This window comes from Crinia signifera, chromosome 3, assembly GCF_055691185.1.
Source record: "Crinia signifera chromosome 3, ASM5569118v1, whole genome shotgun sequence".
Lineage (NCBI taxonomy): Eukaryota > Metazoa > Chordata > Amphibia > Anura > Myobatrachidae > Crinia > Crinia signifera.
Genome location: NC_139219.1, coordinates 271692198 through 271980555, shown reverse-complemented (window position 1 = coordinate 271980555; position 288358 = coordinate 271692198). Strand labels below are relative to the sequence as shown.

The window sequence follows — 288358 nt, the reverse complement described above, 5'->3', positions numbered from 1 at the left end:
CCTGCTCGCTGGCAGATGGCTCCTTGGCGTTTGGCTGAAGTGTGGGTGTCACCACGCTGCAGGCACTGCCATGTGCTGATGAAGCCCGCTGTCAAAAGCTGCCCCACGTCGCTGCTGGGGCCGGAAGAGGCCAATAGTCTGAGTGTGGGGGCGGTGCTGACTGATAGAAACTGAAAGCTGAGAGAGCCAAAGTGTTAACAACAGCAGGAAACGTAGCGCTCACCTCTCAGCCTCTTCAAGCTCAAGGCAGCCCCAGCGGCATCAGGTCAGGCGTCTCAGCAGCAAGCACACCAACGTGATTCCCACATAGGAGAGATACACCATCTACCCTTTTCCCTTCAAATGGAGAACACAGCTTAAAACAGCAGTCCTTCACGGATACAAGTCTCCCAAGGGACACTCAGCGGTAAATATACCAACCTCCTATTGTGGTTTTTGAATCCAGTGGACAGCCATTTATATACCCCCAGTTCAAAGAACTGCATCAATTCCCTCTGGGACTTTTTCCATCCAGACGGCAATAATAGGAACGGATCCCATTATATAGTGGCACATACAGTGGGCCCTTGAGAGAGTTTTATATTTCCCAATTTTTTTATTATTCATATGTTTATGTATATGTCAAATTTTTTATTCTATGCATATTAAATGTTTTTTACATTGATTTCAACTCATTGGTAAAGCGCTACTTCCTTTCTTTTTTATAAGCACAGCACAGTGCCTGCAGCATGTGTGTATGTAGCGTGGCTGCAGGCGGATGGTGGCTCCCAAATCTTATCAGCCTGGGGGGCGGGTGGCTGGTGCACACATTTGTCCAGTGCCTAGCGCAGTGTAAAAGGATGAGTCTTAAAGATATCCTTCATTTTTTACTATGACAAATGTAGCAGCGCCCTCCAGTGGCTGACTCCCATATACCTCCGGCTTCCTCCTTGCTCCTGAGGAAGCCCGGAGGTATATTGTCCGGCGAAACGCATTGAGCCTTATCTATTCAGCTGACTACATCTATATCCATCCGAGTGACCAGTCCCCACTCCCATTGGCGTCCTAAATTATCTGGATCACCAAGCAATTGGGATACCTGCATGATCCCTAACATTCCAGCACAGAGGAAACGTCTAAACGGGAGGCTTGAGCTCTTGAAATTATAGAGCAATCCAGGACTACTACGTCACCACATGAACTCTGGATACAAAAGACATACCAGAAGATCAGTTTAAACGGTAATATAATCTTCTACATGTCAGCAATCTCTTCTATAGTGACTTAAACATCACGTCAACTATCCCTGTGATATTGATTCATATATATTTTAGGTACTCTTTACTTAGAAGGGCGCCCACGATTTTGATCGTGGGCATCGTTAGTAAAAAATCTCGGGCATCTCGGGCATTGAATGCACTAAAAAATCGGGTGCGATCAACCGACGAGATGCCCGAGATTTCCCATAGGGAACAATGTTAAATGTCTCAATTGACCCAATTTTCCTGTTCAATGCCTCAATTGACCCGATTTTTCCATAGGAAACAATGTTAAATGGGCCACAGAGGCCAAATAGGCACCCTGAAGTGTATAATGGCCACCCGAATTGTTAACGCCACCCCACGATCAACGTCAACCCGATGCGTGGCGAGCGGCGGCGGTACGCGTCCTACGACCTTTTCATACCCCCACTATCCACGTCGACGTGGAGATGAGAATAGAAAGTGTGGCGAGCGCAGCGAGCCACCGAGCCCGAAGCGTGGCGAGCGCAGCGAGCCCCGCGAGGGTACGCGGACAGCTGTGAAGCCCGCGAGGGGACGCGGATACCTGTGAAGGTATCCGCGTCCCCTCGCGGGGCTCGCTGCGCTCGCCACGCTTCGGGCTCGGTGGCTCGCTGCGCACGCCACACTTTCTATTCTCAACTCCACGCCAACGTGGATAGTGGGGGTATGAAAAGGTCGTAGGACGCGTACCGCCGCCGCTCGCCACGCTTCGGGTTGACGTTGATCGTGGGGTGGCGTTAACAATTCGGGTGGCCATTATTCACTTCAGGGTGCCTATTTGGCCTCTGTGGCCCATTTAACATTGTTTCCTATGGAAAAATCGGGTCAATTGAGGCATTGAACAGGAAAATCGGGTCAATTGAGACATTTAACATTGTTCCCTATGGGAAATCTCGGGCATCTCGTCTGTCGCATCGCACCTGATTTTTTAGTGCATTCAATGCCCGAGATGGCCGAGATGGGCGCCCTTCTAAGTAAAGAGCACCATATTTTATTATATGTTTTTAACTATTATGCACTTTATTATAATGAATAAATATTAATATATTAGAACCGTCTTATGTATAATATTGGTACAGCCAGCGCTGGCACATGTTTTTTATTTATTTATTTACAGTTTCTTATATACCGCAGCAGATTCCGTTGCGCTTTACAATAGTAGACAGAGATAAAACAAACTGGGTAACAACAGACAGATTTGGAGGTAAGAGGGCCCTGCTGCAAGCTTACAATCTATAGGGAAATAGGAGGGAAACACAAGGACAGGCACCAGTAATAGCATAACAGTCCCACCAAGTTACAAGTCCAGAAGGGAAGCTATATAATACATAAGTGCCTCAGAGGGTTATGTGTGTGGTACTTAAATATGAAAGGCTTGCCTGAAGAGGTGAGTTTTCAGGGAACACTTGAAAGTTTGGAGGCTAGTGGAGAGTCTCACTAGATCTGAAGATATCTCTATCTACAACATACTCTTGGAGGTGGTCATTGAGTGATAGTCTATTGTGTACCCATCATAATATAAACATCTTGCACACCTAAAGTTGCCTCTCTCATATCCATTTAATGTGTGTACACACGGCAGATACTTCCGTGAGATGAGAGTCCCGACGCGATCAGATCACATCGGGACTCGCATCTCACGGCATGCCAGAGGGGCACAATTTAAACTATATAGTGCAGATCTGCACTATATAGTGTAGCCTGCCCTCTCTATCTGGCTGCCGATATACGCTTACACGGGAGCGTGCATCGCAGCGCATCGGGCTCGCAAGCCCATAAAAAGCATGCGATTTGGCTTCCGATGTTCCCTATATCGGGAACATCGGAAGCCAAATCTTACCGTGTGTACACACTATAAGCCTAGAGGAGACAGACTATAGCTTTTTTTTGTTTTATGTCTTCTATGAAAATAGGCGGTGTAGTGTACAGGAGGTGGGCACATTTAAAATGTAAAACAAATTGCTCATTATTTGTTTATTAAAAAACATAAAGTATTTATTTTGCATGCAAAACCAAAAAGTTTGTCTAGGTGTAAATGTGCTCTAATTAGCAAACGAGGCCATGTGTTTACAAAGCAATTTATCACACAGTGGATGAATATTAAAATGCCATAATGTGACTTATTGTAACCATGGTCCTTGTTGATTTATGTCTGCATTTTTTTCAATATATTTTAAGTGCTCTGCCTAATCAGGTTGTACGTTTATGTAAATAAGCTCTTCATTATTCCTGTATGCTAATTTAAGGAGTGCAAATAAATTAATTGAAATGCTATTAATTTCCCTTGCTAATAGCACATATAAATGAATTACAGACAAGTGCAAAGCAATTTCTGCACTTAATTATATTTTTCAACTGGAAAATAATAAAACTGGAATTTGCTGGCAAACAAGCCCCTTGGCAATAATGCAGGTTAGGATATGAGTTTCCTTGATTAGTAATGTCCGCTTTATGTATACTGAGCAAAAATAAAATTTACATTTTCATAAATGACACTTTTATCTTGAGCCATTACATTTAATGACCCTTTTTATGTCTTATAAAATGATTATAAATGATCCTACTCACTATAAGTGACGGAAATTGGAGGATGCTTATGGTATTTCTCATGTGCCCGACTACTGAATAGTAGCATTCTTCTGACTAAAGATTATTTGTGCCAATATGCCACCTATTGATGTATTCTATCTGAGACTCAATATTAGAACACACAAAATGTGATTGTAGAACTCTAATTGACCAATTTAGTTGGATCAATATAGGGCTAATACAGTGGGGTAAATTTACTAAAATGGGAGTTCTATTCAAGATGGGATGTTCCCCATAGCAAACAGTCAGATTGGATTTATCTTCTAGAACAGGGGTGGCCAAACCGGTCCTTGAGATCTACCAATGGTCCACGTTTTCCAAATCACCTAGCTGCTGCACATCTGTAGTCATTACTGTTACATGACCCAGACCACCTAGCTGCTGCACATCTGTAGTGATTACAGTTACATGACCCAGACCACCTAGCTGCTGCACATCTGTAGTCATTACTGTTACATGACCCAGACCACCTAGCTGCTGCACATCTGTAGTGATTACTGTTACATGACCCAGACCACCTAGCTGCTGCACATCTGTAGTGATTACTAACTGTCACATGACCCAGACCATCTAGCTCAGGGCTGGGCAATTGCGGCCCTCCAGATGTTGATGAACTACACATACCAGCATGCCTTGCATCAGTTTCAGCATGGCCACATAGCAAAACTAATGCAAAGCATCCCGGGATGTGTAGTTCATCAACATCTGGAGGGCTGCAATTGCCCAGCCCTGACCTAGCTGGTGCACAGCTGTAGTCATTACTAACTGTCATATTGTCAAACCTGTTGCATTCATTCCTACTATAGATCCACAGGTTGCCTGAAAAACTTAAACTCCCATCTCAGTAAATTTACCCCAGGGAGTGTAATTTAAATGTTCTAGTGTATTCTGTATTCTGTGTAAAGGTTTTTTACATGCAAATGGTGTCATTCATAATAATTATGTCCTGGCTAACTGATTATTGTACTTACACTCTGATATTCTGTTATGTTTCTATGTTTGTTTAGCGTATGTGCTCTGTACAATGCGGACACCTTATAAATAAAAGTTAATAATAATAGTCATTTGTCAGTTTGTCAGTTATATAATTGAATAAAGAATCAGAAATATATAGATAAGAGCTTTTATTTCTCTAAATACTTAGTTTATCAGCCTTTATTAATAATTTAGTGCAATAGGATACACATTAACAAATTGATTAACTATTAATGTCCCACTTGGGCATTGGTGTGTTCAGATGTACCTGAGTGAATGAAAGTGGCTTTGAAAGTTCATTTTCTCAGCATTTTTTCTGTGAACATCCAGTTCTCTTCCCGCTGACGCACACAATGATTGATCTGCAGAAAAAAATACATGCGAATGCTTGGATGAACTCATTAAAAACCTTGTAAAAGGTAAAAGCGACTTCATGACATCCTGATAGCTTAAGTAAACTCTGTCAAAAGGCTAAACAATGAATTAGGGAATTCCTTTACCGTTAGGAGCAAACCCAACTTCAGCACATTTGCAGTATAGTGTAACAGGGGTAGGGCCATGATGAGACAATGCGCAGGGAAAGCATTAGGATTCATCTGATTGGCTTGCTCTTCCATTAAGCCACACCCATTTCCCCTGATTGGCCTGCCATGTGCTATTTCCTTCTGAAGTGATGTCCATCGATAGGTGCAAAATAATAGTTGCCCACCAATGGCCATCCTTAGTCTGCAGGTTAATTGTGCACAGAAATTTAGATTTGCAAACTCGAATCTAAATTTCAGTGTAAAAATATAGTAGTGTGGCTACATGCGAAAGCAGACAGTATTTACCCTGCATGCAAAATTAAAATACATTTATCATTTTGCACCCTTTGCAGGCTTTCAGGCTGATTCGCAACTCACAATTAGCCTGTAAGTGACTGATATCTCCAGTAGCGGATTACTGTGCATCACTTGCTAATTTCTGTAATTTGTTCAGCAACACAATTCTTCAATTATGACTATCCCACAGAAGCACAACGCTGATATTATAGGTAGACACAGACATGATGGCAATTTCTCAGCTTCTCTCTAAGCTGCTTATTTCCCTGGTGGCTTTCTCTTTTCTTTGTGTTCGGTACACATTTTCATTTCGATGAGTGCTTATTTCTTCGTCCTGAGGCCAACTGGTGTAAGCCTACTCGTAGTGCTGCAAACCTACCACAGATTAGCTAATCACACACCTTCATAGCAATGGTTGTCAGGCCATTCCCATCAGACCTAACCTTTTCTGAACCCTGGTTCAGCAGCACTAATGGATAAATCACAAGTCCACCCTATCTGAACCAATCACCTGTTCTTTTTGAGAAGATCCACTGAGGACATATTCAAGAACTGCTTGTTTAGGTAGTGTATGTTGGATTTTTTGGTACTTGTTTCCTAGAACGGCCACACCGATTTTGATCGGGTCGGTCGCATCGCGTCGATCGCATCGTGAGCGACCAAATCGCATGCGATGCGACCGACGCGATGGCCCCGATTTTTACATTGTTTGAAATGTGAATAGGGTCCCTGGGACCCTATTTTACATTAGATTCAATGTAAAATTCTCCCCAGACCCCAATTTTAACCCCCTCAATGGCACCCTATGATTGACGCCAACCCGAAGCGCGGCGAGACGCGTCCACCGACCTTTTCATACCCCTACTATCCACGCCGGCGTGGAGTTGAGAACATAAAGTGTGGCGAGCGCAGCGAGCCACCGAGCCCAAAGCGTGGCGAGCGTAGCGAGCCCCGCGAGGGGACGCGTATAACTTCACAGGTATACGCGTCCCCTCGCGGGGCTCGCCACGCTTCGGGCTCGCTCGCCACACTTTATATTCTCAACTCCACGCCGACGTGGATAGTAGGGGTATGAAAAGGTCGGAGGCCGCGTACCGCCGCCCCTCGCGGGCTGATTTTGCCTTTGCCGTTAAAATGGACCTGATTTCAAAGGAAATCGGGTCCATCGAAGGTAATCGTGTACCTTAAGTTAAGGTACGAGATTACCCCCGATGGTGGCCGTGCTAGGAAACAAGTACCGATTTTTTTTATATTGACTATTTTAATTCATTCAAATCAGCTCTGCCTTTTTCCTCAATAATTTGTACTTTATTATTCCTTGCCAGCTTTTCATTTCTACTCATCAATATCTTTTGTGATGGCTCCATTTCCAATAGCAGGCTCAGCCCCTACTGGTTTCCCATTCCAGAGCTTGGCCCCCGCAGCTAACACCATTGTTAGCCTATAGTAGCCTATGGAATCCGAAGAAACACAATGGTTCAAGCTTGCACATGCACCAATGTCCTGTTGGCAGAAAGGTTCGTCTTTTTGGGCAGACCACTTAATCTGGCCATCAAGCCTTCAGAAGTATCAGATTGCCAGTCCAGCCCTGCCGTTAGTTATTTACAAGAGATTTTGTTTCAGGAAGGGGCACAGGACAATGTTGTTTGACAAGGAAAATGTAATAACCCAAAGGCAAAAATCAAGATTCCAGCGAGTATACATGGGGGTGTTTCAGGTTGGTTTGCAAAACCAAACTCCTTCTTTAATGGAAAAAAACCATGTGCACTGCAGGTGGGGCTGATGTAACATGTACAGAGAGAGAGAGAGAGAGAGAGAGAGAGAGAGTTGCATTTGGGGGGGTTATTTTGTTTCGGTGCAGAGAAAATACTGGCTGCTTTATTTTTACACTGCAATATAGATATCAGTTTAAACACACCCCACACAAATCTATCTCTCTCTACACGTTACATCTGCCCCACCTGCAGTGCATATGGTTTTGTCCATTAAAGAAGGAGTTCCCCTTCCAAAGAATACACACATATGGTAATGTTGCTTTCCACATACAAAATCAAAACACTCACTTTTAGTCCTGGTGTTTCAAAAGATGCATACACTCTATACGATAATTGTTAATGATATGCACATTAACAATGCATGCTCCCATGGATTGTCTAGTGTCCGTGTGTCAACGAAACTGCCATCTGTTGGCAGCAAGTGAAACTACGGGTGACATTCTATGGGATGAGATCTGCTTTTTTTGGCGTTAATTAGACCACAAAATGGCGATATCGCATTTTTCCCTGAAATCGCCAATTTAATGGTATGCGCCAAGGGGCTGAAATCGCATAATATGTGCGTTAAGGTATGCGGACCAAAAGTGCGAGATTATTTCGCATTTATATCGCATCCAGATGTTTTGGTATTGGAAAGTATACAAATCGCTTATTTAATGCAATGCGTTTTCGCAAATCGCACTTTTTAGGTGTCTAATTATCGCACTTATTTCAGACCAGGTTCTGTTTGGCGAATTTGCACAGAACTCATTTTGGTCAAGTGCACACATGGTTAATTTCACCACAGGTGCCCTCATTTTCACTCACAAACACCCCTACATAAACCCCAACAGCATTTAGGACACCTGTGAGGGTTTGAAACATGGAGATTTTGCAGAATGGTTTGGAGTTGATGATTTGTGATGTGGCCCATTTGGAGGAGCTGCGCAGGAGGGAGGAAGCTGCGCGCCAGATCCAGGTAGCCCTCCTCCTCCATGGCAGTGTCTTCCTCCTCCTCACCACCATCTGCCTCCACCTCTGACATGTGGCCCTCCTGCAGCTGGTGTGGGGTATTGTCAAGGTCTTGGCTGTAGGATGGGGATGCCAGCGGATCCTCCACCTCCTCCTGCTGGGGCTGGACGCCCAGGGCCTGGTGTGGGGCTGCCCTTGCTGTGGCCATGCTGCCTGCCACACTGCTGCCTCTCACACTTGTCTGGCTGCTGCCACTGGTCCCTCTGCCACTGGTCCCTCTGCCACTGGTCCCTCTGCCACTGCTCCCTCTGCCACTGCTCCCTCTGCCACTCCTCACTCTGCCACTGCTCCCTCTGCCACTCCTCACTCTGCCACCAACACCTGTTCCTGAACGCACACTGCCACTGCTCCTCTCCATGCTCCTTACTTCCTATCAAAGAGTGAAATGGCGCCAATGCCCCTTTATATAGGGGGTGTGATGCATAATGGAGGGGACACAGGTGGGCCAATAGGTTGGGGGGTTCTTACTCATGCGGAGACAGTTTTGTATATCGCACTCCGGTTGGTCCAAAAATCGCACATGACCGGCGGAAGAATTCGCACTATTTTGTTACTTAAAAGCGCACCACTTCGCCGCAAATCGCACCTATTCGCACTTTACAGCCTCCAAAACGCATCACATTAAATATGCGAATTATGACTGAAAAGTGCGATTTGTAAAAGTGCGATTTGCGGCGATGTGGTGCGCTAAAAAAACATGCGCATTTATGTGCAAGCATAGAATGTCACCCTACATCTCTTTCCCTCTTTCACAGAGGCATGTATGTACATATAGATGCCTTACTAGCTTTAGAAGGATTTGCTTCGGGCGGGTTTATTAGAATGTGTGTGTTTATATACAATATATATATATATATATATATATATATATATATATATATCCACGCAACTGATGTTAAATAGCCTGTGTGCCTTTGCAAATAGGTATAAACAGCAGGTATGGGGACTCAGCCTGGAGCTGAGACGATCCAAAGCACGGCACTACAGAATGGATGCAACGCAATTTTAATGAGCTACGTTTCAGGGCCTATCGGTCCCCGTCTTCAGGCTAACAGCATACAACAAAGAAGTGCATTGTACATTACCTTATATCGCTAGTGGATTATGAAAGAGACCGCCTCCGCTCCGTGCCGTGCTTTGACACACTGCACGGCACGGAGCGGAAGCGGGAGGCAGTCTCTTTCTTAATCCACTACCAATATAAGGTAATGTACAATCCACTTCTTTGTTGTATGCTGTTAGCCTGAAGACGGGGACTTTGGATCGTCTCAGCTCCAGGCTGAGTCCCCATACCTGCCGCTTATATATATATACACAGTAGCGCACGCAGGGGGGGTTTCTGAGTACCCAGAAACCCCCCCCCAGGAGTCTAAGGGACCTAGCCTGAAAGCTGAGGGTCCCCTCTTTCCATGGGTACAAGAATTTTAAAAATCGGCCCTTGGGAACTGGAGATATCTGACGTCAAAGCAGTGGTCCCCATCCAAGCCTGTTAATTGCTCTTCCCAGTCAGATATTTCTAGTTCTACCTGACATAGAGTTTTTCTGAGGGTATATTCCAAAAGCTGGGACTCTCCCCCTTTGATGGATACTAGTAGCTTGTCTCTACTGTGCCCAAAACCAGAGATATCAGCCTTCCAGCAGCTGGTTACTGCTCCAGCTCCACACACCTGGTATGTAGTTTTATATCCTCGTTGACAGATTGCTCTGCCTCCTGAACTCTGATCCCCTAGTCCCAAATACCATTTGGTAGGTGGGATTCTCTAGTTTTTAATTCCATTAAAATCTTAGAAATCTATATCTGGAAACTGGAGATATCTGCAGTCAAGCAAGCTGTCCACCCACCAGGAAATTATGAATAAGCCTACTCCACTATACATCCCTCCTCTGCATATTAAACATCCACTACCACCCTGGAAGTTATGTATCAGGGCCCCTTTATTCAGCCCAATGCCCCCTTCTTCCACCTCATCTCCCACCATATGTGCAGTAAAGGGGTAATTAGTGGAAATTACTGATCCAGGCCCTACATGCTGAGCGGTTGATATAATACCACTTACCACCCGGGGGCATCAAAGCTTCCCCCACCCCTACCGCTGGAGGATCGGTAGTTGCCCCAATGCATTGCTATGCCCAGGGGTCTACACTGCTGTTGACGCCCCTATATGTATGTATGTATGTATGTATACATGTGTGTGTGTGCATATATATATATATATATATATTTGTTATTATTATTATTATTATTTATATACATTTGGTCTATCTATAATACTTATCGGCATATACTGGGTCAGCTAAGTGTTCATCTCCGTGCTCTGCTCCGCCCCTCTGGAAACCCCCTTCTGAAAATCCTGCGTTTGCCACTGATACAGTATATATAATATCAATTTACTACATAAAACAAAAATTCTTGTGTATGTAGTTTATGATGTCATTATATAATTTTGCCACTAGATGGGGCTTAAAACATTGTTTATATTTAAAATCAGTTTTTTTAACAGCAGGTTACAAACAGCAGGTAAACATGAACTGTGCAGTGTCCTGAGCACTACTTTCTTTCTGGCACTAGTGTATATTGTTTTGATAGTTATAAGCCTCTATGAATGAATACATTTGTTAATCGAAAATAGAATGTAATATACACTGTTTAAAAAAATAAAGGGAACACTTAACACAATGTAAAGATGCCCATGCACGTTACAATTATTGTATACAATATCTCATCTCATCGCATCTCGATGAGATGAGACTTGTATATATCACACCAGATCCTTGGGAATGTCATGCCATCTCAGTTATAAGATTTAATCTTTCAGAGATTCCTCTCTCCTACGAATATTTAAACCTTTCTGTTGGTTGGATTGACACCAGTGTGCAGGTCCTCATAGAAGGACCGCATTCTCCTTGTGCAGTCTGCTAAAGAAACGCTACATCTGTTAGTCCAACATGGATGTGCTGCCTGCATTGCTCTGCTGTTCCTTGCATATGAAACTCAACAGTCTATTTTTGTTCTTCAAAATAAAGGCTATTCCATGCAAGATATTGCCAAGAAATTGAACATTTCCTACAATGGTGTGTACTACTCCAGACAGCCTCTAACAGAGAAGAAAGAGAAGTGGAAGGCCCTGTGCATAACTGAGCAATAAGACAAGGTCGTTAGAGTCTCTGGTTCCGCAAAACCCCCGTGTCAATGTCTACAGTGGAGTAGCAAAGAAAAAAGCCATATCTGACACTGGCCAACAAAAGCAAAGTATTAATATGGGCAAAAGAACACAGATATTGGACAGCAGAAGATTGAAAAAAGTGTTATGGAATATGGACAGATGAATCGTAGTTTGTGGTGTTTGGATCACACAGAAGTACAATTGTGAGACGCAGAACATGTGAAAAGATGCTGGAAGATTGCCTTGCTCCATCTGTCAAGCAGGTGGGTGGTAATGTGATGGTCTGGGCTGCTTTGGTGCTGGTAAAGTGGCAGATTTGTACAAGATAAAAGGGATTTTAAATATTGAAGGCTATGACTCCATTTTGCAATGCCATGCCATACCCTGTAGACAGCGCTTGATTGGAGCAAGTTTCCTCCTCCAACAGAACAATGACCCAAAGTACATCTCCAAATTATGCAAAATCTATTTAGGAAAGAAGCAGCCAGCTGGTATTCTGTCTGTAATGGAGTGGCCAGCGCAGCCACCAGATCTCAACCCCATTGAGCTGTTGTGGAAGCAACTTGACCTTATGGTACACAAGAAGTACCTAACAAGCCAATCCAACTTGTGGGAGGAGCTTCAGGAAGCATGAGGTGACATTTCTTCAGATTACTTCAACAAATGAACAGCTGGAATGCAAAAGGTCTGTAATGCTGTAATTGCTGCAAAACGAGCATTCTTTGATGAAGGACAAAATTATTATTTCAAATAAAAATCATTATTTATGACTTTGCCAATGTCTTGACTGACTTGACTATGGGCAGTATTCAATGAAAATATTCTCCGTGCACGGCGAGCATTTTTTTTTGCTCGCCGTGCACTCTCCGTGTTCCGGAGGGCTCGCTGCCACTCCTGCTCCCCCTATTCAACGTGTTAAAGACTCGCCGCCACTCGCGGCGAGTCTTAACCCCTGCAGCGGACGAGCGTCCGCGGCAGGGAGCTGTCAGGGAGCCGGGGGACGTAGCAGCCAAGAGAGATTAAAGTCTCTCTTGGCTGCTGCAGGGGATATGGGGAGGGGAGCAGGGCTCCCCTGGACCCAGGCAGCACAGGCTGCCCCCCCTATAGCCAGCGGGGGACCCAGTATTCACTGTACCCGAACGTGCTTCGGGTGCAGTGAATATATGAATATCTAATGAGCGGCTCGAGCGCTCCGGCCCCCTGCTGGCTGCACTGTGTAAAAAAAAAAAAAAAAAAAAAAATGTAAAAAAATATTTTTTTTAAAATTAAATATATATTCATGTGCTATAAGCACATGAATAAAAATAACATGGCCCTTCACAGAAAAAAAAACATGATTTTTGGACACCAAAATTAAAAAAAACACCCTTTTAGTTTAAAAGTTCACATTCCTGCTCTCCATCAAAAGATGGAGAATTTCTACACGGAGAGAGGCGGCGAGAATAACTTAGAAAGACGGAGAATATTTCACATTGAATAGGGTGGCTCGCCTTTGGAGAAAAAAAACCTCTCTCCACGGCGTGAAAAGCACAAACTCTCCAGAAATCACAGCGAATTTTTCTCATTGAATACTGCCCTAAATGTTCTATTCATTTTGATATGTATGTATTTATATATATATATATATATATATGTATGTATATATAGGTGTGTGCAGCCTTGTCTCATGGTTTCATTATATATATATATATATATATATATATATATATATATATATATATATATATATATATATATAATGAAACCATGAGACAAGGCTGCACACACAGACTTAATGTTTAAGGGGGAGTGCTGAAGATCATAAAATATTGTAATACAAAGATATGCATTAGAGAGCCAGCATCATCAAGGTGAAAAAAGTCTTATTTAGTCAAGGCATATAAAGTGCAAAATCGGATAAAACACCAATAAAAGGCAGAGGAGACATCTACTTATCACGTGCCATGACTGTTTGGTGAAGGGAGTACGTGCTTTAATACCTATGAAGTCTGCTTCCACGCAATGATAAGTAGATGTCTCCTCTGCCTTTTATTGGTGTTTTAACCGATTTTGCACTTTATATGCCTTGACTAAATAAGACTTTTTTCACCTTGATGACGCTGGCTCTCTAATGGGGTTGGGATCGTTTGGTCGAATGCATTATGGTCGAATGTCATTACATCGAATCCATTAGGTCGAATTGCTAAAAGGTCGACATGATTCTAGGTTGACATGGGAAAAGGTCGAAATGATTCTAGGTTGAAAGGTCATTAGTTCGACAGGTCATTAGGTCGACAAGGTCATTAGTTCGACATTGTCTAGGTCGACATTCACAAAGTCGACATGGGGTTTTTCACTGTTTTTTTACCTGAATGTCAACACAGTCGACATGGACACGGTTTAAAGTGCACTGCATCCCCTCGCATCGCTCGCTGCGCTCGCTATGCGTCGGGCACGGTGCCTCGCTACGCTCGGCACACTATTTTATTCTCCCACCACGCCCTAGTGGATGGTAGGGCATGAAATACCGCCTGTCAGCACATGTCGGTTTAAAAAACAGTGAAAAACCCCATGTCGACTTTGTGAATGTCGACCTAGACAATGTCGAACTAATGACCTTGTCGACCTAATGACCTGTCGAACTAATGACCTTTCGACCTAGAATCATTTCGACCTTTTCCCATGTCGACCTAGAATCATGTCGACCTTTTAGCAATTCGACCTAATGGATTCGATGTAATGACATTCGACCATAATGCATTCGACCAAATGACCGCATCCCCTCTAATGCATATCTTTATATATATATATATATAAAATATACACTTAACATCGGCACTAACCTTTCCTAGTTTTGGGGTGCCCTATGGCTTGTGACCACATTGTTTAAACAGACATTGTAGGGACTCTGCACACACTAAATTAACTGATAATAAATAGTGGAGATTTGGTTCATGAATTGATCAATGCATTTAAGTCTCATGCACCCTGTTTTTAACTAAGATTCCATAGCTTATGTTAACCATTTCCCTAGATGATTAGTGACAGGTGTGTTGGTAGCTGCTCACCTATAAAAGCAAAGTTTGCTGTGAGCTTCAGACCAGATAGCATGCCTGGAATCAAACATTGATGTGATAGCTTTTTTTTCCTGCAGAAAATTGGGGTCCCGTGAAGGGGGATGTAGGCTTAAATGCATTGATCAATTCATGAACCAAATCCCCACTATTTATTATCAGTTAATTTAGTGTGTGCAGAGCCCCTACAATGTCTATATATATATATATATATATATATATATATATATATATATATATATATATTGGACCCCAATATTCCACTACGCGCTTAAGAAAGATCCAATTTCAGTGAAGCAATTTCAGTGAAGAGTTCGTCCGATATTTGTTTATTTGATTCTTCACAGATAAAATGGTAACATGGAAACGTTTCGTCTTTAGAAAGACTTCATCTGGGGAATAACGTTACAATCTTTCAGCTGATCTAGAATTTCATATTGTCCTTAAGAAGGTCATAAAAATCTTTTTCTTTTTTTACCTAATTTAAAAAATATCCTAATGGAGTTTCTATTGATACCAGAATTCTGTAAGATAATGAATAAACCTGGGGTAGCCAACCCTAGTCCTCGAGAGCTACCAACAGTGCATGTTTTGCAGGTCTCCTCACAGAATCACAAGTGAGCTAATTAGCTCCATCTGTGTATCTTTTAAAATGTGGCAGTGATTAATGAGTGCAGCTGTGCAGCAGCTAGGTTGTCTGGAAAATGTGAACTGTTGGTAGCTCTCGAGGGCTAGGGTTGGCTACCACTGGAATAAACCGTAGACTTTTTTAGTATGCCTATCAGGCCAATCCCTGTAGGACTAATACAATTACCAGTGAATAAGTTATCTGTTCATCTGTGAGTAATAGCAGCAATTTGAGCCTCTTCAGAGGACCTTTTTCTCCTACAAGGATGGCCAGCAGAATATATATATTTATATTTATTTTCTGCACAATTACAGTAAGGTGCCTTACAGCCTGACACCGATGCTCAATATTATATACAGATATGACATCAGCTGTAAATGATATTGTCCCGTTATCGCAGCGTTCTTCGGTTGCACACAAATGAGGCTTCTTACCTCTCCACAGATAGTGTTTGGATTCTATTCTTGTATCACAGCAGAAGACGACACTTTAACAAAGGAAGGAAGGAGATCTATATTCCGATAAGGCTGCAAATGAAAATAGATTTGGTTTAGCTGCTGTCAGAATACTGCAAACACACACTGATAATATAATGTTTTATTCCTTTCTCGTATTTCATGTACAAGCTAAGTTTCAGAAAGACTTCTAGGTCAGAAATTGCTGAGCCAAATTAGCGCTTGCTTTCTTCCTGGTATGTTCTTCAGAACAATAAGATCTTCTGAAGAGACTGTTGTGAAGCAATTATGGTTTAACTTCAAGGCTTTGCTGCTTAGTGATACCAAGGTTTAAAATAAAACAATAGTTTGAATGTATGCATTTTATTTAATCTGAATGTACCACTCATACATCTCATCATATAAATCATCTCTTCTTCTTGTACCCAGATGCTTGAATAGACCTACAGTATATAATAAAATGATTCTTATTATTCTCAAATTGTCAGTTTATATGCTCACATCTTTCCCAGAACACCAATATATGCACTGAAGGGTCTGCACTTAGCATATGAAAGAAGGAAAATTTGAAGCGCTGACTGCAAGAGCAGCACCTTTGCTTTCTGATAGTTCGATGAACTTTGGGGGTGATTCAACACCACTCATTATCCAGCAGATGTTTGTTGCTTAACGAGTGTCTTAATAGCTCCCACTGCCTCGCCTCATATTTAGAATAAAAGATATAACTTGCCGCGGCAATTGCCACCTGTGGGGATCCCATCACCACGCATCTATTTTGCTCCCGTGGCGTATTGAATGGTGATGGCTAAGTGTAGCTTTTCTGTGCTGCGGGTGCAACATACGCGCACCAAACAAGCAAAAGCGGCTGTGGTGCAGCATCGATGAGGGCAGCTATCTGTAGGTCCAATCCCCGAGATACAGATGGAGCCACCGTCAGCGGGAATGGCTCACTGGCTTGTGGTTCCCTGTTAGGAAGGGTGGCGGGGAGCGAGGACTGGGTGCTTTTCTGCCCGTCTCTGCATCAGGGAAACAGTCAGGGAGTGCCAGTAGTGGATTACCCACGGGGCGACAGGGGCAGTCGTCCCGTGGCCCCCACACATCCAGGGTCCCCACACCGGCTACCCCAATGCTGCAGTGGCGGCAGGTGGGTGGGTGGCAGGCAGCGGGGTAGGGCAGTGTGGGACGGGCAGGGGGTCCCTGCGGCAGATGTGTAGTCAGCGGTGGGGTCCCTGTGGCAGATGGGAACTAGTAGCGCAACTAGTTCCCATCTGCCGCAGGGACCCCGCCGCAGACTGCCCATCCACCGCAGGGACCCCACTGCTGTCTTCACATCCGCCGCAGGGACCCCCTGCTCGCCCCACACTGCCCGGATCCCCGTGCTGCCCAGATCCCCGCGCTGCCCAGGTACCAGGGAATCGGCCTCCGTCCAGGGGGGGGGGGGGGGCTTTCTCAGTCCGGGAGGGGGGGCCTGGACCTTTTGTAGTGGCCCCCACAGACCTTAATCCAGCCCTGGGGAGTGCCAATAACCGGGGGGAGAGCAGGGGAGACAGGAAGCCGGCTGCAGGGCTTCCAACAGAATGGGCTGAGTGATCCTCTTGTGCACGTGTGCCCCATTCCATACCTCCCAACTTCCGTCCGGAGGAAATAGGGACACTCGCGCGGCTTTGCCGCGCGAGCGTCCGAAAAGGGGGCGGAGTGTATGCAAATTAGGGCACGGCTTATGCTAATTAGCCGCGACCTCATTTTCATACGAGAATAGACGCGCGTCTATTCTACTAGATTGGGGGGTCTCCCAACTGCCACCCCCCGCAGCGGGACAATGCCTGCCGCGGGTGGGACGTCGGGACAGGACCCGAAAATCGGGACTGTCCCGACGGAATCGTGACAGTTGGGAGGTATGCCATTCTGTGCGGTGGGGCAGCGAATGGCGGTGAAAACAGTCGACGTGGTCCCTTTGCTTGCTGCACTATTATATTCTGCACACTTGGATCGTGAAGTAAGAACAAGGTGGTTTCAAAAAATAACAATCCTGAAAAACATATGTTCGGCCCTTTTCAGTGTTAACAATTGACATGTTGACATGATACTTGTGTCAATCTTTTGTCAATGTTGGCCTAGACCATTTGAATCTTTTTCATATGTCTACCTATTGCCTGTCGACCAAAAGTGTAGGTTGTTGGGTCAACAATACTTTGGTCGACAATCAAAAGGTCAACATGGGTTTTTCAGGGGTTCTTTGAGCCGACATGTGCCGACCATCTACTAGGGCGTGGAAGGAGAATATAATAGTGTGCTGAGTGTAGCGAGCCACCAAGCCTGAAGCATGGCGAGCGCAGCGTGCCACGCATGGGGACGAGGTGCACTTTTTCAGTATCGATGTCAACTACGTCGACATTCAGGACAACAATTTTCGAAAACTCATGTCAACCTTTTGCCTGTCGACCTCCCCAATGTTGACCTAATGCTTGTGTTGACCTTTTGACCCTGTTGATGTGTCGAACTTAGGCCTATTAACCTTCAGTGGTCAACCCAATGTATGTCAACCTTCTCTGTGTCAACCTTATACCACCGACCCATCGTGGTCGACCTAGACACTGTCGACTTATAGGTCAAATACCGGTCGCAATAAGGAGCTGCACATGTGCATAATATACCAAGCGCATGCGCATTCCCCAAACCAGCAGAACGGGGCCGAATTCATCCCTGTCCGAACAAATCAGAATAACCCCCACAATGTAGAGTGTCCCCAGGCAGATTATGATACAACAGTGCTGCGGAACAAACAAGAGCAGATATTTATGAAGTGTCCATTGTAATTGCAGATCAGTGGTGCAGGCTGGGCAGATTCAATCAGCTGCCATTCATACAAGTCTCTTTGGGCCTTATTCTGATCGGTGCGGATATTCCCGCATGCGGACGGACCGCCGATGTTGATCGTCTGCGCATGTGCAGAGGTCACTCTGCGCATGTGCAGGCGATTTCGCCGCACGGATTCTTTATACGCCGCACAGGGGGCGTAGAGGGGCGTGAGGGGCTACTTAGCCTCATTACCCTATGCATACGCCCCGCGTTTCATGGGCGTTCCCATGCAAACGCGGGGCGTATGCATGGTAATGAGGCCGTGACGCGTGGGTACGGGGCGGGCATCTGACATCGCCGGATGTCAGCTGCCCGCCCCCATACATGATTTCACACGGACAAGTGTCCGTGTGGTCTTGTGTTGCGGGACCTGGTGGAGCGTGCGGCCCTGCATTCGATGTTCGGCGACCATCGAATGCAGGGGCTGCTCCCAAGACGGAGGAGGCGTATCCCCGTCCAATTTCATGCGGATCGCCACATATCCGCGTACGGACGGCAGGTGTCGATCCGTATGGAAGGCGGGGATTCGCCTGCACGGTTGCGGCCGCATATTCTGATCGGGCCGCACCGATCAGAATAAGGCCCTTTGTTGGGTAAGAGGGCCCAGAGCTATTCAATTAGAGACTCAAGATGAGCCCAAGGCTTCAGTACAGCTACACGCATATCCACAGTATGAATATGCAAAGTTTACATACAAAGGTGTTTTCATCCAACTGTACTCAAGCCCCAAATATTCTAATTTAGGTCGACATGTATTGCGTCAGCCTAATTTGACACAAGCATTAGGTTAAAAATCAAAAGGTCGACATGAGTTTTTCATGGTTTTTTTTGTTGCAAATGTCAACAGTCAACATGGGCACTCTCAAAGTGTCCCTCATGTCAACCATTTGACTGTCGACATTGCCATTGCCGACCTAATGCTTGTGTCGATCTTCCAACCCTGTCAAACTTAGCCCCGTCCACCTTTTTCAGGTGGCAACCTAAGACCTGGCGACCTTCGGTGTACAACCCAATGCATGTCGCCCATAATAGGGTGTATGTCAACCTTCTCTGTGTCAACCTTATACCACCGACCCATCGTGGTCGACCTAGACACTGTCGACTTATAGGTCAAATACCGGTCGCAATAAGGAGCTGCACATGTGCATAATATACCAAGCGCATGCGCATTCCCCAAACCAGCAGAACGGGGCCGAATTCATCCCTGTCCGAACAAATCAGAATAACCCCCACAATGTAGAGTGTCCCCAGGCAGATTATGATACAACAGTGCTGCGGAACAAACAAGAGCAGATATTTATGAAGTGTCCATTGTAATTGCAGATCAGTGGTGCAGGCTGGGCAGATTCAATCAGCTGCCATTCATACAAGTCTCTTTGGGCCTTATTCTGATCGGTGCGGATATTCCCGCATGCGGACGGACCGCCGATGTTGATCGTCTGCGCATGTGCAGAGGTCACTCTGCGCATGTGCAGGCGATTTCGCCGCACGGATTCTTTATACGCCGCACAGGGGGCGTAGAGGGGCGTGAGGGGCTACTTAGCCTCATTACCCTATGCATACGCCCCGCGTTTCATGGGCGTTCCCATGCAAACGCGGGGCGTATGCATGGTAATGAGGCCGTGACGCGTGGGTACGGGGCGGGCATCTGACATCGCCGGATGTCAGCTGCCCGCCCCCATACATGATTTCACACGGACAAGTGTCCGTGTGGTCTTGTGTTGCGGGACCTGGTGGAGCGTGCGGCCCTGCATTCGATGTTCGGCGACCATCGAATGCAGGGGCTGCTCCCAAGACGGAGGAGGCGTATCCCCGTCCAATTTCATGCGGATCGCCACATATCCGCGTACGGACGGCAGGTGTCGATCCGTATGGAAGGCGGGGATTCGCCTGCACGGTTGCGGCCGCATATTCTGATCGGGCCGCACCGATCAGAATAAGGCCCTTTGTTGGGTAAGAGGGCCCAGAGCTATTCAATTAGAGACTCAAGATGAGCCCAAGGCTTCAGTACAGCTACACGCATATCCACAGTATGAATATGCAAAGTTTACATACAAAGGTGTTTTCATCCAACTGTACTCAAGCCCCAAATATTCTAATTTAGGTCGACATGTATTGCGTCAGCCTAATTTGACACAAGCATTAGGTTAAAAATCAAAAGGTCGACATGAGTTTTTCATGGTTTTTTTGTTGCAAATGTCAACAGTCAACATGGGCACTCTCAAAGTGTCCCTCATGTCAACCATTTGACTGTCGACATTGCCATTGCCGACCTAATGCTTGTGTCGATCTTCCAACCCTGTCAAACTTAGCCCCGTCCACCTTTTTCAGGTGGCAACCTAAGACCTGGCGACCTTCGGTGTACAACCCAATGCATGTCGCCCATAATAGGGTGGGACTAATGACAGTATCCAGAAGGATGTTTCGTATTTTATTCCCAGATCCCTCAGTATGAGCAGAGATGTGGTAAATGAGCAATAATAGAAGCTACTGCATGCACTGTATATTTAATTATTTATACTTTTTCTAGCAAACTGTAAGGTGCCGCTGTTTATACCATGATATTAGCATATCGTTTTTTATAACCGTATTATTGCTTCTCTTTCTATAGTCGTCTGAATTATTAAACATTAAGACGCATAGGTAAAATGTAATTAAATATCCTCACAGCATTGTGCTATTATTCTTTGTTTCGCCGTGGTTAGAGGGGATGACAGGTGGTAGAACCAGTTGCAGTGGACTCAGCGTAAGCAGCAAATTGACGTAAATGGGGTAAGGACAATAACCCTGTATCAGCACAACTACAGAATCATGTTGACAGGTGTGCTAAATGCCCCTTTCATTTCCTAGCACCCACCTGTTCTTCTGCTAGCAGCCAATTACAACAGAATGAATGACACATTACACAGCTGAACACATTACAATATCAACTGCATGCAGAATTCCATTCAATACAGTAGGGCTAAAGCGGGCACTTTATTTACTCTTTACAACTGTCATTGTCTAATTAAATAATTAGTGCACTGCGTTGGGTGCTCTTTCCTCTCTATTCCTTTGTAAAACGGATTATTTATTTACGTGGATGTATTTTTTCCAATTTCTTTCTATCATATACAGTACCATGTACCTCATATAGGTACAGATGCCCTAAGCTTCACAAAGTGATAAAGTGGAGAGTGATAAACAAACAACCAATCAGCTCCTGCCTGACATTTTTCAAACATAGTCTGTGACATGGCAGTTGATTGGCTCGCTGTTTATCACTCACCATTTTATCACTTTTTGAAGCGTAGGGCATCTGAACCTAATGGTGCGTACACACGGGGGGAGATATATTGCTAGCAATATATTGCTTGCAATACATTGCTGAGCAATATATTGCTCAGTGTCTCCTTTTCATCAGCGACCAGAGATGGTCGCTGATGAATGGGAGCCTCTGCTGGGGGAGAACACTTTTATTTTTATTGGCAAGCTGCTCAATCAGAGGTAATGTCATTCAGGTGCCAACAGGGAGGGGTAAATCTGGTTAGGAAAAAAAAAACAGTTTGTATCCCTATTGCACACTGAATGAAAAAATATACATATAATAATCAGATAATACAGAGATCTTGGTTGCATGGGGGAGCAAGCTCCTGCGACCAGCGATTACAATGGGGCAGAAAACAGGAGCACGCACCCGGCGATTTATCGCTGGGGCACACTTCCATCACTGGCAATATGGTCGCCTGCGACCATATTCCCAGCGATTATAGCCCCTATCGCCCCCGTGTGTACACAGCATTAGTGTCCTATCAATGAAACGATAAAATTACACTGTGAAACGTGACTCCGAGTCTCTGCTCAGGTGTCCACACATGGAAGTAGATGGTTAATGTATACATCCAGCATGTCCAAACTATGGCCCTACAGCTGTTGCCACAGTTTTGCTCTTAGGGAATGCTAAAGCTATGGCAAGGCATGCTGGGATGTGTTATTTTACAACAGCTGAAGATCCACAGTTTGGACATGCCTGGTGTACATTAAAGCCCAAAAACAAACTACTTCCATGGCGGACACCTGAGTAGTATCAGGACGCTGAGGTTTTCAGCCAGCCCTAGACTCTGAGTGATTGCAAAATAATTTGTCATTATCTGGGGGGGGGGAATTTTTTTTTTTTCTAATTGATTTTCCTTTATCCATTGTTTGAGGTTCCCCAAATGTTTCACTTGGGTCATTTAGCAGGAAATCTATAGACCACTTTTATCTTTTATACCCAATTCCAGGGGTTCCCAAACTTTTTTGAATCACGGCACCCTAGAGCATCAAAATATTTTCAAGGCACCCCTAGGCCAAATGCTTCTTATCGAGAAATTCAGAAAAAAAATATTAAATTAAGTGCATTGTGTTTATACAGTATGTCACAGTTATCTGGTGAGCGACAGGATTTGCTTCTGTTTGTCCACATATATTATGATTGGCAGCCACAAGCACTGGTTTTGCCTGTTACATTGACTATAAATAATAAGAATTGATCCTGGTCCACCAACCCAAGGCACGCAAGTGTCCTAAGGCACCCCAGGGTGCCTAAGGCACAGCACTGCCCTATTCTCACTGCTAGGCAAATCGACCCGTGTTGAAATTCCCAGGTCTCCGACCCTGCTTTTTACCGGGGTTTGAGACAAGGGTATGCTGACGCAGGTTGAACCGTTCACACTGTAAAAAAAAACAGTGTTAAAAGGCAAATTACTGGGTAGAACTGCTTCACCCGGGAATTTGCCTTAACAGTGAGAATGGGGTCCAGCACTGCAGTACCCGACATATAAATGTTCATCACACTGGCAGTATGAACACGGTGTTAGACGTGGGATTTACTGCAGGGTTTTAGCTTCCTGGTTAAGTGCCTGAAGCTATTCAATTATTTACCACAGTAAGGCTGCAGTTTACACACCAGTCTGACATTGCCTCTGTGGAGTGTTGGGACCAAGGGCGAGATGTTCTAAAGGGAAAATGCGGTAAAACCCTGTTTTACCGCATTTTCCTATGTATCAATACCCGTCCGCCCCGTTTTCGCAAGGCAGGGTATCGCCGCCCTCTGGGGCTTCTTTCGCCGTCTGCGCCCCCCCCCCCCGGTCCTCCTTTGATCTCCTCCTCCCCCTGGTGTCACAGCCGGGAGGACATCCGGCTTCAGGGGGAGGAGGAAACGCAGGGGGACGCTGGCAGCCGCCGGGAGGTGACGGAGACCCCCGCAGCCCACATTACAGGTATCGCGGGGGTCTCCGTCACCGCAACCCGATGCTGGCCGCTGCCATGCGAAGGGCGGCGATGTATATTAATACATCCCGCCCCAAAAGCCTGACTGGTGTTGGTCTAATACGTTGGGTGAATTCAGAATGTGTGACGTGAGTGTTGCTCCTTGTTCCTTACTGTGGATCTCCTGTCAGCTGTCCTCTCTGCATTGTCTCATCTGTCAACCGTCTCTTCTTACAGCAGCCACAAAGCAACTCTTTTTAATTAACTATTATTATCAGCTTTGTGCACTAGGGTACAGTCATGTTGGAACAGGAAAGGGCGTTCCCTAAACTGTTGCCACAAAGTTGTAAGTACCACATTGTTCAAAATATCTTGGTATGCTGAAGCATTAAGATTTGTCTTCACTGGAGATAAGAGGCCTAGGCCAAACCCTGAAAAACAGCCCCATACCATTATCCCCCTCATTAACCTTGTCAGGCAGGTAACGTTCTCCCAGCATCCATCAAACCCATTTGACTGGAAAAGGGTGAATCGTGCAGTGGCGTAACTATAAAGTTTGCTCCCCCCTGCCAAAAAAGTTCCTCTGGATCTGCTTCCAGCGTTGGAGCAGGGAAGGTGGGGCTTGTAGACCTTGCAGATACTGTAGGCACATGGAGGGGTGGGCAGGTGGGGCTTGTAGACCTTGCAGATACTGTAGGCACATGGAGGGGCAGAGATGGCTGCTCTGTGTGTACAGCAGCCTGCAGCACTGCCGCGTGGTGAGAGGAGGCGGAGGCGCACCACGCGGCAGTGGCAGTGCTGCAGCCACCTCTCCTCATTTGCTGAGCCTGCGAGTGGCAGCAGCAGCAGTGTCACCTTGTCAGTGTGCCGGGCGGCACCCGCCCGGCGCCCACACAGACCCTGCTGCCACATGCTCCCCCAAGAGGCAGCGGTGGCTGCCTTGCGCTATTTATAATTACGCCACTTGAAGTGTGATTTTTCACCCTACAGAACATGTTTCCACTTCTTCACAGTCCTGTGACAGTGTGCTTTAGTACCAGTTGTACTTGTACCCCACTGATGGCATTCACTAGCTAGATTGGCTAAACAAGACCTTATACTGTGCACGACACACATTGTTTATCTATGTCATACTTTGTTATCTATCTATACATACATTGTTTATCTATGTCATACTATTTACTGCACTGTTTAAGATCCAGGAATGGGTCCTACTTTGCATTTGTGTACAGTGCAGCACTGAATCACAGTATAAGGCCCAGGGGGGGCAGTGTGTGATGTGAGAGTGCTGTGTGAGGGCAGTGTGAGCTGTAAGTGTGGTGCTGTGTGAAGGGGGGGCAGTGTGCAATGTGAAGTGGTTGTGTGAGGGCATTGTGATCTGTAAGGGGGTGCTAGGTGAGGGCTCTGTGAGGGCAGAGTGATCTGTAAGGAGGGTGCTGTGTGAGGGGGGCAGTGTGTGATGTGAGAGGGCTGTGTGCAGGAGCAGTGTGATCTGTGAGGTTGACAGTTAATGGGCGGTATTCAATGAGGCAGAATCGCCAAGTTTTATGGCGATTCTGTGTTTTTTTCATGTGTGCCGGCGATTTTTTGAGCTGAAAAAGCGAATCACCCTATTCAACGTCTTCTAATCGCCGATGACGACCGGTGAATGAAGCACCAATCGCCAAATGTTATTCTCTACAAATCGCCGTTTTTTGTGTATAGGGATTTTCATGGGGATTCGCCGGTAGTCGACGGGAATCGCCAAAAGTGTATTCAATGAGAAGTTGGCGATTCTTATTTCTTGTTTCATATCGCCGTTCCTCACCGAGTGTCCCTCGTCATCTTTTTGTGGTGAACTTTTATCGGAACCTGTGAAATAATTGGTTTTAAGTGTTCAATTTAACTCTGCAAGTGTAATGTATTATTATTTGCTGCCCTTGTGTGATGTGATGGTCGTAGAAGTGCTATACAAATATATATTTAATTTTTTCTGGTATTTTTTTTTCCTCCCACAACGCACTGTTCTTACCCATGGTGCACCTCACTTACCCATGATTCTCCTCCCCACCTCACTCCTTCGTTTGGCCTTTGAGGAGATTACACAGCTTTTGCAGTCTGCTGTATTGGAATCGTTTTTTCAGGGTAATTTGCGTTTGGCCTTTGAGGAGATTACACAGCTTTTGCAGTCTGCTGTATTGGAATCGTTTTTTCAGGGTAATTTGCATTTTTCTTGCATTTCACTGCAATTTCTTACAGTACTGAAGCTGTTTAGGGAAACGCCGGATTGGCTGAGAATCGCCGTTGGGGGCGGCGATTCTCAGCCACGTTGAATAGGGTGACACAGCTAGTCCCGGCGACTCCCTACGCTTGGCGAATCGACGTAAAAAAACGGTGAATGGCTGGCGAATGTAAAATCTGAATCACTGTGACCAACGATTCAGGTCATTGAATACCGCCCAATGTGTGTGAAGCTATGGGGGCAGTGAGTGTGTGAGGTTATGGGGGCAGTCAATGGGCGGTATTCAATGAGGCAGAATCGCCAAGTTTTATGGCGATTCTGTGTTTTTTTCATGTGTGCCGGCGATTTTTTGAGCTGAAAAAGCGAATCACCCTATTCAACGTCTTCTAATCGCCGATGACGACCGGTGAATGAAGCACCAATCGCCAAATGTTATTCTCTACAAATCGCCGTTTTTTGTGTATAGGGATTTTCATGGGGATTCGCCGGTAGTCGACGGGAATCGCCAAAAGTGTATTCAATGAGAAGTTGGCGATTCTTATTTCTTGTTTCATATCGCCGTTCCTCACCGAGTGTCCCTCGTCATCTTTTTGTGGTGAACTTTTATCGGAACCTGTGAAATAATTGGTTTTAAGTGTTCAATTTAACTCTGCAAGTGTAATGTATTATTATTTGCTGCCCTTGTGTGATGTGATGGTCGTAGAAGTGCTATACAAATATATATTTAATTTTTTCTGGTATTTTTTTTTCCTCCCACAACGCACTGTTCTTACCCATGGTGCACCTCACTTACCCATGATTCTCCTCCCCACCTCACTCCTTCGTTTGGCCTTTGAGGAGATTACACAGCTTTTGCAGTCTGCTGTATTAGAATCGTTTTTTCAGGGTAATTTGCATTTTTCTTGCATTTCACTGCAATTTCTTACAGTACTGAAGCTGTTTAGGGAAACGCCGGATTGGCTGAGAATCGCCGTTGGGGGCGGCGATTCTCAGCCACGTTGAATAAGGTGACACAGCTAGTCCCGGCGACTCCCTACGCTTGGCGAATCGACGTAAAAAAACGGTGAATGGCTGGCGAATGTAAAATCTGAATCACTGTGACCAACGATTCAGGTCATTGAATACCGCCCAGTGTGTGTGTACAGTATGTGTGTGTGTTTGAAAGTGTGTGCGTGTGAGGCTATGGGGGCAGCAAGTGTATTTGTGAATCTATGGGCACAGCTTTTGGACCAAACCCCTCCACACACACAGTTGTATAGTATTATTCATTTTAAAATGTTCAAAAGCACATAGATGGAAACCCTCTTTAGAATACGTCCCTGTGTCACGGGCCAGCTTTGCACAGCTTGAGCAATCTTTTGCCCTTTTTTTCTTTGTGAACACATAAAGCAAACATTTGCTCTTCCAGATGTATCAATGCTCGATGCCTAAACTAGGAATCGCCTGTATGTGCAAACATTGCCACCAGTTCCATATTACAGGATGTGCGGGTTCAACAGACACTGTGGTAGGTATAGTCTCATAATGAGTGACATTAGAGAACTGGCGCTGAATGTAAGCCACTGTCACAGATGTGTATTATAATGGTTGTCCCTGCGCCTGCAGACCACATTGTGTGAGCAGTGATATGAACAGTGTCCTTCAATGAGTTTTCCTCTAATTTGCCATTGCAGCTGGAACACGGAATCCGAGAGACTTTCCATTCAATATTGTGTTTGTGTGAGTGGTGTGGATTGCTGAACAGTAGCTGACCTGCGTTAAACCTCTGTGTGATGACAGATTCCCATTATACTGACAACAACCACTAAACAGAAATGGTTTGTTCTCATGTTTCTTCCCATTGTGAGACGTTTCTCTTATATTCCCTCTCTGATGAGAATCTCATGCAAGTGAAAGCTCAAACAGTCTCTTTTTTTTATTCCGAATACAAAGGCAAACAATGATTATACTAATTTTAAAGAAGAAGTGCTACTTTATTTCAAATGCTTTGACCTCAGCAACTTGGGGTCATGCAAGTGTCTCTGAATGATGCCCAATGGTTTTGGCTGCAGAAACTGTTATATTTGCGGTATAGCGCATATTTTTGGGATGCCTGCGCTAATAATGTTAATCTTTATTTTTATGTAGCACATGAAACAGAATGTTATGAGCACTTTACAAAGACACAATGTCCTGACCCAGCAAAGCTTTGTAGAAGACATAAATGTTTAAAGATAAGGGATGTTTGGCACTGTCGTACATTCAGGTTTCATGTACTGTATGTGATCAAGGAAATGTAGCCAGCTACAAAGAGCAGGCAATGGGATTCATGCCGTGCTTGCCCACCCTGCTCAGAAGCCGTAAGAGTAGACACAGATGGCTATTTTGGGGGGAAGCAAGGGCTGGACTGTGATGTCACCAGGCCCGTCCCAAGTTCATACTTATGCTGGCCACACATCAGACCAACTTTCCTCCAACCATCCAACTAGTTGCTTGGATGGAATAAAAATCTGGTACTGGATGGGAGCAAAGGACAATCAGAAATGTGCTCACAAACCCAGGAAAATGGACAAAAACATTCAGTCAAATTGTTTAAATCAAACAGGTTAAACTACAGTACCGCGTCCGAGCGACAGCTTTTGTCCTTTTCCAGGTTTTCGGAGCAAATTTCTGAAGTAAATATTACATTTGCTCCTAAAACTGGGGCTACCTGCAAAGTTTGGGATGCAGAAAGCAGAGAATAAGAGCTGAGATGCCAAATGAAGCAAGGGTGGCCCTAGGGCTGGCTTTTGGCCATGGCTGTTTAAAGGTAATTTACATTGTTATGGCATAACACAGATACATGAAGATATTTATTAATGCAGGGCCACATTAACAATGGAGTGGATGTAGCTGCAGCTCCAGGCCTCCACATACAAATAGGCCCATCAACATGACCCCATAATGATCACCAGACAGACACCAGCTGGCCACATGGTTGGCCATATATCATAAGTATTAAAATTGCATTCCTGTATTATATATTTATGCAATTTTTGTACTTTTATATACTTAGGGAGATATTGGGGCATGTGTTGTATGGGTTTGACATGCCTACATGGCATCACCTCCTTCTCTTCTCATAATAGGCCAGTGGTTCCTAACCTGTGTACCGTGGCACCCTGGGGCGCCTTGGAGGGATTTGCAAGGGTACCCTGGATTGGTGGTTCATGACCAATTAAACATTTTTAGGGGCAATGTAATAGGCAAAATGTGGACAAACAGAAGTGAATCCTGTCCATTACTACATAACTGACTCTAATGATAAGATAAACATGATATTCAAATGGTGCCCAGACATGGAGAGATGTGTGCTAGGTGCAATTTGAGCTGTTTGAACTACACTACAATGTAGTACAATAGCATGCGATGTAATACACTAATACCTGCATGCACATACTATGTTGCCTTGTGATATTGACTACACGGGATCGAGCATCTAGTGCGGTTTGAGCTAGATGTGACGCGATTTGAACTAAAAAGATCAAATCACAGGTGATAATTCCACTGTGTGTGGGCACCATTAACTTGATATATTTTTCTAACTTTCTCAATGAAAAACCACACCCCTGTGGCTTCCTGACGTACTGAGTCCAGGTCCCGCTCTGTGTTGATCTTGTGGAGTTAGACGCTGCCGCTGATATCCCGCCGGTTCCCTGAAGTTGGATGGACAACGTTTCAAAGCCAGAGCTTTTTCATCAGGTCAGATTATCTTGCCATAAAGGTGTGTGCAATGTGCTAAAATAGCAAACAGATAAAAAAAGTATCTTACCTGCCCAGCAGACTTTATAAGTGTGTGGGCACCATTAACTTGATATATTTTTCTAACTTTCTCAATGAAAAACCACACCCCTGTGGCTTCCTGACGTACTGAGTCCAGGTCCCGCTCTGTGTTGATCTTGTGGAGTTAGACGCTGCCGCTGATATCCCGCCGGTTCCCTGAAGTTGGATGGACAACGTTTCAAAGCCAGAGCTTTTTCATCAGGTCAGATTATCTTGCCATAAAGGTGTGTGCAATGTGCTAAAATAGCAAACAGATAAAAAAAGTATCTTACCTGCCCAGCAGACTTTATAAGTGCATAGCGTGCAGACCCGCTCTGTAAGGTGGACACCCCGAACTTCCGGCCGCGGCCATCTTGTCGACACAGCCACATTGGGAGTGGTGAATACACGTCACCGTGTACACCCTCCAGAGCTGGATCGTGAAAAAAACAAAGAGAAACAGTGATTTCACTGTATCACTTTGGTTTTTTCACGTCGAACCGGGCGGTCGGTTCCCATGGCTATCTGTATAAACAAACAAACAGTCCGCACATACAAAATGTGTTAAAAACGATCATATACAAAAACACAGTTAACCATAAATGCATATAGCAGAGAGAAACAGTCTATTCTGAAACCATTAACAGAATAAGTACATATAGATCAAATTCTACAGGACCTAACGATGACCATTCGGCTCAAGACAATAATGTCATAATAAATAGCAATTCATAGTCCTAGCAGTAATAACTATAGGAGCATGAAAAAAATATACATGGTGTAACACAGGTGTAAGTGCACACAAGAAGGATCAAAGGACAAGGTACCATGATTAAATGTGTGCACAGTGTTGGTGAGGTGATATAAGTAAGTTATATGTCTGTATTGCTTGTGAGCCTGACAAAAAGCTAAGTAAAGCTTGAAACGTTGCTACGTGTACTCAAGACTTGTTAGTCTGTTCTTTCTGCTACTATAAGACCTGAGAGTGCCTGAATTCTGCCGCTGTATATTTTCCTGTTTCCCAGGTGTTTGGTGCACCTAGGCATTTGTGGACTTTTCTCTCCCTGTGAGTGCCTTTCTCTCCAATGAGCACACACACCTCTTGATCAGGGTAATACTTTCTTATATGACCATTTTTTGTGAATGATAAGCCACAATGTGGAGATCTGGGACCCAGAAAGCATTAGGGAGACCATAATAGGTCTGTGCAGGATTGGAGTTCAATTATTGCTTTTTCTTACTTTCACCTTTTGAAAAGGATTTTTAAGGTATATACCACGTTTTAAAGAATGGAGTCATCCCAGTAGGAGAAAACCCGGTCTAATATTACCATTGAAGTTTCCGTACACCAGGTTGTGGTTTCTTAGCCTATATAGGCAATAATAATCTAAAGATCATAAAACCCCTGATGAAGTCTCTAACCGAGAGGAAACGCGTTAAGTACTGATCACGGCTCTGAAAATAAAATAAATATATTCTTCAACAAAGAAGCAATAAGTGTATTATTTTTCATGGTATATTTGAAATGGTTTATGACATTACGTGTTTTAGGGCGCTGAAGGCACTATTATATATATATATATATATATATATATATATATATATGCACAAAAATCTTTTTTGGCAGCTGCAGTAATGGACCAGGTAAGTAGGGGGCAGTTGACCAATAAGATACTAGCTATCATTTCCCTTTTGCATTCAAGAAAATGATAAACAAAATCTTGGATGGAGCAACACCATGGTACTTATGTATTATCTGGACTCCCATGTTAAATGCACCCCATTTTTTCATACCCCTACTATCCAAATACGCATGGAGTTGATTTTATATAGTGTGGCGAGCGCAGCGAGCCACCGTGCCCGAAGCGTGGCGAGCGCAGCGAGCCCCGCGAGGGGACACGGTCTCATAAGAAAAACGGGAGCCCAGATATTACATAAGTACCACACCATCACCTGTCTTCGAAGCTTTATTAATTTACCCCTCCGCCTAAATACAGCCAGACTAGTCTTCCTTATGAAAGTCGGTTTTGTTTCCCACATGATCCATTAGCAGTTTAGGGATGAAGGAAGTTACAAAGCATGAAGACAGTACAACAGATCAGCAAACTTTACTTTCAGTAAGAATGAAATTATATGAAAGCTAAATGTAGGAGAAAATACTTAGGACAGGCATGTCCAAAGTCCAGCCCGGGGGTCAATTGCGGCCCGTTCCGTCATTTCAAGTGGCCCGCAGCCTCCAGCCAGAAGTGGGCGGAGCATCAGATGCAGGAAGGGGGACATACAGTGAATGGGGGCATGCTGGGGGACATACAATGAATGGTGGCCCGCTGGGGGACATAAAGTGAATTGGGTCAGAGTGGGGGACCATTCTGATGTGATTAATAATTCAAAGAATGTCAGGCTGAATGGTCGGCCCCCACAAATTTTCACCTGACCAAATCTGGCCCTCGTCACAAAAAGTTTGGACACCCCTGACTTAGGACAATATCTGACAGGGACAAGAGTTTCTGGGGGATTTACTAAGATGTGAAATACACTTCACAGGTCATGTTGCTATGGGCAACCAATCACATCCCGTCTACTATCTTCTAGAGGTTGGTAAATAAATAAGAAGTAGCTTCTGATTGGTTGCCCATAGCAACATAACCTGTGAAGTGTATTTCACATCTTAGTAAAGTTCACCCTCTATTTCATGTTATTGATCAAGATATCTTCAATAGAATTTCACATTATGTTGCTCCTCCAAAAACACAACATGTATTTTCATGTTATTCCAGCACACTTTTTTTTAAATGGGGAAAACCTTAACCAATATAGGGGCAGATGTATTAAGCCTTAACAAAAGAAAAATGCAAGGATGATAAAGAGAAATAAACATCCAGCCAATCACCTGCTAACTGTCATATTACAGGCTGTGTTTGAAAAAAGTCAGTAAGGAGATGATTGGCTGGTCGTTTATCTCTCCTTATCACCCTTGCATTTATCTCTTGTTAAGGCTTAATACATCTGGCCCAGTGTCTTTCAACCTTCCGCAGATGGATATTATGTTGTCACTAAAGGCATTACTGACTCAAGCAGTTCTTTGGTTCCTACTCAATCTTCCAAAACCAAGCACAGGACAATAGAATAAAAAAAGGTTTCTTCAAATTCTTCTGAAACACCAGAAGGTTCCAATAACCGATGGACGGTCATGGTCTAGGGGGGAAATCCAGTTCTTTGTAATCATCATATTCATTGATCACAGGGTCAGCAAATATATAACGAGGTAACCTTCAATGAATTGCAGATTGAAATCTGATTGAAAGATTTGAGTATGTAATTAATTCTTGTATACAAACGAAAATGAAGAACATGATAATATAGAAATGGGTTTTGAGAAAGTTTATTTCATAGTATGAGACCAGAAAAAATCCAATCAAAGCTTCTGTTTCTCAAATGCTTGATTTTTGGAACGATGGACTGAGTATGGGAGTTGATTGATCTACAATTAAGGCACATGTATTAGCATTGAGTATATTCTTTTTTATTGTGTTTTATTGGTGGATCAATGTAAACAATCAAGACTTGTAAAGAAGTGAATAAATTCAAGAGCCAATATATATATGATTAATTGTATACTAAGGTGAGTTAGTTCATTATGGAGAGTGTTGAGTCCCTGTATTTGTATGTATTAGAGCATGTGGTCACAGGCCACTTTCACCCCAACCTGGGAATGGCGAGTGCTGTTTGCACCCCATTCGCAGGGATGGCGAGTGTTGTGGTACTCTGTATGTGTGTATATATATATATATATATATATATATATATATATATATATATATATATATATGTGTGTGTGTGTGTGTGTGTGTGCGATTCATATTTAAAACACAATGAAGAGGAAAGAAAAAGCTGACCGCAAGAGGAGAGAAAAATAGTATGAAAGGTAAGGGAAGAAAGAGAAAGGGTCAATCATCGTCAAAAATCCCAGAATAAAACTGGGGGAAAAGAAGGTAAAAGTATAGTTCAGTTAGCGGTTTCCATGTTTTAGTAAATGATTTAGAAGAAGTTGTAAGGATACTTTTCATTTATTCAACAATGAGTATATTCTTTACCTTTTAAGTGCCAAGTGAATCTGTTAAAATAAATGAGAATATTTCCAAGAAGACATTTTAATTTATCACAATATATAGGAAATATAATATTTTTTTAAACAACATTTTTTTATTTGTATTTATATGACAAATGTGAGCAACGCTGGCATATTTAGCAGATATTTTGAGATGTTGGCAGTCAAAGGGTTAAGGAGCAGATTGTCTTAATTGGCAGAATAATATTTCCCCATACATTAGATCATTTGTAGCTCCTTCTGATAACATTTTGTAACTAATGTTTTATAGTTTCTCCACTTAAACCAAATTACTTCTACAAGAAAAGTTGCAAACACTACGATGCATTAAAATGTTTTTAATGTAATTTTCTGACAAAGGTTTTATCATAATTTCATATCAATCAAGAGATTGTTTTACCATCCACTTATCAACAACTGCTGGAAGTTAAGTAAATGTTATATTCTCTGGATCTTGTGAGAGCAATCACAATTCACTAAGTGCCTTAGGAGTATGGAATTGTTTGTGCTTTCGATGGAATATAAGAAAGGTCATGTAACATCCAAACAGGCACTGACAGGTTGTATAAGAGAAGTAAATGAATCATACAAGCATAAATTTTTTTTACAAGCGTTAACAGAGGTGCTTAGAACGCGCTCTACTAGAGTGTTAGCGACTTCTTAGGTTAACGAAGGCTTAAGCCCCGTACACACGGGGGGGATATATCGCCGAGCATGTTCCTGCGACAAACGATCACTACGGAGGAGAAAAACGGGAGCGCGCACCCGTTATATCGCCGGTGCACACTCCCATCGCGGGCAATATGGTCACTCAACGACCATATTGCCAGCGATATTAGACAAAATCCCCCCCCCCCCCCCCCCCCGTGTGTACACAGCCTTAGGCTACTGCAACAGAATTCTGCAGGGCAGCAGGATGAACATATATCCAAACTTTTCAAAACAATATCAGTAGGGTACTCTGTCCTCTAATGACTCTCTGGAAGACATATTCTGCATTCAGCTACTTAAGCACCTAACTGGCACAGGTACAGGTGAATCAACCAGAGCCTGATGGGCTATCTTTGACAAGGTCATGCCCGCTCTTCTGTGTCCTCCAGCACTTTAAAGGGAAAACCAAATCTGCAGGTGTGCAGTATAGATTTCCTCTTGCGTCATCCGAACTCCATTAGTGATGTTACGGCCTCTGACTGTTGCCATCACTTTCCAATCTACCCCTTAAAATGCCATACAATCAGTATTGTAGTGAACATGCGCTGCTTAAAAAAGTGCATTACTAGGCTTATCTCTGCAATTTGGAGGTATATGGACACATGGAAAAAGGGTGCCAGTCACTCCCAAGATTTTTTTTTTTTTATTAAAAAACTTTTATAGTTTCCTAAAACCACAGTTTATATATGCTTTATATGGCTGTTATAAAAGAAAACGTCAGAATATACTCATTGATCATTATTTTTATTCTTCATATTTCAAGTTTCCCACCCCTTGTTTTTGTAGATTTATGATTTTGGAGACAGCTTGGGAAGCCGCCATGGTAGAGGAGGAGCTACTATATAAAATAGAGGATATGTTGAATTCTACCTGTCTGAACCTGTCTAGCATGATGCTTAACCCATTGTCAGGGTTGTCATACAGTAGTTAGAAGAAACTGTAGGGAAGTATAATCCATAGTTATTCCACTTTGCCTCTTTTTCTATGTAAGTAGAAGACACAGTGGAACACTTTTGGGTACTTATGTATTATCTGGACTCCCATGTTAAATGCACCCCATTTTTTCATACCTCTACTATCCAACTACACATGGAGTTGATTTTATATAGTGTGGCGAGCGCAGCGAGCCACCGTGCCCGAAGCGTGGTGAGCGCAGCGAGCCCCGCGAGGGGACGCGGTCTCATAAGAAAAACGGGAGTCCAGATATTACATAAGTACCCACTTTTGTATGGCTTCCTGTATACAGTATATACTATTGTGGATATCTAAATGTAATTGTTTAGAAACACCGTTTAATTTAATTTAACCAGTAGTAGGCAATTCGTAGTAATACAGTACAGACTAAATTAAGTGAGAAACTTGTGATAAGGTCATTTTAATTGTTTTTACCCATGCTATGTTTAGTTTTTTCTACCCAAGCTATGTTTAGTTTTTTCTACCCAGGCTACATTTAGTTGTTTCTACCCATACTACAGTATGTTTAGTTGTATCTACCCAGGCTACATTTTGTTGTTTATATCCATAGTACATATACAGTTGTGCTCATAAGTTTACATACCCTAGCAGAATTTGTGATTTTCTGGCCATTTGTCAGAGAATATGAATGATAACTCACAAACTTTTCTTTCACTCATGGTCAGTGGTTGGGTGAAGACATTTATTGTAAAACAACTGTGTTTACTCTTTTTAAATCATAAACGACCCAAATGACCCTGATCAAAAGTTTACATACCCCAGTTCTTAATACCGTGTATAGCCCCCTTTAACATCAATGACAGCTTGAAGTCTTTTGTGGTAGTTGTGGATCAGGCTCTTTATTTTCTCAGATGGTAAAGCTGCCCATTCTTCTTAGCAAAAAACCTCCAGTTCCTGTAAATTCTTGGGCTGTCTTGGATGCACGTTTGAGATCTCCTCATCGTGGCTCAATCGGTACTTGTTTAGTTTCATGGCGGCAGCTCTACGCTACGCTGACAACATAGCTTAGGCTATGTGAAACTACACTGGGACCAGGGTGGTGGGTGGCAGAGGGAGCAGGGTGGGGTTTATACTTACCGACGGTCACGGGCGACATGCGGCAGCTTTCAGTCCCCCTCCTGCGGCAGTCACTCCCCGGCACCAGCAATGTACGTAATTCAGCGCATTGTCGCTGGGGGAGCATCACATGGTTTCCCTGCTCTCCCAGCGGCACTACGCTAATTGCCTACATTGTACGCTGGCAGTGCCGGAGGAGGAGGACTGAACAATGGCGTCGGGGAGTGACTGCCAGAGGAGGGGGACCCATCGGTGGATCGCGGGGACCCATCAGACGCGGTGGCCGGGCCGGAGAGTAAGTATAACGCACAACACACACACATACACATTTCCCCCACTATCCACGTCATATCCCCACTATCCACGTCATACCCCCAGTATCCACGTCGGGGTGGAGTTCATTTTATAAAGTGAGGCGAACGCGAGCGAGCCACTGAGCCCAAAGCGTGGCGAGCGGACGAGTATTCGCGTCCCCTTGCAGGGCTCGCTGCACTCGACACGCTTCGGGCTTGGTGGCTCGCTGCGCTCACCACACTTTATAAAGTCAACTCCACGCCGACGTGGATACTGGGGGTATGACGTGGATAGTGGGGATATTAACCATTGTTTAGTTTCAGGGCTACAGAAGCAGTTACGTATTTACGTAGGCAGCATAGTGCTGTATTGGTATTCTCAATACAGCACTACGTAAACAACGTAACTGCCGCCGTGAAACTAAACAAGTACCACTCAATGATATTGAGGTCAGGAAACTGAGATGGCCACTCCAAAACTCCACTCCACTTTATTCTGCTGAGATGAGAGATGAGAGATGAGATTCACTTTATTATCATTACCCCATGATAGGGCAACAAAATTAAGTTTTAACATCTTCCGTATCAGTGTATGGCGGCGACAAACTTAATCACAGTACATAAAAACAATAATACAATCAACACACTCACTACATAGAATTTAAAGCTATAACTGCTGTAGGAAAAAAACTATTCCTCAGTCTGCTTGTCCTATTTTTAAAACACCTGAAACGCCTACCAGAAGGCAAAAGTGTGAATAGACCCTGCGCTGGGTGAGTCAGATCCTTTATAATATTATTTGCACGGCGCTTACAGCGTTTCCGCTGAATAGCTTCCACCGCTGGGAGCGAGGTCCCTACAATCCACTGGGCCGTTTTAACAACTCTCTGAAGCATCTTTCGGTCTGCGACTGTGCAATTTCCATACCATACTGTAACACAGTTGGTTAGAATACTCTCTATGGCACATCGATAAAAGTTCACCAGAATACTTGATGACAACTGATGTCTTTTTAACACCCTTAAGAAGAAAAGGCGTTTGTGGGCCTTCTTCACTAAACTCTTTGTATTCGTTGACCAAGAGAGGTCCTCCGAAATTAGTGTGCCTAGAAATTTAAAACACGAAACCCTTTCAACCTCCATCCCATCTATCTGAATAGGGACAACCTGTTTCCTTTTCTCCCTTCTAAAATCAACAATAATCTCTTTTGTTTTGCTGATATTAAGTAACAAGTTGTTACCACAGCACCAAGCAGCAAGAGATTGTATTGCGGGGTACACACCAGGACGACCCGCTCACGATGCACATCGTGAGCGGGTCGTCAGTGTCTCGTCCGACCCGCTCACGATGACGCGGGAGGGCACGACCCGCTCACGATGTGCACCGTGAGCGGGTCCGATCCGATGGCGACCCGCACCCGGTTCTATGGTCGTCATTGAGATCCTACCTGCAGCAGGTAGGATCTCAATAACGACCGACCGACCCGCGGGACCGCGCATCGGATCGGAATCGCTCCACACCAGGTCAGAAAAGGGCCCAATCAGCACACAATCTACATCCGATTGATCGGAATTGGATCTAGATTGTGCTGATCGGGCCCTAGTCGTCCTGGTGTGTACCTAGCATATCTCTTCTCTGTAAGCTGTTTCATCATTCTCGCTGATGAGACCTACCAGTGTCGTATCATCAGCGAACTTAATGATAGTGTTTGTTGGATGAACCGGCTTACAATCAGAGGTAAAAACAGAATATAAAAATGGACTTAACACACAGCCCTGCGGTACCCCTGTATTTAGTGTAATAGTGGCCGAACTATTGGTTCCTGATCTGACCACTTGCGGTCTGTCAGACAGAAAATCCATAATCCAGTTACACATAAAACCATTAATTCCTAGTTCAGATAGTTTGATAACCAACTTCGCCGGAATCACCGTATTGAACGCGGAACTAAAGTCCACAAACAATAGTCTAGCATATGTGTTGTATTTATCCAAATGAGACAGCACTGAATGCAATAACAAGGAGATAGCATCCTCCGTGCTCCTGTTCTTACGATATGCAAACTGGTAAGGATCCAACAGAGGAGAAAGACTATCCTTCAAGTGTACCAGCACCAGCCGCTCAAAGCATTTCATGATAATCGGCGTAAGTGCTACAGGACGATAGTCGTTTAAACCTTTTGGGCTAGCAATCTTGGGTAACGGAATAATGGCCGTGCTCTTAAAACATGCCGGAACCGTTGCCCTGGATAAAGACAGGTTAAATAAATCTCTAAAAACCCCTGCCAATTGCACCGCACATGCCCCAAGAACACGCCCCGGAATACCATCCGGTCCAGCCGACTTGCCAGCATCAATCCGACCCAGTGCAGCACAGACCTCTTCTGATGACAATACAAGAGGCTGACCAATTGCTGTAGCCAATGCTAGGTCGACTTGGCCTTGTGTTTTGGATCATTGTCATGTTGGAACGTCAAAGTACACCCTATGTGCAGCTTCCGGGCTGATGAGGGCAAATTTTCCTACTGTATTTTCTGCTGCATTCATCTTGCCATCGATTTTGACCAAGTTTCCAGTGCCTTTGTAGCTCACACATCCCCAAACATCAGCGATCCACCTCTGTGTTTTACAGTAGGAATGGAGTACCTTTCATCATAGGCCTTGTTGACTCTCTCCAAATGTAACGTTTATGGTTGTGGACAAATTACTTTGTTCCAGAAGTTTTGAGGCTTGTCTCTGTGCTGTTTGGAGTATTGTAAGCGGGATGTTTTGTGGCATTTGCGTAGTAATGGCTTTCTTCTGGCGACTCGACCATGCAGCCCATTTTTCTTCAAATGCCTCCTTATTGTGCATCTTGAAACAACCACAGCACTTTTTTTCAGAGAGTCCTGTATTTCAGACGAAAGTAATTTGTGAATATTTCTTTGCATCCCGAACAATTTCCTGGCAGTTTTGGCTGAATTTTTTTTGTTCTAACTGACCGTGATTTGGTTTCCACAGAATCCCTCATTTTCCACTTCTTAATTAGAGTTTGAACACTGCTGATTGGCATTCTCAATTGCTTGGATATCTTTTTATATGCCTTTTCTGTTTTATACAGTTCAATTACCTTTTCCCACAGATCCCTTGACAATTCTTTTGCTTTCCCCATAACTCAGAATCCAGACACGTCAGTGCAGCACTGGATGACAGATGCAAGGGTCTTTCAGGAGACCAGAAACTCACTGACCTTTTATACGCACACACACACTGATTACAAGCACACAGGTGAGGATGGTTACCTTTAACTTTGCTTGCCTGGCATCATCATCTGAAGCAAGTCATCTAAAGCAAGCAATGAGTTAGAACTGGAATGAAGTTTTAAAACCATCTCTCATTTCCTCTGTACAGGTACATGAATGCCATTTTCCAAAACCTGGTGCTTTTCATTTAAAAGAACAGTCTGCAATGGAAATGTGTTTTGTTACTGGGAGCCTACAACATCCCCCACCTTTAATCAGATAAGCTGAGCAATGTGTGCAAACACCAACCCCTCCCCCTGTACCAGCTGACCTAACTTTCCTTTAAAATTGGAAATTTGGAGAAGCCTGGACAAGGCTTGCCTGGCATCATCATCTGAAGCAAGTCATCTAAAGCAAGCAATGAGTTAGAACTGGAATGAAGTTTTAAAACCATCTCTCATCTCCTCTGTACAGGTACATGAATGCCATTTTCCAAAACCTGGTGCTTTTCATTTAAAAGAACAGTCTGCAATGGAAATGTGCTTTGTTACTGGGAGCCTACAACATCCCCCACCTTTAATCAGATAAGCTGAGCAATGTGTGCAAACACCAACCCCTCCCCCTGTACCAGCTGACCTAACTTTCCTTTAAAATGGGAAATTTGGAGAAGCCTGGCCAAGGCTTGCCTGGCATCCTCATCTGAAGCAAGTCATCTAAAGCAAGCAATGAGTTAGAACTGGAATTTGGACTTGATTTGGACATAGACTGAAATACTGCCACATTTTATTTTGCTTTTCCCAAATTACTATCTGTCTCAGCCTCTGAGGAAAGCTATGTATTACTCTTTGTTTTACTGTTTCTTTACCATGATCTTCATCATATACCTCTACCCCCACTGTATGCAAAGCCTGTATGCTGTACCTTCGCTGGTCGCACACCCTGCCAACAACAAGCTGGCAGGGTGTGTCAGCTTTGGAAGAAAAGTGGTTCATAAATACAAATATTATTACTGCTGCCTTTGAGCAGCATGATCAAGATGGCGCCGCTGATGGCTGCCTGGAGCTGTGCAGCTCAGCCAAATAAGTTCCCTGTGTGATAACTGTACTGTCTCTGCTTGTATTGTTACCTACCTGGCTGTTTCGGCGACCAGTGGCGCCGCTGATGGCTGCCTAGGCACTGTTCAGCTTGGTGGGTATGTGTTCCCTGTGTGATAACTGTACTATCTCTGCTTAATGTTACCTACCTGGCTGTAGCAGTGACCAGTGGCGCCGCTGATGGCTGCCTAGGCGCTGTGCAACTCGGTGGGCATGTGTCCCCACATGTAATGTCTTAATGTAATGTATGTAATGCCTTCTCCCCCCCCCCCTTCATCCCTGCTTGATGCTGCACTGTAAATCCACAAAAAATTCCTAGTGTGTGCAAGCATACATGGCCAATAAAGTTGATTCTGATTCTGAAAGCTGTTTGTGTCAACTTGTGTGCATGTTATCAGGCCAAAATCTCCAGGGTATGTCAACTTTTGATCAGGGTCATTTGTGTAGTTTCTGTTTTCATTATGATTTAAAAAGAGTAAACACAGTTGTTTGACAATAAATGGCTTCACCCAACCACTAACCATGAGTGAAAGAAAAGTCTGTGAGTTATCATTCATATTCTCTGACAAATGGCCAGAAAATCACAAATTCTGCTATGGTATGTAAACTTATGTGCACAACTGTAGTTGTTTCTACCCATAATACATTTAGTTGTTTCTATCCAGAATACATTTAGTTGTTTCTACAAATGCTACGTCTAGTTGTTTCTACTCATACTATGTTTAGTTGTATCTATCCGGGCTAGTTTTATTTGTTTCTACCCAGGCTATGTTTAGGTGTTTCTATCCAGGCTATGTCTAGTTGTTTCTGCCTATTCTATGTTTAGTTGCTTCTACCTACGTTTCATCTAGTTGTTTCTACCCATACTATATTTAGTTGTATCTACCCAGGCTATGTTTAGTTGTTTCTACCCAGGCTACATTTAGATGTTTTTACTCATGCTACATCTAGTTGTTTCTACCCAGGCTATGTATAATTGTTTATACCCAAGTTATGTTTAGTTGTTTCTACCAAGGATAAGTTTAGTTGTTTCTACCCAGCAGGGGCAGATCCAGAAAAAAATGACAGGGGGGCACCATAAAAGAGGAGGATGTTTCTATTAGAAAAGTCAGTGTGTACCTGCAACAAGGAGCGGTAGGTGGTAAGGTCTGGTATAAGACACAGTGAGAGTGTGGGAACAGGTGTGGAAGTTGATGGCGAGTGTCACTGGTGTGATCTTGTGGGCAGTGGTGCAATTAGAGAAAATATCTCTAGGGATACTTTAAGTGTGCACCAAAGGTGCACATGTAGAATAAAGTTGCGGCCATCCGAAATGGGGCTGCCCATTTCTTGTCTCTCTGGGAGCATTCCTCTCCATTCTGTTTCAAATACACCTTACCTACATGGTTGTTTCACTGTAATCGAGACTAACCAATGTCACCATCAAACAAAGGTTCAACCAGACTCATGCCCTTTGTCACTTCTGGTACCCTGTATCCACTCCAGCCTTCTGCCACTTGCACTCCATAAACCCCCTGTCCCTCAGTCTTCCTCCCTCACTCAGTCTCTCAGCCTCCCCTTCACTCTATATATCTCAGCCTGTCTCTCAGCCTCCCTCCCCTGTGTTTCTCAGCATCTCTGTGTCTTTTAGCCTCCCTCTGTGTCACCTCAGCCTCCCCGGTGATTTCCAGCCTCCTTGTGTCTTCCAGCCTGCCTCTGTCAGTCTGCCTCCTTCCCTTGTCTTTTCCTGCCTCCCTCCCCTGTGTTTTCCAGCCTCCTTGTGTCTTCCAGCCTACCTCTGTGTCAGCCAGCCTCCCTACTTTTTGTCTTCCAGCCACCCTCCCATGTGTTTTCCGGTCTTTTTGTGTCTTCCAGCCTCCCTCCTGTGTCAGCCAGCCTCCCCACCTTGTGTCAGCCAGCCTCCTCACCCTGTGTTAGCCATTCTCCTTCCCTTATGTCAGCCATCCTCCTTCCCTTATTCAGCCAGCCTCCTTCCCTTATGTCAGCCAGCCTCCTTCCCTTATGTAAGCCAGCCTCCTTCCCTTATGTCAGCAAGTCTCCCTCCCTTATTTATGTCAGCCAGCCTCCGCATGCCTTTTAACCTCCTTCCCTGTCAGCCAGTCCTCCTGCTCCATGTCAGCCATCCTCCTTCAATTATGTTAGCCAGCCTCCCTCCCTTATGTCAGCCAGCCTCTGTCACCTGTTTCAGCCAGACTCCCTCCCTTATGTCACACAGCATCCCTCCATGTCAGCTAGCGTCTGTCTCCTGTTTCAGCCAGACTCCCTCCCTTATGTCAGCCAGCCTTCACCCCCCCTGTGCCAGTCAGCCTCTGTCCCCCATTTCAGCCAGACTCCATCCCTTGTTAGCCAGCCACCATCCCCTGTGTCATTCAGCCTCTGTCCCCTGTGTCAGCCATCTTCCATCCCTTTACCCAGCCTCTGTCCCATGTGTCAACCAGCCTCCCTCCTCTGTGTCATTCAGCCCCCTCCATTATGTCAACCAGCCTCTGTCCCGCCAACCTCCCCACCTTCTGTCAGCCAGTCTCCCTACCTCCTGTCAGCCAGTCTCAGTCCCCCATTTTAGCCCCCGTCTCCTGTGTCAGGCACCACCCATCCCTGTGCCAGCCAGCCTTCCTCCCATGTGTCAGCCAGCCTCCCTCCCTTATGTTAGCCACCCCCAGTCCCTTGTGTCAGCCAGCCTCCCTCCCGTCAGCTAGCCTCTGTCTAACGATTCAGCCAGCCTCACTACCCTGTGTAAGCCAGTCTCCATATCCCACTAGTCTGCTTTTCCAGGCCTCTCAGTAGCTGTGGCTTTTGAACGCTGACAGCTGGCCCCTGCTGCACATTGTTGTTCTACCCAGGCTAAGTTTATTTGCTTCTACCCATGCTATGTGAATTGTTTCTACCCATGCTGCATTTAGTTGTTTCTACCCATGCTATGTCTAGTTATTTCTAACTATACTATGTTTAGTTGTTTCTGCCCATACTACATTTAATTGTATCTACCCAGGTTACGTCTAGTTGTTTCTACCCATGTTACGTTTAATTGTATCTACCCAGGCTTCTTTTAGTTGTTTCTACCTGGCTACGTTTAGTTGTTTCTACCCAGGCTAGGTTTAGTTGTTTCTATCCAAGCTACATCTAGTTGTTTCTACCCTTGTTATGTTTAGTTGTTTCTACCCAGGCTATGTTTAGCTGTTTCTACCCAGGCTTCTTTTATTGTTTCTAACCAGGCTACGTTTAGTTGTTTCTGCCCAGGCTATGTTCAGTTGTTTCTATCCAAGCTACATCTAGTTGTTTCTACCCTTGTTATGTTTAGATGTTTCTACCCATAGTACATTTAGTTATTTTACATATGCTACCTCTAGTTGTTTCTACCCATGCTAACCCTGGTTGTATCTACCCATGCTACATTTAGTTGCTTCTACCCATGCTATGTTTGGTTGTTCATATTGATGCTACCTCTAGTTGTATCTACCCATGCTATGTTTAGTTGTTTCTAACTATGTAATGTTTAGTTGTTTCTACCCATGTTACATTGAGTTGTATATATCCATGCTACCTCTAGTTTTATCTACCCATGCTTTTATTTTTTGTTTCTACTCATGTTATGATTGTGTCTACCCATGCAATGTTTAGTTGTTTCTACCAATGTTACGTTTAATGGTTTCTACCCATACTATGTTAAACTTTAGTTGTTTCTACCCATGCTGCCTCTAGTTTTTTCTACCCATGCTGCCTCTAGTTGTTTCTACCCATGCTGCCTCTAGTTGTTTCTACCCATGCTATCTCTAGTTGTTTCTAACCATGCTGCCTCTAGTTGTTTCTACCCATGCTGCCTCTAGTTGTTTCTACCCATGCTGCCTCTAGTTGTTTCTACCCATGCTGCCTCTAGTTGTTTCTACCCATGCTATCTCTAGTTGTTTCTACCCATGCTGCCTCTAGTTGTTTCTACCCATGCTGCCTCTAGTTGTTTCTACCCATGCTGCCTCTAGTTGTTTCTACCCATGCTATCTCTAGTTGTTTGTACCCATGCTGCCTCTAGTTGTTTCTACCTATGCTGCCTCTAGTTGTTTCTACCCATGCTGCCTCTAGTTGTTTCTACCCATGCTGCCTCTAGTTGTTTCTACCCATGTTATGTTTTGTTATGAGTTTTGTGAGAATCACATATGAATAAATTAGTCAATTTTAAAACTTTCAAGCGATCAGCTTTTTATATTCCAATCTGTAAAGAAAATAAGGCAGACAAGGATTTCATTTGTAAGAAGTACACTTTATTAGAAAGCGTCATATCATTCATTCTGTTTCACATGAACCCCCATCCATGGGTAAAGTATTTGTCCCTTAGAGCTGAATGAGAGCTTTTGTCAGCTCTGTGGATGCCACGTTTGGTTGGATTGGCAGTAAGGCACTGCAGGCAACAGGTTACCGTCAGGTGCTCTCCATATTTATCACAACAGGTGTAGGCATTAAGCCCACTGGTAATTATGTTCCAAGACATCAGGGGTGCAAGGGAGTCAGTACAACTATGGCAAATGATGACATATTTAATGCAGCACACTCAAATGATTTACTCAACTAGAATGACACATGCGGTCCTGTATAATGTTACCTAGTGTAGGTGTGCTCTCTTTGAGTCATGTGTTTATATTATTAGCCTTTCACCTCATTAACTTACTTAATATGGGAACTGGCTTTTTATCCTCTTCTGTGACCAACTAAAACAATCAAAATATGTTCCTTTCCCTCAGGAGCATTAGCGGGGTTTAAAAATAGCATACATGTAGAATACATAGAAATATTGTGTGTATGTGCATTTTTGGCTTATGAAAACATATGTATAGATGACTGCAAAATAAAAGGTGCTTTAACATATATCAATCAATCCAAATCTAGAAGTCACCTTCCTAGTACAGATTACTAAAGAAAACATCTGGTTGCTTGGCTACAAAACATTACTTTTTTGAAGCTTTTTGTGCACAGTTCCATGCCACATGTTTTCATAAATCCACCATGAACTCGTTCAGTGCTTTTAAACACTCTCCTTAGGAGAAACTAACCGGCGTCAATTTTACAAGTTATTGGACACATAAACATACATCACAGATATGTCGCTGGCTATGACAAATCAATGCTCTGTGACAGGCTTGGGCTATATGTAGCTTCCATTGCTGACCCACCAATGCCTGGAAGATCATGTTGAGAGTTGTATTTCATTCCTATCCCAGTTTCTGAACAAAAGTACATAGGCTGATGTGCTTGCAATGGGGAACTGAAATATATCATTATAGTCCTTAATTTGATCAAATTCATTAATCAAAGCTGTAGAAAGCAACTGCAAAACAGACATGCCTTTTCAAAGGGTTAAACAACCTTGACGTGTGTTATACAAGGGTCAAGTTACAAACATAAGCAGCATATATACCACCTAATGTGCCCAAAAGGTCCTGAACATGAAATGGCTCCTTAGACCATATTTGTAGAACTTGACTCTCTCCGCAACTCCTGTCAATCAAGTAATCAGTATGATAGGAGCTTCAAGTGGAGAACAGTTTGGCTACCCCAACCTCAGGCAACAAAGTGGTCTAGAACAAAATGACATACAGCGGAACATGATCAGTCTTTCTACAGCAGAAAGACTGTCTTAAATAGAATCCTAATAACTCTAAAAAGATAAATAAACAATGTATCAAATATATACATTAAAAAGAGAACAACCATTTTAAATTGTGTATATAAAGGTTTTGTTTCCAAATAAAAAGTGACAAGCATCTCATTTAACGAGAAAGGAAAAAGTTATCCTTAAGTCTCCTTAGTTCTTTGAAAATATAATCATCTCACAGATTTCTGCTTTGGTTTTTGTTCCAAATAAACTGGAATCAAGAGAATGTGAGATAAAAGAGGACGTTTACGATCCAATAAACCAGTCACATTCCAGTGAATGCATTCTCTTTTTGATTCGGGTTGACTAATGCAGACAGCGTCTCTGCACGGACACATAGCTGTGTACTGTTCACATGATCCTCCTACAGGAAAAATCCTAGATCACATATTACATACTTGTTCTGTTCTATATACTGTATAGTATGTGTTTTATAAATATAAAAAAAAATAAAAACAGAAAAAAACAGTTTGTTCTCCAACTCTGCAGATTGGAAGACTCTTATCCTCATACTGATAATTGGGATTTCTATGTAATGTATATTACATGTGAGATGTGAAGAGGCTCAAGTATGGCCATCCAACCCCCCTTTAGCCGCCCTGAACCTTTTCAGGTGGCAGGATTGCATGCGATACATCGCATGCGGTCCTTTCACATGCAAAAGGATTGCATGCGATGTACCCCCCTCCCGTTCCCCGGGAGGGGGGTCCAAGCCAGTGGTCAGACCGGAATCAGGTCTGACCTCTGGATCCCATTTGATTCACAAGGGACCGCAAATTGGATGGGATGTCAAACACATGGGATTTTGGCCCCATTTCTCGGGATCAAGTCAAACCGGGTCAAAACTGCCCAATTCTGTAAATATAGGTGATCATGCTGCAAATATCATTTAAACGTAGGTAGATGTTTAAGATGTTTACGACAAATGTATCTTTTTCTAGAATAATAACTTGTCCAATTAAAGAACAAATATGTTACATTTAATATGAAATACAGGGGCTGTTGCACGACTGGAGTATTTACTAAGTCTTGCTCTAAAACTGCGCAGCCCACATCCACAGCATTGTCACTCTGAGCTGACTGTTGGCTTCCAGTCATACCCATACTGTAGTTTACTTGGGTGTGGTATAGAAGATATACAGTAATATCAACCACATATGGGCAACATGCATTAGGTCAGCAGGACCAAAAGTCAACAGGGTCCAAAGGTCCACATGGAAGAAGTACACAGTAGAATAGATGGAATGAATTTAAAATAAAATAAAAAAAATGTGTGCGTCATTTTCGATGTCAGTTGTGACCCCAGCTATTGTAACTGTCACCCCCTCTGGATTGATTCTCTTGCCACACTTCAGTTGAAAAAGACATGAAAACCATTCAAAATGTGTTGACTATAAAGTATGTGTGTCAACCATTGTCATATCAAACTTTTGAACCCTGAGCCTGAGCTCTGGTCAATTATCATTAACTGTATCTGCCTATCTACTTGAGCTTGGACAACTCGACCTAGCTGCCCGCCATAGGTTGAGCGCCAACACCTATACACATTTGTAAACTTTTGAACCCGTTGACTTTTTTGTTCCGGTTGACCTTAAGCACTGCCTACCTTCTACCTGTTTACCTACTGTCCGTCTATTTAGACACTGTCTACCTATACATTTGAACCCACGATTCTTGGCTACTCCCTTACAAATGCTGACACCTCAATAGTGAGACCATAGGAGATAGGCTGGATGTGGGCAGCTTCTTTTTGGCGAGGATATGTATTTTAAATAATTCCCACAATGTAACCTGTGCTCTTTTACTTTGATTTTTGTGATAGCTCTTTATTATCGCAAATACCTTCCCCACCCCATAGAACAACTTTGACAAAGGGCCTGATTCAGAGATGTAAGTTCATTTAATTTTAACGCACATCTCCGGTGGTTTGAGATCTGCGCATGCTCAGTTGTCACGCTGCACATGTGCAGATGTCGTTCTGCATCATCGCTCGCAGTGCCCTGGATGCTGCCACCTGATTGACAGCTTGGGCTCAGGATGTGAGCAGCGACGGAGAGTATTTGACAACATGGAGGTATGCCAAGTCCATTTTGTCGGCATTAAATAACCAGAGGGTTACTCGGATATTTGATTCTCATGCAGTTGATCCAATGCTGAACCTCGGGGGCAACAGCGGATTACAGAAGCCGATAGTAAGCGTCTTTTAATTGAAGATGGCTGCTTGTGCGTCACTTTATAGAAATACACAGCCACTGTGTAGCTGACGTCTATCTCTGAATCAGCCCCCATGTCCAGGCTATTCCCATAAATAACAAGGCATTCCTTTGAGTGTGGAATCGCTCAGTTAACATGACGAGGTGGTATCCTGAATAGGGAAATGAAAAGCCGAAGTACTGTAAATGACAGCAGATACATAAAGGACATCAGAGACACATGTTGACTTCATGATAACATGTTGCTGTCAGCCTGGAAATGATATCCAAGCTGTGATTAGTCAACGTGAACATCTATCCTTACGTGCTAAATGTTTCTGCAGAAGGAACACTGTGTATGCCATCACAGAGCTCATAAGGTGTCATAAAAGTGGGCAGTGTCTGGTACAGACAGGGAGACGGGCCAGGTGAGTGCGATTAAAAATACACCACAAATGCTCCCGACAGGTAACACACAGAATTCATTTTCTATCTGTAAATAGATTCAGTAGCTGTGTTCTGTTTCATTTCGGAGGACATTGCTGAAATACCCTTACCCAGAATACAGCTGAATCACCTGTGTTCAAGTAGGGGTATTAACATGGGATTTAGCATGAAATCCTGGCAGTCGGGATCCCGGCGTTCAAAATTCCGACGCCAGAATCCCGACCGCCGAAATCCCGACAAGGCGAGCTCAGGGAGGACAGAAACCTCCCGTTGAGCAGAAGCTCGGCACGCTAATTTATTCTCCCTCCAGGGGTGTCGTGGACACCCACGGAGGGAGAAAGTGTCAGGATTCTGAACGCCGGGATTTTAACTGCATCCCTTACCATGTCCTGCACATCACAGGCAAACTGAATTGAGGTCCACACATTCAGATGTCTATTAGCAGCACAACAAAGTGTTGCCTTATTTGCAATATGTTAATTATTATCCCTTTACTTAGCAAGTTCTTGCTTTGTGTTAATGATATGGTTATATGTGCCTTTCAGAGGTGGAACATGGCTTTAATTTATCTGATATAATTTTATATAAGCTATATAGGAAAGTAAACCACTGGACAGAAATTGGGAGACCTCTTGACCAAACAAACAAACAGTATGGAATGGAACCCCAGATAAAATTTCCAGTAGCTCCATTGGTGCCGTTGAATACCAAAAAACTAATATAAAAATAAAACACAATATATATATATATATACTGTATATATATATATATATATATATATATATGAAATTAAATAAAGGGTAGATATCCATCATATAGGAATTTTGTTTCCATGTAAACAATATCAGCTGTGTAGCACAATTCTCCATATTTTCTCCTTTTGTTGTCCGGCTGAGGCTTGGAGGAGGTGTGATGATGTCACTGGTATTGTAAATAGTTCTTTAACGCCTGAGGCAAAGCTAACGATTCAATTTGGTTCAAACGTTCTCTGCCAATAGCAAACCGGACAGATCTCCGACACAAGTCCATCAAAGGCAGTGGCTCCGCTGAAATAAAACACAAGACACAGAGATTAGTCATAAGGGCATGTTTATAATATAGTTACCAGCCCGTCAAAATGATGGAACAACATAACAGTGATGTTAGCGATGGCGGCTGTGCACACCTAAAATTCTGAACACTCGACTTGCTCCGTCAGGCACAATCTAGTGGCCACCAGTGGGCAAAGCACTTTCATTCTCTTCAAAGAGGTGAGGAGCAGTACTAGCCTTTCATTATAAATACAAGCTTTAACAAAAACTTATATAACATAAAAACCTTCAGTTTTATCAATAATAACAACAATAACAATACTACTACAATAAATGTCATGGTCACAGCGTCCTAACACTTGTTGTAGGGTCCTAACATAACAGTCAGGTCCATGTATTTTTTATCCCATCCACAAGTGTACCAGGTGAGGCAGCCATGGTGGGCACACTACAAAGGTTTCACTGTGAGAGATAAGTCTCTGTCGGAGTAAAATAGAAATACAGAAATACAATTTTAACATGGAATGTAGATGAGAATATGACCAGCTGGTTGCCATCATGCTGTCATGGTGATGGACCTCTTTTTATGTGGAGGCCTGGAGCTGTAGTCCCATCTGACCCACTGTTATTCTAGCACAAAAGAAGAATAGTGTTTGTTCTCCCCATTAATGTGCCCAAACTCAGCAGTTTTCTAGCTGGAAAACTGCAGCGTTCAATCTCTGCTGCCTGGCACCAACCCATACCTCCCAACTTTGGAGATATGCAAAGCGGGACTCTGGGCTGCACACTCCCGGTAAGGGGCATAGCCTATTCAAAAGGGGGTGTGGATTCACTGTGATGATGCTCCTGGTAGGTCACACCCCATTTCACTAACTTGAGGGTATGCCCAGAACTCTGAGCTGCTGGCCATACCCCCTGTCCCCCTGCCTGCTGTGAAGAGGCGCTGTGCGCATGCACACAGCATCTATTTCCTGCTTCTTTGCTAAGCAGAGCAGCAAGTAGCAGGGGGGGGAATCCCAACTGCCTCACCACCACGGGACACTGCCGGCCCCGGGCGGGAAGCGGAACCGACCCAAAAAAAGTGTGATGGTCCCACGAAAATCGGGACAGTTGAGAGGTATACCAACCTAATGCAGGCATTATCACAGTAAAATACAGAATTTGTGCTGCTCCCCTGCCTACCAGTGTATGTATTTCACCTCTCTACTTCTTCTGTATATTTCAGCCTGTTTTAACAGGCAGTGAGCCAGAATGGGCTACATGCTAAGGTCAAGTCCTCACATCTGATACCAGTCTGAAAGGCTGTATAAAGCGAGTGCAGCAGAGTGCTGTTAGGACTTGGAATTGGCTCCATTAGACGTTTGTGTGCTGGGCTGAATATGCCACAGACACTGCATTGCAGTGTGGAATTTCTGCTTTCCACAGGAAACCATAGGTTTCCTTATAGTCTGTGAAAATACTAGTCATGCAGATTTGTACAGTAACATACTGTGTGAACTTCAAACATTTTCCAGGGCCTGGGTTTCCTAGCTCGACTGTGAGAACAACTCTACGGAACATCATGGGGGTGAGGGAAGTACAGCATGTCACCTCTAAGCGGCAACACAAGCTTAGCACATTCTGGGATCAAATGAATGTTATAGGGAACTTTGAAACAAGTTCAATAAAAATTTCCAATGGGCATAGTAATCTCCGTAGAAATAAGGAAATCCATTGAAATCAATGAGCAAGGAAGGCAAACACAAGATGTAGGAGAAGGGAGATTACACTCACAGTAGTAGGAGTTACATATTATATGAACGTAAAATGTTATTCCCTAGTAGAGATGTGCAGGTTCTGATTTACTCTGATTTCAAAGCAGGATCTTATTGGCTATCCCAAATCACATGACAGTTGTTGACAGTTGATAGCCAATAAGATCCTGCTTTGAAATCAGAGTAAATCAGAGCCTGCATATCTCTATTCCCTAGTCACACTTTTTTATAACATCCACTCAGTAACATCCTGAGGTTATACTCAATATGTTGCACTACTGTATATAAGAAAGTGTAAATACATAAATAAATAAATAAATAATACCCCTTTCACACTGCACTTGTTAAACGGTATATTGCCTTTTTTTTCCATTTCAAAACGTTTAAGGCTGCAGTGGGAAAGCGCTAGAGTTCATTTGCCGGTTAAAGATAACCGGTAGTTCGAAACGTTTTAGGGCCGTTTTTTATGCAGTGAGAATGGCTCTGAAACGGTATTTAGTAAAAACTACAGATTACAGACCTGTGATAGGCTGGCTGCCTTGAAACGTGTTCAGGGGATTAAACGGGTTGAATGATGTGAATGGTACTTAAACGGTAATCTACTGCAATGTGAAGGCTCAGACCCGTTTAAATACCGTTTTTAAAAACGTTTTGGCAGTGTGAAAGCAGTATAATTGGTGGGTCTCCAAATGGTAGGAATCTTTTTTGTGTAAAGCGCAATGGAAACTGTAAATAAATACAAAAATATATTTTTTTAAACAAATCTAATTCAACAGCTAATGATGTGTGCACTTAAAAAAAAAAAAAAAGTAAATAAAGTTAGTGCACATACAGATTTAAAGCCCACAGATTGCAATAAATGCAGATTTATGTTCGAGTTTGAGAGGGGCTCAATCAGAAGTCCACAGTAAGTGCCCTTAACACAGTTGCTGCAAATTAGTTAACCTATAGCTCCAGGTACTTATCCCAGAACATCTGAATTAGCACGTGTTAGCTGCAATCTTACCGCGCATGGAAAAGGGGGTATATAATGGAATATCCATTGGTGTAAAAGCCTTTTTCTTCATATGCAAATTAACAAGACAAATTGAATATGTACCTTAAACTGAAAAAGCTGCATTATTTGTGGGCGATCCGAGCAGGTGCGCATAGTGCATTTTGGTAACCATCAAATGATAACTCCAGTTACAATACAGGGATATAAAATATTATCCCTACACTGCTTTCAAACTAATGGTGTGTACACACGGGTACAATCGGCATGAGATTTTGACTATATAGTGAAAATCTCATCGGGATTGCATGGGTTTTTTACCCTTAAGATCCTGATGTGCTCCCGATGCGCATTCACGTATCGCAAGCAGAAAGTCTTGGCTGCCTTGACTATATATAGCACAGATCTGCACTATATAGTCAAAGTTGTATGCAGATCGCTTGCATGCCATGCGATCCCGATGCGATCAGATCACATCGGGATCGCAACGCACGGTACTTGCACCATTTGTGTCCACAGCATAACTGCAGCCTTGACCCTCCCAATGTAATATTATTAAAAATAGGTTATTTGTGTTCTGCACCAATGCTTAAGTATCGGAATTATTTAGGTAATGCCAATAATTCCCTCTTTTTCACAATCTACATCATCCTATAAATGTCTCCATAACAAATGCATTTCTACACTTTATATACATATCTCAATCTATGAGTAAAAATACTATTGTAATAATTGATCCTTTCCCCAAGTCCATTGGACTTTGATCACTGTGGCTGGTGGAAGGTCCTTAGATCTTCCTCGATATATTTTGTCTTCCTCAGTGAAGGATTTCTTTCATCTTCTAAGCATTTATTAATCTGTAAACTGAGTCATTACCATCTGTTCCAGAAATGATCTTTCTAAACTCAGTTAATACTAACACCTTGCATCTTCAAAGCTGCCCAGTTTAAGGCAGTGACGACCCAGTTTAATGAGTGAACAACCAACGCCAGAAAGGCCTGAATTCAAAGAAAAGATAACACAGCAATGCTGTTGGGGAAATGAGGAATATTGTGTATATGCACAGCGCATATTAATAAGCGTAGTACACATTGCACATTTTTTATTCTGTTACTGAAAAAAAAAGTACGATATGTTTTGTATTACAGTGTAAGGCACAGCGGGGATGGCAAATGACCAGTGCAAGAGGCGTGTCTGGAGCGCTTGTGTGTGTGGGGGGGGGGGGTGGGGAGGGGGGTAGCTGGTAGCATGTTCCTGGTAGCTAACATAACCTTCAGATGATCTCAGCCATTGTGACCTGTATGTAGGCTATATTCCGCAATGGGATCACTGGAATCCATGCGTGGTCAGCAGACTTAAGGTACACAGCGGCGTTGCCAGCTCCTGAAGATGTAAAGTGATGGAATTAGCGAGCACATCACTTCTAACACATTGCAGGAAAGAGCTTTGATTGGCGCCAATGTCCCTGCCTGTGGGTTTTTTATAACATTCCGGCAAAATATGTCTTTTTTTTTTTGCCACAATAAAAAATTATAATTATTTAGTCTAAAACAAACAAATAATAAATAATAATAATAAATATGCACGTAAGGCAGTGGTTCCAAAACAGTCATGGGGGTAAATTTACTAAGATGGGAGTTCTATTGCAGATGTGATGTTGCCCGTAACAACCAATCAGATTCTAGTTCTTATTTCTTCAAGAAGATTATAGACTCTGAATGGTTTCTACGGGTAATATCCCATCTTTAATAATACACCCATCTTAGTAAATGTATCCCATTTTGCCCATAAGAATCAGAATTGCTTTTACATCACCCCTAGGCATAGTTTATTATTGAGAAAATCAGGAAAAAATTCAAATGATGTAATAAACTAAGTTGGTCCTCCTGGACCACCAAGCCAGGTCTCCCCTGCACGTGCCCCCAGGCACTTCCAGTCACGATTCTCAGTTTGGGAACCACTGCCCCAAAGCCATAACCGTTAGCTACAATTATATATCATATTTACATTGTATTTTACCAGTAAGGAATAAAACTTTCTCTGGCATAACTTGTTCATATATATATATAACAGTTACAACCACACACACACACCTCATATCCTTTATTGTTTCTTTTCTTTTATTTTTTTTTTACTTGCTCTTATGAAAATGATAAATTATTCTTTAACAGAGACTTGTAGGTGACAGAATTTCAACAGATTACATTACAGTTGAAGGCGTAGCGTGTATTCTCAGCCTATACAAAGAAAATTAAAATAACATTGTCCCCACTGCAGTGTTCATTTATCTTCACAGTTCCCCCTGGATTGCTCGGATTTTCTAAAGACTAAACAATCTCTAGGTCATGACAGGAGTGGAAACTGCAGTGACGCCAGCAGCTAGCATTCTAGCCGCGCTAATAGTGTTAGTTACTGGTGGTGTGCAAGGTAGATCATTCTATTAAGTCATATGTTTTGCTTCTCAGTGTGGTACTGTAGGTTTCCCGCCTTCAGCTAGTAATTTCCTTGTGTGAAATGCTATAAATATAGTGAGAAAATGTGACCTGACAGATAATTATTTAACCATACTCAGTACCTTGTGTTATTTATTATATTATACTGCATGTACGGTATTAGCAATACAAATGTAAGAGCAGTGAATAGACACAAATTAAACCTTGGCTTCTGTAAGCCACCCTGCTTTTTTGCTTAAGGTACAAGGACATGAAGCTTCACATTATAATGGGCAGCAGGGCCGCCGACAGGGGGGTGCCAGGGATACAGCTGTCCTAGGCCCCGGCCTTTGGAGGGGCCCGGGCAGCTGCCCACAGTGGCACAAATCCCCCCACCCGGCGGCCAGACGCACACAATACACAGTGCAGCCAGCAGAGGGCCAAGCCTAGGATAGAGGGGCTCGGCGCTCTGCAGGCTGCACTGTGCAGTGAGTGCTCCGAGTCCTGAAGGGAGAAGATGCTGCGCCGCCGCCGCTGGTAAGTAATGGTAATTTGGGGGGGGGGGGGGGGGGGGCGGTAGGCGGGGTGCCAGCAAGCGCGAATTGGGGGGTATCGCTGGGGACCCGGGCTGAAGGTCAGTTACGGGCCCCAACATTACTAGTTGGGCAGATGTACTAGTTGGGCAGATGTACTTCCCTGATGGGCAGATGTACTAAGCCTAGGAGAGTGATAAAGTAGAAAGAGATACACAACCAACCAATCAGCTTCTAACTGCCATGTTACAGGCTGTTTTTGAAAAATGACATGAGCTGACCCGTTGGTAGTTTATTTCTGTCCACGTTATCACTGTTCAGACATCTGTCCCTTAAATACATTCATTCGATAAACTTTATTTTTTTTTAACACTGTAAACTTTACCTTGCTGGCTTGTCCTAAGACACCCAACTTAAGAGGGCAGAAACAAGAATGTCATCTAGACCAGTGGTTCTCAACCTCGGTCCTCAAGGACCCCCAACAGTTCACGTTTTCCAGGCACACAGGTGTACTCATTATTTACGGACACATTTTAAAAGATCCACAGTTGGAGCTAATTATTTCACTTGCAATTCTGTGTGTAGGCCTGGAAAACGTGCACTGTTGGGGGAACTTGAGGACCGAGGCTGATAACCATTGATCTAGACAACAAATGTGGGCAACAGAGGTAAGGGAGGTATTACAAATGGAGAGGGAAGATCATAATTTCAGTTTGATAGAGGATGAGTTTTGAGAAGTGGTTTTCACATCTATGAGGAGTTGCTGACAGGTTTAAGGTGGTGCGGGAGAGAACAGGAGGGGAGATGTCCCCAGAAGAAAGGTACATTTGATTGACATCAACCTATAAATTATATTTCAATCTGAAAGAGCTGATGACCTCACAGAGTCAAGACGTATGTTCCTCAATTACCGGTTCGAACGGCATAAACTACTAAAAACAATATAAATGTGACAGTAGCACATTTCACACTTATTGTAGTGTCCAATCCAAAATACATTGAGGGCAGTCAGTACATATAGTATATATGGTACTTGAGCCAAGAAGTGTGGCTAACAATTACTGAAATGAATCACAGCGCTGACATTTCTACCAGCTGTAGATGCCCAGTGTATATATATATATATATATATATATATATATATATATATAGAAAATGGAGAAGGCCTGGCACTCCCGCAGCTGGGTCCGAATACCCCGGTGCCTTCCAGGACAGGTAGGTAGAGGAATGGAAGAGGCGGCACTCAAATGGGATTTTTCAAAAGTGTATTGTGGCAAAAGATAGGTCCTATCTTTTGCCACAATACACTTTTGAAAAATCCCATTTGAGTGCCGCCTCTTCCATTCCTCTATATATATATATATATATATATATCCAAGATGCTTAATAAAAAGCAGGGGCACTCACCATCCTTCAGTCAGTATTTTTTAATGGAAAAGGTCAATCATAATAGTCGACGTTTCAACCCTCTAGGGGCCTTTGTCAAGACATACAAATAATCCATATGCACAGCAGGCAAAAAGAGAGATACTGACACATGCTGCGTGCAGCCATTAAATACCCTATTGATTGCTCACATGCTTTCCACCTGTGTGGCTCAAGCCACCATTGGTGTAACCATTGGAACGCACTTAAACTGTAACAAATGCGCCACCAGTCTCAATAACAAACATATACACATATTGTACTAGATGTATCTACAATGACCGCATAAATCAGGCACAGAAAATATACACAAATAGCGAAAAATACCTTAATGGACTTAGGCTAAGTAGCCAGGTCCGGACCGGAAGCGCGTGTGTTGACACGCATCAACTTCCGGGTATGCGTTCCAGCGTCGCATCAGCTGGAACGCACTAAGTTCTGTGGAGGGGAATACGCGCTAGTCTCAGCTGTCCTCACAGCTAGAGATGCGCGCGCAGCCTGTCAGCTATAAACATGTAGTGACAGACGGCTGTATTTAACCCCTCACATAGCGCGCCGTCACTGGATAGCTAGGAGTAGTGTGCACAGTAAATATAAGTGGCATGTATATGGGCAATCATAGGGCATCCATGACCACACTTTACAATAAAATACACAAAAAAGACAAGGACAAACTCAAAAAGGAAACCTAAATAAATATGAAACGGAAACTTATAAATCTACAATTTGTATGTAATACATACATATTCATACTAGACCAGTGGCTGTCTGGTGAAGGAAAAAGAGCACGTCATATGACTCTAGCGGTCAATCATTGGAGAAATATGTTCAAATAATTATACTCATTGAGTCCCTTTGGATCAATCGTATTCAAGCGATTGATCCATCTTGATTCTAGTTTTTTAAGCTGCAATTCACGATTGCCTCCTCTGGGATTTTTTTGCACGTGATCAATCAGCATGCATCTGAGGCTAGACACTTGGTGTCGATTCTGTACGAAATGTCTCGCGACGGGCTTATCAGAGCTACCTGTGGCCAGTGCAGCCTTAATTGAAGTTCTATGGTTAGCCATGCGCTCGCGAAAACATCTCGTGGTCAGTCCAGTATAGTATAGTCCACATGGACATATTAAAATATATATGACATGATCCATAGTACATAACAGTTTCTTGTTGATACGGATTTTTTGTCCACTATGGGGGTGGGCAAAAGTGGCACCGGTCATCATGGATCTGCACGTTATGCACGTGGGGCATCTGAAGCAACCCTTTCTTCCAGATGTTAACCATGTGGAGGCAGTGGTCGATGGGTTCATGGTAGGTCTCATCAGCATCTGTCGGATGTTGGGACCGCGTCTATAGGCCTGCATCGGTGGCACCTTTGGATCCAGAGCCAAGGTTGGATCAGAGCCCACTATTGGCCATAGCTTCTTGTAAGCCGATCGTGATGCTCCAGACATGTGGTCAAATGTGCTGACATGGACCATTCTCTTCTCATTTTTCACTGACTGAGGCTGTGACTGGTGCTCAAATTTTTTCATAGCTTTTTTGAGACACCGGTCAACATTCATGGGTGAGTGTCCCCTCTCTAGGAAACGGGAGCGCATTTCCTCCAATTGTACATCAGCATTTTCCCTAGAGGAATTTATCCTTAGAACCCGCAGAAACTGTGATATCGGTAGGCTCTCTTTTAGTGATGCCGGATGTTGGCTGCTTGCGTATAAAAGGGTATTCCTGTCTGTCTCTTTCTTAAACAGGGTGGATCCCAATTTGCGCCCATCCTTGTATAGCTTCACATCTAGGAACTCAATTGAGTCATTTTTGATGTTATATGTGAATTTCACAGGCTCATCTAGACCATTTAGATAATTGATCATCTCCGTGAACTCATGATCAGTGCCGGACCACAAAATGAATATGTCGTCAATATAACGATAGAAACGTAGTAGCATCGGGCCAAATTTGGGATAAATATAGGCTTGTTCGAACGCCGCCATGTACAGGTTGGCGTACGACGGCGCTATATTTGAACCCATGGCCGTCCCATTTCTCTGTTCAAAAAACTCTGTCCCATACATAAAAAAGTTTTTTGTAAGTATCAACTGAACTAGACCTAGAAGAAACTCAGTGGGGGGGTGGACTTGTCCTGCTTGGACCAAATTGGTTCGCAGTGTCTCTATTCCCTGCTGATGTGGGATTATGGTGTACAGGGACTGTACATCCATTGTACATAACCACACATCAGCAGGTAGGTCATCAGCATCCATGACCTTATCCAAAAAGTCACCTGTGTCCCTAAGGTAACTGGGGACCATCTTTACAAGTGGCTGCAAAAATTGATCGACATATACCGCAAGCGGCTGGAGGAGTGACCCCATTGCGGAGATAATGGGTCGCCCTGGTGGATCCTCCAGCCGCTTGTGGATCTTTGGTAACATATAAATGATTGGGCATATGGGATGGTCAACTGATAGATACGACATTGTCTTCCTATCAATCCAACCCGCATTTAGTCCCATGGTCAAGAGATCATCTACAAGTTTTTTTGTCGTTTTTGTTGGGTTTTGTTTAAGATGTATATAGGTCTGTTCATCATTTAGTTGCCTCCAAACCTCTGAATCATATTGAGCCCAATCTTGAAGAACAATTGCCCCGCCCTTATCGGCGGGGCGGATGACGATGTTTGTATTGTTTTTCAGAGATTGGAGGGCCAGTCTTTCAGGGGCTGACATATTGAAATATTTAGGTTTAGGGACACACTTTGGATTCATTTCCATTTGAGCCATTCTAGAAAAGGTGCTTATGCTAGCATTCCTAGACACTGGGTCATATGTGCTAGGTTTGCTAAGCTGTTTAGTTATGGCAGATGTCTCACTGGTACCCTTAAATTGTTCCCTAAGCCTCAACTTTCGACAGAACTTGTAGTGGTCCACCGACCACTGGAATTGATCATGCGGAGTTGTGGGTATAAACGAAAGACCGAGCGAGAGAACCTTCCGCTCACTCTCACTCAGTATATGCGTGGACAGATTAAAGATCATGTCTGGTTTTTCTTTTCCCTGGGGTATCTTACCCTTCCTCCCACCCCTCCTTTGGTGGTTCCTGCTACGTTTTCTTGGTGGTAAGGCGGGTAACTCGGTTGGCCCCGACCTAAAAAAGGCTGTCGCCTTCTAGTAGAGCTATCCGATGTGTCTCCCTCCGAGGAGGTGGTGCGATCTGTAAATGGTTGTCTAGGTCGGCGTGGCCTAGGTGGGCGTCGACCCCGGTTCTCAGTGGAGTCACCTGTGAGCCACCGATAGACCTGGTGATTTTTATAATCACTATTCACGGTGTCAAGTTTTTTACGTTTGAACTGAACCAGGTCTTGGTGATAAGACTCAATCTGGTTTTTCAATTTCTCTAGCCACGCCTCACTTTTATCGGCAGTGAGCTTTTTTAGATAAGTAGTCTTAAAGCTCTCTAGTTCGGCTCTAACCTTCCTCAGATCGTTGCCAACTTCTTCGATTACAAGTAATATCAGGTCTGCGGAGCACTTATTTAGTACTCCGCACCACCTGGAGCAAAAAGTGGGGTTGTTGCGACCTAAGGTCGGAACGTTGTGAACCCTGAAACCTCTAGGGATTTTTTTGTTTCGATGGTATTCGCTGAGAAACTGCCCATGTAGCAATAGGTCAGTCTCTCGCTTGCGCAAACGTAGCAATTTATGGTATAAATCACTAGAGGTTTCAGCCGGCAGGTCATGAAATTCTATCTGTTCGAAATAAATCTTATCCGCATCGTCATCTGTGAGTGAGATGAATGTGTTTTGTGCTGATGCCAATAGTACCTCATCGACAATATTGGCTCCAAACTGTGTCATAGTAGGTCAACAGATGGGGAAAACAGATATCACTACAGCAAAATACTCCAGGGTTTATGGGACTCCACAAATAATTGCATGGACTACCACCACGTAAGTTTCTAGAAAAAACAGGTGAAAAAATCACACTATAGCAAATAACACTAAATAGTAGTGTAGTCCGGCACTGAACGTGTATAAATACACACTAACTACAGCCACTGGTCATAGAAACAAATCAAAAACACACTAAGGACACTGATATAAAATACTGTACTGTCCTATCAAGTCCATGTATCAGTATGGTCAGCCTGTTGTAGCAATAACTTTTAAATCCAAAACAGTCTTTAGCAGCATATAATCAATGGGTGCAGAGCAGATGGATTCAATACATCACTGGATCCACAATTCATAAACAGAGGGTCCTGCACTCACATCCAGGAGTGTTTAAATGCTTGGGGTGCACCACAAAGGCAATTCAATCCAAACGGCCAATTAATATCCAAGATGCTTAATAAAAAGCAGGGGCACTCACCATCCTTCAGTCAGTATTTTTTAATGGAAAAGGTCAATCATAATAGTCGACGTTTCAACCCTCTAGGGGCCTTTGTCAAGACATACAAATAATCCATATGCACAGCAGGCAAAAAGAGAGATACTGACACATGCTGCGTGCAGCCATTAAATACCCTATTGATTGCTCACATGCTTTCCACCTGTGTGGCTCAAGCCACCATTGGTGTAACCATTGGAACGCACTTAAACTGTAACAAATGCGCCACCAGTCTCAATAACAAACATATACACATATTGTACTAGATGTATCTACAATGACCGCATAAATCAGGCACAGAAAATATACACAAATAGCGAAAAATACCTTAATGGACTTAGGCTAAGTAGCCAGGTCCGGACCGGAAGCGCGTGTGTTGACACGCATCAACTTCCGGGTATGCGTTCCAGCGTCGCATCAGCTGGAACGCACTAAGTTCTGTGGAGGGGAATACGCGCTAGTCTCAGCTGTCCTCACAGCTAGAGATGCGCGCGCAGCCTGTCAGCTATAAACATGTAGTGACAGACGGCTGTATTTAACCCCTCACATAGCGCGCCGTCACTGGATAGCTAGGAGTAGTGTGCACAGTAAATATAAGTGGCATGTATATGGGCAATCATAGGGCATCCATGACCACACTTTACAATAAAATACACAAAAAAGACAAGGACAAAAGTTTGTCCTTGTCTTTTTTGTGTATTTTATTGTAAAGTGTGGTCATGGATGCCCTATGATTGCCCATATACATGCCACTTATATTTACTGTGCACACTACTCCTAGCTATCCAGTGACGGCGCGCTATGTGAGGGGTTAAATACAGCCGTCTGTCACTACATGTTTATAGCTGACAGGCTGCGCGCGCATCTCTAGCTGTGAGGACAGCTGAGACTAGCGCGTATTCCCCTCCACAGAACTTAGTGCGTTCCAGCTGATGCGACGCTGGAACGCATACCCGGAAGTTGATGCGTGTCAACACACGCGCTTCCGGTCCGGACCTGGCTACTTAGCCTAAGTCCATTAAGGTATTTTTCGCTATTTGTGTATATTTTCTGTGCCTGATTTATGCGGTCATTGTAGATACATCTAGTACAATATGTGTATATGTTTGTTATTGAGACTGGTGGCGCATTTGTTACAGTTTAAGTGCGTTCCAATGGTTACACCAATGGTGGCTTGAGCCACACAGGTGGAAAGCATGTGAGCAATCAATAGGGTATTTAATGGCTGCACGCAGCATGTGTCAGTATCTCTCTTTTTGCCTGCTGTGCATATGGATTATTTGTATGTCTTGACAAAGGCCCCTAGAGGGTTGAAACGTCGACTATTATGATTGACCTTTTCCATTAAAAAATACTGACTGAAGGATGGTGAGTGCCCCTGCTTTTTATTAAGCATCTTGGATATTAATTGGCCGTTTGGATTGAATTGCCTTTGTGGTGCACCCCAAGCATTTAAACACTCCTGGATGTGAGTGCAGGACCCTCTGTTTATGAATTGTGGATCCAGTGATGTATTGAATCCATCTGCTCTGCACCCATTGATTATATGCTGCTAAAGACTGTTTTGGATTTAAAAGTTATTGCTACAACAGGCTGACCATACTGATACATGGACTTGATAGGACAGTACAGTATTTTATATCAGTGTCCTTAGTGTGTTTTTGATTTGTTTCTATGACCAGTGGCTGTAGTTAGTGTGTATTTATACACGTTCAGTGCCGGACTACACTACTATTTAGTGTTATTTGCTATAGTGTGATTTTTTCACCTGTTTTTTCTAGAAACTTACGTGGTGGTAGTCCATGCAATTATTTGTGGAGTCCCATAAACCCTGGAGTATTTTGCTGTAGTGATATCTGTTTTCCCCATCTGTTGACCTACTATGACACAGTTTGGAGCCAATATTGTCGATGAGGTACTATTGGCATCAGCACAAAACACATTCATCTCACTCACAGATGACGATGCGGATAAGATTTATTTCGAACAGATAGAATTTCATGACCTGCCGGCTGAAACCTCTAGTGATTTATACCATAAATTGCTACGTTTGCGCAAGCGAGAGACTGACCTATTGCTACATGGGCAGTTTCTCAGCGAATACCATCGAAACAAAAAAATCCCTAGAGGTTTCAGGGTTCACAACGTTCCGACCTTAGGTCGCAACAACCCCACTTTTTGCTCCAGGTGGTGCGGAGTACTAAATAAGTGCTCCGCAGACCTGATATTACTTGTAATCGAAGAAGTTGGCAACGATCTGAGGAAGGTTAGAGCCGAACTAGAGAGCTTTAAGACTACTTATCTAAAAAAGCTCACTGCCGATAAAAGTGAGGCGTGGCTAGAGAAATTGAAAAACCAGATTGAGTCTTATCACCAAGACCTGGTTCAGTTCAAACGTAAAAAACTTGACACCGTGAATAGTGATTATAAAAATCACCAGGTCTATCGGTGGCTCACAGGTGACTCCACTGAGAACCGGGGTCGACGCCCACCTAGGCCACGCCGACCTAGACAACCATTTACAGATCGCACCACCTCCTCGGAGGGAGACACATCGGATAGCTCTACTAGAAGGCGACAGCCTTTTTTAGGTCGGGGCCAACCGAGTTACCCGCCTTACCACCAAGAAAACGTAGCAGGAACCACCAAAGGAGGGGTGGGAGGAAGGGTAAGATACCCCAGGGAAAAGAAAAACCAGACATGATCTTTAATCTGTCCACGCATATACTGAGTGAGAGTGAGCGGAAGGTTCTCTCGCTCGGTCTTTCGTTTATACCCACAACTCCGCATGATCAATTCCAGTGGTCGGTGGACCACTACAAGTTCTGTCGAAAGTTGAGGCTTAGGGAACAATTTAAGGGTACCAGTGAGACATCTGCCATAACTAAACAGCTTAGCAAACCTAGCACATATGACCCAGTGTCTAGGAATGCTAGCATAAGCACCTTTTCTAGAATGGCTCAAATGGAAATGAATCCAAAGTGTGTCCCTAAACCTAAATATTTCAATATGTCAGCCCCTGAAAGACTGGCCCTCCAATCTCTGAAAAACAATACAAACATCGTCATCCGCCCCGCCGATAAGGGCGGGGCAATTGTTCTTCAAGATTGGGCTCAATATGATTCAGAGGTTTGGAGGCAACTAAATGATGAACAGACCTATATACATCTTAAACAAAACCCAACAAAAACGACAAAAAAACTTGTAGATGATCTCTTGACCATGGGACTAAATGCGGGTTGGATTGATAGGAAGACAATGTCGTATCTATCAGTTGACCATCCCATATGCCCAATCATTTATATGTTACCAAAGATCCACAAGCGGCTGGAGGATCCACCAGGGCGACCCATTATCTCCGCAATGGGGTCACTCCTCCAGCCGCTTGCGGTATATGTCGATCAATTTTTGCAGCCACTTGTAAAGATGGTCCCCAGTTACCTTAGGGACACAGGTGACTTTTTGGATAAGGTCATGGATGCTGATGACCTACCTGCTGATGTGTGGTTATGTACAATGGATGTACAGTCCCTGTACACCATAATCCCACATCAGCAGGGAATAGAGACACTGCGAACCAATTTGGTCCAAGCAGGACAAGTCCACCCCCCCACTGAGTTTCTTCTAGGTCTAGTTCAGTTGATACTTACAAAAAACTTTTTTATGTATGGGACAGAGTTTTTTGAACAGAGAAATGGGACGGCCATGGGTTCAAATATAGCGCCGTCGTACGCCAACCTGTACATGGCGGCGTTCGAACAAGCCTATATTTATCCCAAATTTGGCCCGATGCTACTACGTTTCTATCGTTATATTGACGACATATTCATTTTGTGGTCCGGCACTGATCATGAGTTCACGGAGATGATCAATTATCTAAATGGTCTAGATGAGCCTGTGAAATTCACATATAACATCAAAAATGACTCAATTGAGTTCCTAGATGTGAAGCTATACAAGGATGGGCGCAAATTGGGATCCACCCTGTTTAAGAAAGAGACAGACAGGAATACCCTTTTATACGCAAGCAGCCAACATCCGGCATCACTAAAAGAGAGCCTACCGATATCACAGTTTCTGCGGGTTCTAAGGATAAATTCCTCTAGGGAAAATGCTGATGTACAATTGGAGGAAATGCGCTCCCGTTTCCTAGAGAGGGGACACTCACCCATGAATGTTGACCGGTGTCTCAAAAAAGCTATGAAAAAATTTGAGCACCAGTCACAGCCTCAGTCAGTGAAAAATGAGAAGAGAATGGTCCATGTCAGCACATTTGACCACATGTCTGGAGCATCACGATCGGCTTACAAGAAGCTATGGCCAATAGTGGGCTCTGATCCAACCTTGGCTCTGGATCCAAAGGTGCCACCGATGCAGGCCTATAGACGCGGTCCCAACATCCGACAGATGCTGATGAGACCTACCATGAACCCATCGACCACTGCCTCCACATGGTTAACATCTGGAAGAAAGGGTTGCTTCAGATGCCCCACGTGCATAACGTGCAGATCCATGATGACCGGTGCCACTTTTGCCCACCCCCATAGTGGACAAAAAATCCGTATCAACAAGAAACTGTTATGTACTATGGATCATGTCATATATATTTTAATATGTCCATGTGGACTATACTATACTGGACTGACCACGAGATGTTTTCGCGAGCGCATGGCTAACCATAGAACTTCAATTAAGGCTGCACTGGCCACAGGTAGCTCTGATAAGCCCGTCGCGAGACATTTCGTACAGAATCGACACCAAGTGTCTAGCCTCAGATGCATGCTGATTGATCACGTGCAAAAAAATCCCAGAGGAGGCAATCGTGAATTGCAGCTTAAAAAACTAGAATCAAGATGGATCAATCGCTTGAATACGATTGATCCAAAGGGACTCAATGAGTATAATTATTTGAACATATTTCTCCAATGATTGACCGCTAGAGTCATATGACGTGCTCTTTTTCCTTCACCAGACAGCCACTGGTCTAGTATGAATATGTATGTATTACATACAAATTGTAGATTTATAAGTTTCCGTTTCATATTTATTTAGGTTTCCTTTTTGAGTTTGTCCTTGTCTTTTTTGTGTATTTTATTGTAAAGTGTGGTCATGGATGCCCTATGATTGCCCATATACATGCCACTTATATTTACTGTGCACACTACTCCTAGCTATCCAGTGACGGCGCGCTATGTGAGGGGTTAAATACAGCCGTCTGTCACTACATGTTTATAGCTGACAGGCTGCGCGCGCATCTCTAGCTGTGAGGACAGCTGAGACTAGCGCGTATTCCCCTCCACAGAACTTAGTGCGTTCCAGCTGATGCGACGCTGGAACGCATACCCGGAAGTTGATGCGTGTCAACACACGCGCTTCCGGTCCGGACCTGGCTACTTAGCCTAAGTCCATTAAGGTATTTTTCGCTATTTGTGTATATTTTCTGTGCCTGATTTATGCGGTCATTGTAGATACATCTAGTACAATATGTGTATATGTTTGTTATTGAGACTGGTGGCGCATTTGTTACAGTTTAAGTGCGTTCCAATGGTTACACCAATGGTGGCTTGAGCCACACAGGTGGAAAGCATGTGAGCAATCAATAGGGTATTTAATGGCTGCACGCAGCATGTGTCAGTATCTCTCTTTTTGCCTGCTGTGCATATGGATTATTTGTATGTCTTGACAAAGGCCCCTAGAGGGTTGAAACGTCGACTATTATGATTGACCTTTTCCATTAAAAAATACTGACTGAAGGATGGTGAGTGCCCCTGCTTTTTATTAAGCATCTTGGATATTAATTGGCCGTTTGGATTGAATTGCCTTTGTGGTGCACCCCAAGCATTTAAACACTCCTGGATGTGAGTGCAGGACCCTCTGTTTATATATATATATATATATATATATATATATATAGAATCCCCAATACTTCTCTCGCGCTTATATGCACAATACAAATTGGAACAACTTTAAATGACTTTAAGTTCCAATTACGGCTGCTTAACCACCAGGTTTCCTGAGGGCTAGGAAACAATACCCACAATATACTTCCCAAATGGTGGTATAGCGCCTAAATCAAATGTCCATGTGTCACATCAGTGTTCATAAAACCATAATCGTTGGATTTCCAAGAGGTTCTTTATTCAACTCTTATAAAGTTCAAACAATGTCCCAACGCGTTTCGTCTAACATAGACTTCATCAGGGGAAATAGTTCAAATTCTACAAATACAGACAATACTTCAATTTACATATAGTGAAAACATGGAATATCTTCATACATAGTTAATAATATCATTAGCCTGATACAAATTATGGAGATAATAAATTGAATGAAATATCAGAGGGACATTGTTTGAACTTTATAAGAGTTGAATAAAGAACCTCTTGGAAATCCAACGATTATGGTTTTATGAACACTGATGTGACACATGGACATTTGATTTAGGCGCTATACCACCATTTGGGAAGTATATATATATATATATATATATATATATATATATACACACACCGTATTTGCCAGCGTATAAGACGACTGGGCGTATAAGACGACCCCCCAACATTTCCACTCAAAATATAGAGTTTGTTATATAAGTGCACCCGGCGTATAAGACGACCCTCCCACTTGAAGGCATGTTTTTCAGGCGAAAAAAGTAGTCTTATACGCCAGCAAATACAGTATATATATATATATACATACACACACACACACACACATATATATATATATCTCGATGAGCATGGAAGCTGTCAAACTCACTCAATTATTTGTATTTCTATGTTTTTTGCTAAAACATTTCATAGTCTCGCATAGAATAGTAGCAAATAAATTCATTATATAGACAGAGACCGCTGAATTGGGAACCTTTCCGAATAGAATAGAGCAGTAAGCAACAGCATATCAGGTACCTAGCCAAATTATTTGCATTTGCCAAAAAGTACAAAAACAATTCAGTCAAACTAAAGCTATAGAGAAATAGGGTAGGTAAGGAAGGGGTAGAGGCCAAGAAACCGCCGCATCTATAGTTAGGGAGGCAGGAAACAGGCTTTGTACTTTTTTAGATTATTAATATGGCACTTTAGGCAGCATAGGAAGCATGTTCTATTGCAGAATACACTATACTGTCTAGAATTATGGACACATAGATATTCAATTAGCCGTTGGGTTTACAGCAGGGTTTGCCGGCTAAAATCCCTGCAATGTGGGTTTTCGCACCTAAAAATTGGGATTCTGGTGGGGAAACCCACTGATTCTGTGTAGACTGTGGAATCGATGTGTTTTTTTTCCCCATGTGCAAACCCAATGTTGACATGTTTATGTGGAATTTACCATGCAGCTCATGAAGCTGTGAGGTTATTAGATATTTTATGAAGCTATAAAAGGTCAGATTAACTAAAGAATATATCTAATTGCATTATGATAACCTCTGATATGTCTTTTTGTAGAGACTTCTGTGAATTCTAGTGTGGTCAAGAACAAGCTCAGGTGGTCATCACTACATAAAGATTCATACCGTGGCACCACCTGGAGGAAATGTTGGTGATATGGGCCTAATGTGCAGCTAATGTGTAATAATGTAGTATGTATATTTATAATACCTGTTGCAACTAAGCATCACCTGGCTGCAGCACCAAAGGCGTTAAGTCCAAATGCCAGGCACTAGGTCTACAGGCTAATGGGTAATGTACAGGGCTGCAGCTCCACCCAAAGTTAGATTATAGCACTGTTCATCATTTTTAAATATGTATTTTCATGGTATTTTAAATTTATAAACAATTGTCAATTTGATTATTAAATTGTTTGAGATATTCTGCCAAAGGAATTATATGCTAATGAATCTAGAATTAGCAAAGTGTTAATCAACCAAACACATTTCTTTAGTTTGACTGCACACTAGGCGGCATCCTGTGTGTACAATTAGCATGGAAATATCCATTGATTAAGTTATTCTAATGAAATTGCTGTGTACATTCAAACAGATAATTGGTATTCCTTTTGTGTGACAGTTGAGGATGAACTCAACTGTCAGGTTACTGTCACATGAACGATTTCATTTTGGAAGGCATCATTTCCTGACGCTAATTTTCAATGCTAGATTTGTGAATTAGTCTTCATTAGCTTAAAGAGGCAAGGAGCTGGTTAACCACCATACCAACATATATTTTGCCCTCTGTTATACAAGCAGAGCTTTGCAAGATCCAATGGATTTATCATCTTGATCATTGTGGTGTGTGTATCCTCTAGACAAGCTAGAGGAGTGTGTTATTTTGAACTACTGTAAATGGTTTCAGGTGGATATATATAGGAGCCTGTTGTCAGTTTAGGAGCCTGTTGGGTTTTTAATGAGCGCACAATGAAGTTGAAGGAATTAGTAACGGGTGGTTACTGATGTTGAGAGCTAATCCCTTTATCCCAGGAGAGGTGCAGTAAGTCCACTTAGGTTGCTAACAGTCTTTTTGCTATCTCTACCAGTCTGCGGAGTTCAGCCATCTGGTTACAACTATTGTCAGCTTTGTAGGGGGTGTGGTGCACATGGAAAGGAAAAACAACGCCCCCTAGGGAGTGATGGTGGCGCTTTAACACGGTCTGCCTCCCTAGCAGCTTGGGATAGTCAATCCATGGAGAACTCAAGAAAATAAAAAGGATAACAGTGCTTATATTAAGAAATAATAATATATAATGATGGTGAAATCTATAACCAATTGGACCGATTTTACACTTAAAAAGACATTTTATCAAGCATAAATATGACCAATACTAATCAGATAATAGTAAAAATAAAGAATAAAAAATACAAAATAAATATAAATGAATAATAGTGGACTAAGCTGCATTTAAAATGTCCTGCACAATTCCTGATATAAGAATGAATACTGTCCACTCGCAGTAGGCCCTTTGTATTATTCCAAATGGAAAGATGTAATTTTATTAATGTCCATGGTGCACATGGACCCTGGGGTCAATGTGGTCTGTATACACCCTTCATCAGGCCCCCACCATGCAATCTAAGTACAGACCACATGGACCCTGGGGTCCATGTGGTCTATACACAATGGTACCTTGTGGTCTGTACACACCCTTCATCAGGCCCCCACCATGCCACCCTGGGGTCAATGTGGTCTGCACACAATGGTACCTTCAATCTTATTCAATATAATTAACCAATATTATTCAATATTAGGAGAAATAGCACAGTAGAGGTGACCGAAAAGACTCTTTCACTATGTGTACAAAAGGAAGGGTGGGTGGAATTGCATGGATGGTGGAACGTATTTTTATGCAAATTGTATTTTATATACAGACTGTGGGTACAGTGATGGGCACCTGCTTAATGCTTTGCTAGGAGGCTACAATATCAACCAGAAATCTCACATATCAGCTTTTATATTTTCTAAAAACAGCCATTGATTTTATCCGCCCAATTGTTCCTGCTCTCCCATATATCGACTCAGTTTTTTCTGTTCTACTTTCTTTGTGCAAATCTGGATACACTTGTACTGCAAGCTGTATGCTAAAATGATGATGAATAGAGATTGAATAATGTTGGCTGGTATACCAGGGGTTCTATTTTGGCCATTAAGATGTAACCAGAGCAACATGTCAAAATCCCAGTCCAAGAAACATAAACGATGAGTCCAAGGAGAAATGTTATTCAACTGAAAAATAAGTTCAGCCCGTACATCAGATCTTTCAACACCTCGTTTTAAGCAATAAAGTGAATGTAATTGTTCAACTGAGCAGAACAAATAACATTTCAATCCATGTCTACAAGGAGATCTCAACATACAAAATGCAGTCATGTGCCATCCCAAAGGTATAATTTGTCATATGGGCCGGCCATACGCCTAGACAGGACCAGAAGAGCATAAAATACGAAGACATAAGAGCAGTAGACATATGCCCAGTGGTTTTCAGGAACACATACTGTCTAGACATTTTAGGGCTGTTTATGGCAATAATCTAGACAGGCTTTTAACTCACTCGCGACTCATTCACGACTCACTCAACAAAAATAAATAAACAAACAAACAGACAGAAAAGACTGTGGCAAAAACTCCTCTACATAGCTATTGCTGCACCATGCTCTCTTCTCTACATAAAGTGTACTTTTCCAGGCTGGAGCAGCAGAAAGGCTCATACTTTTTTTTTTAGAAATACTACTCAATCCCCCCCCACCCCGGAAAACATGCTTTTCACAGCCCAAAAATGTAGTATGGCTAATTGGAATCCCCAATTTGTCTTATTTCTTTGCAACTCTGCAGCAGCCCATACTGTCTTCATATGGTATTTTATATATATATACAGGTTGAGTATCCCTTATCCGGATATCCCAGAACCTAAATATTTTGTGATCGACACCCCCCCCCACGCACCTTTTTCATACTCACCTCATCCCCTGGTGGTCCACGGCGGTCATCGTATTTGTCTTCATCGGCATCCACGCTCCCAAGGATGCATTGCGCCATGACATCACCCGCATGCACACGTGCAATGCCTTGAGATTGGTGGTGCTGCGAAAGACGAATCCAATGGTCGCTGACGATGCCAGGGTACACCATGGATGTTGGGGGACCACCAGGAGACCATCTGATTATGTAAGGAAAATATATATATTTTCCAAAATCCGGAATAATCCCGTCATGGTCCTGAGCATTTCGGATAAGGGATACTCAACTTGTATTGTAAAGTCTGAAAACCACTGGCATAAAATTATAGGTGTTACCTAAAAAGCAAACAACGCATTACAGTTATCACCTGCTGAGTGACCTTCAATAACCTTCTAACACCAGTGAAATAAACAAAAACCAACAACCTTTAATTACATACAAACGGTTTCATTTCACTAATTCAGTTGCATTTTTAAACACAAATCAAATGCTTAATAATCACAGACCAGAAAAGCGATTTTGATCGAGGTATCTTAAGTACAATATTAGATACCCGAATTTTATGTGTCTTTTCTGATTTGTTTTTTTATTCACAATTCAGTTTTCTATCAACAGGATCTCCACGCCTGTAACACCTTCTAGGTGAGCCTACATTTTTCTGTCATGGTCTGATGGGTTTGAAACTTCTTAACAAGCTGCACTGACTTTGACTTGTCCTCACATTTCTGTGTAGTCTACAATAACATCCATTTTCACTGTCTGTTCATTTGAAGGATAAATCATTATGAATCCCATGCTAGTAGTTTCTAAGCTTTTATCAAAATTGCAGTATCAGGATTGCTCCTGCAAAAAGGTATATTCAATATAGTGTGTGGAAATGTTCAATGTCGAGCTTTGATGAAGCTACAGTGTAATTGGTTTTTACTCAGTATATATTATATGCTGCGTAATAAAGTACTGGGTGAAGCAGTTCATGTCTCTATACTGTATTCTGTGAATAGACTTACATAATGTTGCTTCATGAACACCAGCATTTCTTTCAAAATAAGGCAGTTATTACAGATCTGGTCTTCGTCTCTTCTCTAAATTAAGGATGAATTAAATATAACTTCATTCCTCCAGCTACTGTATACGAACTGCAATATTTAAGAGGTTCTTCATTTATTTTCACCTTATCTATTATTGTGGGTACATTGTCAGAATATTATGGATTTACTAAATAATACATTTCACAAGAGATTTTTTATTCATTTAAATACAAAACTACTCTATAATGAGCTATTTAAAAATTAAACATTATTTTCATTTGCTTACAATAAGTATTTACATGGAAACATTTTGTAATCACCAAAAGGACAAATGAAAACAAATGTTGGAAACGACCAATCATATATGAAGTAAGAACGTTTTATTCATACAGGAGGATTATGCAAAACACAAGATCGTTACTGAAAAAATGGATCATTGGTTATTGTGCAAACAATATATGCTGTGACACCTAGCAACCAATCAATGTAATTAATCTCTTGACAGGAAATGCAGCTGAGCAGCCTATCACATAGTGAAGGTGGCACCAGATGCGGATTTTCCATAAGGCAACCTTGGTGCCCCAAAAAAGATTTCCTAGCCACACAAAACATTCCCAGAGGAGCATTGCGTGACTACAGCATGTGATTATGACATCACATGGTCCTGCCCACACTCCCAAAGTCCCTTTGATGTTCTAAAATAGGATAAAAATGTTTGGTCACACAAAATGGTTTCATCCACTGTACGTGGGCGGTCAGTTTACTTTAGATGTGACACAAGTATTAGGCCTACTTCCAAAAGACCTAGAACCTGAATCAGATTTGTATACAATACCGATGTTCACGCAGCTGAGCATTTATCGGTAAACTGTGCACTCGCCATGGTACTCTATCAATGGCGGCTGCAATCAGCAATCAAAAATATTGTTCTATGGATTGTTGGAGGGCCCCAAATCAGTATCTTGCCTAGAGCCCATCAGGTTTAAATCTGCCTCTGGGTGGAACCACTTAGCACATATGAACATTCTAATGCATGGGTTTTCAAACTGTGGCCCTCCATATGTTGTGGAACTACATGTCCCAGCATGCCCTGACAGTTTTGTCATGCTCTTATAGGAAAAAATGTGGCAATGCATGCTGGGACATGTAGTTTCACAACATCTGGAGGGCCACAGTTTGAAGACCCATGCTAATGTATGTAATATATATGCTGGCTGGTTCCCCCTGGGATTGGCAGTGCGGTGTGCTTCAGGAGCCATGCTGCACCCAGGACTCAGCATAAAGTATTGCACTTCTTCCATGCCCAGACCCAGACTCCTGTGAAACAAGCCAATGGAATCTGGGGGTGGGCTTAGAAGGAATGTGATGCCTTATGCTGTGTCCCAGGTGCTACAAGGCGCCTGATGCACACAGGGTAATTCATCCCAGAGGAATCAGGCAGCATATATATATATATATATATATATATATATATATATATTATAAATCATAACATGTATGTTTATATGTGCTAAGTGGTTTTCCCTTGTATTATATGGGTGCCGCACTTATGTAGCTATTAGTGAAGTGAACTGAAGGTGCAACATGGGGTAAGCCCCTGCAGCCTGATTGTAGAATCCTTGAGCCTTTATAATTATTCCACCCTCCTTAAATAGAATATGGAGCCTGGTGATGACTGTTAAACGGTCATGTATGATGTGTAACTGACCATACAGAATGCAAGCGGCCCCATGCTATGTTGAGATTTAGTAAAATTACCAACATAACATTTCCAGAAGGTGCCCTACATGGTGCGATTTGCGGGTGCGATGCGACGCGCGCTCCCACGCACATCCCATTGCACATACTTTTTGAACTAGGTCCCGATCGCATCACATGCAAATCGCCATGCGATCGCATTCAAAACGCATGCAATGATCGCACCGTGTATGGGCACCTTTATATGATGATAATAGAACTCTAGATTAGCTAAACAAACCAGCAAACAATCCAAACGTCAATTTGCATTCAAATTTACTTCTTATCTTCTGAGTATTTTGAAATAACAGAAGCGTTACCCACAAAGATTGTCAGCTTTTGTCAGATTTTTTGCCAAATAAGACCGTCCCTATGCCTAGTATTCCAAAATTAGAAACCATGTTACTGTATATAATGTAAACTCTTCCAAAATGTTCAAAAGTAGAATAGAAAGGATGGCAATTCCAATTCCAGCAGTGTCATTGGTGACATCTAATGATGCTTAACTGTCAGTCTGCCAAGTGGCATAGTCTAACCAAGTAATGATACCTGAAAATGCTTTGATTGGAGGGGCTTAGCACAGTTTTAAAATTTAAATAGGGGATACACACCAAATGCCATTTCAAACTGACTTATGCTGCTTTCAGACCGCATAACTGGCTTTGACCCTGTATTTGGAAACGTTTCCAAAAACGGGTCTGCCAGATAAAACCCCTTTCACACCGCAGCACTTAAACGGTATATTACCGTTTAAGTGCCGATTTTTTGACACTGGCAGACCCGTTTTTGGAAACTTTCCAAATACAGGGTCAAAGCCAGTGCAGCCTTCAGCCCTCCCCTCCGTGCAGCTCCCCCCCCTCGCGTGTCGACCGAGAGCATGTCGACGCCCCCCGCGCATGTCGACGCCCCCGCGCGTGTCGACGCCCCCCGCGCGTGTCGACGCCCCCCCCCACCCCACCCCGCGTGTCGGCGCCCCCCCCCCCCGTGTCGACTTACCCCGTGCCGGTACCTCCGTTGTGGACTGCAGCTCAGTATGCTCGGAAAGCACTTATGAAAAAAGTGTCTTCCAGAAAATGGCTGCCCCATAGGAAACCCTGTTTAAAAAAACTGTCTTCCGTATGGGGGGCAGCCATTTTCTGAAAGACACTTTTTTCATAAGTGCTTTCCGAGCATACTGAGCTGCAGTGCCGGGAACCACAACGGAGATACCGGCACGGGGTAAGTCGACAGGGGGGGGGGGGGGGCGCCGACACGCGCGGGGGGGTCGACACGCGGGGGGGCCGTCGACACGCGCGGGGGGCGTCGACACGCGCGCGGGGGGTGTCGACACGCGCGGGGAGGGCTCCAGTGCTGTGAATACTTAATGAGCGCTCATTAAGTATTCACTGTGCTGAATTTAGGACCCAGCTCATTGGCTGGGTCCTAAATACCGTTTCTGAGCCGATTTTTGCGCTAAAATACCGGTTCAGAAACGGGTAGGACCCTGCATTTTAACCGGTTAGAAAAAACGGCATTTTCTAACCGGTTAAGTGGGACTGGACCTTTCAGACCGCACACATTACCGTTTTAAAACGGTAAAAAAACGGCAATTTACCGTTTTAAAAGTGCGGTCTGAAAGGGGCATTACTGGTAGTGGGTGTGGCTCCCCTATTTGAATTTTGAACTGTGCTGAAGTAAGATCAGGGTTGCCGACTTTTGGAGTTTCCTCTCCGGGAGAAGCCCAGAGAGGAGACTTTCAGCAGTAGTTCGGGGGTCGGGGCTTAAGCGCGGTGCCATTAAGTCAATGGCGCGATTGTGACATTTTAGCCCCGCCCCCTCCTCTGAGATCCGCGGATTGCGGCATTTAAATGCCGAGGTCGGGGGAAGACGGCCGTGATTGTGGTGCGCAGTGGGGGTTCCCCTGAATCCAGGAGGGTTGCCGACCTTTCTGGGGGGGCCGGGAGGGGGACGCGATTTTCGGGAGACTCCCGGCCATTCTGGGAGGGTAGGCAACCTTGAGTAAGATTTGCTATATATTTAGTTTCATTCCTACTGACCCACATACTCCAAATGACTTTGAAATATCACCTTTTAAAATTCATAAATTTATGTTTTAGCTGAATTGCAATATCATGTCACTCCTTGTAGGAGACATCTGCTTCCCCTTCATGACACAAGTTAACCAATCACAAAAATCTCAAACACCAGTCCCTTAAATTATGATATAGTTCAGTTTTTTATTATTTTTGTTAGCTAGCTTGTGGCGCTATTCATCAATTTCTGTAATGAAAGGTCAGCTTTTCCATGGTTCAACTCTCCAGCAGACTAAACAATTTATGGGTCGCTGAGTACAAGGGGAAACCTTTTTTAAAAGAATGCCATTTTCCTTCTGTAAAATACGGCAATGTTTGACCTTCCTTTCCTGCGGCTGACCCTAAGGAAGCTGTCTCTGTATGTTCCAGTAGCTGCAATGCAGCAGAAAGCAGAGCTAGTCTACAAAGAAAGTTCCTCCACGTTCAGGAAATGTTAGCTATTCATATCTCTCCTGGTAACTAAATCCCATCATCTATAGTTCATATTTTCTGTACTTATATTAAACATTTATTCAAATGGTTCTCCGCTTGCAGCTCATGTGTTCCAGTTACATTTTTGTCATTTTTATATATATAACTGTTACTTTTCACATTATTTTAGTTTCACCTGAATATATAATAATATAATATAAAGGTTGGTTGGAACCGGCACTCAATCCCTTCTTACTTGTAGTTGCTCTGGTGCCTTCCTCAATTACTCCAATCCAGGAGGAGGGTAGATAGTGATGTGAAAAGGCGGCACTCTTAGGTCTTTGAAGAAATAATTCAGGCGAGAAACACCATAACTTATATCAATGTTTCAGTTTTATTATAAACTTTCGTAAGGGTATCCTGTTTACAATAAAACTGAAACGTTGATATAAGTTATGGTGTTTCTCGCCTGAAATATTTCTTCAAAGACCTTAGAGTCCTGCCTCTTCACATCACTGTAATATAATATATGTAAGTGCTTTAAGGAACAGTTTTCGTGAAAAATTGATTTGAACCCTTTAATTTGCATTTTTTTTTATTAAGCAGATGGCATTTGCCATACTTAGAATGGGACATGCAATCTGGGCAAATTTACTAAAAAAATAAATAAATAATAATTTGCATTGGTTCCTGTGCTAATAATGTCATCTTCAGCTGGCAAATCAAGGACTCAGAAATGAATCAGGACTACTGCGTACTAGAGCGTTCTCTGCCCCTAAGCAGAGAAAGCCGTGTGGGAACTGGGCCAGGGTGATCAGCTGTGTCCAATGGACACACAGGCTGATCTCTGCTTGGTGACGGATGCCATTTTCTGGGGCTTCCTGCTGCGCAGTGACCCTAGTGCAGCAAAGGAGTAGGTCACTTTACAGCATCGGGGGTCACAGGAGAAGGAAACCCCAAAGACCAGCAGAGCTGCAGGAGCCAATCCCTGGGGGTTGGTGAGAAGAAAAACAGTGGAGGGCAGTGCTCCGGAGACTCATAGCAGGGACAGAGCTTTCTCGCAAGCGATAATTGATACATACATATATCACATTATGGTCGAAAAAATTCACCTTAGAGTTGCTAATAGTGGTGATGGTTCAGATATGGTAGAGTTGCTATTGCTGCTACTTACATGGAAACACCAGTGATAGAACTAATATAATCAGGCAGCAGGGGCGTCACGATTGCTACTTACATTAGTGATCCAAGCTGTGTACTTGGAAGCAGCATCGATCAACTGCGACACCACCATCCAGCTGAGTTACCTGAGGGGTTTCGGAAGCTGGACACCGCAGAGGGACTAGGTAAAAACCAGAACCGGACTACCGCAGAACACCGGATGGGACAGGCTCCATTCCTCAAACTCTGCCATTAAGGAGCTTGTAGTGTCCCGTCAAGGGGGTGCCTGTAACAGCTGTCTCAGGGGAGATAGAGAAGAAGAGATTACAGCCTCCCCGTATGTTCCAGACCGCTCTGGTTTTTACCACATCCCTGAACCATACAGGGAGGCTGTAATCTCTCACACTTTGTCTCCCTGGTTACAGGTGTCACAGGCACCTCACCATAGGGACACCCCCCTGGACAGGCAGCTCCCGCATGGGACACTACACGCTCTGGAATGGCAGAGTTTGATGAATGGAGCCTCTCTGGTTCATCGTTCCATGGTCTGGTCCGGTTCTGGTTTTTATTTTACTCAGCACAGATCCAACAGGCCAGAAATTCTCCATCAGCTGACAGAGATCCTGGATCCTGGCCTCATCACTCCCTTACATTGGCGGCAATGTAATCCATCAGGCCCTGAATCAGGCCCAGTATGTAGAAGTGTTCAACATTCACAAAGTGAACAAATGATTACTTACTCTTTATTCTCTTTATGAATGTTAAGCTAGGTTGGCCAAGCCCATTTAGGGGTAAATTTACTAAGATGCGAGTTCTATTGAAAATGGGATGTTGCCCAGAGTAACCAACTACTTTTTATTTATGTAGAACCTTCTAGAAGATAATAGAATGTGACTGGTTGCTATGGGAAATGTCCCATCTTTAATACAACTCACATCTTAGTAAATGTACCCCTAAATGTTGCTTACACAACATTACCGCATGTATAGAATCTATGGAGGTTCCTCGTGCCACTGAGAGTTACAAAAATCACAACCGCAACTACAATGTATGGCCCTAGTTGGACAATCCTATTTGTTTTGTTATAAATAGAGGGTTATAGAATGCGATATAAAGTCTAAATATAGTATATTCTCTACACCGTGAAACTACCCAAAATGGCAACATCAGAGCCCGAGACTAATTACAAAACTTTTATTGTGCCTGGAACTTCTAAGCATGTAAAATCTCTTTAATGGGTACAGTTTACGCTCCCGCATCAAAGAAAATAAAGATGTAATTGCTTATTGATTTGTACAAGTTCAGGAAAACAACATCTATTTATAAAAGACCTTTACTGCGAGGAAGATATTGGTTTTCTCTGCACATTTGTCTGCGATCAGAGTTCCGAGATACAATTAGGGTGGAATGGGGTAAGATGATATGATGGTGATGGTGAGCCTGTAACGAAGGGTTTTTAACATATTCGCTCTGTTGCAACGTTTTGGCAAGGCGAACATATCCATTTGCACGGTGTGAACATGATTTTGCAAGGTGGGATTTCACTAAAGAAGGGTGGTGTCTACCTTATTGCTGCCCGATGCACATTTGCGGGCGTGCGATCAGGTCTGAATGACCCCCCAATGTATGTGTCTAACTGCTTATGCTGCTTTCACACCGCAAAACCTGCTTAGACCCAGTATTTAAAATGTTTTTGTTTTTTTTAAACGGGTCAAAGCAAGTTTATGTCCCTTTCAGACCGCACTAATTACCCCTTCACATTGCATGGCAATGAGCGGACCCACTCTGTGCAATGAAAATTTAATGAGTGGGTCCCCGGCCCCGCATATGGAATTAGCGGGACCCGCTCCGTGCAGTGAATATTTAATGAGCAGGTCTCCACCCCCTGCATATGGAAAGAGCGAGACCCGCTCCATGCAGCGGGACCCAACAAAGTAAATATTTAATGAGCGGGTCTCCGCCCCCTGCATGTGGAATGAGCGAGTTCCGCTCATTCCATGTGTAGGGGGCGGAGACCCGCTCATTAAATATTTACTTTGTTGGGTCCCGCTCATTAGATATGCACAGAGTGGGACCAGCTTGTGCTCACTGAAAACGGGTCTGAAACGGGTAGGACCCTGCTTTTTTTTACCGTTTCCGAATACCATTTTTTTGGAAACGGTAAATTCACTCTGGACCTTTCAGACCGCACATATTACCGTTTTGAGACGGTAAAAAAACAGCAAAATACCATGTAATATGTGTGGCCTGAAAGGGGCACGAGTCACTCCTGTGTCCAGCATTTGTTGTGTTGTTGTTGGGTTGTGAGTAGCTCAATTGAAATGTAATTTCTTGGGGATTTAACATTGGTCAACAGGTGTCACTATTTGACAGCTATCTCATTAACTGCTAGATGTGCATCACTCCACTGCTTCCAATCATAATGCATAAAAACATTCAAAAACAATCACTTAAATTCAAGAATACAGAATATGCCATTCGGCTCCTATTAGAATTTGCGGTTGTTATATAATATATCTGATCAGATTTACCATGAGTATATTAATAGATAAAGTAATGTGCAATATAACCCAGCTCTTCCTTTGCATCGCTGTGCAGGCCTGGATAATTATCTTCTTTCCAAATTGAATATGAACTTGAAGGCGTGCGTGTCTGGTCAGTTCTCCTGCTGCTATGTCACAGGTGTCTGGTGCTAGAATGCATTAAGTATTAGCTTTCTGAAACAACAGACCTCTCAATTCATGATTCTGGAATGGGTAAATTATTTATTAGACGTACCCACGACAACCTCAGCGGCTTCAGAAAGGTCAGCGGTTTTCATACACTCAAAGGAAACATATATTATTAACTGTTCCTTTTGGGTTCTTTGCAATGACAGCAATAATGTCCCTGTTTGCATTTGCTCCCCAAATCTAGTTACTTATGTGCAAAAGAATTGTGACAGTGATGAAAGAATATCTTTAATGGGGACGGACTTAGCTGCAACTAGCATCTCTCCACCTGATCTTGGAAATGCAGGTGACATTGGAGGTTATTGTTGGATTCGCTCGGATGCAAATTCGCATCCTTGCGAGTCAACCAGATCCCGCCTTGCGAATCGTGGTGCACGTTCCTGCTTTGAAATGCCCATGGATCAGCCCCAACAACGAAGAAGCCCAGCAGCTACTGTAGAAGGCAGCTGGGGACAGTAAGCAGTATTCTACTATCATCTAATGAACACATCATGAGCAATATCCCCAGCGTTTACCTTGCCAAATCTATTCTTGCAGAAATGGACGATCAGGGCGTTGGACTATTGTGTAATAACTACAGTATGTGGCTTTAGGGATTCGTGATGAACATTCCTTCACCCCTGTGTGGTCACTGGCTCTTGCAGATGAATAAATCCAGCCAATCATTTACAGAGTATGAACTACACGACCTCGCTTCAGCCAAGCAATTATTTACGGTCCTATTAAGAAACTGCCACAGATCCAGCTCTGCAGACAAGGGCTGCCATTCATGAAGCTCCGCTATGAAGTGGCAGAAGTGAAATATATTTTCTTTGTAGCACAAAAGCAATAAAATAAACTGTAGAAAAAAAATAACGTGAAATAGATGAATGGATAATGTCACTTATGTGCTGTGCACAGTAATCATCTCTAGCCATCTAGGAGAATGTTATTGGCCAATGTGGGTATTTATGCTGGGATCTATGTCGGCATGGACAATAAGTCGACATGGTAATGACTGACACATGAAAACACTTTGACATGATTTTCATACTTTGCCATGCTTGTGGACATACAATTGGGAGCGAGCGCAGTGGTAGCACAGCAATGAACTGGACATGCAGCGAAGTGAGCCTGCCAAGGGTACACAGTTCTCTAATTGGGGTTCCGCATGCTCAGGTGTCAACATTGACACAAAAAAACCCCATGAAAAACTCATGTCAACATTTTAATGTGTCAACCTTTTCCACGTCAATATTTTTGCCTGTGTCAACCTTTTTTTCCCCATGTAAATCTTATTCATATCAACCTTTTGGGGTCAACCTAGAGACTGACGCCCTAATTACCCGGCATAACCGAGGAAAGGCAACTTCTGGTACATTACACTCATTGCCTTTTTAATCCTAATCCACTGCGGGTGGTGGTCACAGTTAATCAGCTGCGCTAAATGTTGCCTATAGTATCTTCTATGATTGATCAGAATAGCGTGGAAAATGTAATAATAGGGTAAAACAATGAACTAGTATACAATCTTTTACATATTTTGGTGTGATCAAACTTTAGCATTTTCACAATAGCGAAACCTTATTGTATGTCCCAAATATGTTCCAGGCACATGCGCAATTGTTCATTAACAGTTTCTGTAAGGCTATTAGATACAGGGGATGAAGAAAGAGAAGGAGAGTCAACACCCACATTCACACACATTACTCTATGCCAGGCATGTCCAAACTATGGCCCTCCAGCTGTTGTGAAACTACAAGTCCCATCATGCCTTGGCACAGTTTTGCTTCTAGGAAATGCTAAAACTATGGCAAGGCATGCAGGGATGTATAGTTTCACAACAGCTGGAGGGCCATAGTTTGGACATGCCTGCTCTATGCAGTGGCGTAAGTTCATATGAGGCACCAAAGGCACCCCCGCTCATCGGCAAAAGTCTCCATTGCCTCCGGGAGTTACGCCACTGCCTCTATGACATTTGCCTAATGCTTATAAATTGTAAGGCTCAATTATGAACCACTTAAGTGTGATCCAGGGTTGCCTAACCTGGAATGGCCGGGAGGCTACCAAAATTGGGCCCCCCCGGAAGGGTGTGCAAGCCACCCACATTTATCTGGCTCCCCCTGCAGCCCCTTCCTCCACTGATGAAATACTGGTATTTTTGGCCCCTCCTCTTCATGTAAAGGGCCAAAATGGTGTAAATCACTGCATTTTAGCCCCTCCCCCGATGAGCCAGGCATCTCCCAGACCGGAGACATGTAAAGAAGGCAACCCGTGGAAACCCATAGCACAAACTCATCCCACAAGATGGCGTGGGTTGGACCTGTGGGGGTTATTCAGGAGAGATCGGTTATCAAAAGACTGCGCATGCGTACAGATCATAGCATGCATGTGCAAGGCCAAACACCATGAAAAATCAGCGATGACTTTTTTCACAATCCCCTTGCAACTTGACTGACAGGAAGCTGCCGTTTGTGGGTGGTAACCAGACATTTTCTGGGAGTGTCCACTTCCATACTTTGCCATATACCATACTGATCAATGCCCATCAATGCACTTTAGTCCTATTGCTCTAATTTTATCAGAGCAGTACTTTAGGTAGCATCCTAGTCTCCTGGTAACTTCCCACTTTCTATTATGTGCATTTTCAGTAAGCTATCACACAAGGCTAAGCAGATTAACTTCACCAGAATGTTTCAAATGATTGTTTAGCGGAAAACGTTACTAAATACTTAGGTTAAGTTCAAAACTAAAGTAACAAATAGATGAAAAGGAGACATTTAAATATGAAAAAACAAACAACTTGCTCTTACATTTAATTTATATGTTATAGTCCCGCATATACATTAATACTTCTTTTACACCAAAATGCCGGGTTGCACCTTGGCATTTGTCCCTTTTTACACCAAAGGGTAATGTTCACAGGCATCCCCCTGGAGCCGGCGCTTGGAGGTGACTTCATCTGCAAGCACAGGAAAATCCACCGGCCGGGACCCCTGGAACATCATTGACGCTCTGGGGGCAAGTCCAGCACCCAGGAAAGTTGCAGGGCTACCCCGAGCCTCCGTTCACCCCCAGCCGTCGTCAATGCGTTGAATGGATGCCGCACACAGGCATTCATTCACCTTCTCCCCGGGCTCCACTGCTGTCTGCATAGTACAGCAGACAGCAGCGGAGGCTGTATGCACACCCCCTGCCCAACCTCTGGCCTGACCGCTGGAGAGGGAACTGGTACACTTTGGTATAGAGTAGTCCATAGGCTACTGTGGGATAATGCCATCTTCATCAGCTGGGGACAAATGCTGGAATGCATGGAAAATGCAACAATTTAGCAGATCCCATAAGCAGGGACCGTGGCAGATATCTCTTTATAAGTGCAGTCTTCTTACATCCTGGGAATATTTAGATTTGTGGCTACCTCCCCCCAAAAAGCAGGTGTTTTGGGGTATTATTCTGCAAATATTCTCTAATAAATATGACTCTATGGTGAAGATTTGCTAAAGCTTCTAATACAGACAAGTAGTAGTGATGTCTGTTGCATCCAATGAGATTCTGTGTATCATTTTACAATGCAATAGAGAAATGATAGCTTGAATCTATGTTGTTGTCTGTTTTAGAAGCTTTAGTAAATCTATCTATGTCTCTAATTAAGCCAGTGATAATCCTGCATATTGGTCATCAATCTCTACATATGGGGGTATTAAATCCGGGATTACGACTGTTGGAACGTTCCAACAGTTGGTATCCTGGGGCGTTTTCTTTTCACTCAATTGTAACTCGACAGCTGGAATTCAATGCTCAGTGTCGGAAAGTCAGAGGATTGGTGAAAACGCAGCTGATTTGTCGATAAAAGGCAAGGATTCGACAATCCACGGCAGTTTCTGACAATACAGACTCGCCTCCACAGGGGGGTCTGTAGTAGGATAGTCCCAGCTGGGATGGTGAGTCCCGGCCGGGATTGAAGACCTTAACTGCCTATATTTCTCCTGTCAGAAATATCGTCAGGAATTGAATACCCCCCTAAATGTATTTGCAGTCCGATGCAGTATAAAACAACAATAAGTGACACTGAGGATTCCTTATGTTAAACAGAATATTACCTTTGTGCTGTTAGCTATAGAGCATATGCATGTTGGTATACAAGTGAGGGATTAAGCATTTTACATGGGCATTATGTTATACTGCATCTTATTATGTGATTCCTGTGTTGTATGTAGAAGTTCTTTCTCAGCTTGATATCATTACCGATTCACTAAACTGAGGGATAGGAAGTTCTTCAACACAAGGACTTTAATGGCTGCACATTATACCCTGTAGAGCCAAGATATATCCATATGCAAACATGAAGGAGATGTGAGCTGGCAAATGATGCTTAAACGTCTTGTGCACAAACTCATTGTAATACTTATCGGCATAATAAGAAAACACAGGCTACAGTAAGTTATCATTGGCACAGAGATTGAAAAACATTTCCACTACTGTTAGTTAATTCATTTGTGTATAATGCAATTCATGTCTTCACCAGGAGAGCTAAACCCCACAGCGGCCTGATTCAGCTCTCGTTGGATCTCTGGTGCATATGCCAATCAATGACTGCGAGCCTAATGCCATTTGGGGGCAGGTAGGGGGCCCTGATTCAGGTCTCATTGGATCTGCAGTGCATGTGCCGTACTGGTCTGTGACATTGATTGCAGTATGGCATCAGACTGCCAGTGACGGTGAGCCTAATGCCATTTGGGGGCAGGTAGGGGGCCCATTTCCCAAAACAGAGAAATGTTGCTGCCGTGATCTCACAGAAGCTTTCCTGGTCTCATTGTAGCATTTGCAGCAGCCGGCTGGCGTGACCCCATGTAGCTATAGTGTCGCAGATGATCTGATGTTGCTTCCTAGGACATAGCAAGGACCAGTAATGCAGCATGAGACAAGACGCCCCCTGCTGCGTTACCACATTGGTGATATCTGCCCACATCTGAATAAGGCACTCATAGACGAATACACCCAACTAAGCTCCCATACATTTTAGAACTGAAGCCCCCATCCACTAGCAAGAGGTATCTCATGAGATACCCGGCCGACTCACCTTACAGCTTCTGGGCGTCTGGCCCTCATATGATACATCATTTGCAGTCCTTTAGCATATGATGTATTGTATGCATTCCCAATCATGGCTGTAAAATCCGATACATTTTCATGGCAGCCATGACGATCTATGACCTCTGATCTGAGGAGCATGGGAACGCTCCTTGGATCAGAGTCAGATAAAAATGGCGACTTTTCAACGGATCCCTCATTCGGGGAAGCTCAGGAACAGGTGAAAAATAGCCATATTGCACTAGTGGATGGGGGCTATAAGATTTGAAGGGTGACAAAAGTATAATTCCTCCTTTCTCAGTGTTGCTAGTAGATCACTCACATATAAGAAGCTAGACCATTCTCTGTGCACATTCATTAATCCTTGCATGCTTTACTGCTAGAAACCTCAGAACGTTATACGTCTGTAGAGAAAATCATCTTATTTTAAATAAGCGACTACTTGAGCTCGCTGGGGGGTTCTCTGGCTTCTTTCTATTTAAATAGAGAAAGCTGTTGTGTTTGCTAAACTGATATTCATGACAATGCAGCCTATCAATCCGCTAGGAACCAGTTCCATTGTAGAGGCAACCTATAAATGTAATAGAGTGCAGCAACATCAATACAGCATGTTGTGTCTTCATAATGTCACTGGCTCCCAGTGAATGGATAACACAGCATTTTCTGAATGTGGGTTGCCTGCCACAATTTCATGTAGGTAAAGAGATGCACTTTGCATGAAAGAAAGTCCATTTACAAAGCATACTTTATCTATTTTACTTTGCGGCGCAGAGAGCACATTTGACAAACAGTGCTACTCATATGCTGCCTGCAGGTGGCACCAAAGAGGCTAGACGTGTTTTATTCTGTAATATAAAAATGTCGTTTCTAAGCCTAATATAAACATTAAATATTGAACCAGGAGGAGGTCTCGCAGCTCCGATATAATGCTTTTGAGAATCCGCTTTGTGTTCTAGCAAGATTAATTTGGCACACTTATCTCTCTCGACTTGATCCGCACTGAATGTTTTGACAGGCTGCCCCTGGGCTTATGACCAGCTTGTTTTAAAAGTGATGATGTCGAGTGATCTCTCATTTTCACATGTAGCCATTACTGGCCTCTGACTTTTCATGTAAAGCACAGGCTGATGCGCTAAGACAGGACGGAGGGCTGTGATGGAGGCTTGCTACTTACAGCTGCCATTTATCACCGTTCTGATTGGAATACGACCACGTAGCGGGCGTGTAAAGGCCGATAATGAGGGCAGAAAGTGAGCATCTTCCAGAATTATTTCAATGTGAAAAATAGGTCAAATTACCTGTCCCATAGCCGAATTGTGAAGCTGCTTCTAGAGCTTGCATAGCTGTGCACACCAGTGTGGGGAGGCGGCGGGAAACCGTCGGGAAGCTCCGTCAGAAGGGGATGCGCGAGCATCTCGTGTGCCCGCGACCCCTTCTGGCGGCTGGAAGGGGCTGGAGATTGACGATCTGACCGCCACCCCCCCACTAGACGAGCCACGCTCCATCTGTAGGTAATATTTTGCACAGGGATCCGGATGATAGGTTCATAGCCATCAGATAAAATGTCGATACATACAAAAAGTCAACGTTGCAACGGTCAATACATGAAAAGGTCGCTGTGAGTTTTTCATGATTTAAAATGAAAAAAGGTCTATATGCTCATGTGTTGACATTGACATTAAAAAAAGTGTGAAAAACTCATGTTGACCTTTCCATGTGTTGAACTTTTCTGCGTCGATATTTTGCTTGTGTTAACATTTTCCCAGTGTCAACCTGATACGTATCGACCTATTATCTGTCAACCTAGACACTGTGGAACCGATGACCCATACCCATTGTACTATTCTACTTCTTACAGCTTTCAGGGGTGAAAGTAACAGAGTGAGAACAGTTCTAGCATTTCCTTATAGCAAAACTGTGGCAAGGCATGCTGGGACTTGTAGTTTCACAACAGCTGGAGAGAAACAGGATGGCCATGCCTGTATTAGAGCTTTCTGAACTATGTATGTTACCACATGATCACTGCATACCTCCCAACTTTCTGTGCACTGGACCCGGGACGTAGCTGCTGCGCGCATTCGGCGTGCCAAAATTTTCGGGGGTGTGGCCTAATTTAGGGGCGTGGCCTATACACGCAGCTCCCCCGTGAGGACACTGCCGCCCGCGAGTGGGACAGCGGAACAGGCCCTAATAATCGGGACTGTCCCGCTAAAATCGAGACTGTTGGGAGGTATACACTGGCCAGTTGTGATCTCACTGAGGAGTAGATGAGGAGAAGTGAGCCAGAGGAAAATTGGCCCATGGCAACCAATTAGCACTGAAGTAACATCTATAATTTACATAGTATAAAATTATACAGAGCAGCTGATTGGTTGCCATGGGCCACTTCTCCTCTGGCTTACTTCTCCTCCCGTATCACTGCTTCATACATCTACCCCTCAGTTTGGGCTGCATGAACTCCATCCTCCCTGCCCCAGTTGAAAAAAATAAAACAAGCAAACTTAAAATAGTAAAATTGCCAGTGTGTTCCTGGTACACAGCTTAGAGGGTATATAGACCCTAACTCTCCATCATATCCAATACCTATACAATACATAAAGTACATCCCCCAACCCTAAAGCCCACCAAACAGACACATGCATTCACCTCATTGCATATATCATTAACAGTACCTGATATGATGCATTTGCCCTGATGTAGCCTGAAATGTTATTGCCCAATAATCTCATGGGCCCTCCTCAAACATATTCACCTGTGTCCCCCTGATGAGGATTCACCCCATCAGGCAGGCTGTGCACTAAGGAGCCGCACTGTGTGGTACCAGGTGACTGTTGCCGTGATGCTGACTACAGCACATGTACAGTATGTGCTGCTGCAGCATAAATACAGGGCCTACTGCTGTGTAAAGCAATGGTACACAGTGTGTCTATTTAATTTAAAACACTTTATGGTCTATTCACTTAGATAATCACTAATATGTCTCTTGGCGCCAGAACTTGTCTTGTGCTGCGACACTATTTAGGAAACATGGGCCAAAACATTGCCATTATTACAAAGGTTTGCAATTGTACGCTGGAGTCACGCCGGCAGGCCTTTCTTCTTCTGCCAGCACTGTTCAGCTAATGTAATCACAGTTTGGGCACAGGAAGCTGCAATCATTCGTCAGAAATGTTATTACACAACCAATGCATTTTAAGGCTGCTGCAACTTTACTGTATATATATTTTATAGCTGCTGTACAATGCCAAGGGTAGCTCTATACCATAATACCATTAGTCTACCAATCATTGTGTTACCTGTTTGAGGTGTGTGCTACCATGTTTGTGTACTTGCCTACACTCCTGTGATGTCCAGGAGATGCCAAATGTTTGGTCTTCTGGGAGGGTGGCATACTCTGCAGGAGTTCATGGGGGCAAAATGATGCAAGTGGCAGAGAATTGCATTATTATGCTCCAGTCATGTTGTGTGATGCTGCAAAATGTGGTATTGAACAGTGGGTCTGATTCAGCATTAATTGCAGCTATATAAAGATCGTAATTTTGGTAGACCTGCGCATGTACGCACGTGCCAGTGCGCAAGGCCTTCAATTGCAGTTGCATTGTGAAAATGCGATGGGGTGCTGATAGTGTTGTGGGGGGCATTTTTGGGGTGCGGTCAGGACAACGCAGGCGTGTCTGGACCACTAGCTGACTGCCCCATCAGGATGCAACCCCTAATGTATGAGTGCTCCAATGTATAGCAAAGTAGTTGAACAATAGCAGGGAGGGATCCCCTGCATGGTCCCCCACTACTGCCCCCAACTGGCAGTTGTAATCTTGCAAATTTTCTCAAAATGTAAAATGATGCTGAATTATGACCAGTGGACGAAGGTGTCACCCCTCCCCCTGCTGCACCTTGGATCTAACCCTTCAATGTCTCCCAGGAGGCAGCCTGAAAATCTGGTAATCAGTTACCCATGCTGCAAAAAAATGGGGCATAAAAATGATATTTACATGCACAAATTGGTTCGTTGGTTCATTTCTCTTCAGTGCATAGAATGTTCCCATGATTTCATGATCCAATGAATAAATCATACATAATTATATACTGCATGTATGAGAGAGCCCTATACTACATGCATTATAACTATATTCATGATAAATACTGAGATAACATGGATGCAGTGAGATGATGGTAGATCCCCAATATCTTCTCGCATTTCATGTAAGTGATGACATAAAAGAACATGTGACATGTTTGCATACTACAGCCGCGCAAAGTGTCCTCTCGTGAGGCTGGCAGCTATTTTACAAAGATTACTGGAACCAAGCTGTCTCCAGACAGGATATATATATACATATACGCCACCGTCCTTTCTGAGAGCTGATTCATCCTGTCGCCTCCCAGTTCTGGCAGATTAGACCCGAAGAATCAAACAGTGTCTAATTTTTCTTCTCATAAAATATGGATTTTTCTCCTTCCCTGATCTCGTTTCCCTCTCAGACAGAATGTTCCGTCCTTTCTTTACATTTGTATATACCGTGTTCAGCATCCCTGGAAGATGGGACCAGTTCTGAGTGTTTGTAAAAACCCAGAATGTAATTATCACTGGAATTACAAATACATATCACAAAAACTCAGGGGCCCATTTATCATTCAATATACACAAAAATTAAGTATCCCCTGAATGTAATTAGAAGGGACCGCAGTAGGTGCGACCGCTCCAGTCCCTCATGTAGCCGCGTCCCACATACAGTAGGTTTCTTTCTGCAAGCATTCCGGATATTGGCCCCTGCAGCTATCACCACTGGAGATTGTCAATAGCCCATTGTAGCCTATGGGCTACTCTCCACACTGCCAGCCGGGCAGAGCGGTCAGCATTGCCCGCACATGTGCAGATCCCCACAGCATCCGACAGAGGGCCTTATTTTGGTTCACTCTTTCTGACAAAATCCTTCTTAGATGGACAAAACCATGTGCACTGCAGGGGGGCAGATGTAAAATGTGGAGTGAGTTATTTTGTTTCTGTGCAGGGTAAATACTGACTGTTTTATATTTAAACTGCAATATAAATCTCACTGAAGTAAAACCCCACCCAAATCTAATTCTCTCTGCACAAGTAACATCTGCCCCACCTGCAGTGCACATGGTTTTGTCCATCTAAGAAGGATTTTGTCAGAAAGAGTGAACCAAAATAAGGCCCAGAGCCTGGCCTCCTTACAGAGCCCTTCTCTGTGCATCTGCTGAGTAATACGTACTGCCAATGGGATTGCATGTTGCCATTTAATCCTGGGTGGTGAGTTCCCACCCAGATTGCATTGAATTTGCAATCCATAATAAATAGGTCCCTCCATGTCAAAGCAATCACATTGAGATTGCAAGCCTCCTGCAAGTCTCCTACTGTGATATACTGTATGGGCTAATTCACGACTGACCACACAGGACACAATCTTCTACAATCACATTGTAGATTTACAAATGCCTCTGTCTGATTGACAGGCACTGGTATTCCAGGGGAGGGATGAGTGCCCATTTTAAAAGAGGTGATGTTACCCATAGCAACCAATCAGATTATGTCTATAATTATCTAGGTGCAATAAAGAAATGATGAGAATAATAATTTATTTATATAGCGCTCTTTTTTCTTTTTCCAATAGGACTCTAGGCGCTCCAGATAGAATGAATGTAATACAGTGCAGATAGACAGAATCAGATTGGTTGCTAAGGGCAACATCACCTGTTTCATTTTTAGAACCTTTAGTAAATATACCCCTTACAGTATATAGTCTCTATCACATGGACAAACATACTAGAGAGAAGGAAAGAGAACACCTGGGGGAAACCGGCGCAGGCATGGGGATAACATGCAAACTCCATACAGATGTGCTATGACTCAGTGCTGGAAAGGAGCAATGCTAACCACTATGTCATCCGTGCTTATGACTTCAAAATTGTCCTTCTTGGAGCTGATACATTTCTCCAAGTGCCTTTTTGGTTCCTAAATTACCTCTATCGGGCCCATTCATCGTATAATATTTGCGTCTAATTCCCCTGAAAACAACAATTTTTGGGGGTTAGCCGCAAATATTAAATACTAGGTGATTCATCGCGCCCTACGGGCGCTCTTCACACCGTCGTAAGGGGCTGCGCCCCCTTCATTTGTGAACGTTTGTATATGAGAAATATGGTTAGAATTGTATGAAAGATGCCCTGTATTGCAACTTAGGTGTCCGCGAATCGCGGGAGGGGGGGTCTCGGAGGGTGCTGCGAATTGCAGGAGGGGGGGTCGCGGGGGGTGACGCGAATTGCAGGAGGGGGGGTTGTGGGGGGGTGGATGCTGCGAATCGCGGGAGGGGAGGGATTGCAGAGAATCGCGGGAGGGGGGTCGCGGGGTGGGTTGCCGCAAATCGCGGGAGGGGGGTTACGGGGGCGGGGGTTGCGGCGAATCATGGTAGGGGGGGTCGCGGGGGGTGTGCCGTGAATCACGGGAGGGGGGGTCACGGGGTGGGGTGCCGAGAATCGCGGGGGGTGTGTGTGTGTGCCGTGAATCGCGGGAGTGGGGGTTGCGGGGGGGTGGGGGGTGTGACGCGAATCGCCACAAGAAAAAATCAACACAGAAAGGTCAACACATGTAAATGTTGACATAAGTGTGGCACTTCATTGGTGTCCATGTCGACACATGAGAATGAATATGAAAACATTCAAAAAATGAAAAAAAAAAAACTTCAAAAACTCATGTCAACCTTTTTCATTGTCGACCATAGCCATGTCAGTGTTTTCCATGTGCAATTTAATTCTGGAGCTGCCGCGAATCGCGGGGGGGTGCCGCGAATTGCGGGAGGGGGGGGTCGCGGGGGTGGGTGCCGCGAATCGCGGGAGGGGGGGTTACGGGGCGGGGGTTGCGGCGAATCATGGGAGGGGGGGTTCGCGGGGGTGTGCCGTGAATCACGGGAGGGGGGGTCACGGGGTGGGGTGCCGAGAATCGCGGGGGAGGTGTGTGTGTGTGTGCCGTGAATCGCGGGAGTGGGGGTTGTGGGGGGGGGGGGGGGGTGACGCAAATCGCCACAAGAAAAAAATCAACACAGAAAGGTCAACACATGTAAATGTTGACATAAGTGTGGCACTTCATTGGTGTCCATGTCGACACATGAGAATGAATATGAAAATATTCAAAAAATGACAAAAAAACTTCAAAAACTCATGTCAACCTTTTTCATTGTCGACCATAGCCATGTCAGTGTTTTCCATGTGCAATTTAATTCCGGAGCTGCCGCGAATCACGGGGGGGTGCCGCGAATTGCGGGAGGGGGGTCGCGGGGGTGGGTGCCGCGAATCGCGGGAGGGCGGGGTTCACAGGGGTTCCGGTGGGGGGTTGCCGCGAATTGCGGGAGGTGGGGGGTCACGGGGGGTGCCGCGAATCGCGGGAGGGGGGGGTGAGGGGGGGGTGTGACGCGAATCGCCACAAGAAAAAATCAACACAGAAAGGTCAACACATGTAAATGTTGACATAAGTGTGCCACTTCATTGGTGTCCATGTCGACACATGACAATGAATATGAAAAAATTAAAAAAATTAAAAATAAATCTTCAAAAACTCATGTCAACCTTTTTCATTGTCAACCATAGCCATGTCAGTGTTTTGCATGTGCCATTTAATCCTGGGGCTGCTGCGAATTGCGGGGGGGGTGCCGAGAATCGCGGGAGGGGGGTCGCAGGGGGGGTGCCGCCAATCGTGCAAGGGGGGGTCGCGGGGGGGTTCTTTTTGCCGCGAATCGCGGGAGGGAGGTCGCGGGGGGGGGGGTGTTTTTTCCGCGAATCGGGGGGGGTCATGGGGGAGGGTTTGCCGCGATTCGCGGGAGGGGGGGGTCGCGGGGTGGTGGTTATGCCGCGAATTGCGGGAGGGGTCGTGGGGGGGTTCTTTTTGCAGCGAATCGCGGGAGGGGGGGGTCGCGGGGGTGTTTTTGCTGCGAATCGCGGTAGGGGGTCGCGGGGGAGCGGGTGTTTTTGCCGCGAATCGCGGGGGGGGGGGGCGCGCGCGGGGGGGGGGGGGTTGCCGCAAATCGTGGGAGGGGGGCGCTCACCTGGTGGCTGTGGAGCAGCAGTGCTGGGCAACATGGGAAGGCAGTGGGTGTCTGGCACTGTCTGTGGGCTCACTGGGCTGGTTCTCTGTCACATACCTCCCAACATGACCCTCTCCAGGAGGGATACAATGCTCTGTTTCTAGACTTCCCCTTAATGTATGATTGCCATCACCTGTTTTAAACAGGTTAATTTCTCAGAAAGGTGTTCAGCACAGATGAAGGCAATCACACATTAAGAGGAAAGTCCAGGAACAGAGCGTTATAGACACAGACACCCACTTTGAGTGACAGATGTAGCCAAATATATAGGAGATCCCCCAAAATGTATCAGGAGGGACCATAGCAGGAATCTAAAATCCTACTGCCATTCCTCCTGCACCGCCGCATCCCCCATAGGTTTCTCTGGGGGATGCGATGCTGCCCGATGTATCCATATCGGACAGCATTGCATCCGGCACCCGGGGAAGCAGGGACATACATCTTCACGTTAGGGTCGCATATTACAATGCGATCCTGGGTGGTAAGATTCGCAATGTAATTTGGGCCCCCAATATGTATTAGTGCTGATGGTAGAATGGCCTCAAATATATTGGTGTAATTTTGTGCATGAAATATGTAAGAACCATTTATTTTTGTTATTGCCTTATGTGTTTCACTCCCGCTTCACATACAGGTATAATGAGTTCTAGCCAGTGCTGTTCAGCTAATGTAATTACAGTCTGGGCGCAGGAAGCTGCAGCCATTTATCAGAAATGTTACACTGCCAAGTCATGTTTAGGAATCTGCGTTTGTGAAGAAGCCAGGCATAGTGTCCGTTATAACATAACCTCCTACAGCAATGTCAACACCACCTTTTGCAAGAGACAAAGCTGGCATTCTGCACTCACATCACATTGTATAATAACTCAATGTGTACAGTGATTTTAACTAGTAACATGAGTAGATGTGATTGGGAACCTGGGGGGTGAGTGATTCTCCTAGTGCTTTTACTAAGTGAATTTTTATCGCTTTGGTGGACTTTTAAGTGAGCTGGGATTGCAGCCAAATGGTCTATTACACAGTAAGTGGTTTCATGTCATTTTAGGTACTTACTGGGTCATCCTTGTATGAGCAGATGTGTAATTTTGATGTAATTTTTCTGCAATGTTTGTGTAATGATGAAGATCAATATTTTGTTCAGAATATGTTAAAGAAAGTCTAGGTTTAAGGTTAGGCCAAAAAGTTAAATATTGACTGCTATATTTTTACACTGCAATATAGATCTCACTTTGAATTAAACCCCCACCCAAATCTAACTCTCTCTGCACAAGTTACCTCTGCCCCACCTGCAGTGCACATGGTTTTGTCCATTTGAGAAGGAATTTGCCTTTGCGAGTGAGCCAGAATAATGGCCTTTATTCGTTTCGCTATTAGCTGAAATGCTCTGCGTTCCATGGTCCATGGAGCATTAGAGGATACACTGTTTAGCTGAGGGACCCAAATGTCACACAACCACAAGTAAAACACATCACCACATTTGCAACAGTTGGGAACACAAAGGAATGCTACATTTATCACCAGTTTTATCATGTGATATTCTGAGTGCTGATTTCGAGTTGCACGCAAAGCTGTCACATCAGAGTTGTTGAGCCGAATCTCCACTTATAGCTAAATGGGTGTAAGTACAGCAGGCTGCAAGGGGGCCTGGATTTGGCTATACATTATACAGTGGTAACCAGATTAAAATTGTAGCAGTAAAGACCCACACACACACTAGTCAATATGACTTACATCCTTATCCATTTCCCTTGAACTCCCAAATAATACAGTGCATACACACCACCACCAAAAAGCCCCTTTAGGTATGCCACAGACTTTGTAGGTGATTCTACAACGATCGGACGGGGCTGAATTCAGTGCCATTCTGATGGTTGGGTCGCACATGTGCATACCCTGGCACCGAACAGCAAACTACACAATCAGGAGGGCTGGGGGCAAAAAAGCGCTGGACTATGGGAATGCCAGGTGTTTTATGGGTGTCACCGTGAAAGCACCAGGTGTTTACATGGGAATGCAGGTGGTCCAATGCCTGTTGGGAGTGGGTGGCTGACGTCGCAGGATGTCAGCGCCTGCCCCCTCTTTGGCGGAGACCGAAGGAAATAAGCAGCGGACTTCGCTGCTTGCTGAGTCAAAAAGAATCAGGCCCTTTTTTTCTTACCTGCACCATGGGATTTTCTCTTAACATGCTTTATTATATTATATATATCTAGGTGAAAAGGCAGACCCTAGGCTCGGCCCACTCTGCCCTCAAACACCGCAGCATTTCTGCAGCTGACATGGGGCTGTGAGAAATATCGCAACAGCCGTTCTGCACATGCGCATTGTACGTCATTAGCCACTTAGTAGTCCATAAGCAACTTAATACAAAAAATCATGAATCATGCAGAGAACTTTGTCCCATGTCGGAGAGCGCGGGCAGGCATCTCGAGCCATATGGAACATAAAACTTAGTTGCATGAGGACACTTCTGTATGGACACTGTGGGTGAGGAATAGAACTGAGTGCACCACAATAGGGTCCTTCACAGTATCACATATTTCATCCCAACATTCTTGATCAGTGACTCCTGCGCATGGCGGAGCGGCAGGTGTCTAAAAAGGTAACGTGTCCAAAAGAGGCATGGCTTTGGCAAATGGGCGTGGCTTTGTGGAAATGCCGCCATCATGAGCCACGCCCTCACCTTTGCTGTGACTGTGGGGGCATGCCCGATGCTCTGTAAGCGGCTGGCATGCCCACAGTCCCTCTGTCTCCTGTGAATAGATGGGATCAGTATGAAATCCCGGCGGTCGGAATCCCGGTCGTGGACACCCATAGAGGAACAAAGTGCCGGCATTGCGGTGATTGGGATTCCAGCATCGGTATTTCGACCGTCGAGATTCCGACCGCCAGGATTTTGATCACATCCCGAATAGACGCTGTGCGAAGGAAGCAGCACTAGTCTGATAAGAGGCAATCTACTTCAATGCCATTGTGATGGTTGTATCTATTTGCTGATATTATTTTATGTTATTAACTTTAATATACTCAGCATGAAGCTGGCTGAACAGTGGTCAGGTACATTGAGGCTTTATAACAAAACCAAATAATCAGACTGTGAACACTGCTTTGGTTAGCTGGTCTGCAAGATCACCCTACAGGGCCAGGTTTGTTTGTTTGTTTCAGCTCCGCACCTACCCAGCTATAGCGTACTTTAATATTGTGATAATATTCAGTGTAGACTGAAGGCTGTAATCCACAGCGACACATGACAATGAATAGGATTAAACATCTATTATGAATTAAGGAAATGGGAAGCAGACCTTTTGGAACCAACCTTGAAGACTCCATTTATTTAAAAAAAAGACAACGTCCAGAATAGCATCTGCCATGCACCAACTTTAAGTAACAGGACATTTGATGCTTCTGCACTAGACAGAACATTACATTATTTATAGCCTGGCTGGGACAAATTTAGAATTGTTGATACCAGTAAATAACCTCATATAAATGGTTAATTTAAAATGCTAGACTACAGAAAGTGAGTAAGGAATAAGGAAACAACTGTTAAAGCTGTACGCATCTTTACCCATTTCCAGAGAAATGTGCTATACATATCTTATGCTAGACACGTGGCCTTTCCCTCTTCTTGCAGAAGTTTTCCCATTCTGCCACAACACAATGTTGTGTTAGACATTGTCTAACCCACAGGGTATTACACACTTGCTGTAGAACATCACAAGACTGGTCTTGTTATATGCACAGAAACAAACCTTAGGTTAGTATATTCTATAACAACCACAACTGTGAACAGCTGGGAAGATGCACTACACAGCGGAGCTTTTGGTATAAAGATACCTCTCACTCATTGTTATGCTTGTATTATCCGATATAAGAACTCCGATAAGAATGTTATTCAAGTGAAATACAGCATATTCTTTGATGGAAGGTTACTCAAATACATTGCAAATGATTGTGCTAATGAACAATGGAGCACACATATACCCCAAGTCACTATCTTTAAAGAAAGTTTTTGTTCATTTTATTATGTCCACTGGAGAACCAATAGAAATATTAATAGTTTATATGGCCAAAAGCAGGGCCAGACTGGCAATTTGACAAATACCACAGGGGCCGATGGCCTGATGGGTGTGTCCAGCCACACAGAGAGCAGGGATGGCTGAGCAATGCAGCCTGCTGCCAGTCTGTTCAACTGCCTAACCGCCAGGCATACAGACAGATGGGGGAGTACTGCAAGGTCAGGTCCCCATGGCTCATTGCATACTGACGGGAGCCGTGGATATACCCCCTTCAGCCGTGGCCTTGTTCCTTCATCATGGCTTTGTTCCCCTTGTCATGAGCTGACATGCTTGCGATGGGAACACACAGTGATGTACCTTGGCTGCTTTATGGTCCCAGTGCATCCCAGGCCAAGAGTATGCAGAGACCTGAACATCACACTCATATGTACTCGCTGAAGATCTAATTCCAAAACCATGGGCCTTAAGCTCCGTACACATGGTGCATTTCATTTTCTGTTCAATCCCGATTTGATCGGGATTACATCGCACAGCGCAGTGTACACATTCGATCTGTACTATATAGTCTTGCCTGCACAGTCTATTTTTCAATTCGCTTTCGATGCCACAGGGCCGTGCATCGGGATCGAATAGGCTTCGAAAACTGTTAAAAACCATTCAATGTCCATTCAATTTGGCTGCCACCTTGTTGCTGTAACAGACAGAGGGCCATATTCTCTAAGCTTCAAAAGTGATAACATGGAGAGTGATAAACAGCCAGCCAATCAGCTCCTACCTGCCATGTCACAGACTGTGTTTGTTAAATGTCAGACAGGAGCTGATTGGCTGGCTGTTTATCACTCTCCATTTTATCACTTTTGAAGCTTAGAGAATATGGCCCCCAACCCTTCCAGGAAGGCCGGACAGCCTAGATTAATCATAAAATCTGTTGTAATCGAAGTAGTAAAACAAGACAGAATATTGATCTGTTCACTGCAGTTGATCATTAATCATTAGTTAAGAACAGTTAAGACACTATGGGGGAGATGTATCAATCCTTCTAAAGCGTACAGGTTGGGAGTTTGCCAATAGCAACCAGTTAGCTTCTAATATCATTTCATAGTATATACAGATGGAGAACCTCTCAGCCAGCGCCGGGAATCGCCAGATTTGCTTAGCTGGCGATCACCGGCGGAGAGGCACTCCATCTGACAGGGATGCGCCAGCGTCTCACACGCATCCCCATTAACACGGCAGCGGGGAGCACTTCCCTGCCCATCTCCACTTCAGGGAGACAGGCAGGGATCGGGGGGAGCCCATCTCCACTTCAGGGAGACAGGCAGGGATCGGGGGAGCCCATCTCCACTTCAGGGAGACAGGCAGGGATCGGGGGGAGCCCATCTCCACTTCAGGGAGACAGGCAGGGATCGGGGGGAGCCCATCTCCACTTCAGGGAGACAGGCAGGGATCGGGGGGAGCCCATCTCCACTTCAGGGAGATGGGCTCCCTGCAGGGGCAGCTGCTGGGGGCATCGGGGGAGCTGCAGTGGGAGGCGGAGGGCCCCGTCGGAACATGGTGCACGAGCATCTCATATGCACGCGCCCCCCTTCCGGCGGATGGCAGCAGCTGACGGTTGGCCATTCGATCGCCAGGAGCAGCTCCGACGGGAGCGGCTCCATCTGTACTTGATAAATGACAGTTAGTAGATGATTGATTGGTTATTATGGAAATTCTTGAATTGTCCTCTTTAGAAGGTTCAATAAATCCCCCCTCCCCCCATAATAGTCCAGAGAATGTCCACAGTACAGAGTGAAAAGGAGAAAGTGAAAAAAAAGAGTATCCTTTCCCCAAGACGGACGCTCCTCTGCGCTTTTAGACCTCCTACAGTCAGGGGCATAAGTTCATCTCAGTCGCCCGGAAGCAAGTTTGGTGCCCCCTGTCCCAAATATGTTGAGTGTCGACATTCACCTGTGCACAACATCTCAGACTCCAGTAGCATTGCTTGCTGCAGCACAGTTTGAGTGGTACCAGGCAGGAGCCATCCTGTCCTCTAATATAGATGTTATCAGGGCTCCTGGTATAGAACCAATTAACTACAGGTGCACCACACAGGTGCTGCTTTACATGCTGGTGCCCTTTCAGGACTTGGAGCCCGGAAGCTGAAGCCTCCATTGCCTCTAGGAACTACTCCTCTGCCTACATCACACACTGCCCCTTCGTTCTTACCTCGGAGATCAATAGATTTCAGGGGACTATTAGTGGTTAACTTACTGCAATTACAAAACAGCACTAGTGATACACAAAAATAAATGCTGAATATGTATCCCCCCTATATTCAGCACATTTTTGCAATTAGAAACACAGCTTAAAGGCTTCCTATTGTGTCACAAGGTTATAAGAAGGATGTGGATTAGCAAAAAAAAAAAAGAGCTGAATCCCAAGAGACAAAGAGCATGTACAGTCTGCTGTGTTAGTTTCCTCCCACAGACACACAAAAATAAGAAAATCGATGCACGGAGTGGCTAAGTTTGCATTATTAATGTGAATATGGTACACAATATCCATAATTCCATTGGATGACCTCTAAGAGGAATATTAGCAAAGACAATATGGCCGCATATAGCTCTAGAACCTATTCACTGCCATCAGAATCATCACTGCAGCCAATAGCAGTAATATTCAATGCTCAAAGAAAAGGAAGATCCCCCTCCTGCAGCTCCGCTCCAGCAGACATATTCCGGTCAAAAAACAGTAAAGCATTATAAACACAGCTGTGAGTCAGCCCGTCATGTATTATTCAGATCCTCGTAGACCCAAAGTTCCAGTGGCTTCTTTTATGCACTGGGTGAGCGAGCAACTCCCTGTGTTCAGGTTACTCAGCAACATATGCCACAGGAAACCCTCACAGCCATATGGTGTTAACTGCATTGCCCTGTTCCTGCACACACTGCTATCATTTTACACATTCACTATGGTCAGTCATTATTACAGAGGATCAGTACCAGTGGCGGCTCTTACCTCTGTGGAGGAGGGGGCTGCCATGATGCGGGGCGCCGCCACCGCTGCTGTGCTCCTTGCTGGTGCCGCCGCTGCAAATGATTTCCCGGTCCCATCCGCCGGTCCCCTGCACGGAGCCAGTGCATGCGCTGTAACTTCTTACATAATGCGCATGCACTGGCCGCAGCAGCCCCCGGAAGCATATTCAGGGTCACTGCCAGTCAGAGTGAAGCCAGAGCAGTCTCACAGACTGCATCTGGCTTCACTTAGGCAGAGAACAGTGGCGGGTTTTACCTGGGGGGGGGGGGGGCTGCAGCCCATAGGTAAAAACCGCCACTGATCAGTACCAAGTTCTGTGCATGGATGCATGTTATTGCATGAATGCGTTTGTACTATATACACTATAGGGGTTATTCTGGTCCCATTGGTCCCCCGCGCAAACAGCGTTTTGATAATGTGAATGCACAGTGCATACGCTGGGTGCGAGCGGGCATGGTGAACTGCTAGTTCGTCGTCCCATTTACCAGTGTGGGTGGGGGGCATGGGGTGGCAGCAGCAGAGAGGGGATGCGCCCATGGGAACACCCAGTGTTTCATGGGTGTTCCCATGGAAATTAGGCAGTGACACGGCTTTCGGGGGCAGGCAGCTGACAACACCGGATGTCAGCTGCCCGCCCTGTTCCCGTACAGGGAACATGCAAAGCTAATGCACCTGAGGGTGCCTTAGTTTTGTGTTTACGTTCAAAATCATCTGATGGTCGGTGAACATGGAATGATTTGGTCCCTGCACCCAAGGCTGCGAATGGATGTTTATGCAAAATATGCAGTCGCAGCTGTGCAGGGAACTCGGGGAGCGAGGGGGGGGGGGGGGGGGCAGGCGGCTGTACGAGCAGCAGACGGCATTAAAGCCACACTGCATTTGGACCGGAGTAAGGTCCTATATCCTATATGTGTCAATGGGTGTTGCCCAAAGCTTGCACACTTTCAATGCTATAATGATTTGCATAAATAATAGCAGAGTTGACATTGACTAGGTCGACATTCAATAGGTCAATACCAAAAGGTCAAAATTGACAAGGTCGACAATGACAGAAGGTCAATGCAAGCAACAGGTTGACACATTTAAAGGTCAACACAAACTTTCTCCAAAAATTGGGAAAATCTCATGTCGACCATTGCCTTTTTGTTTGCGTCGACTTTTTGTTAAGATCAACCTTGTGCGTGCTGACCTTTTGGTGTCGACCTATTGACTTGTGACCTAGACAGCGTTGGCCTACCATCTGGATCTCATATGAAAGGCAAAAACTAAAATTTTGCATTAAATTTACTATAATGGGAGTTCTATTGAAGATGGGATGTTGCCCATAGCAACCAATCAGAGTCTATCTATTATCATCTAGAAGGTGCTAAATAAATAAGTATAATACAGATGGGGCAGGTCCCATCCTGGCTGGCGGATCGCCAGAACGTCTGCGCTGGCGACCCGCCAGCAGCCGCGCCAGCGAATACACTGAGACGCGAGTGCGTCTCACGCGCACGCGCGTCTAAGTCTCCGTCGCCAGCGCGACGGAAACCCCGTCCGTCTCCGCCTCAGGGAGACGGACAGGGTTAGGGGGGGTTAGGGGGGGATGCGGGCAGGCGGCGGGGACCCCGGGTTACCGCCGGCAAGCCGGCGGGGACCCGGATGGAAGCGCCGTCGGAAGGGGATGCGCGCGCCTCTCGTGCGCGCGCGTCCCCTTCTCACCATCGCCATGGCTCTGGCGGGGGATGGCGGCTGGCGACGCCAGCGCCATCCCCTGTCAAGATGGGACCTGCCCCATCTGTATGATTGCTATGGGCAACATCTCAGCTTCAACAGAACTCCCATCTTATAGCCTTTACCCCAGGCTTTAAGGATGAATGTTGAATATGTTAAATGAATACACGTATAAGCCCTTGGAAGCAAATATTCAGGTGAATAATGTTTATGCAGAATAATTGCCATTTTTTAATACAAATTGGAAAACATATTTCTAAATTATCATTCTAAATTTTGCACTTATTCCCGGATCTCAGCCAAGTGTGAAAAGAAATCAACAGCCTCAGACCATCACAAATGACAAGGAATCCCCAACGCATTTCTTCTCAGACAGAACTTGCCAGATTGACTTCCTCAGGGGGTCTGCGGCTGTCGATTCCTTCTCGGTGTTACTCTCTCATTTCTGCACCAGAGACGGTGCAAGGGAGGACGTGGGTGTGAAACAGGAAATGTACCAGATAAGCATTTCTGATTGTAACTATACAATACTAGGTGATTCATCGCGCCCTACGGGCGCTCTTCACACCGGCGTAAGGGGCTACGCCCCTTAATTTGTGAACATTTGTATTGTGAGAAATATGGTTAGAATTGTATGAAAGATGCCCTGTATTGCAGCTTCTGGCAGTGGGTGAGGGTCCAGCGTGGCAGCACAGGAGTACCGGACGGTGGCCCTGAGTCAGTGTCTCCTCCTACTGGGTGGGAGTTAGGGTGCATGAGAGCAGGAGGCTGGGATATGAGGCATGATAGGGGTATGTGGGCAACACAGCGTCAGCGATTACCCAGTGGTGGAAGTTACGGTTTAGGAGAGCAGGAAGCTGGGTAGTGATAGGGGTGTGTGGGCATACGGGGGACTAAAGAGGGTGGTGGACACTGTGCAGCTTCTGCCAGTGGGTGAGGGTCCAGCGTGGCAGCACAGAAATACAGGAGTCAGTGTCTCCTCCGACTGGGTGGGAGTTAGGGTGCATGAGAGCAGGAGGCTGGGCGGTAAAGCATGATAGGGGAATGTGGGCAACACAGGGTGAGCGGGTCTCCACTGGCGGAAGTTATGGGGCAGGAGAACAGGAGGCAGGGCAGTGTCCTCCCACATTGATGGCAAAAGTATTCAACATCGGCCATAAACCATCGATTATTTGAAAATCATTGATGGTCGATGGGCATCCCTAGAACTGGAGGAGGGTGGGGGACAGTATGCAGCTCCCGGCAGTGGGTGAGCGTCTCCTCCCACTGGGAGGGAGTGAGCGTGCATGAGAGCAGGAGGCTGTATAATAGTGGTATGTGGGCAAGACATTGATAAAAGTTGTGGCGCTGGTGCAGAGGGCAGTGGGGAAACCTGCAGTGCGGCAGCCAGGGCCGGATTTCCCACCTAGGGGCGGTACCTGCTTGTGGTGGTACAGGATCCCCCATTGTCACGGGGGTACGTGAAATGCGGGAGCGGGGGCCGCGGTGGTCCGCTGGGGGGTGGAATTGCCGGAAGGGGGTCTGGGGGGTCTGCAAATTGCGGGAGGGGGGGTGGTGTGTGGGGATCCGCGGTTAGCGGGAGTCCACAAATCGTGGGCGAGGGCGCGGGGGGGCTTGAATCGTGGGAAGGGGGGTCCGCAAATTGCGGGAGGGGGGTTGTCGGGGTTAGTGAATTGCGGGAGGGGGGGGTTGCGGAGGTCCGTGAATTGCAGGAGGGGCGCGTGGGGTGCCGTGAGTCAAGGGGGGGTGGTGCGGGGGTCCGTGAATCACGGGAGGGGTCATGAATCGCAGGAGGGGGGGTGTGGGGGGTTGCCGTGAATTGCATGAGGGGGGCGTGAATCAAGGGAGGGTGGGCGCAGGGGGGGGATGCAGGGGGCCGTGAATTGCGGGAGGGGGCATGAATCGCGGGAGGGGGGGTCGTGGGGGGTTCCGAATCGCAGGAAGGGGGGTATGGGGGGTGCCGTGAATTGCGTGAGGGGGGCATGAATCGCGGGAGGGGGGGTCCCCGAATGTGTGAATTACGGGGCGGTCGCAAATCGCGAGAGGTGCCGAGGGGGCCCGCAAATCGCGGGAGGGGGGCGCTACGGGGGGTTTCGTGAATCGCGGGAGGGGGGGGTCGTGAGGGGTTGCGAATCGCAGGAAGGGGGGTGTGGGGGGTGCCGTGAATTGCGTGAGGGGGGCATGAATCGCGGGAGGTGGGGTCCCCGAATGTGTGAATTAGGGGGCGGTCGCAAATCGCGAGAAGTGCCGAGGGGGCCCGCAAATCGCGGGAGGGGGCGGCGTGAATTGCGGGAGGGGGGTCGCAAATCATAGCAGGGGGGGGGTGCCGTGAATCGCGGGAGGGGGGGTCGCGGGGGGCCCTTTTAATGCCGGGAGGGGGGGTCCCGCGAATCGCGGGAGGGGAGGATGCAGGGGTCCTGCGAATCGCGGGAGGGGGCTCGCGGGAGGGGGGGTCGCGGGGGGCCCTTTTAATGCCGGGAGGGGGGGTCGCAGGGGTCCCGCGAATCGCGGGAGGGGAGGATGCAGGGGTCCTGCGAATCGCGGGAGGGGGCTCGCGGGAGGGAGGGGTCGCTGGGGTCCCGCGATTTGCGTGAGGGTCGCGGGGGTCCCGCGTTCCGCGGGAGGGGGTGGTCGCGGAGGTCCAGCGAATCGCGGGAGGGGGTGGTCGGGTCTGGGACGGATATTAGACAGCACTTACATCGTCAGCCATTACATCGACACCATTAGTTCGACAGCTCAATAGGTCGACATGGTTTTAGGTCGACATACCATTAGGTCAACATGTCATTATGTCGACAGCTCATTAGGTCGACAGCTCATTAGGTCGACAGCTCATTAGGTCGACATGTTTTTAGGTCGACACTGCCATTAGGTCGACAGAGTCTATGTCGACAGTCAAAAGGTCGACATGGGTTTTTTCACTGTTTTTTGGCCGAAATGTCGACACAGTCGACATGGACACAGTTTGAAGTGTACCGCAGCCGCTCGCTATGCTTCGGGCACGGTGCCTCGCTGCGCTCGGCACACTATTTTATTCTCCCACCACGCCCTAGTGGATAGTAGGGCATGAAATACCGCCAGTCGGCACATGTCGGCTCAATAAACAGTGAAAAAACCCATGTCGACCTTTTGACTGTCGACATAGACACTGTCGACCTAATGGCAGTGTCGACCTAAAAACATGTCGACCTAATGAGCTGTCGACCTAATGAGCTGTCGACATAATGACATGTCGACCTAATGGTATGTCGACCTAAAACCATGTCGACCTATTGAGGTGTCGAACTAATGGTGTCGATGTAATGGCTGTCGATGTAAGTGCTGTCTAACAATAGTCCGGATACCGGGGTGGTCGCGGGGGTCCCGCGAATCGCGGGAGGGTGGTCGCGGGGGTCCCGCGAATCGTGGGAGGGGGGTCGCGGGGGTCCCGCGAATCGTGGGAGGGGGGGTTCGCGGGGGTCCCGCGAATCACAGGAGGGGGGGTCGCGGGGGTCCTGGCAGAGGGTAGGGATGTGCAGGAGTAATGGTGGATGGTGGCTGTGGAGTAATGGTGGATGGTGGGCGTGTACTGTAGCCCTGGCTGGGCGGGGGGAGGTGATGTCAAGGGGGTGGAACGTCAGACACATGAAAGTGAAACTGTTCTACACAGGAACGTTCTCCACAGGGGTTGAGTGACAGATCTGGCTAAATATATAAGAGATGTACAGTTCTTGGGTTTCAAATTCCTAGATCAACACAGTGCACTGTTTTCTGTTCTTGTGTTCTCTTGGTATATATCTGAGAAATGCATTTGAGCGGTGGTAATTCTACATATATAAGCACTAAGAGGTCAATTTACTGTACTAAGCATCTACTAGCTACAATGCCCGGAGTTACATGGCTTTTATTTATTTATATTCTCTATGTAACACTACTGCCCGCATTTGCATGGCAACACCCAGCGTTACCATGGGGAAGCCCATGAAACGCTGGGCGGTCCCATAGCCATCACCGCCCCCCGTCTCATCCCCTCCCTCCCTGCGAAGGGCCTGGCGGCAGTGTAAATCGCAGAGACGGTTCACAGTTAGGGTTATGTCTTTTCATAACGTCACCCAGAGCTTCTCCCAGAAATAAAGGACCAGATGCACTAAGCTTCAAAAGTTACAAAATGGAGAGTGATAAACAGCCAGCCAATCAGCTCCTGCCTGACATTTTTCAAAAACTGTGTGTCTGTGACTTGACAGGTAGGAGATGATTGGCTGGCTGTTTATCACTCTCCATTTTATCACTTTTGAAGCTTAGTGCATCTGGCCCAAAGTAGGAAGAATAAGTATAATAACAGTTATGGTTTATCAGTGCCCATGAATATGATGATCTTCTTAACTATTGGATTTAGCAAATCATACAGAAATGTATCTCTGAAGCATGAGTTTTGTCCTAGCAGAATCGCTCTGAATACATCGTTTATATAATTAAGGTTTTCCCTTTATGCAGCAATTTACTGGCATGTATTCCCATAAGTGAACAGCATATTACTTATCCAGCATGATACCGGCCTATATTTGTGTACGTGATCAGCATATTACTGGTCCTTTCATAGTAGCTTAGTAGGAAATCTCTGGACACAACATCACAAGAACCCTTTTGTCTTCTTCATATTGACATGTGTGCATAATAAATGAGGTATATTAGACGTACTATACAGTTCAGAGATGGGGGTTGACGTTATACAATGTCACTTAAGCCCCATTACCAATACAAAATATACAAATTAGTCAGCTCTTTTTCTTCCACCTGGAATACCATCCCTGTTGCCTATAATACATGGTTACATAGCTAAGCAATCTCCAATCAATACACATTAACTCTGCCATATACAGTATACTACACGGATCATGGATTTTATCTCTGGGCAAAGTGAAAGCTATTAATATTGCTAAGCTAAACTTCGTTGATCCTTGGCCTAATTGGTGAACTTTGGGGTGAACCGGCCCAATTATTCTACATTGGAAAGTAGTTGCCGAGTCAACAGTGTTCTGTTGACGGGACAATGCTGGCACAGTAGTAATGTGAATTAAAGCATTTTAACTGTGTCAGCATTATGCCATGATTTTTTTACTATTAATTTTATAATGCCAACATGCTTTAAATAACCGTACAGCCAAACCAGCAATGTCCCGAGGACATTGGCCCTTATTCTGGTTCACTTGCAAAGGCAACCAGAATAACCAGAATAAGGACCACTATGCTGTTGACATTTCTGACTGATGAAAATGTTTCTGAAAATGTTATGTATCCCCAATTCCCCATATACTGATAAATAGGCTCAATGGTGAGCTCGGGAATTGTGAAAGAGTTATTTCTGACTTGAAAAAGAGTAACATTTAATTATAGAGCACCCAAGTAATATGTTCTTCAGTAGATTGGGGGCATGTTACATGCTGCATAGTATCCAGAGAAGAACTGATTAAGTGTGGTCCAAAACGGACACCACTTTAATGGCACAGTAGTATTAATCCTGCTGTTTTATGACAGTGACAAATGGGGTAGCCAGAGAAGTTACAGGTTTTGCTGTATGCTGCATCCTCATTTGCATGGGAAACAATGTGACGTCACTGCAGGGACTCCCACCAGCAGGGGGCAATGCAGGAAATATCTGTATCAGGTATCTACTGTCTGCTACCACCACGGGAACCATATTTTGTGCAATAAAACATGCAATTCTAGCCCCAGCTTATAATAAATGCTTCAATGCTGGCAAAAAAAGTGAGACTTGTCAGACTAAAAAAGGTCTCTCCCCAGTTAAAAAATGGAATTCGGATGGCTGACAATGTCTAGGTCAAAGCGACAATGGTCAACACATGAAGTGGACTGCAATTGGGACCAGTAAAGTGTGAAGAGTGCAGCAGTGGTGGAGCGAGGCCCCATTGGGGGGACTCATGTCATCTTTATCATGTGTCAACCTATTTCCAGTGTCAATCTTGTGCATTTTGACCTTTTGGGGTCAATCTAGACATTGCCAATGGAGACACTGTCAACCTGCTATACCACACCCGTTAAAAATAGTAAAAAGTTCAACATCTTATCTTCACTAGTACTACCATCTTAGTCTCTAAACCTCAATGACTACAAATAGTGGAGTTTAGAACAGCTGGCAGGTATCTCCTACTACTGAATCTGCTTTCATGAAACCAATGTGTTTACCTTGGTTTAGTTACATGCTGTTAGCCCTTTTAGTGCTAAGGATTAAGGATTAAATTCGCATTTTCCTGTTTTTCTCCTGCTTTACAACTCCATTCACATGACTTTTCTGTGGCTTATAAAGGTTCGGGGACATTACACATATACACACAGCGTAACGCTGCTTCATGATGTCACACCACGCAGCTTTAACTCCGATGTACTGCAAGGTCAGCTTCTTATATGCCCCCTGTGTGTTAGAAAGTCAAAGAGCAGACTTCCTAATCCTTTCCTAAAGCAAATATGTCATGTTTTGCACATTTCCCATAAGTGAGAAGCTGTAGAATACGGACAGTTATATTCAGTCATTCCCAGTTAAATAAAACCTCAGAATATAGCCTGCTGTTATTTCAAAGGGAACATTTCAATATTGAAATACTGTGCTCGGGTCAACACTGGTAAGAACACAGAAGACATTTAATAGTATCATAAACCTCTAACATTGTGCACTTCATACTCCAACCAGACACAATGGGATATAGTTTTGAATTAGGTGAGTCTAAGGATATTTTCTGCGCCAACAGAGGTTACTTGTTTGGGTCTGATGGGGAAGGGGGGGGGGGGGGAATAGCCTTATATTTCTTAGCTGTGTTTGAAGAAGAGTCTGTCTCTATTTTGGCGTTGCCAACCGTCACATTGCAGTTTTCTTTTGGTGTCAGTTTTTGTGGCCAGGTTCACAATGGCACTTGTGAGTAAAAGGGTTTTCTGGGGTACTCCTGTGCCTTGGAGAAGGTTTGGAGTAGAGTTTGGGTCAAGGCAATGGGCAGACCAGACATTCTCTTTTGGATGTGTTGGCACCTCAAGTTGTTAGCAGTGGTGGCAGTTGGCCTCATCTGACTTGTTATATTGTCCCCCGTAGGGTTGAGCAGATGGCCTTTCCCCTGATGAATTGTTTGGCAGGGGCATTTAGCAGGTGGCCTCATCCTTGTCAATATTAGTGCTGTTGGCCTATTTTTTTGTTATGTTAATAAGTTATTGCTTTCAGCTAGGCTGCCCTTCCCCACCATCATACCTAGCTGTAAGACCTACATTTTATAAATTCTTTTAAGTAAAAAGTTATCCCTTTTCATTGCTTATTTAAGTATGTTTGATTGGGGATTGATCAGCCGAAGGAGAGTTTTTAATGTTTCTTTGTCAGACAAGTGTAAAATCCCAAGAAATCTACAGTACGTCACTAATGTCCATCCAAGTTTTCATGGATCAGTGTCGTCACTGAAGCCAAAAAAAGGATCCACATCCCCAATGGTTAACAGAATAACAATGTTTAGCTCTTTTGTCTACATCTGTTCCTTTGGCTCCTTAGATCTTCTAGGATGTACAGCTCAGGGCCTTACTGGCAGAAGGAGACAGGACAGCCGGCAAGGAATCGACTGAATACACAAGCCAACAGTCAGAGAAACTGTAGTTCCAAACATGGACAATCATTGTACCGACACTCTAGTAAGCTATATTAAACCACAAACCAAAGGCAGGATTGTATCTCATGTACAGATGTAATAATAAGGGGCCCGTACATGCTTTGTCCTTAGTCCCTTTTTGTCTAAAAACAGATCACAACTATTATTACCATTTCTTCGTTGGTTGGAACCTTCTTGTTTTACAATATAATGAACATTTGCTGACATGTTAATTGGTTGGAATATAAATATGTTCTAATACAACTAAAGGATTCATGCTTCTTTAGCTCCAACTATAGTAATGAGAGAACGAAGGTTTAGATCATCCGGTGCTTTATTTACGCTAACGGCATAAAGACGATCGGTGCATGTTCACAATGCAGTTTGACATCTGCAAAAAGTACCCACTTATTTTGTGCCTGCTAGAGGCCAACTTAAACTAGGTCGACAGTCAAATTGTCGACATGGGGTTTTTAGACTTTTTTTTGAGCCGATAGGCGGTATTTCATGCCCTACCATCCACTAGGGCATGGTTGGAGAATTAGCGAGACACCGTGCCCGAAGCATGGCGAGCGCAGTGAGCCATGCGAGGGGAAGTGGTGCTACGTTTCAGTGTCCATGTTGACTGTGTCGAAATTTTGAACAAAGGTGAACAACTCCATGTTGGCCTTTTGACTGTTGACCTTCCCCATGTCGACCTAATGCTTGTGTCAACCTAATGACATGTGGACCTAACCCATGTCGACCTTCAGTCATGTTGACTTTCATGCATGTCGACCTAGTGGTGTAGACCTAGTTACTGTCTATCCAATGATCCCATTCCGCATGTATACACTATATTTGCAGTCTCTTCCTTTTTTGTTATTTCCACCAACTACAATTTTGTGAAAAAAAATCCAGTGGGGGTAAATCACCCGAATGGGGAAACAGCAATCTTGCCTGGACATTTCAAAACCAGGAAGCTCACCAAAACTGACTTTTTGTAAATTAGCCCTACGTCTGCATTGTGAATGAAAATGTGTTCAATTAGCGATTTGACTGTGCAGGAAAACATTGAGAGCATTAACATATTACATCACAGGGTCTAGCAGCGCATTGTCTTTCAAATACTGAAGGGGAAGAAACCCAAATTAATGCAAAGGCCCCATGCTGTTCCCAGCGGCTGCTGCTCCTGTCAGCACAGCACAAAAGGACACTAGAAACAGGGAAGCCGTAGGAATTGTTAATAATTCAGCTGAATAAAGGCTTAACTTGAAATTTTAGACCCGTGCATCTGCTGCACTAAATAATGAACAGTGATTTACCACCGTTTCCAGAGCCTGACTAGGACTTAAATTGGAAATGAAAAGTATAGAGAGAAAACAATAGGCACTTTGATGATTCTCTGGGAAGTGAATGAAAGAGAAACATCTGTTTGTTACTGTGAATTTTTCATAAGTGTTTAAAGCAGACTTGCTGAGATACAGTATGTTATTTACTTGTTCATAGTCTTGTTGACTCCATCAAACAATTTTGGAGGCATGTCCAGGAAACTATATGACAGTACACTGTAAATCTGAGAGATACTGTACCTTATTGTTTTAAACAACAATAATATCTATAACATCATGGATTGTAGCAAATTGACCAAATCAAACCCAACAACAACCCAACGGAGGTTTTAGCAACCACATTGCCATTTACAAAGCAGCGGTGATCTTAATACATTCTGCGAGTGGCCAACTAGAAAGGTGGCACTGGTTACAGTAATCGAGGTGGGAAAGGGAATGAATTAGATGTTTGATGATATGTGTGAGCAATGTGAGGATTCTAAATGTGATTCTGAGTAAAAATAATTAGGGGGATATTCAATGTTGAACCACGACTGTCGAGCTGGACTGACAGCCGTGACCCTGTCCCGTTCTCGGTCTGCTTGACCGAGAATTTGCAGGCGGGATTTAATGTCCTGCCTGCCGCGGGACGAGAAGGGGGTGTAGCCACGAGCTGCGGCAGGGAATTGGCGAGCTGCAGCCGGGGGCTCGTAATTCCCAGCCGTTCTCGGCTTGTTCTGCTTGTAAGGTCAGGCTAGTGCTGCCGAGATACCCTGTTTAATGCTGTAGAAGAAGACAGCATTGAATAGGGCCCAGCAGCCATTTCACCAGTCGGGAGATGGCTGCGGGAGATTGAATATCCCCCTTAGAGTGTAAAGTTATATATATATTTGTACAAGTGTTGCTACATTTCCTCCTGTATTACTATAGTATTCCAACCTTCACTACTAAGTGGGTGGAATGCGAGGGAACTGGCCACTCTTTCTGGGATGTGGGTACTACCTGAAAAATACTAAATCTCTTTCAACTTCCAGGTGGGTAGGCAAGTATGCTTATATACTTCTGTTTGAGGTTAGTTAATACCCATAAATGCGAGAGGCTTCCACTTTTAGGGGTAGACCCCCGCAGCCCTGGAAGAGAAGGTGTCGCTCCCGCATTATGCACGCTTCCCAGTGAAGCGGGTAGGATTGTATGTTACTCACTGGCAATCACAGGAGCCGTGGGAAAGGTGCAGGGCTAAATGACTGTATTGCGCACTCTCTGGGAGTAGACTTACAAAGTAGGTGATTATGGGTTAGTTAATTCACCCACAGAGATTATTTTCTGCTGACAATACAGTTTGCTATCAAGTTTATACCATGAGCTACCTGTTAGGCTTTACGATACAAGGAACTCACTGCTGACCGGATATAACAAGATATAGGCCTTAAGCCCCATATACACTACCCAATGTTGTACATATCCAGTATTGACCTGCATGTATAGCTGATGGGGGGTCGTTACAGATGTGCATGAGCGCTCATTGCTAACAATACTGAGCATACAGATTACCCACTTAAAAAAAAAAAACATCGCTTCACAAGGGCCTATTTATTTCGAATAAAAAAAAAAACTTAAAGAGATGATATCATGAAACTCATAGTACTTTGAAAAAACTTTGAAAATAATGTGGGAACATAAGATTCATCTATCGTGACAAAAGAAAGTTCATGCGCTGATTTGGGCCTCTAGCAGACCACTGCATGAATACAATCTCAGATATTTGAGGCACGCTTCCTGGAGGAGAGAAAGGATCTCTGAAACCAACCGATCTTTATGTGATTAGCAGGGCCATGAAGCATGGAATACAATTAACCTTCCTGGTGTGGGAACACAAAGCTCTACCACCCACATTTAGAGATTCAATAGCCTTCTCAAGAAACAGCCGGCCAGATTCAAGCCTTTGTCAGAATTTTCAAACAATAAAATAGCAATAATACTATAGATCAGGGCTTGACAAATTATAAAAAAATCTAGGAGCCAGGATGAAAGTGTAGGAGCCAGACATACCAAAAATAGGGTCAGTGCGCGCCGAAGGCGCGGACATTTTTTACAACGCAATGCCTATTACACATGTCACACACCCATTACGTTATTCCACATGCTATAATGCCCACTACACGTGCCATAATGCCCATTACACATTATGCCACACACTGTAATGCCCATTACACATTCTAGAAAACAACAGCATGCCCATTACACATTAAGCCACACTGTAATGCCTATTACATATAATACTACACGCTGTAATGCTTAGTACATATTATGTCACATAAGTGTAGCTTACCTTCATGCTCATTGCCAGGGGTTGCATGCTTGATGCCAGGGGTCAAAATGCCCTTTGCCAGGGATAGCAGGCAGGTACAGCTGGTGAAAATTACGTTACAGGCAAACTCTACCTCCTCCTAATAAAACACTCCGCACCTCTACCTCCCCACACACATGCCCCAGGTAATGCCCCTCCACAGTACCACATCCCTAATGCCTGCCTGCCCCCCCCCCCCCCCACCCCTAGTGACACATCCATAATGTGCTCTGTGGTGGTCGGGCAAAGGGGGGACGGAGCACCGGTGGCTGGGCAGAGGGGAGGGATGTCATGGAGGCTGGAGCTCACATGGCCGGGTGGAGGGGGGGCTCTCACAGAGCTCACATGGCCTGGCAGAGGGGGGGCTCTCACGGAGCTCAGATGGCCTGCTGGAGGGGGGGCTCTCACGGACGGAGCTCCTGCAACAATGCGGAAGGGAGACGGAGCTCCAGCGCCGGGCCACAGTGGGGGAGGGGGCGGTCAAGGAGCTTCCACAGCCGGGTGTAAGGGGACGTAACACCGGCGGCCGGGCAGAGGCAGGGACGGAGCTGCTGGCGGTAAGCAGTCTCTCCCTGATGGGTCCCGCGGCCACCGCAACATTTTGACACGGGCAGCGCATTTTCTTATACCAGCCTGTGCCTGACACAGGCTGGCCGGGGGGTCGGGGACTGCGCTGCGCTGGCCTGACAGGACGGGGGAGACGGGTGGTCGGGCTGCTGACGACCAGATTCTGCTTCCTCCCTCCCTGCAAAATATCTGGTCGCCAGGAAGCAGAATCTGGTCGCCGTGGCGACCTGGCCCCCGGTATTTGTCGAGCCCTGCTATAGATGATCTAGAATTTGTATTACAAGATAAATAACTGGCAATAAATAAATAACAGCAATGTATTCTATTTGTTTGCAACCGCATTGTCAATACAGGCAATTGAGTTGTGTTACTGGGCCTGATCAAGAGGTGTATAAGGGACGCACGTTGGTTGCACCATGTAACCTCTGAACATCCCTATGCTGATACCTCTAGTGCTGCTTCCGAATTTGCACTGGTTGACTATGGCACACTCACTAAACCGTTCTGACAGGCCGGCGTTGTTCTAGCCACTCGGTAACCTACCCTAAATGCTGCCTACCTGTCACATACATCCGTACACGGCTTTAGTGCATGCGCAATAGCAAAACATTTCTCCTATTATGTTATTTGAAATGTGTCTGGGTGCATAAAATGTGGAATTAACAATTCTGGTCACTGTACACCCAGTCAAGGGTGTGGTATAGGGATCCGACAGTCGGGATCCCGACAGTCATTAGCCAGACGTCGGGATCCCGACTGCCCAGACTCATGGTGAGCGCAACTAGGCGCCTTACGCTCGCCACCTATTCTATTCTCCCTCTATGGGGTCCACGAGGGAAAATAGCTGGTGGCCGTCGGGCACCTGTCTGTCAGCGTTTTGACAGTAGGGATCCTGACGTTGGGTAAATGACTGTCGGGATCCCAACTGTCGGGACCGCGTCCGACACCCACAGTCATTAGGTCCATGCTCATTTGGTCGACATGGTCAAAAGATTGACAGGGTCAAATGTTCTATAGGTAAAAGGTAGATAGTGCTTAGGGTTGACAAAAGGCTGACAAGTTCAAAAAGTTGTCATGACAATGTTTGACAAACATATGAGGGGAAATTTAATAAGATGAGAGATTCAGAAAGTGAGAGATTTGGTAAGAAATCTCCATTTTTTTTTAAAGCGGCAATCATTTACACTGCAAAAGCAGTTTGAGTTTTAAGTGTAAATGATTGCCGCTTTAAAAAACTGGAGATTTCTGACCAAAGCTCTTTCTGAATCTTATTAAATTTCACTTGTGATCTATATAAGTTTTGGGGTGTTTTTTGCACGTATTTTTTAATTTGTCTTGGAATAGTAACCTGTGCTGAGAATAGCGAGACACCTTGCCTGAAGCATGTTTGACCAAGCCAGCCTGCGAAGGGCTACATTTGCTATAGTTATGGTCAGATATTGTGAAACATAAATTGACACAAAAAAATCCTTTAAGAACTTGTGATGACCTCTTTTGTCCCTGACGACAATTTCCATGTTGATCTTTTGACCCTGTTGACCTTCTTGTATTTGCCGACCTCTTCTGCTGTCTATCGTCTCCTTTTAATCCTTTCAAACTTTTGACCCTGTCAACCTAATAATGCATGTTGTCCATGTGAGGTCAATCTAGTGACCCAGCTAATATACTCTAGAAGGTGCTAGATAAATAATAAATAGAATCTGATTGGTTGCTACGGGCAACATTTCACTTCTAAAAACACACACTTTAGTAAGTTCACCCTTCAAGAACCCAATATATACCAATATGCAGTGCACTGTGTTAGTCCACATTCACCTTATTAATTCACTGAAGTAAACTGACAGTGATATTGTTAGATGTACGGACATCTCCTCCTCAGTCTCCAAAATACATATCCAGGCCTATAAGTAAAAGTAAGCAAAACTGAATTTCATTCTGGCATCTTGAAATGGTTTGATAAACCTATTTCCAATGCTCCAATCTAGAGTTTGAGGATACAGACACACAATTCTAAGTATTACTAGGCTATCTATCAGCTCACTATGAACTATTAGTATCACTATGCCTCAGTCAACTCACAAGTAAATTAGTAGGCTGATTCTGATGGTATGTGGTCCAGGTATCCTGACGGATATCTATATCTATGTATCTATCTATGTATCTATCTATCTATATATATATATATACACACAGAGAATCCGCACACAGTTCACTAGTTCATCCAGGTTGTGCTCACTCCAAGGCACAAGACCACAACATAGAATTTTTGAAGGAGGGCACTCACCAATTCGCAGATAAAACTTCAGTTTATTCAATCCATTAAAATATTGAACTTTAAGTCGTCAACGTTTCGGTCTGCATTTCAGACCTTCTTCAAGACAGGCAACAAGGCAACAAGAGATCTTACTCCAACAGATCTCTTGTTGCCTTGTTGCCTGTCTTGAAGAAGGTCTGAAATGCAGACCGAAACGTTGACGACCTAAAGTTCAATATTTTAATGGATTGAATAAACTGAAGTTTAATCTGCAAATTGGTGAGTGCCCTCCTTCAAAAATTCTCTCTCTCTCTCTCTCTCTCTCTCTATATATATATATATATATACCGGGCTCCAGGTCCGGCTCAATGAACCCGGGGTTGGTTATGCTCAGGAGGGGGGACCCCACGCCATTTTTTTTGTTTGACTTTTACACATTTTTTAAGACAGCACCATATACAGATCTCAATGATCTATGCATGGTTCAGTCAAATTCTCCTTTCAGAACCTGGTCTGCATGTGTGGCGATTTTTATTAACATTTTCCTGAATTCGCATCTCATTAAATATGCGATTTGTATACTTTATAATGGGAAAACATCTAGATGCGAGTTCCGGCTTTAATAAAAATTGTCACTTCAGAAAGTGCGATTTTGTGGCAAAATTGCGTGATTTTTGTCGCATTTCGCATCTCATTAATTATGCAGTTTCGGGAAAAAGTGCGAAATCTGACATTTTTAGCAAAAATATCGCTCCCCTCTAAAAAAATTAGCATCACATTAAATGTCACCCATGACCTCAGCTCTGTGAGGCAGTAATGCTAACCATTACACCATCCGATGGATAATGCTTATGGATCTATACATAGTTGTTCATTTTATTAGCAATAACATTTTTTACTTTACCATGGCATGTAATACTGTATTTCTAGGGGAAAGGTTACAAATCACACGGCTGCCATGGGCAACAGATGGGTAACAAGTGTAAATGAACCGAGAGCTTGTGCACAAAGAAAATTCCTAGAGGTAATTTCAGAAAATTAGAGGGAATGCTCCAGCGCCTTCCTTCATTAGATCTGTAAATCTTTACTCTGCACATGACTAATATAATCACAGGACACAGACTTCATTTGTAACAGGTCTGGGCCTTAGCAGAAATGTAGTGCTATTAGTGTATATCGTTAGCTGCCCTCTGTACAGTAATACAATCACTGGATGCATGCTTAGGAGGAATATATCTCTGTCCTATTAGCCGCTATCAAACCCTGAGCAGCAACTGTACAAAATAAAGGCCACAAATAACGACACAAAAGACTTATATGCTCACTGCACGCAGCTATCCATTTTCTGTGTGCGGCAGATTTTGTCCAAATTCATCATGTTGACCTTCAAACACGCCTAGGAAAATCAATGTCCTCTTAAATTTCGGGCATAAACATGTAGAGAAGCACCAGGTTTTATATAACGGCGATTCATAAATAAACCCCCCATAATTCACGCAACAATCCCAACCTACACAAAGCTCACTCCAAAAATATGAGCAGTCACAAAAAGTAAAAAAATGTAGGCCAAAAGGAAATCGGAGTTGGCCCCACGGCCATATCCCATTTATTGTAGCAATTCTGAATCACATAGTCACTCCCAGGGCTGTAACTAGGTGTGTGCCAGCAATGCCGCAGAGTGGCATCCCCAGCATCCAGGAGACGCCTCCCGCATCATACCCGATGCGCCTCCCAGCCGCCGCGTCATTCCCGAGGCCTGCCTCTGCACCACTGCCGCCTGCCCCCGCACCTCTGCCGCATGCCCCCGAACCACTGCTGCCTGCCCCTAAACCTCTGCCGCCTGCCCCCGCACCAAATGCTCCCAGGATTGAGCATTTTTCAATCCCGATTCCCGGGATTGAAAAAATGCCCCGTGATTGGCATCCCTACTGCTTCCTGTTATAACCCTTTCAGATGCATAAATCCCGGGATTTTTCATGTACATGCGCATAATCCCGGGACTAGCGTATGTCTGAATAGCTCTACCTGCTACAGACCCTGGATTTTTAAAACCCCGGATTGTACCAGCTTTAAAATCCCATGTAGTATGTCTGAAAGGTGTATTATACAAAGGAAGTCATGTGCTGCACTGGCGAAGCCCCACAGACAGGAGAAGCAGAGAAGCCTGCAGCAGCACTAGCAGCCAGCCGTCCCACAGGAGTACAGCAGAGGCTTAAACAAGTCCAGGAATGTGTGCTGGGAGGGGGGTGTCAGGAATGTGTGTTGGGAGGAGGAAGGGGGTGTCACGAATATGAACTGGGAGGAGGTGTCAAAAATGTGTGCTTCGGGGGGGGGGGGGGGGGGGGGGGGGGGTTGTCAGTAATGTATGCTGGTGTAAATAATGTGTGCTTTGAGGGGGGTGTAATTTAAATTGGTACTGCTATGTGGTCACACACCTTCCCCATTAAGCCATCCCCATATATTTTTGGCTGTCCACATTTTCTGTATGGGTGGTGGTGGTGGAAGGGGGGGGGGGTGTTTGGGGAGCACCAATTAATTTTCTAGTTATGGCACTGCTTATGCCCCAACCCCCATTGCCACAATTTGTGCCATCAGACAGTAGCAAACCATGGTCAGCAAGCCCCCAGACTGACCATTTTTCTTGGAAAGTGGGTAAACAGGAGGCTGGCTGACTTTCATGGTTGCCCAGGACAGCTCCGTATAATTCAGCAGTCTCTAAAACATCCTGGTAGAGGGGGCAAATTAAGCTAAAGGTGTCCCCATGCTACACACGATTTTTGACTGATCGGACGATTTTACAACAAATTGTTCACAATCGTGAACGATCACAATCCGATGGGTCTTTGCATTCCGGCGGGTCTTTAGCTGGGTCTTTTATTCTTACCTGCTGCAGGGGTTTATTATTTGAAAGTTGGGGCACGCATGTTTGGGCGCGCCCAGGTATTCAAGCACTTGGGCACGCTCACAAACTCAGGTGCTTTGGAGTTTGGCCGTGTTCATGCTCTTGGGTGTTCGGGACTGTCCGGCTGCATTCTGGACCTCGGGTGTTTGGGGCGCATTCACATAATCGGATATTCGGGCACTTGGGCGCGTTCACGCGGTTGGGTATTTGCGAATTGGTGCACTCTGGCATTTTCACGTGCTCAGGTGTTCACGAGCTTGGGTGTTTAGGTGTGTTCATGCGCACAAGTGTTTGCGTAGGCTCAGGTGCTCTCGGGTATTCGGGCACTCAGACTATCGGCGGTCTGACTTCCGATCCGATGTGCGGTCCTGTGCTTTTTAGCACCCATGATGTATTGCATCCAATCCCCGAGCTGGAAGTGCCGTGCAGAAGATGCTCTCTCCTCACTCGGTGGCGGGCAGCAGTAGAATCCAAAAACATAACAAATTCAAAAGAATGGGTGGTTGGGGAGCTCAGGGGAAATTGTATCCGACTTTAGGACAAGTCGGACAAGTTTATGGACACCTTTAAGGTGACAGATCTTTCAAATGTGTGAGCACCTTTATTTGCATGTACAAAGGTGCAGTCTCTTTCTTGGTGGCATGCATTTTGTGCTTTTTGTGTTCCAATGTTTCCACACTCTCATAATTAATTCAAACCATGTAGGATATTAAGGCAAGCAATATTTGCAAATAAAAATTGATGTTTTGTTCATGAACAGAGTGCTAGAGGGTTGTATGTGACACACACATGCTGCCATGCACAATGCAGCTCCTCAGATTGTTCTGCCTTTCCAGGGGTGTCTCCCAGCACGCATAACTACTGGGCCGACCAAGTAAGTACACCAAACCAAAACAATCTGCCCTTCACATATAAGGCCACAATGGTACATTTTTGAATTGCGAATTATCTAAAAAACATTTATTACATCCGCATTAAGAATGTTAATTGTGATAAATATGCCCTTTAACCTGCAAATGAAAACACCTGTTGTTTCCCTTTACTTCTCCAGGTATGCCCTTCATCTAGATTTTGGGGCAGATTTATTAAGCTTGGAGAAGAGATAAACTGGAGATAAACTGGAGATAAGGCAAAAGGAGATAAAGTGCCAGCCAATGAACTGTGTTTAAATCTGGAAACTACTTCACTGTGCACCATCAAATGATCTCCATGGCAACCAAAGAGTTCAACAAAGATTCAAATTCCTGCACAGTGTTAGGAAGTGGTGACTGGCTGCTTATGCTCTGTGAGGTCAGTTGTTCTTGCATCGCAGCCAAGAGAATGGAGATAGTATTTAGTGATTCACAATTCACAATTTATTTTCTTCTTTTTGAAGCTGACTCACAATTTTCAAACATTCTGGGTGTTATAAGTAATTTCCTTGAGCGCTCCGTAGTTAACACCTTCTCTGCCAGGCCTGACATGGGTGAGTGGTGCCACTTTTTAATTAATTAATTAATTTATTTATTTACAGTTTCTTATATAGCGCGGCAGATTCCGTTGCGCTTTACAATAGTAGACAGTGATAAGACAAACTGGGTAACATCAGACAGACTTGGAGGAAGGAGGGCCCTGCTGCAAGCTTACAATTTATAGGGATATAGGAGGGAAACACAAGGACAGGCATCAGTAATAGCATAGCTTGTAGGTCCAGAAGGGAAGCTATATGATACATAAGTGCCTCAGAGGGTTATGTGTGTAGAACTTAAATATGATAGGCTTGCCTGAAGAAGTGAGTTTTCAGGGAACGCTTGAAAGTTTGGAGGCTAGTGGAGAGTCTTATTGTGCGTGGAAGGGCATTTCATAGGATGGGAGCAGCCCAATCCTATGGGCTGTAATTGCCTACAATGACATGGGTAGCAGACATCAACTCATGGAAACATCTACAACTGCATGGAAATATTCAGAGAAATAAAATATTCTCTGTTCAGTGTTATTATACCCAGCACATCTCTCTGTGCTTTACAGACTCTAAGGTGATTTCACAAAAGAATCAGTTTAATATTCTGTATGCAAGGCAGGAGAGAGTAACACAAAACATAGGAGGTTTATTACACTTAGGGCATTATTCTGGTCGATGCGTAAATTTCCGAATTCTTTCAGATGGCGTTTTTTTAGCCGTCTGCGCATGCGCATGTGCCACGCATGTGTCTCCGTACTCGTTCTCACTAATACCGTACAGAAATGTGCACCGCATTCACTCAGGAAATATGGGCGTAATATGGGCGTCATTCGGAAGTATGCTCCATCTACCAGCGGCAGACACATACCGCCCTCACGGATGCAGTGACAGAGCGCCGTGCAAGCCAATTCAGCCTGGTAACCTGCATTCGAAGGAGGCGGCTGCTGTCAGGACATTCCCTAACACTGATCGTGGGAATCAGTCGAGACAACCGAGCGGCATCAAGGGGTGAGCTAGCGCTGCGGCGCAGATTCAAACAAACACTGACCGTATCTATTGTGTATTGTGCCGTGCAAACAGCACACAGTGGAGGCCGGACGGACACTGTCATTCAGTCACCCGACAGAAGTCCTTGCCCTCCACGTGCACGGGCACCCACAGAACAGCGCTACATACTACAGAACCCAATGTACCCTACAGTTCTGATTTGAGAACCCCAACAATCAGTCTGGACGTTTATAGCCCTAAACCAGGAGTTACACTGGGACTCAAATTTTTTTCTTGAGAACAAATCCCCGACCCCTGGTCGTGACTATTTCCCAGAGTCAGGTATAAATGGTGCACCATTTGATGTGTTTTTAAATGCATTGTATGTTTTTTGTCATTAATTTTATTATCAGTATTAATATTGTGCTTTGTTTTTAATAAATTTTCTATATCTTGTTCACCCTTGAGCGCCCCGCAAATTTCTTTGTGTCATTCGGAAGTACACAGGGGCGTAGTTTCAAAGTGGGCTAAACTGGGCGTAAACATGGGCGTACACGAGGGAGTGCACTAATTCTGGTAGGCGTGGATTCGGACAGAACACCGACTGCAAACGAACCAACAGGCAGGAAATATGCGGTCTTCATAAGCAAGTTTCACTTTGCAGACACCACTCGGTCATGTGCTAGGCATTCGGATCGCCCAATTAGTACGCCCGCACCTGAACCACTGTCAGCTAAAAACACAATACAATCCACTCCTCTACTCATTAGTCATTAATTACACTCTTTTCATTGCTTCAATTGGAACCATTGCAGCCTAAATGGACATTGTAGAATATTGCATTTGACGTGCAATTATTATATAATATGCATACATAAAACCGAGGTAAAGGGGTAACTGAGTGAATAGCACTTCACATGATGTAAGGATTAATGTAAAGTGGTAGTAATATGTTTAATGTGTTTAAGTATCTATTAGGATATTCATTGGTGCGTACGTGCAGCTTCACGTCCGTTCTGACGCTGTAAGACCGTGCAGAATATGTGTGTGGCCACCGCACACGCACGGTTTGGATGTTGTCCGTAAACACACCCTCTTCTTAAATAGTGAGTCCGTCCGAATGCGGAGGACCTGTGGGTGTTTCTTCTTACAATGTCCGCACAGCGTGGCGTGCGGTCCGCTCCAAAAGAATTCGGAAAGTTACGCACTAACCAGAATAACCTCCTTAATCGCAAAGCTGCGAGATTGTAGGCTATCGATAGACTGTACAAAGAAGGGCAACTAAAATGGTGCATGGCCTACATCACAAAACGAACCAGGAAAGACTAAAAGATCTTAATATGTATATTTTGGAGCAGAGAAGGGAAAGGGGGAACATGATAGAAATGGATGGTGTAATGGTTAGCATTAATGCCTCACAGCACTGAGGTCATGGGTTCTAACTGTGCAAAGTTTGTATATTCTCCCCGTACTTGCGTGGGTTTCCTCCGGGTACTCCGATTTCCTCCCACAATCCAAAAATATACTGGTAGGCTAATTGGCTCCCAACAAAATTAACCCTAGAATGTCTGTGTGTGCGTGTATATGTGGTAGGGAATATAGATTGTAAGCTCCACTGGGGCAGCGTTCTAATATTCTCTGTAAACGCTGCGGAATATGTATGCGCTATATAAGAAACTGTTAATAATCATAATAATAATAATAATAATAAATATATCAAGGGTTTTAACAAGGTACAGGTGGGAGACATTCTTCACAGGAAGAGGAGCAGCAGAACACGAGGACATGCACTGACACTAGAGCAGGGCTGGGCAACACCGGCCCTCCAGATGTTAATGAACTACACATCCCAGGATGCTTTGCATTAGTTTTGCTATGTGGCCATACTGAAACTGATGCAAGGCATGCTGGGATGTGTAGTTCATCAACATCTGGAGGTCCGGTGTTGCCCACCCCTGCACTAGAGGGAAGAAGATTCAGGGGAAATTTGAGGAAGAATTACTTCACAGAAAGAGTAGTAGATAAGTGGAATAGCCTCCCACCAAAGGAGGTATAGGAAAATACATTAGTACAATTTAGACATGCTTGGGATAAGCATATTGATATCCTTACAAAAAAATAAGGATCAAATATGGTTTGAGGTAACATGTTTAAAAAAGGAGCAGACTAGATGGGCCAAGTGGTTCTTATCTGCCGTCACATTCTATGTTTCTATGGCTGCACATGCGTATGGGTTGCAGCATGCATGTGAGAAACTCCTGATCAGGAAGGCCAAACCCGGGATCAGGATCGGCAGGATCCCAGGATTTTGGCCCAAAAGTGGCAGGATTGGAAGGCTGGAAGGCTCAATCCGTGGGATTAGTACCAGATTTCAAAATACCGGCAGGCAGTAGTGCGGCTATTGGGAACAGTGTGCTATAGCGGCATGGCAGCGGCCGGGCTACGCAGCGTGACCCCTGACATCACGTCATGCTGCACAGCCCGGCCACCGCCATGCCGCTACAGTACACTGTTCTGAACTTGGTCGTCTGGTCACACGTCCGCTGTGTTGTTCCCAGCTACCCTCCCACTGTGCAGCTCCCAGCCGCCCGCCCATTGGAGATGGTCCTGCTATTATTGCCTGTCACAACCACTTTTTTTTATCAGGGAGGCCAAACCCGGGATTGAAAAAAATGCCCAGGGATTGGCATCCATACGCCTGATACTTTTCTGATTGCTGGCCGTACACAAGTTGATTGACAGAAAGTCAGCATTTTGGGGGCGGTAACTGGTCATTTTCTGGGAGTGTCGGGGAAAATGCAGGCGTGCCCATGTGTTTTGAGGGGAAGGGGTCTGCCTCGGCTCCTGTTTCTATCGCAGCCGCCAAGTAAGCCCTTGGTTACTTAAAGGCTGCACACACTGGAAAAATGATTTCATACTGAGCGGCTTGCATTTGCAGTTATTCACCGATCACCATGCTAACCAATTTGCAGGCTTGCACGGGGAGGGACTTCCCTCAGGCTGGGCAGCGATTATCTAATCGCATTACATTGCAGAGCAGAGATCAGGTCTGAATAACCCCCATTATTATGTATCACAGAGATGAGATAAGGAAATAAGATATAAAACAAATATAAATGAAAGTATTAAACGCGCCTGGAAACAGAAGTCTAAATCGAGCTACAACTGCTGTGACTGGCTATTTGTCAACCCGTGGTATTCTGGCTTGCAGCTTGATTACTCCATTAAAGCTTGAACACAGACACGGTATCTATCTACTGAATACACCGGGGACTGCATGAGATCTCGGAGCTAAAAATAAAGTATACATAAGGGACTAGCGGTTGGTTCTGCGTACTTCATGCAGTTTAAGAGCTCACAAGCAAGATCAGAACTGTGCACTATACACGGTACTATAGGTGCTGTCATTGTGTAGAATAACTCCATAAATATATTATTATTCTCATACAGAACACCCAGCGCTCCCTGTATGCTTGGTTTTGTATAATACGTTTCAGTGCAAGTAAAAACTAAATTTACAGTCGTTTTCTAATCCAGAACATCCAGGTACATCCGAAGTCAAAGCTCAGTGTATAGAATAAATCTTAAATGTTTCCGATGATAAAACAGGGACTGCACTTGGAAAATGTGGGACATAGAAAAGATGAAGGATTACAACAATGGAAGAGTCTGGCCAGTTCTCAAGCTGTCATTTAATGTTATTCTTCAGAACGTTGTACAAATTTGCTGTAAATTCATAGCAGAATGTTCATAATTCAACCAACATTCCTGTTTAACATTGCTGTCATTTATTTATAAAGTGCACATGTTTATAGTGCTATACAGTAGGGGGGAAATGGGCATAGCTGCTGGCTGTTTCTAATGTGACCACTTAACTGGATTTTATTTTTCAACAATGTCTGGTAATGTCAGCCACCCGTACCAGCGTTACAACCTCATTACCATTACAACGCCCAGGAAACGCTGGGCGTTCCCATATGGTGATGAGGTAGGCCAGTGCCCCCCGCCTCTCTCTGCCACCCCCCCCCCCCCTGGCTATGTTGGGTGCACCCAGTGAAAAGACTGTTTTCGCAGAAAAGCGTCTGGGCAGATGCACACCACCGGTCCCGATGTGATTAACCCCTAAGATGACTTGCCAATGGTAGGGTTTTTTTTCCCCTTCTTACCGGATCAGGCAAGACTGCCGGAACACACTAGCCAATGTAATGAACGAAGAAACAACATCTTCCGTCCTTCATTACACTGCAAACATTATTTTTAGACCTGGATGCACTGAGGTGGATCTGAAGATGCAATGAAGAATACATAGGAATGAGCAATAGTGCATACACACCAGACCAGAGGTAGCCAACTCCAAGCTCAAAAGCTACCAACAGTTCACTTTTTCCAGGTCTCCTCACAGAATCACAAGGAAAGTAATTAGCTCGACCTGTGGATCTTTCAAAATGTTTCAGTGAGTAATGAGTGCACCTGTGTATCAGATAGGTGGTCTGGAAAGAGTGAACTGTTGTTAGCTCTTGGGCAGGGCTGGCAGCAGAAATCTTGGGGCCCGGTACCAGGTACACTGGTATCTTTGCCCCCCAACTCTGTCCCCCTGGAGCAGTGGATTGCATATTGAAAGTGTTTTAGTATAACAAGAAAAAAAAAGATAATTAATATTCACTATGCAATGTAATTGAGGAAAGGCAGATAGTAGGGTGCAGCAGTGTGCGTTGTGTGGATCAGTGTGTTGCATGATGTCACTAAACTCATTAGTAGGGGTAGCTGTCCCCCGTCCCCCCCTGTCGCCTGCCCTACTCTTCGGGACTGTACCTGGCTACCACTGCAGTAGGCAATGTAAACAATTTGTCATTAAAATTCAGCTCAAAACTATAAATTGTCCATAATATTGTCTAGTGTGTACGCAGCTTAAATATTGATACAGAAGTTTACACTCTCTATATCTAATTTTTTTGGGATATAGGATCGGCCATGTCAGTGTCTATCTAGACGCCGTTGACCAAGTTTAGGCGTCTAACTAGATGCCTTCAACCACTAGAGGTCAATCCTGGTATTGTCAACCTAAACATTTATGATGAAGGTAATTACTATGCAACAAAACCACCATGCAATGCCATACATGCTTGGGTATTAGCTAGAAAATAAAATGTTGGCCACAATGAATGTTATTATCATACTGCATTGAAACAGAGGTGACCCTGACAATAGGATTTCCTAATGAAATTAATTGATGAATTGAACCAGTGCTTCATACCAATGCAAATCCTGGCATGGTGAGAATGGGAACTTTGTTCAACGAAATTACGAGCAAAAAGCTTTTGCACAAAATCAGCAGATTCCATTTTCAAAAATGTCCCTTAATATCAACACTGCAAAACGATTAACCCAGTTTAAGGGTCCCAAAGCTCTGACTTTTGAATTTCATTAATCTTTCGGAGTTCTGAAGGGCACACTTGTGTTGCCAACTCAAAACCTCTCAAGAGAGACAGTACAGAATGCAGCATTCCAGACAGTGCACATTTTCTAGGTCTTTAGCAATCAACCCTGCTTAGAAATGCAGAGTAACCAACCATGGAATAATTCACTTGTTAAATCAATCAACCTCTCTGCTGGCCTAGGGTTATTATTCAGATACCTGACAGGTTATTTCTAGGCCGGCACAAACACAAATAATAGATGTACGGCAGCCGGGCTAGGTGCATCTTTTACAGAGGGACTGAGGGAAATTAGCTGCGTCTGATAAGCAGAGGAAACCTCATATTTAAACAAGTGCTTTACTTGCAGAAAGCCATTATGCAAATTGTTCTTAAACGAAGTGCTATAAAAATGAATGGATGGTATCATTAAATATCCTCTTACAGTACATAATGCCCAAATAACATCGTGTTTGGATTCCCTTTTAAAAACATCATGCATAGACTCTGCACACAGAGAACACAGAGATCATTGGGGCAGATGCATTAAGCCTTAACAAGAAATTAATGCAAGGGTGATATAGGGGGAGATTCTCTAAGCGAAAAATGTGGTAAAACCCCCGTTATCAGGGTTATTACCTCATTTTGGGATGCTGTAAGCATCCCCGCCGGGTTACCGCGGCGGGGGGCAGCGCCAGAAAAATCTGGCGATGCCCCATAGAAGCCAATGGGCTTCTACCGCAACCCTCCGCCGCCCCGCGCCGACCCCCCGCATCGCCCCCTCCCCCCTCACCTGTGTCCGGGCAGCACAGAGCTGTGCTGCCCGGACCTGTGACCTCCTCCCTGCACTGATCCTCTTCCGGGTGCAGGGAGGAGGAGAGCCCGGCGCAGCAGCAGCAGCGCCGGGTGTATGAGGGAGGGGGGACCTGCCGGGACCTGCTGGGACCCGGCTACTCTCACCGCAAAGGACAGCTCTTAACGCAAGAGCTGTCCTTTGCCTTAATTATCGCATATGTACAACATATGCGATAATTATAAATGCGATGGGCGGCGAAGGGGGGCGGAGATTCTTAGAGAATCTCCCCCAAAGAGAGATAAACGTCCAGCCAATCAGCTCCTTACTGACTTTTTTAAAACACAGCCTGTAACATGGCAGTTAGCAGGTGATTGGCTGGACGTTTATCTCTCCTTATCACCCTTGGATTTATCTCTTGTTAAAGCTTAATACATCTGCCCCAATATCTGGCATTTATTGTTGACCCTGTATATGTGTTGGGGTTCTATGATATGTGTGCTATTAATATTTCCATGTTATTCTCTATATATGAAAACAGGGCCATCGTAACAGCATTGTAGGCCCTGGGTAAAGCAATGCACAGGGGCCCCTATAGACCCATTCATGGGATCCAATGAATAATAATAATATGCCCCTCCTGCTCCATCTCTCCACTACCGCACAGCAAATGGCTGTCAGCACTGTGATAGCTCAAGCCATCCACCAATCAGCATGTTCACAGCCATTCACTGGCCCTTATTCTGATCGGTGCGGATATTCCCGCATTCTTACGGTGCGGTCCGCACGCCACGGTGTTTTGCCGCGTGCGGCCATCGTCCGTAGAAACGCCCACGTGTCCTCCGCATTCGGACGGACTCACTCTTTAAGAACAGGGCGTGTTTACGGACGACATACAAACCATGCGTGTGCGGGAGAAACACTCAGATTCGGCACGGTATTACAGAGTATTACAGAGTATGCTCGGGAATACCGCATCCGAACGGGAGCCAAGCGGTGCTACCGCACGTAAGCGGAGTATTTACGCCAAACAACCCACTATGAAGTATCTTCTGCTATACATCACATGACCCACTTATTCAATTACCTATCCTCATAAAAAACTGCTTATTTGGAATTGGAATCAATTAGATTCCAATATATCCTTACAAGCATGCCTAACACATGCATTGCACACATTAACCCTTACAGCAATTGAAGTGCAATGGTTTCAATTAAAGCACTGACAAGCGTCCTATTAGTGAGTAATGAGTAAAGGAGTAGATTCTATTGGGTTCAGGTGTTAATGGTTGTAGTCATTAGGCGTACGTTCGCCTACCGCATGAACGAGTGGTGTCCGCAAAGCAATAGTACACTTGTGGACACCGCACATTTCTGCCCTTTTTGATCGCGTGCATTCGGAGTGGTTTCCGAATGTACGCCCCCCAACATAAGTGTACTCCCCCGTGTCCGCCCATGTTTCCGCCCCGTTTTGCCCACTTTGAAACTACGCCCATGTGCCATTCCGCATGACGCCCATAATACGCCCATATTTCCCGACTGATTGCGGGCAACAGTTTTGGACGGGATTTTGCCGAACTGGTACGGAGTCTAGGCGTGGCACATGCGCGTTGCGTTCTCCACGCATGCGCAGACGGCGAAAAGACGCGATCCGTAAGAATGCGGTAAAGTCCGCGTCAATCAGAATAAGGGCCACTGTCTGGCTGCAGGCTGGGAGGGGGTATGGGTCATAGGGTCGACTGCATGAAGGCAGACATGCATTAGGTTGACCACTGAAGGGCTTAGGTCAACACCTGAATTAAGTCGACATGGCTGAGGTCGACAGGGTTAGGTCAACACAAAAATTAGGTTGACAATGGGAAGGTCGACAGTAAAAAGGTCGACATGCGGGTTTCACTTTTTTTGACCCGAATGTCGACATGGACACCATCTAAGTGTACCACGCCCCCTCACATGGCTCCGCACACTATTTTATTCTCCCAACCACGTCGCAGAGGATGGCAGGGTATGAAATACCGCCTGTCTGCACATCGGCTTAAATATTTTTTTTAAACTCATGTCGACCTTTTGACTGTAACCTTCCCACTTCAGGTGTTGATCAAATTGATCTTCATGTGAGTTAGCTCTTAATTGATAAAATACATAACTGTATGACCCAAAGCAGGTTCTATCATCATATAGTGTTGGTGCCTTGCCACGGCTGGTGACTCACCAGATTTTTGCAAATAAATGCTGGGATTTGAACCGACAGTCATACCAGGATATCATATCCAACCCAACAAAGCCCATAATGGATGGAATTTAGGTGCCTTTATTCAAGAAATGCTACATACAGATGGGTCACATTTGGGCATTTTGCGTCCTATTGCTGAGAAGGCGCAATGGCGCATGGTGATAGTCTCGCCGGGAGCCACTTGGATGAGAGCGGCGGCTCTATCTGCGCTGGAGCTGTCCAGCGCACTTTTTAATACAAGGAAGGACTCTAGGAAACGTGGGCACGAGTTTAGATTGGAAAATAAAATATTTTGTTCCCTTAGAAGGAAAAACATTTTCACAGTCAGGGCAATGAAACTACGGAACTCTCTTCCTGGTGAGGTGGTGTCGGCAGACACAACAAATACTTTAAAATAAGGTCGGACAAACATTTATTGATTAAAAACATCCAGGGGTACAAATAAGAAAAACTGTCTTCAAAAATAAAATATCAGTATTCACTACCTAAAAACAAGGGTTAAGCTAATAAACCAAGGTTGAACTAGATGGACGCAAGTCTTTTTTTCAGCCTTATCACTATGGCCCTTATTCAGATCTGATCGCAGTACAGATTTGTTCTCAATATGGGCAAAACCATGTGCACTGCAGGTGGGGCAGATGTAACATGTGCAGAGAGAGTTAAATTTGGGTGGGGTGTGTTGAAACTGAAATCTAAATTGAAGTGTACAAATAATGCAGCCAGTATTTACCCTGCACAGAAACAATATAACTCACACAAATCTAACTCTCTCTATACATGTTACATCTGCCCCACCTGCAGTGCACATGGTTTTGCCCATTTTGAGAACGAATATGTACTGAGATCAGATCTGAATAAGGGCCTATGTAACTATGTAAATCTGTATCAGAGTTGATTCTGAAGTGGCCGCAGAAGACGCATCACACTGCTACAAAACCAGTCTGTTCATAGCCCAGGACTTGCTCGGCAGCTGAGATAGAAACAAAGTGATCGGGACCAAAGCTGACTTCACACGCCTTCGCTTCAAACGCCTTGGCACACCTGCATTCTCTGACACTCTTAAAAAACATCCGGTTACCGCCCCCAAACCCCGGCTTCATGTCAATCAACTTTCATACGCCCAGCCATAAAACAGTAGCATGATTCTATTACAGGATGGCCTCACGCATGCGTACTAGAGGCCATACACACGCGCAGTTGTTCCAATTCGCAGCCATGTGATCAGGTCTGAATAACCCCGCTGAATGACCACCGCTGAATCAAAAAGCTGTATCTAGACTTTGCAGTATTTACTTTACTGTTAATTATCAAATTTTTATACATTAGAAAACAAAATGCAAACCTGCCAATTTTTTAATTCGCTCAAGTTATTATCCTAAATTTATTACAAAACAAAGAAAAATGTAAATGTTTTGCATTGCAGCAATGTTCAGGAATTGTGTTTTCTGGCAAATGAACTTAAATCCAAAAAAAAAAAAAGAGTCCTTGCAATCCTAGCATTTTACTGGTTACTGCCCTCACAACGTTGCATCCTATGTGGGTTTAATGTCAGCAGGAGTCAGCAGCACAGATGTTAACATTCTACTCACTTGCTGAATGTTTCTACCTTACCACAGAGAGCTTTTTATGCTAACAGCATGTGATGTGGAAACCTGACAAACACTGTACATTTGGCATGAGTGGGACGAGAGAACTTTCTAAGAACGGACTTATTTATATATTTGTATTTCTCTATTATCCTCAGTATGAAAAGCAAGTCTTATATTTCATGTGGATATATATATATATATATATATATATATATATATATATATATATATACATACACTAGCTAAGCCCGCTAGTCTGCTACCTTGTGATTGTCTCTGTGTTTCTGTATATGTGAAACAGAAAGAGATGTAGTTTCACCCGCTGCCAGCAGATGGCAGTGTTTTGGTTACACATGGACACTAGACATATATGCATGCCTGTGCTGAAGTGTTGCTACTGTACAAGTCTTAGCCCCAACAGGTCATCTGTCCCCAACACTGTCCCCTATATAGTGGTAAATCTACAATGCACTGATTGATGCTTTCAAATCCACCATATCTTTGGTAATCACAGACAATGGTTTTAAAGGGGCAGGAATATTAAATATAAAACAAAACTGATTTTTGTATTTCATATTGTTGCCCCTTTAAATGCAGCAACTTTGAAGATATGGCAGCTTTGAAAAGCACCACACACTCTACTGCAGAGGTTCCCAAACGTGGTCCTCAAGGCACCCCAATGGTCCAGGTTTTAGGTATGTCCATGGCTCAGCACAGATAGTTAAATCAGACTGACTGAGTTACTAATTAAGTCACCTGTGGCCAAGCATGGATATACTTAATACCTGGACCGTTGGGGTGTCTTGAGGACCGGGGTTTGGGATCCTCTGCTCCACTGTATTGCATCTATGTACAACTTATCTGTAAGTACTTGTGATATACTAAAAGGTCACAGTACACAGTGAACTGACATGAATGATAAACAGTAATACATTCATTTAAATATTTCTTGCTGAACATTCTGCAAACGTTAAACAATAAAAGTGATAGTACTTACGATCAAGTCCATTGATGTATCGCATTGAAATTTCACAGTGACCCCATACAGCACTGACGATAGGGTAAAGTTTTTTCCCTTTAAGTCCTCTGAAGGCAACTCCTAAATACTGTCCATCAACTATAAAGCTAAGAGTCCCCTCATCCATATCTAACACCACCAGCAAAGAGTCTGGGAGTACAAATGATTCATCGGGTTCTAAAAAGGCTGGATATGTAACACCAGGTTGGTTCTTACAGTTGTGATAGAGTTTGTTTCGTCCTAGGTCCCAGCCCCAAGACTCACTATTGCTTCCTACCAATGAAGTGTATCCAACTGAATGTAAAGGGGCATCATCAGTGGCCACCCCAACAACAGCATGTGTTCCTCTCTGCCGTGTAGGCCAATGAATTTGCCAAACATGAAGGCCTCTGGTGTATCCAACCTTCCCACGGATGCAGTCAGTACTTTGTGCAACGGGGTGACGATGGAATGTCAGACGGTCATCCTCTTTCACAAATATATTCAACGACCGGTCCTCGTTGTTCCAAGCGTGCTTGTGCTGAACTTCCAAAGTGACCATAGGCATATCCAGCAACATGTCTAATCTGGCAGGTTTGCAAAAGTCGGGGCCCCTCAGTTCTCGCTTCACTGGTCTGTAGGGGGGGTCCCTTACATCCACAGACTTTATACTCCCTGAGATCTTTTGACCCATTTCTTGTCTGTGGACTGACAAAATGGGGACAGGGTAGGGGAAAGGGAAGGTGTTCCTTCGTTTCCTTCTGTTACCTCATTAAAATGATGTGCATGGAAGCCAGTTATTTGTGCCCCAGATGCGGCAACCTTTGGAAGACCCTTAGGAGAACGATGATCCTCAGAAATGTGTTGCCTAGAAGACAGAAAAAGAATATATTAGCATAGGATGAAGTGATAGGGGAGGGGTTGTACATAAGAACCTACAGTAGACCCTCAACCTTGGACCTTATGTTCCTAAACATTGATAGCGTTCATTCATTTCTCTCTTACAGCTATTGCACATCATTGGGGAAAAAAATACTGTATATTTATGCTTTGTCCGAAAAACACCAGCAGATCCTGCTCCAGAACATAACACATAACTGTTCTAGGTCAGGTCTAGAAAATAAAGACCTACATATAATATAATTATTCTTTTTTCAAAGTTTTAGCTATTTTTTCTATTGAATATGCAGTGTAATAATGAGCAGCATGTAAGAATGGGTATCACTGTGCAAGGACAGATTCTGTGATACCTTCTCTCTAGTTACTAGTCCTAAAAGTCTACACAAATTGCAAAGATTTCTCCAGATAGACATAGATAACGGCGCCGCATATTTTCCTGTCATCAGCTGCAGCTGACAGGTTTAGACACCCTGCACATACTCTGACTAACGGAACAACCGGCCGGAAAGCTGAATGTGCCTTAGAGCTACCAGTGTGTGCTCCACAGACAATAACTTCCTCTGATTCATAATGGGATACAGACACACAGCGCTTTCCTTCCCTCCACCCTCCACATCAGTCTAGCCAAAGCCTCGCCTTTGGATGTACGAACATTATTCACATTCTTCTAACGGTTCTGCACATAGGAGATCAGAGGACACATATTTCTGACTCTATGTCAGATCTAATATTTTCCTATAATCCTGCATTGCAGTCCCCAACGAGATACTCACACCGTCTGTGCAAAATGTGCCTGTCTGAGGAAATATGCTATTAACTAAAAAGAGATACCTTTACTTAGAGAATGGGTGGGATGTCTCAAGCATCGCATTTTGCATGCTATGAATAACGCCATATGCTCGAGATAATTGATGTCCTTTGCGATGATTTGAGTTTGGGTGTGTGACCAGCATCCTATCTGCACATACGAGGGCTGGGGAGGGGAGAGGGATCCCAATGGAACCCTCTTAGGGGAAAATGTGACCCATAAGCTTCTATTGGTCAACACGGCCGTCGCCATGTTGCACTGCAGGTGGGGCTAATGTAACACGTGCAGAGAGAGTTAGATTTGGAGGAGTTATTTTGTTTCTGTGCAGGGTCAATACTTGTTGCTTTATTTTTACACTGCAATTTAGATTTCAGTTTGAACACACCCCACCAAAATGGTTTTGTCCATTAGAGAAAAAAATGTGCATTGTCATCCAGTCTGAATGAGGCCCTTTAAACGCTGCTGCATCCCACCCAATATCATCACATTGGCTTGTTACTGGATTCTGTTGAGGTGCACTTATAAAGCAAAGTCTCCATCCTCTTTGTTCTCAGGAAGCAATGTAATACTATTGTTAAATAGTACTAGAAATAGCTTTTTTGTGTGGGAAGAGCTGCATGATTTAAAGTATTTGATCCCTGGCCACATCCTATGAAACTAGATGCTTTCAAATATTCCTTGTAAGGGGCCTAATAGTGTCACATTTCATCCAAATCTGCAGATGTAAAATTCTTATTGTATATTTTTAATATTCTTAAGGTAGTATGCTGATTGGGTACTAAGGATGAAAGCAGGTGATAAGTTGTACCCATATCATCATGATGTTGATGCATCAGTAATTACAATCAGCAGTCTAGCCCCTGCTAGATACGCTTCCTCCTATAATAGCAACCACCTCCAGCATATCTACAGCAATGTCCACCTCAATGAGCACAATAAGCCAGTGGTTCCCAAACTGTACCCTGTAGTGTCATGGGTTGGTGGTCTAGGACCCATTCAAATTATTTATGGTCAATGCAATAAGCAAAACCATGCTTGTGGCTGCCAATGCACGAGAATGCATATTATATGCTTCAAGTCCAACTCAGCTGCAGACTATACTTGCCTATTCTCCCAAAACTTCGAAAGACTCCCTAATCTTGGGTGTTGCTCTCAAACACCAAGTTTCCTGCAACCAACATGCAAGTCTCCTGGAGCTGCCATGCAAGTCTTTTGGAGTTTTCCCATTTTCTTAAAGCGCCAATCATGTCCACTGCAAAACTGATTTCCCATTTGGGAGTTATGAAGAAATACTTTCCGTACTCCCAGCATACCTCATCTCCAGTTTATCCGCAGGTGCCTGCCCATCTTCCCCTGTACAGAGGAAGGGAGGGTACTAGATGGAAAAGCAACTGCACAGATACTAAAGCAGCACTGTTACCCACAGCTTCCTTCTGACATACTGTATACACTGCAAAAGGTGATAGACAGTGACAGCTGTAACCTGAGTACAAGGTTACATAGCTAATGAGCAGAAACTGCGTCCGCTCTCATTGGAGAAACTATTTGCAGTAGGGTACATGACTGAACATGTTTCAGGAATAGGGGGTAAAGTGCACAATGGCCACTATAGTTAGTGATGATTTAAATAAACAAAATTGTCAAACTCAAGCTTATTGGTCCATTAAGGTCACATGTACAAGCTTGGTAGCAGTTTTCATTCATGTTTTATGCTTAATTCTGCATTGTTCAAGAAATGCTCTCATTCTTTCTGATAAGATATTTATAATGAACCCATTAAAGTTAGGCCCACACTTTGTATTATTACTGTGTTGCTCTCGTTCTGTTCAGTTAATTCCCCCACGCAATAAACATTATTTGGTACAGTATACACACTTTGAATGTATTTTTGCCTTCTCCAAGTCAAAACTCTATAGATGACAATTGGCATTGTTATTCGACTGCAGTGGGTCCCTTTCAGTGGGACCCGCTGCGACGCAAGGAGGCTGTATGTGACACAGCGGTGTGCCGGATCCCGCAGAACAGGATCCAGCCACTCTCAACCGCATTTCGGCCCTTATTCTGGTTTACTCGCAAAGGCAAAATCCTTCTCAAATGGAAAAAAACATGTGCACTGCAGGTGGGGTAGATGTAACTTGTGCAAAGAGAATTAGATTTGGGAGGGGTTTTACTTCAAACTGAGATCTATATTGCAGAGTAAAAATAAAGCAGCCAGTATTTACCCTGCACAGAAACAAAATAACACACCCAAATCTAATTCTATCTGCACATGTTACATCTGCCCCACCTGCAGTGCACATGGTTTTGTCCATTTGAGAAGGAATTTGCCTTTGCGAGTGAACTAGAATAAGGGCCATCATGTGTAACATTGAAACGCGGTCGTCCCGCCATCTGGTCCTACCGCAGCATGCTGCAGTACGACACGACGGCTGCGGCCACACTGCTAATGTATGTCCAGCCACTTTGGAGCCTGTGTGCAGCAATGTGTGGCCGCAGCCGTAGTTATCTTATCAGCATGTGCTGGAGAGGAGACATTTCTTCAGGGAGGAGGGGGCCACAGAAACCTACACAAGGGCACCCTCCTGTTGTTTAACTACCCCATGACTGATGAGAAGGTGCAGATGTGCAGTTATTTAATATCATGGCATAGCCCAAAACAGAGCGCTAAAGACAAGGTAAAGAAGGGATAAAAATGAAATAAAAAAGATCCATCTCACTTTAAACATGATCCGTATAAGAAGCCTAAGAACAGCAGCTAATGTGAGGTCGCAGATGTGCGGATAAAAGCAGCCTCATCATTTATGCACTGGGTACAGTACATGGGGAGAGCGTGAGTCATTCCATAAGCATCCAGCTGAGTAGTACAGACAAGGACAAAAACATTAGTAACACTTGTTACTGCACATCATCAGCAGACATTTACATCATATCCCATCATACCGTTTCGACACTTCAAGGTTTTCTTGTTTTTATTCTCAATTAAGAACACAGACTGTACGTACTGTACAATACTTATTTGTGTTACTGTTACATCCGTTCATTAGATTATAGGATTTGACCAGCTAAATCTGTTTATGTCTGTCCGACATTGTCCAACTCCTGCATAGGTTTATGACTTCAGGCACTGATGTTTGGGGTTTTATGCTTTAATTCAACCCCCCCCCCCTTCCCCAATGTAATGCTGTTACACAAAAGATGCACAGTTTAACTGGTGTCAGCAAAGTTATTTTCGCAGTACAAGATACTGCGAGGTGGGAGTATTGGTGGAAAGAATGACCATATAATGGCTGTACCCAGTGCAGACAGCCTCACCTCTGAACTGACAGCTGCATCTGATATATCGGGCGCCGTGAAACAACACAAGTACCAAACATTATACTATACTCTGTAATGCCCATCACATATTATACCACACACCGTAATGCCCATTACATATTATACTACACACCTTAATGCCTATTACATATTATATCACACGCCATAATGCCCATTATATTACACCACACACCGTAATGTCTATTACATATCATGCAACATGTGCCGCTTGTTGCCAGGGGTTTCTTGCTCAATGCCAGGTGTTAGATTCTTGTTGCCAGGGGTTATATGCTCCTTGCCAGGGGTTTCATGTTTGTTGCCATGGGTGGTTACATGCTTGTTGCTCAGGGGGAATTACATGCTCGTTGCCAGGGGTTTACATGATTGTTGCCCAGGGGGATTTCATGTTGGTTGCCCAGGAGGTATTACATGCTTGTTGCCCAGGTGATTACATTCTCATTGTCCCTGGCAGCCATCTGTCTCTACCATATGTGTGGTCTCGCTGCCGTGGCCATCTGCTCAGCAGGCTACAGGATGTGCTGTACTGTTGGGCTGAAATATAGACGGCTGAGCCGGCGGCTGGGGCCCACGTGCAGTACTAGTGGCGGCTGCTTGGCTCGGTGGCACAGCATAGCCTATAGAAGGCCGAGCATATGGCCACGGCGGTGCGACCACACATAGTACAGGCAGATGGCTGCATTGGGGCACAGATGGCATACATCCCTGCTGCCGTAGCCAACAGCCATGCTCTGCCTCTGGCACCCCTCATAATCGTGAGAAACCCCCGTCCTTGTCCTCGTCGCCGGGCCTGCCTACAACATCTTGCGTCTAAACAGAATATATCTGGGCAAATGCAGCAGGAGCAGGAAGTGGCTTCATATGTAAGAAAATGCTGCCTTCAAACTACAAACAGCCAAGTTACTTAACCAATAGATTGAATTACTGATGGCACAGTACTGACTGTTTCTACACACCGGTTATGCAGAGCGGAGCAGGGTGTCACACAGACACACCAGCCAGCAACTGTATCTGGGTAGCGGCTAGCTGTGCAAGTGGTAGCAGACCTTGTAGCGTAATTGACAGCATCTTTGTAGTGCTGATGCAGGGTCTCCTCAGAGCTAAGTGCAAGATGTCTGTCTTCCACTGTACCAACCAGCTTCTAATTGTAATTTACTAATTTCATAGACAGAAGACAGTTAGAAGTTGCTATGGGTAACCTCTCCACTTTATCTCTCTCCACTGCTTCAAACATCTCACATTGGGGGCCAGATATATCAAGCTTAAAAAAGTGATAACGTGGAGAGTGATAAACAGCCAGCCAATCCGCAGCTATATGTCATTTTTCAAGCCCAGTCTGTTACATGACAGGTAGAAGCTGATTGGCTGGCTGTTATCACTCTCCACTTTATCACAGTTTTAAGCTTAAAACATCTGGCCCATAGTTTTTGAAAATAACTTATACCATCAGTGGCCTAGATGTAGATTCATTCACCTATGAATAATTGACAAGGTTACAGCCCTATGAGCAAGGCCTATACAAAACTGTAGCAAACTGTGCTAATAAAACATCTAGCATTGGTTAAACCTGTTTTGAGGTTTACAAGATTGTGTTTGGAATTGTGATCTACTGGTCAGTATTATGACTAGTTTCCAAGCTGTACTTCCCTTTAGGTGAACCACGGAATGATGGTAAAACTGCCTGTCAATGTGCACCCAAAAACTGGGTGTAAGATGTAATTTACCAATCTGGTGTATTACAAATGACCATTTGGTGTTGCTTGGGTTCAACTGAAAACCAGTCATAACGCCAAAGTAGGCATCTTTATATACAGGGTTTGTATAAAAAGTAATGAGACCTATTTTTTTCTGATGTGACTGTACGTTTCAGCATGCATGCTCCAGGCGGGTTTGATGGAGGGGGAAGTCAGCTTCAACACGCACCGAGCACCAGTCGCCTATGAGCTTCCGTGCGGTTCTTATCTTGGTTTTAGTGGACCCCTGTACCTAGGCTCGGTTGAAGCTTAAAAATGCAACGTTCTATTGAACAGCGCTATGCCATTAAGTTCTGTGTGGGACTCGGAAATTTGGCTATGGAGGCGTTGGCCATGATCAAGAAAGTGTTCGTCAGTGAAAGCCTATCAAAAGCTGCTGTTTCATGACAATGCACCAAGCCACACCAGCTTCGTAGTCAACAACTACTTGGCACGGAATGGCATCGCAATGCTTCCCCAGCCCCCCCTACAGTCCAGATCTGGCCCCGGCTGACTTTTTCCTGTTCTCCTGAGTTAAGACAGCCCTCAAAAGACACCTCCATGGGACCGTAGCAGAGGTCAAAGTGGCTTTGATGCGCTGCTTGAAGGACGTTCCGGAAAAGGACTTCCAGGGTGCATTCCAAGCAGGGACAACTCAACTCATTGGCAGAAGTGTGTTGACGCACAAGGGACTAATTTTAATTGTTTGTAGCGATATCTTCAATAAATATTTTTTCCTAAATTTGGTCTCGTTAATTTTTGTACAAACCCTGCATACAGACGGCTTATGGACAGCTTTTCAGCCACTGAGCCATTAAGCCAGAGCCTCAACTATTTCATTACAATGCTTCCAAAATTGAATTAACAAAAAAAAAGTAATCCAATGATAAATGTATAAATCTGCTACCCCCCTTCCAAAACATGTGTTCCTTTTATTGACATATTGCATTGATATGTTTTCTAGGTGAGTTTAATTTAATGTTTTGGAAATGGTAATGTGACTATTGTGTTGCTTCTTTTGTAGCCCTTTTCAATGCTCTTTCTTTATAATGTCACCATTGTTTACTGCTGTTCCTTGGGAAGTGTTACAAAGCCGCTTTCTGCAGACTTTTATATCCATTGTAACATATAATCATCATCTCCGGATGATTAGGGAATTAGTCAAAACAAAAGCAACGTATTAAGAAACTTTGCAAGAAACCACTCTACATTTACTATGCCTGTTTATTAAAGGCACTGACAAAGTGAATGGCTTTAATGTTTTATATTCAGTAAATATTCATGATATAACAATTTATCATTAAAACATTTTTTTTTTTTCCAGATTAGGTTTTTGTTCCTGATCTTTTCATAGAAAAGCATGTCTCCAAAAACAGGGCTACATTCATGGCTCAGTAACCTTACAAAACATTGCATCTGCCAACAAGAGAATATTTTCCATAGTGAGTATATCGTGCTAACAAAACAGTGCGCAGTCCAAGATCCAGCTCGACACTGAGAACACGGCCCTGGTCTCCATAAAGGAAAGCTTTTAGGCCTGATTCAGAGGTGCAGACGTGTGCAACGGTGTATTCAGATGCAGTGGATTCGGTGGATCTGCGCATGCGCTAGCACATATTTGCACAACGAACGACTTCGGTACTGAGGGGAGTCAGCAGCGGGGAATGGGTGGTGCGGCGTTCTGCGGGGCGGCATTTCAGCCAAGCAGAATCACCCCCTGAGAGTACTGAACACAGTAGTGGTGCCTAAGGCCAGTGAGCTCCCTGCTGTGTGACATTGTAATTCAGGGTCTAATTCAGACCTGACTGCTGCTATGCGAATTGGCAGAGGACTGCAATAAGATAGCTGTCACCTAGACAATGAAATCCCGCCCTGTGCAAGTCTGAGAATAGTTTGCTGATCAAATGTCATCTACAAATCCATTCACAACTCACTCACCATGGAATGATTTACCTATTCTGTGCAAGTGTGCGTAACTTGGACCCTTGCACAACTCTGCGACAGAGAGGTGGGAGCTGCCCTCCCTGAAAATGCCTGAACAGATCTGCGTTTTCACTGAAACACCCAGAAAATGTCTGGTTACCACCCCCAATCTCCAGGAATCCCTTTCTAAGGGCCGAGCCACAAATAGCGACCAATCAGGTCCTGTTCAGCGTTACCGGGTTGGCTGCATGGAGGCTGCATGTGGCTACACAATACGGTGTGGACAGATCCTGCAGGATAGGATATGGCCACTGCTGACTGGATTTCAAGTGAAACATTGAAATGTATGTGTTCACCTTGAAATGCGGTTGTCCCACCGTCCTGTGCTACCGGTAGGACTCGGCGGCTGCGGGCCCGCCCCTAATGTGTGGCCGGCAGCATAGAAGCCTGTGTACAGGCTCCTTGCGGCGCAGCAGGCCCCGCTGCACCGTTATGTGTGGCCCGGCCCTAACTGATCAGAAACTGAGGGACTTGGGAGGCCCAGAGGTTGAAGAAGCTGATCAGTAAACTTTTAAAGGTAAGTGAGGGGTGGACAGGGGCCTTAAAAACCTTAAATGCCAATTAAAAGTCCTACTAGGGGTTTGGAATTCTAGTTCTGGACCAAAGGAAGAGTCTGCAATGTATACACAAATTATAGGAGTGCAGGTCTCTGAATGCTGAAAAAGAGCATAATGGTACTTACAGTTTCCCAAAAGAGATAGGACGGTACAATGCGAGAAAAAGCAATTTTTCAGCTTTGGTTGCATTTCCCATATATATTAAGCCTGGCAATGCTTGCAGAGAGTAATGCCTGTAGGCGTCAGTTTGCATTGTGCTCCGAGAGGTATCCAATTGGATCCAGACCACAAGCACTGGATATGAGAGTTATGCATCTATGAAATCTATAAAAATCAAGGGGAATGCTGAGTATAATATAAATGTATTTAAGAACATTTATTAATATAACACTGACCAGATCTATTTCATATAGTATGCTATATTAATATAACCCTGACATATGCCGTAGTACTGCACAACTGGAAACATATATATAGTAATAAAATAAAACTAGGTATTGACAAATAGGTGAGAGGTCCCGGCTGACAAGCTTACAATGTACATGGTGAGGGTTCAGTGACAAAAAGTTGTTTGCCATTATTTGTCATCACAATGGCAGCCTCTGTAATCTAGCCAATTATAACACAACATACAGTACTTGTTTGCGCTCATGGAAGGCGCAGGAGGCTCCCATATAACAGGTGTTGTAGGGATGGCAATTATTAAACTATACAATGGATAACCATCAATATTTTTACCTATCAATGGTCATCCATTGTTTTTTACTGATTGGCCTGCGGGCCAATCAAAACATGGGGGTGGGGCTTCATGGGTATCGAGGAGGCAGAGCTATGTTCCGTGTCCCAACACTTTGAAAAAAGCAAGCGCAAAACATCAGGTTTGCTGTGCCATCGATGGAGGGAAACCATCTGGCTCTCCCCGATCGATGGCAAATGTATTCAACATCGCCAAAAACCATCAATGAATTTGAATCTTCGATGGTCTATGGCCATCCCTAGGGTGTCACTCTTGCCCGCCTTGAAGGCTCTACAAGCCGCTTGCTGCTGCCCCTGTCCGCTCAGCGCCACTCATTTCATAAGTAAGGTGGGAGGTCCAGGTGGCCAATGTCCCGATTCAACTGCCACACCGCCCACCTATGCTGCGCCGCATCCCACCTCATGCCCCCTACTGTGGAAGAAAGTGGTCAACTGTGCAACACAAACATATTCTAGTATAGATCTAACAGCGAACACACAGCACTAGAACCTCGGAAGGCTCACCCAAATGCAGGTACTGTATAATATTTTAAATATTTACCACAGCAGATGCATAGTGCTGACATGTTTTCACTTTAGACAGTGTATGTCAAGTAAATGTACAAAAATGATGTCATTGTTAGAATCCAGGAACTTGTCTGTCCATGTACAATGGGAAACGGTTACACGATACACCGCAAGGTGCTGGGATAATCTGATCACAGTGTGATATTGCTGATTGTGGTCTGGATGCCTGTTACACATTGCAGGCAGTGTCCTCTGCATCCAGTATGCAGTGCCATGACCACACAAGGCAGATCAGTGAAGCCCGGGGGATATTCCATCCATTTGTGAATATCAGATTCCTATGTTTCCTGTCAATTGCACCAGACTAATTTTAGCTGCAAGATGACATAAGTATGCTGGAAAAAACAAAATGCCCATGGGCCCGACCAGCACGTTGTGTGCATGTCAGTTATGCCGAAACGTAAGTGTCGCTGACATAGATCGAGGCAACCCTTTCCCTGCTGGATGGAAAGTGACAATGGTTACATGGACAGCAGATTGCATTGTGGGGAACAAATATTTTTTTTTAAAGGCGGATTTTCATATTTAATCATCCATGTGGAATTAGGGGGCCAGATGCACTAAGCTTCAAAAAGTGATAAAATGGAGAGTGACAAACAACCAACCAATCAGCTCCTACCTGACATTTTTCAAACACATGGGTGAAATGTAATAGGATGAGAGATTCAGAAAGTGAGAGATTTGGTAAGAAATCTCCAGCTTTTTTAAAGTGGCAATCATTGACACAGCAAAACCAGTGTGATTTTGCTGTGTCAATGATTGCCACTTTAAAAAAACTGGAGATTTCTTACCAAATCTCTCACTTTCTGAATCTCTCATCCTATTACATTTCACCCAGTATGTCACATGGAAGGTAGGAGCAGATTGGCTGGCTGTTTATCACTCTCCATTTTACCACTTTTTGAAAATTAGTGCATCTGGCACCGGAGGGAGAATATAATAGTGTGCCAAGCGTAGCAAGTCCATGTCAACTTTGTCATTTGACAGGCAGAGGGAGGGGGTGCGGGGCCTAATGCGGGGGGGGGGGGGGTCCCCGCTAATTGCCAACCCTTCCGGGGAGCTGGGGCGGGGACCCAATTTTTGAGACACTCCCGCCATTCCGGGAGGGTAGGTAAGTATGCTTTTATTAACAGTTGTCCATGCATCATAAATCCGGCGGCTCCAGTGTTCCTCACGTGAGATCTCACATGCAGTCCTGAGCTGGCACCTGCCAGAGCCAGGGACAGCGCTGTCTGTGCTGTGGCAATAGAGCAACAACACCTGCATTTATAGAAATGAACAGCTGCAGGTGTCAGAACAGTCACTGAGCCCGCTTCTCCACCATCATTCATGGGGACAATCGTTATCAGCACAGATAAGTGCACTTCTCCCCATGACGGCAGCATCATCAATTTGTGGGTCCATGGATGGGGGAGAGGCTAAAATGTTGCAAAATTACGCAATTCACACCATTTTAGCCCCGCCCCTCCCCGTGGACCCGCGAAATTCAGAGTTTATTACCGCGGGGAAGGGGGGAGCCGGGGCTCCTGCGAAAATGTGGGAGACTTGCCTACCTTCCCAGGGGGCCGGGAGGGGGACCCGATTTGCGGGACCCTCCCGGCCATTCCGGGAGGGTAGGCAAGTATGATGGGAACACCTCAGGATCTCATAGGACAGCTAAGTTATGTTGAATACTGGTGGCAGATTTGTTACTATCACTGTGATTATAAGTCAACTTTGCAGCTGGGATTTAGTATCGGTGATAAATGGAAGCCATAGTATGAAAGATGGAGTTACTGATTCATTAGAAGTTCAAAGATCTTAACCCATCAGAAAACCTTTAACTAGTGACCGTTAATTTCTTTCCATGTTATGGAAGCAGTGGTATGGTATGATACTCAGGGTTCTGACTTATTGCCGTACATGCTTATTCCTAACACGACAAAGAAATCAATGTTGCAAATGTCACAGGGCACCAACTGAATTTATATAGCAACAACCATCCTAGCAGGAAACATTGCTCACTGTTCCATATGAGGTCACATCCAAACCATGCCATCATTATGCCAGGAAGACTCCTTTTGCCTTGTCTAGCTCTTCAAATCTATACACAGTAATGGCTCTGGAATGGATGATGTGTGCCTATCGATTCTTCTTAACTATTATTTCTAATGTATGACAAAATACAGCCTAATTCAGATCTGATTGCAGGGCACATTTTGTGTGTAAATGGACAAAAACATGCAGCATTGCAGGTGGGGCTGATGTAATATGTGCAGAGAGATTTAGATTTGGGTGGGGTGCAGTGGTGGCGCGTCCTGGAGGGAGGGAAACCTCCCAATGGGACTGCCTCTGTGACTGGCATGTCAGACTACCAATAGTAAAAACCGCCAGTGGTGGGGTGTGTTCAAACTGAACTGTAAATTGCAGTGTAAAAATAAAGCAGCCAGTATTTACCTTGCACAGAAACAAAATAACTCACCCAAATCTAACTCTCTTACACTTGCCCCACATGCAGTGCACATGGTTTTGTCCATTTGCAAACAAAATGTGCACTGCGATCAGGTCAAAAAAAGGTTTGTGGACTTGAAAGACGATGGAGGAAGACAACCGTTTAGAGGATAAGTTGCACTAATCACACACATATTGGAGAATATCAATCAATACTTGCTAGCAAGAAGAGAGCTTTACTGCAAAATCAAGATGCATTGCAAACCAGCATGCCTGCAGCCTTTTGAGACCCTCTTCAGCCAAGATGCAATAAGTTAGCAAATTTTTTTGCAGATAAAGGCCCTTATTCTGGTTCACTAGCAAAGGCAAATTCCTTATCTAATGGACAATACCATGTGCACTGCAGGTGGGGCAGAAGTAACATGTGCAGAGAGAATTAGATTTGGGTGGGGTTTTACTTCAAAGTGGGTTCTATATTGCAGTGTAAAAATAAAGCAGTCAGTATTTTCCCTGCACAGAAACAAAATAACTCACCCAAATCTAAATCTCTCTGCACACTGTTACATCTGCCCCCCCCCCCCTGCAGTGCACATGGTTTTGTCCACATGAGAAGGAATTTGCATTTGCGAGTGAACCAAAATAGGGGCCAAAGTCTCCTCAATCGGGGCCAAAGTCTCCTCAATGCCAAAGTCTCCTCAATGCCATGCCAATGTAATCCACCTGTCGTCAATAAACAGTTTTGACCAAATGGATGGAAAAGAAATTACCAGAAGGTTGTGTCGCACTCGCTGTGATCTGGACCCTGCTTAATCAAGTTTCTAATGGGGTGTAAGGACATTCTTGGCCCTGTATTGCTCCTGAGGAATTTCTTTGGACTGGATGGCACAGTCTTTTGCTGGTTCAAAACTTTTCTCACCGGCAGGTCACAGAGTACACTCATCATCATTACTGCCACTTCCATGTGGTGTCCCACAGGGCTCTATACTATCTCCAATGCTTTTTCACAATAAACATGCTACCATTGGGCGTAATAATCAGACAGCATGTCCTGGTCTACAACTACTATGCAGATAATACACAACTTAAACATGTCTTTTTGCCCCAATAACATCCCTAAATGGCTGTCTAGCTGAGCTCCAACAGTGAATGAGAGCCAGTAGGCTGCAGCTGAACCCTGATAAAACAGAGTCACAGGACAAGACTACACAATAGCCTACCAACATGACTTACACTTGAATGTTCAAAACTACAACACACTGAACATGTGTGTAATCTTGGCTTTATTCTGGATAGTATCTTGACAAATAATCATCAGGTATCAGCCACAATAAAATCCTCAATCTTTTGTATAAGGAACATAGCCAGAATCAAGCACTTAATTCCCCCAGAAGCCGCTCTACCTCCGCCTCCCCCTCTGTCTATCTCTTCACTGGCTCCCTATTCCTTTCTGAATTCTCTTTAAACTCCTCACCACCACCTACAAGGCTCTCTCCTCCTCCACCGCTCCTTACCTCTCTTCACTGATCTCTATCCACACTCCCTCCCGTCCTCTTCGCTCCGCCGCCGACCCCCATCTGACCTCTCACCTAATCACCTCCTCCCACTCCCGTGTCCAACACGTCTCTCACGCTGCCCCCCTGCACTGGAACAACCTCCCGCCACCCATCAGGCTTTTTTATTCCCTTACCTCCTTCAAGCGCTCCCTCAAAACCCACTTCTTCCAACTAGCCTATCCCTCCTCCTCCTAACCTCTTTGGCTCCTCCTATCCTGCCTACCCTACCCCTCCATCCGTTCCTCCTATTCCTATTGTTCTGCATTCGTCCACCCTCCTCCTTTTAGTCTGTAGGGTCCTACTTCCTCACGTACTCACCCTACCTCTTTACCTCACCAGCGCTCCTGCCCGGTTCTTCCCTTCCTCTACTTCATCTTCAGTCTCCTCGACAATTTCGACACCTACTTCAGAACTGATGCTGATTTTAGTTCTGCCAGCTATACCCCTATTTATGCTGTATTTTATCATATATGTTATGTACGGCGCTGCGGACACTTTGTGATGCCTTATAAATAAACAAACTACTACTACAACGCTAGCAGCATGTGAATGATGCTGCATCATCAGAGATGTAAGTAAATATTGGATTTACTTACATCTCTTTATTAGGCTCTATATCCTGTCATGTTCCTATGCATTTGCCATAATGAAAGAATGTATTGTACTTGCTCTTTCTTGTCATGGTCAGGTAGGCAAACAAGCTGACTGATGTGACATTGGGGGCAATGGATCAATGGAGAGCAGATGACAGCTGAACAAAACCCAATCACAGGCAGATACTATGTTTTCTTTATGTCCCATTAACCACATAACCTTTTGCTGTTACATCTCACAATGGCAAAGGTGCAAATATTTATATTGTTGTAAATTTCCTGATGGAAAGGCACTGTAAATAAAAATAAAGACACAGACATGCCTCATTTAAAAGGTCTGGAATAATTTACAGATGTAGAAAAAAAGGTTTTATAGCTTGTGATGTGCTAAATGTTGTTTTAAAAGACAAATATATGTAGAGTTTTATTGAAGATTATTATTATTATTTATAATTATCATTTATTTATAAGCCAGCACAAGCGGTACGCAGCACCTACCGGTACCATGTGAGGGGTGGTGTACCCAACCACATCACCTTTTAAGGCCCACTATGGGCAGTGCACATTCATCCTTAGGGGGGTTTTCAATCTGGGATTCTAAAAGTAGGAAGGCCCCGACACTTGGAATCCCGGGCCGTTCTCGGCCAATCTGACAGTAACGAGTGTCGGAAAGTCAGTGAATCGGCGAAAACAGCCGCGGATTGTCAAAAAATGGCCGTGAATTCATCAATCCGCTGCCGTTTCTGACAGAACAAATCCAAATTTAAAAAATGTCGGATCTCACAGCCTTCAATGCGGTCGTTAATGCACAGATTGAATACAAGCACTTGAAGTTTCAAATCCTGACATTTGGAGAACATTATAAAATGATCTGCAAATTAACGCGTAACATTTTGTTCTCGATATATGAAAATGTTTACATATGCATTTATGTTTGACAATGCACAAAGCCAAGGGAAGGTTACACCGCGGTACTAAGGCCACTTGAAGCATAAATAGAGCATTGAAGCACAAGGACGCCATGGTCTCTGGGCATTTGTGTTTTGTGCTCTGTGCCGTCAGATCTTTCTGTAAAAACAAAGACAGCTCACCCTGTGGCACTGAGCACTGGTGACGCTTGCTGAGTTTCTGCGGCCGCCAGGAACATATTATTTAGGAAATGTGAGGAAAATGCACGTGTGGGTAAGCATACTGTTCTACAAGGTTTCCTAGAAATACTGTAAATCTCCATGTAACAAGGAGTTTCCTGCTATTTAACACATGTTTGGAGAACAGTCAGGAAATGTGATGTACAGAAGTGGGCACACACTCGGTCTCCATGTAACGTGGACAAATGGAAACAATTACACGATTCCCCTTGAATTTTTATATATCTGTTTGAAAACGGAAGGAAGTTATGGGTGTAAAGTAGTAACAAAGGATATGTCTTTCAACTGATAAAAGAGATCACTTCTAAGAAGGTCTGCATGGAAATCGCACTAAAAATAGGACAAATAAAATCCGACAAAGCTGGTACTTTCATTGTATTCTAAATATTAATGAGACATTTAAAATATTAGAAAGTGGCATAGGTTGCCTTGGTAAAAGTGCCCCCCCCCCTCCCAACATGTGTAATACCTATTTTTACGTATGTATAAATAAGTCATGACTGCTATGAACAAAAATCGCAGTAGTAAGACAAATGCTAAAAATACTGATAGTACATAACAAAATACATAAGTACATATCAAGAAATAAAATGGCTAATATTTCGCATGAGTTACAAGCCTGTCAAAATGACGGCCTCTGCAATGTACTTTCACTTTGAGCTGTGACAGTTTTTACTTTCCCTTTGAGCGGAGACTGTTTTTAGCACCTAAACTCTCCACCCACCTCCATTCCCTATCTGCTACAACCTCCAATCTCTGTCTTCACAGCTCCCTCTCTCCTAGATTAGTGTCACTTTCTGTTATGACATCTATTAGAACACAAATAAATTACTTCTAGTGGTCACTGGTGGTACTTCTCCTCATAGAGGTGAGGAGAAGTTAGTTAGATAGATAGATAGATGGTCTCGAAGATGTTACTGATAAGGTAACAGACAGCCAATATATAAGGGCAGGTTTTGAGGAAATCCATGCTTGCACAGGTGACTTATTTAGTACCTCAGACAATTTTATTTAACTATCTAGGGTTATATTTGCTAAAGGTCGATTGCCCCCGCCATGATGCTAGCACATATGTACTTACAAATGCGGCTAGCATCTCGGTGCGGTAAAGGAGGCCCTCCACGATACCTGTGATGTGGTGTTTGAAAACGGGGGTTTTACCGCATTTTCCCCTTAGTACATCCCGCCCATAATCTCCAGAAAGAGTAATTACAAACAACACCTATAATGGTACAATCCAGGTGAATATGAAAAAGTCTTATGTTGGCAACCTCAACTGGGGTTCATCTGCCATTTAGGGATACATTTACTAAGATGGGAGCTCGATTGAAGATAGAACGAATTGGTTGCTATGGGCAATATTCCATGTATTATCTCCTAGAAAGTGCTCAATAAATAAGAAGTAGACTCCGGATTGGTTGCTATGGACAGTATCCCATCTTCAATAGAACTGCCATCTTAGTAAATGTACCCTTTCTAATCAGTGAGTATCTGGTAGTCAAACAATAGAACTTGGGTGCATCTACCACTTATAGTCAGTGAGTGTCTGGCGGTCAAACATTAGAACTTGGGTATAGATGGCATTTAAAGTTGGTGAGCGCATGATAGCCATAAAAGAGCAGTCAGTACTAAAGGAGCCCATAGACCCTCCGTTTTCGCCGGCTCCGTTTTGTACTATGCGATGCGCGCTCCCGCGCATCACATAGGGCGGGATGTTATAACATCCGCGGCCCCCCTTCGCCGGACATCGCATTTTTAATAACGGCATATGCTATAACATATGCCGTTATTCATGCAAGGGACAGCTCTTGCGGTAAGAGCTGTCCCTTGCGATGCGGTGCCGGCGCTGGACTTCCGGGTCTGTGACCCGGGAGTCCATCTGCGCATGCGCAGACCCCGGCGCCGGCCGCAGGGCACGCTGGGAGGGATCCGTGACGGATCCCTCAAACAGCGCTGCGGTAAGAAGCCCATAGGCTTCTGCAGGGATTCGCCAGCTTTAGCTGGCGATTCCCTCCGCAGCGCTGACACTGCGGAGGCGCCATATAGCATATAGAAATGCGGTAGAAACCCCGAAAACGGGGTTTTTACCGCATTTCTGCTATATAGCATCCCGCCCATAGTACGGTACAAAAAGTATGTGCTGCACATACTTTTTGTGCTAGGTACACATCGTATCGGATCGCAGTACATGCACAAAGCATGCACAAGGCATGCGATCCGATACGATGTGTACTTTAAAAGTACAAAACGGACCGGCAAAACGGACCGTGTATGGGGGGCTTAACACATATTTGCCTATTTTTGAAAACCAGTTTAAGGGAGATTATGGTTAGTAGCAGAATGCGCTGCAAGAAGCGCAGTGGGCTGTTATGGGAGTGTGTCAAGCTTCACATAAAGGGCCTGATTCTGGTTCTCTTGCAAAAAATTCTCTCTCTAATGGACAAAACCATGTGCACTGCAGGTGGGGCAGATGTGCAGAGAGAGTTACACTTGGGGTGTTATTTTGTTTCTGTGCAGAGTAAATATCTGCTGCTTTATTTTTACAAATTCTATATAGATATCAGTTAGAAGTACAAACCCCACCCAAATCTAACTCTCTCTGCACATGAGCCCCACCTGCAGTGCACATGGATTTGTCCATTAGAGAGAGAATTTGCTTTTGCAAGTGAACCAGAATCAGGCCCAACGTGCGTGTCTAGCTCCATATGTGAATATAGCTATGCTTGTTGTGAGATATTAATATATACCATTAGTAATAACATATTTGGGGAAATTCTGCAAGCATTGATACTTGCTGGCTGCAATGCTGGATTTCTTGTTAGCAACTATTCACTGTAATATTTATTTTCTCCTCTCTACACATGATAAATGTGACATTAATAAACATTATATAAAAACTAATTTCTAATATATGGAAATATTGCCAGCCAAATACATTATTCTATATTATTCCGTTTCACCTGTGGCATTCTGTTTCCCCTGTGGTGTTTAACGGAATTTTCTGAAGATATTATTTGTGCCTTATATAACGCACCACAGCTCTGGACTATCTTCAGAATACATGTTCAAGATAGAGAACCTTGCTGTGACTAGAAATGCACATTGGGAATTAGAACAAAAGCCTCAGGCAGCTTAAACTGAACCAACGTGCAGGAAAGTGGAAGTAGCGAGCTCACAAGCTCTATCTGTCACAGCTTAAATAGGCATCAGAAGAAACACCACGCACATCAGCCCTATCGGCTGGCGCCTTCACATGTGATAGGGCTGATTTTTATTTCATTGGGGTAACTATGCATTAACTAGGGGAATCCTATTTAACAGGTACTGTAGTATGATGGGAATCAGAGGCAAAACCATCACATAAAAAAAAAAAAAAAAAATATATATATATATATATATACATATACAAGTAGAATGAAGGCATTTAACATTGTAACCAACCATTAGGGTGCTTATACAAGTTATAATCGCATCTTATCGCATTGTATGGCATTGTATGCCATATAAAATGCCATACAATTAGAAAATTGTATGACATTGGGGAACATCGCGCAATATCGCATCTCATACCATCGCATGCCTTATGGTCTGCGATGCGATGGGCGCCGTGATACTACACAAGTACCAAATATTCTTATTACATTCTTTGTTCTTTACATAGTTAAATGTGCTGACAACAAAATAACACTCACATTATCAATGGAAATCAAATTTATTAACCCATGGAGGTCTGGATTTGGAGTCACACTCAAAATTAAAGTGGAAAAACACACTACAGGCTGATCCAACTTTGATGTAATGTCCTTAAAACAAGTCAAAATTAGGCTCAGTAGTGTGTGTGGCCTCCACGTGCCTGTATGACCTCCCTACAACGCCTGGCCATGCTCCTGATGAGGTGGTGGATGGTCTCCTGGACAGTCTGTGGTGCAATGTGGCGTTGGTGGATGGAGCGAGACACAATGCCCCAGATGTGCTCAATTGGATTTAGGTCTGGGGAATGGGCGGGCCAGTCCATAGCATCAATGCCTTCGTCTTGCAGGAACTGCTGACACACTCCAGTCACATGAGGTCTAGCATTGTCTTGCATTAGGAGGAACCCATACCTCCCAACATGACCCATTCCAGGAGGGACACATTGCTCTGCTTCTGAACTTCCCTGTTAACGTATGATTGCCATCACCTGTGTTGAAGCACCTTTCTTATCAATGAACCTGGTTAATACAGATGATGGTAATCATGCATTAAGAAGAAAGTCCAGGAGCAGAGCATTTTGTCCCTCCTGGAGAAGGTCATGTTGGGAGGTATGGGAACCCAGGGCTAACCGCACCAGCATATGGTCTCACAAGGGGTCTTAGAATCTCACCTCGGTACCTAATGGCAGTCAGGCTACCTCTGGCGAGCACATGGAGGGCTGTACGGCCCCCCAAAGAAATGCCACCCCACACCATTACTGACCCACTGTCAAACCGGTCATGCTGGAGGATGTTGCAGGCAGCAGAACTTTCTCCTTGGCATCTCCAGACTCTGTCACGTCTGTCACATGTGCTCAGTGTGAACCTGCTTTCATCTGTGAAGAGCACAGGGTGCCAGTGGAGAATTTGCCAATATTGGTGTTCTCTGGCAAATGCCAAACGTCCTGCACGGTGTTGGGCTGTAAGCACAACCCCCACCTGTGGATGCCGGGATCTCATACCATCCTCATGAAGTCTGTTTCTGACCATTTGAGTAGACTCATACACATTTGTGGCCTGCTGGAGGTCATTTTGCAGGGCCCTGCCCTTTGGCTCCTCCTGTTCCTCTTTGCACAAAGGCAGAGGTAGCGGTCCTGCTGCTGGGTTGTTGCGTTCCTATGGCCTCCTCCACGTCTCCTGATGTACTGGCCTGTCTCCTGGTAGCGCCTCCATGCTTTGGACACAACATTGACAGACACAGAAAACCTTATTGCCACAGCTCGCATTGATGTGCCATCCTGGATGAGCTGCACTACCTGAGCCACTTGTGTGGGTTGTAGACTCCATCTCATGCTACCACTAGAGTGAAAGCACCACTTTCAAAAGTGACCAAAACATCAGCCAGAAAGCATAGGAGCCGAGAAGTGGTCACCACCTGCAGAACAACTCCTTTATTGGGGGTGTCTTGCTAATTGCCTATAATTTCCATCTGTTGTCTATTCCATTTGCACAACAGCATGTGAAATTGATTGTCAATCAGTGTTGCTTCCTAAGTGGACAGTTTGATTTCACAGAGGTGAGATTGACTTGGAGTTACGTTGTGTTATTTAAGTGTTTCCTTTATTTTTTTGAGCAGTATATATATATATATATATATTAAATAACACGTAATTCAAATCACACGTCTAAATTTATACTTTATTTTAAATGTTTACATTATAACGCTTTCAGATGGCAAAATACAGGGTCGCATTGAACGCTTCAGGTTCAAAGAAACCCTGCATTTTGCTCTCTCTGGCCCCTTCAGCGACCTGGCAAGATTGCCGGTTCGCTGACGTCATGAGCAGAGCTTAATCTGGGGTGGGCTGGGCAGAGCTTAATCTGGGGTGGTGGTGGAGGCAGTGCTTGGAGCTGACCCTGCTACAAGCACTGCCTCCTCCATCAGTGTGAACGGGTATAGGGTCGCTCAAACAGATAAACCCGTTCACACTGCACAGCAACCCAGCAACATACCTGTAAGAACCCTGCGTTTTTACCGGTTCGTAATGCCGGGTTGCTGGACCCAATAAGCCTTTTCAGACTGCACCCATTACCGGGTCGAACCTGCAACAAACGGGCATGAACCCTGTAATTTTGTGCGATCTGACAGGGGTATAAGTGATATATGGGCTCCGTATCACAGGACTACGAAATATCACTCAGCTTGCTTGATCATATTTCTTTATTATATATTATGCAACACTGTATAATGACAGTATATGCTCAGACCTGAACGCTGCTGTGCAAATTGATTTGCACAGTGATTGCGCTGCGCTGCTAATTCGCTGCTGTGCGACCAGGTCTGAATTGGGCCCTATGTACAGAATACATATCATTCCCTGCTACAGAGCAGTTAAGGTCGGGTACACATCAGAACAATGTGTACCCGACCGAACAATCTGAATACCCAGAGACATGAGTATAAGAAGCCCTTTACCGACCAACAGGTTTTTGGAATTGGTATCAGACCCGCACAAACACATCTGAAAAAAAACGCCATGCACCATAGTAATTATTTTCACTCATTACAACATTAATTTCAAAAGTATAGCAACATAGAATGTGACGGCAGATAAGAACCACTTGGCCCATCTAGTCTGCCCCTTTTTAAAACATGTTACCTCAAACCATATTTGATGCTTATCTCTTTGTAAGGATATCAATATGCCTATCCCAAGCAGGTTTAAATTGTACTACTGTATTTGCCTCTACCACCTCTGATGGGAGGATATTCCACTTCTGATCACATTCTGATCTAACCATATGATTTATCCTGAAGAGTAATAAATAAATTAGGTTTCTTTTCTGCAGAATTATGTGCCTTGAGGTGACGCCGGATTGCATTTGACAATACTGCTGGCAGGTATACTTTCTTATCAAATACTTGTCTAAAGAGAAGGGACTTCAAGGGGAGGGGCTGGGGTATCTGCCATAAGGGTTCTTTTTTTTAAATTTTATTTAGAAAAACCATATGTAACCATTTAATATAATCACAACCTTCCTGCCGTCTGACACAGATGCACAGATGGAAGAGGGGGCGGATTGCACAAACACAGGTAATCAGATGACCAGGTCATTGCATGTCATCACCATCTGTATATGATAAGTAGAAGCTGGTGATTGGCAGTAATATAACTACTTGGGTTTCTACCTCCTCCACATCTAATTCTGCTGATCACACACAGATGCAGGAGGCAGAGTGACTCACTTACTCACTGACCTATAACAGCATGCCTACCTCCTCATGCATCTGCTACAGGCAGTGAAGGAGGTGGATGGTGATTGGAGTGGGAAGAGTCTTCCCTCAGATGACCAGAAATGACCATAGGAAAGGGATGGAGAAAAGGGGTCACCAATGTGACTGAGATATATTTAGACGCAGATGCATATACACAGGCTGGTGCAACCCACAATCAAAATATATATTGGTAGGTTAAGTGGCTCCCAACTAAATTAACCCTAGAATGTCTGTATGTGCGTGTACATGTGGTAGGGAATATAGATTGTAAGCTCCACTGGGGCAAGTACTGATGTGAGTGTTCAAATATTCTCTGTACAGCGCTGCAGAATATGTGTGCGCTATATAAATATCTGGTAATAAATAAATAACTAAATGCAATGATGGTGATTGCAACTTTTGATTGGCTGGTTCCAGATTGGCCCCCCTAGCTGGTAGTAATTAATTAATTAATGTGACCTCTATATTACATTAGGTCACATCCATCTATATGAATTGATATTTCCATGTAGACTGCAGAAGGATTGAAACAACAGATGGTTTTCTTTGTATATATTTATGTTTTATATGAGCTCTGTGAATACACTATTCTCGCTTGTGTATATGACAAGTCATTCGATTAATAGAGTGCGCACAAATTGTAAGTTTAAACACTAAAGGTGCATACACACTGTATAATCCGCTCCCCAAGTGGAATTGTTTAATATATCGGCAGAGCTCCAGGCAAACGATATAGAGCATATACACACTGAATAGTATCCTTAAAGATATTATTCGGTAAAATCACCCATCGGGCCTAATGACAATATGAAGGATATAATGTTAACGATATAGGTATTGTGCATATTGTTAACGATATATCATTAGTGTATGTGTACCTTCACACTGAGCCTGCGAGAATATGCAGATCTTACAACCGCCAAGGCTTTTTATTAATGCCGAATGTCGGTGCCTGAGAACGACCACGTGTGTAGAAGCCGCAACCATCCCACACACGTTGGTCAATCAACAACCTATGGCCGCAATGTTGGAAGAAGCAATGACATGGGCTGCTCAGGGTACCATTGCTTTATGCTATCCCTCTGCAAACGTTAAGGTATTTTTCTGGCTAGGATTGATGCAGAAATGTGTCCAAATCTTTGTGAGCCTCCTAATGTCTTCCACAGATAGACAGCATAAACCCTACATCATATTCATGCATGGAAAAATAATGACTTTAAAGACAGTATTCCGTTAGGAAGAAGCCATGGAACGGTCTTTGAGATAATACTGAAAGCAACCGTATAAGGTGAAACATCTATCGGTAAACATCTATCGGTTAGAGTTGCACTAATTATAATACCCACATTAGCATATGTTCTGTCGGCAACAAACACAAAGGTAACAGTTGTGTTTCTCGCTAGTAAATCTCTAGTGATCAGCATAAAGTCATGTAAGGATATCCACGTGACATCTCCCAATACAGACTTTGGTTTCTCTTCGTTTTTATCATGCAAACAGCAGGCAAATATTGAAATGTAAAAACCTGACTTCTGTCTGATGGTATTACATGCTTAATGTAACTTTGATATGTGCTGTGGCTGTAGTCCACGTCCTAAGTGATTACAATATACAGTACATAAAGACTATGGAAAAGACCAGGTCACCACACACACTTCCTACATATGTGTATGATGAGCATACAGCTTGTTAATTATGGATGGTGGGTGCTTGTGGCCACACTTGGGGCGATTCAGACCACTTTTGCGCCATCCCCGATGGTGGGAGTCTGCTCATGCGCATAGGCGGGGTGACGTTAACCTGCTCGCTAGGCAACGAATATACGCAGCTTAACGAGCGGGTCTGAATCGGGCCCAGTGATTGATCACTGGTCTGTTCATCCCCCCTCTGAATACGCCACTGGGCAGCGCTATGTGACCGACCAGAGAGTACCCTGCAGAAACCTGTCTTTTTTTTTTTTAAAAGACACAGTATATCACAAGTGTGAACACTACATTATAGAATAATAATGATAACAAAATGAATAATAGTAATGATGATGTTATGATACATTGTTACGGTTGGTTTCCAGCAGATGGCTATGTTCACAAGAGGACAGAGACCTTAAAATGAATACAGCTAGAATTCTGACTCGACAAGGTTCAGCTGTATATAACGATATGTGTGGTTCCTATATGGCAGGCATTCCCAACCACGGTCCTCAAGGCACACCAACAGTGCAGGTTTTAGTGATATCCAGGCTTCAGCACAGATGGTTTAATCAGAATCCCTCAGATACTAATTAAGTCACCTGTGCTCAAGCCTGGATATCTACAAAACCTGCACTGTTGGTGTGCCTTGAGGACCGTGGTTGGGAATGCCTGCTATATGGTATTCGGTTGTTAGACTGACACTATTAAGGTTGACATACATTGGGTCGACCACTGAAGGCCGACAGTGAGGGTACACAGTCCACCGATACGGTGTCCATGTCAACTATGTCAACATTCGGGACTAAAAGACCGTGGAAAACCTACGTCGACATTCCCAATGTCGACCTTTTGACCATGTCGACTGTAGGCATGTCGACCTTTTGTCTAGGTTGACCTTCAGGGGTCGACCCAATGTATGTCAACCTTAATTTGGCCAACCCAATGACCCATACCCACCTATATATTGAAATCCCCATAACTGATTTATGAGCTATTCGCAGTTTAACTTTACCAGGGTGAGATACATGGGTTGTAAGTAGGATTTCCCAACATTCAAAAAAACCCAGTAAAAATATAGACAGAAAAGGAGTGGAAGCACTGCGCTATTTATTAACGTAATTGCACATGTATGGAATACACATGTGTCAATATAAAATTATTTTTATTATGATATTGTAAATTCTTTATAAAAAATTGGTACTTATGTATTATCTGGACTCCCATGTTAAATGCACCCCATTTTTTCATACCCCTACTATCCAACTACGCATGGAGTTGATTTTTTATAGTGTGGCGAGCGCAGCGAGCCACCGTGCCCGAAGCGTGGTGAGCGCAGCGAGCCCCGCTAGGGGACGCGGTCTCATAAGAAAAACGGGAGTCCAGATATTACATAGGTACCAAAAAATTGTATGAAGACAAACTGGGTGGCCACCAGTTAATTAATATGAATAACAATTGTACACATTAATATAATAACTTCATTTGTTATACATTAAATGTTAAATTATACAATGTACTACAAATCAAAAAATCTAATCTAAAAAAATGTTTTTTAAATATTCTGAGCAATAGATATTCTGTTAAACTATACTGATATTGTATTTCTTTGTGCAAAAATAAACAGTTCTCTCAAAGTCAAATGAGGTATGAGATTACTTGCCAATTACTAGATGTAAATACGTGACAATGTTGCCGCTGGTTTCTGTTGCGGTGCCGGCACTCACGGCAGGGGTCCAAGTGTGTTGGAGCTGGAAGTGGCCTATGGCAAAAAGTTGGAATGGCCTTGATGTTGGTCACACGCTCACCTCTCACTGGTGGCCACCCAGTTTGTCTTCATACAATTTTTTATTCCATACATGGTGCAATTAAGTTTATAAATAAATAGCGCAGTGCTTCCACTCCTTTCTTCCTTTCCAGTATTAGTTTGACCTGTAGCGTAGCCCTGGGGACCCAAAACAGAGTTCAAAACACCTGGCTGAGTGACAACGCAACGCCAGAAGCCCGCAGCTGAACTAATAGAAATTAATATATCTTTTTTTTATCAAATTTTCATTGTAATATTTATTTTTATTCATTTAATTATGTTTACAATAAGCGCCTGAGTATTGTTCTTTTGTAAAAATATAGACGGTCAAAACTACCAGCATGTTAAAAATGCCGACATTCATTATAACATGTGGGGGTTTTGGTGAGTGTCTATGTCAACATAGGTCAACATGGACACCATAAAAGTTTACCACGTCCCCTCGCATGGCGAGGGCTTCAGGCGCGGTGCCTTGCTGCGCTCAACACACTATTATAATCTAACTCTCAAAGAAAATGACTTTAGGACATATCGGCATTTTAAACATCAGTATTTTGACAGTGTTGCCATTTTGACAAAGACGCATTAAGAATGTCGGCATTTTGAACATGTTGGTATTTTCACTGTCTGCCAATGGTTGTCGGAATTTTGACTGTTGGTAAATTGACTGCATCCTGTATACATTTATTTATTCATTTGGTACTTGTTTCCTAGCACGGCGCCCACGATCTAGATTGTATGTGTCGGGCCGATATCGCAAGCATTGTATGCATCTTATGTGTTTGTGCGGCATAAGATGCATGCGATGCGATCGATGAGATTTTTACATTGGAATCAATGTGAAATGGTCCCTGAGACCCAATTTTACATTGATTCCAATGTAAAAAGCCCCCAAAACCCCAATTTTAATTGATAACCCCCCCTCATGGGTGAAATGCCCCCCCCCCCCCATTGTTAACGCCACCCCACTATTGACGGCGGTACGCATCCTCCGACCTTTTCATACCCCCACTATCCACGTCGGCGTGGAGTTGATTTCATATAGTGAGCAATTGTATAGATTGTATGCCTTAATTAAGAGTTTCTTATATAGCGCACACATATTCCGCAGCGCGTTACAGAGAATATTTGTACAATCACATCAATCCCTGCCCCAGTGGAGCTTACAATCTATATTCCCTACCACATGTACACAAACACAGACATTCTAGGGCTAATTTGTTAGGAGCCAATTAGACTACCAGTAAATTTTTGGATTGTAGGAGGAAACCGGAGTACCCGGAGTAAACCCACGTAAGTACGGGGAGAATATACAAACTCTGCACAGTTAGGGCCCAGTTAGGGCCATGGTGGGAATCGAACCCATGACCTTAGCACTGTGAGCCAGTAATGCTGACCATTACACCATCCGTACTGTATACATGTTTCTATATACGGTTCTTTAATGCTTTAAAACAAAGATCATCCTGACTTCAAAGCACAAAACACTTTATGTCAGGGGTGCCAGTATTGGGCAAAGTGTATATATGGTTAGCAGATGGTTCACTAGGAATGTACAGTACAACAATTTTCCCGGTAATGGTTTCTCTGCAGGTGGGAAGTCATGCACATGAGAGTGCAATCAAGTGTTAAGTCTTGTCTGGCTGCTACTCCTGTGTTACAGATGACGTCAAAGCTATTTTTGTAGCAATACATTATGGTAACTGTATCCCGATACCCTTTTCATTGATACGAAAGACACCAAAAGCATTGATTACACAATAAATAGGAATGGGATAATGGCTATCATCCGATGAAGGGCAATCATGTAGCTAATGTTTCACACAAATGTAATCTGTAATAACATATTTTTTGTTGTAAACTTTGTTCCAAGACACGGTTTTCTAGTAATGCAATTACTGAACGGATTGCTGCTTCTTTTGCTGTATGTACCAAGCTTTTCATAAGCACGTATAGACTGTTATATACCGAACTACTGCATGAAACATATGCACATAACATATGCAAAAAAAGGTGATACATAAATACATAAATAAATAATGTGACCACATTTTACTGACTAAAAATATAAATTACTAAGTTTTAAGTGCAAAATATATTTATATATATATATATTTGACAAAAAAAGCAATATCCATATCTTGGACTGGGGAGCTGCACCATGGGCCCCTGTTCATGGACCTCACATACAAACACAAATACTATTGGTTTCCCAAATGGCAAGTATAGGGTATGGGATCAGTATGAAATCCCAGTGGTCATAATCCCGACGGTTCAAATACCGATGCCAGAATCTTGACCACTGCAATGCCGACAAGTGGGGGCCGTGGATTCCACCTCCCTTGTGTGCTCACTGCGCTCGCCACGCAGCAGGCAGAATCTTGACCACTGCAATGCCGACAAGTGGGGGCTGTGGGTTCCACCTCCCTTGTGGGCTCGCTGCGCTCGCCGCGCAGCGGGCCCGATGCATCGCTACACTTGGCACACTATTTGCCGGCATTGCGGCATTCTCACCTTCAGTAGATGTGCTCTGGTCACAGGCTCTCATTCAGACAGAACCTGTGACCAGAGCACATCTACTGAAGCTGAGAATTGCCTTTGGAATATCCCAGACTCTGTACTGAATTTACTGCTTTTTAATTGAAATTAAGTTTTAACAGTTGGAATTTACCAGGAATTGAGCCTAGGTCCGTTCATATCACACACTGGGCCTTCCTAGATCTATTGGAGACATTGTCTTATCATAACCTTGTATAGGTATGGCCACCTAAAGAGGGCTTATCCACTAAATGTTAACATCAGATGGTGTATTCAATAGCAACATTACCGGGAGGAAGACTATTCGCCACTTAGCCGGAAAGAATAAGAACAGGTGCTTCACTGTGCCAAATACCACCCCATTAAGGATTGTTTCCTCTTGGGAAATTTACCTTTATAAATTCTTGTGATCCATAAACCCCTGATGAAGTCCCATTAAAGGACGAAACGCGTTGGGTATATTCTTCTGCTGTTATCAAGTATCTGAAATGTCTGAATGAGAACCATAAAGATCTGGATCAATTGTCACCACTGTGGGAAAAAAGGGACTTTTTAATAAATATTTGAAATTACTTGGACTTTTTACTGTATGCTAAAGTGAATTTATCTAAGGCCTAATTGATCTAATTGTGAAGATCAACACTGGGGCGCCAACCCACAAATGTATTCTATATTTCCCTATATCCCACATCCAACAGGGGATCTTGTGAGCTAGGCAGCCCCCACATAATTACTTCAATTCCCTGCCTGTCGTAAATATATTTGTGTTACTTGGAACACTTTTATACTGCAAGTGCAGATCATTTTATACGTTTCTTCATTTAAACTGTTAAAAGATAATTTTATAAGCTTTATAAGTTACTTCTATCTTTTAACAGCATTATTGTACTATAATTACATCACAATACATGTCTGCACCTTTTGTTTTGTTTATTGCTTTTGAACCATGAATCCTACTTCTTTTTTTTTTAAAGCTTGTTTTGTCTTACACCTCTAGAAGAAATCATCCAAAATAAACCACAATAGAAAGAAAGCAGGAAAGTGTGCATTTGTTTTACATATGACTAACGTAAGCCAGAGTGTCAGGAGGAAATGATTATATCAGAATATAGCTTAGTCACACAATAAATATAGACAGTTTCATACCCAGACTGTGTCTTGCTCATTGTGGGCGCACAAGTCAGCTTTGTTAACGGATCTCATGATTTTTAACATTTCAGTTGAGTGATCTGAGGCATACACTGTACAAATACATATAGATACCTTCCAGAAAGGTCAGCTCTGCATCAGCTCCTTAATCTTAACCCACCCAAAATTAAACCACCAGGCGATCCGCTCATAGATTAGCTCCTCCTTCACTTCTGTTCCATGGCTAATACCGCTGCTCTTGTTCCCGAACCACCAAGGATCAGTTCCGCCTGACACGACAGTATCGTCATCCCCATAAATAGGTACTGGGGGCACAGAAAAATCGGTACTCTTTACCTAGAACGGCGCCCATCGCGACCATCAAATGCACAAAAAAACGGGTGCGATGCGATGCCCGCGATGGCCGCGATTTCCCATAGGGATCAATGTTAAAAATGAGATTGGACGCGATTTTAGTGTTCAATGCCTCAATGCCCGCGATTTTTACAACAATGTTGAATGGGCCACAGAGCCCAAATAGTCACCGTGAAGTCTGAAATGGCCCCCACAATTGTTAACGCCACCCCACGATCAACGTCAACCCGAAGCGTGGCGAGGGGCGGCGGTACGCGGCCTCCGACCTTTTCATACCCCCACTATCCACGTCGGCGTGGAGTTGAGAATAGAATAGTGTGGCGAGCGCAGCGAGCCACCGAGCCCGAAGCGTGGCGAGCGCAGCGAGCCCCACGAGGGGAAGCGGATACCTTCACAGGTATCCGCGTCCCCTCGCGGGCTTCCCAGGTGTCCATGGCGACGCGGACACCTGTGAAGCCCGCGAAGGGACGCGTTTACCTGTGAAGGTATCCGCGTGCGCTCGCCACGCTTCGGGCTCGGTGGCTCGCCACACTATTCTAATCTCAACTCCACGCCGACGTGGATAGTGGGGGTATGAAAAGGTCGGAGGACGCGTACCGCCGCCCCTCGCGGGCTCGCTGCGCTCGCCACGCTTCGGGTTGACGTTGATCGTGGGGTGGCGTTAACAATTGTGGGGGCCATTTCACAGTTCAAGGGCACTATTAGGGCACTGTGGCCCATTTAACATTGTTTCCTATGGCCAAATCGCGGGCATTGAGGCATTTAACACTAAAATCGCGTCCAATCACAGTTTTAACATTGATCCCTATGGGAAAATCGCGGGCATCGCGTCGCACCCGTTTTTTTATGTGCCCGCGATGCCCGCGATTTTTTACCCCCGACGCCCGCGATTGGCATCTAGGTAAAGAGTACCGAAAAATCCACTGCGGGTCCTTTGATAAAGATGCAGCAGTTCCACAAAAACCTATGTGGTATTTAAAATGGTCATAGCACAGGAAGTCATAACTCTGCCTCCACATCCACGTGGGCCTTAAAGTCCTGAGCTCAGCATTGTTGGAGTTCTAGGGAAAAGGATTAAAAACTGAGCCATTTCAAAGGCCTTCTATGGAATGTCACTGCATCATCGTTCTTCTTTTTAGAGCAGCCGCATCTAATTTCTAACCCAGTCCTTGCATCCGACTAACAGCAGGATCAAACAGCCATCCGCAGAGTCACAGCATTGTACAGAGACTCGTGTCACCACCATCCCACCAGGATGATAAAACCCCACTGGCAGGATATGAGAAGCTGCCACTTATTAGGACTGGTCTCACCCAGCAGGGGACACACTGATGCTGGCATGACGTGAGGAGCTGCCAATGTAGAATATAAAAGGTTTATAAATAACATCTCAATATAGAATCAAGTTACCTTGCTTTTTATATCTAGACTTGCAATTATACCATATTATACCAATATTTTATGAAGATAATTATGCTGATTTGGGGGTTATTCAATACATTCTAGACAAATAACACATGTTTGGGGCTACACAACATCCTTCACAGTCATTGGGTCAACCCAATGAAGGTCAACATGCTTTGGGTTGACCACAGAATGCCGACAGGACTTAGGTCATCACCGGAAATAGGTTGACAGGGTCGAAAGGTCGACACAAGCATTAGGTTGATGATGGGAGGGTCGACAGTCAAACGGTCGACACAAGTTTTACGTGTTTTTTTGGTCTGGAATGATGACATAGTCTACATGGATACCGTCTATGTGTACTGTGTCCTGTCGCATGGTGCTGTACTCGCCATGCTTCGGGCACGGTGCCTCACTACACTCAGCACACTATTTTATTCTCCCACCACGCCATAGTGGATGGTAAGACATGAACTACCACCTTAGGGGAAATGGGGAGTGTGTATGACTGATCACACACACCCAGAGAGCGCCAGACAATTGGATAAATATAAATGTAATAAATTTATTTGAATAAACGACAATAAAATATATCACATCAAATGTAACATGTAATAAAATAAATGGTATTAAAAAAGGTACATTACACTCCCATGGGATATATAGCAACAGGTGGTAGTCCCAATATTTGGATATCTCCTTTTAGGGGTAAAGTGTAAGTCAGATCCAGCTCAATTATCATAGATGTTGAATTTTTTGTGTGAACAACACATCACATTAAAGGTGTAGTAGCTGATAGTTGTGGATATGCTCAGTCTATTAAGCAGACTGCTCTAGCTTATCCGCCTGCTGTCGCCGCCTGTTGACGACCAGCCAGTTTGTGTGTCGGCGGAGAGCAAGCTGTCTGCCTCCGGCAATCCCAAGTCTGGGACATCTGAAGCAGGACTTGTGGACATTATTCTACAGGAGGAACATTACCATATACTTGGATGCTATTCAACTGACACCACTCCAGAGGGCACCTGTCATTCAGCACACTGGCACAGATCTTCCCAAAAATTGTGCACTCCCACGGTAATTGCAGCTCCAGCATTATCGATTCAAGCTCCTGAAAACGTCTTTGCTTTTCCAGCTGATTACCTGCAAAACTCAGGTCTCTCCAGCGCCGCCAGCACTGGACATCGCTAGCCGGACATCGGCACAAGTCCTGGGTGAGTTACCTGCAGCATTCATTGGACCGCTCTAACCTCCCGGCAATTCAGCGCACAACAACTCAGCTGATTGCCGGAGGCAGATAGCTCGCTCTCCGCCGACACACAAACTGGCTGGTCGTCAACAGGCGGCGACAGCAGGCGGATAAGCTAGAGCAGTCTGCTTAATAGTCCTAAATTGACAAAATCCTAGGGAAATCTTGAAGAAAGATACAATGAAGAAGTTTGATTGGCTGGCTGTTTATCACTCTCCATTTGATCACTTTTGAAGCTTAGTGCATCTGGCCCTGTCATTTTTCAGGCTGAGCTAGTTCCAGAGATATCTACTGCATTCTCAAGATGTTAGCCATTGTAGCCGAGCTGAGTACCAAACCTGGAAGTAAAGGATTTGCATTAAAGATCACTTTACTTCTAACACATCCAATGGGTTTAATGGTGAGCATTCATTTCTTATCACCATAATAACATGGATAAGAAATGATAATTATTGGCACCAACTTCCAATAAACTAAATTAAAACTATACATATAATAGAATATTTCTGTGTTGTTGAGAATGTTTCTGCAAAACCTACTGCATGTATTTAGCTTCTGTTTTCATTCTTGGATCGCTTAGTGCCCTAGAAAGAAATCGAGGTCTGTACTGTGTGATCTTGTGTGACATCAGGGAGAGAAGCAAGAACAGACTCTTGCCACTTGGCGTGGGCAGTGTGAAGCCAACAACCACCTTGTGGAATTTCTGAACTCACTTTGTGTAACTGGACTTCCTGTGCACAGCACTGCCCTGAAAGTTGGGGTTCTGATCATGCTTCTGCGGAACTTGACTCCACCCTCTTAAAGTTACTGATCTGCAGAGGAACAAGCTAATTCAAGCAAGACTGTGTTTATACCACATATGCCCCTTATCCCCAACTATTCTCCTATTCCATTCAAGTGTCTGCGGTTTCCCGTAAGCATCTGCTTCGCTATGATGATCAACAAGTCACAGGCTCAGGGATGCAGGCGTAGATCTCAGGATCGTCCGCTTCTCTCTTTTTCATGGCTTGCTGACAAGTTAGTATCCCTAAGGCTGCGTATATTGGCTGCCTATTGTGCCATATAGAGCTCCCTTGACCACCACCCACTGCTCATATTCATGTTTGTGCACTGAGCAATTGGGTGCCAGACTTTGAAATTGTGACCATCGTTCCCCTGGACTGACCACTTCACTGGGGAAGTAGAAGACTGCTCTATTCCCTAAGCCCAGGAGACCTCCCCAGAATATGTGAGGCATTCCGGGTGAGTAGACAAGTAGGTAGTAGGTCAACTCATTGTGATCATAGGGTTGACATTTATTAGTTCAACCCCAAAAGGTCAACATGGGAAAGAGGTCGACACAAGGAAAAGGAAGACAAGGAAATACTCAACACATGAAAAGTTGACATGAATTTTTCACGTTTTTACTGTCAAATTGTAGATTTCAGCACGTGGACTCCCAATCAGTGTAGTGTACCCCCGTATGGCTTGCCATGTTATGGGCCCAAAGCCTCACTCTGCTACTGCTGCGCTCAACACACTTTGCCATTGCCAATTGTATTCCACTTGGAAGGCAAAGTATAAAAAGTTTAAAAAAAATTGTGAAAAACTAATGCCAACCTTTTTATGTGTCGACCATTTCCAGATCGACCTTTTGCACATTTTGTCTATGTTGACCTTGTTAATTTGACCATATGGTGTCAATCCATTGATCGAGACATTGTTGACCTATCATCCGGATCCCTTACAAAGCACATAGGGGCAAATTTACCAAAATGGATTCGTATTTCAAAATTGTAAAAAGTCGTATTCGTAGCCAAAATGGCGTGAATTTCTATCGTATTCGTGAAATTTTAATTTAACAAGTGAAAAAATCGTAGAATCGTGAAATGTGTCTTGGCGTAAACTTGTCATATAGAGGTCGTATTCGTATATAAAAATACGACTACGCATGTGTACGAAAAGTCTACACCATCGATAGAATACGACTGATTTTTGCAATGGCTAGCCGTCTTTTCATCATGTACTAACAATTCGTATTCGTGAAGTTGTAAAATAGGAATCGTAAACACCTACGAATCGAAGAAAAAAAAATGTGAAATCAAATACACCCTCCTTGACAAGGTGTATTTTGAAGTGTATTTCACCTGCTTCAATGGAACAAATGTGTTATCATTTTAGCAACACATCACAGACCTTTGTAATCACAAATGTGTGCCTTATAAAAGGCAAATATCCACCTACAAACACTTCCTGACTTCTAGCATGGCAGACTATATGCTATATCAGGGTGCTTCAGTGTGGGCTTTGAGACAGCTGATGCTTCGGCGTAGATGCTTCCCCTCCTTAGTCAGTTTTGCTTTCACAAGGCGCCGGATGTCATAGAACCTTTTTTTGCAGTTCGCAAAATCACGGACAATGGTTCCATGGGCATTGACCGCTTCCACTACCTGCCTCCATATAGTCGCCTTCCGTGCTGCCGAGACTGGCTGGAAAAATAGTGGGCCCTTATACTTAATGATATTGTGCACAAGGGCAGTGCTTTCAGCAGCCGTGAACATTGGCATCTTCTTGCCAGGATTCTTTTTCCCCTTCTTCGAGGCAGCAGGGGGGTCAACAGGCACATCATAATCCTCTTCATCCTCACCCTCACCTTCCTCAGCCACATATTCCTCCTCCTCCTCCTCCTCATCCAGCTCCTCGTCACCCACCATCACATCAGCCACCTCCTCCACCTCACCCATGAAACTCTCACCACTCTCAAACATGAGCACAAACTTATAACACACTAAATAAATGAAACACAAACAACACAAAACACACTCCTACTCCTTCCCTCAAACACACACACACACAAACACACACACACACAAACACACACAAATATCGACTTTAGTACAAAAAATAAATAAATGTGACAAACTTTTAAAAGGACAAGACAAACAATAGCACAAGACAACTTACAGAACAATACACACTCAGAAATCACTTTAAACAATCACCAATCCTCACCTCTACTCACCTAACAAATCTCCACTGCACCTCTCTCCTACACACTCCAAACTACACCCACAACAAGTTTTGGCGCCTCCACGACTTATATATGGCTGTGAGAGCCCTCCCAAGTGTAAAAGAAATACACCAATCACGATTGTGCTTTCATTTTCGTAGTGACGCATGTGGAAAAAAATACGATTTTTCGTATTTTGTTTCCCGACAATTTGTGAAATATCTTTGTTTTACAGCAAACTTCCCTACGACATTCGTATTTCTTCTACGATTCTACGACAATACGAAAACATGTGTAAAACAAAATACGAATGGCTACGACATCGATAAATACGAATTTTTCTATTACAACTATATAGTAAATAAAAACCCGGAACACGACTTTTTTAACAACAATAGCAGTCGTACACATTCGTAGACGGTCGTAGGAGAAATACAAATACGATTTTTTATACGAATCCATTTTGGTAAATTTCCATTCCATAATGTCCATGAGCCATAACACAACATTGAAGCTGAGCAACTAAGAGCTTGAGGTAATGTTCTACTGCAGGATATGGATGATATCTGTATTATCTCAGTAGTAGAATCAATATGGCAGCCTGCAACCCTGTGATCACAAGTGAAATGCCGTGTTTACAGCCAAGCTAAAGCTCTGGGTTTACCACTAGGGACTTTCAATTATTATGCCCACGTGGTAAATCCACAGCTAATGAGTGTTAGCCAGTGGCGGCACCAGAGGGGCTGCAACACAGTTCAAAATTCAAATAGGGACGCCACACCCACTGTCAGTGAGTCAGTTTGGAATGACAGTTGGTGTGGCTTCCCTATTTGAATTTTGAATTGTGCTGCAGCCCCTCCTCTGGATCCTCCACTGATGTTAACCAATAGATTCCGGGTTATGTGCACCCAATCTATGGGTTACCCTTTACGGTAAGTCCCCAAAAGTTGCATTTAATGCAGACTCTGAACTAAGCACCCTTTGGGACTTACTGTGTGTGGTAGTGGCAGACAAATGAATCGCTCAGAGCAGAACTTTCATGCAGGGGAACCCATGACTAATTGAATCTGCCCCATAATGTTCTCTATGTAGAATTAGTTACAGTCAAAACGTCTTACAATAACTTTTACAGTAAAATAAAGAGAAAATAAATATTTTATATGGCATGTGAATTATGGCTTGTAAAGCACAGTTGACGATAATACAAGCACCGAGGTATCATAACTTACGGTATCCAATAATAAGCGTATGCATCTGTATATTTAAGACTCAAAGTCAGAGTGCAGCCATAAATACCATGGCAGCAATCGATTATGTTCCTAATAAATAATGACTGTACTTGTCTGTCATAAAATTATGTGAATTATGTGTCACACAGATGGGAGAGAAATGAGGGGTAGATTTATTAAGCTCGGTGAAGTGATAAAGTGTCTGGTTTTTATCACCGTCCAATCAGCTCCTACCTGTCATGTTTCAAACCAAGCCTGTAACTTCACAGGTAGGAGCTGATTGGCCAGTGATAAAAAAACACTTTATCACTTCACCAAGCTTAATAAATCTACCCCTGAGTAGCTTAGCCATATACAGTATGAGCACATTCAAAATAACTTGATCAAATAAACTGGCCTTCAGGTAGTTTTAGAAAATTAATTAATTATGATTAGGAGTTAATAGAACCAGGAAAATGTCATTCTTAGTTATAAGATAATAAAAAAGTGTCAGTTTCATAATTATAATTACACACTGCGTAAGTTAATAAAATACAGCTGTTCAAATATAATCAGCTAGGATGCTCATCTCATAACTGTATAGATCCACAGAGGGAGAGGAGAGCTTTCAGAGAAATTCTGACTTTGTCTTAATTTCAAATAATTGCTATTGAAATTCCATCTAGATGTTGTACTGATTATACATGTGAGCCAATGCCGGCGTCTGGCTCAGCGAATAAATCACAGAACACAAATATAGCTCTTCCGGAACGTCCTTGTCAATATTTTCTTACAGATCACTGGGTTTTGCTTCTCACAGATGTAATTGTAGTAATAAACTGACCAATGGGTTTAAGATATGTCTGATTCCGAAACGAATTGCAGAAGTATGCTCTCTTTATTTCTGTACACTGTAGTGTTTTGTACTATTTGATATCCGTGTTTAGTAAGATGTCTCTCCATTTATGTGCACACAAAGGGCTGCCAAGTGCTGTAAAGTTGTTTTGAATATGACAAAAGTCTGTCAGGTTTATTCAAGTGTTAGGAGTCCCTTTCATCATGTCTCAATGCTGATGGGGGTGATGACTCTGTGTTTGATGTGAGAGCGAACGCTTTCAAATAATCAAATTTACAACACAAATTCTGTGCGCTTGGATATTTTTAGTTGGTGAGTATAAATGCAGAATATTTCGGTACTTGTGTATTATCTGGGCGCCCGATTTTTTCATCGCATGCCACTACTTAAGGCATGTGATTTGATGCGATTTTTCTTTGTAAAGACCCGATTTTTAATTGTATAGTCACCCATGGGTGATTTCATACCCCCACTATCCAACTACGCATGGAGTTGACTTTATATAGTGTGGCAAGCGCAGCGAGCCACCGAGCCCGAGGCGTGGCGACGCAGAATACATGTAAAGTAATCCGCGTCCTCGTGCGAAGTCCTCATGCGAAGGAGCGGCAACTGTCAATGGACCTGAAGAAGGTCCAGAATCTGTGTATGAAGGGTGCCGAAGCGAGCAGCCGCTGCTTTGGCGTTGGGCTGCATGTGTGACTTTGTACCTATGTAAATTCCTGTGCGGTTAAAGTGGCAGTGAGTGGTGTTTTGCTGCGCCTTCAATGCAAATAAGATGCAGAATGGAATGGTGAATAGATGCTAGGTCTATGGCACACCATGATTTTGTCCAGACCTGACCTTGGGAAACCTTCTCAGAAGAATGGAAGCCCAAATCTATTTAAATGACCACAGTTTTGGAATGAGATATTCAAGTAGCACATCCTTCCTTACTGTACAATATTCTATACTACACTCAGTTTGTGTATCTATATCTCCTGATGAGCACAATCTGCTGCTTCTACACCACATGGAAGATAAAATGCCTTTATCAGGACACAAAGCTCCTCCAGACTGTGATCTCTGGAGGGCTGTTTATCATCAGTTGCTGCTTCCCTACCGCTCATTTCCAATAAGCAGAAAAACTGACCATATCATTATTGCTCTATTGAAAACATTTGGGTAATTTCAAACTACAGGTTGAGTATCCCGTATCCAAAATTCTCGGGACCAGGAGAATTTTGGATAACGGATTATTCCGTATTTTGGAATATTTTAACCCCTTCCCGACATATGACGTACATTTACGTCATATGTCGGTTGGGGGTGAATCAAGCCAGCTCACGGAGTGAGCTGGCTTGATAGAGAGCAGGTAATGGCTGTATATTACAGCCATGTCCCTGCTCTCACGGCCACGAGCGGCGAGTTCGCCGATCGCGGCCGTTTAACCCTTTAAGCGCCGCGGGCAAAGCGCCCGCAGTGCTTAAATAGCTGATCGGAGGGGGGGCGCCCCCCTCCGGCGCCGATCGGGGCCCCCCGCAGCGCGATCGGAGGGTGCCGATCGGTTGCCATGGTAGCCAGGGGTCTAATGTAGACCCCTGTGCTGTCCGTGTATTCATACCTATTACATCCTGCCTCAGGCAGGATGTAATAGGAAGTGCAAAAAATCACTACGTTCAGCCATAGAGCTCTATGGCTGAACCTAGTACAGGCGATCGCGCCCCCTAGTGGTCAAGTACACTAGGGGGCCTTGTAGTAAAAGTAAAAAAAAAAAAAAAATAAAGTTTAAAAATAAAAAAAAAATAATAAAATATTAAAAGTTCAAATCACCCCCCTTTCCCCATTTCCCAAATAAAAATAAATAAATAATAAAAAAAATAAACATATTTGGTATCGCCGCGTTCCTAAAAGTCCGATCTATTAAAATATAACATTAGTTATCCCGCACGGTTAAAGGCGTAAACGGAAAATAATCCCCAACGCCAAAACTACGCTTTTTGGTCGCATCGCCTACCCAAAAAAAAATAGCTAAAAGAGATCAGAAAGTCGCCCATATCCCATAATGGTATTAATTAAAAAGTACACTTCAGCCCGCAAAAAATGAGCCCTCACCCAGGTCCGTAGGTGGAAAAATAAAAAAGTTATAAGCCGCAGAACATGGCGACGCGACGCAAATTCGAAAAACCGTAACATTTTCTATTTTTTTTTTTAGTGGTAAAATGTAACGAAAACTATATAAGTTTGGTATTACCGGAATCGTAACGACCCATAGAATAAAGATAACCCATCATTTTAAACGAACTATGAATTTCAAAAAAACCGTAACCAGCGCAAAATTGTGGAATTGCGTTTTTTTTTTTTTTTACCCCACATTGAATTATTTCCTGATTCCCCAGAATATTATACGGTATAGTAAATGGTACCATTAGAAAGTACAACTTGTCCCGCAAAAAAAAAGCCCTCATGTGTCTATATAGCCGGAAAATTAAAAAAGTTACGCTTATTTGAACACAAGGAGGAAAAAAAAAAAAAAAATTACCTTAAAAGGCAATGTCGGGAAGGGGTTAATATTTCAATGATGTATTTTGAAGTATCTTGCATTTATGCTGTATAAACACATAAAATACACACAAATATATTTTATTACCACATAAAATACACACAAATATATTTTATTTGTTCAAAAAACAAGGTTTCAAAACAGGAAACAAAATTTGTGTACTATCTCAGATACTGAATTTGAATGCCAAGCAATCATTTTCTTGCACATATATATTGCCAGTTACATATCATGTCCCCAGTGATGCTGTTACAAATGTCCCCAGTGAGTTTTTAGCAAAAAAAATAAATAAATGTCACTTTCTGGAATGTATGGTTTTCGGAATAATTCGGATAACGGATACTCGGATACGGGATACTCAACCTGTACAAATATACAAACTACAAATATCTACAGATTTCAATAATCAGAGGACGCACCTGACACCTTCTCATGAATAGACTGTACCATTAATAGCTTTTATTTTTTAAAGTTATTAAACTGAGCATCTAAAAAGCAGGATAATTATAAGATATGTTTAAATGGACTTACTGTATATTCTGGGAGCAATTATGCAATATTTCCATGGAGGTTTTTAAATCCAACTCTTAGGAGGTCAGTGTGTTCAGAGATGATATAGTAAGTCCCAAAATACACAGTGAGGAATATTGGAATTCGTTTTAACTGTTGGAACATTTTATATATCTCAAGTCCTCCTTTCATCTACACACAGTTCATCTACACACAGCTGAAGTTGTATTTATTAGTTAATGGTGTCCGGCTAAGGCTTCCTCCTTTCACCTACTCAAGTTGGAAAGATGGGCACTAGATCCCCTGGATTTAGCAGACTTTTGGATAATTTGATCAAGCAAATGTTAATAATATGCTTAAACCCATTTCCTACTTTGGCTTCTCCCAAGTCAGGATTGCTCCAGGTAGCTGCGTCCAGAAACTGGAGCATTCCACTGCTGGGCTGTCCTTCTCTGCTGCAGAACCACTGGCACATCTCCTTCTCACCTCTCGTGTATTACACAAGTGTTACTAGAGTAAGTGGTGTGGGGAGGCTGTGGACAGACTCCCAAGACCCAGGCGGCAAATGGCGAACAGACCATTGGTCCTCGAAGAGGAGTACTTTGGTGGTAAAGGTAAGGCATGGTGAAGAGAGTGGCTATGGTATAAATGATCAACAGTGTAAAGGTTGGCAGTGTCTAGTTTAACCCCAAATGGTCAATTTGGCCTAGGACGACATAGACAAAAGGTTGACAAAAGCAAAATGTCAACATGGAAATGGTCAACTGTTGTGTTATATTCAGCTTGCAGTACCTCTGTGTGGCCAGAGGTGCTGCTGTCATGCTTAGTCAACAGTACCTATTGGTGGTCAGAGGTGCTGCTGTGGGGTTCTGCCTGCAGAACTGTGGTTTATTCGTCGGGAGGCTTGCCACCTAGCAACAGCTGATGGGTTAGGTGTAAGCCTCCCGACATACCCATCAGCTGTTGCTAGGTGGCAATCCTATTCCCTAAGAACAAAGAGAGTTTGCAGATCATAGATTCCTGCAAACTAGTGTATCTCCTGCGGTCCTGCCCATTTAGAGGAGACCAACATTAGCACTCTTATGCAACTGTCTGGCTATGATTCCAGGACCAGATCTAAGTCCTGGACCATAGTGTCATGAAAATATGCTAGTAGGTCTGGTCACAGGTCCAATAAAACTTTTCATTGGCAAATGAATGTTATCAAACTGCTGCATAAAAATCGAATACATTCATATTTAGATTTGTATTCGAAACTTGCAATTTGGGTAATAATCCTAGACTCAGTCAATGTATGGCTTGTTAAGCCCCATACACAATAGGAGACCTAGCCATCAACAATATCAGGGCCCAGCAAGGGGTGACGGTATCGGAAAGTGCATACACACTTGCTGATGCCAACCCTAGGTGAGTGGGGGCAGAGACAGATGTGCTGCCGCTGCACTATGGCTGTTGTTAATGAGGACCTCCCTCGTCCGGACATGCTGGATGAGGGAGGGGGTCATTAATAATGCACGGGGCACACATCATTAACGACATCAAGCTTACACACTACAAGATAAAGTAAAAGATATCTTTCAGAACAGACTTTCTGAAAGATATCTCACTTTATCTTCTAGTGTGTATGAGGCTTTAGACATCACCTATGTATTTGTGTTGAACTGAAGAGCATGAATTCTCCTGCGCTGAGAAGCATTATATCCTGGGGAAGCAGAAATCGTGATAAGCAGGGGTTCCTAGGTGCTGAGGAGTGAACAATGCGTGTATGTCATAGCTCACAGACATATCAGGTCGGTCTGGCAGCACAGCCAATGTCCGTATATCTAAAACATACATTAGTGCATCTGACTGTGTATACAGACCTCCTGCCAACCACATGTACATTGAATGCAGGGTCTGCCGACACTGACACCACAGCTAGATGGGGAAAAAGAACAAATGGCAGCTATGATGCCTGGTCTGGCATACTGATCAGAATGGTGTGTATAGCCATTTATCTTTCTAATGTGTACACAGATATTACTGAATAAAAGCTATGAGATGTTTCACCCTGCCACAAACAAACACGTCTGCTGTGGGATGCATGAATAATTGAGCATCATGCCACTCACAGCACCTTGCGGTAAGAAATGTCATTCGCGATGATAGGGCATCCAGGTTTATGCATGGGGGTGCTAGGAGGGATCCGATTGGATCATCTTAGATTGGCAGTGTGATATACGCCCATAGACTTCCACTAGGCCTTTAAAGATGGCATTTCCTACCACATCCAAACTCTAGAATCATCATTCCGGAGCTTGGCTCCTATGCAGTATGTGGCCAAGCCACCGAAAGTGCCATTTACAGAGATATAGCAGCATTTTTAGGCTTCCTTCCTCAAACTATCTAAAGATATGGAAAGGTTTCGCATAGTATGTGATAAATGCTAGCAAAAATATGATTTGATTCCTCCCTTTATCCCCTGGACCATGTTGCCATGGTGGTCTTCTCCATTAACGTGGCAGTGTGTAGAAAATCATTAAGAACACCAGGGGCAGTTGCAGAACTAGGGCTGCAGCACAATACCAAATACAAATAGGGGAGTCACACCCACTGTCCGTGAATCCAGGTTGGCAATGTTGGGTAGCACTTGGGAGGCAGTTGGTGTGGCAAACCTATTTGAATTTTTGACTGAGCGGCAGCCCCACCTCAACTGCCACTGAAGAGCACCCCCTTCCAAATGTTCAATGTGAAAACATCCAGATTCATTCACATGCAAAACATATTTAGCCACTTAGAGTGGTTAATGAGACAGGTGTCTGGATTACCCTGTATTACCAACATGTATGCAAAAACTAAATAGTTAGGGAAGCCCATTGTAAACTGTCCTTTTTTTGTTTTTTCCCCTGCTGTAATCCTCTGCCCTACAGATCGGGTATGGTATAAATCACAAACAGTTGGGATTCCGTCTGTCATTCCCCCGACATCGGAATCTCGACTGTCAGGACCCCATCAGGTGGGTGAGCACATTAAAGCCCCTTGAGGGCTTGCTGTGCTCGCCACACTGTGGGCTAGGTGGTGAGTGCAAGGGAAAATAGCCCCCGTAGAATCCCGACTGTCGTGTCGGTGCGTCATCCAGCACCCCAGATGTCGGCTAATCCTCTAATCCATTCACTAGCTGTACCGAGCACAGCACTCAGAGTCAATGTTCTAACTCTCAACCCTGTTAATGAACCACAGGCAACAGCAAGAGGTGCTGCAGCAACTATACACAGCACCCATAAGTGGGCCGTCCCAGGTGCTAATGTAGAGGCTGGAGGTGTCAGTGACTAGTCACTCCTTACTCCTTACAAATGATGAGCCTCTGGTTGCCAAGTAACACCAATAGATGTCTTTACTGGCAGTAAGAGGAAACCCCAAGACATTGTAAAAGTATAGATAAATAAGAGGACACTGTGGAAATATAAACCCACAGTGGCACACCAATGTCTACACCCTTGCAGAAGCCACCAGGTTTGTGGGGTTGCACTATAACACTTGTATAAATTACTCTTACACTCATTATTTGTGCATTTAACTGATGGGCTACTCCTTAAAGCCCAATTATGTATTGCACCCTCTGGTTTACAATACCTATCTTACTCTGTGATGCTGACATTTATAGAATAGGACACGACCGTTCTTTGTCACCTTTACACCAAATAAAGGGCAGCTATAATATTTTGATCCCCCTTTCCAATAACTTGGCTTTGTGCTCTCAGGACAATGGAAATAAATTAGGTCTGCAAATGAGTGAAAAGTGTCTTTTGCAGAGATTGAGTTCTTCGTGCCTCAATAGGCACACGTCAAGGTTCATTTCTTGGCTTCCATAATGCAAACGGAGACTTTCCCCAGCCCTGAAACCATTACTATTCCTCGCTGCATCCGTCTCATTTGTCTAGCGCTGGCAAGAGAAATTGGCATGCAATTTGTGTCACAGCAGCAGTGAGCGGGGTAGCTCTTAGTCTCGGAGCTCATTAACCCGTTTCGAATGTAAAAACATAGGCGTGAAAGAGTTAAATCCGCACACGGCGATAACACAGAGGGAATTTGCCGTCATTGAAAATTTTTACTTGTTTATTTCTTGTTTGTGTTTAGTTATATTTGGGCAATTAATTTATGAGAATTTTGGATTTCTGCACAATCTCTAGTGAGTAACAAGTGAGAAAACAGGAAGTTCAAAATGGCAGTTCCTTTTCTTGCCCATGGTAAGTGTATGTTCTTCTTCTCTTCCACAACACGAAGATATAATATGCACATAAAACATATATAATCTATACATAGATATAGTAGATGTATATTTATATAAATAGAACACTACAGCACCTGTATTCCGGAAGCACTAAGTTTAATTGTTATCCCTTATGTCAGTGGTTCCACTATAGTCAATTTAAGGGTATGGGTCATATAGGGTCGATACGATGAAGGACGACATACATTAGGTCGACCACTAAAAGTCGACAGGGCTTAGGTCACCACATGAAATAGATCTACATGGATGAGGTTGACAGAACCAGAAGGGCGACACAATCATTAGGTTGACAATGGGAAAGTCGTTAGTCAAAAAGTTGACATGAGTTTTTCAAGTTGTTTGTCCAGGATTTCGATGAAAGTCGACATGGACACCGTATCAGTGTACCGCATCCCCTGGCATGGCTTGCTGCGCTCGCCATGCTTTAGGCACGGTGCTCTACTATATTCTTCTTCTACGCCCTAGTCGTGGATGGTAGGGGTTTGAAATACTGCCTGTTTTGGGGGGGGGGGGGGACTTGAAAAACTCATGTCGATCTTCCCATTGTCAAACTAGTGCTTGTGTTGATCTTCCGGCCCTGTCGACATCAGCCATGTCGTCTTATTTCATGTGTCGGATATGCCATCCGGTTGGGTGTATCAGAGCGGCATATTGCCGATATGCATGAAGGATGGAACATGATCGTCCTTCATCTTTCATTAACATTGTGCCAGTGTGTACCGGCGGCAATCCTTGCTGACAGGAATTTGTTGTGATGTCATTACCCAGCTTTAAACTTGATCAGGTGTGAGCTGGTTTATGCAAATTAGCTTTATTATTTGTGAATCATCAGTTGGATTCTTTTTACCCTCACTCCTATTGGTGTTCCTTTACCACCAGACTGCATTACAGCTACGTCACCGACACTTGGACCAGTGTACTTCTGGGAATGTGTAGCTGAGGCAGCACCTACATGACAGTAACTACTGTGTGACTGGTTTCTGCTGGCTTCCCACCTCAGATGAGCACTGCAGGGAAGCACTCAGAGTGTTGACACAGGGTGCTGGGTTTAAAACAGGAAAGCCAGAGAAAGGATTAAAGTCTTTGCTCTTATCTGTAGGTCACAGGCATTTGCGCGTGTAAAACACAGGATACTACAGAAAGAGTGGTGCTTATTGCTGACATACAGCTCTTAGTAGAGCTGTTACATATCAATGCAAGAAGTAATTCAGAAATGTACACACCTTGCTTAGGGTTCTTCTGACATTCTAATACACATAGGTTATCAGGGTAAACCAGCAACATGACCCTTTAAACCAGGCATGTCCAAAGTCAGGCCCGGGGGCCAAATGCGGCCCATGCTGTCATTTCAAGCGGCCCGCAGCCTCCAGCTGGAAGTGGGCAGAGCATCAGATGTGGGAAGCACAGCACAGGACACTAAAGGTGGGGCCCCGGCGTGCGCGCCTTTACCTTGCTGTCTGCTGCAGTGAGGAGATGCTGGGCGCCACAGTCCTATGTGTTTGGCGTCCTACACCTGCTGTTGCAATCGTATATATATCACCCTACTCCACAATCACAGTGACAGCAGTGTTTGGGGAGGGGGGCAGCAAGGGGGAAGCTTGCTCCGGTAACATGCAGAGTGGAGGAGGGCAGCAGCGGGAGCCCAAGCATCTCCTTTCCTTGCATTTGCCTGCTTTGCCTCTCCTTCCTCTGGCTCACACAAGGGGCTGGGGAACATACAGAGAAGCGAGGGGGCAGAGTGGGGGACATACAGTGAAGCAGGGTCATGCTGGGGGACATACAGTGAATGGAGGCAGTGATGGCCATTCAGATAAGGGGGAGCAGGGGCAGGCTGGGGGACATACAGTGAATGGGGGCAGAGTGGGGTACATAGTGAATGGGATTCATACAGTGGAGGAGGGTCAGGCTTGGGGACATACAATGAATGGAGGCACTGATGGACATTAAGGGAAGGGGGCAGGCTGGGGGACAGAGTGAATGGGTGCAGAGTGGGGAACATACAATGAATGGGGGACATACAGTAAAGGAGGGGCAGGCTGGGGGGAAATACAGTGAATGGGGGCAGAGTGGGGGACCATTCTGATGTGATTAATGATTTAAAAAATGTCAGGCTGAATGGTCGGCCCACACACATTAACACTTCACCAAATCTGGCCCTCGTCGCAAAAAGTTTGGACACCCCTGCTTTAAACAATAATAAATATAATTTTGTTTATTTATAAAAGAACTTTCGTCCAAAAGGATTCAAAGCACTTTTACATTTGCAAGAGAACCCAAATTACAATGGAGGCAGTTATCTTGGGCACATTACAGTGGTTACACAGATCGTTCATCCTACCCAAAAACATAAAAGATGAGACAGCTATCCTAGGTGCACTACATAAGTTACAGCAGGAGGAATACGGAATACATGGAGAAGTTATCTATTATGGGGAAAATATTATACAAGTATCAACAATAACAAAAAAAAAGAGAATAATCATATTTCCATGTATTTTTCATCCTACCATTGGAAATGGAGGCTGGGCAGTCGATAGAAAGGTACCAGCCCAAACTAGGTGAGGGCCTAGGTGTAGCAGGTGCCTTTGGTGTATGTACTTCCAGACTATTGGGGGTAAATTTACTAAAATGGGAGATCTATTGAAGATGGGATGTTGCAACAGATTCCCTGTAAAAGCGGTTCATTTCTGACTGCAAAAGCAGCCCCAAAAATGTATATGGGGCTCCTATGCAAGTCGGATCTAAAGATGGCATTAGCCCATACATAGTAGCTTATCAGCTACTTTTTTTGCTAAATTTACCAGAGAGCGATGCAATCGTGAATCCGAAAGTAAAGTGATAGCGGTAGTGCCAGGCCCCCAACCGTGGTAAATACAAGCTGCCATTTTATATGCAGTTGTTGGTAAAGAGGGTCCCAAATCAATTATTAATTGTTTCTTTTATTTTCAATTGCTTGCTACTAATATTTCATACATGCAGATGTATGGCCGCACCAAGTCCCCTTAGTAATGACAAAGATACAAGATATTGTAAACTGCTGCATTAAGTACTGCAGGGATTACAACAAAGAGTATACTATGTCTAGCAATGAGAAAGTATGTTTAGCACTTAACAAACTACAGAACGGCTGCGTGAGAAGACTCAGCCAGGCTGCAGTTCCCGAAATACATGTCCTGGCTTAACCCTTTTCAAAAAGTTAGAATGGTCTACTATGAAAATACTGAAGCCCCATACATATGAGACAATTTTTTAAAAATGCATTATTTTGGTCCTTCTGGGCATTCTTTTTAAAGAAATTATCTATTGTGTAATGGTCCATACACACTGGGCGATTATGCCCAGCATTTATGGACAGCGATGATCGCTATCATCGCTGGGGGGGAAGCCACTCCATGCATGCACACGGAGCGGGCGGATGGGTTTGCATAGCACAGTGCTATGCAAAGCCATCCTCAAAGCCGCTCATCTGCTGGTAATACCAGCAGATGAGCGGCTTTCCCGGCGATGATGTGAGAGCACGCAGCAACGCTCACTGCTCATCGCCGGGCCATACACATTGGGCGCTTTGAGCTGAAAGCCGCTCAAACTTGCTGCATGGGCCTTAAGAGTACAGATGAGTAAAAGACTTGTATGCAAATAAAATGTACCTGTCTCTGCCAAAGCTCGCAAAACCGATCAACTTCAAAGCAGAACCCATGCTGTGTGTGGGATAAGCACATGTCTATGTTCCATTATATAGACACTAATGCGAATTGTCCTCTACATTATTTTTTCGCATATTCTCCATACACATAGACGTCTCCATCTATACTGAATTAAAATACTGACAATAACATGCGAACATGCCTGCATTAGTCACATGTCCAAGAACCGTGAGTAGAATTAGACAGTAACGCTTCTTCTTGACTTGCGTTATTAAAAGCTTTTAGTGCTGCACCTGTCACCTACACCCATTATAGGCAGTCATTTGTGAGGCCTACCCAATATACATGAGAAAGCAGCCTAATAATCTACTGTGAACCAGTGCTATTATTAAGACATTCACAAACTTCCCACCATTGTTCTGGCACCCAAACAAAAAGGGGCCTAGTAAGTTACCCTATGGGTGTACCCCGTCTGGCAGTGTGCACAGACTATGTGGTCATGTTCCCAGAGAGCAGACTGTCCTGTCACTCACCCTCCCTTCCGCTCAAACAGATTTGAATTTAAAGTATGCCAATGGTGCCTACGGCATTACGATGTCTCCTCCCAGGGAGCTAGACAACCTTTAAGTGGAAGATTGGGACTGCTGGGAGTTATGCATTCCAAAGTACAGTCCCGTGCTCAACGGACCGGAACCAGAGGTCAGACCTGCAACCTGTCTGACCTCCGAGGGTTGGCTAATGTTTAGCCCTGTGGCCACGCCCCCTCTGGATACTCACCACACCCCTACAAGTGCATCTATCTCTGCAATCTCCGGAGGGACATTCGTGCCCCAGTCTGACACTGCCTACAGAAATATACCTAGATTTTAATACAAAAAAATTTCAATGTCCATATATAAATGTTACATTTGTAACTTTACCAGTGTTTTCAATTGTTACATACACGAGTCATTACGTAGGCAGAACTGTTGGGCTCATTTGCATTATGAAGTTCTAAAAGACTGCTGAGGGTCTTTGCAGGATATATATATTTAATGTAATGTAATGCAGGGAGTTGGGCAGTTGGCACGTGTTGCCGTACACCATGATGCAATACCTAGGCTTTTACACCATGATCAGTAGCTGACAGAACACTGCTGTATTAACCCCTTCCCGACATTTGACGTACATTTACGTCATGGTCGGGAAGTACTTCCCGACACATGGCGTAAATGTACGTCATGGCTTGTAACTGTCACCGCGTCTATAGACGCGGTGACAGTTTCAACATGTCTGCTGTCCCTGACAGCAGACATGTCCCTGCATGCCCAGGGGGGGCTGCGATGCCGCCCCCCCGTCGGCGATCGCTGTGATTGGCTGTTCAGTGTGAACAGCCATTCACAGCGTTTTCTGTGTCACCGGCGAATAACGTTCGCCGGTGACACGCGATCGGAGGTGATTGGTGCTGTAAAGTACAGCACCAATCACCGCGGGGTGTAAGGGTGACACTGGTGTCACCCCACCTCACCCCGCCCGCCCCCAAAGGCCGTGATTGGTTCGTCGGACCGACGGACCAATCACAGCCAAGGAGGGGGATTTAAACTAACGGTGACTGCACTGCAGACGTCATTCCGGTCTGGAATTGCGTGCAGTGCGGTCACCGTGCCCAGCTGCCGCCATTTACTGACCTGAACTGAGCAAAATACTTACCTGATCACTGCTTCATCACTGCTTGTAGTGTGCTGGATGCTTCCTGGATCCTGTTACTACTTGTGACTTCCTGTGTTGTGAACTTGTGCTGCTGCTGCAGTGTAATAGCGTTAGATAGAGAGAGATAGATAGAGAGAGATAGAGAGATAGAGAGAGATAGTGTCAGAGAGTGCTATATTTTGTGCTGCTGCAGTGTGATATAGTTATAGATAGAGAGATAGAGAGAGATAGAGAGAGAGAGATAGAGAGATAGAGACAGATTGTGCTATATATTTTTTATATAACTGACTGCTGCCCCCCTTTTGTGCTGATCAGTATAAATTAACTGATCAGCAACTTTTTGGGGGCGCAGGTTTTTTTTTATATATATATATACCTGTCAGTGCTGCTGCTGCATTGTCATAGAGTGATAGATAGTGAGAGATAGAGAGATAGAGAGAGATAGTGACAGAGAGTGATAGAGACTGCTATATTTTGTGTCTGCTGCCCCCCTTTTGTGCACCCCCAGCAACTTTTTGGGGGTGCAGGGGTTATTTTTCCTATATATAACTGTCAGTGCTGCTGCTGCAGTGTCATAGAGTGATAGATAGTGAGAGATAGAGAGAGATAGTGACAGAGAGTGATAGAGAGTGCTAAATTTTGTGTCTGCTGCCCCCGCCTTTTGTGCTGATCACTATATCTGAGGTGATCAGCAACTTTTTGGGGGTGCAGAGGTTTTTTTTTTTTTATATATACCTGTCAGTTGCTGCCAGTTGCACCAAAGGTTGTGCACCTGCTGCCCCTCACTGGTAATCAGTGTCGCATCACTGATCACCTTTTTTTTTTTTTGTGGGTGCTGTGGGGTCTTTTTTTTTTTTTTTTTTTACACACACTGTGATTTTGTGGGTGTCCTGTGGCCACTGTGCGCTGATCAGTGACGTACATCACTGATCATCTTTTTCGGCACAGGGTTGATCTATTTTTTTTTTTTTTTTGATCAAATTCCTGTTGCCTTTGAGCGCTGTTCAGTGACGGACGTTACTGACCAACATCTGTGCTCAATTTTTGGCGCAGGACCTTTTTTTTTTTTTTTAACCCCTTCAATTTATTTTTTTTTAACCCCTTCAATTTTTTTTTTTTTTAACCCCTTCAATTTTTTTTTTGGGTATAAAGTATTTTTTTTTTCTGCACTACATACACACTACACACTACATACCCCCCGGGTTGAAATAAAGTTTGTACCCCCCCCCTACACTATACACGTGTTGAAACATTTCACTACCAGTAACACAAAAATAAAAATGGCATCCCAAATGTCAACCCAAATGTCATCCCAGTCATCCAGAAGAATGTATTCAGCGGAGGAGGCATATGCCATGCTTGCCTCTGACTCTGACACAGCCAGTGAGGCAAGCGGGGAATTTGAAGGATTCGTCTTAAGCTCCTCTTCCTCCTCTGGTGATGAGGGACCCCCTCAAAGACGCCCCCGTAGAGCAGCTGAGACCCCCCCCCAATAATTGATCTCGTATGGACCCCACCACCAGACAATTTTGAGCCCCAGGTTCCTGAGTTTTTGGCCATGCCAGGAATCCAATTTGATTCCACAGGTCTCAGAGAAATTGACTTTTTCAAATTATTTTTCTCTGATGATTTTATAAATTTAATGGTGGACCAAACTAATTTATATGCCCAGCAGTTTATTGCTCAAAACCCCACGTCATCATTTGCTAGGTGGACCCCTGTAGATGCAGTAGAGATGATGACATTTTGGGGTCTGGTGTTTCATATGGGCATAGTAAAAAAGCCAGAAATTAGGCAATATTGGAGTACAGATGTTCTGTACAGCACCCCATTTTACCGTATGGCCATGACCCGGGCTCGATTTGAGACGATCCTTAAATTTTTGCATTACAACGATAATGCACAGTGCCCACCCAGAGATGATCCCACCTTTGACCGGCTATTCAAAGTCAGGCCGGTCATTGATCATTTCAGTGCCAAATTTGAAGACATGTACATCCCAGATAAATTCATTTGCATAGACGAGTCCCTTATACATTTTAAAGGAAGGGTTAAATTCCGCCAGTACCTTCCCAATAAGAGGGCAAGGTATGGCATAAAAATGTATAAGCTGTGTGAAAGCACCTCAGGGTACACTCACAGGTTTAGGATATATGAAGGGAAGGATTCAAGAATTGAACCGCCAGAATGCCCCCCCTCCCTCGTAGGTGTTAGTGGAAAAATTGTCTGGGATTTAGTGCACCCCTTCCTGGATAAAGGTTATCACCTCTATGTGGATAACTTTTACACTAGCATCCCCCTGTTTAAGGCCCTTGGTTCAAGAGGTACAGCAGCTTGCGGTACTGTGCGCAAGAACCAAAGAGGCCTCCCAAAAACGCACATTGCCCAAGTAATGAGAAGGGGTGAAAGCAGGGGAATATGCACCGAAAATATGTTGTTGGTCAAATATAAGGACAAGAGGGATGTCCTTATACTGACAACAATTCACGGAGACAGTACCACCTCCGTCCCTGTACGAGGTACCAGTACCCACACCTCAAAACCTAATTGTATCCTGGATTACAATAGGTACATGGGCGGAGTGGATCTTTCAGATCAGGTACTGAAGCCGTACAGTGCCCTGCGGAAAACAAAAATCTGGTACAAGAAGCTGGCCGTGTATATCATCCAGATGGCACTGTATAACGCTTACGTGCTATTCCGTTCTACCGGCCAGAGGGGGACATTTATGCACTTTCAAGAGGAAGTCATAAAGGGCCTAATATTTGGGAACCAGCAGGCAGAGGGCCCCAGTACTTCTAGTACTGGCCCCCGTATTGTACCAGGGCAGCATTTTCCTGATGAAATCCCCTCCACTGGAAAAAAGGGCAGGACACAAAAAAGGTGCAAAGTTTGCTATAAAAAGGGAATAAGAAAGCAAACTATTTTCCAGTGTGACACTTGCCCCGACAAACCCGGCCTATGTATAAAGGAGTGTTTTAAATTATACCACACATCTATGGATTATTAGGTTCATAATTTCACCGTGCTTCGGGGGTCTTGCTAATGCCACATAGCACCCACCATTCATTTCACCAGAATCAGAGCCGCAAAATCCAAAAATCACTCCTTCCCTTCTGAGTCCTGCCATGCACCCAACTGGTATTTTTTGGTCACATGTGAGGCATTGCCGTACTCGGGAGAAATTGGGGCACAGATTTTGGGGTGCTTTTTCTCCTTCATACCTTCTGAAAATAAAAAATTTTGAGCCAGAACTGCATTTTTGTGTAAAAAAATGTAATTTTTCATTTTCACTGCCCAGTTGTACCACAATTGGTGAAACCCCTGGGGGTTTGAAATGTACACTATACCCCTAGATGAATTCCCTGAGGGGTGTAGTTTGCAAAATGGGGTCACTTGTGGGGGGGTTCCACTGTATTGGTGCTTTGGGGGTCTTGCTAATGCGACATAGCACCCACCAACATTCCACCAGAATTTGTGCTGCAAAATCCAAATATCACTCCTTCCCTTCTGAGTCCTGCCACTTTTTGGTCACACATGAGGCATTGCCGTACTCGGGAGAAATTGGGGCACAGATTTTGGGGTGCTTTTTCTCCTTCATACCTTCTGAAAATGAAAAATTTTGAGCCAGAACTGCATTTTTGTGTAAAAAAATGTAATTTTTCATTTTCACTGCCCAGTTGTATCAAAATTGGTGAAACCCCTGGGGGTTTGAAATGTACACTATACCCCTAGATGAATTCCCTGAGGGGTGTAGTTTGCAAAATGGGGTCACTTGTGGGGGGGTTCCACTGTATTGGTGCTTTGGGGGTCTTGCTAATGCGACATAGCACCCACCAACATTCCACCACCAAAAATCACTCCTTCCCTTCTGAGTCCTGCCATGCACCCAACTGGTATTTTTTGGTCACATATGAGGCATTGCCATACTCGGGAGAAATTGGGGCACAGATTTTGGGGTGCTTTTTCTCCTTTATACCTTCTGAAAATGAAAAATTTTGAGCCAGAACAGCATTTTTGTGTAAAAAAATGTAATTTTTCATTTTCACTGCCCAGTTGTATCAAAATTGGTGAAACCCCTGGGGGTTTGAAATGTACACTATACCCCTAGATGAATTCCCTGAGGGGTGTAGTTTGCAAAATGGGGTCACTTGTGGGGGGGTTCCACTGTATTGGTGCTTTGGGGGTCTTGCTAATGCGACATAGCACCCACCAACATTCCACCACCAAAAATCACTCCTTCCCTTCTGAGTCCTGCCATGCACCCAACTGGTATTTTTTGGTCACATATGAGGCATTGCCATACTCGGGAGAAATTGGGGCACAGATTTTGGGGTGCTTTTTCTCCTTTATACCTTCTGAAAATGAAAAATTTTGAGCCAGAACAGCATTTTTGTGTAAAAAAATGTAATTTTTCATTTTCACTGCCCAGTTGTATCAAAATTGGTGAAACCCCTGGGGGTTTGAAATGTACACTATACCCCTAGATGAATTCCCTGAGGGGTGTAGTTTGCAAAATGGGGTCACTTGTGGGGGGGTTCCACTGTATTGGTGCTTGGGGGGTCTTGCTAATGCAACATAGCACCCACCAACATTCCACCAGAATCTGAGCTGCAAAATCCAAAAATCACTCCTTCCTTTCTGAGTCCTGCCATGCACCCAAATGGTATTTTTTGGTCACATGTGAGGCATTGCCGTACTCGGGAGAAATTGGGGCACAGATTTTGGGGTGCTTTGTCTCCTTCATTCCTTGTGAAAATGAAAAATTCTGAGCCAGAACTGCATTTTTGTGTAAAAAATGTAATTTTGCATTTGCACAGCCCAGTTGTATCAAAATTGGTGAAACCCATGGGGGTTTGAAATGTACACTATACCCCTAGATGAATTCCCTGAGGGGTGTAGTTTGCAAAATGGGGTCACTTGTGGGGGGGTTCCACTGTATTGGTGCTTGGGGGGTCTTGCTAATGCGACATAGCACCCACCAAAATTCCACCAGAATCTGAGCTGCAAAATCCAAAAATCACTCCTTCCCTTCTGAGTCCTGCCATGCACCCAAATGGTATTTTTTGGTCACACGTGAGGCATTGCCGTACTCGGGAGAAATTGGGGCACAGATTTTGGGGTGCTTTTTCTCCTTCATACCTTCTGAAAATGAAAAATTTTGAGCCAGAACTGCATTTTTGTGTAAAAAAATGTAATTTTTCATTTTCACTGCCCAGTTGTATCAAAATTGGTGAAACCCCTGGGGGTTTGAAATGTACACTATACCCCTAGATGAATTCCCTGAGGGGTGTAGTTTGCAAAATGGGGTCACTTGTGGGGGGGTTCCACTGTATTGGTGCTTGGGGGGTCTTGCTAATGCAACATAGCACCCACCAACATTCCACCAGAATCTGAGCTGCAAAATCCAAAAATCACTCCTTCCTTTCTGAGTCCTGCCATGCACCCAAATGGTATTTTTTGGTCACATGTGAGGCATTGCCATACTCGGGAGAAATTGGGGCACAGATTTTGGGGTGCTTTTTCTCCTTTATACCTTCTGAAAATGAAAAATTTTGAGCCAGAACAGCATTTTTGTGTAAAAAAATGTAATTTTTCATTTTCACTGCCCAGTTGTATCAAAATTGGTGAAACCCCTGGGGGTTTGAAATGTACACTATACCCCTAGATGAATTCCCTGAGGGGTGTAGTTTGCAAAATGGGGTCACTTGTGGGGGGGTTCCACTGTATTGGTGCTTTGGGGGTCTTGCTAATGCGACATAGCACCCACCAACATTCCACCACCAAAAATCACTCCTTCCCTTCTGAGTCCTGCCATGCACCCAACTGGTATTTTTTGGTCACATATGAGGCATTGCCATACTCGGGAGAAATTGGGGCACAGATTTTGAGGTGCTTTTCTCCTTTATACCTTCTGAAAATGAAAAATTTTGAGCCAGAACAGCATTTTTGTGTAAAAAAATGTAATTTTTCATTTTCACTGCCCAGTTGTATCAAAATTGGTGAAACCCCTGGGGGTTTGAAATGTACACTATACCCCTAGATGAATTCCCTGAGGGGTGTAGTTTGCAAAATGGGGTCACTTGTGGGGGGGTTCCACTGTATTGGTGCTTGGGGGGTCTTGCTAATGCAACATAGCACCCACCAACATTCCACCAGAATCTGAGCTGCAAAATCCAAAAATCACTCCTTCCTTTCTGAGTCCTGCCATGCACCCAAATGGTATTTTTTGGTCACATGTGAGGCATTGCCGTACTCGGGAGAAATTGGGGCACAGATTTTGGGGTGCTTTGTCTCCTTCATTCCTTGTTAAAAATGAAAAATTTTGAGCCAGAACTGCATTTTTGTGTAAAAAATGTAATTTTGCATTTGCACAGCCCAGTTGTATCAAAATTGGTGAAACCCCTGGGGGTTTGAAATGTACACTATACCCCTAGATGAATTCCCTGAGGGGTGTAGTTTGCAAAATGGGGTCACTTGTGGGGGGGTTCCACTGTATTGGTGCTTGGGGGGTCTTGCTAATGCGACATAGCACCCACCAAAATTCCACCAGAATCTGAGCTGCAAAATCCAAAAATCACTCCTTCCCTTCTGAGTCCTGCCATGCACCCAAATGGTATTTTTTGGTCACACGTGAGGCATTGCCGTACTCGGGAGAAATTGGGGCACAGATTTTGGGGTGCTTTTTCTCCTTCATACCTTCTGAAAATGAAAAATTTTGAGCCAGAACTGCATTTTTGTGTAAAAAAATGTAATTTTTCATTTTCACTGCCCAGTTGTATCAAAATTGGTGAAACCCCTGGGGGTTTGAAATGTACACTATACCCCTAGATGAATTCCCTGAGGGGTGTAGTTTGCAAAATGGGGTCACTTGTGGGGGGGTTCCACTGTATTGGTGCTTGGGGGGTCTTGCTAATGCAACATAGCACCCACCAACATTCCACCAGAATCTGAGCTGCAAAATCCACAAATCACTCCTTCCTTTCTGAGTCCTGCCATGCACCCAAATGGTATTTTTTGGTCACATGTGAGGCATTGCCGTACTCGGGAGAAATTGGGGCACAGATTTTGGGGTGCTTTGTCTCCTTCATTCCTTGTGAAAATGAAAAATTTTGAGCCAGAACTGCATTTTTGTGTAAAAAATTTAATTTTTCATTTTCACTGCCCAGTTGTACCACAATTGGTGAAACCCCTGGGGGTTTGAAATGTACACTATACCCCTAGATGAATTCCCTGAGGGGTGTAGTTTGCAAAATGGGGTCACTTGTGGGGGGGTTCCTAAATTTTAGCATCTTATGGTGCCTAGAAACCTACATGGTGCCTAAAAAATAATCTCATAAAAAGGAGGCTCCAAAATCAAGTAGGTGCTCCTTCTATTATGAAGCCTGTGGTTTGGTCAACGTGCACACTAGGGCCACATATAGGATATTTATGAAAACAAAAGAATTGGGGGAATCAATTTTTAGTCACATTTCTCTAGTAAAATGTACTGTGTTCCTTAGAAAAATGTATTAAAATTGCAAATCTGCAAAAAAAATGAAATTTTGAAATTTCACCTACACTTTGTTTTAATTCCTGTGAAACACCTAAAGGGTTAACAAACTTCCAAAATGCTGTTTTGAATACTGTGAGGGGTGCAGTTTTTGAAATGGTATCATTTATGGGGGTGTCTCACATACAAGTCCCTCAAAGTCACATCAGAACTGAACTGGTCCCTAAAAAAATCAGTGTTTGAAATTTTCTTGAAAATTTGAGAATTTGCTATTCATATTGTAAGCCTCCTAGTGTCCAAAAAAATTAAAAGGAAGTTGAAATAATGATGGAAACATAAAGTAGACATATGGTCTATGTTAGTTATTAACTATTTTGAGTGGTATGATTATTTGTCTCACAAGCAGAAAATTTAACATTTTGCAAATTGCTAAATTTTCCATTTTTTTACGACATTTTGGTATTTTTCACAAAAAAACACAGACTGTATCGACCCAAATTTACCACTAATTTGAAGTACAATGTGTCACGAAAAAACAATCTCAAAATCACTGGGATAAGTAAAAGCAAAAAAAAGTTATCCCCACTTAAGTGATACATGTCAGATTTGAAAAAAAGGGCTCTGTCAGGAAGGCAAAAACTGGCTCTGTCAGGAAGGGGTTAATATACCACATACGCATGATACATTTCCATGATCTCATCAATTATTACCGGAAACCAAAAAGGTTGAAACAAAAATCACATGAGCAGTTAATTATGATTTAGTGACGCCTGATTCTATTTCGCTCCCCATCATAACACAGTGACTCTGCCAGTGTAGCAATTAACACATACAGTGTATTTCAGCGAATGCTGGCCTAGTGACAACTCTGACAAACTGGCTCCATCTCAGCATGATGAGACTAAACCTCCTCCAGTCCTGATCCAATGCAGGGTGACTGCTTACACCACTGCCTCTATCTATACAGAATAACCTGCTCTGTATTTTCCACATAACATAGGCTCAGTGAGCTGATGCAGAACAAGTCTTATAGTGCAATTAAATCAGTCCAGGTTAATTAATTGAACTACAGGACAGTCTGGATAATTTCAAACTAGATAACGGTCTCTTTGATCAAATGTGTCAGTAGGATATCGGAACAAGGCGAGAGAAATATGAATGATTCCAGCAGGTCTTTGTGGTATAACCCCAGCACCCCGGCATTCACTGTACACACATGTTCTGCAGGCAGTAACAGCACCAAGTTCTTGACACTCCAGTACTAATGTGTTTTGAATGCAGCTATGTGTAGACAAATAGATTTATAAACTGTTGCGCCCTGTGTATACATGTCACACTTTAAGGCCCAAACTCACTGGGCGACTTTGGGGTGAAAGTAGATCAGTTTCGTCTTTTGAGCTGCTTTCAACTAAAAATCCGCCTGGTGTGTACGGCCCAGCGATGAGCAGTGAGCACTGATGCGTGCTCCCGCATCATTGCCGGCCACACCACTCATTTTATAAGGGTGGACAGCTTTCCATAGATCCTGCTATGGAATCTCGTCCACCCTGGGAAAATTGCTCATCTGGGTGAAAATTGCTAAGTGTGTATGCACTGAGCGATTATCAGCCCAGCGATTCTCCCCATCATCACTCACCATACAGGCTGGGCAAAAATGTGTGTATGGCCCTTTACTGGCTTAACAAAGGGGTTGATTCTAGTTGACTCGTAAAAGCAAATTCTCTCTCTAATGGACAAAACCATGTGCACTACAAGTGGGGCAGATGTAACATGTGCAGAGAGAGTTAGATTTGGGTGTGGTTTGTACTTCAAACTGATATCTATGTTGCAGTGTAAAAATAAAGCAGCCATTATTTACGCTGCACAGAAACAAAATAACAACCAAATCTAAATCTCTCTGCACATGTTACATCAGCCCCCCGCAGTGCATATGGTTTTGTCCATTAGAGAATTTGCTTTTGCGAGTGAATCAGAATCAGGCTCAAGCTGTATAAATGTACTAAAATCCTATACAATACTAGCACAGGGCCCTCAATGTATTGGCCAAATTGGAGAACAAAATTAACCTTTATCTTAGTAATTATTCCCTTGTGTTTATAAATACAAAGGCAGTTCTTTAATCCTTTGCGTGACAATTGACTGCTGATGAGGATGTCTTGACAATGGGAGTGACTGCATTACAAAGAACAATGGGCAAGATTTACGTTGGTGTTTTTTTTTTTTATCATTTGCAGCATTTGACCTTTCCTGCACATAACATTGATCTTTACCTCATGGTATTTCATGCCTTACCATCCACTAGGGCGTGTGGGAGAATAAAATAGTGTGCCGAGCGCAGCAAGGCACCGTGCCCGAAGCATCGCGAGCGATGCCAGGGAATGCGGTGCACTTCAAACTGTGTCCACGTCGACGGTGTTGACATTCGGGTAAAAAAACAGTGAAAAACCGAATGTCGACCATTTGACTGTCGACCTTGCCTATGTCGACCTAATGCTTGTGACGACCTAATGACCTGTCAACCTAGACCCATGTAGACCTTGACCCATGTCGACCTAAACCCATGTTGACCTTGTTGCCTGTCGACCTAGTGGTGTTGACCCAATGCTTGTCGACCTAGTTGTTGTATACCTAACAACCCACACCCACTGCAAGTGGGGCAGATGTACAGTAACATGTGCAAACAGAGTTAAGGCCCATACACACTAGAAGATTTTCATTTCAAAAGACTTTCCCAAAATCTCTGATAGATATATCTTTCACCAAAGTAGTGCGTACACACTGAGCTATTTTCCAGAAAGAGCAAGAGATGTTCAGGAAGCGAAAGACTTTGCTGAAAATCTTTCATATAAAGGAATATTTACATAATAGCCGCCTATTATGTAAATATTCCTTTAAATTCTAAGGCTGGGAGCAGCGGTCATTGTATTCAGTGCATTTTCTGTTCTTGGGGCCTGATTCAGAACTGATCGCTGGGCTGCATATATTCGGAGCCCAGCAATCAGGTAAACCCCGCCAGGGCAAAATCCCACCCATGTGTACGACTACAATTTTATTTGCAGCCGTGCATGTAGGAAAAATCTATTCACCTGCACCAACCATGTATATGTTACCTCAATAGCAAAATATACATTGGTGGGCAGTGGTGACAGTAACGTATATATGGCTGGCCTGCGCCAGCCATGTATACGTTGCCACCATAAAAAATATACATTGGTGGGCAGTGGTGCCAGTAATGTATATATTGCTGGCCTATGCCAGCAATGTATATATTACTGGCTATTAATTATTGGTGGGAAGTGGGTGGTGCCAGTAATGTATACATTGCTGGCCTATGCCAGCAATGTATATATATATATATATATATATATATATATATATATATATATATTACTGGCTTATACTTTAAAAATCCATTGGTGGGCAGTGGTGCCAGTTATATATACATTGCTGGCCTGTGCCAGCAATGTATATAAATTACTGGCTAATTATCATTGGTGGGCAGTGTAGGAGACCTTGCTGCTGGTCTCCGTGCAGGGGGAGGGAGATGGGCGGGGCGTTCTCAATCAGTGCCGCCCCGCTGACACTGTGAATGATGTGTGGCTGGCCGGGCGGGGGAGCGGAGCGGGCGTTGTGGGAAACGTAGTCCTCTCATGTCACTGCTGTGTGACTGTGCGGGGGAGCGGGCGGCACAGCGCGTCAACGTGTGAGTATGTTCCATGTGGAGCAGGCTCTGGGAGCGGGGGGAGGGAGTGGGGCGGTCTGCCGGGCTAAAAGTCTGTCATCTTTCAGCCCAGCGGCCGTACACACTTACCGATGATGGCTGAAAAACCAGCCATCATCGGTAGACGTGCTGGTCAAACCAGCAGACTAGCGAGTTTGCTTGCGATGAATCGGGAGCGCGCATCATCGCTAGCAGTTCATCACTGAGGCATACACACTGGTCGATTTTCAGCGCAAAATCGCTCAAAACTCCTGTTTTGAGCGATTTTGCACTGAAAATCAGCAAGTGTGTATGGGCCTTAAGATTTGGATGTAAGCATGGTTTTGTCCGTCTGCAAAAATTGCAGCCTTGCCAACAAATCTGAATAAGGCCCTATAGCCCTGAGCACATGGGGCAATTCAGCTTAGTGATGTTTGCTAGTGACGTAGTGTAGGAGATTTCCTGGTTAGCTAGATAAGCCATACACACATAGCGATCTGTACTAAACACTGTGCACTTTATGCACATGCAGGCAACCTACATGTTGACTGCATGTCTACAATCTACATCTTGACTGCATGTACTAAAGATCTGAATGGGCAATGGCGATGCGCAGTCCCTTCGCTATGGGGCATACATACAAGGAAAGATTGCCCTGTGTGTATGCCCCCTTCTACCCCTTTCACACCAGAAAATGCAGGGACTTACCTGGGAATATGGTCCCTGGATCATGCAGAGACATTCCCGGGTTGGCCCCTTTCATACCAGCCTAGTCCCTGCATTTTCTGTTATGAGGGGGGAGAGTTAGTGCAGGCGGTAGGAGGCTGGGTGGGTTAGAGGCAGGGTCAGCTGGGGATTGGTTCAGGGTGGAACTATACCCATTAGTCACCTGGCGGCTTTCCCCCAGCTGTTTTCCCCCAGCGGTGGGAGGGGCAGAAGACCGCAGGAGATGTGTGACATTACTGCAGGCAGTGGCTCAGCATTCTCCACAAGGCATGGTGCAGCACTCTCCACCAGCAGCTACAGGCTGGACCCCCCCTGACCGGTAGCACAGTTAAATTCCCAGCAAATTTACCCAGGGAACCTTTCACACTAGCGCTAGTCGGGCCCAACCAGGGAATTTAGGCTCGTGTTAAAGGGGTATAAGTGTCAATGCAAGAATGTTTTATTTATTACTGACTATACAACCACATTATCCCCATTCCATCAATAAGATAATTCATTCTACCCATGCGCCCATACACCAAGGATCACTGCTGACACTGCATGACCATTACTCCTCGGGAAACGGTACCCAGTGAGTGGATTGGATGCATTCCTATCACAACTAGATCCGCCCACACAATGGCTGCTTCTTTTTATGTGACATTTATGTAACATGTTGCCTTTATAAGTACGCTGAATCTTATTTAAAAACAAAGTATATATATTTTATTCAGTTTGCTTCTTCTTTATGGTTTATGGTAAGTAATGGTAGCATGACTGAAGGGATGCAGGGTTCTATCATAAATGATTTTCATCTTTTCCTTTACCCTTATGTATAAATCCGAGTAGAAAAGCCAAATCAATGCTCTGCGTAATAGCATAGGTCTAAAATATGCAAATGCTTTCACATACTTCAACAAGCTAAGGCCTCCAATGCTTGCAGCACCAGTGCAGAATAATCACAAGCGTGCATTGTACATAAGGCAGTGTGCACAGATAGAGCAAGTACTCTTTAATCTGTATTTTGCGGCACCCTAGGGTCACATATTGTTACTGCTCATTTATTTTAATGGAAAAGGGATGGGGGAGGGGGGTTCAATCGCTCTAATTGTTGATACTTGATGAGACGAATGTAGTCATAGATTCGCCTTCTGTATATCTGTAGACAAAGACTGTGCAACAAAACTGTTGTTCCAAAAATAATTATTACTGATACATTTATTCCTCCAAATATACCCACCCAGTTACAATTGTGTTGGTAACTTTCCAGCTATGCTCATGACTACTGGAAATCCTGCAACAAATTGTATTCACCCACCACGGCAAGAAAAGCAACGTGGCCAATTCTGCCAAGTCCAAGTGAATCGACAAATTAGAAGAGGGTCTGCTTTGTCAACAAGAGCACAGTACTGAATTATACCGCACAGTACTGCATTATACTGCACAGTACTGCATTATACCGCACAGTACTGCATTATACCGCACAGTACTGCATTATACCGCAAGGCAGAAATAGTGCTGCATGTGTTCTTCCAAGGCAGGATTACTGGAATAGATGCTACCATGGATCCAATCACACTTTGCACAATGCACTGCACTCTATCTGATTAATTCAGCTGACTGTCCAGCAGCAGCGCTCATTAGAATGATGCTACCACAGCACAGCCAAGGCGGTGTCATGTTTATGTCAGTACACAATAACTTTATACGCAAGAGACACTATGAACATTCAGATGTGCACATTACTATTTAGGGTACAAATGTTCAAAGGCAACTTTGTCTGTAAATGAAATAACTCTGTATTTCTCCCAGGCAAATAATTGGTAAACAAACTGAACTAGTATTGCCAACAGGCCATTGCAGTGTAGTGGAAGCAACCATTAGATTACATTTACCAAATACAAATAGTAAATCTGGGTGAAGAGGCATGGTGGTATGAATATTATTTGTGCTATAGTGTTTGCCTGTGTTTATGCTAGGAGTTTAACTAAATGTTATAAATGATTAAAGTCTTATATGTATGTACTGCACTGGCAAATGGAAATTGTAAAGTGCTACACAATGGACCTTATTCTGGTTGAACAGCAAGGCTGTGATTCAACCAGACTCGCAACATGTAGTTGTATTCACCATGCCCGCTCGCAACCTGCGTCTGCAAATGGGTAGAAATGCGTCTGCGCAAAACATCGGCCCCCCGCGCGGACCGAATCAACTAGAGTAACAACCAATATGCTGATTATGTCTAAACATGAATATAATAATAATAATAATAATAATAATAATAATAATTCATAGTGGTGAATATGGACAAACTAAATCCAATATGCAATAGAGGTTTAAAAAAAACTGCAGCTTTCAGTTTGTTTTATGGCAGAGAGGTATTAATGGGTCCTGCATTCAGACAGCATGATGGTACCAGTAGTGCCACAAGGAAAATCTAGGGGTGACTCTTGGTAAGCTGGCTCTCAATTTAGAAATCTTTGCTATTATCATGTAGCCATACAGTAGACACACTGTAAGGCCCAGAGTTGGTGTCATGTGCAGTGTAGGGAACTCCAGTATCAGAGAGGCCTTGACGTTGGCCTTTAGGATTACCAGATATTTGCAAATATATGTAACTAATAGCCATACACCCTATACCATATGCAGCACCGCCAATATAATTAACGATATTGGCGGCACCAAATGACATCATTAATACAGTCATTCAGTGACGTCACCCGGAGCCCTGCAGAACATGCAGTCACTGAGGACTTCGACAGATTTGAATTTATGTTCAGACGATCAGGGTTATTGTTAACGATCCACAAGGGAGAGGGCATCGTTAACGATACAGTCGGTACTCATTGATATTGTCAACATTAGCATTCTCATGCAGATCATTCATGTAACTGTATAATGTGTACCCCGCTTAACCCCTTGAATGCCAATTGAATTTGTCAAAATAGGTGTGAAAATTGCCCAACAAACATTTGTATTCATCATAACGATCTGTAATATTTAACTTATATAGGAAATATATATTTGAATTTATATAACAAATGTGAGCAACACTGGCATTTTTAGCCAATATTTTGCATATGTTGGCATTTTTAGCAGATTTTGTCTGTGTGATCTTTTTATTATGGAATTTAGAGTTCAGAAAAAAAATCAACAGACCCTTTTGGAAATGGTTCAGTATTCACACAAATTCAAAATCATGATTGGCAAGTGCTGTATGAATCCTCCACACAGGCACCATATAGCACTGTACACCTCAGGAAGTGAGGTGATATATGTTCCATTCAATAATTATTCATTTGCTTCAAAACATCCAGCTGTCAGCTTTGTCCAATGCCTGCTGTAACTAGAATCCACAATGATAGTGGCAAGTTATCTTGTCCTTCTAAATGATATCCGGTGCTGCCAAGCTCAAACACGACACATGGATTTCACAAGCCACCCTTAAAAATCTACAATATGCGCTCACAAAGGACAAATGCATTACAATAGCCACTAAGTAGTAGTAATAATGGATAATTGCACAACCAGTTTCAATAGGCAGCAAGCAATTGTCACCATGTATTGCTGCTGGCGGAATACTGACTCTGCTTGAAAGAACTGTTAATATGTCACCTACTGTGTGTCCTCACTTTCACTTGGGAACAATGTCTTTTTCTATTGCAGACATTAGTATTTCTGGATGCAGTTGAGTCATAAACTGCCCAAATGTGCCCAGCTGAGCAGTCTGGTAAGATGGCATGGACAAGGTACAGCTTGGTAGGACTTTCCAGCCTCACTGCACAAAGGCCCTTATTGTAGTTGACTCGGACGGATGCGTATTTTCGGACGGCCAACGAGTGTTCTTAGCCCCGCCTACCGTACGGATCGCTCACACCGTCCGAATGCGGTAAGACGCCGAGCGAACGGACCGCGAGTGGATATTTCATGTGAACAACTCCCCCATCTGTGGGAACCTCCCCCATCCTCCGATGGTCGCCAACCATCGAATGATGGACCGAGCGGTCAGACAGCTCCGGGTGCTCCAGACCACTCGGACATTTCTCCGTGCGAACGCAGGGACATGGAGGGGAGGGGGGGATTACCACACGTACGCCCAGCGTTTTCATGGGAACGCCCATGAAACGTGGGGCGTACGCATATGGTAATGAGCCCAAACAGCCCTTCACGCCCCTCTCCACCCCCTGCTCGGATTGTTCAATCATTTTCTGTACGGAATTCACGCCATATTCGGATGTGCGCAGCATTCGCACATACGCCTCCGCACATGTGCAAACACAATACATCGGCCGTCCGACCGAACACGCAGCCGTCCGACTCAATCGGAATAAGGGCCAAAGTACGTTCAGCCTTGCTGGGATACAGTAGTGAACAGAGTGCAATAGTAAAACACAGACAATATATAATGCTGGCTGCAATGTACTGAATGGCAGATAGGTCTATACATAAAACAGGGCAACAGTTTATACTGCTGCTCAGGCACACAAAGCCTCATTCATTATGTCAGTTTTTAGAAACAAATAAAGTGGTTGGCATTTGTTGTATGACTGTAATGAACATTTTGCCATTCAGCCCTGTATGAATCACATGTACTCTGTATGTGCTCTCTATGTATGTATGTCAGTGATGCTCACCGACCTCCAGGGATCACTACTTGAAAGACAAAGCTCCGGCAGTTCTGCATAAAGAAACGCAACTTAAGAAGGAGCCAGTGGGAGCAGGGACAGCATGCGTTGCTGGGAGGTTTGTAGACCACAATACAGGCGAGAAAATACAGGAGGTTCTCTATGTTACCCATCCCATGTGTACAGCTGGGATCGGTCTCATTACAAACAGCACAATGCACTTACCTTATACTGAGTGATATATCCAGTAAATGTCATTTAAAGCCCTAAATATAAACCATAACGCAGAATACAAAAATAAGATGTAGCGAATCCCAGGAAACCGTTGGAATCCCCCGGCGCGTCTCCGTTTCCAAATGTGCAGATGCGCTTCTGCAAGCGCAAGTGGTCGCGCCTACGTCTAGCCACGGTGCGGGCGGCAGCCCTGGGTATCCCGGTAAAGTTAGTGGTGAATCGATGCTCTCAGTAACAGGACACAATGGTAACCCTTTCAGATCCACACCAGTAATAGTTGAAGTCACAGTTATCTGCTCCCACCAGAGACACGGTTATTACCAGCATGGCACAGAGCAGAGCTTACACAGGCATCCCAATAAATGAGGATATTCTCCTTTCTTCCGGTTTTTTTTTTTCCTAGTACAATAGATTTTTTTCTTTCCTTTGGTGAAGCCCTAAGGGGGCAGTTTTGCTTTGTGTTAAAGATTACCTTTGTCACCCCCAGCGCCTGCATAGGAGAGAGACAGCCCAGATGGGAAGAGCCGCCTGCTGCTGCTGCTGCTGCTGCCGCCGCCGCTGCTGCCCCATCCTGAAAGCTGATCCCTGCTGATCTCATCAGTTAGAACTAAGTAATCCAATGGCCGGGGAATTAGGAGCAGATGGAGACGCCCCTTCTCTGCCTCCTCTCCCAGGCAGCGCAGCCCTTGTGCACACAATGCAATGAGGCTGAGCCCACCACCAGCTGGCTGGAAGTGGAAGTAGTTCTGTCTCTCCCATGGTTGTGCTAAAACACAAGTATTTCATGACTTCACGAAATGTTTATCATACTGTGGAGCTTATTTATCTCTTGTGCAGGAAATACCCAGAAAACAGCTATTTTAAAGGGATACATATCTCCTGTGGTCCATGTGGTTTCCAGGTTTCAATGGGGCGGCTAAAATATTAAAAATGAAGCTTACGCTTTCTTTAGATGACATTAGGCATTGTAGCCCATGGCTTATACATTACACAAATATATTCAGTTCCTCCCCAGTAAGGTCCACTCGCACCTAATGGGCCTCATTCTGAAGCTCGCAGCTTATTGAATCCCAGAGAACTTCTGAGCACTCCCGAGTCCCCCCGAGCCGCCCCAAACATCCCAGAGCCCGCCACCTACGTCACTGCTGTAAAGTGAATGGCGCCTGCGGAAGCGGCAGGGGTCAGGGGAGCTCCGCATATGATCGCTGGAGTGGAGGTGATGGAGGGGCTGCGCCAGTGGTACACACCTGGACACCACCGGCGCACATCTACTGCATATTAGTGGTATGCCCGGAAAATTTCCGGGCATACCACCCAAGGAGTTAATACGTTCCAGGGGAAAAAAAGATTCCTTATAGTCAGGGACATAACTAGAACTTTGTGGGACCCATAGCAAAATCTTGAAAGCTTTGCTATCCCCCCCGTCCTCCTCCATGTGTGGCTGTCCCCGGCGCCTCCTCCTCCCTCCTGCAGCCAGAAGGACGTCCGGCTGCCTTGCTAGGGGGAGGAGGGGTTTACCTTCTGGGTCCAGGAGGACCTGCAGTAAGGTAAGCCAGAAGGAGGCGGAGAGGGGGGTCGGCGGAGGCGGTGGGTTTGCAGCAGAGATGGAGGGCGGCAAAAAAAGCCCATAGGCTTTTATAGGGTATCACCACCCAAAGGTGGTGATACCCTGCTATGCGGTAATGCGGCAGCCGGGGATTCATACCGGCCGGAAACGTGGGTTTCACCACATTTTTAGCTTAGTACATCCCGCCCAGAGAGAGAGAGAGAGAGAGCACCAGGTAGACAGAGAAGGGGGAGGGGGGGGATACAGAGTGAAGAAAAAGAGAGAGTAGAGAGAGATGAAACAGAGAGGGTGAATGAAAAGTAGATTGGAGAGAGAGGGTTTGGGGGGGGGGGGGGGCGTGGGAATACAGTATTAATATTTAACAGTGTATAAGGTCAGTAGTATAGGCTGTTTAAAACATTTAAACAAGATAAGTGGTCAGGAAAAGGTTAAACATATCATAATAAATACACAAACATAATAGAACCAGTACTGCACATTCTAAGCTCACGATCTCCCACCTCATGGTAAAGCTCCTGTCTCTTCCTCCTGGCAGCTGCTCTCTGGTCCATTGCGATGTTTAAGGGCACTGATCCACACATACAGTAAATGTGGTAGAAGAAGCTAGAACACTGGGCATGTGCAGCAGCTCTGCTCTGTCCCTTACACTGCATGATGTGGTGGCGGCTCTATTTATATTATGTACCAGAGCTATTGTTTTCATAAATTAAGGCACTTGCCAATAGGAGGGGGTTTCCAGGTAACCAGAAACCCCCACTGCATTTGCCTATGCGGTCCTCTCAGACACCTGGTAGAGCAGGGCATCCTACCTATTTATCAAGAGAAATAGATGGTCGTGTGATACCACAAGTCACAAAATAACATCATCGTAGTGCTTCAGGTCATTACAGCAGAGGGGCGGAGCCATGATAATGCAAATCGCTATATAAAAAAAAATTAGCCAAGTACGATGCTGAAGACTTTGGGTGTGAAATAACCCTCAGTGGGTTCCCATTCTCTGTGCCGTTCCTCCAAAGGCCACGGCACCATTAGCACAAGTGGCTTATTTGGTATAAGGTTGCTGAACTGCTTTTATAGAGACGCGATATTAGGTGAAATGGTAAGACGGCATTATTCGTTCAGTGTCACTCGACATTTATCAATTGCCACAAAGAAAAAGATCTGCTGGAAAATAAAGACAGCATAACATGATTTATTTGACTATGACTGGTCTGATGCATGAGGGCTTTTCCATTACCATGCTGCATTTTTCACGTATCTTAGTGTATTCTCGCTGACTCAATGAACTTTTGGTAAGAGAATACTAAGTAGATAGGAAACTGTCATGGTAAAGTTGCTTGATCCCTGATGTCAGTCCCAGGGGATCATAGACCCTTTATCAGATGCTGGAGCTTCTCTGCAGTCAGAAATATGCACATTATACATACAGTACAGCCTCTCTGCATTTTTGCTTTAGCTGTTATTGATGCACATTATACCCTTATAGAAACAATTGCTCCAACAAATCTTATAGTTCGCAAGAAACTCATCATGGCGGCATGAATAAAAAACACTGATGCAGGCTAAACAGCGATGCAGATTGTCCTTTTGGTCAGGAACTAGCTCCATTAACCCTTTGAGTGCTAACTGTGAGAAATGTGCAAAATATCCACAAAAAATGCCAGTGTCGTTCCCATTTGTTATAGAAATTCAAATAAAAAATGTTAGGTAAAAAAAGATTCGATTTCCTATATAAGGTAAACATTACAGGTTATTATAACAAATGAAAATGTTTGCTTGGCAAATTTCACACCTATTTTGACAAAATCCCTTGGCACTCAAAGGATTCAACTGCAGTCTGCAATAGGACAATAACTGAAAAAGGAAAAAAATATAACCTGTGTAGAGACTGCAGTGTATCCGGCCAAGACCCAGGAAAAAAAACATTTAGAAAGAATAGAGATAGGGATCTCAGAGAGCTCAGTAAAGTTAATAAATTTGATACATTTAATAGCAATTAAAAATAATTAACATACTGTAAGGGAATTCCCTCTATACAATTATTACAACAATTAGTGACAATACTGTACTTATAATACACACAGCAAAAAACATTACAGGGGTCGCATAAACCCAGTCAACCAATTCACATTGACACGACATGGGTTTTCCCCAGGTCCTCGCCTCAGTGTGAAAGAAGTATCATAACATTAAGACTGCCAAAATATGGATTTAAAAAAGTTACAGTATACAAAGTTTCTTCTATATCATAAAAAGGTGTGGTGATTCTATTTTGTTATATAAAAACAAGAATAAGTCTGGTGCTCATTCAAGAAAGCTAGCCAATAGCCTTTCTGCAAATGTTATGACACCAGCACAGATTATAATGCATTAAAAAAAATACATACTAGTATCCACTATCTGGTCAGAATGTTGATATTCAAAATACTATGGGCCTTATTTTGGTTCACTCTTTCTGACAAAATCCTTCTTAGATGGACAAAACCATGTGCACTGCAGGGGGGCAGATGTAAAATGTGCAGAGAGAATTAGATTTGGGTGAGTTATTTTGTTTCTGTGAAGGGAAAATACTGGCTGCTTTATTTTTACACGGCAATATAGATCTCACTTTGTAGTAAAACCCCACCCAAATCTAATTATATCTGCACAAGTTACATCTGCCCCACCTGCAGTGCACATGGTTTTGCCCATCTAAGAAGGATTTTGTCAGAAAGAGTGAACTAAAATAAGGCCCATAGGCGGTACCTGCAGCAGCTTCTGATTCCTTACTGTCCTACTCGATTACTACCAGGGCCGGACTGGCCATCTGGCGCATCTGGCAAATGCCAGAAGGGCCGATGGCCAGGTGGGCCGAATTTTTCCAGCTCCAGTGTGCACTTAATTTGCATAGTTGTATCATGACGCTGCTGCGTCATGACGTGACTGAGTGGCCCGAGAGAGGGGAGAGTAGAGCCGCACTGTTCTGGAATCCCCGACTCAGTGAGAGGAGGAGGCGGGGCTTGTCGCAGTGTCAGGCAATGCCCCAGACAGTCAGATAAAGATAGTGGTAGATGCTCATATTAGTTCAGTAAAACTTTTCAGGTGCATGCAAGGGAGGGGTTAATACTTAGTAAGTAACAAGACAATGGGCGGTATTCAATGTGAATACCTGCGAGGTGCAGCGAATCCTTTTTTGGATTCGCTGCACATTCGCCACGTTCCGGAGCCGGCAGGCTCCGGTATTCAATGAGTCAGGGGCAGCGAGCCCCTGACTGGTGAATATGAGCTCCTGCGGCGATTGCCGCAGGGAGCCTGAGGACGGTGCCAGGCAGAGAGATGGTAGTCTCTCTGCCTAGCCCAGACCTTTGTGGGGGGTTAGGTGGGCTCCCCGGGTGCCAGGCAGCACAGGCTGCCCCCCCGGGGGTGCCAGCAGGGGAGCGTATATTCACTACACACGATTGTAATGATCGTGCAGTGAATATATGAATATGTAATGAGCGGCTTGGCTCCGGCGCCCCCTGCTGGCTGCTGTGTAAAAAAAAAATATATATTATTTTTAAAATTAAATATATATTCATGTGCTTACAGCACATGAATAAAAATAGCATGCCCCTCCTCAGAATAAAATTCCTGATTTTTTGACACCAAATGTAAAAAACAAAACACTTTATTTTAAAAGTTCACATTCCACTTCACCATAAAAAGATAGCGATTGCTACTCGGTGAATCATGGCGAAAAAAACCTTGAAATGTATTCGCCATGTGGTCATTGAATAGGGTGATTCACCGTTTTAGTCAGAAATTCGCCAAACAGCACAAATTCGCCATAAAAACATGGCGAATCAGGCTCATTGAATACCGCCCATTGGTTCCCCCGACACACTGAATAGTTTTAGCAACCAATCTTGAACACTACATGATAATAGAATTTAGGTGTATGACATTCCCCCAAGCCGCGTCAAGGCTTCTCTGTATATTGGGGGTCCCTAGCGCTATATCTAGGTGCAGGGTGTGGCACCCCAAAAACTATCATAAGCTAGGAGGCCCAGCGCGGCATGCCAGTGAGATACTAAGTGTTAATAATTAGTGATAGGAAGCCGAAGCTATATATAAAGAGAGAGATAAATGAATGTAATTAAAATAAGAGAGAGAGAGAGTGTTAGTGAGGGAAAAGTGTTATTAGAATGTAAGGGCATGACGCACTAAAGCCACCCAGCCCATCCAGTCCAGGAGCACCGCACCCCACACCACCGTTACCCTAAATTGGGTCTACGATTAACCAGCAAGGAGCCACATGATAATGGCTCCTTACTTGATATATCCAAACTAAGAGCTACCTACCTTGGAGCAACCCCAAACTACTCCATGTGGCATATCAGGACCCGCATCTCCGCCTAATATGGGCCCCCTTCTGCCTCTAACAACATACATACAGATAGTGGTAGATGCTCAATTAGTTCAGTAGCATTTCCCAGGTGCATGAGGGAGGGGTTAAATACTGGGTAAGTAAAACAAGACATTTTTTCCCTCAGCACACTGAGCAATGCTAGTAACCAATCTAGAACACTACATGATAATAGAATTCAGAGATATTGGTTACATATACCTGCGCAGGTGTATGCTATGCCCCCAAGCCGCGTCAAGGCTTCTCTGTATATTGGGGGTCCCTAGCGCTATATCTAGGTGCAGGGTGCGGCACCCCAAAAAACCATCATAAGCTGGGAAGCCCAGTGTGGCATGCCAGTGATATACTAAGTGTTAATAATTAGTGATAGGAAGCCGAAGCTATATATATAAAGAGAGAGATAAATGAAATGTAATTAAAATAAGAGAGAGATAGTGTTAGTGAGGGAAAAGTGTTATTAGAATGTAAGGGCATGCCGCACTAAAGCCACCCAGCCCAACCAGTCCAGGGGCACCGCACCCCACACCACTGTTACCCTAAATTGGGTCTACAATTAGTCAGCAAGGAGCCTCATGATAATGGCTCCTTACTTGGTATATCTGAACTAAGAGCTACCTACCTTGGAGCAACCCCAGACTACTCCATGTGGCATATCAGGACCTGCATCTCCTCCTAATACAGGCTCCTCTCTGCCTCTAACAACATACATACAGATAGTGGTAGATGCTCAAATTAGTTCAGTAATACTATGCAGGTGCATGAGGGAGGGGTTAATACTTAGGGGCAGCCGAGAGGAATGCTAGGCCCCGGTAAAATTTATGATGGTGCAGTATGTTTAATAGCTTTATATGTGAGTAGAAGTGTTTTATATTGAATATCCCTATAGATTGTAAGCTTGCAGCAGGGCCCTCTTACCTCTATGGGGGAGATTCTCTAAGAATCTCCGCCCCCCCTTCGCCGCCCATCGCATATTTAATTATCGCATACGCTGTAACATATGCGATAATTAAGGCAAAGGACAGCTCTTGCGTTAAGAGCTGTCCTTTGCGGTGAGAGTCGCCGGGTCCCAGCAGGTCCCGGCGACTCTCCCCTCCCTCCCACACCCGGCGCTGCTGCTGCTGCGGCGGGCTCTCCTCCTCCCTGCACCCGGAAGAGGTTCAGTGCAGGGAGGAGGTCACAGGTCCGGGCAGCACTGCGCTGTGCTGCCCGGACACAGGTGGGGGGTCGATGCGGGGCGGCGGGGGGTCAGCGCGGGGCGGCGGAGGGTTGCGATAGAAGCCCATTGGCTTCTATGGGGCATCGCCAGATTTTTCTGGCGATGCCCCCCTCCGCGGTAACCCGGCGGGGGATGCTTACAGCATCCCAAAATGCGGTAAAAACCCCGATAACGGGGTTTTTACCGCATTTTTAGCTTAGAGAATCTCCCCCCAAGTCTGTTGTTACCCTGTTACCCTGTTTGTGTTATCACTGTCTACAATTGTAAAGAGCAAGGGAATCTGCTGCGCTATATAAGAAACTGTTAATAAATAAATACATACATAAATTAAAACACATAGCCCTAAACATATTTTAGTGATCTAAATTAATTTCATTTTATATGCAATCCACAAACACATTTTTGGATAAATCACTGTACTGAAATGTTTTAAAAACAAAACAAGACAAAAAAAAAACAAAAAACAATAAACATTTTAATTATTAGTAAGTGGAAGGCATTGACCTCCCACTGTGCTGCCCCTTCTGGACACTACGTTTGAGGACTGAAGGAGCTATGTATTGATATTGTGGGTTGTTTAGGACTGGAAGGAGCAATGTATTGATGTTGTGGGGCCTTCATGGGCATCTCTTTGTGCAACCTGCTTCCTCTGCAGGGCCAGCATCACCTGAGTTAGCTCCCCGATGGCCTGTGTGTATTCCCTTGTTGCCCGCACTTGCTCCCAGGCCACCAGTGACTGCTCCTGTGTTGCCTGGATCAATTCCAGCAGGTAAAAATGTATTTGGTAGGCCATCCAGGAGTGGACCCTGTGCTTCCACCACTGTCCAGTTGTTGTTGTTGTGCCACATTAGTTGCTCAAAATAGTTCATCTGGATGGTCTGGCGCTCCATGAACTCCACCTGTTGCTCTCAAAAATGGAGGGACAAGGCCAGTCCGTCCACAGTGGGAACAGTGTTTTGTGGCTGCTGTGGCGGTGACACATAGGACATAGGCTCTACAGGAGTTAGGATGAAGAAGATGTCATACTTTTCCTCTTCCCATGTTGGGCTGGGGCACTGGGAGGAACGTCGATGCTGAGAAGGACATGCAAAGGAAAGAAAAAGAAAATAAATGCTTGTAAAAGAGAATGCATACAACCTACACTAATTTGAGTCACTTACCAATGCCGGTGATGTAAAATAATACTTACTGGAAAAATTAAAAATAAAACCTACACCAAAAAAACACTTCAGCATGGATTATTTAAATCTATATTCTGTGGCCCTTTTAACTGTAAAAAGTACTTTACAGATAATTTTAAAGTAGGCTGAAGCAAAAAAGTGACTTAAGTGCTTGGCCCAAATGTAAAAATGTTCTGGTTGTGGTTCTGTTTTTTTTAAATTTTTTTATTAAATCATACTTACTAGTCTCCTCTGTGTCTGCCACTTGCCGCCAGAGCCGAATTTCCCATTAGGCACGTGAGGCACCGGCCCAGAGGCGGCACATGTTTGGGGGCGGCACTTGGATGCCTGTGATAGTACTGTCAGCCCAAAATGTACCAATAACTGCAAAATATCCACTGTACTGTACTATTTTCCATCTTAAATAGAGTGTAAATGGATATGACATGCAGATACTGCCCCTATAAACTGTCCTACTTAGTAAACATTATTGTTGTGCCTAGGGGCGCCATCATCCCTAAATCCGCCCCTGCTTGCCGCCACCTGTTTGGTGGAGTTGTACACTGACACTCAGCCACTGTGGTGACAAAAAAATAAAATAATTGGTCATGTGACAGAGGTATTCTACTTTAAAATCATTTTTCATGATGCATTATACAGTACAGTCAAAATGAATCTTTAAATAATGTACAAATGGCCCTCCCAACACAAAATAAGTGGTTAGTGTTTTCAAATCTGCACATAGCACACAACATGGATTATTATAGTTTTCTTGATAGGAAAACAGAACATTGTGGCCTGACTTGGTCAGATTCAGAAGCCTCCTCATGACCTCATCAGTGTGCTTCAACACCCCGCGTCCCGCCTGAGACAAATGGGTAGAAGAAGTTCCAAGACAGTGGTGTCTTGGAACTTCTTCTACCCATTTGTCTCAGGCGGGACGCAGGGTGGTCCTGCGGGACAGTTTGTATAATATAGTGCGGGTGTTGCTTCAATCTTGTTACTTTTATAATGAAAGGGCCACTTTGCAGTTGGTACACTAAAAGATGCATTCCGGTTGGCCTGATAAATTGGACACTTCCTGGTGTAAATACTGCAAGAAATTGGATCCGATTTGCATTGGGAGCATGAAAGACTTACGCCATTACCATACCTCCCAACTTTCATGATTTTCATGTGACAGTCAAGATTTTGTGACTGTCCCACATCCAAGTAGCAGTGTCCTGCAGTGGGGGAGCAGTTGGGAGTCCCTCCGTCATTCAATAGATTGGTGTGTGAATGCATTCTAATATCTGACTTATTGTTCCGCTTTTTTCTGGGTGCTAAAGTCTCTGTCAATGAGTTGTGGGTTAAGTTTTCTCAAGAAAAAGAGTCCATGTATAAACAGTACAATTAAGTCAAAAAGTACATACTTTTCTCAGCAGGACAGATAGATTTTCCTTTAGTAGTTACGTTATCCGTTCCATCATGAAGCTAATGACCTCAATCAGCAATGTCAATAAAGTGACTATGGCTTATTTCTGGCAGACAGAGCCGTCAGGGCTACAATGTATTAGTTCAGGCAGCGAGCAGTGATTGCCGGCCTGGAAACCAGGTGCTGCTTGTTGACAGACAGGACATAGACAAACATTTAACAACTGAAGACTACACATGTTATTGTAAGAAGATTAATATTTGTGCTGGGCTTGTCCTGACCTCACAACTTCCCTTCACCCCCTCAGTAACATTGCAGCTCTGACAGTCTTTGTGCAGCTGCACTAATCCTTGCACAAAAACAAAGCTAGCTCAACCTCCCAGTCACTCCATAGATCACAAACTGTGAGTTGGATTTTTTAAAGAGTTGAATTATTCGAAGCATCACACTGCCATAGGACAGCATATACAGAAATGAGAATACAAAACATTTCATGCAGTTTACTTGCATGACCAAACAAAGCAGCTAAGCTCATTTTATACTGAGGCAGAGATTGGGCCTGAAGTGTGCCGGTACTTTGATAGCACCAAGGTGTGTGAATCACCGCCAACTATCACTGTAGCTGCTGTCTCTGCTGCCTTTGTCACACTATAGTGGTGATTCTGATTGACTCATTAAGCAGCAAGAATTCGGTGCTTAGCAAGTCGTTTAACGCCAGACTTGCAAATCGGGTCCCCCTCCCCCGGTAAGGTGGGCAAGTCTCCCGCATTTTCCCTACAGCCCCGGCTCCCCCCTTCCCTGCGGTTTAAAGCTCTGAATTTCGCAGGTCCGCGGGGAGGGGGCGGGGCTAAAATGACGCGATTCGCGTCATTTTAGCCCCGCCCACCATCCACGGACCTACAAATTGATGCTGCTGCCGGTCATGGGGGCAGGCTTAGTGACATCAGCCTTGCCCCGCCCCCACAACGTAGCCTCTTCCCGCCCTCCTTTCACTCCTCTCCGGGCTTCTCCCGGATATGAGTTTTAAAAAGTCGGTAAGTATGTTTAATGCCGCCCTCACGAATTCCCCTTGCGTGTCGCCGACCATTGAATGATTTCTCCTGCCTCAATATCAATTTACTTTTATTTGTGGGCGCCGGGATGAAGACAGGGCGGGCGGCTTACGTCATGTGATGTCAGCCGCCCACTCATGACAGGCATCGGCCCGCCTGGGTACCCATGGGAATGGCCAGCGCAGCCACTGCCCCCGTCTCTCCCGCTTGGCTGCGCTGTCCATGATCGTTCACAGTCGGGGTTTGCACATGCGCAAACATGGACCATCGGGGCAGGACCAAATTCACATCACTGCATGTGATCCAGAATCGGCGCCCAGGTGTCTAATTCAGTATGAGTTGCTAATCAGAGCGTTCGCAATCCATTTGATTATGGAATGACTGTGCATGTGCATCATTCGCAATGCAAACACCCGGCACCAATTCGCAAGAAAAAATCTGTAGCAGTCACAGAAGTCGCAGTTTGATTGACAGGAAGCAAGCGTTTATGGGTAGCAACATGGCATTTTCTGGGTGTGTTTGTGAAATCGCAGGTGTCCCCAGGCAGGTATTTTAGGTGGGTCTCTAACATCAGCGATGACCACTTCCAGTCTGGCTCTTCAGCAGATTTGTGGAAGCACTAGACTTGCGCAGGTGGAGAAAAACTGTTTGGTGGTACGAGTTTTGTGAATGGATCTGTGACTGCATCGCTATTTGCGGATTTTATTTTTGTATGAACGGTGACTTTATGATTGCAGGCAACTGATTTTTCTCTACTACACTATTACGAATGTGCACACTTATCACACATTTCAGCACACGCCTCAGGACAGTGATGTAACTAGACATTTTGAGGTCTTGTGCCAGAAAGTAAATTGGTGCCCCACAATAGTTAAAATAGGAACAGTGCGCCCTGAAGGTGCATGCCAAAAATGTAGGGGCATGGCTTCATGGGGAAGGGGCATGACCACACAATAGTACTAATTCACACTAAGCCACAGTAGTGCCACTTGCACACATTGAGCCAAGTAAAGCCCCTTAGGCAGACTGTGCCAAGAAGATCCCCTTAGGCACACAATACCTACAGCTACAAGTAGTAATAGAGGTTCCATCTGGTCTAAGGGACTCCATAACGCACACTCTCAGAACGCCCAGCACACACTAGTGCTCTTACCCTGCACCTCAATCATAGAAACATAGAATCATAGAGTGACGGCAGATAAGAATCACTTGGCCCATCTAGTCTGCCCCTTTTTTTAAACATGTTACCTCAAACCATATTTGATCCTTATTTCTTTGTAAGAATATCAATATGCTTATACCAAGCATGTTTAAATTGTTCTACTGTTTTTGCCTCTACCACCTCTGATGGGAGGCTATTCCACTTATCCACTACCCTTTCTCTGAAGTAATTCTTCCGCAAATTTCCCCTGAATCTTCCTCCCTCTAGCTTCAGTGCATGTCCTCGTGGGTACTTGTTTCCTATCTGGGCGCCCGCTAAGTTAATTGCGCACCATGCTATTCTGCGTATAAAAATCGGATCGCATCGCATCGGATACCACAAATACACATACACGATATTGAACGATGCGATGCGATGCGATCCGATTCGATTTCCCATAGCAAACAATGTTAAATGGATCAATTTACCCAAATAAGCATAGGGAAGAATGGAAAATGGGCCAGAAACCCCAAAAAAACACACAGAGCAGTGGAATGTCCCCCCAAAAGTAGTTGACGCCACCCCGCCATCAACGTGAACCCGAAGCGTGGCGAGCGCAGCGAGCCCGCGAGGGGCGGCGGTACGCGTCCTCCGACCTTTTCATGCCCTACTATCCACTAGGGCGTGGAGTGAGAATAGAATAGTGTGGCGAGCGCAGCGAGCCACCGAGCCCGAAGCGTGGCGAGCGTAGCGAGCCCCGCGTGGGGACGCGGATACCTTCACAGGTAAACGCGTCCCTTCGCGGGCTTCCCAGGTGTCCGCGTCACCATGGACACCTGGGAAGCCCGCGAAGGAAAGCGTTTACCTGTGAAGGTATCCGCGTCCCCTCGCGGGGCTCGCTGCGCTCGCCACGCTTCGGGCTCGGTGGCTCGCTGCGCTCGCCACACTATTCTATTCTCACTCCACGCCCTAGTGGATAGTAGGGCATGAAAAGGTCGGAGGACGCGTACCGCCGCCCCTCGCGGGCTCGCTACGCTTCGGGTTCACGTTGATGGCGGGGTGGCGTCAACTACTTTTGGGGGGACATTTCAATGTTCAGGGGTGTTTTTGGCCCATTTACCATTGTTCCTATGATAATTTGGCTAAATTGAGCCATTTCACATTGTTTCCTATGGGAAATCGAATCGGATCGCATCGCATCGTATACCATCGTACATCATCGAATATCGAATCCGATGCGATGCGATCCGATTTCACTACGGTGCCGTACGTAGAAAACCTGGGCGCCCAGATAGGAAACAAGTACCTCCTCGTGTTCTGTTGCTCTTCTTCCTTTGAAGAAAGTCTCCCACTTCTAAACTACAGTATACATATTAAGAATATTTTAGTCTTTCCTGGTAAGTGTGATGTAGGCCATGCACCATTTTAGTTGCCCTTCTTTGTACAGCCTCTAATGTATTTATATCCTTCTGGAGATATGGCCTCCCATCCTGGTGTGTCTACCCTTTTTGCAGATGACACAAAGGTATGCAACAGGGTAGACACACCAGGAGGGGTAATTGATGATCAAGGTAGATTAGAGGTCTAGGTCAAGAGCATGGCAACTACAGTTTAACCCCAAAAAATGCAAAATCATGCACTTGGGTCTCAATAATCCAAAGACTAAATATAGTATAAATAGCACTATAATGGAAACTACTGAGGAGGAGAGGGATCTAAGTGTCACTATTTCAGGGGACTTAAAAGCAGGTAGGCAATGTAACAAAGCAATGAAGAAGCCAAGTCAGATGCTTGGTTGCATAGGGAGAGGAGTCATTGGTATGACTTGTGTACTGTGTTCAGTTCTGGAGGCCATATCTCCAGAAGGATATAAATACATTAGAGACTGTACAAAGAAGGGCAACTAAAATGTCCCTCTCCACACATACTACACTATCACCACTATCCTGCACACCCCTCCCCACACAAACTGCCACTGCCACCTTGCACCCCTCTCCTCGCACACACTACCCTGGCTGGATTCTTTCTTCATGCAAGAGCTGGCCCAGTGGCAGAGGATATAGCAGCCAGAAACAGATGACAGCATAGCGCCAGTGCAGGTGAGTAATATGCACAGCTATGTTTTCAAAGCAGAAAACCCAGCATGCAGCACACATTAGTAATATGCCACTTCCCCACATATACACACTGTTAATACGCCATTCCCATCTCCCAGCAGACATTAACATGCCATCACCCCCCCTCCTAGCACACATGAACACGCCACCCCCACCAGCAGGGCTGTAACTATCGATGTGCGAAGCGTATCACCCAAACAGTGCAGGTCACCTGGGGGCAGAAGGAAGTGGAGAAACACACAGCCAAGTTGCCTCTCTTCCCTCTCCCTCATGGGCAGTAGCGCAAAGAGGAGGCTATACCTCTCCTCTCCCCGAACTCCCAGTTAGCGACAAGAGGGAAAGCTGCCTCTCCTCTTCCAGCTGAGCCTTCCCCCTCCCTCCTCCGAGCCAAGAGGCTGTTTCAGAATACCCCCCCCCCCCCCCCCCCCGCTAGCAGCAGCAGTGCTGAACTGGAATGCTGCTTCTCCTCTCCCTCCTCCGCACAGGTCAGCGGCACCATACCTCCCATCTTCAAAAAAATCACTGGCAGCTAGGCGGATGCCAGATGCCAGGCTGTAAATACATGGTGAGCATTACTGGGGCATTGTGTAGGGGGCACAACTGTAGGCACTGTATAAGGGCCAATACTGGGGGCATTATGTGTATTTCCCACTACTGGGGGCATTAACACTAAGAGCAGGAGTACTGGGGGGCATTACCTGTTGCATAATGTGTAAGGGGTATTATGGTGTGTGTGGCATAATATGTCATGGGCATTAGGGAGTGCGAATATAGTGTGTATTGGGCATTATGTGTGTGCATAATCCTGTGTGTGCAGTGTTTCTATGGGGCTCTGCCAGGCGCAATGTGTACAAGTGGCACTACTGTGTGGTATAATGTGAATTGGCACAGGGAGCTGACAGAGATTGGAGGAATTAACAGATAGGGACCCGGTGGAGAGTTTGTGGGCTAAGAACTGTCACAGCTCAAAGTGAAAGTACATTGCAAAAGCCATCATTTTGACAGGCTTTTAACTAGTCATTTTATATGTAATCACTATGGGTGAGATTTAATAGGATGAGAAATTCAGAAAGTGAGAGATTTGGTAAGAAATCTCCAGTTTTTTTTAAAGCGGTAATCATTTACACTTCAATATCAAACTGGGTTTGCAGTGTAAATGATTGCCGCTTTAAAAAAACTGGAGATTTCTTACCAAATCTCTCACTTTCTGAATCTCTCATCCTATTAAATCTCACCCTATGTGTCTGCTTGTAGTTTTAGTGAATGTTCACTAGTGATATTGTGCCCTATTTCCTGTAATGTGAACCACAGCTTCCATTTCACAGATAGAATAGCCATTGCCTTGAGTCTTGTTGGATAAAGTGCGCTATACCGTAGAAAATAAAACTTATTAATCTAAAACAAAGCGTATGTACCGGATGTATTAAGGATATTAGAAGTCAATGTTATTTTGATGAATATTGAGCATAAAAGGGATTATCAGATAAAACAGAACTCAAATTTTGACTATTTGTAAGAATACTACATTTTCATTAGATACAGTACATAACATTATTCTAATCAATGTTTACATGAATGTGCTCCTGTAGAGCAAAAAAATACATAGAAAATCATCGAAAATTGTAAATATCGAACTGAAAAAAAAAAAAACAGTTTAAAATATTAATAAATATATGGTTTAAAATAGAAATCTTATATATACATCACATATGGGTAAGCAAAAAATGTATTCAACTACTATCTTTTGTATTTCATATGGAGCAAAAATGTGTTATTTGTCGCAATTATTTTTTATTTAAATGTTGTCAATTATTTTTAAAAGGACAAGTATTTATAATAGGGGCAAAATGTTAGTGCACTTGCACTTATGTGCATTTGCCTAGCAAGATAGGGGGTTATTCAGTCCAGACTGATTATCGAACGACTATCTCTGCTGTCTATGAGAATCACATCTTCTTTGTTTTATACAATTTTTCGTGTTCATTTGTAGTCATGTTCCAATGGTGTTTCCTATGCTCTTTTTATCCTTGAATTTAAACCAAACAGAAACGCAAAAAAAAAAAAAACACACTTGCCGGTTGTCACTCCAGAGGATATGTGGTTTCTAATCTATTTACTGATGTTTTTTAAATACAAAATACTGTACTAACTGGATGTGTCACTATCCAACACATTGGGAGATGTCCTATGAAGGGTTCCTTACCACTCTGACGGCGTCGGGCGGGGGGAAAGCCGCTCGGTGTGTATGCACTGAGCGGCTTTCCTCCCAGCGATGATAGCGATCATCACTGTCCACACACGCTGGACATAAACCTTAAGGCTTTCAGCAGTGTTGCCTGTATTACACTTAGTGTAGTCTTTGTGCTGTACATAGAAATACTGTGGTCGTGTATGTCATTTCTGGGATTCTGTAGCTCAGTCAAGCAGAAGTGAATTCCCCCCTGGAATATGGGAGAGTAAATAACTGCGTCCATGATTTATCCAGAAGGAGGATGTAACACCTGTCTCATCATATGCTGCTATCATTACATATACACAGATGTTGCAAACATACAGAGAAATGAGCTCTTCCAAAATTCTCCCTGCAAAAGTAGCATCCAGCAATAGGAATGGCCTCTGTATAACCAGGATCCTGCAGTGTGGAGTCTCCCTGACCATAATGTACAACTAGCTCCAGCTCAACCAGCATGGGGTTCCCTATACAAATCAGGCCAGCCAAACTTCTGCGCTCCTCGTGTCAAACAAAATCCATGTTACACCGAATTAGAGCTCACCCCGGCGGATGACTATCGGAATCCCGACTGTCGGGGTATTATACCACACCCACCCCGGCAACCCCGAGGTTTCATATGCAAAGGTTTCAGTATAATGACATAAAATAACATAACATAATGACATATTGTTGTGGACTAGCATTTCCTGCATACATTGGCAGCCATTAACTCACTGTGAATCAGAGCCAGCCTTAGGCATAGGCAAACTAGGCAATTGCCTAGGGCATTTGGAATGCCTAGGGGCATCAGCAGCTTCTGCTGATTAAAATGATATGCAGCATGCCTATATTATGTGTGTGAGTGAGGCTGTATCTGCATATGAAATAGTGTATTCATGGAAATCACTGTAACATAGCATTCCGTATGCAGGTACAGCCACAGTCGCACACAGAATATAGGCATGCCGCATATCATTTTAGTCATCGAAAGCTCCTTGTGTGCATTAATAATGTGCAACATATGTGTAATGGGCATTATGTGTGTCATGTGTATAAGGGCATTAATAATGTGCAACATATGTTTAAGGGGCATTATGTGTGTCCTGTGTATAAAGGCATTAATAATGTGCGACATATGTGTAAGGGGCATTGTGTGTCATGTGTATAAGGGCATTAATAATGTGCAACATATGTGTGTCATTATGTGTATGAAGGGCATTAATGTGTGTCATTATGTGTATGAAGGGCATTAATAAAGGTTGGCATAATGTGTAAGGGGCATTATGGTTATAAGGACATTAATAATGTGTGTCATGTGTAAGGGGCATTACTGTGTGGTATTATCAGGGGTGCCGAGAGAAAGGGGTAGGGGGTATAAATTACCCAGGCCAAAGTCTGATGGAAGGGCCCAGTGGGGGCCCCGGCCCCCTCCCCTTAAGTGACAGCAGCAGCTGCAGCTCTCTTCCTCTGCCCAGCACACACTGCTTTGTGCTGTGTTGCAGTGTGGCCATGGAGGTGCTTAAAATACAATATTTTCTCAGGATTTTTTTCTAAGGGTATAATGTGAATAATATGAGGAGTAATGGTACTACTGTGTGATGTAACGTGAATAAGGGACACCATCACATGATATAATGTGAGGAGTAATGTATATACGGTAAAGTGGTACTGTGTGATGTAACGTGAATAAGGGACACCATCGCATGATATAATGTGAATAATGTAAGGAATAATGTACATAAGGTAAAGTGGTACTACTGTGAGATGCAACGTGAATAAGGGACACCATCGCATGATATAATGTGAATAATGTGAGGAGTAATGTATATAAGGTACAGTGGTACTACTGTGTGATGTAACGTGAATAAGGGACACCATCGCATGATATAATGTGAATAATGTGAGGAGTAATGTATATAAGGTAAAGTGGTACTGTGTGATATAACGTGAATAAGGGACACCATCACATGATATAATGTGAATAAAGTTGCACTACTGTGTGACATAATTTGAATTGGGGGTACTATTGTGTGGCCATGCCCCTTCCCAGCAAGAACACACCCCTGTTTAGGCTGCACACCGAATGTGTGCACTGTTTCTATTTAAAATATTGCGGGTAGGAGCACCAAAATGATGACTGCTATGATGAGGGTTGATGGTGCTGGGAAAGGGGAGCAGGGTCAGAGGCGAAACTAGTGGCGGTGCTAGGGGGCACCAGCCAAAATCTTGCCTAGGGCATCATTTAGGCTAGGGCCGGCTCTGCTGTGAATGCTTCTGTAAAAGCATGAGAAAGCGCAGAGTATGCTAGATGCAGTGGCGTAGCTACGTTTTGGGCGCCCATACCCACCCCCTGCTGCCGCCGCCCCGTCAAGCCCCCCCCCCCGGCTGCCCCGTCGCCCCGTCGCCTATGCTAACCCCCTCCCCCGCAGTCTTACCTATCGCGCTGCGCTGGTCCCGGCGGCTCCGTTCTTCTGCTGAGGACCACCACAAAATGGCCGCCCCCATACAGCAGACAGTTTCAGAGAACAGTGTGCTATATGGGGACGGCCATTTTGTGGTGGTCCTCATCAGAAGAACGGAGCCGCCGGGACCAGCGAGATACGTAAGTCTGCGGGGGATTGGGGGGGGTAACTATAGCACCGCAGCCCCCGGCGCCCCCACATGCACAGCGCCCCCCCCGCGGTGGCGGGGGCTGCGGTGCTATAGTTACGCCCCTGGCTAGATGCTATAGAACCACAAGTATCAGCATACCAGAATAGCACAAGTCAATTAGGACATGTAGTCTCACAATAGCACAATAGAATAAAACACTTACAAAAACTCCCAAAACAATCAAACCGTTTTTATTACCCGAAGTCTAAGCTCTTTACTCTGTTATTAAACTGCTACATTACATACCTCCCAACTTCCGTCCGGAGGAAATAGGGACACTCGCGCGGCTTTGCCGCGTGAGCGCCCGAAAAGGGGCGGGGCGTATGCAAATGAGGGTGCGGCTTATGCTAATTAGCCGCAACCTCATTTTCATACGAGAATAGACGCTGTGCGCACAGAACAAACACACAGAAAAAAGTATAACTTTAATACATACACTAATTTTACACCAGTATACATTACCATTCCAGGCTCCAGTGGTGACTCCCTGCTGCAGCCTCACCCCTCACTGACTGCAGGGTGAGCCGGCTTCCTCTGCACTAATGACAGCGGGGATCCCCGTTATTATCTTGCTATAGAAGTACGCAGCCCTGATTGGCTGTAGGCATCTCCATGGAGTGTCATTAGTGCAGAGGAAACAGACTCACCCCGAAGTCAGTGCGAGGGGAGCTGGCTCACCCCGCAATCAGTGCGAGGGGAGCTGGCTCACCCCACAGTCTGTGGGAGGTGAATATGTAGCAGAGGCTCACTGCTGGAGCCTGGAATAGTGTGCATATGGGTGTAAAATTAGTTTATGTTTTAAAGTTATACTTTTCTCTGTGTGTGTTTTTTACATGTGAACAACAAATCCAAGGGGCCCCGCATGCTGGGACTGTAAAAAGCAATGTTTTTATTTATTTAATTTTACACATCCATTGCCCGGGGCTGATAATGCTCAGGAGGGGGAACCCCATGCCATTTCTTTTTTACTAAATACCACACACTTTCATGTCTAAACAAATCACAAAAGTCTAAAAAAAATTGCACATTATCATTACTAAAAAATTGCACGTCCACTAATTCGCACATTTTCATGACTAAAATTTTCACATTTTCATGACTAAAAATCGCATCATATTGCACTTTTCACCCGCAAATTCACATCTAGGGATGCCAATCCCGGGGCATTTTTGCAATCCCGGAATTGAAAAATGCTCAATCCCGGGATTCCCGGGATCCCGGGATTGGCATCCCTAGTACAGTTCAGCTCCACACATATGCAGCACAGCATACCCACCCCCACACCGGCCGACCCGCACATTTACTTACATTAGCGGGTGGCCGGCCGGGAGTGGGTTCGGAGGTGCACGATGCCTCCAGGCTTGTGCACCTCCTTCTTAGCAGGCAGGGCAGGCCGGAACAACGAGGCAGTGCAGGCCGGAAATGAGGCGGGCGGGCAGAGGCGGGCGGGCAGAGGCGTGCGGAGGAGACTGGAAGGGGGCGGGCACAGGAGAAGGCTGCGCAGCGTGACCTCTACTGTCAGGCAGGCCGCACGCAGGGGTCAGGATTCGGGAGCTGGGCAGCATCTGAGCGAGTGCTCAGACGCTGCCCGGCATTAAACTGCGCATGCGCAGTCTAATCCCGAAATCCCACACTCCCGCACTTTTTGATGCCAAATCCCGGGATCCCGCCGATCACGATCCCGGGATTGGCCACCCTATTCACATCCCATTAAATAGTCAAATTTTTCTAAAATTTTCCAATTTCGGAAAATGCAATAATGTGCGATTTCAGAACCTTACTAAAAAACACATCCCATTAAATGTCACCATCTATGTCTTATTCAAATTACAATATTTTCTGGAAACCAGTTCCGTGTCACGGTCATATACAGTAGCAAACAAAAACATACTTCTATGTGTTTTCCAGTTGATTAATTGAATGAATTTAATTTACATTACATTAGCTCGCTGCAAAATAAACAGTTCCAACAGTAAGTAATTCAGTCAATGCAGCAGATTAAACCACAGTGTGCTAATGCTGAAATCAAATTGAGAACACGCATTTTGTATTCAGCCCTGTAGAACAACATGGCTATTACAGTATGTGAGGTCATAACTGTACTGTACAACACACCTTGTATTTTTTTATAGCACTTTTCCCCAATTTGAATCTATTTGATAAAATGCTAATTTCATATGACACTGAGTTTTTGTATTTGTCCAAAAATAGATCAGTGCAAATGTATACTGTGTTTTACATAAACAGATACAGTAGGTATGGTGAAGGTCTAATATGCAATATACACTTGGGTGAATAACATACACAGTATTGTACTGTTGGTTTTAAAATCAGGTTTCTCGAGCAAATATGCAACATACTGATAACATATATATTGCTACATATTGGGTCCAATCCAATTAGATCTGCAAACTCGCACTACAAATTACATCTGCAATCCAATTCTAAACCCACGTTGCTTTTCCAGGGGAAATTTACATATTTTTGTACTGATAATACAGAAAATCAACTAATAAATCTATGCTTTTGTTATATTCTGTTTTCCTGACTGCCGCTATTATTGCTGCAGATGACTTTTGCCTGTTGCACAATGTACTATTCACTGCGTATGAGGCCTTCCCTTTGCGCTAAACAGTGATAATATGTCAGACACTGCGGCCATTTTGTTAGGCATGACTTGCATATATCGTTACAAGATGGCGTGTGGAATCAGAATACTGCTGAAATAAGTAATTTCTTATGAGATATTGTTTTGGATTTCTGGGTTTAAGAATGCCTTATTGATGTAACAGAGGACAAGGGCAGACAGCCAGTCTGCACAGTTTTGTCTAGAAATGGGAACAAACTATATGGGAACAAGGCCACACATGCGTAGACCCACAAGGCCACTGAAGTTGGGTGTTGGGTTAATTATGACATCATGATTGAAAGCAGAGCTTTCCAATAAGACTCAATGCTTATGAGTAATTAATTAATTAATGTGATAAAGGTTTAAATATCAGAGTGATAGAAGGAGGGACAAGGCAGTTGAGAAAGAACAAGGAAGCACAGGGGGCTGGAGGTAACTATGAAGGAGGTTTAATCATGGCTGATCACTGTCCTTGAAAGGTGTCCATTTTGATTTGATTTAGAATTACTGTTTAAGTATTAGCTAGTCAGTTTTATGTTTCTTGTGTTAGTCTGCATTCGCAATTACCTGTAATGAAGCTATTCTTTAAGTAAAGCATTGCCATACATTTTATAAAAAGGTTGTGTGGGTGTGCAATCATTTCAGCGTTGCCGTTATATTTAAAGGTAATAAAGTAAATAAATTTGGTTTGGGTTATTTATCATATCTAATCTTATCAGATAAATATCTGGTTTATCAGTTGGAGGCCCCAGCGAGATTCAATGATGGTTGGTGTCCATATTTTATCAGTTATTGAGAAGATCAAAGTTTGAAAAAAAAAATTAGCTATTGGAAAAAAAAAAAATGTGTAGAATTTTTTTTAAAGTCGGTGCATTTGTGTACCCTAATCTTCTCAAACATCTGTTAAGGTATGGTAATCCAATATCACTTGAAGCAACTTCGATCTTTAATTATAAAACAAATAGATCGTAATTTAAGGCATGGAAAGACAACGCTGCATTTTGCAGACTGTCAGCTTGCTAAACCCCCCCGCATCGCCCATTTCTTCTCTGTGTCAGAGAATAGATAAGGAGAGCTGCGAGAAACTTGGCAAGAAGTTGTAAACAACATTGCTTGGGTCAGGAAGAGTATTTCTTTAGTTTATTTGCAAAGCATGCAGACTATAGCAAGCATATTGGTATAAAGGTTATGCTGGCAATAAATTTTCTACTTTTTAAAAAAAAAATATTCTTTAAATGACAGTATTTTTTTGTTTGTTTTTATTTTTTGACCGCGGTTGGATTGTTTGGTGTATATTGTCTGCTGAGGATATTGCTGAAGTAACTAATCTGTAGCGGTTGTTCTGATAATTAGAGTTCTTTGTTTGTCCAATCTATAAATTTTAAAGAAGTTGCATATATTTGTTGTAAGTTTTCCCGTGCTTATAATTTGGTGATTAGAGATAGGTAGAGGAGATTGTGCATTTTTGCATTTCTTCCTGGTTGACTGGCCAGCAACATGTGGAAGAAATGGAATGCATGATTTATCCATAATCTGTATTGTTTGGAAACCCCCGGATTGTCTACTGTATGGTTTATATAAGAAAATGTTAATAAATAATTAAGTATACGTTGCATTGTTAGAGCTAGCAAGCAGTCGGATTACAATAACAGTTTGAGCTAATTTCTTTATATCCATAGACAGAGGTCCGTTAAAATACAGAATTTAAAGGAGTAGAGACGCTAATATTGTAAGCCAAGTAACAGTTCATTTTTACCACCAGAATAAATAAAGTTAATTGGAATATTGTTTATAACAAAGAAAGTAAGATCGAGTTTATCTCATTGTAAAGTTTTTTTGGTCTCCTGTCTTGCGGAGATGAAGTCCGTAATGTAGGACTGATGTTTTTCTGCTATGGGTTTTTGATTTAATTTTTTTGGTTTATTAAACAAAGCAGCTGTGAGTTTGAAACTCTAAAGTGATGGATTCAGTTGATGTAATGCGAGATAAGGAGTTGTCCATGTTAGGTGAAGAAACAGGAAATGATCATGTGAATTCAATGTTTTTTTCATTTAATGAGTAATACATTTTGGATAAGAAAAGTGATATATATATATCGATGAGATATAAGTCCAATATAACATCTATTCTTAAAGGTTCATATTGATATATTAGACCGTGTTTTCTGTTGGCAATTTCTATTGCCTATTTGCTTAAATCTGGATACATATATTGAATCAGATATACCTTGAGTAATGCGCAGATAAATCTTGGGTTTATTTTTATTCTTATGAATGGAAGGTAATCAGTGATAACTGACTCAAGGCTGTGGGGTTTTCTTTAAGCCAATTTTTGTTTTGTTTTTTGATTTGTGTTAATTTAATTTTGTTTGTTTTGAAAGGGGGAGGGTACTAAATTGATAGAGTATCTTAAGGGGTTAATACTGTGGCCACAGTTAGCTAGATAACCAAGGGGGATAGTGATCTAAGCGTGTAATGATTGCTTAGACAATGTGCAGATATGGTAACAAAGAATGACATATTGCATATAATTTTTTTTGATTTGATGAGTTGATTTTTTCCTGTGACAGTGCTGACCGGTAGCGAGATTCACAGGGGGGTATCTGCCACCTACGTACAAGGTAGAATATATGGGGAAACATAATAAAAGAAGACAGGGTGGGGGTGGGACACGTGACTACTGATAACAGAGGACAGTAGATGAAACACCAGGCTGATAACAGAGATGGACAGTAGGTGGCCCACTATACTGATAACAGAGAAGGACAGTATGTGGAAGGCGTAGGTGTGATAACAGTGACAGACACATAACGCAAGGTTAGGTTTTTTTGGGAAATTTTTCATTTATTTTATTTACATTTTTGTCTTTGAAAGAGGTAACACCTTTTTAAGCATTTGTATGGGATCACAGAAAGTTCTCTGAGTATGTGACTAGTGTGAGCAAGTGAGAAGGAATAGAAAATACTATGCTGGTCATAGTTAGTTGGAATTGGCGATGATGATGCACCTGTGAGGTAATGATTATTTGATGAGAGTGAACGCGCAATGGTCTGGTGACAGGTGGTGAAAGCTTCAAGAATTGAGATAGTATATCCCACTAACCCACATATGTTTGGAAAGATTGTACTGTCCCACTGAGGGGTTAATTCTGTTCAGTGAGAAGTGAGGAGAGGTGATATGTTTTTTAGAGCCTTAGGGAGAAAAAAAAAATGGGAAAAAAAAAAGAATAATTTTGAAATTTTTGTTTATTTTTGAAAAAGCAGAAGGTAATAAGTTTTTTTCAGTGATGAGGTGAGAGTAACATCAGAAATAACTCTGTAGGAGATTAAAGGCAGGAAATGGTTAATGAGATTGATAAGAGAGTAAAGTTTTATTCCTAAATAATGTGAAATATCCAAGGAGTGTCACAGAACTGTTTTCCATAACAAGGACATGAAAGATTTTAGAATTGAAGATATTGTTTACCCTTTTGAAAACGCACAATGAATAGATTAAAGTTATTGCAATGTTCTGTATGGGACAGTGATCAGCCATACCCAAGGATGACCTCCAGCCCCCTCCCCATTGCTTCCCTCAAGTGATAATGTTGTTTTGTCAACATCTGTTTAAAAACTGCCATTTTTTTTTTCCAAATGACAAATGCTAATATGATGTCTGAGCTTAATAATGCTATTGCTTTTGCTTGTTTTATTTTAATTAAATCCCAGCCAATAGAGGTGTGACCATTCCAGAGAAAAGATTAATTTACAAATTGATGCATTTCATTTTGCACAGAAAAAGCAAGTGTTTTAAAAAAATATTATTTTTATTATTATTACTGAGCCACTAGAAATTATTTAGAAAAAATATTGAGTCTGCAGGTACCTCTGCAGAATCCTTATCAAAGCCCTTATTGGAAAATATAGATTTTATAGTGATTATTATAAGATGCATATTGAGTTGCATTTTTATGCTTACTGATTTATCTGATTGCATGTTGCCACTTTACTAGATCCATTGGTCATGCATATGAGCCCACAAATAAGGAATGGAGGTCACAATTAGGTGCAGCACTACTAGGTACTGCTATTAGTAATCGCATTTGCTGTACAACTAATCATGATATTCTCTCAAATATTTGTAATGATTTAATGATTATTTTTTTCTCAGAGTGGTTTGGAAGAAATTGTGTATTATTAACAGGAATCCATGAGAGACTGCTGTCAGAAGGCACTAACCGATATGAGGACCCTCACGGGGTTAGAGGATTTTGATGAGTTTTTCATTACTAATCATGTCACAAGTTTCTAAACATCTATGGACCACAAGAAATAGTTTTTTTTTTCCAGATTTTACAACAACGCATACTATTTAATACCCATAGTATTTGCAACACTCTGTTATTGCAGGTTATCTACCCAATGCGATTATTCTTATTATTTTTTTAGTGTAAATCAATTCACTTTACAGTTATGGAAGTATTACAGTCATCTAATCATTGATTTATGATCTGCATATTTCTTACTATCATATAGCAAATAGTCAGTACTTACTACATTTATTTACAGCACAGTCCAATATACGTGGACTCAATTAAGCCAAAGTTTTATGGACAGCCCCACTATGTCCCACAATGCTGATTCAATATGTTTATGATCTAATGATGTGTTTAAATTCTTTACAGGATTCTCTTACTGACACCTTTTCTATTACTACTACTAAATCTAACTGACACAGAGCTGACAAAGTACAATATACTGACATAATTGCTTCATTTGAGGCTTTGATACACGCACTGACAGAAACCACAGCACTGGATATATTAGATTTATCATATGTCTTTACTGTAATGAACAACAAGCAGCTGCCTTGGGAGTTTGAACACATATACATGGGGGTTCACATAGACCGATTGGGTATTACAGCTGCGCATTTGACCAAGTGTCAGCTGCATTACCGACATGCTTAAGAGCTGTGGCGGCTGCCGCGGCCTTAGTGCAGAAAGTAGAGGACATTGTACTACAACACCCACTGACATTATGTGTTCCTCATGCGGTTGCTTTCTTACTGAACTCTTCACGGACAAGACACATTTCCAGTGCATGGTTCTCTCGTTGGGAACTTTTGCTCCCAGCGCCACATGACCTGACTATTGTCAGGTGTGGTACGCTAAATCCTGCTACTCTGCTACCTGGTGGGACCCGGGAGTCCCAGAGGATGGATGAGATGCAGGATTTAGAACATGATTGTGAGGAATATTTAAAGCAAAATTTCTCCAATTAGACCTGATATCTCTGACACGCCACTACCATCTACAAAGATTGTAGTTGTCACCAACAAGGAGACTCAGAATGGCCATATACGGGATATGCGGTAGTATTGGATTTAGAGATCCTCATTTTCCATCGTGATTTTGCTATGATATAATACGCTAATATCACAGCAAGTAAAGGAGCTCATTGAGGCTGTGCAACTCCCTGCAAAGGCAGTAGTTGTTAAGTGTCAAGCTCACATGTTATAAAGTGATCTTGTTGCACTTGGTAACAAAAATAAGATGGCCACTGTTGTGAATCACACCACTATACAATTTAATGTTTTTACAATTGACCAGCAGAATCTCATAAAGCATCAAGAGTTGTGAATTTAAAAGGAATGTGCCAATGGATGATGAATGGAAGCAGTCAAAAGGCTAATGGCCTATGTAAAGATGGTGGGGGCAGACCAGTAGCTCCCCAAACCCCTCCTCCTGGCATATGCAGAAGCTGCCCATGGGATGACCCATGTAAGGAGAGAGAGGGCATGTATGTTGATTTCATCTTATGCAAAGGCCCAAACGCATCTGCAGAAGAATGAACTCAGGAAAATTATTCCTATAGAACCATCTAGCATTTCTCCTACCACTGGTCCATTCCTAAGGTTAAAAATAAATTTATTGAATTTGCATGCATATAAAATTGTCATTATATTTAAATGGTATCTGATATGTTATCTTGATTATAAGGAACATCCCAGCTGTCCCATGTACAGCATCCTTTACAGCAAAGAAATGTTTTGAGAAATTTGTGTTCAGATATGTTATCCCATAAGGTATATGGTATTAAAGAAATCATAGAGGTACATATTTGACAGGAAAGGTATTCTAAGGAATAAGTCAAAATATGGGTATTGAAGGTTGGTTGCACTCACCATTCACTAAAAGGTTTTAGTCAAAATTGAACATGTTAACAAATGCATATTGAGAACACATAATTTAGGGTGGGTGTGGAAATTACCATGAGTTGACTTGAAGTTTTGTCTTCGGTTTTGTATGACATTCACACTACTCCTCAGCAGCCACTGAACCTGTCCCCTTATAAGATCATTATTTTAATTGATATATACATTTTTTTGGGAGACCATCAATCCCTATTCAACATCCAGCAGCAGACTTGTCACTCTAATTCTCACATCATCTAAATACTTTACCAGAAAAGCAAACAAGCTTATGAAGGGATGTTGTTATAAGGTCCAGCCTGGAGACTATGCAATGGTGAGAAAATTCTTACAATTAAAAGTCTCATAGATCAAAGGCAAGACCCGTCCCTGTGAAACAAACCAATTGAATTAATGCGTCTCACTGCAAGAAGGTTTCCGACCTGGTGGTGATATCAGTTGAAAGAAATAAACTGATGCAGACAAATATTGTGACTTTGATTCTAACTTAATAAACTTATTTGATGATGGGCCTGTCCAGGGCCCGCACACAGACCAAGACAAGATCCACGGAATCGGGGGGCATCCTTAGTGGTGTCCCTGCGGGTTGTGGGCAAGAAGAGGTCCACGGAATCGGGGGATATCCTTAGTGGTGTCCCTGCGGGTTGTGGACAAGGTGTAAAACAATGAACCCCATGAGTGACCAAGTTTCCCATACACTCACTAACTGAAGAAGTCATTTTTGTTTTTTTAAGTTTTCATATTTTTATAGTGAATGAGGGTTACCAGGGATTGGTTGCTGGCAAGGACAGTGTGTATAGTTATCAAAGAGGTATTACTAGAGTCATGGTGGTGTATTCTACTTCTGCTTTTAATTTTAATCCCACAAGTATAGTAATAATCATAACAGACACACATATACATCATACTACTGATGCTCCCAGGTTTCGGTATGCATCAGAGGATGGTAATAAAATACTGATAGCCAATATGTTAAACTAATTAGAAGGTTTAAAATAAATATATGAGTAATAACATAAAAGTAACTGAGAACGCCCACACAGGAACCATTGATAGAATACATCTAGTAAGGTATCAGTAAAGAAGAGGCATTCTAAGTAAGGATGGTAACAATGGTGCAAATATAATATCTATATGCAAACTGACATTTCTTCCTTAGACGCTCATCATGAGCTGATAAAAAGAACAATAAGGTAAACTGATTGTTGGTTATATTGTCATCTACGGTATCACTCCGGTAATATTGGGTTAATGGCTACTTATATTTGCAGTCAAATCAAACAACACTTAATTTTATATGTAGGATTTACACAAGTGAATCTTATAAGGTTACTGACTCTCCCTAGGTTTAAAATTGGTAAAGAGTGTAATAACAGGAGATATTTTGGAGTACAACAAAACATGTAGTTATCATGTGACAGAGTTGGGTGAGCTAGTGGAAAATCTTGAATAAAAAGGGGTACTCATTGAATTGTTTCTTATGATGTTTTCTCAAACATACCGTCTCATAAGCCATGGACATTACCACAAGGATTATAAGGTTTCTAAATGGTTACAAACAAGATCTATTGTAATAAAATTTTACTTTTACTAATTAATACAGTGGTGATTCAACATGAAGATTTGAAAGTAACACATGGTATATTAAAGAAACACACTTATTTACATTATCCCAAGTTTATAAAATTGTATTTGAATTTGTGAATATAATTAAAATATGGTACAAGCATCACAAATACTAAACTGATGACATTAAAAGGAAAGTTGAATTAAATTATTTGGGTTGAAAAAATTAGTTTATTGAACAGGTGTGAGTGATGTGATTCCCTACAGTTGGTTTATTTGGTTGAACCCCAATAACTGGTTCGCATAAGTCAATGTTATATATGCTTTAAGAAGTTTGATGTTTTTGCCAAGATAATATTATTGATTTTTCTGTATACTAGTGAAATGCTTCAAGAAGGTTTTCCGATGTATTAAGAGAGAAACAAATGATGCACAGTACGAGAGATATGAACTTTTTTTCGGAGATATGAAAAAAGTTGAGGATGGACTGATAATACAGAAAATCAACTAATCAATAAATCTATGCTTTTATTATATTCTGTTTTCCTGACTGCCGCTATTATTGCTGCAGATGACTTTTGCCTGTTGCACAATGTACTATTCACTGCGTATGAGGCCTTCCCTTTGCGCTAAACAGTGATAATATGTCAGACACTGCGGCCATTTTGTTAGGCATGACTTGCATATATCGTTACAAGATGGCGTGTGGAATCAGAATACTGCTGAAATAAGTAATTTCTTATGAGATATTGTTTTGGATTTCTGGGTTTAAGAATGCCTTATTGATGTAACAGAGGACAAGGGCAGACAGCCAGTCTGCACAGTTTTGTCTAGAAATGGGAACAAACTATATGGGAACAAGGCCACACATGCGTAGACCCACAAGGCCACTGAAGTTGGGTGTTGGGTTAATTATGACATCATGATTGAAAGCAGAGCTTTCCAATAAGACTCAATGCTTATGAGTAATTAATTAATTAATGTGATAAAGGTTTAAATATCAGAGTGATAGAAGGAGGGACAAGGCAGTTGAGAAAGAACAAGGAAGCACAGGGGGCTGGAGGTAACTATGAAGGAGGTTTAATCATGGCTGATCACTGTCCTTGAAAGGTGTCCATTTTGATTTGATTTAGAATTACTGTTTAAGTATTAGCTAGTCAGTTTTATGTTTCTTGTGTTAGTCTGCATTCGCAATTACCTGTAATGAAGCTATTCTTTAAGTAAAGCATTGCCATACATTTTATAAAAAGGTTGTGTGGGTGTGCAATCATTTCAGCGTTGCCGTTATATTTAAAGGTAATAAAGTAAATAAATTTGGTTTGGGTTATTTATCATATCTAATCTTATCAGATAAATATCTGGTTTATCAGTACACACCACCCTGAGTTGGTGAAAAGGTAGGAACCATCTTCATTTAATAGGTAAGTGTTGGGACACAGGCAGAACCTCAATGAATAATAATAATAATAATAATAATAACATAATAAGGGGAAAACATAATATATATAGTCAGTGGTTTTGGTGCACCTGTGCTCAGACAGCTTTACAGTGCAGAAACAAAAAATACAAAATAAATTCCATGCGCTGACCCTCCACCATCGGAACATGGTCAAATTCGGCCCCGTCCGATCAGTTTTGAAACACGCCCGCTGTTAGAGCCTTCTTATCGATGGTACCTTGGGGCCCCTGTCCGATGGTGGGGCTACTGCACATATGCATTATGGTAATGTGCATATGCAGGGCCTGCTGCAAGCGTCTTTGGCAAATTTCTACCTTGCAAAAGATGATCGGAACCATGAAAGACAGGTGGGGGGTGCGCTGGGGTGGACCTCCAGCATTTCATGGGCGTTCCCACAAAAACGGTGGGCAGGCCTATAGAAACGCTGGGAGTGCACAGCCTAATCCAGGCATTTCTTTGTCTGCTATGGGCAGGTGCATGACATCGGCGCTCGACCCTAACTTGCTTAAATCCGAGCAGTCATCCTGGGTCATGCGACGGCTGTGAGCGCCGTAGAGAGGAGGAAAAATCATTTGATGGTAAGTGACCATCGAATGATTTTTCCTCAGTGCGGGCACTAGTGAACGGATGTATACCATTACACATCTATTTGTAGCCCTGACAGGGGCACAAATGGAGGCGGGGGGCTGTTTTGGCATGCGTTTGGCGGGGTGGCGTTAGCAGCTGCAGCAAATCTTTTCACTCCAGCACATGCTGGGCCGTATTGTGGACAGCCAGTGCTTAAACCTGCAAGTACAACTTTTTTCTGTTTTGGATTCTATGGGTGCATGACCACACCTCCGTCAATAAGGTCACACCCCTGCAAATTACTTGTGCCTGGACAGGCTCTCTACTACCCTGGGGACGGGTACGTGGAGGTGTTATATTGATGGGAGAGGATTTTTCAATTTCTAAACGAGATGTACAGTAAATGTGTTTATTCAAATGTTTCACAAAACGGTACTAAAATTGCGGCAAATCATTTTACAGGCATTTTTATGTAACCCAAAATGTTGGAAAAACTTTAATTTAAAGAACAAAAAACTAAACACCTGCTGACTATAATTTTCTTCTAGACACCCTCTTCCTTTGCTCCGCCCCTTACTCTCTCTGTCTCTATGCTGCTCTTTGTCTCTCCTTTCGGACACCCTCGCTCTCTGCCTCGCTCATTCCTATCATTCTCCCTGACATGCTCTCTCTCTTGCTTCCCTCTCTCTCCCGGTCTCCTTCTCTTTCCCCCTAATCCTGTTTCTCACTCTCCCTGACATACTCTCTATCTCTCTCTCATTTCCCCATCACTCTCCCTAATATCCTGTCCCCCACTCTTTCTCCCTCTCTTTCACTCTCTCCCTTTTTCTCTTGGTCACCCTCTCTTTTTCTCCTGACACCCTCTCTCTCTATTTTTCCTTCCTCTTTCTCACTCTCTTCAATCCACTTGCTTTGCCCTTTCTCTGATTCCCTCTCCCTGATCTCTCTCTTGCTCTCCGACAACCCCCCCTCTCTCTCTCTCTGACACCCTCTCTCTCTCACTCCTCTAATTTTCTCCCTGATACCCTCTTTCTCTCATTCTCCCCTCTCTCCAGCACCCCCTCTCTCCCTGACATCTCCTTTCTCCCCTCACTCTCTTTCTCTCCTGCTCCACAAAGAGGCATAGTAGGGGCAACAATGAGGGCCTTATCAGTTGTAATTATGTGGCTCTCCCCACCTTTGTTGCCCCACAGCCCTCATTAGCCATTATCCACCCCTGTCCTATCTAATATTATTTACTGACTTCAAACACACTGTCTGATGTCACAACTGGAATCCTCTATTCTGACGAGGATTTCTGTTTGCCATGCACAGGAACATATTCTGTATCAGAATGATTGGCTGTACTTCAGTCCTAATTTAATCCACCCTTGATATTGGTCATCTACAATCCTCTGCGGTAGCAGAGACAACATATTGCTGCCCATGAAAGCTAGGAAGAGTCTTTAAAACTAAAAATTCTGGGGTTCTGTAATATCACAATATAAATATTTTACATCTTCGAAAAAAAGTTTTACAGTATCGAGGTATTTACCATCTTGGATCCGCACAAGCACAATGCACCAAAACTATTTTGGTGATAGTATTCAAGGATGTGTCTTGCTGTACTTTTGCCATGTCTGATGCTTCCAGCAATGTTGGAGGCCATATCTCTGGCTGTATTTGAATTTTCCTGTGTAATTATTCTAAACAGTGATGATGATTTCACAGATGGCATTGTCTGCAGCTTCAGTCCCAGAACAATGAATGTGCATCATCACTCTCTTTACCTGCAGCAAGGACATCAGCACTAGATGTACTGTATAACTAGCATGTTCACTTTTATTTTTGGAACTGCCATCTGGTTTTCAGATCTTGCAAGTTTTGCTGAAAGGACACGATGATGACTTTCCTTAGTTTGATACAGCCATTTTCCCCTGGTGGCCTTGATTGGCTCTCTATGTACATACTTTATTCTGGACAATTCCATGCTATTCATTTAACATATCTCAATTGTCAATGGCTTAAAAAGACAAATGTTTTTTTTTCAGTTATGGCTGTTATTTTTTTTAATAGTATAATGGTGCCCATCCTAGGAGCATTGTGCTCCGTACTTTTTGTACTAGATCGCATCGCATCTAGTACAAAAAGCAAGCAATGTGCTACAGCAGTGTACTTTTTGTACAAGATGCTTGGGTTAAAGTGAGGGGGGAACTGGGTGGAACTGAGTTCCACCACCTCTAATGGTAGAGGGAACTGAGTTCCACCTCTAGCACAGCCCCGAACAGTATTTCTAACAGAAAAGCCTGTCCCAGAGGCTTCTTCTTCTTGCACGTCGTATGTGATGTCATGCCATCACTGCCACTGAAGTGAAGAAGAGCCACTAAGATGAGCAAGCTCTATGCTTGCTGAAGACAGGGTGAGAGGGAGCCGGAGGGACTCAGAGGTAGGAAACATGCCGGTGAGACAGATGGCATGGAGCTGCTGAGGGACATGCACAGTGACCTTCTGGAGTGACAGAGACAGATGTGTATAAGCAGCACAACTGTGGAAATTATGTGTATAAGGGGCACTACTGTGTGATTTAATATGAATCAAGGGCACTACATGCGGTGTAATGTGTATATGGTTTTGCTACTGTGTGTTGTAATTTTTATTGGAGTTACTATTGTGTGACCACACCCCTTCATTTTGGGATCATTATCCTTTTATTGGAGGTAGGGCACAAATTCCCTGCCACTGGTCTAGGTTCTGGTCTAGGTACCACCTCTCCAGGACCACTTTAAGCCCTGACTAGATGTGATGCGATCTAGTACAAAAGAACATGCTGCACATACATTTTGTGCTGTGTGATGTTATGTATACAGTATGTTATTGCATCTCACGGGCATATAGCTTTGTGTATGGGCACCTTAAGATTACGAATAGTAACCATGCCCAAAGCATAACAAGCAAAGCAAGCTTTGCAATACACTTGTTACAGAGGGAAATTGATTAACAAAAAACTTCACAAATTTTGTGTCAACCTTTTTTGTTAACTATTTTTCCTTGTCAACCTGCTGTACCTGTCGATCATAGAACTTTTACATTTTGACCTAATAACCATCAGTAGCGCACGCAGGGGGTTTTCTGAGTACCCAGAAACCCCCCCAGGAGTCTAAGGGCCCTCAACTGAAAGCTGATGGTCCCCTCTTTCCAGGGGTATAAGAATTGTAAAAATCGGCCATTGGGAACCGGAGATATCTGACTTCAAAGCAGTGGTCCCCATCCAAGCCTGTTAATTGTTATTCCCAGTCAGATATTTCAGGTTCTGTTTGACTTAGAGTTTTTATGAGGATATATTCCAAAAGCTGGGACTCTCCCCCTTTGATGGACACTAGGAGCTTGTCTCTACTTTTCCCAGAACCAGAGATATCAGCCTTCCAGCAACTGGTTACTGCTCCAGCTTAACACACCTGGTATATAGTTTTATATACTCCTTGGCAGATTGCTCTGTCTCCTGAACTCTGATCCCCTAGTCCCCAGTACCATTTGGTAGGTGGGATTCTCTAGTTTTTAATTCCATTAAAATCTAAGAAATCTATTTCCGGGAACTGGAGATATCTGCAGTCAAGCAAGCTGTCCTCCCACCAGAAAATTATGAAAAATAAGCCCACTCCACTATACACCCCTCCTCTGCATATTAAACATCCTCTACCACCCTGGAAGTTATGTATCAGAGCCCCTTCATTCAGCCCAATGCCCCTTTCTCCCACCTCATCTCCCACCATCTGTGCAGTAAAGGGGTAATTAGTGGAAATTACTGATCCAGGCCCTACATGCTGAGCGATTGATATAATACCTCCTACCACCCGCGGGACATCAAAGCTTCCCCCACCCCTACCGCTGGAGGATCGGTAGGGGCCCCAATACATTGCTATGCCCAGGGGTCTACACTGCTGTTGACGCCCCTGTATGTATATGTATGCATGCATGTATGTATGTATGTATGTATGTATGTATGTATGTATGTATATATATATATATATATGTGTATATATATATATATATATATTTTATTATTATTATTATTATTTATATACATTTGGTCTATCTATAATACTTTAACTGACCCGGCATATACTGGGTCACCTAAGTGTCCATCTCCGTGCTTTGCTCCGCCCCTCTGGAAACCCCCTTCTGAAAATCCTGCGTTTGCCACTGACCATGTTGACATTTTGACCCTGCTGACCATGTTCATCTTGGTTTGACTGTCAGCCTATTATGGATTGATCCATAACTAAATAGCCAGTGCCACTATTGTAATTTCGGGGGTACTTTTTGTCACAAATACTAGGAAACAAAAGAGAGTTTTGAAAGTCTGTCCAGATATGACTGCCCATTTTATTGACTGAATTCTCCCTATCCTTTTTGCTGTGGACCACTGTGCTGACAGGCTGCTGAGTTCTCCATTTAACAGAGCCCTCAGCGCAGTGGCGTAACTACCGCAGGTGCAGGGGATGCAGCTGCTATGGTGCCCGGTCCTTTGGGGGGGGGGCGCTAAAGACCCAGCAGGCTATCCCCTGCACCCTTTGGTTTCCCCACATACTGCAGTGCGTGGATAAGTGCATACAGTGCATACAGCGGAGGACTTCCCATGTCTCTTTCAGTGTTGGGAACAGGCACACAGGAAATCGGCGGAGTCGGGCCGCTTGCAGGAGCCCGCGCCCTACCCACAGGACATCCGGCGCACTGATATCGGCGGCTGCCTGAGCCACTTGCAGGAGGCTGGAGCCCCTGCACAAAGGACACGCAGGAGTTTGGCGGCTGCCTGCGATGCCTGAGCCGCTTGCACGGAAATCTGCACACATACACCCGGCGCAGAGGAGCCTCAGCCGGGGCACAGTAGACATCAGATGCAAGAGACTTGGCGCAAGGAAGAACAGGGGCTGGGCTAAAGATGCACAAGAGAAGCGCCTCTGCCAGAGCCTGGTGAGAGTGAGAAATATGCCTGTCACAACCCTTTCGCTGCTCACCCATCTCTTTCCCCTCCTCACCTCAATCCCTCCCCACAGGACACCCAGCACACACTTCAGGAGCCCCTGCACACAGGAGACATGGCACACCTCACCACTCACTCCTAACTCTTCCTCTCTCCCCCACTCTGTCTCTTTCCTCTTTATTGCTCTTTCCCCATCCCCTTTTCTCTCTCCTTTTCTCTCCCCTGCTCTCTCTCCTCTGCTGTGTCTCCTCCCTTTATCTTTTCCCTGCTCTTTCTCTCAACTCTCTCTTTTACTCCCCCTCCATCTCCCCTCTCTCTTTATATCTCGCTGCTCTAGTCTCTCTTTCTCCTCTCTCTCCTCCCCTCCTCTCTCTCCTCCCCTCCTCTCTTCCCACACTTCACCTCTCTCTCTTTCCTTCCACTCACTTACTCACTCAGTCTCTCATTCTCTTTCTCTAGCTGAAACCTTCTCTCCATTACACCATCTCTCACTCTGTCTCTCCCCCTTTTTGTCCATGATGGCATCTCTCACTCCCTGTCTCTCCCCATGACTCTCTCTTTCTTGACAATGGTGGGGGGGGGGGGGGGGCCTTACAAAAGTTTGATATGGGGCCCACACAGTTCTAGTTACGCCCCTGCCTCAGCAGCATGTCAGTGTGGCGGGGAGCAGCTGGAAGAGCTGGCACAGGGACAAGCCTGCTAACTAGGGATGCCAATTACGGGAATCCCTATATGGAGCATCCCTACTTGCAAGTTATAATGGGGGGGGGGGGTATTTAAATTAGGTGCCTGTTTGATATTAGATCAACAGCTTATTTTTCTAACTCCATCTTGGTATAGGGGGGGGGGGGGGGAGTTGTTACCAAATTTCTAATGTAAAACGTGCCCTTCCTATTGAAAAATATGCCCTTCTCAGTGACCAGCACCTTGCCCTAAAAAAATCCTAGAGTGGACACTAGCCTATACTGTCATCATGGTTAGCCATTTCATAATATCATATATGTACAGTGACTGCCACATCATCAGGGTGAATTTGCTGCCCCAGTGGCAATGGAAATAGAGAAAACAGAAATGCTTATATACAGTACATACAGTACCAAAGAGTTACTGTAAGCAATAATGGGGTCAAACAAGGTTTGGTAAGCATGATACAAAGTCAGTAATAGTAGTTAATAATAGTGTTTCCAGATTGAGGTGGTTAGTATTGAGTCAGAGAACACACTAAGGCAGTGGTTCACAATCATGGTGCCCCTGAGTATCAGAATGTTTTTCACGGCAACTCTAGGCTAAAAGTTTCTCATTGAGAAAATCAGAAACAAATAATAATATTAAATTAAGTAAATTGTGTGTATATCTCATCCTTAGGGCCAGGTATGTGGTAATAGACAGGATTCACTTCTGTTTGTCTACAATTACATTGGCCATAATTTGAATGATTCATGAACCACCATTCCAGGGAACCCCTGCAAGTCCCACAAGACATCCCAGGGTGCCATGGCACATGGTTTGGGAACCACTGCTCTTAGGAATCATGTAGCATGGAAACTTAATTCTCACCTGGCTTTATAGCACCGGGACGTGAAGACAAGAGCCAATCAGAGATTGCCATAACTCATTCACATCGGTTTCATTACCAGGGGCTCACATTGGTATGAATTCTTCTTTCTCAGCATGCAGGCAATATAATTAATGACACCATATTGCTTAGCAATTCTAGCATAGTAGCATACAGTAGAAGGCTAGGGAAAGTGCACTGTGAAATCATTGATCGGGCCAGACTTCCTGACAGCTACTGATTTGGATTGAGCTAATCTGGTTACTTTTTTGAAGATACTTTTCTGCACACACATCCTGATACTATATAAAGCAACTGGCAGTCAATACAATAAACTTGATGTTTAATCTTCCAAATGCAATAATGACTTTAATTACAGTGGATGGGAGATATGTACAAAGTCAAAGAGAGTTGTTTTTTTCAGACTCAGGTCCCAATCACAAATATTACGGATGTTTTCCCAGGTCCAATCCCAAAAAAAACCAAGTAGGGCAGTAAGGCCCAAATATTACATTTGTTTATTGTTATTTTTATTGCCATAATACATCATGGAGGTCATTGTGATTTATTCGCTCCCCCGCGCGTTGGCATACTCATACCCATTAATGCGCATGTGCAGGCTCAGTTTGCAAACGGACCAAGCAACTTGTATAGTCGCCGACCAGTGCACGCAGCAGTGCAGGCATTGGGTGGCGGGTATGTGTCGCTCCCATGGCATTTCATGGGCGTTTCCATGCAAACGCTGGGCATTCCCATGCAAATGGCGCTGTGACGCGGGTGCCGAGGGCGGGCAGCTGATGTCACCGGATGTCAGCTGCCTGCCCTGTTCACATAGCAGGGCACCGCAAATCTGAGTCACCAGAGAGTGACTTAAATTTGTGACAGCTTAAGAATCATTGGATGGTCACTGACTGATGGTGATTTCCCCCCCGCAGGATGCGAATGGATGTTTATGCAAAACATCCATTCACATGCGTGCGGGGACATTCGCTGTGCGAGGGGGGCAGGCGTTCACGCGGGCAGCGGTGGCGTTTAGTTGGCTTGCAAAGCTGCAAAATTCACAGCTTTGAGAGTGAACAAGAATGACCCCCCATGAGGGGTAACAAGAGATAGAGAGACTGATAGAATATCTGATGGAGAGTAAAGGGCTCATATACGGATGAGGGCACTTTGCATGTACAATGCAGACAGCCCAATTGCTTTCTCACATTGATATTCTGATTTGAGCATACTGTATCCTCAGATACATCAACGCAAATAATATTACAGATCAGATCTGGATGTTAGTACATACTACCATGTTTCCCCGATAATAAGACACTGTCTTATTTTTTTTCAACCAACAAAAAACACCATAGGCCTTATTTTCAGGGGAGGTCTTATTTTAAACATGCCCCTGTCCTCATTTTAAACATGCCCCTGTGCTCCTTTTAAACATGCCCCTGTCCTCATTTTAAACATGCCCCTGTGCTCCTTTTAAACATGCCCCAGTGCTCCTTTTAAACATGCCCAGTGCTCCTTTTAAACAGGTCCCAGACCGCCATCTTTGACATGCCCCAAACCCCTTTGATATGTTAAACATGCCCCTGTCCTCCTTTTAAACATGCCCCAGTGCTCCTTGTAAACATGCCCCCAGTTAAAGAGAGGGAACGTACCATAGCCTCCTTTACACACCTCTCCTCCTCTCTGTCTCATCAACGCCAGTGCTCCGTGCTCTGCTGCAGCCGCCGCGTGATGTGCGCGGCGACGTCACGCGGCTCCCGCAATGCATCCCTGGGATCGGGAGCAAAGCGGCATCTGTAGAACCCGGAGGTCTCTAAATACCTCAGAGGTGATTGAAGATCACCTGGAGGTTAGCGGAGGTTAGCGGGGTCTAGTATTTATTGTTTGCAATCCACAGGATTGAAATTTGAATCGGCCTTATTTTCGGGGGAGGTCTTATTTTGGACACATGTCCAAAATCTGGGGGAGGTCTTATTTTCGGGGGATGTCTTATTATCGGGGAAACACGGTAGGTACATAAAATCATCAAATTGGGGTTTTAAAATGAAAACTGGGTGCGCATCAACCGCTAAATGGGGCTTTGACTGTCTGGCCAGGAGCACAGCTAAGAGTCACTTTTTGCCATTAATGAGCTTGAGATTTCAGGGGACAATTGAACATGATACAGTTTATCAATTTACAATAATCTTACAACTGATACATTATAACTGAAATGAAAGTGTACCGATATGCCTCAATGTTCACAGATTCAATAAACAACAAGATAAAGGAGTTCTGAGCTAATTTTCTTTATGTTCGCATGAACAATATTTTCTATTGTCACGTCTAATTACTTGGATACATTTCGTGTGTTCTTTGTTTATCAGGGTTCTGCCTGTGATCAGCTGGGTGATAATTCTCTGCAGCTTCAGCTGAACTGCTCATCTGCTTCTGAAATACCCACTAATTACGGCCTAATCTCTATTACACAGTTTCAATGCAGCCCTTTCACAATAGGCTGTATAACTGCAGGATTCCATCTGGGGTCTGAATCCTCAAAAGGCTATGTGGCAGGGGTGCATATATAAAGGACCCCTCGGGGACCAAGAAAGTATGTAGCAGATACAAAAGATCTCCCTATTCCTTTTGTTCCACAGACCAGCCTTGAGCATCATATTAGGCCCAAAGCTCTGGGGAGGCACAGTCAGCTGCCAGGCGCCAATTTACCCTGGGACAGATGGTGGACAAAGGTAAAAATTTAAAATGGCAATAAAGATAGGTCACTGGCTTCACAAAGCCGAGCTAACCTTCAGTGCTGTGACACCGGTCAACGTGCAACAACTCAAGCAAATATTTACTCTATATTCTGTATTAGTGCTAAATAAATACAGATCACAATGGGTGGGATTAGAACAGGCATCTGGTCCAGTGACTTTGGATGGAACTGAACATGTGATCAGATATATCCTCTCGCTGTTAACTTCTTGGTACAAATGTTATAACACATAAATCACTTCAAACAAAAATGATGTCATTTCTTGGCCTGATCCGGTCTCTAGACATCTAATGTAACAAATGAACTGTGGGCTAATATGTTTCTCCGTTGTCAATTTAATTGGAAGAAAATATACATAACTGAAGCGAAAAGAAAACATGTGCCACCTGCAAAGTGACTGTAACCGACCTTAATGTATGTTTTTGAAGTCTGGCGATTTTATGGCATATCATTTATTTATGCCTTGACAGGTAAATGAGGGTTTAAAATGAGTTAAAGAATTATAAGTGTCTATAAATACAGTGGTATATAGAAATGAATCTCACACATCCGGACACCCAGGCACACATATGCTCGCACTGCAGGTTGTTTATAAAACCAGACATACTGCAAATGAAACATGTGTCAGGAACGTAGAATATTTTTTTTTTTCTGAATCGCAGAAACCTGAATGGAAAATAACATTTGCAATTGGATACTCATTTTTAAAAAATCTAATTTATTATTTTTCATCTAAAGCACAGTGGTAATGTAGACATTCAAATACATCTCCAATGTCTTCAAAACTCTCCGTGACCTAAAGAAAAAATAAATGATCATCTCATGTTAAACCACCATTTATATGGCAGGAATGACACCTTTTGGTATTCTGTTCAGCTCCCTTAGATATAGGGCAGACATTAAACTATTCAGTGTTATCTTCTGCTGGTCACGGCCTTTATAACCCTTGGTGACTCTCATCATGGTTTTTAAAGCAATCATTTCTTATTATGATATCATGTCATCAGTTTGCTAGTAATGATTATTTCTTATATAAAAAGTTAGGTCCATAAATAACAACACCACTTCATCCACTCACCATCAGGTATCTCAGGGTTGCCTACCCCACCGGAATGGCCGGGACGGTCCCGAAAATCGGGTCACCCTCCCGGCCCCCCGGAAAGGTGGCCAACCCTCCCGGATTCTGGGGGACCCCCGCTCCCCCCCTCTGATTGCGCCCCCCCCCCGACCGCGGCGTTTAAATTACCTTATGTCTGCAGATCTCTGGGGAGGAGGCAGGGCTAAAGCGTCATAATCGCTTCATTTAGCCCCGCCCCCTCCACGGAGGTAGGCAAACTAAGTAACTTTCCTTCATGGGGCGGGGCTTAATGATGTCATGTTTAAGCCCCACCCCCAAGCTCCTGCTGAAAGTCTCCTCTCTGGGCTTCTCCCAGAGAGGAACTTTTAGAAGTCGGCAACCCTGAGGTATCTTTATGCATACACTTTAACAAACTTAACCTTTAGTCAATTTAAACCTTATCATTCTTAACACCACTGGTGATCAAATCTCCCTTCACAACCCACTCGTGCAGGTGGTGTAAGCCATCTCCCGTCCAAGGGCATGGGCTAATGACATATCGATGCCGGGAGAGAGCACCCACTATCTACATATCACTACATATAAAAAAGTGACCGAGAATAGAAAATAGGGATGGGAGGGAGGGGAAAATTCACAAAGAGGCCAATCACATCACTTCCTGTCCTCTCCTAGCTTGTCTACTCCTCCCCTTTTACCCCCATTGGCTAATCCTTACCTCATCAGATCTCCTAGCAACTAAACAACATGCTACTTAAAGTGACAGCATTACAGATCCTTCAGTGGTTTATGTCACCTCTGTGCTTATTCTGCCATAGGTTTTCTTTATATTTCAAAGAGAAGCTATTTGTTTCCTTTACATAAATGAACATATTGTCAGAGAAATTAAAAACATACACACATAAAATACAAGCAAAAATTGTAATTATAGTTATTGAAGTAACAACAATTAATACTTATTAAAGGAGTTCAAGGTTGGATTAAGCCCTTTAGGGGTCTAGATTTACCCAAGATGGGTGACTCCCTCCTACTGATACACGGAACCCCGAGCAGGATTCTCCCCTGACAGCAGCACCTGGGCAGGGGCAGAGCAGCTCTGGCTGGGGGAAGGGCAGTGGCGTAACTAGGTTTTGGGCACCCCCCCCCGCCGTTAAAGGGAGGGCGCCCGCCCCGCCGCACCAACCCCCGCCGCCCATGCAAACTCCCCCCATCCCCCGCAGTCTTACCTACGTTCAGTACACGCTGGTCCCGGCTCCCTTCTTCTGCTATGAGGACCACCACAAAATGTCCACCCCCATACAGCAGACAGTTTCAGAGAACTGTCTGCTAAATGGGGGCGGACATTTTGTGGTGGTCCTCATAGCAGAAGAAGGGAGCCGGGACCAGCGCGTACTGAAGACAGGTAAAGACTGCGGGGGATGGCGGCGGGGTGTAACTATAGCACTGCAGTGCTATAGTTACGCCCCTGGGGAAGGGGCCCCTTAAGACAGAGGAGCCTGGGGGTACTTACCACCTGCCCCTCCCCGCAGCCAGCTCTGTTGGAGTTATATCAAGGCACGGGGAGAGATGAACTACTAAAAAATGACAGGAGCTGATTGGTTGGTACTCTCTCCACGTTATCTCTTTCCATACTTTGATATATCTCTAACATTACTGACACTTGAAAACAGATTTAAAAATGAATATATACAGTAGGATTAATTCCATACCTCCCAATTGTCCCAGTTACCGCGGGAACGTCCCAGTACTTGGGTCTGGTAGTGTCCCGCAGCAGGAGGGGGCAGTTTGGAGTACCCCGTCGCCCGTGAATAGACGCTGTGCGCATGTGCACAGCGTCTATTCATGCCCCAAAAGCGTCAAAAATTGGGCGTGGCCTCGTGGGAGCGTCGTGAGTATTGTTAGGCCACGCTCCCACATTTTTGGCACGCGTCCCAGCTTCCCTCCTCTGGCGCCTCAAAGTTGGGAATCATGTAATTCTCTTGTTCATCAAACACAAACATGGTATAAAATAAATCTATGCCTCCTCAGTTTAATGGTTCATGGAAGTACTCACTCCACAACTGGCTTACGGATACATGTTCACACATATACAATAAGGACAAAAGTAATTTGGCCACACCTGATAGTTAGTAAATTCAGGTGATTTGATCAGATCTGTTGTCACAGATGTATAAAATGGTTATGGTATGCTAGGTCTTCTAGTAGGTCGACACCCAATGGTCGGCAGTGATTAGGTCGACACCTATGAAAGGTCGACAGGGCCTAAAGGCTGACACAAGCTTTAGGTCGAAGGTCGATAATCAAAAGGTTGACACAAGTTTTTCTGTGTTTTTTTGTCACAAATGTGGACACAGTTGACATGGACACTAAAAAAGTGCACTGTGTTCCCTTGTATGGTTATTTTATTCTCCCACCATGCCATAGTGAATGGTAGGGCATGAAATACAGCCTGTCGGCACATGTCGGCTATAAAAAGGTGAAAAACTCGTGTTGACCTTTTAACTGTCAACCTTCCCATGGTTGACCTAAAGCTTGTCAACTTTTAGACCCTGTCGACCATGGGTACCTAGCCATGCTTTCTCCATTTGTAAACATTTGTGGTACAAAACGGGTCATTCTGAAGAGCTCAGTAACTTCCATAGTACTGTGGTAGGATGCCACCTTTGCAATCAGATGGTTTGTAAAATTCCATGGTCAAATGTAAGAGTTAGAAAGTGGAAAGGATTTAGGAACAACAGCAACTCATTCACGAAGAGGAAGACCATGTAAAATCACAGAGGGGGAGCTTTAACCCCTTGAGTGGTAGGTTTTGCTGGGGCAGGTCAAGCCTACCAGGGCAGGTTTGTCCTGCCCCAGCAAAATCAACCACAGTGGGAAGCCTACCAGCCCACCCTACCCTCACCTCTGCTCTGCTCCGGAGCTCGGAGCTTCCCTGCCGCCGCTTGTGTCCCCGCCCGCTGCCTCTGTCACATTGAGCAGTGACGTCGGCGGCAGGCTGGGGGATGTTCGCGGCTGCTCGGGAGGATTTGGGTGCCTGAGCCGCCCCGAACATCCCCGAGCCTGCCGCCGACGTCACTGCTACTAAAAGCAATAATGGCGGCAGGCGGAAGCGGTGGGGGGGAGCAGTATTAGAAGAGCTCCGGCGTGTGATCGCCGGAGCACAGGTGATGGGGGGTTATTGGGTAGTGATTGGGGAGGGAGGTGCTGCGCCAGTGGTGCACACCTGGACAGCACTGGTGCGCACCTATTTCCTATTTGTAGTATGCCCGGAAAATTTCCGGGCATACCACTCAAGTGGTTAATGGGTTTTCATAGTCGAGCAGTTGCAAGCAAGCCTCACATCACCCAGCTCACTGCCAAACATCGGGTAGAGTGGTGTAGAGCACAGAGATAACGTACTCTGTTGAGTGACGAATCATGCTTTTCTGTTTAGCAGTCAGATGAGTGAGTCTGGGTTTGGTGGATGCCAGAGAAACTTACCTTCCTGGCTGCATTATGTCAACTGTAAAGTTTGGTGGAGGAGAGATAATGGTATGGGGCTGTTTATCAGTAGTTTTTAGGCTAGGCCATTTAACTGAAGTGAAGGCCATTTTTAATGCTTTGGAATACCAAGACATTTTAAACAATGCTATGCAGCCAATTTTGTAATAAAAGTTTGGGGAAGGCTCTTTTCTATTTCAACATGACTGTGCCCCTGTGCACATAGCAACAACTATAAAGATATGGTTTGATAAGTTTGGTGTGGAAGGGGTGTGGTATGGGGTTCCGACAGTCGGGATCCCGACAGTCATTAGCCCGACGTCGGGATCCCGACTGCCCGGACTCAGACAGCGTGGCCAGCGCAAAATAAAGCCCCTTGCAGGCTCGCTGCAGGCACGGTGGCTCGCTACGCGAGCCACCTATTCTATTCTCCCTCTATGGGGGTAGTGGACCCCCACGAATGGAAAATAGCGGGAGACCGTCGGGCACCAGGCTGTCGGCATTTTGACAGTCAGGATCCCGACGTGGGGAAAATGACTGTCGGGACCGCGTCCGGCACCCGTGTGGAAGAACTTGACTGGCTCATACAGAGCTCTGACCTCAACACCGTTGAGCACCTATGGGATGAACTGGAATGGACATTGCGCACCAGACCTTCTCAAGGAGGCGTGGCATCACAAAAAGGGGTGTGGTATTACACTTTAGACCATACACAGTAATGCCCATTGCACATTTTAGCAAACTCCGTAATACCCATTACACATAAAGCCACACGTCGTAATGCCAATTACACATAAGGCCACACACCATAATGCCCATTACACATTGTGCCACACATCATGATGCCCATTACATACTATATAACAAACCGTAATGCCCATTACATATTTGCCACATAAGTGCTGCTTACCTACGTGCTCATTGCTAGGGGGTTCTTGCTTGATGGCACCATAGTACCCATTACACATGATACTGCACACCATAGTACCCATTACACATGATGCCGCACACCATAGTACCCATTACACATGATGCCGCGCACCATAGTACCCATTACACATGATGCTGCACACATAATGTCCCTTACACATGATGCTGCACACATAATGCCCCTTACACATGATGCTGCACACAAAATGCCCCTTACACATGATGCTGCACACCATAATGCCCCTTACACATTAAGCCACACATTATGCGTAATGCCCCCACATACTGCCACTTGTAGCGTCCCTTAAGCAATGCCCCCAAAAGTGCCACTTACTGTAAATTTTTATATGAGCCTTCGCTGCTGCTGCAGGGAGAGATGGAGAGCGGTGCAGCTGCTTCTATGGGGAGAGGAGCAGAGCGCAGCGCAGAGCACATTCCCACTCCCCTCCTGGTGTCCCCTCTAGCCGAGTGGACATTTGAAATATTGTGAGCGCTGTTGTTGTGCGTGATGTCGGGGAAGCACGCCGGGTGCCGGCACCACATGATTAAAGGGGGGGGGGTGGGCTGAGGTGAAAGCGAGGAGAAGAATTGGAGCGGAAGCTGCAGGGGTTACAGCTGGGCAGAGAGCAGGGGGCTGCCCGGCTGTATTCAGAGCACTGCAGGTCACGGCTGTTTGAAATAATACCCCTTTCACAACAGAAAATGCAGGGATTTACCCGGAATATGGTCCCAGGATCATGCAGGAACATTCCCAGGCTGATCCCTTATACACTTGCATTTTCTGGTGTGAGGGGGAGACAACCACTCCCCTCTCCCTACCCCCCTTTAACCAACCAGCTATATCTCCGGAACCAACTTACCCATTTACATGAGAATGATTGATTTTGACGAATGACGAATGATTTTGGTCCCGTGAAACTGGGCTGTTTGGTTCCAGAAAAATCTTCCCTCAAAGAACATAAACAGTCATGAAATTACATTTAAGAAATGAAAAAAAAATGGTTTAACCTCAATATCCCTGGAACCAATTAACCCATATGGATCCAGCCTGGTATCAGATTGAAGGCCCAGCGATTTGGGTTCGACTGAGATCAACCTCGAGCTTCAGTGATGCCGAAGAGGGAACTGGCAGCCGTTGAACTCGGTGGGGGTGGGAATTAGCGGGTCCAATGTTATCCTATAGGGAAAACGTTCCAGCTTTGCCTGGCAGTATCTCCGCTTCCCAGGGGGCTAGAGACACAGGGCTGGGCTCGTTGGAAAGCCCCATCCCTCAGCTACAATATGTATTTGCCTATGCATATAGCATATGTCTCTATGGAAGAAGAAAAATATAAAATTAAATAAATAATTAGAGAAATATTGACTTAACTGTTTTATGTGTAGTTTGGAAACTATATAAATTGCATATCAATGTTCATAAATGAAAACTACAGGGTATTACATAAAATGATATAAAGAAACATAAATTCTCATCCATGACAATCTACAAAGGGTGAGGCAAAACAAAAGGTGTGCTAAGGGTTATTCAAAATGCTAGTTTAGAATAAGATGTTTATGATAGGTAGTCAATGTTTGCAGACTTTAAATTTGAGATGGCTCCATTGGCTGGGTAGAGGACCTTCATGAAGCTGATGTGAATGGTTTTCCACCCAGTAATGAAAAATTCTGCTTGTTAACATAGCCAGACAAATGAAAGTGAGCTTGGTCAAGAAATTGCAGTGATAATGCCGAAGTGATGCAATCTGCTATGTGTATCGTGATCTGGAAATATCATACTTAATATATTTTATAAACTTTTATATTATGTACTAAAATTTTGAATAGCATTTTTCGGGTCCAAAGTAATGCTGCAAAAATTCAGTTCAAGCTCTTGTAACAGTACAAGAACCAGCATGCAGTAACAGGCCAAGGGTACCAGTTGCACTTGAAAAAAAAATGTCTCTGTTCCTACATAAATAAGTAATTCCATTGCTCCTTCGTTAATAAATATTTCCCGTTTCTTCATAAATAAATAATTATCCCATTCCTCCATACAATTGCAATGTCCTCCATAAGTAATAGTTTGTTTTTGCAATAATAAATCCTTACCTAATGCCTTCATTCTTTCTTGGCCTGACCTAGGGCCAGATTCTCTAAGCTTCAAAAGTGATAAAATAGAGAGTGATAAACGGACAGCGGATCAGCTCATGCCTGACATTTTTCAAACACAGTCTGTGACATGGCAGGCAGGAGCTGATTGGCTGGCTGTTTATCACTCTGGATTTTATCACTTTTGAAGCTTAGAGAATCTGGCCCATAAGCAGTAGGAAGGTTCAGGTGACAAAGAAAAGATGGATGGACCACCACAGAGGTCCAGAAAAAAATTAGTAAAGCTCCAGTGAGCCTGGTGATGTAATAGAGGAGAGGCCAGTTAAAAGAGGCCTCTTATACAACTAAGCCAATCACAGATCAGAGAGCACTCTTGATTGGCTGCCAGGCTAGTAACAAACACGGCTCTCCGGATCTTAATTCATTTTGCGACTGGTGCCCCTGGGGTTCCATCTGGCCATTCAGTGTGGTTTTTTTTATTGTATTAGCTTAAAAGCTGAAAAGATTCTTGTCTCCAGGAAGGATGTGGTAAAGCTCCTGGCAGATGTGATACCAGCAGTCAGAATATCGATGTTGGCATCCCACCTCGCAGCGAGACCACCTGTGCCGGAATCCCATCATTGATTAGAATGCAGATGCTGGAATCCCAACTGACATTATTGTGATTGTAAGTATGCAGGGCTGTTTACCATTAGGCCAGGGGGGAGGGTTAGGTTTAGGCCCTAGCTGAAGATTTAGGGTTAGGTTGGGGGGGAACAGTTGGGTCCGGGAGGGAGGGTTAAGCACTTAGAAAAGTGGGAAAAGGTTGGCTACAGGTAGGAGGATTAGGTTTAGGCTGTGGGGTAAAAAGGTTAGGGTTAGGCACTAGCAGTGAGGTCAGTTTGGGTAAGGTGTATATAAAGCAGGAATGATGATGTGAAAATGGCCGCCAGCATTAGTGAATGGCTTGTGATGTTTGTGCCTATTGCCCTGACATGTATGTATGCCCTTAATTCTTATATTCTATGTACTTTATAGCCGTTGGTCATTTAATCACTTTTCCTCGCATTCCTTGGTCGTTCCCGCACCCCCTGTACATCACATCTTCGTCTTCAAAAAAAAAAATACGCAAAGAGTCAAACGAGAAAAGAAAAGAAACATGACAAACATATACCAACAAAGGATCCCTCCACAGCCTAGTACCAAATTAGCATATGTACCTTCTATGTTCTAGCTATGAGGGGGGGGGGGGTTAGGGGGGGCAGGAGGGGGAGGGGGGTTTTCGGGTTCGTTCTTCGGTTTGTATTAGGATAGGCATGGTTAGGGCTATGAGTTCCCCGTCTTATTTATCGTTGGCCCATGCTGTTACTTCCCTGTCTTATTGTCTCAGGATGATCTTTCACCTTAATATATTTTAATCAGGTGGCATGTTGTGATATATTAACCATGGGGACCATGTTTTTTTGAAAGTTTCTGCTTTCATATGGTAAAGGTGCCATATCATCTGCTATTTTTATTTTTACCGCACTCAACACATGCCATATAAACTTTTGTACGGGGTATCTCACCCCTGGGATATTTACGGAGAGCAACATGAACTCGGGTGCCTTTGGGAGTCTAATTCCTACTACCTGATAGATCAAATCTGAGGCAAATCTCCAGGTTTCCCAGATTCGGGGGCATTCCCAAAAAATATGTATTAAATCGCCGCTGTGTCCACACTTCCGCCAGCAGCAATCTGTTGTCCCTGGATATATACGTTTTAATCTGTTTGGGGTCAGATACCACCGGGAGTATATTTTAAAAGAGTTTTCCCTGAATCTAATGGATTGTGAGACTGATATCAGGTTTTTTCTCATTTTGGCCCAGGTCTCTGGATCTAGTTGTTTCCCCAGATCTGACTCCCAAGATAGTTAATGTGGTTCTCGGCTTTGCTTCCCATAATATAACAGAAGTTGATACGTTATTGAGATCAATCCCTTAGAGGTTGACCTCTCCTGGCATAGATCTTCAATTTTTTCCCTGACCTTCGACCGGGCTATAGTTCAACCCTGAACGATAGCGAGCTCCGACCGGACTGCGCTGCGCATATTTGATGAGACGGTAAACGGTTGCATTCACTGTACTTTCTTTTATTATATTGAGGGCTGATTGTATCCTGTATCTGTTTTTCTTCCCCTAGTAGAGCCTTTTTAGTATACTCATTGTTAGTCTATTGTATCACTTGTTATACCTGTATTCCTGTAACCCCCTTTTGTCCGTTAGGGACTTAAATACATCTTTTTACGGAGTTCCTATCTCCTTACTTCTATACTGTGGTTGTGTCTGTTTATTCGCATATAGCGATAAGGTATATTACGGACACTGTCCTTAAAGGTATATTCGCAGATTAGAGTCAGAGTACTGCGAAAGGATCTCTTATTAAGGTATTGTTTTTTTGGTGTACAATACACAATAAAGGTACGCTACGCTGCGCTACGCTTTGTTCGCACGTAGCTAGGTATAAAGGGTACGCTGGTTACGGACAATACGTAACCTGCGCTTTTCACTTATTGTTTCTTTGGTCATATTTAATCGCCATTAACAAAGGACTGAATCCCGACCAGAAACATTCCCTTAATTCCAAATTTCGGGAGAAGGTTATTCATATATGGCCAGGAGACCCTGTCAAAGGCTTTTTCCGCATCTAAACTCATAATAAGGGACAGAATTTTTGACTCGTTAATAAACGCGATCGTGTCAATTACTCTCCTAATATTCTCAAAGGCCTGTCTATTTGGGATAAACCCCACTTGGTCTGGGTGTATTAGTGAATTAATTACTCTCGATAGTCGATTTGCCATAATTTTTGCGAATAATTTAAGATCTGAGTTTAACAATTATATCGGTCGGTAATTGCCGCATGAGGTGGGATCTCGGTCCGGCTTAGGTATTACTATTATTTTTTTTTTTTTCGCCTCCCCCCTCTTTCACCTCCCCCATCCCTCCAGCCTTAAACCTGATCAAATAATAAGCATAATTTGGGAATTTAATAAATGGGACAAGTAGAATAGATACTGACATCCACACTTCTGCCTGACCCTCCCCCCCACGACCCCCCAAACCGTAAGGCAAATTTTGCCTGGGATAGAGAACCCCGCAAGTAAGGCTTGGGCTCCCGTTTAAGATAAATCTAAACGGACAGGAGGATGCGCCGAGACGCATCACATGTTGAGTGTTTTATGTCGTCTTATGTTGTCATGTTTCTTGGTTGTATTGTATGGGCTTCTAATCCCTCCCCCAAAGATCCCCTTCCTTCCCCAGGGTGGATTCAGGCTAAGGATGAACATAAAAGTTACCAGCTTCTGATAAGAACTTTTTGCTGGTACCCGCCATGACTCTGAATATAATGTCATTGAACGTTAATGGCCTTAACTCTCCACGTAAAAGGGCAATGGCGATACAGTTCTTTAAAAAACAAAAAATAAAGATTCTTTTACTTCAGGAAACACATTTTAAAAAAGAACACCAATCACTGACGTCACAATTGTTTCCAGAGGGATACTATGCTACTTTTGAAAAGAAAAAAAAAAAGGTACAGCTATACTGCTACATAAATCTTTACCTTATAAAGTAGAACAATCTTATTCAGACCCTAGGGGCCGGTTTAACATCTTAGTTCTCTCAATTATGAAGAGCTTAATAACAGTAGCCTCAGTTTATGTTCCCAATGCGGAACAAAAGAGTTTCTACGTTGATTTCCTTAAACAGTTTAAAACAATTATCGGGGGGACTTTAATGCAATTATGGACCTAAAGTGGGATAGAAAAGCAAAACACCTGCCTAGTTATTCAGTTATTCAGGAATCAAAAAGACTGAAGGAAAAGGTTACATCTAACGGTCTGTATGATGCCTTTAGGGTTTTATATCCTAATGAATCTACCTACACTCATTACTCAATTCCTCATAAGGTATACTCCAGATTAGATCTTTTTTTGGTAGATAGAAAACTGGCGGGAGACCTCCTGAAAGCATGGGTCACCCCCGTGGTATGGTCCGACCACATGGCGGTCTCATTATCCATTCAGTTAGGCGGTGTGGAGACAATGGGGTTTAAATGGAGACTTAACTCGACAATACTCGCGAAACAAGCACACAGAAAGGACATAGAAAAATCCTTAGTAGAATTTTTCGAAATTAATAATACAATAGATATGTCACCTACAATAATCTGGGAAGCGCATAAGGCGGTGATCAGGGGCCAGATAATGAAAATAACTAAAATGCTAAAAATAAAAGATGAAAAACTAACTACGGAGCTAGAACAACAAATTTGTGAATTGACAACTAGACACCAAAAAAACAGGTTATCTAATCGCAGGCTACTAAGTCAGTTATTAATATTAAAAAATCAATTATACCAACTACACTCAATACACTACAATACAAATACTATTCAAAAGGGGATAAAGCTGACTCTCTTTTGGCTCACCGAATTCGGAAACGCAGGCAAAGAGACCGCGTTTTTGCAATAAGGGACATCAAAAACAACCTTGTTCAAGATCCTCGAGCCATTGCCCAGTGCTTTAGGGATTTTTACTATAAACTTTATAACCTACCGAATGTAATAAATAAAGAGGAATTTGGTATCCGGTTTGAGAGGCTTATAACACTAGGTAAGTTACCAACCCTGACTGAATCTCAGGCGGCCACATTAGAAGTCCCTATCATGCAGGAAGAAATTAAACTAACCATTAAAACGTTAAAAAAATGCCTCGGCACCCGGACCGGACGGCTTCTTGGCCATATATTATAAAAAATTTAGTAAGATCCTCGTACCCCAATTGAAGATGCTATTTGAGTCAGTTCTAGAAGGGCAACCATTGGACTTAGCAACAATAATAATAACATTTTTAAAGAGAAAAACATTGGAACTATTGAGACAGCTACTCCACAGCTTTGATCAATGGAAAATAAGAATGCAGCAGTGTTTTGGTGCATAAGAGGAGTGCATAAAAGTGGAATAGAGTTAAAATGTAAAAGTAAATTATAGTTTCAGTCTCGTTATTTAATTGCCCCATCTTATAAATGACTTACACCAAGAGAGCAATAGAGACATAGGGCCAGATGTACTAAGCTTGAAAAGTGATCAAATTGAAAGTGATAAACAGCCAGCCAATCAGCTCATAACTGCCATGCCAAAGGCTGTGTTTGAAAAATGACAGGTGGCAGTTGATTGGTTGGAGGTTTATCACTCTCCATTTTATCACTTTTTAAGGCTTAGTACATCTCGCCATTAAGTGATTGTGTTAAGTGCCTAGCATAAGCCAAATGCATATTCCGTTTCTGCCAACCAGAAAGCACGCTGAAGGACAGACATATTAAGCCTCGTGAAGTGATAATGTGGCTGGTTCATTGGCCAATCAGCTCCCAATTGTCACTTTTCAAACCCAATGTGTAACTTGATAGTTAGGGGCTGATTGACAGGTGATAAAGTACCAGCCACTTTATCACTTCACCGAGTTTAATAAATCTGCTTCAGTTTTGCTTATGTCTGGATATAAGTAATTTTTGTCATTTGCGTTTATTTTAATTTTTGTCAATTGCGGACCACCCTTAGGAGGTTATTCTAGTTCACTCCTTCTGGCAAATACCTTCTTAGATGGAAAAAAAACATGTGCACTGCAGGGGGGCAGATGTAAATTGTGCAGAGAGAATGAGATTTGGGTGAGTTACTTTGTTTCTGTGCAGGGTAAATACTGACTGCTTTATTTTTACACTGCAATATAGATCTCACTTTGAAGTAAAACCCCACCCAAATCTAATTATATCTGCACATGTTATATCTGCCCCACCTGCAGTGCACATGGTTTTGTCCATTTCAGAAGGAATTTGCCAGAAGGAGTGAACCGGAATAACCCCCTTAGTGTACTTGTCTTAGTGTGTGTCTTCTGCGAAGGAGGCCAGTTTGCTCATCAGTAAAATTCATATCTATATGTAATTCTATCCTTATGTATCCCTCCTATTATCCCTATAGATTGTAAGCTTGGGAGCAGGGCCCTCCTACCTCTATGTCGGTTTGTATCTACCCAGTTTGTTTAATAACTGTTATTTTCCAATTGTAAAGCGCAACGGAATATGCTGCGCTATATAAGAAACTGTAAATAAATAAATAAATATTGTAAAATACCCATAAGCCACAGGCATCAGGAACATTTTCCTTTAAGAATGGTAGTACTGCTATATTATCCATTTCCAATTCCAGGGACCGCGCTATGTTTAAGTCTAGCAAGCTACAAATCGTCCGAGCAGAATACAAATGAATCCTGAGTGATTGTTTTGGATAGGAAATCCCAGTGCACCTGCTCCTGAAGCCAAGAAAAGTAATCTTAAATGAAGCATTTGTGCGAAATGAACTGCAAGAAGAAAAAGAAAAGCCAACCAAATGAAAAACGACTATGATTCAAAGAAGAGTTTATTCTTCACATTATAGTAAATGAATACAGTATTGCTACAATGTAGCACTAATGTAAGAGAAATGTGCAGAACAATTTATACTCATTATAAAACGATAAAATTGCTAATGGCCACATGCGTTAATTTTGCAATCATTTGCTCCCCTAGTGTTTGCACCTAGGTACTACAGCAAAAAGGTAGCAGTTTGAGCAATTTAAATGTCAAAACTTTGATTATATTGTACATTTAAAGTAAATAAACTATTAATCTGAAGTCTTTTTTTTAAATCATATTTTATGTAAGATTTTCGAATATAAAATTAGTACATGTATTTATTTCTTTACAGTTTCTTATATAGCGCAGCAGAATCCGTTGCACTTTTACATTTGTAAAATGTACAATTAATGTGTGTCAAAGATTTCATACACAGATTTTTCTTTTTCTAAAGAGACAGAGGGACAAACGTAATAGTGTGTGAGAATCGGAAAGTGAGAGATTTTGTGAGAGTTTTCACACTTTGTTTAAAAGCAATAATTATTTACACTGAAAAACCAGGTTGATTTTGTAATGTAAATGATTGCCGCTTTAAAAAAATGGGAAAACGCTCCCAAAATCTCTCACTTTCTGATTGTCATGCCCTGTTACATTTGGCCAAGAATGTTTTCTAACTCCCAATCATAGCAAATAATGGGAACCTGGTGAATTAATGAGTTTGAAAAAACTCAGGAGCCCGAGGTGTGCTCCCTACCACCAGTGCTGTGCCTAAACACGTGCAAAGGGGGCCGTGCGATCGAAGTGGGTCCATCTCCCGAAGGAGATAGGGCCCCGTTTTTCCCCTAACCCCTCTCAACCATAAGGCCGATGAGGGGAAAATAGGGAACGGTGGGTCCTCTTCGCCGAAGCTTAGAGAGACCCTCATTCCTCAACCCCCGGAAGGGTTAGGACGGTGGGTCCTCCGCACCCGAAGGTTTGGAGAGACCCTCGGTAGACTTCCCTCCGCCTTGCGGCTCGGGGTCGTCCTCGAGGGGCACGAAGCTCTCCCCAAAAGGCGAGAGCTTCGGCACATTGGGGAAATGGAAGGCCCGAAAGGGTCGACCACACTACCCCAAAAAACGTGACAAAACTACAAAAAACAAGGAACGTGAAAAGTGACAAACGTGAGAGAAGGAAGAGAAATAAATAATAAAGATACCCTAGCCAGAAGGCCAGGGTGGGGGTGTGAAAAATTGTCCTACCTCATCCAAAAGGACGAAGTAAGGACGTGAAGCGTCGCCTGAAGGGAAAGTGCGCAGTGCCAGTGCTTACTAGTGCATGGTGATTTTGGGATCACCCGTGCATGTTCGGCACCCCCGAGTTTCTTCGGGGGCACAGTGCAGCCTCGGACTCCAAGCAACCGACCGATCAGCGTCCGACCAAGGTTTCTCTGTTCCCATCGTAGGGCATTTTCCAGCCCCTGGCATGGGAATGGGTACTCCACTGGGCTTTTTGACTGACTCCCTTAGGGGCTGCGACCCCCTCGGAAGAGCAATCTACTCAGTCTCAGTGTTTCTCCGATCCCAAGGTTAAGGTACTAAGCTGGGCCTTTCGAGGTCTCCCCATCAGAGGCTACGAACCTCTGGAACAGGAGCCATCTACTCAGTCCCAGCCTTTCTCCGCTCCTTGGGAATGGATACTAGACTGAGCTTTTCGCTGTCTCATCCTTCGGGGGCTACGAACCCCGTCAAGAAAGTCAAACTACTAGGCCCAGTGTTTCTCCCCCCCTCTTACCAGTGGATTTACGGAAACAACACCTCCTACCAAAGGCAGAGGTGAAGGTACTCAGCCAGACTTTTCACCACTCCCAGGCAAAAAAAGAGGGGTCGCACACCCTCCGCCCATCAGAGCAGCTACTCAGTCCAGCCTTTCTCTATTCTCTGCCAGAGGCCAGTCCATACCCACTGATAAGAACAGATTTTTGATTGAAAAAGCAGGTCTTTATTGTACATAAAGAATGCAAAAAACAGACGATAACAAATATCACACATATACCGTGTCGCAGCACAGCCAAAACACAGTACACATGCAAACAGTATAGTACATATTATAAAATACAGTACAAGATAAACTCACACTATAGACTATACTATGCACTATGCATTCTATCGGTAACATTTACACAACAGTATACAAGACTATGGGTGTGGAGGGTAGGGGGTGAGGGAGGAGGAATCACATGCCCGAAGCTTTATTGACCAGACAGACACATATAAGGGGAGGGCAATAAATAGAAATACATCAACAAAACAACAGACATTGTGAAGTGAGGGGGAAGGGGCCACGGTCCCAAAGTCTTATAAAACAGTCCAAACAAGGGGAAAGGACCAGAAGAAAAGGGGTTTAGTCCTCTTCCTCCTCAGGGCTATCCCGAATGGAATAGTCTCTGAGCAGGCTGTGAACCAGCCTGCGGCAGTCCTGAACGGACATTCTCTCCCTCCGCAATATGAGACGATTTCTGGCAAACCACAAAGCGTCCTTAACACAGTTTATAAGGCGCCAGGCTTCCTGGGTCACCCCATATGTGTGGGTGCCTGGGAATAGTCCATACAATACCGAAAGGTATGAAAGACAGTTCCTGGGCACGGAGTCCTTGAATTCAGTCTCTAGGGCATCCAACAACAACTGTGCGTAGGTGCAGTCCCAGAAGATGTGTATGGAGGTTTCTTCATGCACAAAGCACCAGGGACAATGTCTATACCTACACAAGTTTCGGGAGTGCATGAATGACCGGTGAGGCAAGCAGCCCTGAATGGCCATCCATGACATGTCTTTGTGTCTATTTGTGAGCCTTTTGCAGGCCACATACTCCCAGACGAACTTGGCAGTTGCTGAAGGGAGCCCTGAAATCGGTTCCATGACGTCTTTGGCTCTGATGAGCTTGTGGACATTTTTAGGTTTCCACAAGTCGGGTTTCAATCCCACCAGTTGGTGCTCCCTCACAAACTTGGACACATCCAGGTAGAACCATGGAGTAGTCCAGTTGTAAGGGATGGAGCTGTCCCACTTGTCCCATTTAAGGGTCCTCCACATTGGTAGGAGGAAGAAGCGGGACATGGAGTTCCCCGCAGAGCCGGCACAATTGTCAATCAAAGTTCTGTGGATACAGTTACATGCAAAAAAGGCTCTCAGCATAGTTGGAATGTCTGGAATGCCTTTGCCACCTTTGAGGGGATCTTTGTACATAACAATCCGCTTGACTCTGTCCATTTTGGAGCCCCAGATGAAGTGGAAAACGGCCCGTGTGATGGCCTTGCAGATCGTGGCCAGAGGTGGCCAGGCCTGGGCAGTGTACTGAAGAACAGGAAGAATCTCATTCCGCAGCACAAGTGATTTCCCTTCGATGGTAAGGTCTCTGAGACTCCACAATCCGAGTTTCTGACGCATTGTCGCAAGTCTTTCATCCCAGCACTTCAGGGCCGCCCCATCTCCCCCGAACCAGACACCAAGGATCTTGATGAGGTCTGGTTTTACCGTGAATGGGAATGGAGTGGAGGACGACAGGTGCCACTTTCCGAAGAGCATAGCCTCTGACTTCCCAAGGTTGACCCTTGCTCCTGAAGCACGGCCGAAGTCTTCGCAGGTCTGGACGAGTGCTGTCACCGATCTCTGGTCTGCGCAGAACACAGTGACGTCATCCATGTACAGCGAACACTTGGCCTCTGGGTGGTCTGGACCCGGTGCGGTGATCCCTCTGATCTCTTGATTTTGCCTGATGGATACAGCGAAGAGCTCTATAACACAAACAAAAAGAAGAGGTGAAAGAGGGCAGCCTTGTCTGACCCCAGACAGAACTGAGAAGGGGTCAGTCTTCCAGCCGTTCACCAACACCGAGCTGTAAATGTCAAGGTACATCAGGTTAACATACGAACAGAATAGCTCACCAAGACCAAATTTACGCAGTACCTTGCCCATCAGCTCATGGGAGACACGGTCAAAGGCCTTTTCCTGATCAAGACTGATCAGGGCCGTGCACACATTACGGTCTTTCACGTAATGGACCGTGTCTCTGAGGAGGGCAAGGCTGTCTGCGATTCTGCGGCCGGGAATGGTGCAGGTTTGGTCTGGATGAACGATCTGCCCAATGACAGCCTTCAGCCGGTTGGCCAGTACCTTGGCGAGGATTTTGTAGTCCACGTTCAGAAGAGAGATGGGACGCCAGTTTTTCAGGTCACATCTCTCCCCCTTACGCTTATACAAGATCGTGATCATTCCTTCCCTCAGCGAAGGAGGCATTTTGCCCTCCACCACCATCTCCTCGTACAGCTCGAGCAGGTCCGGGCCAATGAGATCCCACAGCGCAACATAGAGCTCTGCTGGGAGACCATCACTGCCCGGAGTCCTGCCCTGCCTAAAGGATTTAGCGGCAGAGAGCACCTCCTCCAACGCCAGGGGAGCGTCCATGGCTGATTTACCTGCAGGATCAATAAAGTTAGTGATACCTGACAGGAACTTATCCGCCTCATCTGTGTCTGTAGTCTTAGGGGAGTAGAGGTCGCTGTAGTAGTCGCGAACGACCTTCATCACGCCCTCCTTCCCCTGTCTGGGGATGCCATTCTCATCACGCAGTTCTGTCAGGGGCGTATGGCCAGAGTGGAGTTTCCTGAAAAAGAAAGAAGAACACGTCTCACCCTTCTCCAGATTCTCCACCTTGGAACGGAAGACGATGCGTCTGGACTCCTCCTCAAAGTGCCTTTTCAGGCTCTTTTTGGTCTCGTCCAGGTCGTCCTTCACGTCCCAGCCGCACCGCTGGAGGTCCACCAGGGACTGGAGCTCACGCTGCAGTTTTCTGAGGTTCCTCTTACGGTCGCATGCCTGGATACGCCCTTTAGCCTGAAAGAAACTGCGGATGTTAGATTTGGCATATTCCCACCAATCAGACATACAGTCAAAGTAACATTTGTCATTCTTCCATGTGATGTAGGCATCCTTAAGCTCAGCCAGTACTTCCTCCCTTTCCAGTAAGGCACAGTTCAACTTCCAGGAGCCTGGGCCAGATGGAAAACCATGGCCCAGAATTCCTTGGAAGTGAATGGCCCTGTGGTCAGAGAAGAAGCAGGGAACCATAGAATGCCTAACCTGCTGCACTGCCCGGGATGTGAACACAAAGTCAATGCGGGAACGCACGGAGCCATCGGGGCGGCTCCACGTGAAATTCACGGAGCCAGCCCCCATGGAGCCCACAGCGTCCCGCAGTGATGCTTCGGCCACCATTTTCCTGAGCAGGTTGGACGTGATGTCCAGCTTCGCAGAGTTGCAGGTGCTTCGACCATCCCCTTCAATCGGGCAGTTGAAGTCCCCGGCCATCACTACAGCCCTGGTGGTGGCGAGCTGGGTCCGCAGGGTCTGGAATAATTCCAAACGCTCATTCTTAAAGGGTGAAGCATACACGCAGATTAGCCTGATAGGCTCACCTGCCCAGGACCCATCTACGACGAGCAATCTGCCGCAGACAAACTCCTGAACAGAATCTAACGTGAAGAGGCTGCCCCTAATAAGAATGGCTACCCCTGCAGACTTACACTCACCTCCACCGGACCAGTAGGAAGGACCATGGGACCACTGCCGGGCCAGGTGCCTGTAGGACCTGGAGAAAGGGAGAGAGCATTCCTGCAACATATACACATCACATTTCTGAATGTCAAGAAAGGAAAAAATAGTTTGACGTCTGTTCTTGTCCTTAATGCTCCTTACATTAATGGTAAAAAGATTAAAAGCTACCATTTGTTAAGAGAAAAAGGTTACTGTGGCGATACGTATACTTTACCACTCCCATCGGGAGGTGCTTCCTCTGGGTCGGCCACCGGATCTCCCTGCTGGGGTGTCTCGATGTTGTTGAGCAGTTGGTCGATGTTGTTGAGGCTGTCGAGCTCAGGCACCCCACTCTCCTCGAAGACCTCTGCATATGCCTCCATCTCCTCCTCGAGGGTGAGGGAGTCCTGGTCTGGCTCGACCGATTCGACTGCCGCTTTCTTGGAAGATTCTGGGTCAGCAGCTGGGCTGTCTAACTCCTTCCTCTTCCTTCTCGGCTGTACATTTCCTGCATGGGCAAGTGGTGGAAACTCTTCCTCGGAGAGGAGAGGGACAGGGAGGGGGCGAGAGGGGGTGGTGGGAGGAAGGGTGGGTTGGATCACAGGTCGGGAGGGTGAGGGAGGGGGGGTGGTGCGAGCAGCTGGGATGGGAGTAGCTGTCACAGAGGGAGGGAGGGGAGGAGGGTTAGGAATGGTGGGGGAAGGTTTCTTACCACCTTGCTTTTGCGGGACCTTCTTCCTCTGCACCGGTGTGGGTGGCACCTTGGGAGGGACGATCACACCCGATGCTGCTGCGGCGTAGGATCTTGCTCTACTTGGACAGTCCTTGTAGACATGATCCACTGAGCCGCACAGGTTGCAGGTCTTCTTCGTGGGGCAGTCCTTTGTCTCATGGCCGGCCAGTCGACAAATCTTGCAAGCCAGGACCTTGCATTCCTTCCCAAAGTGGTCCTTTCCATCACACTTACGACAAGTGCGTGGCTGGTCCACGTAGTGGATAAGTCCTGCAGTTCCCCCCAGGGAGAAGCACGGTCTGAGGTGCTTGACTCCATCTGGGCACGAAGTGTCCTTGTGCAGCCTGACAATCACCGACCACTTTCCAGTCCAGAGTCCATTCTCGTAAAGGATCCTTGTGGGGTCCTTTATGACGGTGCAGGATCTGCTGAGAAAAGTGACGATGTCCTTGATGTTTGTGTGTGGGCTTCGCATTGAAACAGTCACCCGCCTCTCCTCTCTTTGGATAGGGCAGTTGCCCACAAAGCGAGAGAGAGGGGACTCAGGCTTCGCCGCTTTCACCGCTTCCCAATACCTCTTGCAGATTGCGATGGAGGCAAAGGTGGCATAGAAGATGCCTCTGAAGAAGCTCTGGACGCTGAGCATTTCAGGTGCAGAGAATCCTTGCTCCAGGACCATCTTCTTGCCGAAGTACTCAACCGTCATGTCCGGCACCTGGCCATCTACCTCCTTTAGCTTCATCACCACGGTCTGCCTCATCCAGGGCTCCAGGGCTGGGACGCCTTTGGAGTGGTCCTGGACGGGCACGGTTGGTGGTGTCACAGAAGGGGCAGTGGAGCTAGGGCCGGCCAATCTGGTCGGACATTCGGCCGGTGACTTACCCTTCTTCCCGGGCTTCCTCCCAGCGAGGGGGGCCGAAGTGGAGGCGGTGGCCATCCTTCCGGCTTCTCGGGGCAGCTGAAGTCGAGGCAAAGGGTCTTCTCCGGCGACGAGAGGAGGAGATGAAGGGGACGCTTCAGAGGGCAGAGCAACACAAGTCTAACCCTCCAAGGAGGCTAGAGAGCGATGCACGGCTTCAGAGGGCAGAGCAAAGCAAGTCTAACCCTCCACGGAGGCTGGGGAGCGTTGCAGAGCTTCGGAGGGCAGAGCAGAAAGTCTGACCCTCGGCGGCGGCTCCGGAGCGGTGGAGGCTTCAGAGGGCAGAGCAGAAAAGTCTGACCCTCCTAGGCAGCTCGGGAGTGCTGCAAGGCTTCGAGAGGGCAGAGCAAACAAGTCTGCCTCTCCCAGGTGGCTAGGGTGCGTTGATCTCCTCTTCAGGCGAAATCATAAGAACAGATACTACACTTGATCTTAGCCAAAAGGCAGAGAAGCGAACCTGGTGAATTAATGCTGCTTTGAGACCGCAAAACTGGCTTTGACCAGGTATTTTAAAACGTTTCTAAAAACGGGTCTGTTAGCTAAAACCCCTTTCACACCGCGGGTGAGATTTAATAGAATGAGAGATTCAGCAAGTGAGAGATTTGGGAAGAAATCTCCAGTTTTTTTAAAGCGGCAATCATTTACACTGCAAAACTAGTGTGATTTTGCAGTGTAAATGATTGTTGCTTTAAAAAAACTGGAGATTTCTCACCAAATCTCTCACTTTGCATGTCTTAAAACGGTATTTTAATGCAGATTTTGGTCCTTCACAACACTGAACCCGTTTTAACCCATAGAAAACTGTGGATGAAAAAAAATGGGTCTGAAACAGGTAGGACCCTGCTTTATTACCGTTCAGAAATACCAGTTCAATAGAACTGGTAAATTCACTCTGCACCTTTCAGACTGCACAAATTAACGTTTTAAAACGGTAAAAAAACGGCGAAAAGTGCGGTCCGAAAGGGGCATAACTGACAAGAATCGGATTGGCTCACATGCTGTATGGAAAGTGGGGCGACCATGGAATGATTTGTCCACCGCACCCAAGGCTGCAAATGGATTATTATGCAAAACATCCATTCGCAGCTCTGCGGGGAACTCACCAAGCGAGGGCGGGGGTGGGCGGTTGTGCGAGTGGCATTAAATCCACACACAGTGCTGAGAATTCACAGCGCTGCGTGTGGACTAGAATAAGGTCCAGTGTTTCTAGATTTAATACGTTATATATGTACTAGGTGATTCATAGCGCCCTACGGGCGCTCTTCACACAGTCGTAAGGGGCTGCGCCCCCTTAATTTGTGAACGTTTGTATTGTGAGAAATATGGTTAGAATTTTATGAAAGATGCCCTGTATTGCAACTTGAGTTATAGGTGAGTTATAGGTGAAATGTGCTAAATAGAGAGCGTATGATGTGGAAGGGGGGGTGTATTGTTTTGTTTAATTAAAAAGCGGTTACAGAGTAAGATGTACATTGATAGTGTGGAGGGTACAGTGACATTTGTGGGTGTGGGGGGCTGTGTGTGCGTGTTGTTTAGGTGTGTGTGTGTGCAATAGTATAGTAGGGTGTTTTTGAGTCAGTGGCTCCCAGCTGGCAGAGGTCACGACATAGGAAAACAGGAGGCTGTGTACTGATAGGGGTGTGTGGGCATAAGGGGGGCTAAAGAGGAGGGTGGGGGACACTGTGCAGCTTCTGCCAGTGGGTGAGGGTCCAGCGTGGCAGCACAGGAGTACAGGACGGTGGCCCTGAGTCAGTGTCTCCTCCTACTGGGTGGGAGTTAGGGTGCATAAGAGCAGGAGGCTGGGTGGTAAAGCATGATAGGGGAATGTGGGCAACACAGGGTGAGCGGCTTCCCACTGGCAGAAGTTACGGGGCAGGAGAACAGGAGGCAGGGCAGTGATAGAGGTGTGTGGGCATGAGTGGTAGTAAAGGTTTTTGGCTGTTGCAGAGTAGGGCTGGGCATTGGTGCAGACGCCATTTATGGTTGGCATTGATGGCGATTTTGCACCATGCCATCGATAGTAGTAACATATTACTTGGATAACCATAGATTGTTGTAGCTATCTTTATCTGTATATTTATTTATTTATTTATTTACAGAATCTTATATAGCGCAGCAGATTCTGTTAGTGTCTTATATAGCGCAGCAGAGTCCGTTACAGTGTCTTATACAGCGCAGCAGATTCCGTTACAGCGTTTTATATATCGCAGCAGATTCCGTTAAAGTGTCTTCTATAGCGCAGCAGATTCCGTTACAGTGTCTTATATAGTGCAGCAGATTCCGTTACAGCGTCTTATATAGCGCAGCAGATTCCGTTACAGCGTCTTATATAGTGCAGCAGATTCCGTTACAGCGTCTTCTATAGCGCAGCAGATTACGTTACAGCGTCTTATATAGTGCAGCAGATTCCGTTACAGCGTCTTATATAGCGCAGCAGATTCCGTTACAGTGTCTTATATAGCGCAGCAGATTCCGTTACAGTGTCTTATATAAAGCAGCAGATTCCGTTACAGTGCCTTATATAGCGCAGCAGATTCTATTACAGTGTCTTATATAGCGCAGCAGATTCTGTTACAGTGTCTTATATACAGCAGCAGATTCCTTTACAGTGTCTTATATAAAGCAGCACATTCCATTACAGTGTCTTATATAGCGCAGCAGATTCCGTTACAGCACCTTATATAGCGCAGCAGATTCTGTTACAGCGTCTTATATAGTGCAGCAGATTCTGTTACAGTGTCTTATATAAAGCAGCAGATTCCGTTACAGTGCCTTATATAGCGCAGCAGATTCCGTTACAGTGTCTTATATAAAGCAGCAGATTCCGTTACAGTGCCTTATATAGCGCAGCAGATTCTATTACAGTGTCTTATATAGCGCAGCAGATTCTGTTACAGCGTCTAATATAGCGCAGCAGATTCCTTTACAGTGTCTTATATAAAGCAGCACATTCCATTACAGTGTCTTATATAGCGCAGCAGATTCCGTTACAGCACCTTATATAGCGCAGCAGATTCTGTTACAGCGTCTTATATAGTGCAGCAGTTTCCGTTACAGTGTCTTATATAAAGCAGCAGATTCCGTTACAGTGCCTTATATAGCGCAGTAGATTCCATTACAGTGTCTTATATAGCGCAGCAGATTCCGTTACAGTGTCTTATATAGCGCAGCAGATTCCGTTACAGTGTCTTATATAGCGCAGCAGATTACGTTACAGCGTCTAATATAGCGCAGCAGATTCCGTTACAGTGTCTTATATAGCGCAGCAGATTCCGTTGCAGTGTCTTATATAGCGCAGCAGATTACAGTGTTTTATATAGCGCAGCAGATTACGTTACAGATTACGTTACAGTGTAATAGTGTCTTATATAGCGCAGCAGATTACGTTACAGCGTCTAATATAGCGCAGCAGATTCCGTTACAGTGTCTTATATAGCGCAGCAGATTCCGTTGCAGTGTCTTATATAGCGCAGCAGATTACAGTGTTTTATATAGCGCAGCAGATTCCGTTACAGCGTCTTATGTATTTCAAATGTAACATGCCAACACATGTTAGCCACGCCCCCAATTCATTACTGGGGGGGGGCGCAAAACATGTCCTTGCTCTGGGCACCATGGCACCTAGCTACACCGCTGTATATAAGAGATAGATGTCACACAATACAATAAATACCTTTTGCAGTATCCTTAATAATATATACTGTATATATATATATATACACACTCTTTTACAGTTGTCAGTCATAGTCATAATATATGTCTCATTGTGGCTAATTTACAGCCCATCTCTTGGATTCTTTATGAAATCAGGGAGTAATAACAGATGCTGCTTAGTATGTATCTGATGTCCAGTAATGTGGAAATATCTCTGGCATTTCAGTATCTTTCATTAACTATTCCTGTCACGCTGAAAAATAACTGTAATGGAAGATTATGCATTAATTTCCCATGAACTAAGGGTGAAAATGGAATGTATGAGTGTTTCCTTCACAGCTGCTAGACATGACGGCAGGGCATGGTGTTCCAGGATGATTCCGAGCAAATAACATGATCTCTGCTATAGGGTTTTTGCTCTATCTGACTCCAACCACACCATCATTTCATACTTACCTACTTTTGAAAACTAGTTTCAGGGAGATTATAGTTGGAAATAGAATTTTGCAAAGCGCCCCATTGAGGGGGCGTGTCATGCTCCACCCAAAGGGTGTGTCTAGTTCCATATATGGGGATATTGTGAACGTGGCACCTAGAAGCGTGGGTGTGTTCTGCTACATCTGAGAGGAATCTTTAATAATGACTTCTATACAAATGTAGATGAGCCCCAAAGCAGTCAGTAAGAGCTATTATACTTGGTAAAGTGCTGGGAAATGGTGCTGATGATTCAATGAAAATGTATCTATCTCTCATTCCTTTTTCCCCAAAAAATGTAACTGTGTAATGTGGTCTTGGTGACATGAGGGAGATTGCTAGACTAATGAGGGAGAGCGGGAGATTGCTGCTATTTCAGGGAGTCTCCTGCAGAATGCAGATGGTAGGCAACTATGCATCATTTGCTTTAGCTGTAATGTGTGAAGGCCTAGATTTTTGGTAAAGTTACATAAGTGGTGGTGAAGCTGCGGGGATCCTTTATTTACTTATTAAAAAATATTTATTTTTAGGCTCAAGTAGGTCAGGATTATGTTTATGTGGTTATGGTCTTCAAATGAGACACATGGGGATCATGCTGAGTCCAACATATGTGGAGGGTACCTTGCATTTTGATTGTGCACTTTTTCCAAAACTAAAAACAAATAAAAATGGGGTGTGGCCAGACCACCCTATGAAAGATGCAGTGATAAATTGCTTTCATATGACATCATGGTTCGAATTGGAAATTGTAGTTAATAGAAACCCTTCTTTCTAGTCTTCTAGCTATGCATACCCATCATATCAGTGTCAGAAGCTGTGATCCGGAGATCTCCTTCCATCATTTGATGCTTTGCAATGTTATCTTTGCTATATACATGTTAACAAACATGCAGATTGTATGTACAACTGTCATTTGAAGTGTCTGTACCTTTTTGTTTACTTTGTACTGTATGTATGCATTATGTTTCAGAATAAAATTATAAAATATAAAATGGGGGTATGGCCACGCATTGCACGCCTGTCGTGCATCACATTGGCTGCACACCATGCCCCTATGCCAGTATAACTTTCAGAGCTGCTGGGCAGCCCCCAGCCTCTGTCTTTACTGATTTCATGCTGCACTTGTGCAATGGAGAGTGTCCTCCTAACCTCCCCCAAGGGTCACTGCGGCCTGTGGGTAGGGTGGCAGGACAGTACCTGAAAGCAGAATTGTCCTACCAAAATCAGCACAGTTGAGAGGTTTGTGACTACTAGAATCCTACATATGCTTGGGTCGTACCACAAGGTATGCATAACACTGCAAATACAGATGGAGTCTCTCATTAGAGGGCTCCTGATGATAGAATCGTCATGCACAGTCCCCCCCCCCCAATCCGACAGAATGGGCACGAGACGCACACACCCTATTCTGTCATAAGCCCTGCAGTGTGGCTGTGCACTCTCTCCTGCATGTCTCCCTGAAATGGAGATGTGCAGGGAAGCACCCACTCCCCGTTACCCTCCAATGTGCTGAATGGGACGCGGGCACGAGTGAGCTGCTCAGGCGTTCCTGTCCGCCGGCCAAGCCCCCACCAGTGCTATGAATGTGTCGCGCTGGCGAGCTGGCAGGGGCTGGCACCATCTGTATATACCTTTTCTTCTGTGCATACATCTCGGAATTTCCTTTCAATTCAGAAACTGGCCCAACATTGGGTTAAAACTCACGTAGAGCTACTAAATGGTAGAAGAAAATAAAATAGACTGTCCCGAGGCCACAGAACGTACAGGGCAGGCGCCTGATTTCATATGATGTCAGCGCCGGCCCTGTTCTCCGACATGTTCTTCATATATAAAAGTCAGCCTAGACTTTTATTTATGGACTGGTCAAACATTATTCGATGGTTGGTGACCATGGAATGACTTTAGGCCCATATGCTCTCGGATACATTATACATTATATATCTTTAAGCTCCTTTGTATGAAGAAACCGCTGTGATTGTCATTAACAGCGATACCTTTATGATACAGGCCCATTAGTTGGTTGGATTACACTATATATAAAATGTCCAAGCTCACGATAGGCTACTACCGAAACCATGACATTGATCCAAGCTACGGCATAGTGATTAATCACACGTTCAATGATTAGTGTTAGTTTATAGCAGGGCTGCATACATGAATTGTAAACAGGTATTGACTCTTATGCAGAAGGTTTGGATTAATTGTTTAATTATAATTGGCAGCATCATTAATATATACTAAATTAGTCTTAAGAAATTCCACAATCTTTTCCATCATATTCCATGGCAATATCCCCATTATTATTGTTTGTATATCTGTATTTCTCATAGTGATTATGGGGCCTATTCATCATAATGCCCCCTTGTTAAATAGATATCCAAAAATCAGCTGTCCCTGTGATCCCTATCACCAACACTTTCACTGATCAATGGTAGCGGCAATAATGTAAACCGCACATGCGCTCTGATATGTGCATTGCTGGATGCACTGACGGAACCTGTGTGTGGTGAGGCCAGATGCAAAAATGGAATTTGCCCTCCCCCCCTCCTCCACCGCAACCCAAGTTCACAATATGCAACACGGCAGTGCGTGACTAGGAGAGGCAGAAGGTGGCAGGGAGAGGCAGAGGGTGGCAGGGAAAAGCAGTGGGTGATAGGAAGAGGGTGACAGGGGCAGCCCTTTAATTCTCAGGGTCCCCGTTGCACTGCAACTGCTGCTCCAATAGAAGTTCCTAATCTGGCTGGAATGGTGCACTGGATCGGAAACATCCCACTCTGCTACTCGGACCACCTTACCATGGGAAGGGGCTGGGCTCCCGAATATGATACTACCTGAAGATAGCATCTGTTCACCCAATCAATTTCTGAAAACCTTAAATTTTCAGAGTTTGAGGATTGGTTCCCCTAGCAGTGTACGAGAACTGTGGGTGACAACGAGACTGTAAGGTATCTCCTGCATTGTAGAGAACCAGGTCGATATGAATCATTTTGGTATTTGTTCTGTTTCTTATTGGTGGAAGACTGCCTGCCTAATTATTTATCTCATCCTTCTGTGCCCTTAAGTATTGCATATGGCAATGTCACTGCACCTATGTTCTGATCATCTATAAGTATGTATGTCCACATTATCCACCTTGAGCAAAAAAAATAATAATAGTCATTTAATTTATTTATATATAGCGCTCTTTCTCCAACAGGACTCAAGGCACTTTACAGACATCAAAAATAATGTACATAATAGCAAATCTTTAATATTACAACAATAAACATACAATACAAAGGAAACCTTGAGTGCACAATACGTATAATGCCGGATTAGTGTAGGCATATTGGAGGTTATTCTAGTTGATTCGCTTCCCCGCACGGGGCAGCAATGTTTTGTTTCTGGGCATGCGCATAACCATTTATGTGCATGTGCAGCATCTGTTCCCGTTGCTGGGTGCAGCAAATGTGAGTCCCCACAGAGAGTGACTTATATTTGCGAGCACTTATGTAATCATCCGTTGGTCGGCCCTGCATGCAAGGCTGCAAATGGATGTTTATGCAAAGCATCTATTCGCATGCCTGCGGAGACTTTTGCCATGCAAACGGAGGGCCGTCGCAAAGCTGCAAAATTCACAGCTTTGTGAGTCAACCAGAATGACCTCCACTGGGTAATAACTTCCATGGATTATGTATTCCCCTCTCACAAGGTACCAGGTGAGGCAGCCATCTTGTCGCACTGCATAGGATTATAACACTCAGATATGATCTGTTTAAGATTGCTGAAAACATTCAGTGAACACGCTGTGATCTATGGCAGATATAATGAGGTAGGCCAGGAGGGAATTACCAAACAAACACACATTGAGGATTCTATTTGTGTATGTAAATAGCTTCAGACATAGCATATGTGTCTCACAGGCTCCACAGAGATTTGTCCAACCCCCCTCCTGGCAATGTCAAAAACATCAACGACAGAGTCTTTACACATGCATTGTATCATCACAGCATCAGGCAATTCTGCTTGTTTACAAACATTTGGAATATTCTACTTGGATGTCATGTGCAAATATTTCTATCCGTGAGGTAACTCTGCCTGTTTAAGAAACTGCCTTTGCAATGACCTCCATTTCTCTGCCATGATAGAGCTTCCTGTCTGTCTGACCTCCTTATTCCAGAAAGACAGAAATGGTCTCTCTGTTATCACCATCTGTCACCCATATGGCAAACATGACTTTTATGAGACATGCCCACAAACAATGGATTGGGCCTAGCCAACTTTAAATATGGCAGTTCAAGGTTCAATCAATCCAAGTGTTTTGGCAAGAGAAAATCTGTTTAAATATAAAATATATAGGGGGGAATTCAATCCCGGATGCAATTTCCACTTGTGGAAATAGCGGCCTTCACCTTTTCAATGCTGATGTTTTCGATAACGTTGAAGGTAGTTTCTGACAAAACAGAATAAACTTTTTGAAAGTCGGATCTGTTTTGTCGGAAAAGGCCGCCGATTGTTGAATTTTCGGCCATTTCTCGATAGTTTGTGGCCATTTTCGACAAACCTCAGACTTTCTGACACTCAACAGTCGGAACATTGAATTCCGACTGTCAAGTTGCAGTCGTGAGAGGCGAAAATGGCCTGGGATTCCAACAGTCGGGAAGTTCCAACATTCGGAATCCCAGATTGAAAACCCCCCATAGGCTTATATTTAATTCTCTGTTGCAATGTTCGGGTGTATACATCACAGTAGAATACAGTACATTGACAATTTTCCTGGCACCTCCATGGATATATTGGTGGCTGCAATGTACTGTACTGCCAGTTCAGTGCCACTTTGCAGAAACACCAATGAGTCAGTTTGGAATGGCAGATGTAACATGTGCAGAGAGAATTAGATTTGGGTGTGGTTTTACTTCAAATTTAGATCTACCTGTATATTGCAGTGTAAAAATAAAGCAGTCAGTATTTTGCATTAATAGAAACAAATTAACTCACCCAAATCTAAATCTCTCTGCTATTGTTACACCTGCCCCCCTGCAGTGCACATGGTTTGGTCAATTTGAGAAGGAATTTGCATTTGCAAGTGAAACAGAATAAGGGCCTAGGGCCATAGAGAGTAGCACTGGGCCCCAGTAATACATGGTGTGTGTGGCTCCATTAAGGGGTGTGGCCATGTTACCTAGAAAAAAGCAGGTCCCTCATTGATGGGACCATCTTCCTAGTGATATTCTGGAAGATGGGGCATGTGCACTAGAGACAAAATACTCCGGCACAGTGCCAGAGTCTTTGCTTTACTCACTGTGAGGCACCATTTTACCGAAGCCGTCACTGAGAAGAAGGAGTGGAGGACAGAACCGCTTCCTGGATGTAGGTAAGTATACTCTGGGGGAGAGAAGGTGGCAGGCCCAGGCCCCCCGCCGAGCCCCTCTAGCACCAGTTTGTCAGACACTCTTAAGCACAATGCAATATCTACTGTATTAGTTACTTTCATATCATTTTGTTTTCTAATTAGAATATAATGTGTATAATACTCATAGGCGTGCACAGCACATTTTATTAGGGGGTGCACCTTCAAAGGGGTGTGCATAGCTCCATCTATTGGGCGTGTCTAACACCGCCAATTAGGCATGTTTACCATCATCAAATGGCACTGGCTACAATATATCTACAATATATCTCAGCCACACCAAAATCTGCCTATTTCAGTTTTAATATTCTAATTACTCTGTGTAACAGTACATGCAAATAAAGTCATAAACATATATGGATGACGCAGGTATGTAGTGATATGTCAATGGTCTAGTACAATTACCAATGCAAACACACATTATTGATTGATAGGTGCTTCTTTTAATGGAATACAGTTCTAAAAATAAAAAGTATTTTGCTGGTATTGCTAGCGGCAGAGGTGTTCATAAGGATGGACACAGCATTAGGGGGTGCCTGTGCACAGGGCCGGATTAACAATGGGCCTGATGGAGCTATAGCTCCAGGCCCACTCTCTAAATAGGCTCATTTTGTAGCTGAGGGCCAGAGCTTTCCAACGAGACCAGCCCCGCGTCTCTAGCCCCCCGGGAACCGGAGATACCGCAAGGCAAACCTGGAACATTTCCCCATAGGATAACATGGGACCCGCTAATTCCGACCTCCAGCCGGTTCCAACGGCTGCCAGTTCCCCCTACAGCATCACAGAAGCTCGAGGTTGATCTCAGTCGAACCCAAATCACTGGGCCTTTAATCTGATACCTGGTCCATATAGGTTCATTGGTTCTAGAGATATTGCATGTAAAACTATTTTTTTTTTTCATTTCTGAAATGTAATTTCATGGCTGTTCATGTTGTTTGAGGACAGATTTCTCTGGAACCAAACGACCCAGTTTGACGGGACCAAAATCATTAAAAGCCTACATGTAAATGGGTCAGTTGGTTCCGAAGATATAGCTGGTTGTTTAAAGGGGGGCGGGTGGTTTTCTCTCCCCCTCACAACAGAAAATGCAGGGACTAGGCTGGTGTAAAAGGGGCCAGTCCGAGAATGTCCCTGCATGATCCTGGGACCATATTCCCTGCATTTTCTGGTATGAAAGGGGTATTATTTCAAATAGCCAGGACATGCAGTGCTCTGAATAGAGCCGGGCAGCCCCCAGCTCTCTACCCGGCTGTTAATGGCTGTCATTTCTGCCCGGCGGCGACTGTCCCCCAGTTACCGCGAGCATGTATTCCCCCTTGGCAATGAGCATGCAATCCCACATGGCAATGAGCATGGAACCCCTGGCAATGAGCATGGAACCCCTGGCAATGAACATGGAACCCCTGGCAATGAACATGTAGGTAAGCAACACTTATGTAGCATAATTTTTAATAGGCATTATGCTGTTTGCCATAATATGTAATGGAGATTATGGTGCGAGGCTTAACATGTAATGGGCATTATGGTGTACATTTTTAATGTGCGCTTTTGGAGCGCAATGCCCCTATTTATGAAGCATATTGTGCATTATTGCTCAATCTGTTTGGTATAGTGCAGGCATGTCCGAACTATGGCCCTCCAGCTGTGGAACTACAAGTCCCATCATGCATTGCCACAGTTTTGCGAATAGGGAATGCTAATCAGGAGCCACCTAGCGGCCAATCAGGAGCCAGTAAAGTCGGCCCCTGATTGGCTAGAATTCATTCTTAGTCCAGACGTCGAGGAGGCAACATCTCTCCAGCTCTGAAAGTCCCGGCAGCCGGCAGCTTGAAGAAAGAAGAAGACAGAAGAAACAACATAAAGAAATAAGTCCTGGAAAAGAAGAGAGAAGACAGAAGACCATCCATGGAGGACCTGGTGAGCAGGATTTACTTCCACAGGTCCAACATGGATTTTCTTCAGACAGGACGCCGACCCCGGAGCCGCAGACCCCGGAGCCTCCGACACTGGAGCCGCCGACACCGGAGCCGCCGACACCGGAGCCAGCGACCTACCGACGGGATCAAGATAGGTAAGTATCAGTGTGTTTGTGATGTGTGTGTTAAACTTTTATTTAAAATGTGTGTCAGTGTGTTTTGTGTACTATTTTTTTAACTGTGGAACTACAAGTGCCAGCGGGCCCTTTAATGCCCAGCAGGCTGGGACTTGTGGTTCTCCAAGTCCCAGCTTGCTGGCATTTGTAGTGCCACAGTAAAAAACAATAGTTTTATCTTTTTTTTTACACCATAATCAGCCCGATGCCCACCGCCCAGGGGCATCGGGGACAGTACCAGGCTTCAGCCTGGTCAGGTAAGTCCTGGAGGGGGGTACCCCTTTATTGGGGGGGTCCCCATTCCCCCAGGGCCCCTGGCCAGGCTGACTGGTCGGTAGGGTTAATGCTTTGGCCGGGGGGACTTGCATAAAAAGTCTCCCCCCGGCTGTGACATTACCCTGCTGGCTGGTTTTGCCTGGGGCTGGTTCTTAAAATACGGGGGACCCCCAGTCATTTTGTCCCCCGTATTTTGGGAACCAGCCCCAGAGCAGGTGCCTGGGGCTGGTTGTTAAAAATCAGGGAACCCCTATTTGTCGGGTTCCCTGATTTTTAATTACCGGCTCCAGGCTCCGTCAGCCTGGTGCTGGTTTCGGCTGTGGGGGGGGACCCCATGCTGTTTTTTTATTTATTTTTTTATTTGTATTTATTTTTACACTAAAGCCTGCACGGATCTGACTGATCCGTGCAGGCTAAAACGCAAATACGACAGGAAAATGGTGTTCTATTTTTCTGCCTTATTTTCGTGGGCAAAAGCAGCCGTATTTTCTATACGGCTGCTTAGTAAATCAGGAACCACCATTCTTTTGAATGGTGATTCCTGTCGTATCCTATCGATGGTGTAGACATTCGTATTTGTAAATACAAATACGAATGTTCCATCCCTAGGACTACGAATTGTTGTATTTTCGGGATAGTAAATCCCGAAAATACAAATTCGTAAAAAAAAGGTGTATTTCTCCCTACGAATACACCTTTTTTCTACGAATCCATTTTGGTAAATGTCCCCCAATGTGTAAGAGACAAGTACAGTATAAGGGGGGGTTACTATTGTGTTGCATGATTTCTATAAGGGGTATATGTTGTGGTAAACTTAGGTTACCACATAAAAGGTGCTGACATATTGTCTACCAAGTTTCGGCTTTCAGTATTCTTTTTATGACTGGAATGCCGCCTCACCCGCAAGTATCTTAGGACATCGGCATCCTGCGGGTGCACCTTTGGAGTGCACCCGCCAATATATCTCCCTGCATTTTTCCTATGCCAGCCCCCTGCCTTTTCCAGGCATATATAATTAGTTGAAAGTATTTACACAAATAGAGACACACCAATGAGCAGACCAACCAACCAGAACACTGGTCACGCCCCCCACATTATTAGGTGCTGGCCACAACCCCTATTATTGCGCATAATAGGCCCTTAATCATTTTCAGCTCCAGGCCCATTTAGACCTTAATCTGGCTCTGCCTGTGCACCCCTAACACTCAATGTGCGCACACCTATGATAATGCTGCTCATGTAGGGTGTATGTATGATAAAAATGTTCTTACATCAAATAGGAATCTTTACTGAGATTACAAAAGGAAATATCAAATTGGTAATATGTACTGTGTCTTCATATCACGCTAAATATCATGGCTAATATTTTCCCTCATCTTCCTAACCCCTATTGCCAGCCAGCCACTATGGTGCTGGCAGTGGGTTGTGCAAGCCTCTGGTTAATATGTCTCCCAGCCACGACCTGATGCAGGACATAGATGAGAAGGGGTCATTGAGAGGAAAGAGAGTGGCAGTTAGTGTAATTTTGTTGGTGTGTGACCATCATAGCAAAAGCTATCCAATATATGTGTACATGTATTCCAAGGGCCAGTGTTAGATTCTGACACATTCTAAATCTACTGGACTTACTCTGATGCTCCGCAGAGCAGGGTATCCAGGTGTCCCTGTATATTTCTGACATATTACATACTCTGAACTTGGTATGAGGCAGACTATAGTTTGTTTAGTGCTAATTATATCCTCTTCATAGGCTGGACACTTGTCCTTCAAGAATTAGAAAACTTTCCTCTACAAATCCCATTAGCCCAGGAGTGGAGGAGAATTCTGTAGTGAAGAAGAGAGAAGCCGCATCTGAGATCTTTTGAACAGGTAAGTTCGGTACACACCTAAGTGCCTGATCATTGCATAAGTGCTATATGCAGGATTTTTAGACCTGCTACCCGATCTGCTGTTTCCCATGCCTGAGGAGTTGTCTTAAAGGAGAAGTCAATTTCCCAAGTTCACCAAGTTCATCTTATTTAAAATGTCCTATCTCCTGGTTCATGACCACAAGTGTTAGCATGCTACTGACTGGAACTGTGAGATGTTAATACTGTAGCTGCATGCTTCCCAGCAGGAACTGTTTAAGAGAAGAGAGCACCCATAATCCTTGTGGGCCCCCTACGTTTTGGCAGCAGAGTAGACTCAGGCTTTGCACCAGAGCCTACTGTACACACATAGGTCTCCAGGAAAATGGCGCCTGCACCTTATTGATTTAGGTACTGCTAGGTGTGTAAATCACCGGCAAATGGCCACTGCACCATCTTCCATGTGATTTTTCGCCAGGATGCCAATGGGAAGTTCGACAGTCAAAATGTCGACATGAATTTTTCACGGTTTTTTTTGTCCTGAATTTCGATGTGAATCTTAAATGAGAAGTCAAGTAAGTATTAAACGAGAAGCTTGCTATGCTCGCCATGCTTCAGGCACTATTATAAGTGGTCGACCTCATGTATGTTTACCTTCAGTGTCGACCAAAGGAGTGTATCCCGCCCCTATGTAGCTGTCTTCAGTGAGCACATAGAGTATGTAGTGCACTAAGCTCTGCAATGTATATAGAGATTGTGCACAGTACATGCATCTACTTAGCATGAATGTGTGAACGCTACAGATGGAGGCTGAGAATGTAAGTTATTCTGCTCCCATCTGCCTGGCAACCCAATTTATTGCTCTTCTGGGCTATTGCTTGGGTTCCTGAATGCAGCGACTCTTTCATTTAAATGGAATATGTAATAACTATGAAGGAGGTGAAAACACATTTAGTGGTTGGGAAATTTCCATCAGGCATATAGGGAAAATAAGATGGTGCATGAGATAGGAACGCTCCTTTACTGTATATCTATTTGCTAGAAAAAGCATTCACCCCTTTTGGCATTTTTCACATTTGATTTTCATACAAAATGGAATAAAAATGTATTTATTCAGGAACTCTTACTGATGTACGCCAAATACTGATCGGCAAGAGTTACCGGCAGCAGCCGCAACACTAGGACTGGGCTGCTCCGGCTCTTCTATAGACTGATACATGATTGATTTTTTTTTTTTTTTAAACCAGGACAGGAGTAAAGCGACTGTTGTTAAATCTAACTGCTACCACAGCGAGTGCATATACAATGAGATAGGGAACGGAGGGATGACTGTTACCTTTACTAGGCAGTATTATTAAGAGACACCAGCAAAAAACAAAAACATGCACACAAAAACAGGTGATGGGGACACCACACACAAAGGGCGGGTTGTATTAACATACATCGCCACCCCTCACTACACCCCTGCCGCAATGCTAGCGCATATGTACTAACATATGCGGCTAGCATCACCGTGCGGTGACGGAGGCCCCCTGCGATACCTGTGGTGGTGGTGTGCGGGAGGTCTCCATCACCTCCTGGGCTCTGCGGCGGAGTCTGCGGCGGACGGCGATAGAAGCCCATAGGCTTCTACAGGGTATCACCACCCAAAGTTGGCTATACCCTGCCCTGCGATGAAGCGGCGTACGGGTATTAGTACATTTAAAAATGCGGTAAAACGGGGGTTTTACTGCATTTTCATCTTAGTACATCCTGCCCCCAGTAACACAATCCAGCTAATAATACACTGTATGCTGCAAAATAATAGGTACTCTTTACTTAGAACGGCGCCCACGATTTTGATCGTGGGCATCGTTAGTAAAAAAATCTCGGGCATCTCAGGCATTGAATGCACTAAATAATCGGGTGCGATCAACCAACGAGATGCCCGCGATTTCCCATAGGGAACAATGTTAAATGTCTCAATTGACCCAATTTTCCTGTTCAATGCCTCAATTGACCCGATTTTTCCATAGGAAACAATGTTAAAAGGGCCACAGAGGCCAAATAGGCACCCTGAAGTGTATAATGGCCACCCGAATTGTAAACGCCACCCCACGATCAACGTCAGCCCGATGCGTGGCGAGCGCAGCGGTACGCGTCCTACGACCTTTTCATACCCCCACTATCCACGTCGGCGTGGAGTTGAGAATAGAAAGTGTGGCGAGCGCAGCGAGCCACCGAGCCCGAAGCGCGGCGAGCGCAGCGAGCCCCGCGAGGGTACGCAGACAGCTGTGAAGCCCGCGAGGGGACGTGGATACCTGTGAAGGTATCCACGTCCCCTCGCGGGGCGCGCTGCGCTCGCCACGCTTCGGGCTCGGTGGCTCGCTGCGCTCACCACACTTTCTATTCTCAACTCCACGCCGACGTGGATAGTGGGGGTATGAAAAGGTCGTAGGACGCGTACCGCCGCCCCTCGCGGGCTCGCTGCGCTCGCCACGCTTCGGGTTGACGTTGATCGTGGGGTGGCGTTAACAATTTGGGTGCCCATTATTCACTTCAGGGTGCCTATTTGGCCTCTGTGGCCCATTTAACATTGTTTCCTATGGAAAAATTGGGTCAATTGAGGCATTGAACAGGAAAATCGGGTCAATTGAGACATTTAACATTGTTCCCTATGGGAAATCTCGGGCATCTCGTCGGTCGCATCGCACCTAATTTTTTAGTGCATTCAATGCCCGAGATGGCCGAGATGGGCGCCCTTCTAAGTAAAGAGTACCAATAATAATAATAATAATTTTAATCGAACAAGAATAAGTGAATGTCAACCTCAGTAATACTAATAAGAATCATTTTCTGCTTCCAGTAGACAGATAGGCGGAATGTGTTAGACAGACACCCAGTATGTAACACAACCCAGCTAATAAGATATATACTACCAAACTTGGAGAAAGAAATCACCGGTCACTAAGTAGGCGCTATGCTGTGTGATAATCTCACACTATCTTGAACCCTCCTTTTCTTTCCGTAATGGGATATGGGTTTAAAAGAAAAGAGCAAAATAAACAACCTCTCATAGTGTAACACAGTGTTAAAATGGAGTATTGTCTTGCATCAAACTTCCGATTCAATACTTGTTTCCAAATTTGTGGACTACCATTCAAAGTAGACTCTTACGTTTTAAAGGGGGAGAGCCAGCACCCAGCACCAGCACCCTCTCCCAAACCGCTCCTAGACTGGAGTGAAGATGGCGGGAGCCGCTATTTAAAGCATCACAAAATCCGGCGCTGGGCGATGACGTTTTGCTCGTCTGTCCTGATCCGAGTCAGGCGGGAAGCTCCGAGCACTGCTCGGATCCTGGCTCGGATTGATGGATCTCAGAAATCCGAGCCCGCACATCTCTAGTTTTACCCATACCCATTTTAATGTTAAAACACAATAACAACAAGCAAAAACTCTCACCCTATCTAATAGTTTCCTAATAAGGAACACTATTAGGGCACATGTAACAGTTGTCACTAGGCAACCCCAGCTAGTAAAAGTCCTCACTTCCAGTAACTTCCAATCGTCCACTTTATTGCTCCTCCCTCCAATGCGTTTCGATACCAAGTATTTTCCTCAAGCCTAGTCTTCCATGTTGGGAGACTATTGGATAGGGTGACAGTCCTATCCAACTTTGTTTTTGCTTGTTGTTATTGTTTTTAAGGGCCAGATGTATCAAGCTTCAAAAAGTGAAAAATCGGAGAGTGATAAATAACCAACCAATCAGCTTCTACCTGTCATTTTTCAAATCCAGTCTTTAGCATGGCAGGTAGGAGCTGACAACCAAGAAGGTAAGTCAAAAGCTTGGTTGCATAGGGAGAGGAATTAGTAGCAGGAACAAATGAAGTAATAATGGCACTGTATAAGTTATTGGTATGGCCTCATCTAGAATACTGTATACAGTTCTGGTGGTCATTCGCCGGATGGATATAAATACTTTATAGACTGTACATGAAAAGAAGAACAACTAAAGTGGTGTGTGGTGTACATCACAAAACGTACCCAGATAGACTAAACAATGTTAATATGTATAGTTTGGAGAAAAGAAGATACAGGGGAACGTGGCAGAAACTTTCCAATATATCAAGAATTTTAACAAGGTCCATGAGGAAGACATTCCTCAAAGGAAAATAAGTATTAAATCATGAAGAGGCTTGCTGAAACTAGGAGGTAGTTCAAGAATATTGAAGGAACATTAGCCGTAACTAAAGATGATGGTGTCCTGTGCCAGTAAAGACCCTAATATTTTAAATAGGTACAGAGTGCACTAAGGGCACTTGCCCGTAGAAAGGGGTGTGGTTTTTCTGGGAAGGGGTATGACCACATAATAGTACCAAATCAAATGACATCATACAGTATTGCATCCTTATTCACATTATATCACATCATAATTGACCTTATTCATGTTATGTCACACCGTAGTGTCCCTTATTCACATTACACAACATAAAGTACAGACAGTACGGACAGTGTGATGTTAGCATTACTGCCTCACAGCACTGAGGTCACGAGTTTGATTCCCACCATGGCTCTAACTGTGCAGAGTTTATATATTCTCCTCGTACTTGCTTGGGTTTCCTCCGGGTACTCCGGTTTCCTCTCACATCCCAATAAAAATATACAGGTAGGTTATTTGGCTCCTAACAAAAATGAACCCTAGAATGTCTGTGTGTGCATGTACATGTGGTAGGGAATATAGAGTATAAGCTCCACTGGGACAGGGACTGATGCAAATGTTCAAATATTCTCTGTAAGAATATGTGTGCGCTATATAAGAAACTGTTAATAAATAAATACCTTATTAAAGTTACTCCAACTATAGTACCCATTTACCTTATACACGTCATGACCATCCCAGCCCAGCTTCTGCCCACTGTCAAGGTGTGCAGGCCATAGGCTATGAATGCATGCATATCCAAGGAATTTGACTAGTTTGCTCGTGCCTACTGATGTCTCTGACAGCCTTCCATCAGCTATGGTGGAGGCTAATGCTGTGTACACACGGTGCAATATGATTGCTAGCGATATATTGCTAGCAATATATTGCCAGGAATCATATTCAGAGCCGGCCTTAGGCATAGGCCAACTAGGCAATTGCCTAGGGCATTTGGAATGCCTAGGGGCATCAGCAGCTTCTGCTGATTAAAATGATATGCAGCATGCCTATTTTGTGTGTGTGAGTGAGGCTGTTAGCGGCTGTGTGAGTCCTGTCTGCGGGTGGGTGGGTTGTGCAATAGTGTTCAGCATATGTGTAAGGGGCATTATGTGTGTCATGTATAAATGCATTAATAATGTGTGACATGTGTAAGGGCATAATGTGTGTCATGTGTATAAGGGCATTAATAATGTGTGACATATGTGTAAGGGCCATTATTTGTGTCATTATGTGTATGAAGGGCATTAATAAAGGTTGGCATAATGTGTAAGGGGCATTATGGTTATAAGGACATTAATAATGTGTGTCATGTGTAAGGGGCATTACTGTGTGGTATTATCAGGGGTGCCTAGAGAATGGGATAGGGGGTACAAATTACCCAGGCCAAAGTCTGATGAAAGGGCCCAGTGGGGGCCCCGGGCCCCGTCCCCTTAAGTGACAGCAGCAGCTGCAGCTCTTCTCCTCTATCCAGCACACACTGTGTGCTGGGTTTCAGTGTGGCCATGGAGGTGCTTAAAATACAATATTTTCTCAGGATTTTTTTCGAAGGGTATAATGTGAATAATATGAGGAGTGATGTACATAAGGTAAAGTGGTACTACTGTGTGATGTAAAGTGAATAAGGGACACCATCGCATGATATAATGTGAATAAAGTTGCACTACTGTGTGGCATAATTTGAATTGGGGGTACTATTGTGTGGCCATGCCCCTTCCCAGCAAGAACACACCCCTGTTTGGGCTCCGCACCGAATGGGTGCGCTGTTTCTATTTAAAATATTGCGGGTAGGAGCACCAAAATGATGACTGCAATGATGAGGGTTGATGGTGCTGGGAAAGGGGAGCAGGGTCAGAGACGGAACTAGTGGCGGTGCTAGGGGGCAACAGTCAAAATCTTGCCTAGGGCATAATTTAGGCTAGGGCCGGCTCTGATCATATTGCTCAGTGTCTCCTTTTCATCAGCGATGAAAAGGTGACACTGCTACTGTCAGGGGGCGGGGGGGGGGGGGGGGGGGAGCAGCAGCGTCTGCTTGCTGCTATCACGCGGTGGGGGGGGGGGGGGGGGGTAGAGAGACCCGAACGGAGAAGGGAGGGACACGAAGGGAGGAGGGAGCAGCAGCAGAAGGGAATCCTTCTGCCACTGATCTCCGCTGACCTCCTGCTCAGCACCGGGGGAAGCCGCTGGTCGCAGGAGCGATTTATCGCCAGCAGCACTCCAAATCAATGGCGATATGGTCGCTCAGCGACCATATCCCCAGCGATTTCAGCCAATATTGACCCCGTGTGTACCCACCTTAAGACAGTAGAGCAATTTATACACATGTGGTATTGACATAAATGACGGTTGAGGTTATCAGAAGATAAAAAGTGGCAGAATAGATTGACCAAGGGGTTCTTATTTGCCATCATATTCTATGCTTCAAAGAACTTTTAGTGTGACTATTATTTGGACTGGAGACGGGAATGGAGGAGATCCATTGTAGCACAATGGTGGTGTATGGGGAGCAGTCCAGGGATTATGTAAAGAACCACATTACATTTTATTCCCTAGGGAGGCGAGAGCACAGTATATTCTATACTACAGTATAGGGAGATCATATTCTATGGGGAGGGGTGAGACACATTATATTATATCCTATGGGAAAGCACAGAATTATTTATTATTTTCTTGGTGAGCGAGGGGAGGTGGCCAATAATAATCATGTGCCTCGGGGCAGCCTGATCCTTAAATCGGATTATAGACTCAATTGGAAGAAGAAACCATGCAGACATAATGGATGTTCTTAAAGCATGTTCATAAACATCATTTTTTAATTCATGGATATATAATGGCACCTAGAACATGTGGAACTGGTGATAAATGTATCTTCTGAAAGATAAACACAGTGGTTGTCAAGCAAAATAGAATGTGAGCTGCTATAACTAATTTATGTTCTTGTCTTTTTACCTACTGTACATGTATATGCACTTATTTTCATTCCTTAGTGGCCATACAAGACACATCATACATGATGCTGAAGTAAAATGAATGGTCACGCCAGGACAGAGATTGAATAATGTCAGCTGGAAAACAAACTACTGGGAAATAGACAATAGTACAACAAACTATAGTAAGGTTTTCTTTGAAATATCAAACAGTATCGTTGAACAAATTAATTTTCAGATACAGAACGTGAGCTGCTAATAATTGACTTAGATATCAAGGGACAAGAAAACGAGTTGCACCAAACACAAATGTACAGTAAAAAACTGACCAGATATACCAGCTGTGCTATAGAGGTTGAGTATCCCTTATCCTGATATCTTATCCAAATTATTCCGAAAACCATCGTTTCTGGGATGTTTTTTTGTGTGTGCTAAAAGCACATCTGGGGACATCTGTAAGTGGCACTACTGGGGAGTTCTGTAACTGGCACTACTGGGGACTTCTGTAACTGACACTACTGGGGACATTTGTGACAGGCCCTATAGGAGACCTCTGTAACTGGCACTACTGTGGACATCTGTAACTGGCACAACTGCGGAAATCTGAAACTGGCACAACTGCGGACATCTGTAACTGGCACTACTGGGGACATCTGTAACTGGCTAAATTAACTATAAAATAATAATAATAATAATAAACAGTCCCTTTCTCTACGTCAGTCTTCCACCGCTGGCCTCATTTCCACCCTCTACTCAGAATTATCCCTCTTCTCCCAGCCTGCTCGTGACCCCTATGAGCTAGCCTAGGAATAAGATCTTGGGGAAACTATCGATCCTAAGGATTGGGACAAAATTAGAGAAAAAACAGCCACTAGTTCCATCTGTGTAAGAATAAAAGAAAATGCTTATAAAATTCTTTACAGATGGTACTTAGTCCCCTCCAGATTAGCAAGAATTTTCCCCGAATCCTCTGACAAATGCTGGCACGGTTGCGGGCTAGTGGGAACGTTTTTTCACATTTGGTGGAGTTGTCCCAAAATAACTAGTTTCTGGTCTGAAATTGGGAACTTCGGGGGACATTTACCAAAATGGATTCGTAAATAAAAGGTGTATTCGTAGGGAGAAATACACCTTTTTTTTACGAATTTGTATTTTCGGGATTTACAATCCCAAAAATACAACAATTCGTAGTCCTAAAGATGGAACATTCGTATTTGTATTTACAAATACGAATGTCCTACACCATCGATAGGATACGACAGAAATCACCATTAAAAAGAATGGTGATTCCTGATGTACTAAGCAGCCGTACTGACAATACGGCTGCTAAGTGGTGTGAAACACCCACGCAAATACGACAGGAAAATAGAACACCATTTTCCTGTTCTATTTGCGTTTTAGCCTGCACGGATCAGTCAGATCCGTGCAGGCTTCAGTGTAAAAAAATAGAAAAATTAAATAAATTAAAAAAAAAACCGGCGTGGGGTCCCCCCACAGCCGAAACCAGCACCAGGCTGAAGGAGCCGGGGCCGGTAATTAAAAATCAGGGAACCCGACAAATAGGGGATCCCCGATTTTTAACAACCAGCCCCAGGCTCCAGGTCCGGGGCTGGTTCCCAAAATACGGGGGACAAAATGACTAGGGGTCCCCCGTATTTCAAGAACCAGTCCCAGGCACAACCAGCCAGCAGGGTAATGCCACAGCCGGGGGGAGACTTTTTATACAAGTCCCCCCGGCCAAAACATTAACCCTACCGACCAGTCAGCCTGGCCAGGGGCCCTGGGGGAGTGGGGACCCCCCCAATGAAGGGGTCCCCCCCCTCCAGGACTTACCTGACCAGGCTGAAGCCTGGTACTGTCCCCGATGCCCCTGGACGGTGGGCATCGGGCTGATAAATGGTGTAAAAATAAGGATAAACTATTGTTTTTCACTGTGGCACTACAAGTGCCAGCAAGCCTCCCCAGCAAGCTGGGACTTGGAGAACCACAAGTCCCAGCCTGCTGGGCATTAAAGGGCCCGCTGGCACTTGTAGTTCCACAGTTAAAAAAATAGTGCACAAAACACACTGACACACTTTTAAAATAAAACTTTAATACATACATTACACACATACTAATACTTACCTATCTTCTTTCCGTAGGTAGCCCTGGTCCTGATGTCCTCCGGTCCTGTGTCGGCGTTCCTCTTCATGTCGACGTCCTTCTTGAAGTCGACGTCCCTGTCGGCGATGGCGTCCGGTGTCCGGGTCCGACGAAATCCATTTGGGAAGCTGTGGAAGGAAATCCTACTCACCTGTCCCAGCGCGACGTAGTCCAGGTAAGTGTCTTGGCAAAAAAACAAACCGAACACCCCGAAACCAGCCGGACACGGAGACGCACGGTGTTTGTTTACATCGTGCGGCTCCGCCTCCCGAATGCCGCTATTGGCCGCCTTGCGGCCTAGCGGCCAATCAGGAGCCGCTAGGCCGCAAGGCGGCCAATAGCGGCATTCGGGAGGCGGAGCCGCACGATGTAAACAAACACCGTGTGTCTCCGTGTCCGGCTGGTTTCGGGGTGTTCGGTTTGTTTTTTTGCCAAGACACTTACCTGGACTACGTCGCGCTGGGACAGGTGAGTAGGATTTCCTTCCACAGCTTCCCAAATGGATTTCGTCGGACCCGGACACCGGACGCCATCGCCGACAGGGACGTCGACTTCAAGAAGGACGTCAACATGAAGAGGAACGCCGACACAGGACCGGAGGACATCAGGACCAGGGCTACCTACGGAAAGAAGATAGGTAAGTATTAGTATGTGTGTAATGTATGTATTAAAGTTTTATTTTAAAAGTGTGTCAGTGTGTTTTGTGCACTATTTTTTTAACTGTGGAACTACAAGTGCCAGCGGGCCCTTTAATGCCCAGCAGGCTGGGACTTGTGGTTCTCCAAGTCCCAGCTTGCTGGCACTTGTAGTGCCACAGTGAAAAACAATAGTTTATCCTTATTTTTACACCATTTATCAGCCCGATGCCCACCGTCCAGGGGCATCGGGGACAGTACCAGGCTTCAGCCTGGTCAGGTAAGTCCTGGAGGGGGGGGACCCCTTCATTGGGGGGGTCCCCACTCCCCCAGGGCCCCTGGCCAGGCTGACTGGTCGGTAGGGTTAATGTTTTGGCCGCGGGACCTTATATTATAAGTGTCCCCCGGCTGTGACATTACCCTGCTGGCTGGTTGTGCCTGGGACTGGTTCTTGAAATACGGGGGACCCCTAGTCATTTTGTCCCCCGTATTTTGGGAACCAGCCCCGGACCTGGAGCCTGGGGCTGGTTGTTAAAAATCGGGGATCCCTTATTTGTCGGGTTCCCTGATTTTTAATTACCGGCCCCGGCTCCTTCAGCCTGGTGCTGGTTACGGCTGTGGGGGGGACCCCACACCGTTTTTTTTTTAATTTATTTATTTTTCTATTTTTTTTTACACTCTGCAGGCTGCACGGATCTGACTGATCCGTGCAGACTGCTAGAAATAATTCGTATTAGCAGCCGTATATACGGCCGCTAATACGGATGGTTACACCATCGGAGGGTTACAAAGCAGTCGTATCTGACTGCTTTGTAACTGACCCTCCGGAACACGAGTTTGCATACGACTTAAACAGTTGTATGCAACCGTAGGGAAAAAAACAATACGAAAAACTAGGTTTTTCATATTGGTAAATGTCCCCCTTCATCTCCTCTCTCCTTCAACTCTCTTTCCCCTCTGATCCCAAGTTCTTCC

The 288358-nt window shown here is 44.2% G+C and overlaps 3 protein-coding genes and 1 non-coding gene across 6 annotated transcripts; all 4 read right to left on the bottom strand.

Moving 5' to 3' along the window:
- Positions 1-45510: 45510 nt before the first annotated feature.
- Positions 45511-202631, bottom strand: SPSB4 (splA/ryanodine receptor domain and SOCS box containing 4). 3 transcript variants are annotated; one of them, XM_083178052.1, is made up of 3 exons: positions 201961-202631; positions 134014-134881; positions 45511-50605 (listed from the first exon to the last, which is right to left on the bottom strand). In XM_083178052.1, the coding sequence occupies exons 2-3, from the start codon at positions 134705-134707 to the stop codon at positions 50478-50480; spliced, it is 822 nt and encodes a 273-aa protein (XP_083034178.1). In that variant the 5' UTR covers positions 134708-134881; positions 201961-202631; the 3' UTR covers positions 45511-50477. The 3 variants fall into 3 exon arrangements, with proteins under 3 accessions (XP_083034178.1, XP_083034179.1, XP_083034180.1); XM_083178053.1 differs by having other exon boundaries at positions 202442-202631; XM_083178054.1 differs by lacking the exon at positions 201961-202631 and adding an exon at positions 135264-135363.
- A 7413-nt stretch (positions 202632-210044) lies between these two features.
- Positions 210045-261803, bottom strand: LOC146063005 (uncharacterized). The gene is made up of 3 exons (XM_083175010.1): positions 261032-261803; positions 259515-260323; positions 210045-210209 (listed from the first exon to the last, which is right to left on the bottom strand). The coding sequence occupies exons 1-3, from the start codon at positions 261801-261803 to the stop codon at positions 210045-210047; spliced, it is 1746 nt and encodes a 581-aa protein (XP_083031136.1).
- Positions 261804-262330: 527 nt separating this feature from the next.
- On the bottom strand, positions 262331-263610 carry LOC146063004 (uncharacterized). Its single transcript, XM_083175009.1, has one exon. It carries the CDS (start codon positions 263594-263596, stop codon positions 262331-262333), a length of 1266 nt encoding a protein of 421 aa, XP_083031135.1. The 5' UTR covers positions 263597-263610.
- Positions 263611-264033: 423 nt separating this feature from the next.
- On the bottom strand, positions 264034-264229 carry LOC146066097 (U2 spliceosomal RNA). Its single transcript, XR_014472827.1, has one exon. It is a non-coding gene; the product is annotated as a U2 spliceosomal RNA (small nuclear RNA).
- Positions 264230-288358: the final 24129 nt, after the last annotated feature.

Excerpts from the sequence above, each read along its gene's own strand:
- SPSB4 (XM_083178052.1), bottom strand. The coding sequence starts at position 134,707 with ATGGGTCAAAAGATCTCAGGGAGTATAAAGTCTGTGGATGTAAGGGAC. Across the intron at positions 50,606-134,013 it reads ATACATCAATGGACTTGATC|CGGAGCCACTGCCTTTGATG; the intron begins GTAAGTACTATC and ends GTTTTATTTCAG.
- LOC146063005 (XM_083175010.1), bottom strand. The coding sequence starts at position 261,803 with ATGGTGGCCGAAGCATCACTGCGGGACGCTGTGGGCTCCATGGGGGCT. Across the intron at positions 260,324-261,031 it reads GGCGGATAAGTTCCTGTCAG|AGCTCTTCGCTGTATCCATC; the intron begins GTATCACTAACT and ends TTTGTGTTATAG. Across the intron at positions 210,210-259,514 it reads TTGTGAGGGAGCACCAACTG|CATCGACGTTCCTCCCAGTG; the intron begins GTGGGATTGAAA and ends TGTCCTTCTCAG.
- LOC146063004 (XM_083175009.1), bottom strand. The coding sequence starts at position 263,596 with ATGAAGCTAAAGGAGGTAGATGGCCAGGTGCCGGACATGACGGTTGAG.